The following is a 288,358-nucleotide window of genomic DNA, read 5'->3' on the forward strand; positions in this document are numbered from 1 at the left end:
GCAATCACTGGCTCTAGAACTGTGGGATTCTGGAGAAAGGAGTGGGAATGACTGGCTACGGTGGATACTGTCTTAATAGGAATATTCCAGGATGGACCCACTCATGCCTAAAACCATTTCTTGTATTTGTCTAAGGCAAAGAAATCCTTATCACAAATGTTGGTCCTTAAGACATTCGCTGCTCATTCTCTGCTTCCTCAGCCAAAAGGAACCACAGGACATCACAGCCTGTCCCTCCGCCTAGATCTTAACTTCAGATTAAACATGAATAGTTGGAAAAATGTTTCAAAACCAACCTGCTGTCAGCAACTACAAATGTAGAATAGCCTTGAATTGGAGCAGTAGAACTCAGAAAACTATTTTATAAACTATACACTGTATCACAGTAAAGGAAGGGGACCTACAATTGTTTTATCTACAAGGACAATGCTGGGGAAATGGAGCTTCTACTAGAATTAGCCTGCCAGGTTCAAAGCCAAATATTTGTGTGTGTGTGTGTTGATTAGATTTTTTCTTTTTCTTTTTTTAAAATTGAAGTATAATTGATTTACAATGTGTTAGTTTCTGGTGTACAGCAAAGTGATTCAGTTTTATTTATGTATATATATATACACACATATATATTCTTTTCATATTCTTTTGCATTATAGTTTATTACAACATATGGAATATAGTTCCCTGTGTTATACAGTAAGTCTTTGCTGCTTACCTATATTATATATAGTAGTGTGTATCTGCCAATCCCAAATTCCTAATTTATCCCTCCCTGCCCTTCCCCTTTGTTAACCATAAGTTTGTTTTCTATGTCTGTGGATCTATTTCTGTTTTGTAAATAAGTTCATTTGTACTATTTTTTTAAGATTCCACATATAAGTGATATCATATTATATCTGTCTTTCTCTTTCTGACTTACTTCACTTAGTGTGATAATCTCTAGGTCCATCCATGTTGCTGCAGATGGCATTATTTCCTTCTTTTCTATGGCTGAGTAATATTCCATTGTGTATATGTACCACATATTCTTTATACCTTCATCTGTCAATTGGACATTTAGGTTGTTTCCATGTCTTGGCTATTGTAAAGTGCTGCTGTGAACACTGGGGTGCATGTATCTTTTCGAATTAGAGTTTTCATCTTTTCCAGATATATGCCCAGGAGTGCGATCACTGGATCATACAGCAACTCTATTTTTAGTTTTTAAGGAACATCCATACTGTTCTCCATAGTGGCTGCACCAATTTACATTCCTACCAACAATGCAGGAGGGTTCCCTTTCTCCACACCCTCTCCAGCATTTATGATTTGTGGATTTTTTGATGATGGCCATTCTGACGGGTGTGAGTTGATACCTCATTGTAGTTTTCATTTGCATTTCTCTAGTAATTAGCAATGTTGAGCATCTTTTCATGTGCCTATTGGCCATCTATATATCTTCTTTGGACAAATGTCTATTTAGGTCTTCTGCCCATTTTTTTTTGGCGGTACGCGGGCCTCTCACTGCCGCGGCCTCTCCCTCTGCGGAGCACAGGCTCCGGACGCGCAGGCCCAGCGCCCACGGCCCACGGGCCCAGCCACTCCACGGCACGTGGAATACTCCCGGACTGGGCCAGGAACCTGTGTCCCCTGCATCGGCAGGCGGACTCTCAACCACTGCACCACCAGGGAAGCCCTCTGCCCATTTTTTGATTGGGTTGGTGGTTTGTTTGTTGTGGAGCTGTATGAATTGTCTGTCTAATTTGGAAATTAAGCCCTTGTCAGTTGCATCATTTGCAAATATTTTCTCCCAGTCCTTATGTTGTCTTTCCGTTTTGTTTATGGTTTCCTTTGCTGTGCAAAAGCTTGTAAGTTTGATTAGGTCCCATTTGTTTATTTTTGCTTTTATTTCCATTGCCTTGGGAGACTGACCTAAGAAAACATTGGTACAATTTACGTCAGAGAATGTTTTGCCTATGTTCTCTTCTAGGATTTTTATGGTGTCATGTCTTATATTTAAGCCATTTTGAGTTTATTTTTGTGTAGGGTGTGAAGGTGTGTTCTACCTTAATTGATTTACATGCGGCTGTCCAGCGTTCCCAACACCACTTGCTGAAGAGACTGTCTTTTCTCCATTGTATATTCTTGCCTCCTTTGTCGAAGATTAATTGACCATAGGTGTGTGAGTTTATTTCTGGGCCCTCTATTCTGTTCCATTGATCATATGTCTGTTTTTGTGCCAGTAACACACTGTTTTGATTACTGTAGCTTTGTAGTATTGTCTGAAGTCTGGGAGGGTTATGCCTCCAACTTTGTTCTTTTTCTTCAGGATTGCTTTGGCAATTCTAGGTCTTTTGTGATTCCATATAAATTTTAGGATTATTTGTTCTAGTTCTGTGAAAAATGTCATGGGTAATTTGATAGGGATTGCATTAAATCTGTAGATTGCTTTGGGTAGGATGGCCATTTTAACAATTTAATTCTTCCAATCCAGGAGCATGAGATATCTTTCCATTTCTTTAAATCATCTTCAGTTTCCTTTATCAATGTTTTATAGTTCTCAGCGTTTAAGTCTTTCACCTCCTTGCTTGGGTTTATTCCTAAGAATTTTATTTCTTGATGTGATTTTAAAAGGGATTATTTTTTAATGTTCCCTTTCTGATATTTCATTGTTAGTGTAAAGAAATCAAAGCAAAATATTTTTGTTCAAAATATACAGGGGGCTGGAGCAGCAGATCTTTAAGGTACTTCCCAATCTTAAGATTATACATATCCCTAAAGGCTTATTAAAATAGGACTACCCTTACTTGGTTCTTTATTCTTTTCTATATTATCTATGTATTTGAAGATGGACATATATTTAATTTATAATAAGAAATATAAAAAATATTTTTAAATAGACAACAAAATTAGACTCAAGTGATCCTTTTAAAACTTAAGCCAGATCATCTCACTCTGGTCATAGTGCTCCAAACTTCCATGTCAATTAGAATAAAATCCAATGTCCTTACCATGGCTACAAGGTTCTACATCATCTTCTCCCTCCCTACATCTCTAATTTCAACTCTTACAACTCTCCCTCCATTTTGGTCACACCAATCTCCTGGCAGTACCTCCAATATGCCATGTAAGCTGCTATCTCAGCGTCTGTGCATTTGCTGTTCCCAGTGCCAGGATAACCCTCATAAGTTCATCCATACATCTCTCTCTTGCTTATTTCAATTCTCTGCTCAAATGTCACCATGTCAGAGAGAACCTCTTTCACTACCATATCTAAAGTAGCATGCTGTCATTCTCTGAACACTTGCATTGATTACATGCTCATTAAAACTTCCTTTGTAATGTAATAAAATGCCTGACATAATGGTAAGTGGACACAGAGAAAAAAATACTTGCAAAATATGTGACAAAATGTACATTTTCCTAATATACAAAGAGTTCTTACAAGGAAAAAAAAGATGAGCAACTGAATAGGAAAATGGGCAAAGGAAATGTAATTGCCAAAAGAAGAAATACAAACACCTACGTGTTTAAAATACTTAAACTCACACAAAAGCAAAGAAAAGCAAATACTACCAAGAATAAAGCACTATTTTTCCTCTAAACCAATGGTTGACAAACTCCTTCTGTAAAGATCTAGATAGTAGAAGTTTCCATGTTGTGGGCCACATACAGCATACAGTATCTGTCACATAGTCCTCAACGTCTTTTTTGTTTTTGGCCATGCCACGGGGCATGCACGATCTTAGTTCCCAGACCAGGGATCAAACCTGTGCCCCCTGCAGGGGGAGCAAGGAGTCCTAAGCACTGAACCACCAGGGAATTCCCCACATCAGGATTTTAAATGTGCACATCCTTTGCCCCAGGAATTCCCCATCTTTGATTTTATACCAGAAGTTAATGCGCTAAGTGTGCAAATATTTTGGTTGAGAGTGCATTGACACGTCATTCACAGTAGCAGGCAGGAGGAGGAAAAGGAGAAAGCTAAATAGCCATTAAGCAGGCAATGGTAAAATAATCCATGTACATGAAATCAATAAAATAATGTGAAAAGGTCTTCATGGCTTTTTTTGGTTTAAAATATATATATATATATATATATATACATACACACACACATAAAATAGTGTGTATATCATGGTTCAATTTATACAAAATTATACAAACGTGTGTGTGTGTGTTTGCATAGAGAGATAGTCTGAAGAATATGGTTAACAGGAGTGTGGTGGGATATTACATGACATACTATTAGGTATTGCTTAATTTTAACAATGTATCATCATTTTAATCAGAAAAAATAAAACTCTTATTAAATTAGGAAAACATCAGGTCAACCCAAATGGATTTTTGCCTGAAATGAGATAATCTTCTAAAATTATCTTTCCAAAATTATTCTTACAATACAATCATGGTAGATATTTTTCTCCATTTGAACAAAGAGTTTTATGGGTTTTATTGGCTTCTTGGTTTGTTTCTTGTGCTGAAAGTACAAAGTCACTCATTAATTTGTCATCTTATAAAGATTCTTTTAGGATATCTAGGATCATGCATTCAAATTTTTGTCACCTCTTTTTCTCAAACTCACAATGAACATTCACTGGCATTGTAGTATCATCGTATTCTCAAACCAGGCCACAGAGAATGAAACTAGAAGAACAGCACCACACTGCCTGCTGCCGTATGGAAGCTGGGGAAGGGTAGAGAGAAGATGGACGGTGAGAGGCACTCAAAGTGCATCACTCACATCACTCTGTAATTTGCAGGCAAGCTGTCCTCAGTTATTGTATCATGTAAGCTTGCTGTGTTTGAAAATAAACCTGTAAATGAACAGAAATATCACAGCCCTGGTGTTCTGCATAGCACTTCAGTTGCACCATGTTTTGCACAAATGAGCAGCTTTTATGGATCCACATGTGTATTTCAGTATTCAAATAGAAAGGCTTCACTGACAGAGTTAAAATAGGACTTCAGATTAAAGCTCTAACCTCAGAAATAGGACACTTTTATTCTTGGAGAATAACTGTTTGATTTATTTGTTATTTTTTGTGTTTGCTTTTTAAAATTATTATGAGAGTATACATGCTCATTGTGGAAGATTTGCAAACTATGGAAAAGCATAAAAAAAACAGAAAAGCAAAACACAGCCTTAATGACATCATCTGGGGGCCACCATGGTTAATTTTATGACATTCCCCCAGTCATTTTGAGATCATACGGTTTTTAAATTAATTAATTAATTAATTAATTAACATGTTCATTGGAGTATAATTGCTTTACAATCGTGTGTTAGTTTCTGCTCTATAACAAAGTGAATCAGCTATATGTATACATATATCCCCATATCCCCTCCCTCTTGCGTCTCCCTCCCTCCCACCCTCTAGGTGGTCACAAAGCACTGAGCTGATCTCCCCGTGCTATGCGGCTGCTTCCCACTAGCTATCTATTTTACGTCTGGCAGTGTATATATGTCCATGCCACTCTCTCACTTTGTCACAGCTTCCCCTTCCCGTTCCCCGTATCCTCAAGTCCATTCTCTAGTAGGTCTGTGTTTTTATTCTGGTCTTGCCCCTAGGTTCTTTAGGACCATTTTGTTTTTTAGATTCCATATGTATGTGTTAGCACACGGTATTTGTTTTTCGCTCTCTGACTTACTTCACTCTGTATGACAGACTCTAGGTCCATCCACCTCACTACAAAATAACTCAGTTTCATTCCTTTTTATGGCTGAGTAGTATTCCATTGTATATATACGCCACATCTTCTTTATCCATTCATCTGTTGATGGGCACTTAGGTTGCTTCCATGTCCTGACTATTGTAAAGAGAGTTGCAATGAACATTTTGGTACATGACACTTTTTGAACTATGGTTTTCTCAGGGTATATGCCCAGTAGTGGGATTGCTGGGTCATATGGTAGTTCTATTTTTAGTTTTTTAAGGAACCTCCATACTGTTCTCCATAGTGGCTGTATCAATTTACATTCCTACCAACAGTGCAAGAGGGTTCCCTTTTCTCCACACCCTCTCCAGCATTTATTGTTTGTAGATTTTTTAATGATGGCCATTCTGACTGCTGGGAGTTGAAACCTCATTGTAGTTTTGATTTGCATTTCTCTAATGATTAGTGATGTTGAGCGTCCTTTCATGTGTTTGTTGGCAATACGTATGTCTTCTTTGGAGAAATGTCTACTTAGGTCTTCTGCCCATTTTTGGATTGGGTTGTTTGTTTTTTTGATATTGAGCTGCATGAGCTACTTGTAAATTTTGGAGATTAATCCTTTGTCAGTTGCTTCGTTTGCACATATTTTCTCCCATTCTGAGGGCTGTCTTTTTGTCTTGTTTATGGCTTCCTTTACTGTGCAAAAGCTTTTAAGTTTCATTAGGTCCCATTTGTTTATTTTTGTTTTTATTTCCATTTCTCCAGGAGGTGGGTCAAAAAGGATCTTGCTGTGATTTATGTCAAAGAGTGTTCTTCCTGTGTTTTTCTCTAAGAGTTTTATAGTGTCTGGGCTTACATTTAGGTCTTTAATCCATTTTGAGTTTATTTTTGTCTCTGGTGTTAGGAAGTGTTCTAATTTCATTCTTTTACATGTAGCTGTCCAGTTTTCCCAGCACCATTTATTTTTTATTTTTATTTTTATTTTTTATTTTTTTATTAGTTTCTGCTTTATAACAAAGTGAATCAGTCATACATATACATCTGTTCCCACATCCCCTCCCTCATGCATCTCCCTCCCTCCCACCCTCCCCATCCCACCCCTCCAGGCGGTCACAAAGCACCGAGCTGATCTCCCTGTCCAGCACCATTTATTGAAGAGGCAGTCTTTTCTCAAGTCCATTCTCTACGTCCATTCTCTACGTCTGCATCTTTATTCCTGTCCTGCCCCTAGGTTCTTCAGAACCATGATCATACTGTTTATAATTTTGAATATTTTTTTTACTAAGCTTTAAAGCATACTCATTTCCCACTGGCAACAGTTTTTTAAGTGTGAAAAAATATGTCTTGGCTTTCAATATCAAACTAGTCATGAAATAAGGTTAACAAGTTACATTTGCACAACGTGTTCTTTCATACCTCTATCATGAAAAATTCCAAATAGACAAAATTGCATTTTAAATATCACGAGGATAATCAAAGTGAAAAAAAAAACCCACTGAGATCTAAACATTGGATTAGACACTGTTTTCAGTCACATGGTCAGAAGATTTCTTATAATCAAAAGGAGGGTCATTGTTACTCACAGCCCTTGATGACACTTCAGTGATTGACAAAAAAGTTATAATTGCTATTTAAATTTTATATACAGGCCAACTTTAAGGCATGAAAAGAAAACAAGATAAAAATCTGTCATCCCTTTCTGGTTCCAAAATTATTCAATAGAACAGATAATTTAAATGTCAGAAAAAGGCTTTTCAAAGGCTTCCAGAAATATTGACAAATTACATAAAGAATTTTCGCCTAATATTTTTGTCATTTAAGAGGTATTCTTACTTTATTAAAAAACACTTTCTGGGGCTTCCCTGGTGGCACAGTGGTTGAGAATCTGCCTGCCAGTGCAAGGGGCACTGGTTCAAGCCCTGGTCTGGGAAGATCCCACATGCCATGGAGCAACTAGACCCGTGAGCCACAACTACTGAGCATGCACGTCTGGAGTCTGTGCTCCGCAACAAGAGAGGCCGCAACAGTGAGAGGCCCGTGCACCGCGATGAAGAGTGGTCCCTGCTCACCGCAACTAGAGAAAGCCCTCACACAGAAACGAAGACCCAACACAGCCAAAAATAATAAATAAACAAACAAAACAAACAAACAAAAAACACTTTCTGAAGTCTTCACATCAATTTTACCTGTTAAACAATAGTACTATTCAATTAAAATTCAAAGCAAATTTATATTTAGATTTCAATAGTACATGTTCATCCTTAAAGGTTATAATTTGTTTTAAATAGCACAACCATCTGTCCTGTGATGGCTCACATGAGTTTAATTATTGGAGAAGTCTGAGTGGAAGTTCTCCCACGAATACACATCCTGCTGAACTGTACTAAAAACATGAGATCTGACTCTGACATTAAAAAAATATATATTTATTTTACTTATTTTTTATTTTTGGTTGTGTTGGGTCTTCGTTGCTGCACGTGGACATTCTCTAGTTGCGGCGAGCAGGGGCTACTCTTCATTGCGGTGCGCGGGCTTCTCATTGTGGTGCCTTCTCTTGTTGTGGAGCACGGGCTCTAGGCACGTGGGCTTCAGTAGTTGTGGAACGTGGGATCCGTAGTTGTGGCTCGTGGGCTCTAGAGAGCAGGCTCAGTAGTTGTGGCGCACTGGCTTAGTTGCTCCGCGGCATGTGGGATCTTCCAGGACCAGGGCTCGAACCCGTGTCCCCTGAATTGGCAGGCGGATTCTTAACCACTGCGCCACCAGGGAAGCCCTACATGTTATAATTTAAAAAGAAACCAGTGTGGGAAGTTAAGAGGTAGAGAGTAGATGTGGACCTATACACATAGCAAAACTAATAGCTGGCCTTCCCTGGTGGCGCAGTGGTTAAGAGTCTGCCTGCCGATGCAGGGGACACGGGTTCGTGCCCTGGTGAGGGAAGATCCCACATGCCGTGGAGTGGCTGGGCCCGTGAGCCATGGCCGCTGAGCCTGCGTGTCCAGAGCCTGTGCTCTGCAACGGGAGAGGCCACAACAGTGAGAGGCCCGCATACCACAAAAAGAAAACAAAACAAAAGAAACTAATAGCTGATGGTGAGAGCTTCAAGGGAGGTGCCAGGACTACAGAAAGAAATCCGATATCCTCTTAAAGCCATGCAATGCGGAGGCGCACAAACGTGGGAACCACGGCACTTCTTGCCCAGCACTGTGCTGGAACTCCAGAAATGACCCAGTGTCATCAGGAGAAGGTGATATGGTATCCGGTGCCTCTGCATATGGAGGCAGAGAAGAGTGCAGCACATTGTAAAAAGATTTCCACTAAGGAAAAAGTTTTGATGCTTAAATGAGTGACTTGCTGTTATCTGGAAAATCTAATTATGTAGAAACTGACAGTGCAGGATGAAAGAGCTAATGCTTAAAAACAATGTGAAAGGCAGCTGTTAGGGAAATGTAGCAAATGCAGGGGGAGGTGTTGAACAAATACATTTGAAAACTAAATTCAATTTCTAACCCTGTCTAGTCCCCCTCCTGCCAGGATGCCTAAATAAATGAATGAGTGAGCAAATGAATGAATGAATGCAAATTGTCCTTCCATGGGTCCCCCTCCTCAGGGCTGTTCTATGGTTCTTGGAGCTAATGCTGTGTCAAGGTGTTGGAGACGGACAAGGGCACCTTTCTGGTCCTCAGTCATCATCCACACTTATACCCGAGAGGTCCATCATCCCAATCTACATAGTGTCTCCTACAGCCAAAAGCTCTCCTGGCTCTTGCCATGTGGAGGCTTGGAAGTCTCTGCCAAGGCTAGGATCCTGTCTGCCTAGAGGCACCCGGCTGTTGTCCTCTCTGTTCCTGCTGTAGGTGCTGTTCTGCAGAAGAACATAGGTTCTGCCTGCTCTTTGCACTCAAAGGCCCCTTCCTCATTTGTCCTCCCCAAGACACTCCCTGCCCATGACTCCCCTTTGCCCTCTTCTCTGCAAACCTTCTACATTCTTCTTAATGATCTGCCTTTGCAACACAGCCAAAAGCTGTGCAGGCAGTTTTACGTTTTTCTGGTACTATATACTTCTTAAGGTAATGAGCTGGCTATCTGTTTTAATATGGAGAAGTTAAAGGGGAAAATGCAAAGAACACTCCTCCCCCATCTTGTCATCTCGCTCGCTCGCTCTCTCTCTCTCTCTCTCTCTCTCTCTCTCTCTCTCTCTCTCCCTTGGGAGTTCAAGCCAGTTGAGAAATAGGCTCAGGCATCAATCAGACAGATAAAATGCACTTGCTCATTTATGACGTGTTTGTTAAATAGCATCTATGGTTCCAGAATTGCTCTAGGCATTAAGAACACAAAAGTGCCTGAAGCAGACAAAATAGCCATCTATTATTTGCAAAGTTGCATTTTAAAACTTGGCTTAGCTTGCAGCGGAAATGACATCCCTGAATTGAATTTACCCACTGTAGTCAAACACTTCAGTGGCTGAAAAACTGAAACCACCCCTCCACCCTTCCAGTATGGTTCCCTGTCCCCAGTGAGCTCACTGCACAGAAGATCCAGGGATGGAGAAAAGAACACCAGCAGACTCGAGGCTGGCAGCTCTAAAAGAGAAGGGGCAGAGCAGGCTGAAACACACACACGAGTGTGCACGCGCACACATGGAATAAACCCTTCTCCAGGCTCACCCATTAGTACTTCAGTGGGTGGAGAGAGGGGCAGAAACCTCGTTCCACATGCTGCAGGGTGAGAGTTCCTATCTTATGGGTGGAGGCAGGAACATGAAGAGGGAAAATTATTCCCTTTGCAATTAATATTGCAGATTTTATCCAGACCCTTGTGAATTTTAAATTTTGAATATGATGTAGGTGAATTTATCTAGATATGCTTACTCCTTCATTTTGCTCTAGTGTTTAAGCTTGTGCCTATTATTACTAATTGAGAAGACTGTATTATACAAGGGCCTTCTACTTCCATTAAGCTATGCATCCATAAAAGTTATCATGTGTATGCATCACACTAAATATATTACAGAAGTGAGTTCAGATTAGATGCATTGCTCGCATTTCCCAGCTCTGCTCTATTCTGTGATGATGGGGAGTGACTCCCTTCAAGCTGTTTCCCAAGATGGCTGGCTTCCACCTGGGTCCAGCCAGTGACAGGCACTGGCTGGAGGCTTGGGGGCAGGCGGGAGAAGCCAGGGTGTTTGTACCTCAGGTTGCATCTTTAACAGTGGCTGAGTCTGCTGTTGTTCCAGCCGCCACAGGTAGGTCCACCATGATTCCTGTTTCTGCCAAGTGACTAGGCCATAGCATCCAGGATCACCACCTTCTCTTTGTCCCCTCAGCCTGAGTGGTTCTGGCCTCCTACTCTTTCTAATCTCTGGGCTGCTTTACAAAGAGCCCCAGTTGGCTTTGCCCCTCTGCCATCACATGTGTCATCAATTCCGTTTTAAGTTCCCTCCATTTTAAATACACGGAATGGTCTCTGTTGTCTACTTTGGAGTTTGAGGCTTTTGCCTTGAAAACTGTCTTCATTTACATCCTTCTCAGATCATGAAAATGAACTCCATCAACTGAGTGGGGAGGAAAGAGTGTTCCATGGAAAACTGGTGTCCGACGACTTGTTATTAGGTGGTCTATGCAAAAAGGTTTCCTTGGTCCAGTGTTTGGAACATAGTGGGTTAAAAGAAGTCAAATGGGTTTAATATTAGATCTCTCATAGAGTTTAATGTTTGCCTTGTAACTTAGGGCAATCATACACAGGACTTCCCAAAGTTAGTTAACCAGGGAACCCCCTTTTTCAAGGACTTTCTAATAACATTTCCCAGGACTCTTAATGCTTCATACAACCCAGTTTGGGAAATACTAAACGACAATCATCTCAGCCAGACTTTTGCTAGGAGTGGGGTAGAATAATTTGAGATGGAGATTGCCGGCAACATTCCCACATTCCTACTTTAAGCGATGTACATATTTTAGATACCAGGTGGCTAGCCTGATGCCTCATTATTAAATTGAAGGAGCTTATTTGTATTCTCACTCAGATGGGGGGAAGCTGGGTTAGGAGGATAAAACTTGCTTCGGGAACCACCTGAAAAACGTGAGGGAAACCTAGTTCAACATCAAATTAGATGGAAGGGAAAACCTGGGCCTAGGGCATTCTGAGGGCACCCACCTCAACCTTAAAGGCATTGGCATGAGTCTCATTCATGGTTTGATCTGGGGTAGACCGACGCATCCAGATGAACCTATAGGAAAAATGACTGCAGAGATTGTCTTTTAAATGATTGTAGACTCCAGCAGGACATGTTTTAGGAATCCTAGACAAACCGCAGTGCGGTGTAGGGGGGAACACGTGGATCAGACCTAGGTTCAGTCCTGAGGGACCAGGGACAAGATAATTAACTTATCTAAGCCCCAGTTTCTTTTTCTCTTTTTTTGTTCGTTTAGGTTTTTTTTGGCCGCGTGGCATGTGGGATCTTAGTTCTCTGACTAGGGATCGAACCCGTGCCCCCTGCAGTGGAAGCGCAGAGTCTGAACCACTGGACTGCCAGGGAAGTCCTGAGCCCAAGTTTCTTTAAGAATCTGGAATTTAATGATCTCTACATAGAGCTGTTGTGAAGATTAAATGAGGTATGCGAAAGCATTCTGTAAAGTGCTGTGCAGATATTTGTTAATAAATTATATTTTAGTCTTCTATAGTCAGCTCAATTTAATGCCCTCTCCCATTAATATCTGTATGCTTCACTATGTTTTAGCTTTATTTTTCAAATTATAATTTTGAAATAATTTCAGACTTAAGCTGCAAAAATAGTACAAAGAATTCCCACATACTCTCCACTCAGATCCCCCCCAAATATAATCACAGCACAATTTCAAAAATCAGGAAATTAACACTGATATAACCTATATACCACAGTCAAACTTCATCAATTACCCCACTAATGTCCAATTTCTGGTCCAGGATCCAACTGAGGGCCATACGCTGCACTTGTTATGTCATCTTCATTTCCTTGATCTGGGAATTTCTTGGTCTTTGTCTTTAATCATGTTAATAATTTTGAAGATTACAAGCCAGTTAAAGTGTAGAATATCCCTCAGCTTGGATCTGTCTGATGCTGTCTCATAGCTGACATTAACATTTTGCATTAATGTTGTGATTATTTATTCAGGCCATCAAAGGTGATATAATGATGGAAATGCAGTGTCCTGGTTAAGTGCCTGGACCCTAGTCAGAAGAACTGGGTTTAAATTCTGGTTCTACCAGACTGTGTGACCTTGGCTGGTGACTCAGTTTCCTTATCTGTCAGATGGAGAAATGTTAATACCTATTTCATAGGGTTGTCGGGATTATTAAAGGAGTGAATATACGTAAAGTTATTGGAACAGTGCCTGGCACATAGTAAATGCTACCTAAGTGTTAGCTTATATGAGGAGTTGGGATTTTAGTGGCTTTACTGGTAGGAAATATGTCCTAACAAATTGATGAAGAGATCAAAGAAGCAGCAGGCATTTTAGCTATGAACATCCATTGCCCCTCTCCACCCAAAGAGCCAGGGCCAAAGACCTTTGGCTAGCAGGCATTCTGCTCCACCAAGAGGTGCGCTGTTCTTTCAGCCAGAGGCCTGCTCATAGCACTTGCTCCTAAGCCCATGAGATGAGGACTTGCTTGGTCCACAATAGGTCCATGTACTAGGAACTGAGGCCACATTTCCTTACCTGTCAGTTGCTGGGAAATACGTGTCAAATTAATTAAAAAATGTTGTGAAATAATTAAGCCCCCCATTTTCCTGACAACTATTCCCAGAACTCGGGCTTTCAAGCTTCATTAGTATGCATCCAGCACTTCAGCTGCGGACACATTCACTGAATAACCATAGTGATAACCTCAGCCCCTAACCTTTGCATGTGCTTCTTGTTGAAGGGGCCAAACCACTCAGCCCCTCACAATACTTACTTTATTGGCCAATCCTGGGCAGACTCCACAGTGAGGCAGCGTCTTAATAGGCTGGATGGGGGAAGGGAAGGAAACCTGAACAGACTAATTCCAAGAAGGTAGAAAGAATCTAAGACATATCTATGAAAATTTGGTAAATGACAACTATTCATTAAAAATGTCAAAGCAACAACAAAACCCCTTAACAGAAAAATAGCAATGCATTCAGCTGACTAGCAAATGACATTTTACAAAGCAATTATGATCTTTTACCTCATTTGATCATCCTTCACCCCCAAGACACCATTTTATAGGCGAGAAGAAAGAGGACAGAGAGGGAAATGGCTCCAAGTGGCAAAGCTGAAACTTAACTCAGGACTTACCTCCAAATATAGCACATTTCCCACTTTACAAAAAAAAAAGAGGAAATGCTCTAAATGTAGGTCAAAGACTAACAGGATTAAAAGACTACAAAAATATAGAGACTGAAGTGTAAAAACATAATGAAACCAGCTACAGTGGAGACTTTAGTTTCTTAGAAGTCAAGGAGGGCAGGGTTTTTCAAGGAAAAGGTCTTTCACAAGGCCTTAGATGCAGGCTGAGCAACGACACAGGGAAGGAAGGGGGATGGGGAGGGGGGAGAGAGGTGTAGGGGAAGGGGGGCGAGGGACAGAAAGGTGTACACACACACCTTTGGTGTAAACACACACACCTTTGGTGTAAACACACACACCTTTGGTGTAAACACACACTATTGTAAAATTCCTGTATCTTTGGGTACTTAAGAATCAAATGATTTCAATGGGATGCAGACACGGACCATATATCCTACAACCTCCAACGAGTGAGCACTGCCAAGCACACAGCAGACTTTGAATACATATTTGCTGATTTGGCTGGACTTTTACGTATGCAGCAACCAGTTACAGCCTTATTCAAAACTCCCACAAATATCGGAAACTCCCCAAATTAGGTATTGCCCTCAAGTGCTAGTTGAATGTATGCAGAAACGGTCAGTCTTTTGTGAGTTGTACAGGCAAAGAGGAAATTAGAAACTTACTGCCCATCACCAAATTGCTTCCATATTACTTTTACGTCAGACAGACCTTCCCAAAAAAGAGGCTAAAAATATCAATCATATCATACCAAAGTTTATTGATTACATCAAACAAAATTTCTGTAATGAAAAAGGCAAGTTGCATTCATAAAAGATGGCATTGACATTCATTATAGAAAGCAAAAACGATGTAAAAAATTGCTGAAGTGAAAAATGTAATATTGCAGTCCCATTTTGCAAGCTGAAAAATGATTTCGTCAACACTTGCATAAAATCTGCATTTATATACTGCATGTTATTAAAAAATTCCATCACTAAATTATTATGGATTTTGCAAATTTAGGCTTGTATTTTATACTGTTGCTGGTGTAAATGTGGTAGATATGGAATTTATGTTTTCAGTTTCGTAGGTAACATCCTCAAACAGTGGAGAACAGCTGTGAAAACTACTAGGACATTTTGTAGTTCGAAATTATTCAAATGATGGGTATATGATCCTATTATTACATTTTACCCCTTTCTCTGACACAAAATAAGGTGGTTAGATTGTAGTGATAGGAATACTGGATGGCTTACTTCAAGTTATTCCATCTGCTAACCCCACGCTAACCAGTTTTTTTGCTCACTAATAAAATATCTTTCAAAAAATAAAGTCAGGTCCCTCTCAAGGATCTAGGCCATGATATTACACATCATTGCCATCGTGAATTTGAGCTGCAGTGTAATGTGTAGCTTATTAGACACAACTCTAAATCCCCCTCGTCTTTCTTCCAGGATGCAAGGAATTTTACATGTCACCAGTTATATTTCCACTACCCTAGATACTCTGATTATGTCAAATCTCCATGGTCTGCATTAAACAAGCCTCTCTAATTAAGGTCGGCTCTTCGTATTCACAGTCCTTATAATTCTTATGTAAAACAACAATAACAATACAGCAACAACTATAAAAACAAGAACAACAACAAAACATCGAAAACTCTCCTGGGTCTGATTTTTTAGCTCTTTGGAATAGGTAAAGAATATATTGACTTGGTTTTCAGCAGACTGCCACAAATACTAGGCTACTAGAACACAGCACATTTAGGAAGGTGTGATGGCACCTAACAAAATACTCAAAAATAATACTGATAGATGAGAACAAATGAAATAGTGAAAAAGGGTCAGTAATGATGGAATGGTTTCTGACAACTGAAATTATGTCCTTTCTAAAATTTAAGAAAAATTACACCTTAACATTAACACAAAATATAAATGGAAGAATCAAATGTGCCATATGGACTTTATAAATACACTGGTATAGATTGAATCTAATACTTCCTTCTCCAAATCAAGGTACAATATAAACACTAATAATAGTACAGGCATGCCAGGAAGACAACCAAGAATGGAAACTGGTAAGAAAATACCTTTTAAAAGACCATTTCAATTTAGTAGTCACTTATATCCAAAAAAAGCGTGTGTTTAATTTTAACATTTAATAAAGACACACCACATTTATATGTCTTAGGTGAACTCCTTAGGAGGTTAAAACCTCCCTCTAGTCCAGTAAGTCAAGGACTTTACCAAGGTGAATCTCGTGGTTTAGAGTTAGACCATTACTCTAGCCAAGTTTGCTAAGAGAGACAACATTCATGTTCAGAGTCGTGCTATGGACCCTTCCTCCTCCCAAATCGGCAAGTTAAAAAAAAAAAAGTGCTGCATATATGCACAGATGCAACCTCTTTCAAATAAAAACCGTTAACAGTTTGAAATTAAGCTATTCTTCCTTCCTCTCCACAAAAAAATGATAAAAGACTGATGTTCAGAATGGCCTTTATTTTTATGTAACTGTGGTTTTGCCCATCTTGCCTCAGATCCCAGTAAAACTAATATTGGAAAAATCTATTATATCTTAACTATTTTGAGGAGCTACTGATTGGAAATGCTTTCTTTTCAAATGTAGTAGCCTTACACTCATTAAGTGTAATCCAGAAGAACAAAAATAAATAATTTCTTTTGATTTTTGCAAAAATACCCAGGGTTAACATTCTTTCCACCTTTCAAGTTATTTTTTGGCAAGGATATTCTATCAAGACAAAATTAGCATGTGGGTGAACAGAAAGGATTAACTACTATCTGATGGACTGATTTAGTCCTCTTATATTTTCAAGTATTCCTTTCAATATGTTGAAAAAAAATAATTTAACATTATCATTCAGCAGGAACAAGAAATGTGATCCAAATTGCCTATTTCTTCTGCCAGGCAAAAAAAGTAATATTAGCAAAATCTATTCATTCCCATTGCATGACTTCTACTTTATACTATTGTATTTAAATCCATTCAGAGTTCATGGGTTAAAAGAGCACCCATTGGTAGTTATTTTATTCTATCTAAAGCCAGAAATTCTAAATATTCTTGCTTTCAACCTTCATATAATTCATAACTTAGAGCTTTGGCCACAATGGCTACTTACAATAACTGTAAATGCTTAAGAGAGTCATTTGGTATCTTAGTGGACATTTACTCTGAACCTTAGACATAAGATAGTGGTTTAGTTTGTTGCATATCAAGTATCCTGAGATGATAACTTTTTGTAGTTGCTTCTTCATGCTTTCTTTTAGCTGTAACCACTGTCAATATGCTTGTAGGACAATAACATAGGCAGTTCAAGATTCGGATTCTGAAAGATTTAAAATACACAGAGTTAAAAGTTTTATCTTAATAATAATGTAAAACCATCTGTTCAGCATTTTCAAAAATAAATCAAGTAGTAAATTTTGTTATGAGAATAAAACAATTGTTTTAACAAAGCTGCCAAGTTTTATTCACATGCAGGGGAAAAAAAGTGACACAATAACCAATTTTGAATCCTTTATTCATTTGTCAGCTGAATAGATTCAGACTTGTTTTTTGCTTTTGGATTGCTCCAGGGTTCTTTTAAGAACTTTTACCACTAGGACAGCAGAGGTGTAGCTCACTAAGATCCCTTCTAGTCTGTGAGGGACAGAAGGGACATGAAAACAGGGACATTTTATTTAACTTTCTATCTCTAGCACCTAGCCCAGTGTCTGGCACACAGCAGATGCTCAGGACATGTTGAATGAATGCATCAACTGTTTTTTGGTTGTGTTAATTATGACAAAGTCTGAAGACACACTCTTTTGAAAGACTGTTATGAAAGTACTTTTCCTTTACTTAAAGAAACATGTTTCCTCTCTATAATATTGAAGTTAATTTTCTTTTTGGTAGATCATGTATCCATGAGTCAACTGACTCCTGTTTTTCTTATTCATCATCTTTTTAGAAAAGAAACCACAGAAATCTCCCTAAGAAATCTGTAGATTCTTCTTTGTCCTCTAAACACTATCACATGCTATGATCAGGATGGGGCATGATAGGGCAACTGATCAGTGAGTATAAATCAGGTATGTGGAGAAGTGGAAGCCCTGTGTCAAGGGAGTCAACCTAACCCTTGATTCTCCACTCAAAAATCCAACTTTTTAAAACCTGAGTAGTGGAGGGCCTTAAGGGGTGTACTATTTTCTCCCCCTTTAGGTGCACCTTCCTTGTCATACTTGGACTAGAAGTTCTTTAGAATACCTTCCATTCCTTTTGATGTTCCATTTTCTCATATTAGTTCTTCAGGTAGCAGGGTCAGGGTGACCCTAACCAAAATAAGGTTGCCATTCACATCAAGAACTTATAAAAGGAGTCAGGCAGTTCCCTTATCAACCATGGGACAAACTCGGTGGCTAAACTAATTGCCAAATATTTTCCTTGGAGAAGAAATAATGTCACATGAAAATATATTCCTAGAAGAAATAACTACATTAAAAATAAAACAATTGTCTTTTGAAAAAAACTTCCTCAGTTGTGTTAGGCATTGTAGGAGTTAAGGCCCTGGAGAGACCAAAAGCAGTAGCAGTGTCTGCTACCCAGCCTAGTCTCCCAAACCGCAGACCAAGCTAAGGCAAGCAATCCTGGGGGATATAAAATTCACTGGAAACAGTATAGCTAAAATGTATCACACAGCTTAGGACAAGGCTATCTGGAACAAAACAGTCAAAGACTTTGAAGGCCACTGGGAAGCAGATTCATTACTGAGGGACAACAAAAGCAGGTGAGTCACTCCAAATGCGTAAAAGGATGTATGTAGACCGAGACAAAATGAATTGGCTTCCAAAATAACACTGCAGATGCAGACTGTGATGAACAGTAGGAGATAGAAGAACCAATGGATTCAATCCATTAGCTCAATTTTTATTCTTTGCTGGAGGGTAGGGAAGTTGATAGATGATGAAAAAATGGGCCTATGAGGTGGACTCACAATTGTTAGCATCACAGTGAACTGACCTGCAATTGTCATTCATGATGATCATTAATTTTTATGTGGGCATGAAAGACAGCCTTGCCCTAAGCCATATAGAGTTGTTTCCAAGCTGACAAGCTTGTAAACCTCATTCATGAATTATTCTACATTCCCATGGATCGATAAAAGACCTTTAAAGGTCTAGGGTGACAGAGGCCCCTGCAGTGGGAAACAGAGTACATGCAGAGGAGTCATTCTGAGTTCAAGGATTCCTCCCATGGCATATCAATTCCTTCCAAATCTTTTTTTTTGGGGGTAAATGAAACAATGTTATAAAATTAATGTACTCACTTTTGGAAAAATTAATTATGAAGCATTCTATATGATTAGGCTAGCATCCCCCTGAATGGCTAGGAAAGGTTTTACCTCTGAAAGTTGAAACATTTAGCTTGAATAAAACTTGACACTACAAAAAGTGATTAGAGTAGATTGGTTCATTAACATATACTTGGGGATCAGACATTTACAAGGACATTAAATATATACCTGGAAGCACAGACACAGCACATGGAAGTACAAACACATTGAATTATTTTCACATAATTCCCAAAAGAACATGCAGTGCTGAAACTGACTTGATATTATACAGATGCAATTTTGGAATATTTATTTTCAATTTTTCCAAATCATCTTTTAAAATCAAAATTATATTTCCTAATCAGTATTAACAAGCATTTTCACGTGATGCCATGACAACATGCCCCTTATAAATTAAATATACTCTATTGCCCTTCAGTTCTGGAAAATGCCTACATTTTTATTTGGGGGCTTAGCAAATTTAAAATATGTATTCCTCCATATTCCAAGTAATGCATCTTTATATTTTTTCAAAGAATAGTATAAAGTTCACCACACCAACAGCAGAGAAAATTTAGAGAGTGATATTTTCATTTTTTCTTTATAATGCTGTTAATCTGTTTCTTTAAAGCCAGCCTGCTTGTTTAGCACTAGGTACCTGTTACAATATATTAGATTCGTCTGAGAATGTTCGTAAAAGAAGAGGTCTGACTGAAGGTCTGGTGGATAATGAGTCAGATGCCTTTTTACAGCTCAGATTTCTCTGTAATAGTGAGGTAAAGATACTTAAAGCATTTGAAGATTGGTTAACCCACCTGGCGATAAAAATGTAGGAAGAAAAAAATAATTTCCTACAGACTACTCCTCTGGCCAAAAGTACAAATGATTACACTACAGCAAATGCATAACATTTAAATGAATACATTTAAAGACCTAAGTCTCCAACTCGAGTTGAATTGTTTTCATGGTAGAAGAATACAGACATTAGTAGTACGTGGCAAACTTGGGTTTTTGAAATGACACTGGTTAAGTTATGCGGTTGATGAAGGCAATATGGTTCGATTAGTAAACCTTACCATCCTTTTGGTGAACACCTCTGAGAGTTGTGCCGGTACTGTGAGTGTACTGAACAAAGAGAAATTTGTGCAAAACATTCCTGTCTTAGTGAACAGACTAGCTGTAACACACTGTGGCTTCTACTGCGACCAGGAACCAATGGGACTACAGACCTACAGTCCAAGTTTTTGAAAATCACTTTCTCTCCAGTGTGACAATTTGAGGTGAACAAATGATTAAAGGAAAATGACAAAATATTCTTAGGTATCAATAGAAGATGTAAAGATGAGTCATGAGAATTTTTCATAAAGAATCAGAAAATGATGTCAAGCAAATGAGAATGCAAGCAAGTTGGTACATTAAGAAAGGAAATCACCTTATTCACTCCAAGAGAAACTGTGATTGCTGGAAGTTTGAGAAAGCATGAAGATAGTAGATGTTCCTGAGGAAGGGAGGCGTTTCGTTACCTTGTTCACAATTGCACAAAAGGTGGAAAATTGCAGTAGAAAAAAGAGAAATGCAGAAACCAAAAAGAAAAAAAAAGTAAATATTCTCTGAAATGTAAGACATTTAAAAAGAAACGTTGAGAATTCGAAGTTGAAATGACGTTAGTTTTGAAGACGTTACTTTCTGAAGTAAAAGTAGAGTTAGAGTTAGGAATAGTCTATTATATGAGCAAACTACTATTTCTCTGTATAGCAATTAAAATTTTTTTTTCTTAATGGAAAATTGACTATTTTGAATAAAGTAATTTAAAAATATGTTTCTCATTGAAATAAAGCTCATCTCTAATCATTAACTTAGTAGTTTACACTGTTCAAAATCCACTGGTCAGAGAGCTAGGCTGAGGGTCCATCACCAGTCTATACTGAAGTAACTGTCTCCCCTATCCAATTGCATAGATGGAATATGAAGGGACTGACTGCCCTTGGGCAGTTCCAGGTTAAAAACCTAATCAAAACTAACATAATGGAAAAACTGTTGGTGAAACCACACTTCAGTGCCGTTTACCTTTGAACCAATCTTTAACTTCCTTTATTCTAACATAATTTGATCAGTTTCCTCCTTTTCTCCTATAGAGACTCTTTAAAAGCGTTGGCTGAAGAGCTATGAATTTTTCCTTTAAAACACTTAGAAAAAGTAAAAATCGATAACTTACAAGTTTAATCAGAAAACCTAAGAGGTTAGTTTTGTTTTCTCTTATTCTGTGCCTGAAGCTATAGGCTAATTTATAGACTTGGTTTTGGTATTGCTCAAGCAAAACAGAAGATGAGTGGTCAACTATGCGGACGAGCTTAATGATTCTGCTAATCAAGATTACCCATATTATCTCCTTAGCAGTTAATGGAAATACGCTTACAAAAAGAAACCAGCTAAAGTAACACATATATCTAACAGAGTCTAATAAACATTTATACTTCTAAAGGCAAATATTTTTATTTATTCATATATATTTTAACATAACTACATTTTTTCCTGTTCACATTTTACCTTAAATACAGTTGGTGACATGTTGGTAACATGCAAATTACCAATTGATAAAGCTAGAGAAATAAATATTTCGTTTTTGAGAAAAAAATTTTAAATTGCTCGGTCTTCTATTTTGTGGGCAAAAACCTTGCAACAAGATTAACATGATACCAAATCACCCACCCTGTGTTTAAAATACAAGCCCATCTATTTAAGACTGTAACTGAAACACATTTTGGTGTGCTCAAAACCTTGTTCCCAATGGTCAGAGATAAAAGTATTTCTAAGAAGTAGAAATTTTAGGGGTTAATAGGTTACTTTATAAAGGAAAACAAAAGAAATATGAAAGTACAGAAGGCAGCAGAGAGCATGGAAAGAGTAAAGCAATAAAAAAAATGGATACAGCTAGCAATTGGTTGGGGGAGGGTGAGAAGGATGGAAGGTAACTACAACAGTATGAAATTTCCACATTCCTTTGCAGTCATCTAGAGAGCTTTGACTCTGGCTCAATTAGCAGTTTGTCAAAGAGGCCAATGCATAAAGGTCCACCTCAACAGCCACGATGTTAGGATTCAACTTTATATTTGTCTAATTTAGATGACAGGACTGTTACCCTTAGAACTCTTGGTTCTATGTGACACTGTCAGGATTGCAATAGTAATCATCACTGTCACCGTTGTTATTATAAGGATAAATTGTATTCTCCAAAGTGCTTTCTCTGGGAATTTTGCTCAGACACCTGACATTCTTCCTTTTCCTGTTTTCCACTCTGAAAGAGCTCCCTGCATAATGGAATGTTTCCTCTTGTTTGCGCAGACCTCACATGCAAGGTATGGCCATGTTGCTGGGTCCATTCTCATTAGATTATAGTGTTTCCATGTCTACTAGGCAAAGTCAAGCCTCCTTTAGATCATGGTGGTTTACACGGGAAAACTTTACATAAAGATATGTGGAAAATTCCTCCGCTGGAAATGGGAACTGGTATTTACCAGTTGGCCAGAAGGTCCAGGTGTATTTCATTGATTAATAGACAGCCCAAGAAATGTGCTTAAGAGGGGACACAGCTTTTTGAAATACCAAAATCCTACACTTTAAATTTCCTTTAAAGTGTTATCTGCTGTACCACTGTTCAGTGCTCCATGACAGTTTCATCATACGCTTGTCAGCACCATGGCGATGAGGCTTTGTCAGTTTATAAGCTAAAGAAAAGTCCTATGATCCTTAATGATGGGACTTTAGCTCAAGAATTAACTACATTGCTGAAAAAAAGGGTGTGGAAATATTTACCCCTGAGTTAAATGAGTGGGGGAACCTATTTTCAAAGAAAGAATTCTTTCTAATGCTAATATCATGACAGAACTCAGCTGTGGTGGAGGCTTCTGGAGGTAGTGACTTGGACCTTGAAATAGCTCAGCTGTGTTACAAGCCATAGTATTGAATCTACCGTTCTGTTTATACCTGCTTACAGAAGTGTTCCAAATAAGTCCCCTTTATAACTCAACTAGAGTGAGAGATCCTTGTGAGAGGGAGCTACATCTGATTCTTCTCTGAATGATCAACACCTAGCACAGCAGCTAGCTTACAGTGGACACTCGGGCAATGTGTGCTGAATTGAATAGAATTCAACAGAAGGCTGCTTCTATAATTGTTAAATGTAAATGGTTTAGCTTCTTTCTCAAATGCCATAGACATTTTCTCTATCCACTGCTGAGTTCCCTTCTTAAAGCAGCTGCCAAGACTCACAGGAGGATAGCACTGGCAGTCTACTTACCACAGGCATTTCTGGCTCTACATGTAAAGGATCCCTAGCTTACTGGCTGAAGTCAGGGTGATCTTCTACCTCTAGCTCGGGACACACATTTTGTCCCATTAGGGATCCTGTCAGGTATGAGGCTGACCCAGTGTAAAAGAGTCCTTTGCGTTTCTTTACAACGAGGCCAATGTCTTAGCAAGGGATATTGAACAAAGTAGGAAGTCACCCAGGATGCCAGACTGTTGGTCATTAAAATACTCTTTTCTCCTTTATCTTAGAAGAGGCCTCTGCCTCTTTGATGTGGCCAACTACAGCCTTGTGTAAATAGATGTGACTTACCAGAGTAGTCATGGCTGCCATGTTTCAGTTGGCCTTTATGCATTAATATGCACTACTTTGCTCTTGCATTTTCTCACAAGGGGAAAAAAAGAAAAAAGAAAAAAGAAAAAAAAAAGGCAGTGCTGCTGAGTGCCCATAATGTTTTGTCTCATCTGCAAGTCTCACAATCCCATAGAGTCTGAAAAACCATTTAGCCTTTCAGACTCCGGATGTAAAGAGAGATGTTCATCAGTAGGTGGCTCAACACATGTTCACTGGTTCAATGATGATAGGAATAAATGAATGAATGAGTGAACGAATGAAGGTGATTATGGAAATTCTCCTGGTTGTTCTAGCATATCAGCATGCCAAGCTACAGTACAGACACTGGAATTCCTCCTATCATGGACATAATCCATGGTAAAACAAATCTCATGCTGAACCCTGGAAACATTCTACACTGCTAAGTAAAAAGGGCTGCAGTCCCAGAACTCCATGCTTTCGTTCAACAGAAGTTTGGAATCCGTTGTTTGCGTGGAAAGAAAATGTTCTAAGTCTTTTATCTGTGACTACCTTGTAGCATCCCTTCATTTAATGGCCATTTAACTTATATAAAAACATTTAAAATATTTAGTAGCCATTTAATTGATATAAAAGTCACCTCCAGCCAGTGTCTAATTTTTTTTAAAGGGCTTAAGGAAGAGGATAAGATGATATGTTTGAAGGTTTTGATTTCTGAGATTTTTCTCATCTTTACAGCATGAAGCTGGGTGTGAGCCATTATTTAGCATGAGCTCCATTACCCCAAATAAGGAAAACATCGAGGAACTCCTCAAAGTGTACTCCCAAATAAGGAGTCCTAACTAGACAAATCTCTATTACAAGGCACCAAAAGATTTCTTACTGTGACACTTTCTGTTTGGCTTCATGCAAATTGCCACTTGAGCCATTCTGGGAGGAACCTATTTTATCCCTGTTCAACTGGTATTAAAGGTATAATCAGACAAGTAAATGCCACTTTTCCATTCTAAGACTAAACACCAGGCTGGAGGGAGTTAGTGGGGGGTCTACGGGAAGGATTAGAGAGAGATTAAGGTGGTCTTAGGTTAACGTTACTGTGTGCAGTTCCAGCCATAAGGCATGCAGAAGCAGGGAGTTAAGGCCAGTTCTGACCACCTAACTATACAGTGATTGGGCCGTGTATACCAAGAATCAATGTGGCTTATGCCACTGATAATCTACTGCTTTTGAGTGGGGCTGATACTGACTTGTATCATGAAGCTCCTCTCTTATACATCTAATCACTGAAGATTTTCCCACTATAATCATTTTAGTTCCCTATTCTGCATGATGCCAACCACTGGAATCAATCAATAGGAAAAAAAAATCAAGTCAAACCAGTTTTGTGGCTAAAATGGTTGGCAAATTTAATGAAATAGATCAGGTAGATATAGCTTAGTCTACTTCTTGAAAATATTGCCTTGGAGGGGCTACAAGATCTAATTGGTGTCAATATGATCGAAACAGGGTTTTGTTTGGCAAAATGAGCTAGTGTTGGTAGGAATATGACATATTTAATTAACCTGTTGGTCAAAATTTGCCAGAAGATTTATTTTCAAGGCTAATCTATCCCTTTCAGTTTAAAGGCTTTTTCAGAAAGGCTCAAAAGATATCAGACAATGCAGGGCCAAGCGATTAGGCTGACAGAGGGTAATAACTTCTCATTCCGGCAAAAAATTTACCATATAAGCAGCAAAAATAAAAACACACTCATAAAACAATCTTGAATTTTTACAAGTGTGTTCAAGAGGGGAAGGATGTAGAAACCACATCCAGGGAATTCTCTTTTGGTTCAAATATACTGCTGGACAGACAGGGCTAGAAGCAACACAGAGATTAAGCAGCACTATAATTAAAGAAGGGGAAAGGTTTGAAAGAGGCAAATTGGGATTATCAACTGAAAAAAAAAATCTGCAAACAACCCATGGGGAAATTTCTAAGGTTAAAGCTGGAATGTTGGTGTGGAAATTCCCAGTGTGAAAATTCTAGGTTAAATTTAAAAAAATCATTTTTTCTGTTTAAAATTCCATATGGAGCATATGAGATACTCCATATGGATTGCTAAAGGTCACATAGAACACTATTAAGGAATCTACTTACCACCTGCATTGGATAACGAAGTTTTTTACTATACTTTTTATGCAGAAGATGAAATTAAGTGATGAACCTGTAAGGAGGGGTTTAACATGCTGTAACTAATGCAATTCTCTAAATAAAGTTTTTAGTTCACGGCAGATATTGAAGCCCCTTCCAAAAATCAGGTGGTAATATAAACTTAGTTCTTACCCTGGCACTTCTTCTTCTTACATTCTTTAATACTATCAGGAGAATCTCAGGGAAAAGGCTGATAAATATTAGAAGAACTATGGCCAACCATGTGGATACAGAAGACAGCATTTGAGCAAATACAAAATACATTCTCTGTTGTTTGAGAAAAGGCCTAGAGTGGAAAGAAAATACATAATGGAAAAACAAATCAGTTCTTGTTATATGAAACAGTAGTGTAACTGAAACTTTTGTAATAAAAGGAATCTTCATTATGTACATTAATAAAAATAATTTTCTTTAGGACGACCCAGAAGTAGCAAACTGATTTCATTTACTAAATGTTTGGAAAGAAAAGGAATGATAATCAAAGGGGAAAAAAGATGCTAAAATGCATTTGACTTGAAAACAACTAAGCGATCAATTTTAAAGCTGCCAACTGGAGAATACTTATTTGCATTAGAAAATGCTGGAGGGCTTCCCTGGTGGTGCAGTGGTTAAGAATCCGCCTGCCAATGCACGGGACACGGGTTTGAGCCCTGGTCCAGGAAGATCCCACATGCTGCAGAGCAACTAAGCCTGTGCGCCACAACTACTGAGCCTGTGCTATAGAGCCCGTGAGCCACAACTACTGAGCCCGCGCGCCACAACTACTGAAACCCACGCGCCACAACTACTGAAGCCCACGCGCCTAGAGCCCATGCTCCGTAACAAGAGAAGCCACTGCAATGGGAAGTCCGCATGCCGCAACGAAGAGTAGCCCCCACTCGCCACAACTAGAGAAAGCCCGCGCAGCAGCAACAAAGACCCAATGAAACCTAAAATAAATAAAATAAAATAAAATAATTAAAAAAAGAAAATGCTGGAGCTTCAGAGATATTCACGAGAAATGATGATTAATTTTTATGCTAACAAACATTTTACTTCCTTGGCTGTTTTTTTAATATAAGAAAGAATTTCTGGTCTACATTTGGAAATTTAAAAGACATTTTTATTACCACTCCCCACCCCACCCCCCACCCACAAAACCCCTATGTAAACATAACAAGGACTGTAGAGATTTTCTCTCTCAAATGGGAGGAATCTACCATTCTCATCCACAAATATATATTGAGTACGAGTGTGTGCCAAGTAGGTTGACAGAAGAATATTGCTAATCACACATTAAGCCTCGGGGTCCAGAAATCCAGGAGAACGCCTCATTCTGCAGGGTTCAGTCATCCACTGAACTGTTAGGCAACCACTGAGAAATCCAGCCAGTTTCCCTTCCCTGCCGGGGCTGAACCACAGAGAGCCTCACTAGGCTAGGATGAACGTTGTCTGAAGCTGAGGGGGAGGAAGTGCAAAGCAGCTGCTCAAGGTTGGGGTATACATCAGACTGTCCTTGGATGAGGAGCCTTAGGTAGATAAGTGGTTGGTGCCATTTAGTAGATCACAAATAGTGCTCACTGAAGATAAACTGGTTTCTCATTTAAACATTCATGTTTGTGCACTCTCATGTAACATGATAAAATCAAGCTCGTGGCTCTACACAGATGAGGACTAGACTGTGGAATATATGTGGAATAGACTGTGAACACAATAGTGAGGTGGAGAAACTTATGAGGTCCAGGCTGAACAAGTTTTCTAGGGTTCCTACCATAAAGAAAAGATTTCTACAGAGCTCTATTCCCACTCTAATTCAGAAGGGCACCCTGACTAATCTTCTAGGCCGTTAACTGAGGCACAATAAGGGTCCAGCAGACAACTGACAGCTAGTCGTCACAGGGTATTCTTTTGCACAGTACCCTCTCTGTGATTAAAAGCTCCACATTTTTCTTTTTGATTTTGATGGCATCTATGGAGTTTTGCAGAGGAGCAGTAAAAAACAAAAATTATTATTCCTGGATGGGGTTTGGGGATCAGAAATCATCATTCTCACTGCCCATCCCCAAAGAGGGGTGAGTCACAATGCCTCAGGGTTGAGCATGTCTGGAGATGAGCTGCAATCAGCATTCAGCTGAAGTATTACAGTTTCTAGTCACATTTTCTTGGTTGCTTTATAATATAAATTTTATATTCTTGTAGTAGCTCAACTCAGACAGGTCTACTTAAGGATTGCGCTATAGGCAACAAAATAAAACAGATTTATTAACATTTCATTTTTAGTAACCATCTCTAATGAATAGAAACAGGTGTGACAATATCTTAAATCATTTAAAGGATTTATTTTAATCAATAAGGAATAGTCTGGAAAGAATGAGAAATTTTAGTTTCCTAGAAACATTTCATTCTTGTGGAAATTCTGCATAATTAGTTCAGATACTGATTACATAGGTTCCTAGACAGAATTATGACCTTACAATTGTGTATTACATTTGGTTAATCAACTTTGATTCATTTGTATATTATTAAAGAAAACAGACTTCCTTCAGCTTCATTGCTTCAATAATTACTTATATAGGTGCCAAATAAATGCTGTAATTATACTTTCTGGAGCTGCTGCTTCCATAAGTGATTAGGTTGTCCATATTTTTATTTCTTGAGGCTTTTATTTTAAAAAGCTTTCCAAAACAGTAAGAGTTTCTTGTAATTAAGTCTCAAGGGACATAAATATGGTCCCCACATCTCTGTGATAATATGGACTGTTTTGTACGTATGATTTTGCTCAAACCAGTGAAAATATGTATTCCTAGAATCTTACCCTATGGCTAACTCTAGTTCTGGTCTCTGCTGCTGGCATCCTTGTCAGGGGAAGTCACCAATTAATGAAAACCACTGTGATATTAAAAAACAAAATATAGGCCTCTGGGAGTAAGGAAAGGAGATGAAAATCTAACTTATTTTAATTCCTTATAACTCTCCCAATCACAGCTTATGTGCCCCTCACTGGACTCTAGTCTCCTTGAGGCAGGGGTCCAGTCTATTCATTTCTGTATCCCATAGAGTGCCTCACACAAAACGGATTCTGAATAAACATCTACTGAACCAAGATGAACAGAATGAACTTTAAATGCAAGCTGTAAAGTCTACCTTTACCTCCCCCAAAACAATGGGATGGTGATTTCAAATATAACCCTCTGAGTATTAAGTGATATATATTCTATCTCTTGAGCACATCTGTAGTGACAAGAAGGAGAGTAATATCCCATAAAGAGAGAACAGGGTCCAAATGGATAATACTGTATCTACTGGCCACTATATTGTGTAGAAACTTCACAGGATGAGTATTTCTACTGGAAATCACATGGGAGGTCATGCTAGAAATTAGTTTCATTTCACAGAGAGATGTTTACACGCCTTCAGGTCAGAAGGTTTGGACAGGGGCTACTAGAAGGGAGGTCTTTTGAGTAACTCATGCAGTCTATATACTTGCATTTGAAATCTTACCTGAAATAGCAGCATTACTGGCTAGAAGTAACTTCCAGTCCATTAATATTGAAGACTTGCCATCTTATATAATCAAAACTTTAAAAGTATAATTAATGTTTGCATATACAATGTACCTATATATGTATTTTGTTATTTACATATTAAACACGTACAGTAGCTTACCATATAATTCCTCCCCAGAAGAATGAGAAAAATACATAAAATGCTAAAGAACCCCAAATCACAAAATGGTTTATCCATGTCCAGAAACGAGTATCCAAGGCGAGCTGAAAGGATACAACACAAGAGATTTCATGATGAGTACAAACTGTACCAGGCCGTATCTGATGGTATTTGACAACTTATACACAATATGATACCTGTGGGAGGATCTAGCTTGGGCCAGGCAACCAGAAGAGAATGGCACTAGAAGAACAGAACCCAGACTTTTCAAAGAGCTCTGCCCTCAGGCATTTAGACTCTAGGAGAACAGGCATGGAGGTGTGGTCAAGCAAGTACAGCTGCAGATGCCTCACTACTGAAGGAAGGGCAAGGAATGAGGTAATGGTAACATCCCAGAGACTGGAGCCCCATGTCCTTGAGTGGTGGCGGTCAGGGAGCTGATGGCAAAAGGAGAAGGCCTGGCTGGTGAGGCAGGTATACTGAAAAGCAGGAGGTGAGGGAGAGAGTAGCTAGGAAGAGAAGACAAACTACACAAAGGAGTCGTGAGAGCTCAAACACAACAGATGAGGGTTACTAAATGCAAAGGCAACTATCTCTACACATCAGGCATCATGGAGCCATGGATTGTGGGTCTATGTAGTGTGCAATTTTTCAATTGCAAAATCCGTATCTACTCCATTAAATTAATAACATTTTCAGTTGCCTTAGATTTTAATCCTCTCATGTTTCTTCCAGGGCTGCTTGTTTCTTCAGATTGTGGCACCTGGGATTTTCAAATGCAATCTAAAAATAAAAAGTATGGTCCACTCTGCTTGCTTAGAATTTCTGGGCCACATGGCCTAATATCCAGGGCATTTAATTTTTGAAGAGGAGGTGGTGTTTGTTTTGTTACTTGCTGTGACACCCTGCTCCTCAGCAATCTGTTAACATTTGCTCACTTATAAACAAGTTATTGATAACATTGTCTTGAATTCCCATCCTCCGGCTGCTAGAGAACATGCCACAGTAATACCCATGCAAAGAAGAGGGAGTGGATGGATTTTTTTTTATTGGAGTATAATTGTTTCACAATGGTGTGTTAGTTTCTGCTTTATAACAAAGTGAATCAGTTATACATATACATATGTTCCCATATCTCTTCCCTCTTGCATCTCCCTCCCTCACATCCTCCCTAGCCCACCCCTCTAGATGGTCACAGAGCACCAAGCTGATCTCCCTGTGCTATGCGGCTGCTTCCCACTAGCTATCTACCTTACGTTTGGTAGTGTATATATGTCCATGCCTCTCTCTCGCTTTGTCACAGCTTACCCTTCCCCCTCCCCATATCCTCAAGTCCATTCTCAAGTAGGTCTGTGTCTTTATTCCTGTTTTACCCCTAGGTTCTTCATGACATTTTTTTTTTTGAGGGACAGGTGAAAGTTGCTGCAGCAAGGCCAACTTTAGCTATGAAGGGTGCTTGGAAGCCCTGGGGCCATATGCAAGGCCAGGGGTAAAAAAGGGGGGGGAGGATTCCTTTCAAATTATGATCCTATGAGACAAAACAGTAAATAACAACTAGCATCTATTGTACTGAGCACATTCTATGTGCCAGACCCCATTCTAACTGCTTTATATGTATTCACTAATTGACTTCTCACAAAAAAAATCCTAAGGGATGTGAGTGGTACTTTTATCTCAATTTTATAGAAGAGGAAATGTAAGTACTGAGAAACGAGGTCACTTGCCCAAGGACATCCAGACAGTAAGTGGCTAAACTGAGATGAATTGTAACATTTTCTTTTGCAGTCCTAAAATATTACTGAAATAGCAGATGAATAATGCAAACATGTTAGTTGTATTCGGTACAAGAAATGAAGCAGGTATAAAAATTCAGAGGGGGGCTTCCCTGGTGGCGCAGTGGTTGAGAGTCCACCTGCCGATGCAGGGGACGCAGGTTCGTGCTCCGGTCCGGGAAGATCCCACATGCCGTGGAGCGGCTAGGCCTGTGAGCCATGGCTGCTGAGCCTGCGCATCCGGAGCCTGTGCTCCGCAACGGGAGAGGCCACAACAGTGAGAGGCCCCAGTACCGCAAAAAAAAAAAAAAAAATTCAGAGGGGAAATGATTAGAGGTCCTTTGTCAATTATACTTCTGAATTCTAATTCTGGCTACTGGGCATACTGGAATTCATTTAAAGGTACTCATTCTTTTTTTTTTAAAGGTACTCATTCTTGAACCCCATGTGAGGTGTTTATTACTGGAATGATCAAAATAATTTTGATTATACCTTCAACTATAATGGAGTCCCAACTCATGAACATCAAGGGTAGTATTCAGCACACAGCATTATTACATGGCTGCACGTTAATGCCAATGATTTTGCCAAAACTGCCTTTGTTGTATGTTACCTGCTGTATATTCTTATGCATTTCATCACAAATATGAGTAAATTTCAATGATGAATACATTATAAAAAACGTCATCACTACCAAGCTCTTTCGCACACATATCTTGCTCATGGACACCTATATTCAACTGTCTTAAGTACCCAAATTCCTTTAAGGACTGGCATTCTTAAACAGATATATAGCTTTAAAAAATATTCAAGTACTTAACATGGAAACACACACACACACACAGCCCATTTATATACCACTTAACATCTCAAAAATAGCAGGAAAGAAGGAACAGATTTCCACTATAAGTATGGTGTATTAAAAAAAAGAGGATAGGCAATATACTGGAAAAAATGGATCACAAATAGTATATAAATGTCCAAATCTCTAATATCACACATAACTTTAGTAAGCATTCAGACTTGAATAACAACTCACAGTAAAAATAAAGATTAGAAGACAAAAAAGATATAAGACCAGAAAGTCTTACAAAAATGGTGTTAAATATATTTGAATAAATAAAAATCTAACCTTCAGAGTTACGGTGAATACTAAGACTGTAAAAACAATGGTTCCAAAAGTCCAGTTTCCATATACCTGAAAAACATTCAACAATTACATGTACCATGAATACACAATTGCTTAAAATAATAAACAGCCAAGTTTAATCTTGAGTATAAATGCCAAAGATTTTTGTATAAATTGTTTAGGGAATTATCTGCTCAAAAGATCAGGCCAAAATGCTGGCTTTTACTGTGAGCCTAAATTTTCTTGGAGAGGTACACCACATGCGTGGTTGGTAGCGTTTATTTCGTGATTCCATGAAGCATAAAACAGGGAACACACTGGTGTGATACAGGCAGGAAAAACCCTATTCCACTAACAGTAACGTTCATAAAAACAACTCATTTGGATGGCTCCTATATCTAAAGAGTTTGATTTGGGCTTTTCCTATAATATAGATCTAAAGATCTCTATGTATAAATAAAGACTAATTTGCAGACAAATGAACTCACATTTTAAAAATAGAGTATATGATGACAGAGGGTAACTAGACTTACTGTGGTGACCATTCAGTACATAGAAATATCGAATCCTTATGTTATATACCTGAAACTAATATAATGCTATATGTCAATTATATCTCAATAAAAAAACAAATAAAATAGAGTCTAATTTTGTGGCTGTAAATATTAGAGCTGTCGGGCCTCCCTGGTGGCGCAGTGGTTGAGAGTCCGCCTGCCGATGCAGGGGATACGGGTTCGTGCCCCGGTCTGGGAGGATCCCATATGCCGCGGAGCGGCTGGGCCCGTGAGCCATGGCTGCTGAGCCTGCGCGTCCGGAGCCTGTGCTCCGCAACGGGAGAGGCCACAGCAGTGAGAGGCCCGCGTACCACAAAAAAAAAAAAAAAAAAAAAAATATTAGAGCTGTCAGCATGTGCACATCAAAGAAAAGCAGATACCATGTATATAAACCCAAATGATGGCAATGAATGGCACATATGCTTACCAAATGCTGTCAAGATCTGAATGCATAACATTAAAACAGAAAATGAAATGTAAAAGGTTTTAAAAAAATAAAAACAAAAATTAAGGTTAATAGCAAAAAAAGGATTTGATCAAATCGTACATGGTGTTATATTTAATTGCTGATCGTAGTCCATATACTTATTGTAATTTTAGCAAACAATATACAATAAAATCTAATTCATTTGGACTCCATGAACTCAAAATGAGTGATGACTTGGATACAGGGTGGGTTGAGGCTCCCCATGTACCACCAGTAGACTTTGCTGAGCAAATGAACCATGTCAATAGAGTTGCAGGAGGGTACAGTCAGTTCTATATAATTTATGTGGCAAATAAATACAAAATAAAAAATTGGAGTTACAGAATCAGTCATAAAGCTGAAGGGACCTGAGAAATCATAAAATCGAATTTCTTCTTCTTACTGTTGGGCAAAGGTGACTTGGAAAACTGAAGGGACTGGCCCGAGGATGCACCGAGAGATTTAGTAGGGCCGTCTCCCTGGCAAATGCTACATGTGCCTACTCTGAAGTACTAGGTCTGTATTTCCTCAACAGTTACTCAGTGATTAATAATTTTAATGGATTCACACTAAACTGATTTCTGTTAGTCCAAATTAGAGAGGTTCTAACTGTAGTACCTAATTTCAAAGTATCATTCAAATTCACTGAGCCTATCACTTCTGTAACAGATGTTGACTGTCTCAGTTCTAGACATAGTCAGTGTACTCAGTAAAGTCTTTTTGAACCTTTGCTTTGCTTCATATGATTATAACCAATGAATGACCATAAAAGAGGAAGCCCAGAAATAGCAAAGAACATAGTGAACGCAGCATGCAAGGTGGTGGGTTTGATTTTCCACTGTGTGGCTGCCAGAAGACCTCACCCCATTGGCAATTCTCTCCTAGAGCACAGCCAGGGCAAAATCACCCCAATGCAGGTGCTGACCTATGTAGTCGCTGGCTGGGAAGACACTGGCAGGATCTGTGTAGCCTTTCTGGAAAACACTATGCTCCCATGTGAAAAGGAAGGAGGAAGAGAAGGGAATTCCCTAATTATTGGGCAAATACTGCAAACATACGGCAGCTACCCCCTTCCACTCTAAGCACGGAAGGCCACTATGAGTAAGAACTGAGTAGGGACAGACATTGCTTTTAAAACAGGAAAAGACTTGCTCACGTCAAAGTGTACAGGTCCAAAGTCTGAAATCCCAAGAACTCTGTTCATCTAGTAAAATTACAGCCAAGTTAAGCTTCCAGAGGTTTGCACATAAGCTGTCTAGTTAGCCGTGCATGCAGGAAGTGATTTCTCACTTCAACACTTCTATTGTTCTAAGGACATTGTGAGAACTAAATACCCATACCTTTAGAAAAATAATTTGCAAAATGATTACAGCTAGAGTATGTGTATGATGGATCCAGTGCCGATGGAAAAAAACTTAAGCCATGCTTGTAATACCGAAAGATGTAATGATGGTTTTTTTTTACCTTTGCATTTTCTTCTAAGGATGAAGTCTGAAAAAGAAAATAAGTCCCAAAGAAGAACACTGTTCCTTCAAATGCAGCCAGAAATGTCCAATATAAGAAGGGGCCCAACTGCAGCATGGCATTTCCAGAAATTTTCCTATTGAGAAATAGGAAAATACACAAGTTAATGAATCTCTGTAGGCTGTTTATTTAAAGATACAGTGAAACGCCAAAGGTGCGCATGGGGTTTGACCCTGTTAGAATGAAGGGAGCTGTCCCTGAGGGGACTGGTAAGCTTTTGATAAAAGCCCAGACCGAGCTGCAGGTTTGTCTTTGTGCAATCACCTCCTGTCTGAGGTGTTGCAGTAAACTGTCAAAGTGCTTCTAAGTTAAAATTCTGGCCGCTGACAATAATAATATCATCAATAATAATTAGCTCTCATTTACTGAGTACTTATTATATGCTTATAAAAGTGGGTTAAGAGTTTTACATTGTCCATTTTTGTATACACAAAACCCACATGAAATAGATATTCTTATCACTACCATTTACAAATAATGAGCCTCACAAAGGTGTATCATAATGGTTTCCAAACTTTGATGCACACTAGAATCACCAGGGGATCTTTAAAAACATTGATGCCTGGCTCCCACCCTCATTCTGATTTAACTGGCATGAGGTGTAACCTGGGCAACCAGGATAATTTAAAAACTCCCCAGGTAATTCTAATGTGCAGTAAAGTTTGGGAACCACTAGTACAGCAGTATGCCAGAGTTCACTCAGTTAGTAAGGGACAGAGCTAGTATACAATCCTAGACTGATTTGACTTTAAATCACATGCTCTCAACCAAGCTACCATGGCTTTGCAACTATGTTAAAATATTTAGTTTAATCAAGATTTCTGCCTGGGAATTTAACCTTTCTTAGGTCTTGGGGTATCCTTTATATTTTTAAAATTGAGTCAAATAACATGTTCGAAGCTGTACAGTCATGCTTTGATAAATGGCAGGTGGCCAGATCAAAAGTTTAACATCTGTCAAAAATAGCACAGTCTTCTGGGTACAAGTCAGAATGTTGAAGAAGGCTAACAACTCTAATGGGGCAAAAGGAAGATGGGTCTGTGCATGGAATTCTTTTAGCTTCTATTTCAAATTCCTCTTAACATTTATCAAAAGGTATGTAATCACTCAAATAGCACACCTGTTGCCAATACTACCAAGAATGTCACTGGGCTGTAATGAATAAGAAAGACCTTTGTGATGTAAATACAACTGATCCTTGTTCAGTTGGTATGGAGTGCTGTAGGGTTTCCTGAAAAAATAGCAATTATGCAACTTTTACCTACTAGGATTTCCAGGTGCACACAGAAATCAGCAATGTAGGGGGATGCATAAAGCAATACGCTGCTGTATGCCTTGGATAAATTGCAGGGGGAAAGAGGTAGCTGCTTCCCAGAAACAAGCTCTCCCCACAGCCAGTAAGTCATGTTCCCAAGGCAACTGGGAGCCACAGGGAAGGCACCTCCCTTAAAGATCCTTGCAAGGAGGGCCCAGCAACTGCCAGCCAATGAGGCTTTTGAGAGTCACTGACTTGGGCTGAGGCAGGAAGTGGTTCCTGTCTTTCAAGCCAGTCACTGGATTTACATTACATGTCATGGGAAGAAAGGAAGGGGAGTCATGGTGTGTTGGGTTATAGTTGAGGTTTTCTAGCTGCGCTCAGGTGAATGATGAACCTGTTGTTAACTCAGGATATGACAGCCAACGTGAGGGGCAACACGAGGGAGTGAAGATTGTGGGGGGAGCAGTTGACCAGCAGCACAGGCCTGAGCACCTCCATACAATGGGAGGCAGTAGATGTACCAGGACCTTTCTTTTGCCTTTTAAAGTTGTAGAAGAAACAGACTATGCCTCTACCCTCTAGAAAAGAACTACAGTTTACTTTTCAAATTTCTCTCAAAAAATATGAAAAGATCCAATTATGTCACATTTCACCTCAAAACTTTTGGTAAACGCCTGTGTCACTAAGTCCCCGAAGGTGATATCTATAATATGCTACACAAGGCCACAAGTAACATTAAGTGGTACAAATGCAGAGAGAGACACATATGAAGGCTAGAGCTTCACGTTTACAAAGGAATGCTCAGAGTAACAGAGCAATCTCCAATACAGTGACAGGCTGAGAGCACAGTCTCATCAGAGTGGGCAGGCAGGCAGCTGCATTGTGGGCTGGGTGATAGGTATGCCATGGCTTTCATTTCTCCATCGTATGTGGCAAGTATGCCCTCTATGCAAAATTGCTTAAAAATTCATGACCTACACCTGCATGCGGTAACTAAAACTTCATGGAAACCCTTAAGAATTTGTACTCAACAGCTTGCTTCAAGTTTTCAACATTCTTAATGTATGAAAGTGCTCAGCATAGCCCTGAAGTTATGTGGAGAAGAGTGTTAGAATAATAAGATTAATAGCTACCATCTATTGAAAACTTACTAGGTGCCAGGCACCACTGTAAGTTTTTACATGTAGTCACTCATTTAATCTTCCCCCAAAACATTGTGATTGGATCTATTGTTACTGAAGAGGAAACTGAGGCCCATCTCAGTCAAGTAACCTGAGCAAGGCTACAGAGTCAGTGGCAGAGCTGGGATCAGAGTGCAGGCGATTAGCTAGAGCTCTCGGTGGGACTGAATGGGAGGCATTCTGCTCACTGCCACCCAAACCCCCCTTCAACCAGAGTAACTGCACTACTGGTCTTCACTTTAGTTGTTGTCTGAAAACAGAATACTGCTACTCAATCTTTGAAAACCACCAGCCTGTGGAAAAGAGCACAGGGCCGGTCATCAGGAGGATAGAAATCTGATCTTGCTCTGGCCTCTTGTTACACACTGTGTCCTTAGGCAAGTCATTTCCGGGCCCTGGGTCCTCATTTTTTTTAAAAAAAGAAGGTGTGAGAGCTGATGCTCTGGAAGATTTCTACCAAGATTTCTATGATTCCCCTTTAGATCTAACAATACCCTTTGCAAGAAATACAGGGAAAAGCAGAGTATGTTACTGCCATGATGAGGCAATCAGCAAACTCTAGATTGGGGGAAATGCTACAAGATAAATTATCTGGTTCATTAACAAATAAATTGCCAATTTAACCTACAGATTAAGAGAGTCTCAAGAAGCATATTAACCAACTGCAGTATATGGCCTTATATACTGTTTCAAACAAGCATGCTATAAAAAGAAATTGAGTCAACTGGAAAAATTTGAGCATTGACTGGATATTTGATGATATCATGGACTTGCTAAATTTTTAGGTATGATAGTGTACTGTTATAACAGTACATGTAAAAGATACATGTTGAAATAACTATTTTATATAGTTTGATATTTGCTTCAAAATAAGTCCTTGATAGAGAAGACAAGGTTATTAATGAAGCAGGATTGGCCCTGAATTGATAATCGTTGAAGTTGAGTGGTAAGGACAGGGAAGTTTACTATATAAATAGTATTTTTGCTACACTCTTTGCATGTTTCAAATTTTTTATAATAAATACCTTTAAAATGACAACTAATTTTATAAACCTGGTTAAGTCTAACAATTCCTAGATGTGAGTTTCATGAGTCATACTGGTTAAAGACATCCCTTAAATTTGTGCACCTTCACTTCACACCAATGAATCACACCCAAGTCTCTCTATTGCACTTGCTACCCACTATTTAGCAACGCTTACAACCTGCTGTAAATTAATATCTTTATCTTTAGCTGTAAACTTCACTTATAAAAATCCAATTTAATCAAAGGTTAAGAAACTGGGGCTACTGCCAAGTCCCCCACCCATAGAGAAAAGCATGTATTTCCAACTAACACAAAATGAATATAATGGCTTGATGACTTAATTGTTTTCTTCAACAACGCCATTTTAGAATGCGGCTAACAAAGCACTCGGGAGGCTATATTTCAGGGGCAGTTTACATGAGAAAGCCTAACATAACATCATCAGTTCAACCCATTACAGGGAGGGATCAATATTCTAAAGCACGAGAGATCCTTGTGTGGCCCTTCTTGGGAGAGGTGGGGGGCGGCGGGTAGTTAAACTATTGTGTCTCCATCTAAGACTAGAACTCTATGACAATGTAGGCAAAGTTTTAGGAATTACTGATTTTGAACTAAATAATTCATACCCATTCAACTACAGGACATATATCAATACCTAGGAAATACATCATTTTCCAGCTGGATGGTTTGGTTTAAGTAGCTAAAAATTCAGAACAGAACCATGTAATCAAACCAGGAGGGCAGTTCTGTGTCCTTCCTACCTGTAGATAAAATGAAATCCACAATTTTGAAAGTCTCGGGCGGGGGGTTAACTTACATATGTTCAACTTACATATATAATCGGGGATCTGAGGTCAGAGTGTCAATGTTGATGTGCTGTTCCAGTAGACTGTAGGCCAGGATGGGCAAGGATGTGAAGCAGATATTGTACATTGTAAGGTAAGCGGCATCATACAGTGGCTGTAATGACAAACCACAGAAGAGAAAGGCAATGTAACAATCATCTGCAAGAGGATATTTAAGTGTTTAGAAAAAAATCACAAGCTAAAACAAGACAGTTTCCTTTCACACCTTTTGTGGCAGCAAAGGAGGTTTTGTAAATAAGGTCACTCTAACTGACCACTATAGAAAAGAAACTAACATACTGTAAGGCATATTAAAATACCCTCCCTTTTAAAATATGATCTTATTCAGAATGTTTACAAGCTATAAGCTCTATTTCTCTTTTTTTAATATATATGCTTTTCTTTTTATTAATTAGTACAAGTAAATTTATATATAAGTATGTGTAAAGGAGAAACTCTTTTTTTAACATCTTTATTGGAGTATAATTGCTTTACAATGGTGTGTTAGTTGCTGCTGTATAACAAAGTGAATCAGCTATACGTATACATATATCCCCATATCTCCTCCCTCTTCCGTCTCCCTCCCACCCTCCCTATCCCACCCCTGTAGGTGGTCGCAAAGCACCGAGCTGATCTCCCTGTGCTATGTGGCTGATAAGCTCTATTTCTAATGGATATTAACTAAGAACTTTTGAAAAGATTTTCAGCGAATGAAGACCAATTAAGTATAAGACAGAAACCCCTTAGGGAAACTAAATATAAGCAGTGGCCAGCCTGTGTCAGTTTTTTGGGTTAATATTTTACATGGTTTTAAATATCACTATCACCTTCTCCAGAGTATATTTATGATATTGAATGTGGCCATTTACTAAGGATTAAATAAATATTCACAAAAATAAAAGCTAAATATATTCACATGGTCATGACTCTTTCTGGTCCTGAATTCCCTAGGCTCCAGACCAAAATTTCCAACTTCCTGCTGGTTGTCCCACAGGACAACCTGCAATTCAAAACGTCTAAAACCAAACTCATTAACTTTCCCTTTAAATCTACTTCCTCCCATGTCCCCTACCTCAGTGAGTGGCCCCACAATGTTTTCAACCCCAGTATCTACCCTGGTGCCTGGTACCCCTTAGGTGCTCAAGAAATCTTTTGAAATGAGTGATTCTCTTCCTACCTCACTAGCCCTTCCTTCTCAGGCGCCTCTTCTCCCTGAGCCCTCCGTGTTGGAGTGTTCCAGCACTCGGTGTTTGGAACTTTATTTATGCTCGCTCTCTAGGTGATCTCATTTAGTCCTGTGGTTTTAATATAACCCATTCACTGAAAATTCCCATATCTAGCCTAAACCTGTCCCATATATCCAACTGCCCACTTGATATCTCCTCTTGGGTGTCTAGCATATTTCAAACTTACGTCCAAGACTGAATTCCTGACCTGCCCTCACCTCAAACCTGCTCCTCCTGAAGTCTTCCGCATCTCAGGAAAGGGCAACAAAATCTTTTTGATCAACCAGAACCGAAATCTTGGATTCATCCTTGACTCTTCTCTTTTTCACAAGCCACATCCAATCTATTAAGCACCGTTTACTAGCTCCACTTTCAAATACATTCAGAACCACATCACTTCTTAGCCCCTCCACTGTGACCACTCTGCAAGCCTTTAATTGGTCTCCCGGCTTCTCCCCTTGACCTGCAGTCTATTCTCAACACAATGGCCCAAGTAGCTCTACTGGAAAATAAGTCAAATCAAATCATTGTTTTGTTCAAACTCTCCAGTGGATTCCTTTCTCTCTGAAAGTAAAGAAGCTCCTACAATGGTGGGGATATAAAGTCCTACTCCTCGATCCAGCTTCTTACCTGTCTGTTACCTTCTTAGTGAGACCAACCTTGATTTACCTTGCCACTTCCTCTCTCTTGAACACATTCCCCCCAATCCTGTGCCCCCCCATAGTACTAATCACCTTTTAACTTACATGATAAATTTATTATGTTTACTGTCTCTCTCTTCACACTAGAATTTAAGCTCTATTTATTTATTGATAGCTGTAGCTTGAGAAAAAGCAAAGCAGCCCCTGACATTCAAGAGCTGGCCCGGCACTCACAGCTAGGCACTGGCGCTCTGTGGAACATGAACAATTTCGCAGAACAGCAACATCAAACAAGGCCACTGTGTGACCTCGATGTATCGAGACAAAAACACTCTGTAATCACGTTTGAACACAGACAGAATATAAATATTGTCCAAATCACAACAATGACCAACATCTACATTCTGGCTGATTTGGGTGACTATTGCCTCTTGACCAATGACATGTTGGCTTCCTGGATAAGATTTACTAACATGCTTAGTCATAAAATTACCCCCATCTGCTAACAGCACCCAGCAAGGCCCTACTCCTTAAACCCTTCCACAAATCACCTAACTCAAGCCCAAATCTTACAAGACTTTTCTAACACTCGCTTCCTAAGAGGCCCTACTGTTCCTCATGGTGTACACTCTTGTTGCATTGAGTAATGAACCTAATGTGATCAACTACAAGTGTTTTACTGGCTTTGACAATCTGGAACTCCTAGAACAGAGCTTGGCATGCAGAAAGCATTCAGTAAATATTGGATGAATGAATGACTAGAGACTGGAAGCTAAAACATATTTGTAAAGGACTGATCTGATATTGTAAATATTCCTTTATTGAAAAAAATATTAAGGTTTTTATAATGAACCTTGTTTTGAAGCTAATACTTATTGAGTTCAGTATTTTCTACACAGTGCTAGATGTTGTCATGCAACCACCATCTGTGACCTGAATAAATAATATTGCATAGTCACATGTATTTTTCACATATATAAAGTGTTTTTTGATTAATAAAATGCATTTAAATGTGACACAAATTGGACTTCCCTGGTGGCTCAGTGGTTAAGAATCCGTCTGCCAATGCAGGGGACACGGGTTCGAGCCCTGGTCTGGGAAGATCCCACGTGCTACGGAACAACTAAGCCCGTGCACCACAACTACTGAGCCTGCACCCTAGAGCCCATGTGCCACAACTACTGAGCCTGCAAGCCACAACTACTGAAGCCCGCACACCTAGAGCCTGTGCTCCACAACAAGAGAAGCCACTGCAATGAGAAGCCCGCGCACCACAATAAAGAGTAGCCCCCGCTTGTGGCAACTAGAGAAAGCCCGCACACAGCAATGAAGACCCAATGCAGCCAAAAATAAAATAAATAAAATAAACTTATAAAAACAAAACAAAACAGGTTTAGTTGATAATACTGTTTCTTGTTATACCTGTTATAAAGGGTATCTTTTCATGCAGAAGAAAGTCCAGTACTAACCTAGGCTTTGCTAAACAAAGAGTTGATTTTGCTTAAATAATCTGCATCCTGGTCCCATTTCTACATTCTCCATAGCTCACTCTCCAAGTACCAGGGTTGCAGAGAACACCTGAAGTAGACCTGAAGTGAAAAAGGCTGACTATCTATATGTATTCCACAAATATTTGCAATAAAGTTCTCTACATTCAGCACAAGGCCAAAGTGAAAACTAAAGATATGTATAATACATCACTACCTCAGAGAGACCTTCCTTTTACGTGGTATACTTTTTCTAAGATGTCTGCCTAGCTCCTTCCCTCACCTCCTCTAAATCTCTGCCCAAATGTCACCTCATCAGAGAGAACTTTCCAGGTCAGTTTGTCTAAAACAGCAGCTCTCTTCCCCAGTCACATTCTATCCATTTATTATGCTTTTTGTTCTCCTTCAGAGCATATATCAGTACCCAACATAATATGTTTGTCTGTCTGATTGCTGTCTGTCTCTCCCCCTATCACTCACCGTACCCACAAGCTCCATGCGGTAAAGAGTTTTGATCACTGTTATATCCCCGGCACTTAGCCTGGCACACAGTAGGCACTCAAGACGTATTTGTTAAATGAATGAATGTACCAGTTGAGCAACTGAAGAAGGCAAACATCAAGTCCTATGGGAACCTAAGCAGACCCCCAGACCCCCAACAGCCCAGGGTTTTATAGGGAATAAGTCCTTTCTTTCCTCATACAACTTGTGCTTGGTAAACATGGTTTAAAAAGCTAACTTCCCTTTATCACTTTGCTACAAAATTTGAAAATGTCCCTTTAAACTTGCATTCATCATCCAAGGAAGTGAGGAATTACAAACATTTTGATCAATAGTAATCTGAATGTTCAAGAAAAGTAGATTCATCAGAGTTTATAAAACTCTCTGTTACCAATACTGTTAGCTTTGAATACAAGAAGGCTGATAGTACTTTCTACAGCCGGTAGATGATTAATTCATAAAGGGATCGGCTTAACTGGCATCATGGGGCTGATGACATGGCACTGATGTAAGAGACAGCATACCAAATGGCAAAGAGGCAAGTTCAAGAGAAAGAAAGCAGGGACTTCCCTGGTGGTCCAGTGGCTAAGACTCCACGCTCCCAATACAGGGGGCCTGGGTTTGATCCCTGGTCAGGGAACTAGATTCCACATGCCGCAACTAAGAGTTCAGATGCTGCAACTAAAGATCCTGCATGCCACAACTAAGACCCGGTGCAGCCAAACAAACAAACAAATAAATAGAGTCACTTCCTATTGAGAAGACTACATTATCTTAAAAATACTGCCAAGAGGGCTTTCCTGGTGGCGCAGTGGTTGAGAGTCCGCCTGCCGATGCAGGGGACACGGGTTCGTGCCCCGAACCGGGAAGATCCCACATGTCGTGGAGCGGCTAGGCCCGTGAGCCATGGCTGCTGAGCCTGCGCATCCAGAGCCTGTGCTCCGCAAGGGGAGAGGCCAGAACAGTGAGAGGCCCGCCTACGGCAAAAAAAAAAAAAAAAAATACTGCCAAGAAATTAGGAAAAAATCACTTCCTATCATGAGGAATGGAACATGCCTTGAAATAGAGAAAATATTAGTCTCTAATAGCTGTGATGATGTTACCAGCAGCTCATTTGGTAAAAATCACTGAATTGCTCATAGATTAAGTACAAAATTTCTGAGTCATTGAGCATTATAGCTCCTTTACGTAGCTATACTTCAACTAGAAGCAATGCAAAATACAGTTCAGCTGTTAAAACAAACCTACAGGGCCTCCCTGGTGGCGCAGTGGTTGAGAGTCCGCCTGCTGATGCAGGGGATACGGGTTCGTGCCCCGGTCTGGGAGGATCCCATATGCCGCGGAGCGGCTGGGCCCGTGAGCCATGGCCGCTGAGCCTGTGCGTCCGGAGCCTGTGCTCCGCAACAGGAGAGGCCACAACAGTGAGAGGCCCGTGTACCGCAAAAAAAAACAAAAAAAACCCCCAAAAAAACCAAACCTACAAACATGCCTGCCCATCCCCCCTTATGTATCAAGTTAACATATAGCATATTCTATATGTGAAAAATGTTCAGAAAACTACAGAGGGCTAAAAGTGTAGAATTGCTTAACTAATCCAAGGCTTTATCCAGGAATCACAGCTTCTTTGCTAGCTTAAACATCAATGTTTTTCTAGAGAATCAACCTGAGAAAATGCAAAGGTATGAGATTTTATTTGATGAAATAATAAACTATAACATTTTTGGATTATTGGAAGACATTGTGTACACTAACAAAAACAAAAAAATACTTTTTAAAGGATCTCAATTCCAACAGGACATACCAAATAACTTTCAAAAATAAAATAACAATAAGACCATTACTAAAGCACAGATATAAAATTTTGCTATTGTCAAAAACCAGGCCAAGAAGATCAACTGTTGAACTAAGAAAAAAAAAACCTTTTACGTTGGGCATACCTCTCTAATCTCTACAATCCAATACATAAAAGGTAATTAATAGCAAATATAAACTACATTACAGAGATTGGTTCAAGATGGTGAACTGGAAGGACGTGCTTTCACTCCCTCTTGCAAGAGCACCGGAATCACAACTAACTGCTGAACAATCATCAACAGGAAGACACTGGAACTCACCAAAAAACGATACCCCACATACAAAGACAAAGGAGAAGCCGCAATGAGACGGCAGGAGGGGGTGCAATCACAATAAAATCAAATCCCATAACCGCTTGGTGGGTGACACAAACTGGAGAACAATTATACCAAAGAAGTCCACCCACTGGAGTGAAGGTTCTGAGCCCCACGTCAGGCTTCCCAACCTGGGGGTCCGGTAATGGGAGGAGGAATTCCTAGAGAATCAGACTTTGAAGGCTAGCAGGATTTGATTGCAGGACTTTGACAGGACTGGGGGAAACAGAGACTCCACTCTTGGCGGGTACACACAAAGTAGTGTGCACATCAGGACCCAGGGGAAGGAGCAGTGACCCCTAGGAGACTGAACTAGACCTAACTGCTAGTGTTGGAGGGTTTCCTGCAGAGGTGGGGGGTGGCTGTGTTTCACCGTGAGGACAAGGACACTGGCAGCAGAAGTTCTGGGAAGTACTCCTTGGCATGAGCCCTCCCAGAGGCCACCATTAGCCCCACCAAAGAGCAAAGAGCCTGGTAGGCTCCAGTGCTGGGTCGCCCCAGGCTAAACAACCAAACAGGGAGGGAACCCAGCCCCACCCATCAGCAGACAAGCAGATTAAAGTTTTACTGAGCTCTGCCCACCAGAGCAACACCCAGCTCTACCCACCACCAGTCCCTCCCATCAGGAAGCTTGCACAAGCCTCTTAGATAACCTCATCCACCAGAGGGCAGACAGCAGAAGCAAGAACTACAATCCTGCAGCCTGTGGAACAAAAACCACATTCACAGAAAGAGAGACAAGATGAAAAGGCAGAGGGCTATGTACCAGATGAAGGACCAAGATAAAACCCCAGAAAAACAACTAAATGAAGTGGAGATAGGCAACCTTCCAGAAAAAGAATTCAGAATAATTATAGTGAAGATGATCCAGGGCCTCAGAAAAAGAATGCAGGCAAAGATCGGGAAGATGCAAGAAATGTTTAACAAAGACATAGAAGAATTAAAGAACAAACAAACAGAGATGAACAATACAATAACTGAAATGAAAACTCACTAGAAGGAATCAATAGCAGAATAACTGAGGCAGAAGAACGGATAAGTGACCTGGAAGACAGAATGGTGGAATTCACTGCTGTGGAACAGAATAAAGAAAAAAGAATGAAAATAAACGAAGACAGCCTAAGAGACCTCTGGGACAACATTAAACGCAACAACATTTGCATTATAGGGGTCCCAGAAGGAGAAGAGAGAGAGAAAGGACCCAAGAAAATATTTGAAGAGATTATAGCCAAAAACTTCCCTAATATGGGAAAGAAAATAGCCACCCAAGTCCAAGAAGTGCAGAGACTCCAATATAGAATAAACCCAAGGAGAAACATGCCAAAACAGAGAGTAATCAAATTGGCAAACATTAAAGAGAAAGAAAAATTATTCAAAGCAGCAAGGGAAAAATGACAAATAACATACAAGGGAACTCCCATGAGGTGAACAGCTGATTTCTCAGCAGAAATTCTACAAGCCAGAAGGGAGTGGCATGATATACTTAAAGCGATGAAAGGGAAGAACCTACAACCAAGATTACTCTACCCTGCAAGGATCTCATTCAGATTCTATGGAGAAATCAAAAGCTTTACAGACAAGCAAAAGCTGAGAGAATTCAGCACCACCAAACCAGCTCTACAAAAAATGGTAAAGGAACTTCTCTAAGTGGGAAACAGAAGAGAAGAAAAGGACCTACAAAAACAAACCCAAAACAATTAAGAAAATGGTCATAGGAACATACAAATTGATAATTACCTTAAACGTGAATGGATTAAATGCTCCAACCAAAAGACACAGGCTTGCTGAATGGATACAAAAACAAGACTCATATATATGCTGTCTACAAGAGACCCACTTCAGACCTAGGGACACATACAGACTGAAAGTGAGGGGATGGAAAAAGATATGCCATGCAAATGGAAATCAAAAGAAATCTGTAGTAGCAATACTCATATCAGATAAAATAGACTTTAAAATAAAGAATGTTACAAGAGACAAGGAAGGACACTATGTAATGATCAAGGGATCAATCCAAGAAAAAGATATAACAATTATAAATATATATGCACCCAACATAGGAGCACCTCAGTACATAAGGCAACTGCTAACAGCTATAAAAGAGGAAATCGACAGTAACACAATAATAGTGGGGGACTTTAACACCTCACTTACACCAATGGACAGATCATCCAAACAGAAAATTAATAAGGAAACACAAGCTTTAAATGACACAATAGACCAGATAGGTTTAATTGATATTTATAGGACATTCCATCCAAAAACAGCAGATTACACTTTCTTCTCAAGTGCACATGGAACATTCTCCAGGATAGATCACATCTTGGGTCAAAAATCAAGCCTCAGTAAATTTAAGAAAATTGAAATCATATCAAGCATCTTTTCTGACCACAACGCTATGAGATTAGAAATGAATTACAGGGAAAAAAACGTAAAAAACACAAACACATGGAGGCTAAACAATACGTTACTAAATAACCAAGAGATCACTGAAGAAATCAAAGAGGAAATTAAAAACTACCTAGAGACAAATGACAATGAAAACACGACAATCCAAAGCCTATGGGATGCAGCAAAAGCAGTTCTAAGAGGGAATTTTATAGCTATACAAGCCTACCTCAAGAAACAAGAAAAACCTCAAGTAAACAATCTAACCTTACACCTAAAGGAACTAGAGAAAGAAGAACAAACAAAACCCAAAGTTAGCAGAAGGAAAGAAATCATAAAGATCAGAGCAGAAATACATGAAATAGAAACAAAGGAAACAATAGCAAAGAGCAATAAAACCGAAGGTGGGTTCTTTGAGAAGATAAACAAAATTGATAAACCTTTAGCTAGACTCATCAAGAAAAAGAGGGAGAGGACTCAAATCAATAAAATTAGAAATGAAAAAGGAGAAAAAAAAAGGAGAAGTTACAACAGACACCGCAGAAATACAAAGCATCCTAAGAGACTACTACAGGCAACTCTATGCCAATAAAATGGACAATCTGGAAGAAATGGACAAATTCTTAGAAAGGTATAACCTTCCAAGGCTGAACCAGGAAGAAATAGAAAATATGAACAGACCAATCACAAGTAATGAAACTCTGATTAAAAATCTTCCAACAAACAAAAGCCCAGGACCAGATGGCTTCACAGGCGAATTCTATCAAATATTTAGAGAAGAGCTAACACCCATCCTTCTCACACTCTTCCAAAAAATTGAAGAGGAGGGAACACTCCCAAACTCATTCTATGAGGCCACCATCACCCTGATACCAAAACTAGACAAAGATACTACAAAACAAGAAAATTACAGACCAATATCACTGATGAATATAGATGCAGAAATCCTCAACAAAATACTAGCAAACAGAATCCAACAACACATTAAAAGGATCATATACCATGATCAAGTGGGATTTATCCCAGGGTTGCAAGGATTCTTCAGTACATGCAAATCAATCAATGTGATACACCATATTAACAAACTGAAGAATAAAAACCATATGATCATCTCAACAGATGCAGAAAAAGCTTTTGACAAAATTCAACACCCATTTATGATAAAAACTCTCCAAAAAGTGGGCACAGAGGGAACCTACCTCAACATAATAAAGGCCATATACAACAAACACACAGGAAACCTCATTCTCAATGGTGAAAAGCCAAATGCATTTCCTCTAACATCAGGAACAAGACAAGGATGTCCACTCTTGCCACTATTATTCAACACAGTTTTGGAAGTCCTAGCCACGGCAATCAGAGAAGAAAAAGAAATAAAAGGAATACAAATTGGAAAAGAAGTAAAACTGTCACTGCTTGCAGGTGACATGATACTATACATAGAGAATCCTAATGATGCTACCAGAAAACTACTAGAGCTAATCAATGAATTTCATAAAGTTGCAGGATACAAAATTGATGCACAGAAGTCTCTTGCATTCCTATACACTAACAATGAAAGATCACAAAGAGAAATTAAGGAAACAATCACATTCACCATTGCAACAAAAAGAATAAAATACTGAGGAGGAAACCTACCTAAGGAGGTAAAAGACCTGTACTCAGAAGACTATAAGACACTCATGAAAGAAATCAAAGATGACACAAACAGATGGAGAGACATATCATGTTCTTGGATTGGAAGGATCAACATTGTGAAAATGACTATACTACTCAAAGCAATCTACAGATCCAATGCAATACCTATCAAATTACCAGTGGCATTTTCTACAGAACTGGAAGAAAAAAATCTTAAAATTTGTATGGAGACAAAAAAGACCCTGAACAGCCAAAGCAGTCTTGACGGAAAAAAACAGAGCTGGAGGAATCAGACTCCCTGACTTCAGACTATACTACAAAGCTACAGTAATCAGGGCCTTCCCTGGTGGTGCAGTGGTTACGAATCTGCCTGTCAATGCAGGGGACACGGGTTTGAGCCCTGGTCCGGGAAGATCCCACATGCCGCGGAGCAACTAAGCCCATCCACCACAACTACTAAGCCTGCGCTCTAGAGCCCGCGAGCCACAACTATTGAAGCCTGTGCACCTAGAGCCCATGCTCCACAATAAGAGAAGCCACCACAGTGAGAAGCCTGCGCACCTCAATGAAGAGTAGCCCCTGTTCACCACAACTAGAGAAAGCCCGCACGCAGCAACGAAGACCCAACACAGCCAAAAATAAATTAAAAAATAAAATAAAATAAATTAAATTCATTAAAAAAAGCTACAGTAATCAAGACAATATGGCACTAGCACAAAAACAGAAATAGATCAATGGAACAGGATAGAAAGCCCAGAGATAAACCCACGCACCTATGGTCAACTAATCTATGATAAAGGAGGCAAGGATATACAATGGAGAAAAGACAGTGTCTTCAATAAGTGGTGCTGGGAAAACTGGACAGTTACATGTAAAAGAGTGAAACTGGAACACCCCCTAACACCATACACAAAAATAAACTCAAAATGAATTAAAGACCTAAATGTAAGATCGGACATTGTAAAACTCTTAGAGGAAAACACAGGAAGAACACTCTTTGACATAAATCACAGCAAGATCTTTTTTGATCCACCTCCTAGAGTAATGGAAATAATAACAAAAATAAACAAATGGGACCTAATGAAACTTAAAACCTTTTGCACAGCAAAGGAAACTACAAACAAGATGAAAAGAACTCTCAGAATGGGAGAAATTATTTCCAAACAAATCAACTGACAAAGGATTAATCTCCAAAATACATAAACAGCTCATGTAGCTCAATATTAAAAAAACAAACAACCCAACCAAAAAATGGGCAGAAGACCTAAATAGACATTTCTCCAAAGAAGACATACAGATGACCATGAAGCACTTGAAAAGCTGCTCAACATCACTAATTATTAGAGAAATGCAAATCAAAACTATAATCAGGTACCACCTCATACCAGTTAGAATGGGCATCATCAGAAAGCCTACAAACAACAAATGTTAGAGAGGGTGTGGAGAAAAGGGAACCCTCTTGCACTGTTGGTGGGAATGTAAATTGATACAGCCACTATGGAGAACAGTATGGAGGTTCCTTAAAATACTAAAAATAGAATTACCATACAACCCAGCAATCCCAGTACTGGGCATATACCCAGAGAAAACCATAATTCAAAAAAAAAAGGACCCCAATGTTCATTGCAGCACTATTTACAATAACCAGTTCATGGAAGCAACGTAAATGCCCATTGACAGACAAATGGATAAAGAAGATGTGGTACGTATATACAATGGAATATTACTCAGCCATAAAAAGGAACGAAATGAGTCATTTGTAGAGATGTGGATGGAGCTAGAGGCTGTCATACAGAGTGAAGTAAGTCAGAAAGAGAAAAACAAATATCATACATTAATGTATATATGTGGAATCTAGAGAAATGGTATGGATGGACTGGTTTGCAAGGCAGAAATAGAGACATAGATGCAGAGAACTAACGTATGGACACCAAGGGCGGAAAGTCGCGGGGGGGTGGTCGTGGTGGTGGGATGAATTGGGAGAGTGGGATTGACATATATGCACTAATATGTATAAAATAGATAACTAATAAGAACCTGATGTATAAAAAATAAAAAATAATTTTAAAAAACCCTAACATTTCTGTGGAAACTATTATATGTATGTATTGCTGAATCACCTTGCTCTACACCAGAAACTAACACAACCTTGTAAATCAACTATACTTCAATAAAATAAATTTAAACAAAACAACAACAACAAAAAAACAAACAGAAAAACTACATTACAGGAAATACCTAGGGAAACAAACCTGTTGTGAGAATCCACAGAAGAACTGGTACAAAAATTGTGGCAAAATGAAACAAAGGTTCTGGAAAAAAAAATGAAGAAAAGGGTTAATGCTTTTCACTTGATCAACTTTCTAAAGTAAAACAGGAAACTCTACTCCAGATAGTCTACAGGCAGTCCTAAGTCCTTCTAATGTCACAATGCAATAAACTTCTACTCCAGAGTTGTAAGGAAACAATTCAAAACAAACCATTACATTCATATTAATACCAACTTTTGCCCTACCAAGGCAGAAGAGGACCTCACTTACTTTATGAGACCCTCTTGCTATTCTTCTAGGGAAGAAATGAGCTCATATAATATGAACACCTAATGGTACTGCACCTTAAATGCCAAGTGGGTTTGCAAATTCATCACAAAGTAGACTGACATAAAGCCGTAAGTCTATATTTAAAAGTCAATTAATGCCAATAAGTAGTCAGGAAATTATAGTGTACATTGACACGAACAAGTATCAACTAATGCTTTACTGCCTCATCAAACAATTAACTGTTATTATTGATCACCTACTATATGTAAAGATGATGCTGTGGGTGATACAAAAAACAAGACTTCTTACTTCTAAGGGATTTATCATTTAACTGGGAGAACACTAAAAACAAACATATTAAAAAAATACAAGCTGAGAATTCATAAGGCAGTAAAAGCCACTAGGTAAGATGATAAATACTAAAATTAACGTCTTCAGGCAAAACCACCAGAACTAATATTTTCAAATGAGTGCTGTCCTTCAATACAGGCTGTGACTGTATTTCAGCGCTGCTGTCACTTGTTCATGGTGTCTCTGGATTTCTCTTAGGGCAGCACCTTCAATAGCTCTATTTTTTTAAATAAATAAATTTATTTATTTTTGGCTGCGTTGGGTCTTCATTGCTGCGCACGGGCTTTCTCTAGTTATGGCGAGCGGGGGCTACTCTTTGTTGCGGTCCGTGGCCTTCTCATTGCAGCGGCTTCTCTTGTTGTGGAGCACAGGCTCTAGGGCACGCAGGCTTCAGTAGCTGTGGCACGTGGGCTCAGTAGTTGTGGCTTGTGGGCTCTGGAGCACAGGCTCAGTAGTTGTGGCGCATGGGCTTAGCTGTTCCACGACATGTGGGATCTTCCCAGACCAGGGCTTGAACCCATGTCCCCTTCATTGGTAGGCAGATTCTTAACCACTGCACCACCAGGGAAGTCCCCAACAGCCCATTTTTGAGCCATGTCAAAAAACCAGTCTCTTTCCTCCTCTCACACATTCTCACTTAGCTAATTTACAAGGCTGGGAGACTTGAGGCTGTTTTAAAAATCCAATGGATCATTAAAGCATGAACAACTGCAGCAGCTGAGGATATTTAGGTAAATATACACTGCAGGCTCTGGAGGACATTTCTACAGAAAACTGCTACATGTATTTCGAATAAGTCCTACAGCACCAGAGTGTTGGAGCTCCCAAGGTTATCACCTGGAAGGGCAACACTCATTCGTATGTATCAGTTCTGGCAGAATACAAAATACTGTCTGTAGCCTTTCTAGAGTCATACTTTATGTATATAAAAGAAGTGTTCTGAGGTTGGAAGAGGCAGTGCTTGGTGTGGATTATGGGGCTGCTTTGTGGGAAGGGGAGGTCTGACCCTCCCATTAGAATAACAGTTCCATGAAAACAGGGACTTCGCCTGTCTTATTCCATTATGAATTCTCAAGCGCCTGAAACAATGCTTGGCACATGGTAACACATTCAAACATATTTGTTGATTGAATGAATAAAGAAGTTAGACTTTGAACTAGGTGTTACAGATGAATAGGATATGGTGATAGCAGGAACCAAGGTAAGGCCATATGTATTTTAAACATATAAGGTAGGGCACGGTCAGACTGTGGGGTGCCTTAAAAGCCAGACTAACTCTTAAGACAATGGAGAGTGTAGTTTCTGGAGGACAAGTTGAAAAGTGGTATTTTCTAAACATTAACCTGGCTCAATTATGCAAGGAGGAGCGAATGGAGAAATAGAAAGCAGGAAGACCTGTCAGTGCAGTACTCCAGGGGTGGGCAACAACTTGAAGATGCAATGGCAAGATAAGAGTAAGGCAGCCAAAGAGGGTCAAAGGTATTAGAAATCATCTTGGGACAAAAGGCAGCACTAAAACAGGAATATTGCTAAGTCAGTAACTAAGATGATAATGGGCATAGAAATCCTAATGAAGACAGAATCCCCTAAACTGGGAACCAGGATATGTAAATTACTGACCACTGGTAAATATTAGCCATTTTAATGCTTGTTTTGTTTTTCTTAACAGAGCATTCCTTCCATCTGGTGGCAGTTGCTTGAATTGCAGGCCAAAATCTTAAAGAGGGAAACCAAGCTTCTGGAATAGGATCAGATTGCTAGGCAGATCTGTATGGCAAATCTTCACAGGCTCTCCTACTAAGGGGAGGTAAGAGAGAATAACCATCCATCCCCTCATGGGGCTGTTAAGTTACTGAGTCCAAGGCCCCACAAACCTTAACTATATAAATAACATAACCACACTGAAATGGTGGAAAAGGAGAAAAAAAAAAGTAATTTTGGAAACGGTGTTTTGACTACATTCTCTAAGACTAAAGACAAAAACTAAAGACAAAAAGTGCTCACAAATATATTTCTCAAGTTAGATTTGTTTCTCACAGGAGTATGAGTAGCAATTCTGGAACTACTTGAAGAGTACTTGAGGAGTTAGCAAATAAATAAACACAATGAGGATGAGAACCAGGTTTCTCACCACTGAAGAAAGGAGTTACTAAATGGAAAAGGGAAGGGTTACAATGAACCTTGTGCTGCCGGATTTAATCAAAGGTATCTGTATAAACTGAGTTCAAGTATTGAGTTTATACAGATACCTTTAATTTCAGCCCAACAACTTCAGCTCAGTAGTGATGAGCACAACTAGCACCCAGATCTTGATTTCTAAATACCATTTGCGAATAATGCAAAGGAATAAGTGATCCTTGCAGAAAAGTCTGAATCCAGGACTGGGGCAGGAAAAATACAAGAGGAGCCTAGAACATCATGTGGTACCAGAAAATAAACAAGACTTCAAAAAAGGTTAGGGCCAGGGGAGGGGGAAGGGGTGGGGAGGGAGGAACGGGGAGTTGCTACTCAATGGGTATACAGTTTTAGTTATGCAAGACGAGTAAGTACTAGAGATCTGTTGTACTTAACAATACTGTATCATACACTTAATAATCTGTTAAGTGCATAGAGCTCATGTTAAGTGTTATCACAATAAAATAAAAATTTAAAAATGATGGGGACATGGTGAAAGGAAACAGGCGCCAAATCTGTGACAATTTGAGTAACAGAATGAACAATGATAGTAATGAATTTCAACATAGAATAAAATATCTAGTTTAGCAGGAGAATGCTCTTTTCAAATGAAACTACACAGAGCAAAACTGAGGGGTCTTGAGACCCTCAGAACACCATCTGAACCAGCTTATCAAAGTTGACATTATCATGAGACATATTGACAACATGTGCCTCGGGATATGATGCATTCAGCAGGTTGCAATAGTGCTTCTGTGGTAATTGTGCCCAAATGCAAAACCTGAGTCTAATAACAGGCAAACATTAGACAAACCCAAATTGAGGGACATTCTACAAACTAACTGGCCAGCATTCTTCAAACATGTTAAGATCATTAGGACAAAAAAGACAGGAACTATCCTTGGTTAAAGAAGACTAAGGAGATCATGATCCTTAAATGCAACCATGAGCCTGAAATGGACCACAAAAAGAAAACCTGTGGGACCATTAGCAAAATTCCAGTACAGTATATAGACTAGTTAATAATGGGCCAATTAATATCAATTTACTGATCTTGGTAACTATGTTGTGGGTTATCTGAGGTGTTAACAGTTGGCAAAGCTGGGCAAAGAGTATATGAGGTTTCACTAATTTTGAAACTTTTAAAAAGTATGAAATTATCTCAAAACAAAAAGTGAAAAAAACTTTAAAAAACTGTATACAATAAAACATAGGACAGGAGATCAAGTTCTGGTACACGTCTAAAACAGGCAAACCTAATGCGTATGTTGCATAAATTATATCTAAATTTATATGCTATATGCCATATATGTTACTATATATCACAGAGTAATGTAAATCAGATTAGTTGTTTGGTGCAGGGGTGGAGAAGACTGGAAAGGAGCACAAGTAAACTTTCTGGGGTGATAGAAATGGTCTATATCTGGTTCGGGTGGTAGCCACATGGATGCATACATTTGTCAAAATTGAACTATAAACATTTAATGGGTACATTGCACTGTATTTAAACTATACTTTAAGAAAGTTGACTTAAACATTTTCATCTCAAATCTCTTGCATTAAAAGGAATTTCTGGTTTCTGATTCGTTAAATAGACTGCCTCTGTTTTGCTGACCACAAATTTCAGTACTAAGACAGTAAAAGAAACATGAAAAAAGAAGGAAAAAAAACCTACAACCAAGCTGAGCCAATGCTGGGTTAAATAGTCATAAGTTAAATCACAAGTATTTCATCACATACCTTATAGAAGAAATACTGTACAAGGTGTGCTATTCTTACATAATATAGGTGTCCGTGAGCCAACAGCAGTTTCTTTAAATGTTTAAACTTTGGGACAGAATAATCACTATTCCTGGCTGCTTGGCGACCTTCTTTGCCTTTGATACCTAAAAAAAGAAAAATCTCTATAGGGTGAGTATTTTTATAGAATAAGTAACCACCTGACTTGTTACTTTCGTATTTTTTACTTGCTTACATGTATAGTTCAGTTGAATAGTTTAGATTTGTTTTCTTAAGCAAAAAGTGCTTTCAACAGTGACAGTGAGACTTACCAATAAGAAGTAAAATTATGTTTAATTGACAATTACCTATTTATAACAAAACATAAAATAATTAATAGAATCATTATTTTAATCATTATAAGGCAAAAATTATCCTGAGGAAAAAGTTAAATCTGAAAATTATTTTAAAGGTACTTAGTAAGTGATTAATTATGCATGACACCAGACTAGGTGCCATATTAAAGCAACTCAGAGACCTGGGGATTATGGTCTAAAAGCTCAAACCTGAAGAGTTATAATGAGATGGTTAAGTCCTTATACTGAATGATACTGAGTAGTGGTTGGCAAACACTTAGTCCTGTCCAAAATGTTCGTAAGACAGTTGGTTCACACCAAAGATCCTTGAAATTTGGTCCTGTCCAAAATGTCAAGACATTTGGACTATAAGACAGTTGGTCCATGCCAAAAGGTCTTTGAAATCTGGTCCTGTCTGTCCAAAATGTCCACGAGCATATTTGGTCCATGCCAAATGGTTTTGGACAGGACCAAATTTCAAGGGCCTTTTGCATGGACCAAATGTGTTATGGACGTTTTAGACAAGACCAAATGTCCTGCAAGGCTGAGTAGCAGCCCAAGTATTCCATAAGCTCAAGCAGCTTTAGGCCATTTCCACAGTCAATAACCAATGAGTTGAACTCTAGTTCCACACTAAGTAGGGTTACTTGCAAATGGAAAGAATTTGGGAATCCAAACTGTGGTACAATAATCCCCAAGGTACTACTTCCATTATTTCTCACCCACCAAAAAACCACTTGCTGGGGTGTTAGGATTGCCTCCCAGCAGCCTGACAGGGGAGGAAAGGGTGCAGGTTTTAGAGAAGCTGTTGTTGCATGCCGACATGTAAATTCACAACTACAGCCCAAACCGCCATGCAGAGATATTGCCATGTGGAAAATCAGCCAGCCAATTATCGTTTCTTAGTCCCAAACAGTTAAGGATCTCAAAAGATACAGTGCAGCAACATAAGCAGGCGATCTGGCCAGGGGTGAAAAATCAATAAAATTTCATGCATGCTGCCAAAGTGAGAGCTAAATGATCAACTGCATGGCTAGTAGGTTTGGGAAATTCACTTTACTTGGCTAATATAATAATATCCTCCAACTCTGTATTGCTACATTCCCACCATGGGTAGGACTCTGGCATGGACATATTCCATGATCCGATGAGGACCTTCTTTTGATTAACAATGATCATTCCCAAATTCGGATTCAAGATGAGCAACCAAAACAATCTCTAGAATAATAAGACCACTCTACCTAAAAGCAATACTGATACCTTACAGCTGCCATCTCATTAGATGTTTCTTACCTATGCCCACATGGGATTCCAAGATCATACTAACATCATTGGCACCATCACCTATCGACAGTGTTATTGGGCTGCCTTTTAAATTCTTCACCATTCTCACAATCTAAACATTAAATACAAAAGAGGTATAGAAAAGGTCAAAGCAGAATGTGAGATTGTACTACATTGTGGGTATTTGCCTCATTCACACTTGTAAATGGAGGCCTTCAAACAGAAAGGTAGCTTGTGCATATAAGTACAACCAGTCTTGAATTCTCAGGGGCAGAAGAACACAGCTTTTCAAAATGTAATACTGGCGCCTACTTGTTTCTGGTTTTGCGAATGTATGAACTATCAAAAACCATGTCTCATACCTACATTAGAGGTCAGCACCCTTCCCTCTTTTGTCATTGCTTCCTGTGTCCTTTCAGATCACGTACTGAATGAGAGAAAGTGGAGACCAGAGAGCCGATTTGGGGAAACATGCATGGGGCTACCAGGACAAAAGTAGGCAGTGAGAGGACCATGTTTTTGGTTACCGCTCCCTCTCTCCTCCCTGCTGACACTCCCACCTCCCCTTGGTGCATGCCAACCCTTATTTCCATCTAGCTGCCGACTAAACTTTACTAAATCACCCAGTGCCCAATATGATATGATATGATCTCGCATACAGGTAGCTGCATTTCAAAAGGGGGCACCTTAAAGGTGATGAGCTTTGCAGAAAGATGCCTGAGATATGTGTATAAATCCTGTCATTATTCCCTGAGTGTCTCTTAAAGATGTGTCGATGGCACAGTGCAGCTCAATGCTGTGTTCATGGTAAGTATTGAATAAAAGAAATGTTCTCCTGGCAGAGTTACTTGTGGGAAGAGTATTGGGTAAGCAGCTGTCCTCCCACCATATGTTTTAGATAATGACTGCTTTATGTGTCAACCCTCAAAATCCCTTGGAATCTAGCAGCTTTTAAAAAGCTTATGTAACTCAGTAGTTAAATAATGCCTTGCAAAAATCTTGTACCCACAATGGCTTTCACCAGGTAACATAAATAAAATCCATTTTCACATAACTGATTAAAAATAATTTATACGAGGCAAAACCACCCTGCAGTCTTTTCTTTAAACAAAATTCAGTCAGGTTTTAGTTGTATAAAACAACATACCAAAAAAACCCCACGTCTAATCCATTTGACACAAAAATGATGTTACTATGAAATGCCAGCTTTCTCCCAATCCTTCACCTCAACTTGGTTCTTTTTAAAAACTTTATAAGAGTGTCAGAAATAATCTGTGAGTCATCCACAAAAGTAAACTTGTGTTTAATAGGCTACAATACTGGTTAAACTAATTGCACTTGTTATACTGTATGCAGTAATGATTTAAACCACAAGGAAGAAAAATCCAGCCAGGAAAGGTCTAGGGAAGGCAATAAAATTATCAAGGGTGACAGCTTCTGCATGAAAATATAGATTTAAAAGGATGAAAGCTTGTCCTTGTGGAAAGATAAAAGGATATATTGTCATGGACCATAAAACCATGAAAGATCTAGGTAGATAAACATGGGAGTTTTTTTTTTTTTTTACTGAGTCCCAGGTCACCTGGATTAAGAACTTCTCTTCAATCTCTAGATAGCTTCACAAAAAAGAAATCAATTTACCAAAAACTATTTATTGATCAACTATAACTACATGCAATACAATGTTCAAAAGCAAAGTGCAAATATCCAGAAAGGATATACTGCTTGGTCTCACACCTCAAGAAGCATATAATGGGGAATGGATACAATAATATCAGATAATCAGATTAACAATACAAGATAACGATACACAATACCTATGCAAGGGAATATATAACACTGTCATCTAAGTTGTCCACATAAGAAGGCCCGTGATGTCAGAGAAGGGAGAGGACACTACATGCCAGAATGATCAGAAATGATTTTATAGAACAAAGGGTGGTTTGATCTAAACCATAAAAGACTGGTAAGATGTGCATGGATGGGGAAAAGGGGGTTGGAGCAGTATCCCACGGAAAGGGAAGAGCATAGCATGTTCTAAGGCACACAGCCAGTTAAGTACAGTATATGCTTAGAAAACAGATCTGGTTTGACCCGACCAATGAGTTTTTGTACAGGTGACATGGATAGGTATATATGGGGCCACATCAACAGGGAGCGATATTATGAAAGTGGCAACAGGGTTCAGGAGAAATGGGAAGAAAAGGTCAGACTGCAGGCAAAGAGAGAAGTTAGTCCACATGGAGTTCAATGAGCTGTTTAAGTCCTGTACCTGGAAGGTAATGAAAAGAAAGACATGGAAAAGACAGTGTGCTAGAAAATGGACAGAATTTGGTGACTGAGACCACACGGAAGGGTAAAGCATGGGGGACGTCAAGGTTTTGAATCTAAAGACCTAGAAGTGTAGTGAGCTCAGTAATAGATGTAAAGGGACTTACCTGGTGGCACAGTGGTCAAGAATCTGCCTGCCAATGCAGGGTACACGGGTTCGAGCCCTGGTCTGGGAAGACCCCACATGCTGTGGAGCAGCTAAGCCTGTGCTCCACAGCTACTGAGCCTGTGCTCTGGAGCCCGCAAGCCACAACTACTGAGCCCGCAGAACTAGAGCCCGTGCTCCGCAACAAGAGAAGCCACTGCAATGAGAAGCCCATGTGCAGCAATGGAGACCCAACGCAGCCAAAAAAAAAGACAAGGAAAATGACAATTTGGGCTCTAGAGAAGGCTGAATTGAGGTGACAATGACACACCCAAGAACATGTGCTCAGTAAGCAACTGGAGAAGTAAAGTAGAACTCCAAAGATTGGGATTGGAGAACTGACTTGAAAATCACCTATGTGGGGACTGCCCTGGTGGTCCAGTGGTAAAGAATCCGTCTTCCAATGCAGGGGATGCGGGTTCGATCCCTAGTCAGGGAACTAAGATCCTATATGCCGTGGGGCAATTAAGCCCACACGCCACAATTACTGAGCTCGCACACCTCAACGAGAGAGAGAAAACCCACACGCCACAAGGAAAGGTCCTGTATGCCTCAACAAAGATCCCGCGTGCGGCAACTAAGACCCAATGCAGCCCCCCCAAAAATCAATCAATCAATCAATAAATAAAATAAATATAAAAAAAGAAAATCACCTATGTGGCCATGACAGATGAGTAGGTGATATCCTGGAAGAGGTGATGATAGTGAGGGAAATAAAACAGACTAAGGACTGAACCACAGGGGGCTCCATAGTCTGGGTGGGAGAAGCAGCACAGTGTTAGGAGTTCAGATACTGTCCTGGGCAGTGGAGAAGTCAGAAACCCAGGTGAGCAATTTGAGCAGCAGACAATGAATATAGGAGGAAAAGAAAGGGAAAGAGGTATTGCCTTTGACTAAAGGGACAGATTTCTATGGATACTGTTCTGATAGGATCTGCTTCCCCAGCTGGGGCTAACCAAGGCTCTTAAGGTTGAAGAAAAGAAGAGCACCTGATTGTGGTGGAAATTGAAAGTGAGAAGAAGGTAGACAATGCCCTAAATTAGGATGAGCTGTGTGCTCGTGCATGCGTGCATGCATGTGCGAGGTAGGGGGCAGGGTGTGTGAAGGAGAAGGCAAAGACACAGCGCCATCCGCTAGGTCTAGAGCAAGCAGCTGAGGGACGGGAAGAAGCAAGACCAACACATAGAAAAGAATACAGTGTATGCAGAAGTGAAAAGGTGTGTACCTGAGATTCTAAGGTTCCCGAGACTCAGTGAGTACAAGGAAGCAAGGTGAAGGTTGCCCCTGCATTGGGGTTTTTTAGGAGTAAAAGTTTTGTTAGGCCAAGAGGAATTCAGAGGGAATTCCAGATGAGGAAATTATATGAGGGAAGCTTTAGAAGTTGGTGTGAGCATGGCACGTGGAAGGGACACAAAGGGGGAACAACCAACAGGAGTGGATGATTCTCGCTGGACGTGAGAGCGATGGTGGACACAAAATATGTACAGACACATTGAAAGGGTCGACAGGGGTGGCCCTGAGTACCATATTGAGTCATCTGCCCTTCATCCTAAGGGACTAGGAAACTACTGAAAGGTTCTGAGCGAGAATATATGATGGGAGAAATACTGTTTTAACAAGATTAATTTGGGAGTATGGGGAAAGAGATGGAATGGGAAAGGGCGAAAGCAAGGAGACTAATGAGAAGATTAAATCAAATAGTCTGTGTGTAAAGTCCTAAGGGCTTGCTTGCACTAAGATGGAGATAAAAAGTTTAACAAGGTGGCACCACAATGAGAGCTATGACAAAAGGTAGGATCAGTAGGACATGGTGACTATATATGGAGTGAGTGAGAAGAAGAGGATCAAAGGCAGTTTGGAGACTTAGGGAGGCAAAGAAAAATGTCACTGGTAACAGGAATAATAAAGACAAGGGATAAAACAAACTGGCCTGAAGGAGAAAATTATAATATCTGTCTTGGATACTAGAATTTAATGTTACAATGGGGAATCCATATAGAGCCGTCTAGCAGGCAGCTAGAAATATGAGACTTAACAAAGAGGAAAAGTCAGGACGAGATATATCATCAATGGAAGTCATAGAAATGGATGTGCTTATCCAGAGAGATAGGATGTAAGTGAAGAGCAGAGGGAAGACATAGCCCCCCCAAAAAACTGACAGTTAGGGAGAAGACACAGGATGAAACAAAATAAAAAGACACTAGGTTGCCAAGAAGGGAAAAAAAAAGGACCATGGAGCATCACAGAAACCAAGGGAGGAGAGTTTAAAGGAGGACATAATTGGCAGTGTCAACTGCAGCCGAGATATGAGGGAAAAACGAAAGACAACACAACGAGTTCAGCAAGGAGGTCACTGCTCTCCTCCAGGAGATGCAGCAGAGTAAGGTGAGAAGATAGAATGCGTGGGGCTAATGGAATAGTGGAGCCAGGAGCCGGGGGATGAAGGCAGCAGGCACCAAGCACTCATTAGAGAAGTTTGCAAGGTGAGGAATTAGACAGCCATCTTGAGGAGACAAAAAGGTGAAGCACAGGTTTAATTCAAATTGGTGGGAAGACTTCTGAGTGGGACCACATAGAGGAAGAATCCAGGGAAAATATAATAAGGTACTCAGGGCTCTTTGAAGAAAATTAAAAGTGAACATTTGCACATATGTGTACAGAAGTACCCAGAATGGAACATTAACTAACATCCAGTTACCTGGGCTTTCTGTAACGGTGCCATCCGACAGCAGAGCACTGCAGTGCACTTCATACAGATTTGTAGGAAAATGCTTTTGTAATTGTTAGAACCAGAGTCTTGACTAGAATTTAATATGAGAGACAACGTGGAGCCATCAATGATTAATCCATATTCCTGATGTTCTGTCCATGCTCTGAAAAAGAAAAACAATGCTATATTTGAATCTACTATACATTGCTATTTAGGAACTTTAAAAAACCACTCAGAGGAGGGTTATCATCAATCTGGTTCCTGGACGTGTAAATTCTAAAGAAGCAACCGTCTCTATTAATGGCACAACAGACACTTTCTATCACATCTTTGAGACTCAAGCTGCCCATATCAATGGCACTAAGTTGTAAATATAAAAATAATGGACTTCTAGCAGCCAGTCTCCATATAAGAAACTCAAGGTGAATTTTGGAAATTACAGTTCCATCAAACTCTGATATGAAGACAAATCATCAGTCAATCTGAAAACTACTTAACAATGCAGGGAAAAGACAAAATGGCTTTGGGGTATACAAATCACAGAAGATATTCTTAATATCTTTGCCCGAATGACAAACCTATCAATAGACCTGGCTTCTCAAATATGATGGACTACTAAAAAGACATAGTGTTCATTAAAGAATAGCATACAATAATGATATATGTTCCTTAAATAAGAATCATTTTATACTAGACTAGTGGTTTTCAACCATAGCCTTCCCATGAGTCATCTGGGCAGCTTGAAAAAAAGCCCATGTCTTAGGTTTATCCACAGACAAATTAAATCAGGGTATCTTAGGCAGGGCTTGGTTACGTATAGGCATGTTTTAAAAGGCTCCATAGGTAATTCTCATGTATAGCCAGGATGAAGTAGTATTAGTTGCCAGGAAAGACAAATATAACAGGTGCTGGACTTCCCTGGTGGCGCAGTGGTTAGGAATCCGCCTGCCAATGCAGGGGACATGGGTTCAAGCCCTGGTCCGGGAAGATCCCACATGCCGTGGAGCAACTAAGCCCGTGCGCCACAACTACTGAAGCCCACGTGCCTAGAGCCCTGTTCCGCAACAAGAGAAGCCACCGCAATGAGAAGCCTGCACACCACAACCAAGAGTAGCCCCGCTCACCACAACTAGAGAAAACCTGCGTGCAGCAACAAAGACCCAACGTAGTCAAAAATAATATATATATATATATATATATATATATATATATATATATAACAGGTGCCAAGTATTTAAGAAAAACATATGGGGGAAAACTTACAACTGAAAAAATTCTACCAATTAACATTTTAATTTTCTTTTGCAATTAACCAAAAAAACACTGATTAATCAATTTCTGCTCAGGAAATCTTGGGTGCCATTTGAGAACCGCTGCAGTAGACGTATTAAACATAGCAGGATCTCATCGTTATACAATAGATTCATTTGTCTAATTTTATGCTCCTCAAACCTTAATGTTTAAAGGAATCTTGTTAAAATTCCTGGGAATCTTGTTAAAGTACACATTCTGATTCAGTAGTTTTTGGGTGGGACATGAGATTTTGCATTTCTAACAAGCTTCTGGTGATAATGGAGCTGCTGTTCTATGGACTATGTGTAGTGAGAGCCTAATATGCCTCTTCCTTCCTTCCTTTCATATTCTGCTTCATGATAGTATGAGCATGTTTTATTCACTAATTAAAAAGATATCGGGCTTCCCTGGTGGTGCAGTGGTTAAGAATCCGCCTGCCAATGCAGGGGACACAGGTTCGAGCCCTGGTCCGGGAAGATCCCACATGTGGGGGAGCAACTAAGCCCGTGAGCCACAACTACTGAGCCTGCACTCTAGAGCCCACGCACCACATCTACTGAAGCCCGTGTGCTCTAGAGCCTGTGCTCCGCAACGAGAGAAGCCACTGCAATGAGAAGCCCACACTCACTGCAACTAGAGAAAGCCGTGCACAGCAGTGAAGATCCAACACAGCCAAAAATAATAATAAATAAATAAAAATAAATAAATTTTAGAAAAAGTTTATATATGCGAAAAAAAAAAGATATCAATCATGCATTCTCCTTTGCTCCCCTATTCACAGAGCTGACGATCAGCAGAAAACAGTGGCTCAATAATCAATCAAGCAATATTTGGTCTCTAACTAGGCCATGTAGAAGAATGGAAAGAACTATTAACTAATCTTTCTTTGGAGAATAGAAAATCTCCTTGGGGTAACAGAGGCACACATGAGAGAATATACCCAACCAAACATGATATTAAATGGTTAATATCTGAAAAGAATGGATACATGTATATGTATAACTGAATCACTTTGTTGTACACCTGAAACTAACACAACGTTGTTAATCAACTATACTCCAATATAAAGTAAAAAATTTAAAAAAAAGGTTAATATCCAGTGATTGGGACAATAAATACACACCAGGAAAGAACAATGGTTTCTTTGTGAGGTATGATATCTGAAATGGAACTTAAAAGACAGGACAGAAAGAGGTGAAGAAAAGAGGGAATGTACGTGTGGTGCACTAGGAAAATAAGCTGAAAAGGTCACCTGGGGCCTTTGGTACGACCTGATTCTGTGGGTAACAGAGATCCAACTAAAGGTTTCTGAGCAGGGCTGTGACATGGGCAGTACTTTATACCTAAGGACCACTCATCTGGCAGGGGAGCTTACGTGCTTTGAGGCACGAGTTACTAGGAATCTGATGTGGAGCACCAGTGGAGAGAGTGGGGACATGGGTAAGGCTTGGTGGCTGATTTGAAGTGGAAGGGACAAAGGAGCAGAAGCTGGCAAAAGGGATTCTGTGTCTGATGCTTGTGTAACTTGGGGAAAGATGAGTCAGGAAGAGGGAATGTTGAGTCAGGAAGAGGGAATGTTGAGATGGTGAGTTCAGTTTTCCATAAGCCCTGGCTTTTACAAAAGTGCCCAAGGGCTCCTGAATGGTGCTATGGACTGAACTGTGTCCCCCCTGAAGTCCCATGTTGAAGCCCTAACCCTCAATGTGATGATATTTGGAAATGGGGCCTCTGGGAGATAAGTTTAGATGAAGTCATGAGAGTGGGGCCCTTATGATGGGATGATGGGATTAATATCCTTATAAAAAGAGGAAGAGACACCAGAGCTTCCTCTCTCTCTGCCAAGTAAGGACACAGCAAGAGGGCAGCTTTCTGCAAGCCAGGATGGGGGACCTCACCAGAACTCGGCCATGTTGGCACCCTGATCCCAGACTTCTGGTCTCCAGAAATGTGAGAAATAAGTTCCTACTGTTTAAGCCACCTGGTCTCTTGTATTTCGTTATGGTAGCCTGAGCAGACTAAGATAAATGCAAGTAAAACACATGTAATCTGGACTGCCTTTATAAGTACCATTTGGTTAAAGGAAGGAAACATTTATCATAGGCAATTAATAAAAACCTGTTTACTCTCACTGATGTCCAAATAACAGAAGAACAACAGCTGTTTTAAAATTGGCCATAGCCTCATGAATGTGGGCTATTCATTTTTAAAGTCAGTTTAAACACTAGTGATGAGGACACAGATAGAGCATAGTTGTTAAAAGCATGGGCTCTGGAATTGGGTAGACTTGTTCTACACCTTATTAACTGTGTTATCTCGAATAAGTCACTTCATCTCTCTGAGCCTTAGTTTCCCTATTTCTAACATGAAGAAAACGAGACTGTGTTACTGGGTTGCTGTGAAGATTAAATGAGAATAATTTAAAGTGCTTAATGTTGTTCCTGGAACAAAGAGGGCACTTAAGAATTGTGAAATAATATTATCTACGGGTCTTTGGATTTACTGCAGATACATCCTGTGGCATTCCAGAAGAGGAAATTGATTTGCTTACGGCCAAGGTAAATTCCAGTAATTGGTTTAGACAAAGCTAGGCCTTGGTCAATGTCAAGTGTAGGAAAATGTAACTCTGGGTATTGAATTATTGTGGATCAGTGGCTTTCCTTGAGAACCTTAGATTCTACAGGTGCTTCCTAAGCAGCTTGTTGAAAGCAGTCGAGTGGCCATGCTATCAAGTATTTGGTCTCCTTTGGAGCACTGGGGCATGAAAATTCACACAGAAAATGGCTCCAGGACCTCGACCTGCATGGAAACTGTTTTAGAGACTGATTTTATTACATTCAATTTAAGAGACCATGAAAAGGAATATTTTTTCTTAACATGGACCAGGACAGAGTATCAGTGATAAGTACCCAGACCCTAAGTATTTAGAAAATGAACCACTTTTCTAAAGCTTGAGAAGGGCAGGGTTTTCTTTTAAATGAAAGAAGAGGTGGAAAGTGCCAAATAATCTCAAATGGGCTATTAGCCAAGTCCTCAGGAAAGGTTCTAACTTACAAGGATAAAGCACCTGCAAACAAAGACTGATAAATTACAGAAAACGGAGCCTTCTGCATAAGCAGCTGTGATTTACATCTGTACCAATGTCTAAATATAACAAATTGATGTACTTTCTTACTTTTTAAGGCTTCTAGTACTTTTAGGAAATTCATGCAGCAACTTTTTACGATATTCAATCAACAACTCATGTAATCGATCTTCTTTCCGTTCGCTTTCTTGGATGGTTTTGGTGGTCAGTTCCAAGAGCTCGGTGCTGGTTTGGAAAAGGCGGCAAGCATAGCAGGTAGATTTGGCTGTCTCCATCTTGTCCCCAGTAAGCACCCAGACTTTCAGACCTGCTGCGTGCAGGGCTTCAATGGTCTCAGCGGCTTGATCTTGCAGCCTGGAAACACAAAGGAAACCTTTTTATCTTTGAAAATTCCTGACACAGATTCTAAAAGAAGGCTTGTTAAAGAGAATATCCTTGGTAGATAGATAGTGGGAAGCAGCCGCAGAGCACAGGGAGATCAGCTCGGTGCTTTGTGACTGCCTGGAGGGGTGGGATGGGGAGGGTGGGAGGGAGGGAGATGCATGAGGGAAGGGATGTGGGAACAGATGTATATGTATGACTGATTCACTTTGTTATAAAGCAGAAACTAATTAAAAAAAAAGAAAAATAGGGGGAAAATTCAGAAAAGGTGAATTAAATGATAGGGTTTTTTTCCCCTAAAAAAAAAAAAAGAGAATATCCTTATAATTCACAGCAATTCTGGAGTCCTGACATATTTTAACAGTTGTTTTTCTTATATATCCTCTACCATTTCTGAGCATACTCTTTCTGGCATAGTTTTACTTATTAAAGTGCATTTCAAACAATGAGGTTTGGAAAGTTTATGTTTTCTCACTATACAAATACTTAACATGGTTCAAAACAGAAAGGGCCAGACACAGTCTAATGAGATACTGAAGGAAGTTAGCAAATCCCCATCCCTGAGGAGCTGGAAGTTTAGGAAAGCCAACCATTCTGAAGGAGATTTTAAGCATTATTCTGAAAGGCAAGGGTAGAAGAAGAGTGATACTTTGCATTCCTTTTGGTCAGAGAATAACAATGAAATTAGACTAAATGAATTATATTAGAACTTTAATACCTTCCAATGAATATATGTTTATAACTTCATGTTTGGGTTAAGCCTCACAATTTGCATTCATAGCTTCTAGAAAACTCCTAAAATAGAATCTAAAACTTATTTTTTCAAGCAGATCAATTCTGGAGCCCTATAATCATGCCCGGCAGAGCTCAGCCTGTATGGTTAGAGCAAATTATTTTAAAGTATGCAAAAATATGCTCTAGTCTGTTAAACCAGGTTACAATGAGCTCTCATGTTGTTTGCTCAACTTTGAATTTCCTTTCTGCTCATCTGTCTATCAAAATTGTACCCATTCTACCAAGCACCAACTCAAATGGTGTCTCTAGCACAAAGCTTCCTATGCACAGTAAGACTACTTCATAAATACCTGCATAAATGAAGGGATGGCTTAGTAAGTACTCAAAAGACCTTAGAGATGACAGATTCATTCTTCTAAGTCACAAATATTTAACTTAAAAATTATTCCCACAAACAGTTCAAAATCTGATGTACAGACAAAGCTGAATCAAAGATTTCAAAACTTGAGAATGAATTACCAATCTGGACAGATACCACCCTAAATGACTGGTCATTAAAATAACAAGAATATCATTTTCTAGTTACTTGTCTTCCACTGCAGTGGCTCCAATTAAATTCATGTTTGTCTCAATCTCATCAAAAACCTTTTCCATTTTTTCTTCTCTGTCTTGTAAGGCCATTTTTGCCTCTATGAGCTGTCTGTTAATTCTTTCATAATCATCTGGAGCAATTTCTTTGAAGGCTACACAAAGTGTCCGATACCCATCCTAGAAGCAAGGTAGGAGATCTCTAGTTATCCAAATAATGAATAAAAACAAACAAAACACACTTTTTAAATACTCTTGCTTTACCACACAAAAGAGAAATTCTGACTAATTTCCTTTTTAGTTAAAAAAGGGGAAAAAAAGAGAAAGAACAGATTGCATTGGGTTAACATTCAATTAGGTTCGGAATAACAAATTAATAGCTCTTGGGGTTAAAAAAAAACAAACAAAAAACAAAGATTCTTGAAAAGTCTTCAAAGGGTGCAAATTCTGAACAGAAACTCCAGGATTTTTTATATTAAAATAAGGAAAATAATATTACAAAATCCCCAAATATAAAAATAGGCCATAAAAATAAGCTAAAATTCATTTAAACAGTCCTTTAAATAGCAATCCATAGACGTAGTCATCTCTAGCATTTCTCTATCTACTGGGGGGAGGGAGTGTAGGCTCACCATTGCATTACGTTCCACATGGACTTTAGTTAACTCAATTTCATGATTTTGTACCCTGGGGAAAACTGCTGAGTCGGCTCCTTTACAAAAGAGAAGTATGTCTCCTAAAATAAAGAATCAGAGTACTTGACTTACTTAGAATAGGGATTTTAATAATACATAACTATTAAGGTGGCCTCTCCCACCCAGCAGCTGTGTATCCTGAGCCTGCCTTGGAATGTTCATCCAAATGGAAGCAGACATCTTGACCTTTACTCTGTCAGGACAACGTTCACCACCTCTTGGGACCAATATGGACATAGCTAATATCTCAGAGTTTACAACATGCACCTCTGTTAAAAGAAACTTCCATCAAGTGAATCACAGAAGACGGTGCTTGTATCAAGGAGCTGCATCTGAATTCTCTTTGAAGATGTTGTCAACCATGGTCTAAAGTTCACATGTGGCATCTACAGATGTCAAGGATCAAACTCAAGCTCAAACAAGATAAAATCATTTTGAAAGACTATACACATTAGCTTTTAAAAGAGTAGCTTGAAGGTTTTCACCGGAAACTGGAGAGTAGCTCTGTAGAATGCTAGTACAACTACAGCTTTATACCAGTCCATGCACGCAGGAAAGTAGACAGTACTATTAAGAAGGACACTCTGACCTTATAAGGCAAAGTGCTAAGTTCAAAAAGTTAAAAAAGGGTAGCTCTGAGGTCAAGGCCCTTGATAGACCACTTCCTCAGACATCTTACCATCTGCACTAGAACATGGACGTGCATGTGTACAGGTAAGAACAGCAAGTATTCCAAATGTTAGGTGTTTTTAAAAAAAAATTCTCTCACATAGCCATAATGTGTTTAAAAGTCATAAAACGAATTCCACATTCACATATAATGAAATCAGCATCGTGACTTTGCAGTCACACCACAAAGTATGAATAAGGTAGGATATATTCCCTGAAGGGTCCGTCTAAATCTTCCCCTTCTCATATTAAGACATTTTCAACAGATTTAATACTAAAAAGTAAATTACCAGGAAATAAATCAAGGATATTTTGGAAAACCACCTGGAGACAGACAGACAGACAGACAGACAGACAGACAGACACACACACACACACACACACACACAGAGGAATATGAGAGCCCACAAACGAAGCAGGAATGCTACCCATGGGTCTTGCTGAATCTGAGCAGAAGGCATCCCAGTCACCATGGCTCCTCCCAAGAACATGGGGGAACCCTGAAATGATGGTACTGTTTCCCCTGCAAAGGGCAAGCTTCTTTACTGTGTTAAACAAACAGCCCAGGGTGCTAGAGTAAAATCACATGCCCTTTCCCAGCAGTCAGGCCCTTAGTCATCTCTAGCTTACCTGCTTCTAGGAAGTGTAAAGCAGTGGGGAATTAGGAAGGTCAGAGAGGGATAACCAGCAACTCTCTACACTCATAGATTCTACTGCTAGTAATCTCATACCATCCAGTTGTAGTGGGCTGCTGCAGGTAGACATTGGTGGTGATTGGTTAGTACCCTGAACTGTGAAAAAGTCACCCTTTCAGTTCCTCTTTGGACATCCAAGACTGGGGGGTAGAGTTCACTTTCCAAGAAAATGCATATATTGTCATACCGGGGGTTCTGCCACTGACAATTTGACAAACTGAACATGTGCTTATATAAATACATTAAGGCATATACAAAAGCTTTGCACGACTTTCGGTAATCATACACTACTACGTGAAATGCTTTTCTCTCTTGAAGTAGTTGATCAACATACAAATCTACAAATGGAAAAAGAAAAAGTCAAGTTTTAAAAATGCATACCTGATTGAGTCTTCACAACTACACTCATACGACGGCGGACAGAATCGAAGTTTAAGGTGTGAAGAAGTTCATACCTTTAATAGAAAAAAAAAAGAGAAAAGTGAAATATGTAGACCAAGATAAAACACAACAGAAACATCTTAATTTAACAGAGCTCTCCTCTTTGGATAAGGGTTGCTAGTTGTGGGCACAACGGGTGCTTTCCATTGTGTCTTTGGAATTTCTCTGTGCTTAGAACATGCTGTCGGAGGATACCAGTGTTGGTTAAGGGTTATCTATATCTTCTCATTATATAACTTAAAATAGTAAGGAGAGACTGACTGCATAGAAATGAGGAACAAAGAGCTGTCCTGCGAAGCTATATATGGGGAGGGTCTAGAAATAGTCTCACCCTGCCAAGTATTTTAATCATCTATGGAGTGCCTACTATGTGTCAGGCACAGTGAATGATGCTGAAGAAGAGACACACATCTTCCCTTAAGGCGCTTACCAAATGATAAGGGAGACAGAGGGTAATGAGATGACTACCCCCTAGTCTTCCAAATACTGTAACAAAGGAACACACAGGGGAGATGTGGGAGCACAGACAGAAGGCTTCTGAAGGAAGGCTTCCTGGAAGAGGTGGTGCCTGAGCTGTGTTTTGCAGGAGTGACACGATGAAGAAAGGATATCATGGCATCCGAGTATAGAGAAGAGCATGTGCAAAGGCACAGCAACATGAGAGCACGTGGCCCACGGGGGGACTTACAGTAGTTCACTTAAGGCTTGAGATCTAGTTGATAGGGGAGTAGCAAGAGAGGTAGGCAGGGGCTGGGACCTGAGAACATTGTGGGTCATTTCAGAGATTTGGGATTTCATCCTAAGGGCAATAGGAATCCACTGAAGGGTATAAACAGTGGATTGACATGATCAGATTTGTGTGTAAATGGCTAAGCTATTCACCAGATGAAAGGATGAAGAAGAAGAAAGTTTCTAAGACTTATTAGAAAAAAAATGTGAGGAAATAATTTCTTGAAAATAAATAACTTGTATACAAGTATTTACTACAAAGCTTCTCTTTGATGGGAGTGAGTGGGTCATTGGCTTTGGGATGTGTACATATAAGACATCTGCTTGTAGCACAGTATCTCATTTGTTGTTGGCCAGATGGGGGCACTGTTGTGAACTGGCTAGAATCTGGACTTTGACAATGACTTGGGGCTCCTGGCAGTCAGGCCTAAGAGCCTTCTTCTGGTTCCTCTGGCTCTTGAACATTCCTTCCCAAAGGGGCATATTCCCTAAGCACATCTACATATGTTACATGTTTCTGAGATGGGTCTCACGAGATGCTAGGGGTCAGAATGGAAGTCAGACAATTACATTTCAAGTTCACATAAAGAATTCAAATTAATCCCAGGGGCTAATTAAAATCCGTTATTAAGCCAAGGTGGTTTTGTTTGTTGGGGTCTCTGTAGTGAAGAAAAAAAAAAAAAGAAATGTGGAGCTACGGCTGCATGAGTGTACTTGCCCTGAGGCTCACACCCAAGCATCTAAAACAAGAGAAAGCTTCTGACTCCAAAGCTGCCATGTCTGGCAGCGCTTGCAATCCCAGAATGATTGGTTGGGTTCTGGACAGCAGAAGGTTTCATGCCTGTTCACTGATTTTTCTTGGAGCATGTGTTGGAGACCTGAAATGGCATCTAAAATTCAGAAAAGTCCAGGCAGATGCTCATTCAGGCTACTGGACCCATATGTGAACAGAATTGGAATCATTTACACCTCAAATGCTAGTTTCTGCCATTCTATGAAAAATGTCTTCTCCTACTCCAAATACATTTACATAAAGCTCTGAACTGGGAGAGCAGAGTCCTACATTTATAGATGCAATCAGTTCCCTTTGCTGCCCTTCCTAAATCCATCTAAGGTGGACTGTGGGGTTAAGAAGTGACAATCATCAAACATACAGTGCTACTTACTCTTCTATTTCTTTTCTTTGGTTCTCTACTCTCATATGACCATTCCGCATTCCTACAAACGTGAACCCATACCTGCGAAACACAATAAAAAAGACCTTTGTGTATCTTTAAAGAATAATTAATTTCCTCTTGCACTGGCATTATTCATACTTGTTTATTGTTTTCTTCTTTTTCATGAGATCTCAATCTATAACTTTACTTCCTTTTACTCACTGAGATGTTAACACAGAGCAAGTCAATGCCCAGTCACAAATTGTAACCAAGAAAGAGGCAATCTGTAATTCCAGTTCTGTAGCTAACACATGGGGTGACTTTTATCCACTTAATTAGCTTGGGCTTCATGGATAAAACAGGACTTTCAGTTACCAAATGATATCAAAATTGCTGGAAGCACTTCAGCAAGAACATGTGTTGTACAAAAAGTGGCCATTATTATTGGATTTCCAAACTATAATATGAATATTTGGACTTCTGGCTGGAATGCATAAATAGTAATGCAAGTTACATCTATGCGTTGCTATTTTTTTTTTTTTGGTCTTAACTGGTTAGGTTTGGGAATTTTTTTCAAACTTTCAGATAAAGTAGCTTGGCTCCTTATTAAAGAATGAGGATACTTATAAGATAAGGTAATTGAAGCAAATAAGAGAAGGAACAAAATAACTCCTGTCCTCCTGTGATTTCGCTTTCTCAGGAGAAGTACAAGAACTGTTTAATTTTTTTTTTTTTTTTTTTTTTTTTTTTTTGCGGTACGCGGGCCTCTCACTGTTGTGGCCTCTCCCGTTGCGGATCACAGGCTCCGGACGCGCAGGCTCAGCGGCCATGGCGCGCAGGCTCAGCAGCCATTGCTCACAGGCCCAGCCGCTCCGCGGCATGTGGGATCCTCCCGGATTGGGGCACGAACCCATGTCCCCTGCATCGGCAGGCGGACTCTCAACCACTGTGCCACCAGGAGAGCCCTGTTTAATTTTTTTTTACTCTTCAAAAATGTTAATGTATTTTTCTACAACTTATTTCTGGGTTTTAAAACAGCATTACTGAGGTATAACTGATAGAGAACTGCGAATACCTAATGTGTGCACTTTGATGAGTTTGGACACATGAATACATCTGTGATACCATCACCACAATCAAGGTAGAGACATATCCCAACATTTCTCAGGCTCTTTGTGTCCCCTTTGCTTTTTTGTTGTTTGTGGAAAGAACATTTAACATATGAGATCTACTCTCTTAACAACTTTTGAAGTAAAAATACCATATTGTTAACTATAGGCAGAACTGTACCTCTCGAAATTATTCATCTAGCATAACGTACATGCTTACCTTTTAGCTCCTTTGACCAAAGCTATTTCATCTGGTGAAGAGGACATATAGGTTAATTCAGCTGATTCTGTAACTCCATCAACAGCATCGTTTGTTCTAATTTCTACAGTATGACATAAACACAAGGCACGCAGAAAGAGCTCTTCTCGATTCTATTGAACAGTAACAGAAAAATGATTATATTAGTTTCACTGTGAACACTTGGTAACTAGTCAATGAACAGAGAAAACTTATTAATGTGAGAAAATGTTATAACCTCCAGCAAACTGAGTAGCAAAAATTTATAAATTCATAACACTCAAATGAACTACATATTCTCCTGGTCCCTACCAACATGGTTGGTTCTCAGCTAACACACCCTAGGGGCTATGCTAACTCATTCAGGTTACTGTAGTGCCACCTAATACCAAAGCAGTGACATCTCCATGGCCTAAAAGAGTTCATTCAGGGCTTCCCTGGTGGCACAGTGGTTGAGAATCTGCCTGCCAATGCAGGGGACATGGGTTCGAGCCCTGGTCTGGGAAGATCCCACATGCCGCGGAGCAACTAGGCCAGTGTGCCACAACTACTGAGCCTGTGCGTCTGGAGCCTGTGCTCTGCAACAAGAGAGGCCATGACAGTGAGAGGCCTGCGCACCGCGATGAAGAGTAACCCTGCTCACAGCAACTAGAGAAAGCCCACGCACAGAAGCGAAGACCCAACACAGACTAAATAAATAAATAAATAAATTGATTAATTTAAAAAAAAAAGAGTTCATTCAATTCTAATTCACAATCTGGCAATAGCTCAGGTTCAGGGAGACTCTGGTTCATTTCATGCCTAGACACTGCTGGGACTTGAATGATTTCAATAGACATCATCCTTGGAGCAGCTCATATTTTTAAAGATAAAGCACCAAAAATTATGATCACACAGTCAAGTGAAAGTTTTACCCAAATGCCATGTTTCATAATGCTCTCTTATAAATTCTACTTGTTTACAAATTCCGGAGTTGTCCATAAAATAAGAAAGGTGAAGTTGAAAGAACAGATGGTTATTCAAAAGTCTATGTCACGTGCCCAAATCCTTAATTTCTACTATGCTAACACATGCCTATATAAATTGATTTCTCAAGGTAAAATGGTAACGCAGAAAATGCCACCTTATCTGCTTTGTCAAAATATGGTAAGGGTCCATCAGTTTGAGAGAGTCCATCAGCCTCCTGAGTTACACCTTTATACTTATGCCCATCTATGCAGCATTCAATGAATTCCATGCTATTTTCAGTGAGTGTTCCAGTCTTATCAGTAAATACATAATCCACCTAAAAACAAGAACACAAACATATGCATTCTTTCTTCAATGTGATTAATTTTCTATAAGGCATAACTAAAAGGATATTCTCATATCCATAGAAATCACCTTTTCTAAAAACTTGTCAAATGTCAGGTAATTACAGAAGCAATATTATCAAATGAATGATAAATGAGGAAGTATTTTTAAAGATACTGAAATAGTATCACATGTCTAAGGTAGACTTACTTAAATGTAGGAGATTAATAGGCAGGAAAAATGTGGCTATTTTATCAAACTAAGACCCCTTCAATTTAACACCGACCTGTTTTGATATAAAGAAGTTAACATAAGAAAAGTCAATTTTCCAAGTGGGAAACAATTTACTGACCATTATTTCTCTCCCTCTCTCTCTCTGACACACTGACACATGCGTGCGTGCACACGCGCGCGCACGCGCACACACACACACACACACACACACAGAGAAAACATATTGGATAGGAACTTAAACTAACTGGGATGTAACAAAACCTTTCTTTGAAAAGTAAAATTTTCTATAAATATACTGGATTGAAGTAAAATGCATTATGTCATAGAATGTATATAAGAGTTACAGAATATAGACAGATGGGGAAATAATGTTACTTAATTAGACACAGTAAGTCAATGATGATCAAAAATATAAATGAAATTTCTTCCACATACTATGTATATTTTCAGATACTCCTCCAAAATATTTCCAAATTAAAAAAAGGAGCAGAGTTTATAATGACAGGTTAAAGTATAATATAAGCATACTTTCATAAATAATGGAAAAAATAGGCTATGAAATAAATTTCCCATGTAAAATAAGCCATTTTGAGCATTTTCATTTTATCTCAGTTTTTATCTCTTCTATTTATAACATCTGGCTTTTGGAAACCCACAATTTTATCCTCCTTTTTGGCAATTTATACTTAAATAGTTAAAATTATGGGCTGACAGGAACAAACGTAAGTACAAGATTAAGGTTTTTATTATGTAAGGGAGAAAGAGATGAACTGCAGCAGTAGTTGCTTTCTAATTATTTTTCAAAGCATTTCACGGTAGCAGCACTGGCACAAATATAGCATTCCAATCTTCTCTTTATTTTCCTGTTAGCCAGCCAAGTTTGAATTCTCTCTTTAAATTAATCCAAGTGGTATTATTCCTGTATCATTTAGATTTTTCCAGTTAAAATGAAATTCTTTGGGGCTTTTTTTCTGATCAAAATTATTAACCTTCATTCTCCCCCGAAGGTTGTCCTATGTTGTTGCAGCTCCTACACTTGGATGAGCTTTAATCCATTTTGAAATCTTTTATAGATGACAAAGGTAATAGCTTTAAAAAATAAAGTGCAGGGACTTCCCTGGTGGCACAGTGGTTGAGAATCTGCCTGCCAATGCAGGGAATACAGGTTCGATCCCTGGTCCGGGAAGATCCCACATGCCACGGAGCAACTAAGCCCGTGTGTCTCAACTACTGAGCCTGCGCACCTAGAGCCTGAGAGCCACAACTATTGAGCCCACGTGACACAACTACTGAAGCCTGTGCGCCTAGAGCCCATGCTCCGCAACAAGAGAAGCCACCACAATGAGAAGCCCGTGCACCGCAACGAAGAGTAGCCCCTGCTCGCCACAACTAGAGAAAGCCTGCGCGCAGCAATGAATACCCGACGCAGCCATAAATGAATGAATGAATGAATGAATGAATGAATGTGTATTTAAATAAAGTGTTTGCCTATATATAACAGTTTGTGCACTATGGATCTGTGTACAATTAATCTCACAGGTATAGGCCAACAAACTATACCCTGATAGAGTAATTATCAAACTGTAGTTTGCCTCACACTCACTAGGAGGGTGCTTGTTAAAATTCAGATCACTGGGCTTTATCCCCAGAGTTTCTCATTCAGTAGCTCTGGGGTGGGGTTAGATAATGTGCACTTCTAATAAGTTCCCAGGTGATGCTGGTCCTGAGATCATGCTTTGAGAACCACTGATCTAATATATGCCCTATACTCAGAACAAGGGGAGGAGAGGATTGGCTATTATTAAAAAGTATTCTCATATTTAAAGGAGAGTGAGGGCCGATGAGTCAGAGGCTACTGCTTGCCTCTGACTCTCAACAGCCTCTTCCTCTTTAGTGGTAGGTTTGAGCCAGTTGCAGGAAAGGCCCTTCTCTATCAGCAAGCTCAAAGCCATCAATTTATGGATAGATAGCCTAAAGTGAGATAGCTGTTCAGAATAGAAAGAGCCCTAAAATAAAGGTTGATCACATGAAATCACCTAGTTTACAGGTCAAAATTGGTCAAAAAATTTCATATTGTTTAACCTAGTGAAGAACTTGGACTGGAGTTGTGGCTCCACCACCTACTAAATTTGTAACCTTGGAAAAATCTCCTCATCTCTCTGAACATTAAATATTAGCCTTAAATAATCAAACTGCTGCACAAGGCTGTAAAGATTACTAAACATGTTTGTAAGTGTTATACAGATGTAGATTGTCATTGCTGTTGACTTGACCAAAATCACACAGTACTAGACTCTTTCCATCATTCCACATTCCCTGATTTTTCTGATTATTGTCACATTGCTATAGTTAGGGTATGATATGTATGTTTCCCCAACTACATGTTGAACAACTCAAGGGTTTCTTGCTTACTTCATAATAGTAACCCCAATACCAAGAACATATCTTAGATAACACAGAAGTTTAATACATAACCACTGGATTGAATTACTGGAATCACAGTATATACTCTGACACACCACTGGGCATAGCTGCGAGACTGGGAGGGGATATGAAGGAGGAGGCTATCCCCACCATTTTTTCAAAGTTGAAACCATTTGGCTGTCAAAAGGACTGATGTCTGATCATAAAAGACCCCATTCTTTTCCAATTGAACTGAGCAGTCTACTTCTTTTTGTTTCTCAAGTCAAAGACCAACACTGTCCTAAACATATCTTCCTATTCTTTTTTTAATACCAATGTGGGTCACTTTGGAAGAGGTTAAGCAAGTGTTTGCAATGGTATTGATCGAAACTAACTGACACTGCTTTTAAGTAACATAAAAGCCCTATAGATTTTAAACTATGACTCATCAAGGAGGAAACTGGTTACACTTAATTTCGTGTATACTGGTCCATGAATGCTAAATGTCCTAAGAAACCATTTCAAGACTTCTTTGCATTTTCATTTAGGTAGTTTCTACACATGTAAGCTGATCATGATGGCAAATTGTTTTTACACTGTACAAAGTGAAGTGGTGGTCTGGTTATTACCTTATAACTGACTAAATGACAGTCACATCCAGAAAAGCAGGTTTTGGCGGGGGAAAGAAGTGGTGGCTGAAATGAAAACTGTAGTTTCTTTTCACTGATCAAACTGACTACATTATTACCCAAAGCTCTACTTTACGTTCTGCAGTGTAAATAAGTCTAGATGATAGGAAAAAGACTATGTTCCCATAGTTAAGATGGAATCTGCTGAGGTGGAGATCTGGCCTGGATATCCTGCCTGTCTCTGGTGAGAATTAGGTGCCACATGTAGAATGATGGCTGTTCTATTTGCAGTAGCCTGGGACTAGCCATGTTCACCCTTGGGTATCTTAATCCATATAGCCAGGCACTGGATTTAGAATAGGCAGATCTAGTCAACTAAATCAGCTGTCAGGGATAGGTTCACCAGAGGTGGCTTATAACTCATTTTTTTTCCCATGCAAAAAAGCTGCAGATTTGATACCTTTTGTTGGGACTAGAGTAGTTCTACTCAGCTTTCCCTGGATGAAAACTTCTGATTTAAAAAGGCTAAGGTCAGCTGTGGCAGCTGAAGTGACCTACAAAAGAAACTTCTGGGAACAATATCTAAGGGAAAAGCATTCGTTCATTCATTGCTTATTCTATCCTTAGTGACTCAGTATCTCTGTGGAATGCAGATGCCACAGTCTGGGATCCTGGAGTCCTAGAGTCAGGTTTCAACATAATGATATCTGGAGAGTCCTTTCACCCTTGTGACTGTAGTTGTCAAGAGGGTACTCTGGTTTAGTCAAAGGCTGTGTAAAGAACAGAAATACAGAGTGGGGGTGGAGGGGGACTGAATTCAGGAGGAGAGTTTTCAGGGTGAGGCCCTATTCCAGCCATACAGTTCCATTAACTGAATTTGCATCTCCCAGTTACAGAAATGGTATTTCCACAGTCTTCACATTCTAAATATCAAGAGAATTAAATGCAAGCCAAAAAAATCCCCTCAGCTTGTAAAGATCATTACATGACACACAGTAAATTCAGACAAAGGGAAAAACTTTTCTCAATACTGATAAGAAAAGCACCAAAGAAGTCATCACTTGAAGAATTACAGCTAGACTGCACTGCATTTGAAAGCAACCTGGGTTAGCAGCGAGCTCAAAGCCTGGACTACCTTGGTATATGAAGCAAAAAGCATTTAGAGGAGTGCATGCCCTCACATTTCCCCTTCATTTAAATTCTTGCACTGGAATAAACAACTCTGCTTTCTAGGTCTATATTCCATCTGATCAGAAATGTACAAAGAAAATGTCCATAGGACAACTCTGGTCAATTTTGTTTATGGAACAAAATGCATTTATAAAATAGCTTTATTTCCACTGCCCCATAGTCTATCCCTAAATGATTATAGATGGTGATGAAGACTACATGTTTCCTGTTCCAAAGCAATAGCCCATAATCTAGCAACACCACCAGGTGAGTTTTAAAGAGAATTTCCGTAACATTCAAATTTAATACATAAATTGGTGTACTTTCAACACACTGATTTCAAAATGCCAGCAAAATAACTGACGTTATACTTATGAAAACATCGCTTGCCTTCGTTACATGCCTGCATAAAGGAATTTTCGTTGAATCACATTTCCAAATGTGAAATGGTCACATACATTGGTAATCCAGACTATAAGAAATAAGTTACTATGTTAACTTATTTTAAGTAAAAATAAGTTCTAACCTGACCAAGTTCTTCATTAAGGTCTGATGTGTTAACCAGGGCTCCTTCATTGATTTCTTCATCATAAAAGTCCTTATCCCATGAAATGAAGAAGGAGCCCAAGAATTTTTGCATTTCTACTGTGACATACATGGAGACAGGAATGATAAAGTTGAACAGAACCATAAATGACAGGAAGTCGGTAAACATTTTCAAAACCTAAACAAAAGAAATAGTTCATGCTGATTATATGCACAGTTCCATCAAGCAAGTGTAATATAAACTTTCTATCTTTTAATTTCAACGCTGAAAGCACTGCTCTTTCCAACGACACTATATCATTGGTAAACATTTTCACAGTACATGAAAACAACATTTACAACACCCTGAATTTTGTCACTATTCTTCAGTGAATGTACCTTGACTTAACACTTTTCACTTCCTTAAGTTCTCTGCTCCTCTCACCCCCCAGTATGAATGTAGGCACCCATTATGTTCCTATCATGATATATCACAAGCTCATAATATATTAACATGCCAGACCTTCTTGCCCAATTGCTTAAAACTCTTAACCAAAGAGTTAAAAACAAGGATAGATGCCTAGGGTTAAAACAAAAAAATTCTAACATTTCTTAAACAGTTAATGGCTTGGGGCTACCATACAACCAAGAGAAAACCCAAATACCAAAGGTATCATTATCTGAGCAACATTTCAATAAAGGGTGTCTCTGTTACAGTGTGCTAGGGTTAGCATTTTCAGCATAAAACAAATTACCTTCAAAGTCTCCCGCTCTTTCTGGGTCTTTTGGTTATACCAAGGTTCATCGTTATATGGGGTACTTTGCCAAACATACTTTAGAGTAGTGCATACTGCAGCTTTGGTCAGTAAGATAAATAAATACACAATCAGGAAGGCATTAATGGATCTGAAAAATAAGATATTATGGATTTAAAAACCATTTAATTACTTAAGATATCAACCAGGTATAAACTAAACTGTTCAGTTTTCTAAAGCTTCTCCTGTGTATGATGTGTAACCATAGCACAGACCTGTATGGATGAACCTGTTATCACTGCTAACGCATTATTCTTGAGTGGTAAAATGGAAAAGCCATCCCTAGCCCCAACCCAAAGTGCAATGGCTCAACACACCTTTAGTAAGGATCCTATAAAGTGACAGCACACACACACACACACACACACACACACACACACACACACACACACACACACACACACTACCTACTCCATCCTTATAGAAGGAGTAGATTGTTTCCATTTCCCTGAATCCTAAAGGTTTGGAATAGAGGGTAGAGGAGCAAATGTGAAATCTGCAAACTTAGTGTGGATTCTTTTAGTCTGAAAGTAGAGCTATGGAGAGGGTGTCACTGATATACTGAATATCCACGCCAACAGGAGAGTGAGGTCTGTGCCAGCGGCGACTGGCTTGAAGGTGTGTGTCATGTACCACTTAAGTATCTGCCAGGAGACTATGATCTGTGTTGTACAACCTCCTTACATATAGCAACAAGGGGACCCCAAACCATTATCCAGCAGCAAAAGAGAATAAATTTCAACTAAACCCTGCCCTTGAATAGCTAAGTGAGCTTAGGTAAATCACTTATCATCTCTACGACTATTTCTCTATCTATAAAGTGAACAGGCTAACAGGAATTACTCTGAGTTGCTCAGAGGATTAAACCAAATCAGACATACAAATCACTGAGCAGTTTCTGGAACACAAAAAGTACTCAAAATGGTAGCACCATTACAATTTATGTTGTTTTTGTTTATGGTTGTTATTTACAGTTACTGAGAAGTAACAATTTCAGTTCAATAACAACTAAAGAAATTGTGGTGTACACTAACTTTTCAACAGCAGAACGTTTCTGAGATTTCCCTTGGTAGTTCAATGCCATTTTGGTTTCCATTCCAGTGTAAACAGCAACTCCTAAGGAATAAGAATATGATGAAAATTAGGTTTCAAATGAGATTGCCAACCCAACTCCCCACCCAGTTGGATCTACCAATTTTTTCACTCTATAAAAGTAAGAATTCTAAACTCTCTTCTATTCACCAATTGATATATCATTTATAGTATAATTTTAATTCTACATAGTTTGTCATAGCTTTCAAGTTAGTTTACCATCTTATAAATTCCAAACACCTAAAAATAGGCTTAGATTAAATAGAATTAAATGTCATGTTCAATTTTTAACTGCACTCTTTAGGCACAGGCTTTAAAAGACATATTTCTAGTAAGTATATCTTAAAAAACATTCACCATATATCTTCCTGGTATTTTTTAGTGTAGCTCCTTTCAACAAGAGATTTTCAGGTCCCAAAGACCTAAACAAAAAATGAACACAACTTATCCAAACAGCCCAACAAATAGCACCATCAACTTTGGTGACATATTTTGCCCTAACATACATCTATCTCCAAAAGGTTCAGAATGTATCTGTTTACTTATATCATATGCTTACTAACACAGGACCAGCTGAAAGATATTTCCCTCTGAAGTTACTTGAGGGTACAGCACAGATGGAAGCACAAACAGTACAGGAGTAGCCAGCAACACACAGAGGTAAAGAGATGCATAGAGATAAAAGGATTATGAGTCACAGACAGCAAGACAAGAATGGGACAGAACAGCAGACATCAGGAAACAGAAAGGAAAGGTGACAGTAAAAGGCTGGGAAAGCAAATGTCAAGGTGGGAAAGACACACTGCCATATTTATAGAGAGTAAACACGCCTTTTGGGGGATCATTGGGCACCCGGTGTTTCTTTAACTTCCTTTTGAGTACTGGCTATAAAGGCCAAGTGGAAAAGTTGAGATAATTAACTGGATGATAGAAGAGGGAAGAAAACACCCCTTCTTCCATGAACTGTTACATTATAAATGATTAAACCTTTCATTTTACTTAAGTCCAGCTAATTCTCCCGGCATTTTATCTCCTGCCTAGTCCCTAAATTACTGTCCCTTAACACACTGTTCTCCAAATATACTTCCAATATTGTCAGGCACTGCACAGCCAAGGACAATAAATGCAGTGCTTAGAACATATTTGGGATTATTGGTCAAAGTGTCTGGAGCTCTACAATTTTAGAAACCCTCAGCATCACTTCCAACACCACCCCCCTACCAGGACACACACACTCTGAGCTGCTACCAATCACAAGGTCAGCTACTTAAGACCCATTAGTGGCTAGTTACTCCAGGGTTATTCACCTTTACATCCCTTTCTATAGAGGAAAGTATTCAACTATTTTAATGGGCTTAAAAGAGAAACATTGCTCCCCCCAAAAGGACAGATTAAAGGAATTATAAACTAACCTGGCAACAGCTTCAAGATTATTACTATAGATACTGATTCGGCCAACAAACCTGCAAAAAGAACATAATAGCACACGTGTCTTCTATATCTAGATAAAATCTATTTACCCCCAATATGGGAATGAATCAAAATACAAAAAATGCAAGAAGAGATAAGACAATGAACTACGAAAGCCTATGGTCTTTCTTTGTAACATTTTCAACTAATTTTAAAAATACTATGGATAATAAGAATGTAAACAAAGATTCTAAATTGATTTTCAAGATGTACTTGGCACCGTGCATGCACACATTACCCCTCTCATCTATACTCCATATAAATAATTGGTTTCTATTTCACATTCATGTGAAGAAAGGTTTCTGGTGCTAAAACAACTTTTAAAACCATTAGTTCAGTAGTTCTTTCACTTGAGCATGCATCAGAATTACTGGTGGGCTTCTTAAACCACAGATTTCTGGGCCCCATCCCCAAGCTTATGGTTCAGTTAAGAATGTGAATCTGTATTTCCAACAAGTTCCCAGGCGATGCTGATGCTGCTGGCCTGGGATCACCGTTTGGGAACCACCGGCATTAGGGAACACTTGGTCACCATCTTGGAAATTTCCAAACTGTCTTGCAGCTGATCTGAATACTGAGCTTGATCTGACCAAGTGAGCAGATATATGGCTATGCATATGGTAATCTACATTTCTGAAAAATAGGGTAAAAAGCTCTAAATCCTCCTTAACAAGAATGTTATGAGTATTTTATAACTTACATTAGATTTTTTTCAGAAAAATTGATTATTACTAAATACACAAAATATGAAGGTCTGCTCATTTCATTCATCATGTATTAATTGCACCATTACTATGCTTGCTAATAAGCAAGAAAAATGTGTTCCTTGCCCTAAAACAGACAATCAGGCAATTACAATGTGAGTGATGACCACTAGGGTGGTGGAAATACAAGGTATTCTGAAGTCACATACCAAGGGTACTCAATCTAGTCTAAAGAAATTAGGAATAACCTTCCCTCACTAAAAATCTCCTTCATATTTAAGGTAACTGAAATTTAGGAGTTACCCTATAAATATGCAAGGATGTATATTATTGTCTAACTCAGGCAAAATCAGTCACTCCCTTTTCTGTGATTCTATGGGCCTTTTACATCTCACTGTACTGTAAGCCTAGCTTTACTGTTTTATCCCCTTTGCAAACTGTGAGTTCCCTAAAGGCAGGGAACAGCTATTTTGCTTTGTGATTCTAAGTTCCTACTATCAAGGTGGATACAGAAGAAGAAGGGAAAAAAGGAAAGAAGGAATCATGGGAAGGAGGGAGGGTATTATTCATGTAGTAGGATGAATACTTTGTTTTTCCACTACTGGGCACTGTTGTAAGCCACATCCTGCCATTTGGTCCCCTATTATGACCAACAGCATTGATTAACCAGATGGCTGGCATGAGTGATGGATGCCATCTGTAAAGGTGGAATAGAATATAATTAATTGGCCCACTTGGGGATAAAACCTATTATTCTATCCTCATTAACACCATGCTCTAATCAACCAAAGTAACCAGTCTTAAAAATCAAATGCCAAATTTTTTGACAACCCACAATGACTGTGAATGAGTAAATCTACTCCAGAAAGCCTAACTATAGCAAAATAGAGGAAATCACACCATTTCACTGCTCCCTCAACTTAACTGTTTACTTTGGACAAGAAACAGCCTATATACAATACTCAGTTCAACATGATCCTCATAAAAAAGGACAAAGTGCCTACTAATTGCATGGCTCCATATCTCCTTCTCTCTTTAATGTTGGATGACACATAAAGTGGTTTATTTTTGTTTTAATTAACTCTGGCTAATGCATGAGCTGATAGATCAGCCTTACGGGATTACATAATCTTAAAATGTGATGGACGGCCATGTCTACAAATAACAATAATAAAAGAAAAACCACAAGTAAGATGCCTGGGCCCACAATGATTTATCTTAGGCTGGTAGTGAACAAGGCTGATTTGATTCATTTGCCTGCCAGAAGGAAGGAACAGCTCATAAAAACACAAATGCAAGGAGGCTGGTAAATGGTGGGTGTTTCTTTGCAATACTGGTGGCAAAGAGAAGCAAAGCCATCAGACAGCAGTAAAATGAAACCAGGTAATTCTTACTTGTAGAGGTCAGGTTGAGGCTGTTCACATTCAATTGCTGCTCTGAGGGTATCAATGGATTCGGCTGTACACAGTTCAATGGTGTCACGTACCGCATAATGTGTCTAGATGAAAGCAGAAGAAAAAGCAAAAACAGCCCCCCCCAAAAAAAGTGTAATTGTATACCCACCTGATTTCATGAACACTCTATGGTTTTAGTAAGAGGCTTTGGCAGAATGATACAAATATTGATGCACATTTCCAACTAAATAAACTTGATGGTATTACTCTTAAAATATATTACAAATAATTAGAAAGATAACTCTGCTACAAGGGGGATTTCCAAGATAATGAGAAAACTAAAAGCTTTTCTTGATACTGACAGCAGAGAGAATTCCATTTGCAGCATGCATATAATTAACTGAAAACCCCATGAAAAATTTAATGCATTTTTTTTCTCCTATTTATAGAACTGAGACCTATTATTTTGCTCACCACAGTGTATGGTGATGTTAACATACACCTAAGAATTGAACATAACCCTTTTGGTCATAAGAATGCTAACATTTTTGCTAACAGAAAGAAAAAATTCATCAATAGTTTCCATTATACAAACAGCAAAATTAATGATCTTGAAAATGCTTCGAGTGGCTACAATTTATGTAAGGAGCTGGGAGATGATGTGTCTTGCCTTAGTCAGACAGTTAGAATATTCTACTAATGTATATTATGTACTTACTTGATTGACCCAGAACTCAAGGCAGGCTCCAATGAACCCATTTATAAATCATCAAAGAAGGGCTGACGCAGATTCAAAGACTGCACCACTTATGCTGAAGGGAAAGCTGCTGCACAGTCTTCGGAGAATATTATGGATCTGCCTCAGCTACATTTAAAACTATCTCCTGACTTGGAAAACCTATGTACTTTTAGCTGAGTTATCAGATCAACTTAACTGGAAAATGAAACCACTTGAAAGTTTTCTGCCTCTAAACAACTTTTTCCCTATTAGGAAATCTTTAGGTAGATTTCTCGATTTTTTTCTTGACATTCCCTCAAATACAACTTTGTTTTTCAATAGTTTAAATGGGACTAGTTCATCACCATGCCCCTGAAGAAAAAAATTAGTTATCTAACAGGCATTTAAGTTCCTTTCCCACATACTGAGTCCTGGTCCTCAACCCCAGATGGAATAAACAAGCAGAGGAAAGCCCTCAAGGATACACACAGAGGTGAGCACATTAGTATTCTTCCTTAAAGGCAGCATACAGAGGATACACGTTCATGCCCTGTGGAGCTCTGGATGATAGCCAAGAACTGACAGTGCCGGAAAGTACCAGGGACGTAACTTATCCTCCAGTTTGAACAAATTTACTCTAACACATTTATAATTCTTCCTAGTTGAAATAAAGCAAATATTTGCCAAACTACACCCTAAGGTATTTTTTAAAAGTAATCAAACCATTCCAGGTTAGATTTTCTATATGCCAGGAATAATCATTTTTTTCAAGAAGATAGTCATCACTTTAAAAATAAAAACAGATCAAACTGTAAGGTTAGAGTACCTTAGGGTGAAGTTATTTTCATAGTTATATAGTTTCAGCCTAAGACTACTTTCATTTTTAAAAGCCTAAATAAAATATTGAATGGGTTAGTGACAATATGAAATGCAAACAGTGCTATCAAAAATGTTGTGGCTTTTATTTGGGGTGTGGATTTCCTCACCCAACACCACCCTTTCCCTCAAAGTTGAGTATTTGCTTAGAAGTTCAAAGACAGTTATATAAAAGCTGTCTTCAAATACAAAACTTACACAAACAGGAAAAAATAAGATAAAAGATTAGGGGGCAGTGGGATGGAGTATTATATGATTAACTATCCTGAGCTCAAATGTTTAGGCAAGGTTTAATCTCCATTACCTTGCAATTGGATTCCCCGTCAAGACTTGCAGTAGTAACATAACAGGTTCCATCAATTGTGCAGGATGATAGAAGAATAAGATCACAGGGAAAGGTTTCATCTGCCTGTACTTCTACTACATCACCGACCTAGCATAGAGAGAAAAATAAATATAAATATTCTTAATTCCAAACAAAGCGTTCATTATACCTCAAACTAAAGTCAAAACAGTAGCAAAAGACCTCTCCTCCTCTATGGCTTAGACTGCCTCAGCATCCTATACCATGTGAAAGGTGATGAAGGAATATCACTCAACATTCAGAATCCTCTTTAAGGTTACAATGACTTAGGATGCTTTTAGATTACCTTAGTATTGAACTTTAATCTCTAACAAATGATTTCAGCACCCAGGGACCCTTTTGTTCTCTGTTGTTTCTGGCATTGGTGTTTGATAAGAGAATGGCCATTATCATGTCATGAATGAATCAAGAAAATCTACACATCTTAACTCGAGCACTTCATGAACACTGGTCAGCCACACTCCCACTCTGCATCATAGATAACTATTTCAAAATGCTTTGCCTTCCAAGTGATAACAGCTATTATTTTGGGGTCACAGTGCTCAGAAAATCTCGCTTAATTAGAGAGGTGTTTATGTTACCCATAACATTTGGAAAAAACTTTTTTCAAATAGGTCATTTTCCAAGAATTCATCTGCTATGAGCAAGTACCCAAAGCTCAAGTAGAGGAAAAACATGAGAGAAGAAACCACGAACCATGTCTAGCGCATAACTTAATAATGTAGGAAATAAATCATGATGATTAAAACGCAGATCTTCACTACTTGACTTTATGTCCCAGCTCTGCCACTTAACTATATGACCTTAGGTTAAGTGTCTTTGGTGACTGCAACTACCTCATAGGATTGGCTGGAGTATGAAATGAGGATACAGGTAAAGTGTTTCGTAAAGTGCCTAGCATATATTCACCCTCTGGTAGTTGCTAATTATAATTATTACTAATACCCTACAACTGCTTTACTTCCAACTTATGAATAGCCATAAAATTTTTTTAGAAGGAGGTAAGAAATTATCCAGCCCAGTGCATTCCAACGTTTTCCGTGTCGTGGCACACACAGAAAATGATAAGTAACCCTTTTGTACAGCACTTCCAGATAAAGGGAGGAGGCTGCTGGTGACAGAAGACAACCCACTTTAGGAGATAGTCACAATATCTGGCTCACCAACTCTGGCACACTGGTTGTGAAATGCTGAACTAACAAATGACACACCTGCCTTCCAATTGCTACACACAATTTGGCAGATGAAGATGAGGATTTCAAGATCTATTCAGGAACAATTTTATTTTCTTTGCCAGTCTTAATCAGTAGCCAAGAGCAACAGCATAAATAATGGAACTAATTTGTAAATAACATTTTATTTTCTTGGATCTTTCCTTCCTCACATACACAAACACTTCTGCTGCTTATACAAAGCCACAATCTATGCTTAAATACACAGAAGAAAAATAACAAACAAAATCTTAAAGCATCTTAGAAGAAGGAAACACTCATTAAAGAATGGAACATGATTCTCAGGCACTGATAAATAAAAACCACAAACAGAATTTCTTCTACAACATTGATAATGATTCGCTCAGATATGAAAAGATCCCTGCACCTGGAGTGCAAGTTAAGGCTGGTAAGATGGACAGGGGCCAGATCACAAAAGTCTTGACAGATCAGGGTCAGGGGTTTAGGCCTCACCCTGAAGGCAAGGGGAGACTGGGAAAGGACTTTTAAAGAAAGGGAACAACATGGTCCACTTAGACAACCAACTCTAGAGTTGTTTCCACTTAGCATGTACAAAGCCACAAGAGAACATCACTATCCCTTGTCATAAATATTAGAAATAGCCAGATAATCAACAGAATCATATTTTTTGGAGTTCATCAGAGAGCTGAGGTTGCAGGGCAACCAAATGAACTGAATTTCAAGGGTGAAAAGTCCCTCTGAGGAGAGAGAGGAGAAATAAACTGTTTCACAATTGACGAAGCACAGGAGGAAGAGACGACTGCCATAAAAGTGCCTAGGATGAAAATAACTAGATTTTTAACCAACTGTAAAAGGCTTGGTAGGGGCCAACGTGACAGTTTCAAATCTCTGCAAGCCTGAGAGAAAAGAGGAGACCGTAAGCACATATCAGTTCTTCTCTATAGGCATCCACTGAGTGCTCATGAGAAAGCATGAGGACAGGAGGCCTAAAAGAGCCTTCCTCACTGGTACAGGCATACAGGTTGTGAATGACTGCTGTGGAGGAACAGACATAAAATATGCTACAACTGTGGACCCTTCTCTCATATGAGGTAAAAGCCATCTGTGCCTGAGAGAAAGGCAAGAAACCCTCCCGGGCACAGTCTCAGGGTAACGTAACTACTGCTAGTGGGGAGATAGAATCAAAGCCATCTGCTTCTGGGGATGGGACAGGAAACCCCCTCATATTGAGGACCTAGCACTGACAAAAAGGAGAGTACTGAGAAAGTTCCACCCTGAGGCAAGGGTGCCTAAAACCTGCCTAATACTGAGATGGAGTAGGAGAACCAAGAAACCAGTCTGTTCCCACCAGGAACCCCAAGAAAGAGGAATCTACCACTGGGGGAGGAGAAAGGGCGTAGAGAGAGGCATTCACTGTGTCTCAGGAATGCAGGACCTGCTGAAAGCAGAGAATGGAACAGGAACACTGAGAAAACCCCTGTGGCAGCCCAGCACTGCAGGCATTTAAAGTCCAGTGGTGTACTGAAAGCATCAACGGCTACGGCAAAATCCAAAGCCAGCCAACTCCTTACCAGACTGACTCAACCCCCAACACTGATGGGCTGGCTGACAGAATAGGTGTGCCCACTACAGACCACAAATACAGGTTACCTGCCTCGGTCTCCAGCATTCTTTCATATGCACTGCCCAAAACTCAATTAAAAAAAAAAACGAGATGCACAAAACCAAGACAAAAATGAACTATCATCAAAAGATAAAGGTGTCAATAGGACCAGCCTCAGAAATACTCAGATTTTGGGGCTTCCCTGGTGGCGCAGTGGTTAAGAATCCGCCTGCCGATGCAGGGGACATGGGTTCGAGCCCTGGTCTGAGAAGATCCCACATGCCGCGGAGCAACTAAGCCTGTGTGCCACAACTACTGAGCCTGCACTCTAGAGCCCGTGAGCCACAACTATTGAGTCCATGTGCCACAACTACTGAAGCCTGCATGCCTAGAGCCCGTGCTCCACAACAAGAGAAGCCACCGCAATGAGAAGCCCACGCACCGCAACAAAGAGTAGACCCCGCTCGCCGCAACTAGACAAAGCCTGCGTGCAGCAACAAAGACCCAACGCAGCCAAAAATCAATAAATAAAATAAATTAAAAAAAAGAAATACTCAGATTTTGGAATTATGAAACAGGGATAGAAAAATAGCTATGATTAAGATATTAAACTATTTACTGGAAAAGGTAGACAACATACACATGCAGATGAGGAATTTGGGCATAAATACGGAAACTCCCAAAAAAAGGCAATTGGAAAAGTTAGAAATGAAAAACATGATATCAGAGGTAAGAATTTCCTTCAATGGGCTTATAAGCATACTGGACACAAAGGAAATAATCAGTAAACCTGAAGAAACTCTTCCAATATTTCTAATGCCAAAACCCATACTCTTTCCCTTACAAATATCTGTGTTTGTCCATTGTAACTCCTCAAGGCCTGTTTCTCTTCTTTATGTTTTATGTGATTCCATCCAAATTTCTATATCCACCTAAAACATCTCTGAGCTCCAGGCTTGACAATTCCATCGGGCTAATAGGAATCTCAAAATTAACATGGCCTGGGACTTCCCTGGTGGTCCAGTGGTTAAGACTCTGTGCTCGCAATGCAGGGGGGCCAGGATCGATTCCTGGTCAGGGAACTAGATCCCGCATGCCACAACGAAGATCCTGCACGTGGCAATGAAGATCCCGCATGCCGCAATTAAGACCCAGCACAGACAAACCAACAAACAAATAAATATTAAAAAAAAAATTAACATGGCCCAAGCTGAATTCCTGATTTCCCTTCATCCCCACCTTTTCCCCCAAACCTATTCTTCTCCAGCTTATTTAATAGCACCAGCATTTTAAAAAAATTAATTAATTAATTATTTGGGCTGTGTTGGGTCTTCGTTGCTGCACGCGGGCTTTCTTTAGTTGTGTCGAGTGCGGGCTGCTTTTTCTTGTGGTGCACAGGCTTCTCATTGCGGTGGCTTCTCTTGTTGCGGAGCACGGGCTCTAGGAGCACAGGCTTCAGTAGTTGTGGCATGCGGGCTCTATAGCTCAGGCTCAGTAGTTGTGGCACACGAGCTTAGTAGCTCTGCGGCATGTGGGATCTTCCCGGACCAGGGCTCGAACCCATGTCCCCTGCATTGGCAGGCGGATTCTTAACCACCGCACCACCAGGGAAGCCCCTAGCACCAGCATTTTGTTTAATAGCACTATTTAATGCACCTAGTTGCTCAGCCCAAAATCAAGGAGGCTATCTTTATTCTATTTTGCTCTTTTTCTCCCTCCTTACATGGAATACATCAGTAAATCCACACTTTACCTCTGAAAAACATCCTGAATACATACATTTATTTTGATCACAAGACAGGAGGGACAAAGTTGTGCTTACGAGCATGGATGCCATACCCAGACTTGCTTCAATTCAAATCCCAGCTTTCCCACTTACTAGTTGTGGACAAGTTTCTTAACCACCTTATGCCTCAGTTTCATCATTTGTAAAGAGGGGATAACAAAAGTACCTATTTCATAGGACTGCTGTAAAGTAAGGATTAAATGAGTTAATAGAATGTAAAACGGAGTGCCTGGCATATTTATGTAACATATAAATGTTAACAACTATTTTTACTGTTATTATCTCTTCTACTATCATTCTAATATAAGCTCTTATCATCATTTGCTTATACTACGGCAGTAGCCACCTAACAGGTTTCCCTCATTCTACTTTTGCTCATGCCTCTACTGTGCTCACTCTCCAGAGTTGTCTTTTCTTAAAACGTAAGATCAGGGCTTCCCTGGTGGCGCAGTGGTTGAGAGTCCGCCTGCCAATGCAGGGGACACGGGTTCGTGCCCCGGTCCGGGAAGATCCCACATGCCGCGGAGCGGCTGGGCCCGTGAGCCATGGCCGCTGAGCCTGTGCGTCCAGAGCCTGTGCTCCACAACAGGAGAGGCCACAACAGTGAGAGGCCCGCGTACCGCAAAAAAAAAAAAAAAAAAAAAAAAAGTAAGATCAAGTCACCCCCTAGCTTTGAAAAACCCTTAAAAAAATTCCCAATGCACTGAGGATACAGAATAAGTCACTCTCCTGCTTAACAAGAGTCCCCACACTCCCCAGCCAAGCAATCAAACACTTGGACACTTTTAGTTTATAGGCATCTCTTTCCACACACAAATACTCCAGAAAGGGCTCAATCAAACAGCATTTCACACAACAGCACCAACTGATGTAATTCAGATTATACCTGGTTGAGGTCAGCCTCAAGGAAAAGTAGCCTGGTGAGGAAAGGTGGAAGATGGGGGTCCTTCTAAGGCAGTGGGGGTGACAGCAAAAACAGAAAGAGGAAAGGAGAGAAAAGGAGAGTTGTGGGAGACTTTTACTTGCTTTGCAATTTTACTTTGTGCCCTGGGAGCAACAGGTTTAATGCTATGAATCATTTATGCTGCCTTTGGTTCTTATGTGAACAAAAAGCTGAGTTTCTACAACTGGTCTGGAAACTTCAGATCCTAACCACTCTAATTCATCACAAGGTCCTCCCCTCTGGGATGCAGAGAACAGAGAAAAGAAAAAAGAGTGGAAGAAAGACATTTTATGTCAAACTTGGGTAACCCTCCCACTCTGTAGCCTTCCTCCCATCATTCCTATAAGAAGATGCAAGACAATTTACTTATTGCTGGAGATATGGACAACTTATGCCTGGAATTCCGGATATTTAATAAATAATTCAGCAATGATAATACTTGATAAAAGTATAGGGAGGAGAGTATCATTTTGTATGAATTCATACCACAGCCCTGAATCATTCTGGAATGGTATTTTCACCTACCTTCTTCTCTTTCTGTTCCATATATCTTGTTCCCTTGTTCTGGAGGATTTGATTTCCATTAGGTTCTATAATTTAATCCATATTCATATAGAAACATTCTTTTAAAAAATACAAAATTGACAAAATTTTGGAAGACTAACAAATTAGAAGATTAACAAAACTGACAAACCCTTAGCTAGACTAAGAAAAAAAGAGAGACGCAAACAGCTAATGAAAGAGAAGACATCACAACTGATGGCAGAGATATAAAAAGGATTATAAGAGATTACTACAATTATATGCCAACAGATATATACCTAGAAACATACAACCTACTAAAACTGAATCACGAAGAAATAAAAAATCTGAGTAGATCCAAAACTAATGAGAAGATTGAAGCAGGAATCAAAAACAGAAGAAAAGCCCAGGCAAAAACAAAAGAAAAGCCCAGGATCAGATGACTTCACTGGAGAATTCTACCAAGCATTTAAAGAAGAAACAACAATCCTTTCCAATTCTTCTAAAGAATCAAAGAGGGGGGAACAACCCCAAACTTATTCTATGAGGCCAGCATTTCCCTGATACCATCACCAGAAAAAGACACTACAAGAAAACTACAGACCAATTTCCTCAACGAATACTGATACAAAAAATCTTAAAATACTACCAAATCAAAATCAACAGCACATTAAAATGATCATACACCATGACCAAATGGGATTTATCATTGGGATCCAAGGATATATATATGAATATCAATCAATGTAATGCAACATATAAACAGCACGTTGCATGATCCTCTCAGTCAATGCAGAAAAGGCATTTGGCGTAATTCAACACCCTTTCATGGGCTTTCCTGGTGGCACAGTGGTTAAGAATCCGCCTGCCAATGCAGGGGACACGGTTCGAGCCCTGGTCCAGGAAGATCCCACATGCCGTGGAGCAACTAAGCCCGTGCACCACAACTACTGAGCCTGCGCTCTAGAGCCCACGTGCTACAACTACTTAAGCCAGTGAGCCACAACTACTGAAGCCCGTGCGCCTAGAGCCCGTGCTCCACAGCAAGAGAAGCTACCACAATGAGAAGCCCATGCGCAGCAACAAAGACCCAATGCAGCCAAAAATAAATAAATAAGTAAATAAATATTTTTTTAAATGGTTAAGATGGTAAATTTAGTATTATGTGTTTTTTATCCCAATAACACAATAAAATAAAAATAAATAAATAATACCTTAAGACTAGGATAAAATATTTGGAAAAGACCCATCTGATAAAGGACTGTTATCCAAAATATAACAAAAAACCCCCAAAAAACTATTAAAACTCAACAATATGAAAATGAACAATCTGATTAAAAAATGGGCAAAAGACCTAATAGATACCTCATTAAAGAAGATATTCAAATGGCAAGTAAGCATATGAAAATATGTTCAACACCATATGTCATTAGGGAATTGCAAATTAAGACAAAAATGAGATACCACTATACACCCATCAGAATGGCCAAAGTCCAGAACACTGACAACGAATGCTTGCCAGGATATGGAGTAACAGAACTCTCATTCACTGTTTATGGGAATGCAAAATGGGTAGCTATGTTGGAGACAGCCTGGAAGCTTCTTATGAACTAAACATACTCTTACCATATGATCCAGTAATCACACTACTTGGTGTTTACCAAAATGAACTGAAATCTTACGTCCACACAAAAACCTGCATGTGGATGTTTACAGCAGTTTTATTTGTAATTGCCAAAACATGGAAGTACCCAAGATGTCCTTCAGTAAGTGAATGGATAAATAAACTGGTACATCTAGACAATGAAATATTATTTAGTGCAAAAAGAAATGAGCTATCAGCTACTGGGAAGCAGCCGCATAGCACAGGGAGATCAGCTCGGTGCTTTGTGACCACCTAGAGGGGTGGGAGGGAGGGAGACGCAAGAGGGAAGAGATATGGGAACATATGTATATGTATAACTGATTGACTTTGTTATAAAGCAGAAACTAACACACCATTGTAAAGCAATTATACTCCAATAAAGATGTTAAAAAATAAATAAATAAAAATAATAATTTGGACAAAAAAAAAGAAATGAGCTATCAAGCCATGAAAAGATGGAGGAAACTTAAATGCATATTACTAAGTGAAAGAAGCCAATTTGAAAAAGCTACATACTGTATGATTTTCCCTACATGACACTATGAAAAAAGGCAAAACTATGGAGACAGTAGAAAGAAGAGTGGTGACCCGGGTTGGAGGGAGGGATGAATAGGCAGAGCACAAAGGATGGTTAGGGCAGTGAAATGATTCTGTGTGATACTATAGTGTTTAGGTCATTATACATTTGTTCAGACTCACTGAATATGTAACACCAAGAGTGAACCCTAATCTAAACTATGGACTTTGGGTTATAATGATGAGCCACTAGAGATTCATTGATTATAACAAATATGCCACTCTGGTGGGGGATAATGATTATGAGGAAGGTTGCACCTGTGTGGAGAAAGGGGTGTATGTCAACTCCATAATTTCTGTTCAATTTTGCTGTGAACTTAAAACTGCTCTAAAAAGTAAAGCTTACTATTAATTAAAATAAAATCTGTTGGGAACAAAAAATATTATTTGATGTGGGCAAGTCTAAAATTTTATCGACAGGACTCTTATTGGGTAATACAAAACAATGATTAATTTGGATAAAAAATTAAACTGCCTGAGATATTAAAAAATAACAATACCTTAGAACTATCATACGTTGCTGGTGGAATATAAAATGGTATATAGCTGCTGTGGAAAACAGTTTGGTGGTTCATGAAAAGGTTAACCATAGAGTCACCACATGACCTAGCAATTCTACTCCTATGTATATACCCAAAAGTATGGAAAACAGGTGTTCAAACAAAAACCTGTACATGAATATTCATACTACCAATATTTCTAATAGCCAAAAGGTAGAAAAAACCTAAAATGTCCATCAACTGATGAATGGATAAACAAAATATGGTATAGCTATATGATGGAGTATTATTCAATCATCAAAAGGAATGAAATACGGCTACATGCCACAACATGAATGAACCTCAAGAACATAACAATAAGTGACAGAAGCCAGACATAAAGGCCACATAGTGTATGATTCCATTTATATGAAATATCTAGAATAGGTAAACCCACAGAGACAGAAAGGAGATTAGTGGTTGCCAGGGCCTGGGTGAGGGAGGAATGCAGCATGACTACTTAATGGCTATGGGGGTTTCCCTTTCCAGGTGGTGAAAATGTTCTGGAACTAGACAGTATTGATGGTTGCACAGCACTGTGAATGTACGAAATGCCACTGAATTATACATTTTAAAATGATGTGTTCTTACTGTAATTTTAAAAAAGAATGAACTACAAAACTTAATACCTTGATTTTTTCACTCTCTTTTCTCACTCGCTTTGCATTTTCAATAATGTAAACAGTGCTCTTGTTGACTTCATTGTCAGCTCTGTGCCTCAGCCAATCCTCATATCCCTAGAAGGATAAAAATAAGGACATAGTCAAGCTCACATAATGAAGTAAAATTGTTAATAAATTTCTATAACCCCCTCTATGAGTCACCAGCAGGTATTTATACTTACAGTATTAATTTCAACTCAGAATGCTAAAGAGACAACACTGTAAATTTTTGCAGCGAAAACTAAGATATGCTTTCAAAATACCCCCTATAGCTTTATTGCTTTAAAAGTTTCCTGCACTCTATAGATAAGTATTAAAAAAAACACAGGCATTCTTCAATTGTGAAGGACTATGATTTATTTTTCTAATTCTGCTCTTATTCAACTTAATGTTCATTTTTTCCACTCTTTAATTTGAAAAAAGTGTTATTTTCTTATAGACCGAGTCACTTAAATATGTTCATGTATAGTAGACCGTTGGAGTGATCATCTCTGAGGAAATATAATTCCTCCCCAGGGACAGAAAATAGAAAAGGCAAGGAGGATTATTTTGGAACAGTATCTATCTAAAACTGTTTTTTTAGAGAACGACGGTTAAACTTCTCCACTGACTTGGTGACAAAAGAAAATACAAATTGTTGTTCATTTTTTAGAGTTAGAAGTAATCAGAGTTCATTTTCCTTTGGGTTTCCTTTGGTCTAGAGTAAATTTAAGCCAAAAGAACTAAGGATGGAGGACGTTCATTTGTTTTAGCATGATCTCCTTTTTTTTTACATCACTTTGCTTTCTTTCTTTATAATAATGAGTTTACCTTTTCAAATCTAACTGTGTGAAAAATCTCTTGATCGCCTTCCCCTTTTTTTCTCAGCTGCTATATATCCATTCCTCTTCTGTCCTTCTTTATGGCAATGCTAGGCTATCACTTCATATGGTACTTTCTGTGATGTCAGTGAGGAAGGAAAGGCCCCAACATGAACTAGTACTGGGAGTAAACTGAATCAGTAAGAGCTTTTGAAAACCATACAGGCTATTCTTGGAACCAGCAATTCTATGATGTTAAAGAAAATAATCCTAACAGCCTAAGGAAATAACATTCCAAAAGTCTTTATTTAGCAACCAAACACTTGATAAAATATTCTTGCAGTTCCTGGTAAGCAAGATAGAAGACCAGATAAACCCAAGAGGAAAGATAACCATGTTCCCAATATTGTTAAGCAAACAGTTTGGAAGTTTTGGGGGAAACTTTTTAAAGTACTTTTGATAAGTACTGTCTAAAAGTATCCTTGTAATCTGTCAGGTCCTATGGACTCTCCGATTACATGATAAACATTGCTAATCCACCCCTTCACCTCCAGTTTCCTGTTTCCATTTTCTATTTCATCTGGAATTTTTCAAAGGCACTATCATAAACTGTGACAGGTATGAACTTTGACAAGAACAAAAGCCTCTTCTACCCACGACCCCCTTCGGCAGCATCAGGAAAGACAACAAATTAAAGTAAGAAACTCAAGTATGCTCTTGAGTTCTTTGCTATAGGCAGCAATTTAAAAAGTCCACAAGAATGGGAATTTTTCAGACAGATATAGCACAATGAAAAATGTAATGCACATTAAAAATTCACCTCACACTTCCCCACTGAGCTGCACCTTCTACTTACTCTCCTTTTAGGGTTATATTCCCGCCCCCCCCAACCACACACAAATAGGAAGAAAGGAGCAAATAAATTAAAGATGCACCTTACAATAATTTTCATGTGTTTTCAATAAGAGCCAAATATAAACTAAATTCATCAAGGATACCCACTCGATATAAATGTGAAAAAGAACCTTTGACAATGAAATTCAAATCAGACAGGACTGAAATGCAAGTATAATTGTAAATTAGAAATTTACCTGTTTGATGGCTGTAACAGTTATAACAAAGAAAAGTGGAAGTCCACTGGTAACTGGGCTAGTTGGTGTGTCTACTGTGACCTAGGTAAAGAAATTAAATTGAAAGTAAAATGAAAATAAGCCATTAACTCATATGCAGCACTTAAATGCTACAAACATTTCAGACAGAAATGCAGACAAAACATATTCCGGTAGCAGGGTGAATGTTAACTTTCATTAAAACAAAAGCAATCCATATAGCTGTAAGTTTAAGAAAATAGTTCCAAATTTAGGCTTAGTTTTCATCCCAGCTTGAACTAACCCCTTGATTGAAATACATCCATTCATTTACCATCTATTTGTTGAGCACCATTCTGTCACCCTCGTGCTATTATCAGCCAGGATCTAGAGATGCTGCTTTATTTTAAACAAGATGGAGAAAAGTCCCTGCCCTCGTAGAGCTGGCAGCTTACAGTGAAAACCAGATATTAAAACAAGTGAGACACTGAGGTTTGAAGAGTAAATAGAAGTTAACTAGATGGAAGGGAGGGCCTTCCAGGTGCAGTGAAGGGTGTATAGAAAGTCTCTATGGTAGGAGGGCATGTGGCACCTGTAAGAAAATAAAGGAAGCCAGTGGCAAAAGAGCATGTGGTATGAGATGCAGACCAGCCTAGACGTTTTACTAGAGTTTTCTAGTAAAAGAGCTATTTTAGAAATATGTAAAATCATATATATCTTAAAATATAATATTAGTATTTTAACAAGTCTTATTATAATAAGCCCTGAAACAACTTTTTAATCACAGGGCATTTTAAGGTTAGAAATGGATTGAAACTTGGTTAAGGAAATTAAGTTTCTAATGGAGCTCTTACCTGTACAAGGAAAATGATGAGAAAATAAAAATTTGCAATTCTTCTAAACTGTTCAAACAGATTCTTTGGGAGGAAATTCCAAAGTGTATACTGTAAGGGGAGAAGAAAAAAAAAGATTATTAGAAAGGAAACTTGAAAAATATTAATAATAATGACTCATGATTCCAAATTATCACAACACTTTGAAAGCATGTTAAAACCCAAACCTCATACATATAAATAAGCGTGTACTTAGAGGTAGAGTATATAAACATTCTTTTCAGGAGTGAAGTTTTCACTTGGAGCATTCCAATTGGGCCATCTAGTCCCACAGCTTTGCTTTCCCCAACCCGATCTAAATTATGTTACCTTTTATCTGCTCTCATATCATCCTATACTTCCCTGATAACACTCGTTTCAGTGAATAATTATATGTGGGCGTAATTTAATTAAAGTTCCTCCCTCAATAGGCAATGAGATCTATAAGGGCAGATCTCATCTGTCTTTTTATTACTTTTTCTCCAACACCTAGCACAATGCCTGACATAAAGTAGACAATAAATTAGTTGGATGAGTGAATGTACTAATTTAATTAATTCCTTTGGCTGAGCTAACCTCTGGAATCTTGATCATCATCACAAGTATAATTCTGTCCCTATCACCGCTTCCCACCTCTGTGACAGCAGAGGTGTACACATAACCTTGGGTCATAGAGGGCTTTCATTTTAATCAACAACACACCAACCTGTGCTTTGGTAACTGGTAATAGGAAAAGGTTTCAATGCTAAATTGTACATGGGCAGGTGGAGAAAACTCTTGGGCCAACTGTCAAATCACAAAGACCTTCTTTCTCACTGATACCTTAAGCTCAAGGACTAGGTAATTTTAAAATCACCAGAAGTTGGATTTTCTAGATGTCTTAATAAAGAAGACCAGAAACCAGAAAGAAAGGTTTCTTAGCCTAGATCTAAATTTATACTTGAATGGTCTCCATATGTGAGAAAATGTCCATTATATTAGGTAGGGTGACTGAAAAAGCCAAAGTTGTAGAGCATGATACGACAGATGGGGATTTACTACTGACCTCTCTTTAAAAGGTGTATGGGCTCAAGGTTCCGCTAACCTAGAAGGTTCTTCCCCCAGGGTTCACAGAAGTACCTCAGGGAAGCCCATTCACAATGAAGTGCATAGGGCTTCCCTGGTGGCGCAGTGGTTGGGAGTCCGCCTGCCGATGCAGGAGACGCGGGTTCGTGCCCCGGTCTGGGAGGATCCCACGTGCCGCAGAGCGGCTGGGCCCGTGAGCCATGGCCGCTGAGTCTGCGCGTCCGGAGCCTGTGCTCTGCGACGGGAGGGGCCGCGACAGTGAGAGGCCCACGTACCGCAAAAAAACAAAACAAAACAAAAAAAACAAAATGAAGTGCATAATTGTGTGTGGATGTGTGTCACTTGGGAGAAGAGAGTCCACAGTTTTCAGGTTCCCAAGGCAGCTTGTGACCAAAAATAAAAGGGATCAAAACCACAGATCCAGTCACTCTGAAGCTGCAGTAGTTCAGATCAGCACTTAACTGTCCCGATAACTGAAGGTCTATTTTCTAAAACAACAAACTAAACTCCAACAGGCTAACAGCTGAGCTTCTAGTTTGTTGACCTTCTGTTCCTTAAGTAAAGGGTTTTTAATTAAACAAACAAACATTAGGGACTGTTAAGAGTCCTCTGTGGGGTGTTAACACATTGAAAGGGAACATTTTTTGTTGCTGTTTCCAGGCCTCCACTGTTTGTTTACCTGTGTTTCACTAAATCAACTGCTTCCTTGAGGAACTCTGGTTATTCTCTTTATAGGAAACTATTGCAACATGCCCTCTTCTTTCCTATATCAGGTCATGAACTGCTAAGAGGTCAGAGAGCATATCATACATATCATAAGATCACTTCCCTTCTGTGCCTACAACAGTGTGCAGCATGTAGAAGGCATACAAGAAATTTTGATTAAAACCTGTGTTTTGGCTATTTCCTCCACTGCTCTAACTAAAAAGCAAATTCAACTTCTCTTTATTATAATACAAATGCAATATAGCATACATTATTTCAATGCAGTTTTCTAGTAAAACTAGAACTAGATTATGCTCACAAGAGTCATCCCACTTGGTGTGCAGTGCATTTCAGTTCAATTCAGCAAGCACCTACTGTGTGCCAGGCAGTGGTCCAGATAACAAAGATTTTAGCAGGTACAATAAAGGTCAAGATATGGCTTTTCTACCCAGAAGGAATTTATGTTATAGCCAAAAAGACAATCATGTATTCACTCAATTTAATGTGGTAAATGTCATAAAACTAGCATGAGCAAAATGCTATGGGGATACAGTAGAAGTTATGATTTTTTTCCTACCCAAGAGAAGCCTGAGAAGGCTTCAAAGAGCAGGTGACTTCTGAACTGAGCCTTGAAAGATTAGAGGGAGTTTACGTGGTAAATAACCCAGTGCAAGAAGGCACAGAGCCATGTAAAAGGAGATTGAATCCATGATCCTTTCTCTGTCCCTCAAATCTAGTTCTCTTTCAGGATGTCCTATTTCAGTGAATGACAAGAACATCTACTCAGCCATGTTATTCAGATACTTGGAAGATACCTTTAACCATCGGTTACAAGAAATTCCTTACCAGTCCTGCCATTTTTGCTTCCTATATATCTCTGGGACATCTTTCCGTATTTGCTACCACCGCTGTCCAAGCCATCATCTCTTACCTGGATTACTGCACTGGCCTCCTAAATGGACTCCTTGCCTCCACTTTTGTTCCCTTCCATTCCATTTTCCACAAAGCAATGAGAATGACCTTTTCAAAATGTGGTTCTGTTCACATGACCTCTCCCTGCCTAAAAGCTTCATTTATTTCCCACTGTTTGTGAGATAAAGAATGAACTTTAGTCTAGATGCAGACTAAGAAAAGAGTTTTCTAATTAGAACTGAAATTGAATTAAAGCCACATTAATACCAAGTTATTCAAATTGCCTTGTTAACCTAAAAAGTGGACTCTCAGACTTAGTTGCTACAAACCAAAAACAATGTTAACTCAGGAATAAGATGTTTACAGTATTTGTTTCATATACAATGATGAAAATGGAGATTTTTTTGGTCATAAGTCAGTTCTTGCTCAGAAGTAAGTGGATTTCTATACTATCTTAATGTGCAACCATAAACTTAAAAAGCAACCGTGACATTTAGAACATGTTTTAAAAGTTTCTACAGAAAAATGCCAGCTTTCCAAGTATATGCAATGCATTTTTCATCTTCTGTATAGTGAATTAAATAATTGGTACACAAATGTGGCCTCTGATGTGACAAAACTGTGGGTCACCCCTCACATATCTATCACCTAATTTAATTTGAAATCAAACCCATATAACTTTGATAAATAACTTTCCTAATTTAAAGGAGGGAGTAGGAAATGAACCTCAGTTTTGAAAGTCTATTAAATTGAAAAATTTAAACAAAAGGAGGCTTTAGAACATTACTTGTTTGTACCCAAAGTCCAAACATTTTCCAATTTAGCCTTAAAAATGCCGATGGGGAAGCTAATGCTCCAAATAACTTGTTCTAATATTTCTGTGTATCACGAGAAAACAGGGGAGCAGCTAAAAAATGAAGTAGTAACTATTGAAAATAACAAAGTTAACAACCAGTTGCGAAGGGGCTAGCAGAAGGAGCACTGACTTTTCTAACTACTGGGATTTGGATGTGATGGAACAAAATCACTAAACTTGAAGATTAGTTGTAAATAAGCAGCCGGTTGTAAATAAGCAGAGCTGTAGCTTGAATAACTGTTCACTTTGCTAAATGACTGCATCCACTTTATTATCAACTCTCCTTGATGTAGGCATTACATCCAATTTTGAGCATCACAGCAGTCTACTTCCATTTTCATTACCAATGTCAAGCAGAACTTTCTCATTTTTAAAGTATCACTCTTTCTACCATAAATTTAGAACAGCAAAAGGAGTTACCAAGAGAGTACTGCATTAGGATTTTAGCTAAAAAGGCACCTTCAATTCCATATATATGTGTCAGCATACAGTATTTGTCTTTCTCTTTCTGACTTACTTCACTCTGTATGACAGACGTCATGAAGAACATAGGGGTAAGACAGGAATAAAGACACAGACCTACTAGAGAATGGACTTGAGGATATGGGGAGGGGGAAGGGTAAGCTGTGACAAAGTGAAAGAGCGGCATGGACATATATACACTACCAAACGTAAGGTAGATAGCTAGTGGGAAGCAGCCGCATAGCACAGGGAGATCAGCTCGGTGCTTTGTGACCACCTGGAGGGGTGGGATAGGGAGGGTGGGAGGGAGACGCAAAAGGGAGGGGATATGGGAACATATGTATATGTATAACTGATTAAATTTGTTATAAAGCAAAAAATAAAATAAAATAAACAAATGGGGGTACTTCCAAAAAAAAAAAAAAGAAAAAAAAAGGCACCTTCAGGGAGTTCGATAAGATGCAAAGACATATCTAATAAATTCTACTGAAGGTTCTGACTTTTAAAATGAGGGAAAATGCTAGTGTAATTTTAGGCTTGAAACTTTAAGACATTCTTTCACATAGGAGTAAGTTTAACCTTGGGCATAGCTTCAAACAGTTGGGTGGAGCTCCCTGATTCTTATCCCACTGAAGGGCGTTCAAGATGAGGCTCAGGATTTTTAAAGGAAAAAAAAATGTAGAACAGAGAAATATGATGGAAGCTAAAGATCTTAAAGATCTAGCTCCTTTTTCTACAGAAGGGGATTTCCAAGTTTTGTACCAGCCATAAAATTCTGATGATTCCCAAAGTCCCTGAAGAGTGTTCTAAAGTAGGAAGGCCAAAGAGAGCAAGTTTTTCTAAAGAAAGTGTTTGTGTTCCCAAAAGAAGAAAAGGACACTCATTTAATAAGTAAATAAAAACAAATTTTTATCAAAGTGTTTATCTTCAGTGTTCCTTGTATTAACAGGACTTATTCCCAATGATATTACATTACTGTTGTCATTTGTAGACAAACAAACAAAAAGCACCCAATTAAGAGAAAGTTATTTTTATTACTGAATGGTATAGAAAGGAAATCAACACTTGCTACATAGTTGGAAGGCAGCTAACATATTCTATAAATTACACATTTCCTCAATTAAAAGATTCTGGTGCAAATACAATCAGCCAAAGGGCAATGTGAGGAAGAGAAAGTCAAATTATGAAACTCTTTTTCTCTCCAGACTGGACCTGAAGGCCTCTTTTCAAGAGACATCACTCCACACATTTGAACACAGGAGACTGAGGAAATCAATAGTACTGCTCAGGACAGCAGTAATAATAATAATAATCACAGAAACATAAATAACAATAGCACCTACCATCTACTGAGTTGTTACTACATGCCAAGCACAGTGCTTAAATGCTTTCTGCAGATTACTTTACTTCAGTCTTATCACAATCCTATGAGCTAAGTAGTTAATACCCCCATTTTCCAGATAAGAAAATTGGGACACAGGAATGTTATATGACTCAGTTTAACTTCAAACCCAGGTCTTCTGTCTGTAAGGGTGAAGCTCTTTACCACTACACTATATGCTGTTTTCTTATAACTATTCATTGTACTAAAATTTCATTCTTTTTGTGAAGTTAGTATACTGTCAATTCCTCTTTTTCTGCTCTAGAGCTGTTATGAAAAATAGATCAGTTAATAAGCAGTTAACTAGACAAACTGTAAATATAAAATATTTACAGAGAAAAAAGAGATGTGTTAGTCGATCAATGTAGAAACGTTCACTTCTTTATTCTGGTTTCTAAAACACATACATATATACTGTATATGCAGATCTCTTTAGAAATAATTTATATTTGCCCATGAATTCCTGACTATTGAAAAAAATATGCTATTGCATTGTTTTGCATATTGGCAAAACTGAAGTTAAATAAAATATGAAAAATATTCTATTCTATTAAATATTCTACTAAACAAAAAGAGTTGAGAATTAACTGAGTCTTCTGTGTTCTTTTAATATGTAAAAATTCATGGTATATTACAACAAATAAATTATCACTAGGTTCAGTGAAAAGTCACTTTACTATCAGTGTGTCACTTTACCATCTTCCCCATAAAACACTATAGGAAACAATAATCCCCTAGAAAGTATTTTATATTTCACTTGATACAAAAGGAGAGAGAAAACTGAGGGAGGAGCTCAAATTGCAAAACGATGTGAAAACAGCTCTTTATTCAGAGCCACTAGACCTTATAAAGCAGTTCTGCCCCTGGCTTTATCACTAACTCTGCTTCGTGACCATGTCACTAACTTAATTTCTGTGGGTTTGCTTTCTCCATCTGTAAAATCAGCGAGTTGAACAAGAGGATCTCTTATGTTGTTTCAGTTCTATAAGTCTATGATTCTGAGCCAAAGGACTACTATTGATTGTTTTCTTGAATACTACAGGGTGAGTCACAATTTTCAGTAAAAGAACTATTCACTATCTTGGGCACAGGTATGGAAACTTCTAGCTGAGGAAAAATTTCTGCCATAAGGTTAAAGATTAACAGGAAACAGACATTTTATCCAAATACACTCAGAGTGTTCTATAGCCCAATAGATCTGCTCATTAGGCAATATAGTTTTCATTCATTCTGTCCGCATTTTACATGTTACTCTCCCAGCTAAGCATAAAGTGTCTGTATTTTTTTAAACATCTTTATTGGAGTATAATTGCTTTACAGTGGTGTGTTCGTTTCTGCTTTATAACAAAGTGAATCAGCTATACATATACATGTATCCCCATATCTCCTCCCTCTTGAGCCTCCCTCCCACCCTCCCTATCCCACCCCTCTAGGTGGTCACAAAGCACCAAGCTGATCTCCCTGTGCTATGCAGATGCTTCCTACTAGCTATCTATTTTACATTTGGTAGTGTATATATGCCCATGCCACTCTCTCACTTCGTCCCAGTTTACCCTTCCCCCTCCCCATGTCTGTATTATATCACTACCCAAAGAGAAATCGCATGTACGTTTGAAAACCAAAATGTTAACTTTGCAAAGGAAGGGCATAATTTTGTGTTTCAGGTCCTCGGTGTTTGCCAACATGCAGTGAACCAACTGTCACCAACATGTGAGATCTAGCTTACCAAGCTGCATTAGGAAGTGAGGAAAATTATCAAGATCTGTGCCATGCTATAAGAGATAGCAGTGGGCCAGCAATCTAGCAACTAGCACCTAACCTAGTCAGTCAAAGGTAAAGATAAGCAAACTAATACTCGTAGAATGATGACTACTGGATACTAGGATCTATAAAGAACACTGTCACATAAGCTCTATTTCACTAATGAGGACATTCAGACTGAGAGATTAATTTGGCCAAAGTCGCACAGCTAGTAAATGATCAGGCCAGGATTTAAACAGGTCTTCAGACTTTCAGGCCACTCCTTTTAGTATTACACAGTGCTAAAGTAAGATGATTATTCAAATGGTAACACAGCTACAGTGACTGAACCCTTAACTGTTTAAGCAGTGTACAGAACAGAATGTACCCGTTGGGACCCAGGAGTGTACTTGAGAAGCTCTGCAATGGAATAGAAAGAGACACAAATGTCATTCTAAGATAACACCCTCCAGAAGAATGTAAGTTATTTACAACCCAGTCCGTCCACTTAAGGGCAATTCAGAAAGCTCTGGGCAAGTAAATAATTCCACTTTTAGCACACTTTAAGACTTAAAGTCATACATATAATCAACAGGCAATGTGAATCATAGTGGAGGGCAAGTAAATGATCTTTCAGCTGTAACAAGACAAAGTGATGCTTTTAAAAAAACTGCCTTTTGGTGGAATAATTACCACAGTTCGTCTGTGATTGGTATAAGTGCACATCTAGGTATGCATATATAAATGTATCAGCTTCCAGCAAATATAAAAATAAGTTTTATCCGGCTCACGATATGAACATCTATTGAGTTAAAAAACAACTTACCTTAGATGAGACTATTCTATTATCACAAAATTTTTGTGCAATGTATGCTTCTGTTTCTGAAACTGGATGATTGCCAACAAATACTGTGCGTGTACCAACTCGTTTCTCTTCTCCAGCACACTGACCAAGAGAAAGAGGAAAAGTCAGTTTTTCATCACATTTCTCCATGCTTCTACCAAGCTCAGAATTCTTGTCTTAACATGTTTGGCTATTGTCTACAGAGAGAGAGTAGTAGGGGGAGAGGAGAAAACTTTGTTAGGAAATTCAAACTCCACTAAGCTCTTAGTTGCTGACTTAGTGAAGATTATTAGTAAAAGTTTTGTTTGAGCCAACTGCTCTGAGGCCAACATTGCAATTCTAAATGTTTAAATTGAAGTAAGTATCCTAGAGAAACAGTATTTTTACTGCCAATCATTTTTCTTTCATCCACAGAGTCTCAACCATCATTATCACAGCAACATACTAACTTAGGAAAGGTCAGATTGGGAATATTTATTTTATTATACAACAACTATTGAGGACAACCTTTGTCAATTTCCTTACTAGACAGCAGAATGCTCTAAACACAAAATAATTGCTTATAAATACACAGGAATATACTGAATAGAATGGCTGCCTCTATTAATGGAATGATCAACTATTTCTACAAAGAAAAGTTGTAATTCTTTGGCTTTACAAGGAAAGACATTCTTCTGTGATCTCTCAGAGCCTACTATCAAAAAGTCCCATTTCACACAATGCAGCTCTAATGCCCCTTTTATATTTTTAAAAAAGAGGTTCACTGAATCTAGAAGTCGCAGGGTTGAGCTCCATTTTTACCTCACCCTTTTATTTCACTGAGGCTTCACTGTTTCCTTATCTTAAATCAGGATAATATACCTTCTTATATAAATCTGGGATAATCTCTTTTGATGGTACTATTTTATCATGTTTGAGACAACCATTTTTTTAAGTAAAAGGAAGTATGATAAAAACCAATATCCACTTACATATTTCCATTATTTTTAAAAAAATAGATAATTATAATTTCCAACCTAAAATGTTTTAAAGTATGTAGCCACAAAGATTTCCCTTCAATGATATATTTAAAGGTCAAAGATATAACTCTCTACTCCCAAAATAATCATTTTAAGCAAGACTACTTAGAGGTTGCAAAGTTCTCCAAATGTCTATGTTTGGATGTATTCCAGTCTGAATTTTTGTACCTCACATAGATATAGGGAAAATAATTTTTCAGATTAAAAGAACAAGAATTACCCTAAAATAAAGATAAGACCTCTTGCCTCACCATTTTCATTTTAAGCTTATTAAATAATTATTTAGTGGGGTATTGCCTCCAAAATCCATAGGGAATCAATGGAAAATTAAATGAGATAAATTGAAGTAGGAGAGATTTAGCCTGTATATAAAGGATAACTTCTGGAAATCCACCCTGGCATGCGCTAAGGGAGCATTCAATCTATGGCAACCTGGAAAAAGTCAGTAAGTTATCAATGCTGGACAACTTAGCTATTTACCTGCCTGCCCCAAGACAGGGCATTAGAACAACCGATTGTACCAGGTCCTTCGCATGCTAAGGGTCAGTGATTAACAGGTAAATTTTCAAACAGTTCCTGGAAACCAGTAAACAATACCTTTACCAGAATGGTAACTGTATACATTTTGATTCAGGGACTGACTTTGCTTGCAATTGTAATATACATGGTCTGACGCAGCTTACTGATAAGAGCACTAAATTTTCCATAACATCCTTTTTGCAAATAGTAAACTGAAAGTGAATACACCTGCTTAAAAGTATACTTTATTCTGCTTCCCCTACCCTAGCTTTCTGTTTCAAGTTACGGTCCCAATGTAGTCTCTACAACAGACCTGAACCTATTATGCACCAATTTGAAGTACAGAAATTGTCAAGTCCATATACACACTTACAATTTAAATCCTTTAATTTAATATTCACATGGTTGTTTAGTTTTCCACACATGCAAGAAGTGGCTATAGAGTAAATAAGGAAGTGCTACCTTTCATGCCAGTTCTCAGATCATTCAACAAATGAAAACAGGGAAGAGGAAAAGAGGTAGAAGATCAGTGAAGCAGGATGTTTCCTGCACTGCCAATATAGATTGTTCTCCTCAGTTAACAGTGGCCACTTAAAACCAAACTGAACTAGCACTTCCCCAATTCTGAATTGTCTTCAACTTTCTTCTGTGGCAGATAACAACATTCCAAAGAACAAAAGGAAGGAACAAGCATAAAGCAACTTTTCAGGCACATGATATTTTTATGAATTCCGTGCATTTGCATAGCATTTACAGTTTTACTAAGACCTTCCCCCATATATTACCTCTGATCTCTTTCAAGTAAGGCTTAAGTGACCTGTATCTCCATTAAATTGGAGAAAATGGACTGAAATTGCTGTGCAGGTTTGGGGAGGGGGGAGAGGGGGATGGGAGATCTCAGCAGTGATCATTGCTGGATGTGGAAATAGGAACCCAAGAGAAGTTGTAAAATGTCCACTCCTGAGGATTTTTCAAAAAAGGGCAAAGTCTCCTCAGCTCAGGTGGGTTTGGGTTTAGAGCTGCCTGAGGACTAGGGGTGGGGTGGGGTGAAATAGATGACTTTTCAATGCCTGTTTTGGCCTAAAAATCTGATGAACTCGCAATTTCTGGTAGAATTTGCTGCAACCGTATAACGTTGTTTGGTTCACATAAAAATGGCAAAGCTGAACACATGTGTAAATTCACTGTAATTTTTCACTTGCTGCCAATGTTGTGTTAAAACAGTGGTTTTAGTTCCTGTGATTTTTGAATAATGTAGGTGGCCTTAGCCAAGGGAGAAGAACTCCAAGTTCAAATTATTAAAAAAAAAATTCCTACTTGGATGGCACACAGTGTAGTCTGGAGTGGGAGTGTATGATTCCTGCCACCTCATAATGAATTTTAATTCATTAGGAGTCCATCCTGTGTTGAAGTGCTTCCCATGCAAATGTTCTTAGGAACAGCATTTATTAAAACTGAAATGTGCTAGCAACAATTCTATTTTAATGATACAGCATACACTACAATTAAAAGGGTGGAAAAATAAAACTGTATTTATAGTATATGAATTAACAGAGAAATCAATTTAATTTTCTTCTTCATGATAAAAATCACCCTTTTGTACTCTTGAATTATACCTCCATACTATAAACTGAATATTGTTTTTTTTTGTTTGTTTGTTTTTTTTTTTTTTTTTTTTTTTGTGGTATGTGGGCCTCTCACCGTCGTGGCCTCTCCCGTTGTGGAGCACAGTCTCCGGACGCGCAGGCTCAGCGGCCATGGCTCACGGACCCAGCCGCTCCGTGACATGTGAGATCCTCCCGGACCGGGGCACGAACCCGTGCCCCCCGCGTCGGCAGGCAGACGCTCAACCACCGCGCCACCAGGGAAGCCCTGAATATTGTTTTTTAAAAAAAGTAATTTATACCAAAACATAGTCTCTCAATAAAAAGGGTAAAATGGTACTGTTATTCAACTAGTACCATCTTTTTTTAAATTTATTTTATTGAAGTATAGTTGATTTACAATGTTGTGTTAATTTCTGCTGTACAGCAAAGTGATTCAGTTATGCCCATATATACATTCTTTTTCATATTCTTTTCCATTATGGCTTATCAGAGGATATTGAATATAGTTCCCTGTACTATACAGTAGGACCTTGTTGTTTATCCATCCTATATATAATAGTTTGCATCTGCTAATCTGAGGCAATATATTTTTCTAAGAACTAGTTTATTTACACAAGATCATAGCATAGATTTTATAACTCATTAAGTTATTTAGGAACCATTTATGGATAGTTTGCTAGGTCCAATGGGAAATAAAATCATCGATAATGTCAGCTAACATTTACTGAGAACTGATTTTGTGTTCTAAGTGGTTAATACGCAGTATCTCAAGACATCCTTAGCTACCCTATGAGGTAGATACTCTTATTATACCCATGCCCCAGATAACAGCAAAGAAAAAAATAAACAGCAGCCAAAGTGGAAGCACAGAGAGTTTTTGCAGCTTGCTCAGCATCACATTTCATAAGTGGTACGATAGTCAGGACAATAAGGATTTTACAGTATTATAAGGAAAATGTATTACACATAAAAACACTTTAATAGAAAGTAAAAGCTTCTATGCATCACAAGAATTAAACAGAATGGTCAACTAGTACCATCTTAAAATCCTGTGCCTTCGCTAGTCATAAACAAAGAAAGCTGCTGGAATTATAATTCGTTTCTTGATTGCCTCTAGACCAGTGACTCAAAAAGAACTGAGGGAAAATTGAGACCTTAATACAAGACTGTCATTATGAAAGCTGGCACAGGTTCTGAAACAGAGCTCACCTCTCCATCCATTCCAGGTGTTGGCAGACTTAAATCTATCACTTAGTCATAGATCAGTGGTTCTTAAGTCTGGTCACACGCTGTCTTTAAACATAATTCCAATGGCTGGGTCTTTTATTTAATATTTAATTTAATTTTTCTCAAAGCTCCCCAGGTGACAATTCTAATTTGTAGCCAGGGCTGAGAACGACTGCTACAGAACCTCTCTCTTTGAATTAATGATTGACCTTAACTAACAAGTTTTTAGTACACCAGCCACAATCCTACACTTTTTAATTAAAATAATTTAAATAACTGGCTTTTCAAAGGATAAAAAAATACAAATAACCATCAAATAGCAACCCCTCTGACCATTTTAAGCTGCTCACAAATGAGATTCTCCTTCAATACTCATTTTGCATGTGGCTAATACCCATCAATTATTCAGATCAATGATAATGAAAATTACAGGCCCTGAAAACACGCAAAGCTACTCGGGTTATCAGCAAATAATCATCGATGTCATCTCCAACGATCACAGCATTAATTTTAATTAATTAACTTATTTATTATTTTTGGCTGTGTTGGGTCTTCGTTTCTGTGCGAGGGCTTTCTCTAGTTGCGGTGAGCGGGGGCCACTCTCCATCGCGGTGCGCGGGCCTCTCACTATCGCAGCCTCTCTTGTTGCGGAGCACAGGCTCCAGGCGCGCAGGCTCAGTAGTTGCGGCTCACGGGCTTAATTGCTCCACGGCATGTGGGATCTTCCCAGACCAGGGCTCGAACCCGTGTCCTCTGCATTGGCAGGCAGATTCTCAACCACTGTGCCACCAGCGAAGCCCACACAGCATTATTTTTATTAATCATCAGACTGCTCTTTGTGAGTTACTAAGGAAGTAAGAGGACAGCTCTCCCTTATCGGTGGAGAGCTCTTCCACATCTGTGGATTCAAGCAACTTCAGCTCGAAAATATTTTGGGGGTGGGGGGAGATCCAGAAATTCCAAAAAGCAAAACTTGAATTTGTCGTGCACCTAAAAACTACTTACATAGCATTTACATTATACTAGGTATTATAAGTAATCTGGAGATGATTTAAAGTATATGGAGGATGTGCATAGGTTATATGCAAATACTATGTCATTTTATAGGACTCAAACATCTGTAGAGGGTCCTGAAATCAATCCCCTGCAGATACTGAGGGACGACTATATTTGCTCAAAAATGAACAAAAAATCCTTATTAATAATCTGAACACTTGGCAATGATTTAAAACTGTCCTCCACATCCCAGCCTGAAAGCTATTTTCTTCTCTGAAGCACTAGTATTTTTGAACATTATAATCAGTCTTTAAAAGGCCAAAAGAACTCAAAATTGAAAGAAACAGCATTTCATCAAAATTTCAGCATTTCTGTACTAGGGTTGGAAGGCGGGGTGCAGAGAGGAGAGCACTACAGTGCCAGGCAACATTTCCGGTGTATTAAGCTTCCTGGTTAAAATTGCCATAATGTATTCAGTGGTCAAATTGCTGAGGTTTCTAAGCCCATCCCATTATAACAAGCCAAGAAGAATAATCTTCATGTGTAATTTACAGCCATAACTCTAAAACGAGCCTTAAAAACTGTACTTTTCTGATTTTGCTTTTCCTGCATCTTCTTTAGTGATTAAGCTGTCTCTCCTTTACTAGAGGTAGTGAAGCAAGACCGAGCCAGGGCATTTCGTCTTCTTGCCTTTAAAGCTTAATTATGGTTATATTAACCGAACTCTCAAACACCTGATCAAAACACAACTGAATATCCAAAGTACATCCCTAGACACGAAGATAGGCTCTAGGCAGGCATTTCCCGATGGCAGCACATTTAATTGATTAGAAACTCCTATAGGAAATGGATATTAAGCACCACAAAAAACACCTAAATCAGCCAGCACAATGCTGAGGAAAAAGCAGTGACCGTGAGGACTTGGATAAGAACAATGCCATGTTTGGAAGCTCAGAGTGAAGCTATCATTACCTAAATGTGATCCACTGAGCAGTTTAATTTCACCAGGAACAACCAATTCTAAGTGTTCCCACTGTGATCCCCCTCCCCACCATGCCATCACCCACAAGGACCTCAGGGCTACAGAAATGTGGCTCTAAGGAAGAAATGCAGCTTTCTCACAGGATGGCTAATAGAGAGTAGACAGATCAAAAATGCTGTAAGCATTTAGTGATTCAAGAGTCTAACAGGAATTATTTTTTTAAATGATTCAGAGATTCTTCCATTTATAGAAAGTAATCTCAGACTCTCAAAATTCAGGCTGGGGCTCAGGAACTCCACTTTACTTGGTAAAAGTATCTCTCCTAAGGCAAGCTTAACTGGAGATGAACTGAACACGTCTACAAGGCCTCAGAAGTTACTTTTCACTTTCACTACCCGTATCTACACACCACCTTGCATTCCCAACACTTACCAGACTTTGAAAATCTAAATAGGGAGATACATAACTTCTAAGGATAGGAGGAAGAGTGAGGCTGACTGACATGCCAGCCACGCATTCACCACAGCCCTCAGGAAATGGATAAAAATACACATGCAAATAGAAAGCAAGTATAAAGAAGGCCCCAGGACCTCAAAGCCCAACCTGGCTGAAAAAAAGAACAGAATAAAATACAGATCACAAACCTCAGAGGCAGGAGGGAAAGATGGGACCCTCTCCATACTGACACATGAAAATTTGCTCACACAATGGCAGCTAAATCACAGAGAGAACGCTTCAGATTCTCACGCTACTTGTACCAACCCCTGTGATTCTTGTAAAGTTTCCCAGAATTTGGGAAGACAGCCAGTTGGGGCTGGCAAGTTTGTGTATGTCCAAGGGAAGTGCTAGAAGACTTGGTCTGCTCTTTTAAGACTTTGAAGCAGCACTCTGGTGGCCTGGCCACTATTATTAAGCAATTTGACATCTTTTTTGTTACTCTTCTCCAAAGGCCTGATTTGCCTCTGTAACTTTTGATTTTGAAGTATCATCATTTTAAAACATTAGTATCTTACACCACACAGCATTTTCTCCTCATCTTGTAAATTCTTTTCTGACCCATGCCTATAATAAATGGACCAATGTAAGACGTGAGGCTAAAAATCAAACTTCTAAGGAAAGTTCAATTGAACTTTCACTTCTAAGCAGGTAAACAGTATAACAGGAAGAGGTATAATCTAGGTGTTCACTGTGATACACTAACCCCCTCTCCCCCGCCCCGTAAGACAGTATCGGTCATAACATACCCTGAAGCTTCAAAAATGTGTACCGAAATATATATAAGACCTAAGCAGATGGTTTTTGTGGCAAAATCCCTTAGGGCTGGAAGATTTTCCTACTTTTTAGAGATCTCATAGGTAAATGAAAATTTTATCTCACCAGCAAACAGTAATACCTAACAATGGCAAGGGAAAGAACCACTGGCTATTAGGGTGAAAAATGTCTTTTTCAATATAAGAGACAAATTCTCAGCCAAAAATCTTTCTAGGTCATCAGAGAATTTTTATTACAGTATAAGAAGAGATAAACTCTGGCTAGAACAAAAAATATATTGTAAAAGAGGTGTCTGATGTCCTGAACAGAGTTTTATCTCCCATTTTAGTGACAGCACCATTATTACAAAAGTGACAGTAAGGGGCTTCTCTGGTGGCGCAGTGGTTGAGAGTCCGCCTGCCGATGCAGGGGACACGGGTTCGTGCCCCGGTCCGGGAAGATCCCACATGCCGCGGAGCAGCTGGGCCCGTGAGCCATGGCCGCTGAGCCTGCGCGTCTGGAGCCTGTGCTCCGCAACGGGAGAGGCCACAACAGTGGGAGGCCCACGTACCGCAAAAAAAAAAAAAGTGACAGTAACTTTCCTAGAAAGGTCTAGCAGTTCAAATATATGCTGGAGCATGTCCACTGAAGCCAATGAATCCATTTTTTTCCCCCTGGAATTGTTAAACATCACACAGAAAGCAAACTAGCTAGAAAAAAAGTCCAAGTTATGATTAGTTTAAGTAGCACATCCAGGCTATGCCTGTTTTTTTTAAAATATCCCCAACAAAAGAGGTAGGTAAAAAACAAGTTTCCATTGGGGAACATGGCTGAGTTGAATAAGCAAAGAAAACAAGGGGGAGGGGCCTCACAAAAGGTAGCCACTTCTTCAGTGAAACATTTCTACCCTTCCATTCAACCACATGATGGCCAACTTCTTGGCTCAAGTTACTATGTCCTAAAGAAAATTCTGTCCTTGAAAAAGGCATCCTCCCTATAGGTGAAGGCTTTAGGGCAAGGTTTGGAGGGAACAGGAGAAGCAATAAAGACAAGACCCTGGGAAATACTACTGATACCTATATTTTCTTCAATGTGAGACCTGGGGAACCTCAATTTCCTTAACAGTAAAAAAAAAAAAAAAAAAAAAAGGTCAAGTAACTTAAAAGACTGCTTATAGTAGGATTAAAAAAAAACCCAGAGATCACTTTAAAGGACTTGAAAGACTATTCATTCAGGTGAAAAAAGGATGGCGCTTGCTGACAGTAACCAACTACGTAAATATTAAAACTCCAGGAATTGGGCTAGCACAGAACCAGGCAATGGCCTCACATAATTCAAGTGTACATATTTTATTTAAAGCAAGAAAGTTTCTGGCTCTACAGAAGAGGCATACCCAATTCTGATGCTACTCTTATCCAAGGGGGCAGGATGAATTATGGTCCGTTGACAGAGAGCACTTGGTGTTGAAATCACTGTTCATGAATAGGACCAGAGTTGGCCAGGAAGGCTGACGGGTGGTGTGTCTGGAAGCAAGTGAGGGCCACTCAGAGTCCCCTGAAGGCTGCTGTCCATAGCATATGCCATTAGTCCTTTGGAACTGATGATCTGACACCATGTGAGTAAAATTAGGAAGTCATTTCTCCCTTTGTGGCAGAGCACATGGTCATTTGGGAACTGTACTGGAATTATTTACATTGTTTCTAAATCACCCTTCGTTCCCCCCAAGGCTTTGGATTCTAAGCTGGTTTACACTATAAACACTGGGTGCTGCTATAAACTTAACAGGTGATCTGATTGTAATTATCCCTAAAACATGCTTAAAAGAAACATTAAAAATTAGCAATATGTTTGAAGTATAATGTATAACCTTCAGAACACTGAGCACAGAAAGAAGAGCACATGAAATAGATATTAAATAATGGCTTGTATGTAAATAAAATTGGTTTGGTTTGCAAAATTTTAATATTTGGCCTTTGAGTACTGCCAACTAGGAATGCCACACAAAGATGGACTAACAAGGACTTCCCTGGTAGTCCAGTGGTTAAGACTCTGCACTTCCACTGCAGGGGCACGGGCTCCATCCCCGGTGGGGGAACTAAGATCCCATGTAAAAAGATGGACTAAAAAGAATATCAGAATACTCCATTCACTGTTTCACACACTGCATTACATGGAACAAGTTAACAATGAGGTTCCTTAGAGAAGTGGGGAAGGCTGTTCCTTACCCCTCCTGCTGGCTGTTCACAACAAATATTCGTATAACAAACGCTCTAAGAAGTCTTGCAGTGGGCTTCCTTGCTGGCGCAGTGTTTGAGAGTCCGCCTGCCGATGCAGGGGACACGGGTTCGTGCCCAGGTCCGGGAAGATCCCACATGTCACGGAGCGGCTGGGCCCATAAGCCATGGCCACTGAGCCTGCGCGTCCGGAGCCTGTGCTCCGCAATGGGAGAGGCCACAACAGTGAGAGAGAAAAAAAGAAGTCTTGTAGTAAAGAAACCTCTTTATCTTTGTGTAAGTCAGCATCTCCCATAGAACTCTTTTTTTCAACCCAAGGAAGATCCAGTGACATCAGATTCTGTAAAACATGGTTGGGCAATGCTACTCTGATATATTTCTTACCTCACCACAATCAGCTATAGTGGCAAAGCATTTAAGGGTATAAGGTGAGATAATTGTTAAATTTGTGACAATTTCTCTCCCTGTACGCCAAAAATAGATAAGGAAAATTAAGTGTTTGGCCATGATCCCAGGTGTGTGCTTTTGCTTCTAAGGCTTAATTATGAGAAGCAAGAAACTAGGAGATCTTGGTTCTAATTGCCTTCTACTACAGATCGGTCGGTGTGTGTATTGGGGGAAGTCCCAGAATTGGTTTCTTCATAGGTAACTTGAGGAGAGCTTGACTAAATTATCTGATCTGAGAGGCTGCAGGGGAATTGGGGGCCAGATCTTCTAGCAATAAAATTTGAAATGTGGTTTTTGTTGCTGTATCAGTTCGCCACCTGTTTCAGCCTGGACCAAAAAACAAAAAACAAACAAAAAAAGAACCCTCGCCCCAAAAAACCCAAACCAAACAAACCAGACCAAGCAAACAACAAAAAAAAAAACCCCAAAAATCAAACAACTGTTCAAGGGTCAGGGAGAGATTACCTGTTTGAGGATAAAGAATAATTTATAAATCAATACACATGAGAAGATAATATATTCAGGATGAAACTTATTTATAGGCTTCAAAGTAGACAAGAAGGGAGAAATAAAAGAAACATTATGAAAAATTACAAAGACCAGGGAAAGGCTTCAGGGTGCTAATTTTGGTACACTAGAAGGTACACTGGCTCTTTGGGGCTTTAAGGATGCCCATTTAAAGCACCACAGTGTCAATTTATTTAATGGTAATGTTTAGATGTGAAAAAATGAATGCCTTCTCAAATGTGCCTGTTATCCAAGGGAAACAGTTTATTCCTCTGATAAAATAGAATGAAATTTATGTCCCGGCACCCAAGGTACAAACAACTTCAAGTTAAAACAGGTTAGGATTAACTGCCACAAGTGTAATTAAAAAAAATAATGAACCACTTAGAATTACAAATTTTAGTTGTACAAAAGGTTTTTGATATAAAATGAAACACACGCAGTGATTTAAAACCACTTGAAAGAATTTTTATTAAAGCAGACACATTCAAAATGTATGACTTCTCAAAAACAAACTCTACTCACACTAAGGTCATACCACTCCCAAACCAAACAATTATTTTTGTTTTGTTTTTTACCAAATAGGACAAACAATAGTTTGAGATTCTATTCAAGTATATGATTGAAAATAGCAATGGGATATTTCCAAAACACACATAGGGGGTATCTAGAACAATTATAAGAATTTACAGCCAACATTAAAATTACCTGGCAAGCTCTGAACAGGAAAAATGCTTTCAGCTAAATCATGAAACAGCATAGCAGTTGTAGCATTAAGCGACTGACTCAGTGGAACACAAGCTGATTAGTCATGACCAGTACTGGATAATTAAATGTTCGCAAAGACTCAATTCTCCTGATTGCAATGCATTTCACTCTACTTCTTGTTATTATTAAAGGCATGTATGTATGCAAATGTGTTAATGTGTTTCTGAGTCCATTCTTACTCTACTTTGTGAACTCAGATATGATATAAAACTTTCTAAATGTTGACAATCAGAAAATAATCACAGCATTAGTTAAGGGTAGAAAAATGGCAGAAACTGAAAGAATGGAGATGGCCCTCAAAGGCTGGAAATTAAAGTGCACTTGCGTTTTTAAGCATTATTATTGAGGGCCAATTATGGTGGACTGATGACTATGGATGGGCGGGAATAATCTGAGTATTCCAAGATATTCTGCTTACACCCCTGTTTGGTTCTGAGCCATTTGCTATAGTCTCTGCCAAGGCCAAAAGCAAGCAGGTACGTCTACTCCCTAGGAGGAGGCGCTAAACTTTAAAGAAAAAAAAAAAGGAAAACGAAAAGGCAAAGGAGAAAAGTACAAATGTGTCAAACTGAAAGAAAATTAGCTGTGATGAGAACATTCTGCAATAAGACTGTATGTGGCTTCCTCATCATTCTCAATACAACTCTCAAAAGACACCTCCAAAGAAGAACTTTTAAGCAACACATATATTCTAGAAGGAAGAAATTTCTTTAAATGTCAGATTAGTCCTTTAGACCTCATCTTCGATCCTAAAGAATGATGGCAAGAGGAAAAGGTGGGATTCTCCTAACAGTTGCAAGCCTTTCTTAGAAGGCAATGTACCAGAATGATGCTGGACACAGATTTTACGGATTTAGAATCCAATTCAGTCCAGTGTGCCTTTGAGCTTCACTACAATTTTTCATAATGTTGAGCATCAATGTGATGAGGTATCAAAGAACGAGATGTTCACTGCAAATAAGGGGTGGTTCATTCATGCATTTTAAAGATGAACTCCTTCTCAGATGGCTAGGCTTTAAAACAGATATGGAAAATAAAAAGTATTGATGAGGATGTAAAGAAAATGAAATCCTCGTACTGGTAGGAATGCAAAATAGCTCAGCCTTGGCAGAAAACATTTTGGTGGTTTACAAGAAAACTAAGCAAATAATTACTATATGAGCCAGCAATTTTATTCCTACTTATACACCCAAAAGAACTGGAAACCAGTGTTGAAACAAAAACTTGTGCATTAATGTTCATAGCAGCATTATTTACATAGCCAAAATGAGGAAACAACCCAAATGTCCAACAACTGATAAATGGGTAAACAAAATGGAATACTGCAGAATATTACTCAGCCATAAAAAGGAATGAAGTACTGATACATGCTACAACATAGGTGAACCTCAAAACATTACGTTAAATGAGAAGCTAGACACAAAAGGTCACATATTGTAGGATTTCATTTATACGAAATATTCAGAATAGGTAAATCTATTAAAATAAAAAGGAGATTGGTGGTTGCCAGGAGCTGGGGAGAGGGTGGAGATGGGGAGTAACTACTTAACAGGTATGGAGCTTCCTTTTGGAGTGATGAAAATGTTATGGACCACGAAAGAGTTTATGGTTTCACACCATGTGAATGCACTGAATGCCACTGAATCATTCACTTTAACATGGTTAATTCTGTTATGCAAACTTCACCTCAAAAATAAAAAAGTTAACACGCTTGCTTTGTAGCAGGTCACAAGGCTTATATGATATTTATTAAGTCCCTACTATGTGCAAGACACTGGAGATAGAGTGATGAATAAATAGAAACAGTCCTTGCCTTCATGGAGCATACAGTGTAGCGAGAGAGACAAGACATTAATCAAGTACTTATACAAATCAGCTAAGTGCCAAGAATGAGGGTTGTGTAGTATTCTGAGAGCTGACCCAGCCATGACGACACAACAACCACATACAGCACAAGCCTGATGATATTGCTCCTCTAGTCCCTGCTTTAATAAGTTTCCCCCTGACATTAAAACTGAAAACTAAAACCCTTCCTCTGACCTGCAAGGTCTTGCACAGTCAGGTCTTTTCCTCCCACTTCTCCAACCTCTCCTGAAGACTCTCCTCCTTGCTTACTCTGTTACAGCCCATTGGTCCTCTTTCCATCCCAGGTGAGCTCCAGGTGCCTTCCTGCCCCTGGGCTTCTAGTCCATTGCTTCCCTCCACTAGAATACTCTTCCCTCTTCTCTTTACCTTCTGGTAACCACCCTTCAGATCTCTCAACTGTCACTTCCTCACTAAAGGCTTCCCGATGGCAACTCAAATCAAGAGAGACCAAAAACCCGTTATCCGAAGTCTGTGTCTGCTACAGGGAACTTACAATGAGCAAAGCAAAGCAAAGCAAGAAATCTCAATTCAACTTTTCGAAAAGCCATTAACTCCAAGTCTCCCGAAAATTCTCCTCAAACATTCCTGTCAACATTTAACCAAAGAAATCCTTTATGAGTTCCCTGACTTTGCATAAAGTGAATTTTTTAACCTTCTGATTAGTTGCAGTAAAAACAAGGCAGTTATTGTGACAATAAGAACCTTGTATAGTCTACTGACACTAACTCATTAAACATAATTTAATGCGACTGGTTATTGTGATGCCTTGTTAATTGATTTATATACACTTCAGACCATTTTATCCTGAGCAGTATTCAGATTAATCATTTCCCGTTGATTAAATAGTTGAGTAAAAATGGTGGTTATGGTCATTTCTATTAAATAAAAAAAAACTCAGGCATCAGTCCAGGAATATAATCCTCAACGTAATATTGTTTCTGTGAAGAAAATCAGGTGAGATTTATATTACTTTGACTTCCATGAATATAACCTGCTATAGCATACAAGGACAAGTTGAAAAGGTTTTCAACTTTTTGGAAGTTGATGGAAGGCCCATCACCCAGCTAGTGTGCACTATGGAAAGAGGCTAGGAACACGGCAAACACAATTCAAATCAACCAGCCACGCGCTGTTCTCTTCTCAAGTCTATCTCATTTAATAATCATAAAGTGGGGCAAGGCATTTTGTACAGCACTGATTTCTCTGCAAGCAGAGCAGAGGAATATCACCGACCTATAGAAAGTTCCACACAAAAAAGACTCTGCTAGGGAATTCCCTGGCTCTCCAGCGGTTAGAACTTAGTGCTGTCACTGCTGTGGGCCCGGGTTCAATCCCTGGTCGGGGAACTAAGATCCCACAAGCCATACAGTGCGGCCAAAAAAAAAAAAGGCTCTGCTAAAGCTGTCAAAGGACATTTAAACAATATAACATTACTCCCGTGCTTTCTGGAAGTGAAAACAAATGGCATTTTAAAAATAACATCTCAATGATTAACAGATACTATTTATTTGTACACACATTTGACATAAGAGTAACGACACTTGCACAAGGTGTTTACTAACAAACGAGTAAAACGATAGCATGTAATCAGCACCACTATTTCTTGGATCATAGCTTCCAGTCTTAAAGAGCACTATGGGGTAATCAACACAAAACTGAGATACCCCACTCCAAGTGGAAAATGAGACTCATTTTTTCTTCCCTGGTAGTTTTCACGCACACCACTAAATGTTTATAAATTCGAAATTCCAGTTCATGACTTAAGTCTAATCCCTACTAAGATCAAGTTGGTCACAGCAAACACCTCCTGCTCCGAGAGACCCTCCCAAAGGGTGGGGTGTGTTAGGGAAGGAGGGCTGTAGGTTGAAATGGCTGCCGGTACAATGGGTTGGGGAAGAAAGTGATTTGTTCAAACGCAACTTCAAATTAGAAGAATTAAACTCAATGTTCAAGAGCAGCACAGCTGTAAGGAAAATCTCTCCTTTCATCAATATTCAAAAAACATGCAAGAGAATTTTCTCCCTTCAGTTTTAGTTATTCCTATGCTGAGACTACAGTAAAGCTTTTGTAGAAAAACAACTCAAATACATAACAAGTGGTATATTTCAATCACAAAAATTGCCGCTTACCAAAATTTTTAGCTTCCCTGATAGTAGGAAAGGCAAAAAAATTTTTAATGAGGTTTAAAAATATTTTATACACAGACCATTTTGCAATGGAGCTGACAAATAATGCAACCTAGTAAGAAGATTTTTTTTATAAGTGCTGATTTCCCTAGGGAACATCCTTTTTTCCTCCTAGTTCCCCTAGCTAACTATGTTCCTGGGACTGGGAAATCTCAGGTTATAACTCAAAGAAGAGGAGCCCATGGCTCACCAGGCCCCCACATATCTCGCCTTGTCCAGGGTGCATGAGCAGGTTTTAAGCTCCATACCCTCTACCTGCCCTCCAAGGTTACCAATCTTGCCCTTGCCACCCTGCCAGCCAACAACTCTCCCCACCTTCTTTCACTCTTTCACCTTTTGCCATTGTGGGAGACCATCAGTTGGCAAGCAGGGGCAGACTGGAGTAAAGCTCAATCACTTAGCTCCTTTTTCCTGTGCTCCACCTCTCATTGACCTCTGAGCTAGGGCTGCACCTCAGTTCCTGAGATACAATCTTATGGATTGACAGAAAGAACAGAGGTAGGACATAAGTGAAGGAAGCACAGAAATACATTTGCAGCACACTGCTAAGTAAACAGAAGGAGGAAGGAAGAATAGCGGTTGCTGAAATGCAGAGGCTGACTAGGGCCAGGTAGAGTTAATTAGTCTAAGAAGAGTTCCAGATTAACACATGTCCAAGCCTTGGGTAATTTTGGCCTCTTCTAATCCAGAATATGATCCAAGTCATTAAAAAACCTACTGTGTATGTCACATGTACCATGCTCCAAAGCTAGAATTTGGAGACAATGACAAAAGAGAATTTTATTTTCAGTTATACACTGTGCTTGGTTTCAGGGCTTCTCTAACACAGCCTGACCTTGTCTACACATTCTAACTGCATTTTCTACTACTAGTCCCCCCCAGCCCCGCAAGAAGGCTCTGCTCTCAGCAAACTGGTATCCCTCCTCATTTTCTCTCTAAGTATCCCAGTTTATCCCCAACAGCTGCTCTCCTGGACTGGAATTATCTGCATCAATCTCCCTGAGAAGTAAACTGAAGGTTCAACTATACCACATTCAGCAGCCTAATCTAAGAGATACTGTAACATATGAAGGGCTGTAGATACATAAAACTGACAAACCTTTACAAATTGACTTTCCCCTCAAGGCGATTAGCCAGTGATTCTTGGAGCTCTGTGTCTCATTCACTTAGTATACATTTGGGACTTGCTTCCTCAATAAAGATAAGCAACACCTCAGTGTATGTTATAAGCAGATGAAGAATTCTATAGCTGGATAGATGGAAGGATGGATGGATGGATGGATGGATGGAGTGACGGAAGGATTACGGACAAACAGCTATGGCACACTCATCTGATTAAACCAGCATGGCTCCAAAATCAGAGTATCATTTACAGCCATTTGAGATTACCAAGGATCACTAAGTGATGACCTGAGATGAGAATAAAGTTTGATCAAGGCTAGTGTCTCAAAGTTTAACTGTATTATAAATATCTTCTAATGGGTATATTTTTGATGCTCAAAAATCAGAGGCACTCTGACATTTGCCATTCTAATGGCCTTCTTTCAGAGACCCTGGCAATTACCAGGTTGTTTCAAAGTGGTCATACAAGAGATGGTGAGGAAGAGGAGCATACTGGCTCAGTGCGTGGGTTCTGGAGCCAGATGTCTGGGTTCAAACCCTGATTCTGCCACTTACTACACCTAAGTGACCTTGGCCAATTTCCTTAACCACATTATGTCTCAGTTTCCCTATCTGTATAAATAAGGATGACGCTGATGATGACTTACAAGGCAGTTGTGAGGCAGTGCCTTCATACAGTAAATACTCAAAAAATGTTAGTTGCTTTCATATAGCACAGTGAAATAGCAAATTCCTTTGCTGCCACTAACTAGTTGCTTCCAACACAGATTTTTTAAAAATCTCTGTAAAAAACTGTAATCCTAATACAAATAATTGAAATACATCTGTAGGGTTATTATACTTGAAACGCTGTGGCACAAATGAAATCAACACATTTTCTTAACTAGAATAAAAACAGAAAGATACAATCTTCGTAAAACTGAAAAAGAGAGAAAGGAGGCACACTTGCAAAATCCAAATGATCATGAGTATTTCCTTAAATGAACCATGCCACATTGACCAGGTACTATTTACTTAGCACATTATGACAGAACAGTTCTTTGTGACTTTACTCAGGACTTCAATATAGTTCATTCGAAATACTTGCAAAAAAGGATCTAAAGCCAACTTCAGATGGCTTCTCAAAGGCTATGGCACACTCATTTGATTAAACTGGACTGACTCAGCTTGAGGGTTGGAATTTGGGGAGTATCAGCAAGTGGAGGGCTCTGGGTTAGGCACTAGGTCGGAGGCAGAAATAACCAGCATGTGAAATTACATGTACAGAACTATGAGAAGGCACAGGCCCAAGCCCTGCAACACCTGCAATGTCGGGGAGGCTGGGCGCCCAGAGGGAGGGGTAAGTGTGCACACAGGCAGGCAGCACCCTGACTAAAGGGGACAAGAAGGTGGTCAGAGCAGCGAGAGGCTCTGGACAAAGAGAGGGTCATAGGTTTAGATCTGCAAACAGCTGGCCTCTACCTTCTACCGTCGTTTCCAAATCAAATAGTATGTGCATTGGGGCTTCGGTATTTGTCAAATCCTCTAACGCAAGGACCATCCCTTCTTTTTATTGAAACAAGTATTTAAAGAGCCTCGAATGAGCCAGGCCCAGTGATAAGCATCATTCCTGTGCTAAACTCAGTGCCTTATTCCCCCAGAAAGCCAACTCTGAGGCTCAGTTCCCCCTCTCCACGTCTCCGTTTTCCCATTCATGAAACGTGGCTCCCAGCTGGTGTCCCAGCAGCAGTGGACCCTTGTTTGATTTTAGTGACCAGGGGGCAATGTGGGACAGAATGCAATTAGGAACCCCTCTAAAGCTTCTGCTTTTAAGAGGTTTAGAAAAATCGCCATAAATGTTTCTGCTTTTTCATGAATGTTTTTCTTAATGTTAAATATTTAAAGTAATTTCTTTGTAATATCAGGACAGGTCAGGGATTTCTGAGAGAAAAGTGTGAGTGTGTGAATGTAGGGGGAGGGGAGCTGTGGAGGGGGTCTGAATATAGTCAGACCCTTGATGGGCCTAAGACTAAGTGCAAACTGTATCAGTTAGAGTTTCTAAACAAGGGAGTGCTCAATCAAGTTGACAGATAAAATACTCTAAAAGATATTTCAATATTGTAGCCACCTTTCAGGAACTACTGCCTCTATCCATAATTCCCTCTATTAAAGGCCCAAGGCAATCTTTTCCAACTAACTGTTCTTAGCAAGAGAACACTGATTAATTCTCCACTTTTCTAAGTTTTCATCATTATTACAACTAAAATCTTTAAAAACCTTTGGAATCACTGTTAAAACATGCTTATGCTTGCCAAATACTGTCCCATTCGTGTGTTTTTTTTTTTTTTTTTTTTTGCGGTACGCGGGCCTCTCACTGTTGTGGCCTCTCCCGTTGCGGAGCACAGGCTCCTGACGCGCAGGCTCAGTGGCCATGGCTCACGGGCCCAGCCGCTCCGCGGCATGTGGGATCTTCCCGGACCGGGGCACGAACCCGTGTCCCCTGCATCAGCAGGGGGACTCTCAACCACTGCGCCACCAGGGAAGCCCCTGTCCCATTCGTTTTTGATATGGTTGAATGGATTTGCTTTGGGAATAATTAAAGCTTAAGAAAGAAACTCCCTCGGCAAAAGGAAAGTTGTAGACCACTCTACAGATTGCTCAGACTGTTGTGTGAGAATCTCCATCATGTACACTTCATTATAAATCTTCTGATTTTAATGTGATCCTCCAAAAGAAAGTTTGATTATACATTTATATTTAATGTTTGCTTATACATTTATATTTACATTTCTTGACCCTAAGAAATAGTGACTCTTGCAAGAACACAGATAACCTCTAGCTGTTAACTGGTATATAACAAACTGGAGTAAGATTTGTTAAGGGTTTCGATTTTACTAATGTCTATTTGTTTCCAACATAGTGAACACTTGATTTACTTCTTAAATAATCCACACACACACCCCAAATTCCAAACAGCTAAATTGTAAGATTTTGTGGTGTCAGTGGCTATAAATCTCAGTAATAATCACCTCTGGACTTGGTTTAGTAGATTGGAGTCTATCTGATAATCAGGATTAAACACCTAATCAAAACTGGCTTTGTAAATGTTTAAGCAAGGTTGGGTTGAGCAACTGTCTGTGGCATAATGCAATCCACCATGTCATTCCTACGGTTTACTTTTGCCATCTTTTTTCTTTTCATTATAAATAAATAAGTAGATATATTTATTTAGATGAATAAACACCCAGCCACCCGGTTACTATAGTGAAAGCAGGATTTGGGCTCTGATGGTGACCCTAAAATATTAGGAAGAAATTCCTTTATTCACTCCTGGGAATAAACATTTAAAAATTTTAAAACAGTAACTATGTGAGGTGATGGATGTGTTAACTAACTTTAATGTGACAATCATTTCTCAATGTATACATATGTCAAATCATTATGTTGTACACCTTAAACTTACACGATGTTGTATGGTAATTATATCTTAATATAGCTGAAAAAAAACACAAAATAGAAAAAATCAAATAAGTATATTATAACTAAGGATTTTGGCTACACTTCTAATACAGCACATTCATTGTTACAGTTTCTATTCTGCAGGAAGTAGACTCACATTAGTTAAAATAAACTTTGGGGTTTGGGGTAAGAAGCACATAACCTAGAACTCTAGTCAGGCTCAGACCCAGATAGCATCTGTAGAGGGAAAGAATTGGTGGGAGCAATTTCCAGTTATACCTGTGACACACTGAACTATTCACATGGCATTTCCGGCAGATTTTTACAAAAAGAAAAGGGGGGGTGGGACCCCAAATCTAATTACTTCAACCCATGACTCTCATCCAACTTCCCACCCTCATCCTTATTCTCATACTGCTCTGTGCTTCTTTCTTCCACCCCATATTCATGATGCCACTGTTCCCATTCCCTCCCTCACTCCTAACTCAGTGATTAAACTGTGCCCTGTACAATCTGCCATCCTTGTTTACCAAACTCCCTACATCCTTAACATCAGAAAGCCTTCCCTACAAACACCTGCCTTCCCTAAGACTTAACTCTCTTCCGAAGACTCTTCCCCAGACAGTTAGGGGTCAGTCTCCTCTTGCCCCCACATTGCTTGTGCACTCCATTAATCCAACTTCACAAAAAGCCCCTCCTCCTTTTAGGCTCATATGATCTGGAGACAGACGCTTTTACCCCTCCTCATCATGGACATCATGTCTCCTGGACATTTCCCCTTATTTATTTGGGTCACTGGAGGCCTTTCCATCTCATCCCCTGCCATCATCCTGTGAAATTTTAATGTCTATGTGGACAACCAACTCCATACTCCGGTTTCATAGTTCTTGGACACTGTTTTCTCAAGTGATGTTTACTAGCCTTCATCATCTCTACCAAACAGCTCTCTGGTCACTTACTGACATCAACAGAAGACTTTGAAGTTCAGCTTTCAGTTCTGTTCCCTATGTTACCTCTTGCCACTGCAATTGGAAATACCATCATCCTCACGGACAACTGATCCAGAAACCTAGACTGTCAAGTCCCAGAACTCTTTTGCTCTAAGGATCTTCACCTTTGCTCTACTTTAGCCAACTACTCTATGGTGACAAACTAGGATTTATCAACTACTGCTTCATCTCTGACAGCTCAAAGAACAAAAGCACTCTGTCTCTTAGTCTTTCAGCTCTTTCACTCCCACTACAATAGCTCTTTAAAACCTCTAGTCTCTTGATCCCACCCTCAGTTTCTCAAATGCCTTACCTTCACTTTTCCTATAAAGTGTTCACTCGTGAAAACTATTCTCTCACCAGCTCTCAGTTTCTTCCCAACCAGGCTTTCTGCCACAATTGACCTACAAAGCCCTAATTCCAGGACCAGTCTCAGAAATCGCTGTCTTCCTTCCTGCTCGAACAAAGCTAAGAACGGTTTTGCTAAAATCACACTAATGTGAAGTTTACGCCATTACAAATTCCTCAGTGCCACTCCACAAACCTCCCACTTGTCCTCGTTTGTTGCACTCTCCACTTACCCTAAGTGCCTATTTCAAAGCCTCATGACTCTCCTCAAGTTCCCTACCACACTCCTTTCTCTATGTGGGGCACCTTGCTCCTACATCCCTTAGAAAATCAGGGTCCTCTGCTGGACCTGTTGTGTGTGAGCATCGGGTCTCGCCCTCCAGTTTCAGAAGAGTGGATTTCTTCTCCTGTTTCAGACTGATAAAGAGCCTCCGCCTATGTTCCTGAGCTCTATCTTCTCATCTTTTTGGACCAATATTTTCCATCTCCCTTGTACTATGAACTGCTTCATCTCCACTCTCTCCACTCTCCATCTCCCCATGGTTTCTTAGCTTTAATCTTTTGTTTAAGTCCTTATTTTCTTAAACACACTTTTCTTGACAATGGATCCTCTTCCAGCCTTACCTCTCTCCTTCCCTAGATAGGCCCTGTATAAAGCAAAGCTCTTTTAGGGCAGGGATTTGGGTGTTTTTTGTTTGGTTGGTTTTGTTCCCTGGTATACCACTAACCTAGAGCAGGGACTGGCACATAGTAAGAGCTCAACAATCAGTGGCTGAAAAATGAGTAGCCTCCTCTCAAAAGAATACACTCACTATGTCTACTTCTTCACCTCCCTCTTTACTCTTCCAGCCCTCTCTGTAAGCTGGTTCCTGCCCTACTCCCACAGCTCTAACCTGCCACATCAAATGGACAGTTTCTTACTTAACCTCTCACTAGTACTAACACTAGTAACCGTCTTCTCCCCCGTGAAGACTGTTTGCTCCTCTGCTTCCATGACATCACACCTCCTCTTACCTCTCTGGATACTCTTTTTGAGTTTCCTTTGCCAAATTTGCTTGTCCTGGCCCCATAGTATATTACTAGATGCTGGTATCTCTCTAGATTCAGCCCTCAGCTCTCTGGCCTTCACCACTCGGCATGCTCTCCCTGGGTAACCTAATCCATACGTATGGCTTTAATTACCATGTATATGACGACTCCAAAAAGGAGTTATCTCCTTTTATCTCTAGCCCCAGACTTTTCTTCTGAGCTCTACACACAATAGGAAAGAAATAACATTGAGGTCTTGTGGTCCAAAGCACAATTTTAAGACCTTTACACGTATTTACTCATTTTGTGCTCACAACCAGCCCATTAGGAAGGTACTATTATTCCCACCATGTATAGATGAGGAAGCCGAGGCACAGAAAGGAGAACAACTTACTCAAGGCCACACAGCCAGCTAGTAAGTGGCAGAGCTTCTTAATAGTGATATGAGTACCTTTCTTTTTTTTAAATAACAGCTTTATTTCTATACAATCCACATACTATAGATTTCACTCATTTAACAATACGATAATTTTTATTATGTTCATGGTGTTGTGCAAACACCACCACAATCTAGTTTTAGAACATTTTCATCACCCCAAAAAGAAATGCGGTACCCACTAGCAGTCATTGATATGAGCACTTTTAAACTTTGATTTTAGGAACTGAAACTTTAAGATAATTACACTTTTAAAAGAAGCAATTATAATATGTAAAGCCTGTTAAGACAAAATGGTTTCTTTTTTTAAGTGTACGTCTATTATTTTTTACAATACCAAAGATTCTTTTTTATGTGTTTAAAAAAGGAGTTTTCTACCAGGATTGGATTTACCCACGTGCTACAAGAAATTCAAACATGAGAGAGCTAAATATTCCTATAACCAGACAAATATTGTAGCCTTACTGTGTTACCAGAAGGAAGACACAGCAAATCCTCACAGGAAGAACAGTAAAAAGAAGAATATCTTTAAGAGACTTAATAAAGAATGACCTCTTTTTACCTACACAACTTTACATATAATACCTATGTGTCTAATAACATGAAAAATGAAACCAATTGTATACAGCCAGAAGAATATATAAACGGCAATTATCAACAGCATATATGGCACAACTGAAAAGAAACTGCTTAACAGAAGAACATGTAAAAGGCTTTTTTAAAACAGAGGAGTTCATTAGACTTTTAATGACTATAATTAGAGAAGGTATTTCCACGCTGCTCCAGGTGGAGTGACGCAGCGAGAGTAAAATTGCACCACTGATGCCAGCTTTCCTTGTCCAATAACTGCAAAGCTCTAATGAGTTATTTCTAATCTAATTTACTATTTGAGGACTTGGGACAGACCAGGAAAGAAAAAGAAATATAATAGATTTATAGGTTTAAAGTGATATGAGAAAAGAACCACCACTGAAGAAAAGCATCAGTATCCAATTTTACAAAACAGAAGTCTTTCAAATGTCTTGTTTCAAGCTCTTCTCTTTCATATATACTGTGCCTAATTTGAGGTTCGAAATGTGTTACTTCAAAATATATCCGATGCAGATCTCACAGCTCCTAATAACCTTGAAACCGTCACTGGTGTGAAAGGACAGCTCTTTATTTCCATCTGGGATAAAGGTATGAAGTGAGTGAACTCATCTCTTGGAGCCACGTAGGCTCTTTGTTCAATTCATACATCATTTATCGAGCACCTGCTATACCCCAGACTCTATTTTGGGTGCTGGCGAGCAGAGAGGAAAAAAGATGTAATCCCTTGCTTCACAGTTAAGTAGTGGGGGAGGCATCATCTAATGAGGCAGAATATGAGACTATGATAAGTAGTACAGCCTGGATCTAACAAGATTGTTCTGTTTTTAGACCAAGTATTTCCAAACTTTTATTCTAGAAAATGTGGTGAGTTCAGCTGCAAAAACCACGTGATTCATGGGAGGGAGAAAGAGAATAGTTCCAAAGGAAGTGGAGAGGGGGGAAAGGGTAGATCTGAGAAGCGTGAAGGTATTCTTTCACTCACTAATTCATTCATTCCACAAATATTTTAAATTTAGTACCTACTATGTCAGGCTCAGAAGATATAAAGAGGAATAAGATTCTGCCCAATCTCCCAAAGAGGTCTCAGTTTAGTGAGCACAGTAAATGAACACTGATACTGCATGCTGACAAACGGAGATGAGAATAATTATAATGGTTAATATCCACTCAAGATTTACCATGTGCCCGGTATCTTTCAAAGCATTTCACATGGATTAACTCATTTACTCCTGATTACAACCCAATGAAGTAAGTAGCTACTAGTTTTCCCATTTTATAGATGAGGAAACTGAACCACAAAGAGATTATATGACTTATTCTAGGTCAGGTGGCTAGAAAGGAACAGAGCCAAGATTTGCATGTTGACAGACTGACTTTCAAGCCTGCATCTTCAACCCCAATACTACACTATCTTAAATAAATGTATAAATCAAGATTATGTAATCCTGGATAATAATCCTCACAGCAAAGCTATGAGGTTAGGTTTTATCATCCCCACTTTAGAGATGAGGAACTTGAAGGACAGAGAGGATAACTAAATCACTCAGTCTTCCAGCTAAGTAGCAGAGCCAGAATACAAATGCACATTGGCCATAAATCTCTTAATATATTAGAAATGTTAGCTCTAACTCCATTGTAAAAGTAAACCACTATGTATATAGTTCTTCCAGAGTAGCAGTATCACACTGAAAAATACTCAAGTTTTTAAAATGCCTTAGGCACATGGTACCCTGGGGACTAACTTCTGTAGCATCTGTGTCTGAATTAAACAGTTACCACAGAAAATAATAATTCTTGAGGACTAGCAATATACACAGCACTCTGATTTGTTTTGATAAGAACAGAAACCCTCCGGAGGAGAAGACAAACAGGACATAGGACTGACATTACAGTGTTGTTGGTAGTAGAGTCGGGTCTGCTGTAATTACACTGTGTGCTGCACAGAGAATTGTTCAGGGAGAAAAATTCTATGTTACTTGTGGACTTTAATTTCAAAATGATTTTATCTATGAAGTCTACCACTTAGGAAAACACATTTGTTAGCATCATTCCTGAGAAGCATATAAAATAGCACTCATCAGGGCCACACAGCAGCCTGAGTCATATGCTTCTGAGTTAGAGGAGAAATTAGAAAACTTTTATTAGTGGAAAATGCAACATTTCCAAAAATTCTGAAGCCTTAAGAAAAAAAAAATTCCCCTAAGTGTTTTCTAAGAAAAAAATATTAGAAAAAAGAATTTTAGAATAACTGAAGTATATGTAATCGTGTTAAGGATTCTTTACATATCTAAAATAATTTTCTAGTTTATATTACATAAAATGAATCACAGTGTATGTGTAAGATAAATATTAAAGTATAGTTTTACAGCTATTAATTTTAATTTGCTCTTTGAATATACTTTCCAGTATACTTTTAGGACTTAACTTCTTACCAATGAAGCTACAAGTTTCTTAACTTTAAGAAATCCAAGGTTGTTTTAACTGTATGCCAACTTTTGAAAAGTAGCCAGAACTTGCCAAAAGAACAAATTATCAACATTTGACATGAACAATAATGGTATGATCTCTTATCCAAGTGTGTGACTGATACAGACAGTGGGCGTCAAGAAGACCTCAGATCAAAACGCTGGCCCTGCCACTTACTAGCAAGGTATGTCATATTTGGCAAATTACTTAACCACTATATGCCTCAGTATCCCTATATGTACATTGGAACCATACTATATTCCTATAAGGATTAAACAAAATAACATATATAGAGTGCCTGACCCATAGTTGGCACTCAGTAAGTGTTAATTTCCATCACCACCACCCACACCTCCATTTTCTGAAAAGAGTAAGGAACAAATATTAAATACTACTTTTGCCAGATGGAGCTTAGTACACATACAGTTTCACTTTCCAAGATACGAAAATGAGTAGTTTTCTGCCTTTCTGCATCAGATTTCGGGAAACTGACTAAGATGCCTACCTACCCTGACTAGGTGTCAGTCTTTACAAGCCTGGACCAATTTCCTTCCTGGCTGCAAAAGATGGAGGGCTCTGAAGCTGATGAAAACGAAGCAAGGAGGTAAAAAGGGTCTCAACTGAGACAGATCTACTAGCCCAAGCCTAGCCTGGAATTCGATAACAGTAACAATATTCCTCAAAAATTGAAGTCTGAATAGGCTTACTGCTCTAATAAAGGTCAAAGTTCAAAAGTTCCCATTTCTGTCTAAAATGTTTACGTTTTTCCTTTAGATATTCACATATCTAATTTAAACGAGCTACTATAATAATTATTTAAAAATCCAAAACACTAATATAAAGACAAAATAATAGTGTTGAAAAATCTGTTTTAATTCCATTCAAACATTTATTTCACAAAGAATGATTTGATACTTTCAAGCAATAACAGACTATGCTCTGGAAATGCAGAAATAAACATGTAGTTATACTAGGTATCTCTAAGGCCAACTTCCCAAGACAGAAATAATAACTAATCCTTACTGAACATCTACTGATTACCAGGCACTCTTGTAATACGTTATACAGACCTACTTTTTTAATCTACATGACAACTCCGTGCAGTAAACGACTTTTAGCCCGATTTTACAGAAAAGGAGACTCAGGCAGAGGGACTTATGTAAGCTGCCCTTGGTCACAAAGATAAAACGTCACGGGTAGGATCCGAAGTCAGGCATTGTGGCTCCAGACAGTACACTCATAACATACTCTCTGAGGCAGCTGACTGAGGCAAACATTCTTTCAATCATTCAACAAACATTCTCTGGGTGCCTACCACGTACCTAGTACTGGTTTAGGAAGTGAGAATACAAGTTAGCCAGCAGACAAAAATTCCTTCCTTCGTGGAGCTTATATTCTAGTGGGAGAAGACAGACAGACAATAAACAAGGTAAGTAAAATATACAATATGATAGATAGTCATAAGTGCTAAGGACAGCAGTATCAAGGGAGGAAGATAAGAAGTGTTTGGGGAGATTGCAATTTTAGATAGAATAGTGAACAAAGGGCTCCCTGAGAAGGAGGCTTCATGACTAAAGGAGGGACTCCCCTCACCCTGCTCACACACAGACATGGAGAAAGTACATAAAGATTTCCCCCATGGCTGTAGTCTCTAAAAATTCACAATCTGGTAGAAAAGACAGGCACTCAAATAGATCATTATAATCCAGTGTGGTGAGTGTAACATCAGAAGAGCTATAGGCAAGAGGGGGCAAGGAGGGTGTCTAACTCAAACCCAGTTAGGGGTTAACCAAGACTTCTTAGATTTAATGCCTGAAGCAAGTCTGACAAAAATGAGGCATTAGACAGACTAAGAAACAAGAGGGAAGATCTAGCAGAGGAGCCAGCAAGTGCAAAGGCAGGAGATGGCAAGGAGTGACTGAGTGATCTCCAAGGAGCTCCCCTGTTGCTGAAGGAAAATGTTTAAGGAGAACGATGGCCAGAAGGAGAGGCAAGGTTGGACAGGCACCAAGCACCCTGGGGTACATGTGACCACATTCACCTAGGCAGAAACTTTTGAGGGCCTGGGCTATAGATAGCTTCTGCCATGAGAATGGAAAAGAGTAGATGGAATTGTTAGAGGAAAAAACTAAAAGGACTGGGAGGTTTATTTCATGGATGACAGTAAGTGGGAACAGCACCCACTCAGACAGGGCACACAGAAGGATCAGATTTGTGACTGGAATGAGCTGTTTGGGACACACTAGTACTTCTGAGGTGTCTGTGGGAAAGGCAAGTGGCCCTCTTCAGTAGGCAGGCCCAAATATAGGTCAGGGGAGAGGACTGGTCTGGACAAGAGATTCGTTCTTCATCTGCCTAAATTCAACATAGAGGGCATGACAATGGATGAGACCACCCCACAAAAAGAGAGTCAAGGACAGACCTTTAAGGAGCAACAATATTTGAAGGGCTCTCTGATTTTATAGTGCTGGACAAGATATATCAATCCACATATTCAAAGTGTACATGTCAATAGTTTATAATATGTTCATGGAGTTGGGCAACTATCGCCATGATTCAGTTTCAGAACATTTTCATCCCCTAAATTGAAACTCTGAAACTGTTAGCAGTCACCCTCCATCTCCCCATTTCCTCTCCTCCCCAGCCCTTGGTAATCACTAACTTACTTTCTGCATATTCTGAGCCTTTTCTAAAAAAATGATACAAATGAACTTATTCACAAAACATAAACCAACTCATAGACAAAGAAAAATTTATGATTACCAAAGGGGAAAGGGTTGGGGGGATAAATTAGGAGCCTGGGATTAACAGATACATACTACTTTATGTAAAATAGATAAACAACAAGGTCTTACTGTATAGCACAGGGAACTATGTTCAATATCTTGTAATAACCTATAATGGAAAAAGAATCTTAAAAAGGAATATATATGTATAATATATATATATATATATATATATATATATATATATATATATATATATATATATGACTGAATCACTTTGCTGTACACCAGAAACTAACACAACATTTTAAATCAACTATACTTCAATTAGGAAAAAAACGATCCTTTGACCATTTTTCAGTGGGGCTATTTGTCTTTTTATTGTTGAGTACACACTGTTTTAGAGTCCCCACTCTGATGCTTACTACCTGTGGGACCCCAGATAAGTCATTTAACTTTTCTCTAATCAGTTACTTCATCTATATATTGGGAACAACAGTATCAAGTACCCCATAGTGCTGTGAGGATTAAATAAGATAGTGTCGTTGATCATTAAATGGTAGCTATTATTGTTCAAAATAATATTTACACACATTAATATTTACACACACTTTTAGATACGTGCGTTCAAATGTGTGATGATGGTTTTCGTTCTTATTGTTTCAAAAGTTTTTTTTACACTGGCTTTATTTTTAAACTATGAACTATCAAAATAGAAAAACTTTCAATAATAATATCATTACTCTGATTTTTATTTTAAAAATAGCTTGTGTGATTCTACAAACAAGAGTAAATAAAACTATAGAAGGATGTTTGTTAACAGCATTGTTTAAAACAGTAAACAAAACAAAACAAAACAGAATAATCCAAATATCCATCAGGAGGGGACTGCTTAAATTAACGGTGAAATATCCAAACAATGGACTATTGTGCAAATGTTAAAATATATGAGTAGCTCAAGATGTACCAATATGAAATTATCTCTAACACACATCAAGTAAAAAAGCAAACTAAAGAATATTATATATTGTATGATTCCAACTGTGTATATAAAAAAGATATATATTCATGAGCATAAATGTATGAGCATGTGTGTATGCACAAGTGTGTATATGATTCAATAGACATAAAAACAATTTGAACACCCAGACAAGAAATTTAACAGTGGTTACCTCTGGGGAATAGGGCTGCAAATGAAGCGGGGATGTAAACTTTTTTATATCTTCTATAGTTTAAAGAAAGTTTTAACCACATATAATACTTTTCAATTAAAAAAAAATCCTGATAACTGTCAATCAAAATTTTCTCAATCTATCCTAGTTACATAAAATGTAAATGAAAGAGAGAACCTGAATTAAAATAAATCACTCCTATTGATTTATTTTAATAAATAAATAAATATGTAGAAACTGATCTGAATCTTAAGTTATTATAAAGTATACTTCAGTCCCTGTTTGGGTGACACAACTTGAGCATTTTAAGACAACTCAAGGAATTAAAATACAGGAGTGCTAGCTTTATACAGCGAAAAAACTTATTTCAACCGTAGTAATGTTCAGAACAACAGCATCTGAAAGAGTCCACATCAACCTTGATCATATGATCAAATATATGATTTGTGTCAATTCTGAAGAAAATGTGACACCCTGAAAAAGCTTTAAAGAATGATTGCACAGATTCATACTTTCAACAAACATTTATTGAGCACCTACTATGCATTAAGCAATCTGTTAGGTACCAGAGCCTATGACAAATACTAATAATGGAAGCATGTATAAAATGCTCTAGGGAATTCCCTGGCGGTCCAGTGGTTAGGACTTCGCACACCCCCCCCACCAACCCCAAGAAAAAAAGCTCTAATGGGCACAGAGCACAGGCATGGGAGAGATTCATTCTGACCCAGGCTGTCAGGGAAGAGAGATCTAGGACAGCTTCAATGAAGGATCCACATTTGAGCAGGGTCTAGGACTTCATCAGAGAATGGGAATGGAGGGAACTCCAGAAAGAGGGAAAAGCAGGAGCAAATGCCTGGAGGTATCTGGCAAACACCTAGAGGCATCTGAGCCTGTGAATAATCCAGTATGGCCAGAAACCAGGGTACTGGGGAGAAGAGAAGTAGTCATAGAAAGGAGGCTATAAAGGTAGGTCTGAGAAAACCTGTGAGGGAATTTAGAGCTAACTGGATATGGCAAGACTGATATTTTTAAAAAGCATCCTCTTGATTAAAAAATGTAAGAAGATAATTACTTTAAAAGTCAGGATAGGGACTTCCCTGGTGGTCCAGTGGTTAAGAATCCGCCTTCCAATGCAGGGGACACAGGTTCGATCCCTGGTCGGGGAACTAAGATCCCACATGCCACAGGGCAACTAAGCATGCACAGCAACTACTGAGCCCATGTGCCACAACTACAGAGCCCACATGTCGCAACTACTGAGCCTGTGTGCTCTGGAGCCCACAAGCCACAACTAGAAGGAAGCCAACGTGCTGCAACTACGACCCAACACAGCCAAATAAATAAATAAACATTTTTTTAAAAAGTAAAAAATGAAACTCAGGATAACAGTTATTTTGGAAGGAGGGAAGGTTTATGATTGGGATAGGGCACCTAGGGGGACTTTCGGCATGGCTGACAATGTTCCATCTCTTGATCTGGATGGAGATTTTAAGTATGTTTGCCTTGTAATACTGTATTAAGCTACTCATTTGATTGCTTGGTGTTTTGAATCCTTGTCTCATTTTACAATACAAAAAGCTAAAAAAGAAAGTACACCCTTTTGTGACACTGTGTAGTTAGACTAGGGAAGAGAGGGAACCAGCAAGATAAGGAAAGAAGTTATGTTGTCTAGATGTAAGATGAAGAGGGTGAGGCCCAGGGCAAGGACAATGGGAGTCAGGAGGAAATAAACCCATTTGAGAAACATCTTGAGAGTTAACTGCCAGAGGCTTAGAGAAGACACAGAGAGTAAGTTCAGATTTGGACATATTGAGTATGAGATACCTTTGGGACTTCAAATACTACTTTTCCTTTTTAAACTTACGGCTTTCCTTTACTTTGGTACACATCCATCAATCATAATATTCTATTCCCTATCAGTCATAATTCAATTCTTGTTTTCGGCTTTCAAATAGGATAAAGAAGTGAGACGGGAGTAATTCTTGATGTAACAGCAGACTTGGAAAAAAGGAGGAATATGGTAAAGAGAGATGTGTATAAACATACATAAAGGAGAAGCTCTTTGGTGAAATCAGTGACTCAGTAGTGAAAGACAGAAATAAATGCATAATATCCCAAGTGAACTATTCCACTAAAATGGAAGAAAGGATCTGTAAAGCAAGGGCTGTTGGGTCAAAGAGTTTCCCAACCTGATCAACAAAAATCAAAGGAGGGGACTGTATCATGCAGCCAGGTTCATTTCTTCCTAGGTTCTTCCATGTAACCTAGGAAGAAATATAATAGAAATGTGAAGGTGAGAGAGATGGGCCAATGAGAAAGAGAAGAAAGCACAGTGGAGGAGTAGGTGATTTTACTTATGTACAAGCCAAAATGAACTGTCCTCACTTGAGAGGAGAATTAGTTATCAGCAACTGTGTGTGTGAGATTAATTACAGAATGGGCCACAGCACCCCATGTGCCTAGAGTCCCATGGTGCTTTATCACAGAACAGGCACTCACCAAAGGCATGAACAACCAACTTTTATAATATGCACCTAGAAATATTAAGATTTTTACCCTCACACCCTTGCTTTTTCTACTTCATATTAATAATAAAACCTAGCTACTATTTATTGAAAAAATACTCTATGCCAGGCACAGTCTAAGCCCTCAGCATGAAGTACTTGGTTGAATCCTCACAGCAAGCCCATGACGTAGGTGCCAATATTCATCCTCCTATTACAAATAAACTTGAGCCCCTTCAAGTGGCACCTCTGGAGAAACAACACATGAGGGAGAATGCATAGGACAGAACTGGGCCTGGGCCTGGGCCTGGCTCATACATAGTCCAACCCAGGTCACCAGGGTAAAACATTACATAGGGATTAGGAGTTAAATCTCCAGTTGCTGATCATGAGTGATTTTGTGGGACCTTATCCTCTCATGTCTATCTCCTCTGACAACATGTGGCAGTGGTAGGCGGTTGGTAGTGATACTGAGATTTGGGATCCTGGCCAGCTCCCTGTTTCTTTCCATCAAAAATATGGCCAACATCTGGCAGCGTCAGCAAATGTCAAGATGAGTCTTCACTAATTCATACGTTACAAACTGGATTGTCAAAACTGGTCAAATTCCATTACAGAATTATAGTTCAGCTGCACTGAACACTAAATACATATGAGCCACTAGGTGGGCCTTTAAATCTCTGCTCTATGGAAATTTCTATTCTGGTAGTAGTTGTAAGAGATTTGATCTTTATCATACTTTTCCTGGCAGCAGTAAAATTCCATTTTCATCAACTCTGTTTCCTCTCAGGAAAGAAGTCTCTCAGGAAATACTCAAAACATTGTTTTTAACAAAGTTCTCAAATATGAATCAATTTCAACTGCCAGGAAAAAACTCCTGCCCCCACTGTTCTGCATCATAATATACCCACTGTTTTGCATCATAATATACTTTCCCTAAAATGACAGTTTTGGGGCAAGACATACTTACTTGACTTTGCTCAAGCAGTTCACTCTGCCTCAACTATCTTCTCCCTTAGATCTGCTTGTCCAAGTCCTACCAACTCATTCATTCATTCAACAGTTATTTCCTGAGCACCCAGTAGTTTTTCAGATGCCAGAGGTTCAATTAAGTGCATTAGAAATTAACTAGGCAGGGCTTCCCTGGTGGCGCAGTGGTTGAGAGTCCGCCTGCTGATGCAGGGGACATGGGTTCGTGCCCCGGTCCGGGAAGATCTCACATGCCGTGGAGTGGCTGGGCCCGTGAGCCACGGCCGCTGAGCCTGTGCGTCCGGAGCCTGTGCTCCACAATGGGAGAGGCTACAACAGTGAAAGGCCTGCGTACCGCAAAAAAAAAAAAAAAAAAAAAAAGAAATTAACTAGGCAGAGATTTAGGGATGATCATTGTAGGCAGTGGGACCATCATCTGACATGCTGAGAATTTCCCTCAAGGAAAAGTTTCCCAGAAGAGGAAACATTTAAAGCTGGCCCTTTAAGTACAAGGAGGAGGAGTTCAATGGAAGAGGAAAGGCATTTACGAAGGCTAAGAGGAAGGCCTCCAACGACAGGGAGCACAATTGAGCTGCTGCCTCAGAAATTCATCCTAATGTTTGTGCTGAAGGCTCGCTTCCAATGGGTTGCACCTGACCAATGACAGTACACAGTACATCAGGGACAGGACTGTACTGCTCACTGACTTTTGGACTCCCCAAAGGCTTTTCCGAAACTTTCTTCAGCTGCATAGCAGTCTAGAGAGCTTCCACCTAAGCTACTCTCTCTCCTCTTCACTAGGGGTCAGGCGTGCATCATGGGCACTCCCACCCTTCCCATCTCCCCCTCCCTCACCCCCCTTGTCTCTCACATAGGTGGTTGGTTATAAAATCCTTGCCATTTAATCCTAAATTTCTCCTTCTCAGAGGACCCAGACTAACACAGCATTCTAGACAGAGGGCCCACCATGAGTTAACACCCAGAGGCATGAAAAATCATGACGTGTTCTGAGCACCTAGGAATATTGATTTTACCCTCACACCCTTGCTTCTTCTACTGCATAATAATAATAAAACCTAGCTACCGTTTATTGAACAAATATTCTATGCCAGGCACAGCCTAAGCCCTTACCATGCGTTACTTGGTTGAATCCTCACAGTAAGCCCATGATGTAGGTGCCGATATTCATCCCCCTATTACACTGTCCTTTTTTTTTTTGGCTGCGGCATGTGGGATCTTAGTTCCCTGACCAGGGATCGAACCTGCGTCCCCTGCATTGGAAGCACAGAGTCTTAACCACTGGACCACCAGGGAAGTCCCATCATCCCCCTATTACAAATGAAGAAACCTGCATCCCTTCAAGTGTCACCTCTGGAGAAACTAGACATGAGAGAGAATGCATAGGACAGAACTGGGTCTGGGCACAAAGGAGCACCTACCTCATACACAGCCCAAACCAGGTCACCAGGGTATTGAGATTTGGGATCCTGGCCAGAGGGGTGGGTACAGAGGGAGAAGCTGGGCAAAATCAGAGAAGGCCTTTTATGTCCTGATAAGAAGCTTGGACCTGGTCCTCTGAGAAACAGGGAACCACCAGAAAGTTTTAAGCAGGGAAAGGGCATGTGTTTTCAAAAGACTGTTCTGTGGGCAGAATGAAGGATGGACTGGAGTAAGCAGAAATGGAAGCATCTCTGTGTATGCTTCCATCTTGTCTGCTGGCTTGTGAGGTCCTAAAGAGTAGAATCATATTTTTTGTTTGTTTTGCTTTAATCTCTATGCCCCTGTAATGATTAGGAAAGTGTTTAACACAAAGTAACTACTCAAGAGGCCACACCAAATTTACCAGGCTAGGCCTCACCTCACTGCCCAACATTTTAATTAAAACCAGCCCAAAAGTTTAATGACCAACTTTTGAACATTCCTGCTTGGACACTGGAAGTCTCCATCTAGGCAATCTAGAAAGGGAAAGTTATACATATGAAGGGTAGAAGTTCCTCTCAAAACTATCTCCCACCAACTACTTGTTTCATGAACTCTCTTTGAAGCTGACATCAATCACATTTGTTGATCCTAACTGTGGGGACAAAGGTGGTCATTAAACATTTGGTTTTTGAAGGTTTACCAGGTCAATGAGCCAGATCAGGCTTAAGACCCAGAGGTCTTATGCAAAGAACACTGGACAAAAACCAAAATTGGGTTCTGGATACTGGCGCAATATCCAAAGGTGATCTTTGGGAAAGCATATCCCACAGGTCTATTTTTTCATCATAAAGTAGAAATAAGACCTACCCTACTTAAGGTGTCAATTATATTAGAAGATGTTATCAAGGTGATTTGAAAACAGTAGTATGTAAAATACTGTATTTGTTCACTTAAAAATTTCTGAAGAGGGTAGATTTCAAGAGTTCTTAACACACACACACACACACACACACACAAATAAACATAAGGGCAGGAGGAGACTTTCTTGGAGGTGATGGATATGTATATTATCCTGATTGTGTTGATGGTTTCAAGGGTGCATGGATATGTTTAAATCCATCAAATTGTTTACATTAAATATGGGCAGTATTCTGTATAACAATCACACCTCAATAAAGTTGTTTAAAAAAAAAGACTAGTGACCACCAATTCTGATTTGCAGCAACACCAAGGGATGGTGTGATATTATCCAAAAATTCTCAAAATACAATTGATTTTCCTTTCCTTTCATCTGTCAAACGGCATTTTTAGTTGGAAGTGTACTGCTAGGAAATCAAATAATAATGAAAATCAATTCCCAAAAGGCTATGCATTGCTTCAGCTGGAGCCAAAAACCCTCCTTAGGTCCTGGACAGTAGAAAGGTCATCTGATGGTGGCCTGATGTCCTTTCTCAGAGTCAGCCTTTTTTCTCATTGCTACCTCCTGACTTGACTGATGAAACACCGAAGTTGTTGGGCCCTACTTGTGATAACCAAAATAACCTTACCAAAAAAAGGAATCATTACCTCCAAACAGCCTGAAGTGGTTTGTGTCAGACAAGAGAGTTTCAGTGACTCAGAAACTATCAGAGCTGCATGAGCAAAGGGACTGAAGCTGGCTATCAATGGTTGGTTGCTCCTGTAAAATGAAAGTGGCATCTCTAGTCCTCTGGGCTGAGACAACCACTTCCAGGTCACACACACAGACACACATGCACACTATCATTTCCAGAGCCCAAAGCATTCAGCAGGAGATTTTAAATCAAATTTCAAACTGATTTAGTAAACTGGTATTGTTTTGACTTAGGAGGCGGGTAAAAAATAGAGGAAACTAAGTCCATTCTTAGAAAAAGGAACTTGCTCTAGGCTATTTTGGCAAAAGAATTAAACAAATTACAGAAATCATTTTCCAAACCCAAATTAATTATTTCCAGTTATACAGTATGTTTAATGGTAGGAAATTAATAATGATGACAGTAATGGACACCATTATATTGAACACATTCTATGCACATGGCACTTTACCTGTATTATCTTTATTCCTCATAACAACCAAAGTTAACAGTCTGTCTACATTTCAAATTAAAAACAAAATAAAAAAATGAGTCTCAGAGAGACAAATGTGCCATAAATCAAGTAAATGGCAGAGATAAGATGAAAACCAAGATATCTAAAAAGCTCAGGTTTTTAGATGGCAATGAAAGGTGGTAGAACGTTTCTCCCTTTCCTAATCTCAGTCAATCTTTCCTCCACCCTCCCTGCAGTACTGCCCCCCGCCCCCCATACCCAACCCGGTTCCCTGCCCCGCCCCTCCCCTGCCACATTCAGACACTCATTTCCAGAGAGGGGCATTAAAATGTAATGGGCTGATCATGGGTTTTTACCAAACAAACCTGCAGTTAAGTTCTGACCGTGCCATTTACTAGCTCCAAAGACTTCAGTGGTACAAATGACTTGTTGGATCTCAATTTTCAATTAAGATTAAATTAAATAAACATACACATTGCCTGGTACATAGACACTCACTATATTTGTTGCCTTTCCCCTCACTCTTTTGATAGCCTAAAGATCAAATAAAGATGAAGAACAGCACCCTACCTGTATTGTATCAAAGGTAAGGATAGCAAGGATGGAAGTGGTTCTAGTGACCTATAAAACACTCATATGGTTAAGGAATTGCCAACAACTTTGCGGCATCTAACCAGGATTTTTATCCAAAAAATATAAGAGAATAATACACAATGGTCATTTGGGATTTAGCCTATGAATGCGAGGTTGGTTCACCATTCTTAATTCAAACAATGCCATTTACAATATCAACAGTCTAAGGAAGAAAATCCATATGATTATTTAAACAGATGCAGAAAAAACTGGTATTCATTCAACAACCATTCACAATTTTAAAAAATACTCAGTTAACTAGAAATAGAAGGGAACTTCCTCATCCTGAAGAAGATCATCTATGAAAAAAACCTACAGATAACTCATACTTAATGGTGAAAGACTGAATGATTTCCCCCTAAGATCAGGGGAACCCACTCTTACCATTTCTATTCAACATCATACTAGATGAAAGTCCTAGCTAATGCAGTTAAGGTACAGAAAATAAAGATACATAAAACTGGAGAGGAGAAATAAAACTGTCTTTATTCACAGAGAACATAATTATCTAAGTAGAAAATTCAAAAGAATCTATAAAAAAATACTAGATCTAGTATGTGACTTTAGCAAGGATGGAAAGTATAAGACCACCTTACAAAAATGAACTGTATTTTTATATACATCAGTGAACAACTGGAGGCTGAAATTTTTATAGGCACCATTTGCAACAGAACCAAGAAATATGCAATACTCAGGAATCAATCTAACAAAGTATTATAAGATTTATATGCTGAAAATTACCAGAAACAAACAAAAAACACCAATGAGAGAAATCAAAGACATAAGTAATTGGAGAGGTATAGTGTTCATGGATCAGAGGACTCAGTATCATCAATATTGCAATTCTCTCCCAAATTAATTTATAGATTCAATTCATCCCCAATTCAGCATTCAAGTCAATGCTCAATAAAATCTAAGCTGGCTTCCTTCTTAGAAATTTACAAGATGATTCTAAAATTTATATGGAAAAACAATCAAGGATAACCAAGACAATTTCAAAAAAGAAAAAGCTGAAGGACTCAAAAAAACCGATCTCGAGGCTTACTATAAAGGTACACTATTCAAGACAGTGTGATACTGGTAAAAAGATAAACACATAGATCAATGGAACAGAATCTGATCCATATATATACAGGCATACCCCAGAGAATATTGTGGGTTTGGTTCCAGACTAGCACAATAAAGTGAATATTGCAATAAAGTGAGTCACACAAATTTCTTGGTTTCCCAGTGCATATATAAAAGTCAAATTTACACTATACTGTAGTCTATTAAGTGTACAATAGCATTATGTCTAAAAAAAACACCAATGTACATACCCTGATTAAAAGCTACTTTATTTTTATTGCGAAAAAACACCAACCATCATCTGAGCCTTCAGCAAGTGGTAATCTTTTTGCTAGTGGAGGGTTTGAAATATTATGAAAATTACCAAAATGTGACACAGAGACATGGAGTGAGCAAATGCTGTTGGAAAAATGGAGCCGATAGACTTACCTGACACAGGGTTGCCACAAAACTTCAATTTGTAAAAATCGCAGTATCTGCAAAGTGCAGTAAAGCAATGTACAAAGAATGAGGTATGCTTGTATATGGTCAACTGATTTTTGATGAAGATGCCAACTTAATTCAACAGACAAAGGATAGTCTTTTTGTCTTTCAACAAATGATGCTGGAACAAAGGGACATATCTATATTTTAAAAAAAGAACCTCAACCCAAACCTCACTGTATACATCTAACTTGAAATGGATCTTAGACTGAAACATAAAACCTAATGCTACAAAACGTCTAGAATAAAACAGAAGTAAATCTTCATGATCTTAAGCCTGGTAATTATTTCTTATATAGGACAGAAGAAGCATGAACCATAAAAGAAAAAGTGATCAATTGAATTTCATCAAAACTTAAAACTTTTGCTCTTTAAAAGACATTAAGAAAATTTAAAAAATAAAAAGACAAGCCACAGACTGGAATTAAAAAAAAAAGTTACAGTCACTTTGAAATACAGTTTGACAATTTCTTATGAAGTTAAACACACATCATAAAATCCAGCCATCCCACTCCTTGGTATTTACTTAAGAGAAATAAAAATATATGTCTACCAAAAACCTGAACTGTAAACGATTACAACTTTATTCATAATCACTGCAAAATTTTAAACTATCCAAATGTCCATCAATTGGTGTGAATGGATAAACAGATTGTTGTACATTCATATAATGTAATTCTACTCAGCAATAGAATGCAGCAAACTATTGATAAATTCAATGACATGGATGACCTCAAAAGCATTACGCTAAGCAAAATAAGCCAGATTTGAAAGGCTACATATTATTTTTTTAGTATTTAATTAATTAATTAATTAATTTGGCTGCACCGGGTCTTAGTTGCGGCATGCGGGATCTAGTTCCCTGACCAGGGATCGAGCCCGGCGTCCCTGCATTTGGAGCGCGGAGTCTTAACCACTGACCACCAGGGCAGTACCAAAGGCTACATATTTTGATTTCACTTATACGAGGTTCTGGAAATGAGAAAACTATAGAGACAGAAATCAGAGCAGTGGTTGCCAGGGGTTGGCAACATAGGGAGGACACTGACTACAAAGGATCATGAGGGAACACTCCGGGTGACAGAAAATTCTATTATCTTGATTTCAGTGGTGGCCACAAGCTATATTAAGTTTGTCAAAATTCATAGACTGGTACATACCTAAAAAGTGTGAATTTTACTTTATGTAAAGTGTATCTCAATAAACCTAAAGAAAAGCATACTATCTCAGAAATGGCCGACTATTTTAGGCAGAAATCTACATCCAATAGAACTAAAACTGCTGAGTTCTGACTGAAATTTCAAGATTCATGATTAAAGAACAGGAAGACAAGGAGGACAAAGTTCATGACAGTGTTGTGTGTCTTTCACTGCTCATTGGTATAACTATGTAAAAAAAAAAGGGCTCTCTCATAAGAAGGGGATAAATTTAGGACCAAAATACCCCATTTGCTATTTATTTGAAACAGATCAACTTAAAATGATAAATGGCCACTAACTGTTCTCACCAATTGCTTGAGTTTGTAGATGACTCATTCAAAGTATTGCTTAATAAGACAAGAACTTGTTCAAGTACTAATTCTCCTCACTTTACAACTGTTCTGATTTACCAGAACAGGAAAGAAGCATTTTCATTCTGTGCAATTTCTTTCTCTTCATTAGAGTTTTGAAGAGACAGGAGAGAAGCTTATCTTGGCAGCAGAGGCTGCCAGGTAGAAGGTGAAGAGTTGTCCAACCTTCCCCCCACCCCCAAAGGGCCTTTCTCCCTGTATGGCAGGCAGGCTGTTCAGTGATAGTTGCAGGCAGGTGTCTAGCCATGGATAAGCCAGTAAGCGTGGTCCTAGGTTAGCAGGGAGCTACAGTCAAAACAATGGTAGGAGTCTTTTCAGTAGCATTCTCAATGCTCCAAGGGAGACCTAAAGTGAAAAATAGACTATAGAAGACTTGTCTTCATTTCTTTACTCATCCATTCATCCAACACATATCTATTGACTGCCCATTCTGGGCCAGTCTCTGTGTTAAGGCTGAAGACACAGAGATAACTGCCTGGTGTAGAGTAGTTTACAATCTTCGGGTGGCAGGCATGGGGGTGTATAAGGGGCAACAGCAGCCAACAAACAGGTCAAAGTACACCTTAATGGAAAAGGAAGGTCAGAGTTGTGATTTATTCCTCCCTGTGTACCATTTTCCATCAGGCATTCACAGTGCCCCGGGAGTTCACCGTGGAGATGAGACCGGCAGTCATTCCAGGTAGCGGGAACAACATATGCAAGAGAAGTGTGAGTAAGCACGATGTAGCCAGGAAACTGCACGAAATTTGGGGGCACTGAGAGCCTGATGAAAGATGGTGTGTATGGGACTGGAGAGGCAAGCATGAACCAGAAGGCTGAGGGCTTCATAAGTTGTGTCAAAGAGCTAGATGTCTGTTTGTGGGGTAGACAATGGGGAGCCTATTAGCAGGGGAGTAACAAACGAAGACTTGCATTTAGAAAGATGATTCCAAGGGCAAGTCAAGGATAGACAGAGGCAGAAAGGAGACTCTCCTCTCTCTTTATTGAGTAGCTGAAAAGCTGGTGGTGGACCAGAAAGTTGGTGTTAATTGAAGCGGCAGAAAGAGCCCCTCCATGAACCAACCTTCAGTCATGCAGAAGAAATGACCCATTCCCCTACCCACTGCATGCCTCTAGCTAGCAATCGTGATTGTTTATTTCTCTATCCCCCCTGGAGTAGCAGCTCTCTAAGGACAGGAATGGTGACAAACACACACACACACACACACACACACAGGAATGCCTGGCTAAAAGTAGACGTTAACTGTTGACTGAATGAATAAGTGAATGAATATGAATGAATTGATAGTTTGGGGCCCAAGAAACCAGTTGAGAGCTGTCGAAAATGTTATTGATGGGTTATTTTGGGAGTTGGTAAGTTACCCATCACATGGAAAGTTGAACTAGATGTCTTTGAAAGTCTCTTCCAATGTGAAGATTTATGATTTGAGGCCACTCCCTGTGAAAGTAACAAGTGGCTGAAAAGGGGATACATGAGATTTGTTCTAAGGAAAGACAAAAAAATGGTCAAATAAAAAACGTCAATGAGTGAGTTTATAATATCAGGGAATAACAAACTAAGGCAACTAAAAGGTGACAGATTTTTATAAAGGGAATGGAAAACAGTGACTGTCACAATTAAGCTTCTGAAGGCAGGCAGTAAGGTAGATCAGGCCCTGTCATCTATACAGACACCTCCATATTGGAGGGAAGGAATTGGAGGGAAGGTGCTTGGAGATGGACTCAGAAGCAAGCTCTAGGAGGAAATCCAGGTAGGCAAGAGAGCATAATTGGCAAAGGAGAGTGGGCAGCAACAGGCAGAGGTCCAGATAGGTGGTCAATGAGCAAACATCAGGATACTCAGCAAGGAGAAAGCAGACAGAATACTATAACAGGTAAATCTGGTAAAAAGCAATTGGTCAGTGAGCATCAACAAAATCAACAATGGGTAGCAGAGTCCCAAACACAGGCATGGGTCCAGGCAGAGTTCAAGTTCCGGAGAGGCCTGGCTAAAAGAAAGCATATTTCTACCCTTGGAGCAACTGCGGCACCAACCACTATACCCAGACAAGGACTTCACAGAGGGGCCTGGGTTCTGGCATGGAAGTACAAGGCCAGTCTTAATTACAAGGAACTAAGCAAGAGCAGCCTTAAAAAATGTAAGTACACAAAGTCAGAATGAGACTAGCAGACATGACGATCTGCTGAGCTGGCAGCCAGAGGTTCCCAAATTCTCTCCAGCTCAGGACAGGCTGGGGCCCAAAGCCTCGTTCAGGGCTGACCTGACCCAACTCTGTCCACTGGAGAGCAGTGAAGACATGGAAGTCAGCAGGCCCTCACAGCCCTCCCAACATCAGACAGCATGAGGCAAGGCCATGATTAGAGAAGATTGGCAATGAAAGAGAAAGAGCGAGCCTGTCACGTGGGAAGGACCAAGGAAGAGGAATATGGAATTCAGTGTATAGAGATCTCTGTTCACCCACCTCCACTTTCTCTACCTACCACCACTTCCCTAATCCAGAATACATATCTTAAAAGCTCTATGCCTCATAGCTATTACCCAGAAATCTTTTCCCTAATGTACTGTATCATATCATACCATGAAATCGGGTGGACAGCCCATATTGCTACTCTTATTTCCCATTCTGAACCACAAACTTACATGGTCTTGAGGGGTATAAGCAATGCTCTGACCTATCCACTCTTACTATATGGATGAAAATCTGAGGACCACCGAGGGAAGTCACATAATAAAACTACCCCCGGGCTTCCCTGGTGGCGCAGTGGTTAAGAATCTGCCTGTCAATGCAAGGGACACGGGTTCGAGCCCTGGCCCGGTTAGATCCCACATGCCGTGGAGCAACTAAGCCCGTGCACCACAACTACTGAGCCTGCACTCAAGAGCCCGTGAACCACAACTACTGAGCCCGTGTGCCACAACTACTGAAGCCTGTGTGCCTAGAGCCCGTGCTCCAAAACAAGAGAAGCCACCACAATGAAAAGCCCCCACACCGCAACGAAGAGTAGCCCACGTTCACCGCAGCTAGAGAAAGCCCGCGTGCAGCAGCGGAGACCCAACGCAGCCAAAAATAAAAACAAACAAATAAATAAATTAATTTATTAAGAAAAAGAAACCTACCCCCAAAACTACACAAGTAGTGGCAGAGCCTATGATAACACCCAGATGTCTCTGCTCCTTTCATGTTTGCAGTGTCATCAAATCTGGTAGAGATGTCTGTTATTAGGAAGAAAAATTGAGTTAAAAGCATTCATTTCTAATTTTTAACCCTTCCCACTGAGCTCACACACAGCCCAACAGAAAACCTCTTTCCACCTGCACAGACGTTCCTTGATACATGACAGAATGAAAATCCACTAGAGGCTACACAATTTAGATTATCCAACTCCAAAGCAAGAGAAAGCCTCAAGCAACACCATCTGATTATGTGACTTTGCTGCTGTGGAGAATTAGTCAAATTCATCCTAGAGGTTCATCTGCTGCATGACACATTCTTTGAGAGCAAAACTCTTCTTTTCCTAGTACTTTCTTTCTTTTTTTAAATTTATTTATTTTAATTTATTTATTTTTGGCTCGCTGGGTCTTTGTTGCTGTGTGTGGGCTTTCTCTAGTTGCAGTGAGCGGGGGCTACTCTTCGCTGTGGTGCGCGGGCTTCTCATTGCAGTGGCTTCTCTTGTTGCAGAGCATGTGCTCTAGGAACGTGGGCTTCAGTAGTTGTGGCACGTGGGCTCAGTAGTAGTGGCTCGCGAGCTCTAGAACGCAGGTTCAGTAGTTGTGGCGCATGGGCTTAGCTGCTCCGTGGCATGTGGGATCTTCCCGGACCAGGGCTCGAACCTGTGTCCCCTGCATTGGCAGGCAGATTCTTAACACTGCTCCACCAGGGAAGCCTTTCCTAGTGCTTTCTGATCTTCATCTATTACTGTGACTAGCATTTGAAAGAATGTAAATAAGCAGGAGATTGCTTGATCCATAATATCTATATAATCCTTTGTACTTATACAAAAGCTGGGAAGATAGAAAGGGTCTCATTTCCAGTATTACTTCTGAATATAAAATGAGTGAAAAGAGAAGGTAAGAAAGTCTAATAACTGGTAAATCATGAATAATTGAGATGCCATAACATTTGAAGAATGTGATTTAAATTATTTAACAATATTCATCAGTGGTCAAACAGAATTTTGTTGAAAAACTCAGTATATTCAGAAAAGCTCAACAAATATACACTGTACACCAACAACTTGACCTTGACCAACTTTTGTTACCTACAAAGTATTGACTATTCCTTAAATATGGTTTATTTCTCCAATTAGTAAGAGTTGGCCTTGGGGGGAATAAAACCCTAAAATTTACCTAAAACCATGTTTTCTTTAACTTAAAGTAACATCTGTTGAATAAATAAATGAAATGGACCATATTCCTCTCCAGAATCATAGAGGTAGAAAAATCAGTAAAAATCTGTTTTAAAAAAGACTAACTTCACAGTGAAGAAAGCTGACAAATGCTACCCCAGCCAAGTGATCAAGTTAACATCACCAGTAGAAAGTCATGTTGATACTATGCATGGTGGATAAGATGTGATGAGGACAGCCCTTCACTTCTCCAGTCTTCCTCCTAAAAAGCCATAATCCACATCTTATCTTGAGAAAAACATCAAACGAATCCTAACTGAGGGATCTGCTACAAAATCCCTAACCGGCACTCCTCAAAACTGTCAACGTCATCAAAACCACGGAAAGTTTGAGAAACTGTCACAGCCAAGAGGAGCCTAAGGAGACAGGATGACTAATTATGGTATGGTATTCTCGATGGGATCCTGGAACAGAAAAAAGGACATTAGGGACAAACTGAAGAAATGTGAATGAAGTATGGACTTCAGTTAGTAATAACATAACAATATTGGTTCATTAATTGTGACAAATGTACCATTACTAATATAAGATGATAATAAGGGAAACTGTGTAGGGCATATGTGAACTCTCTGTACCATCTTTGCAAAGTTCCTATAAATCTGAAATTATCCTAAAATGAAAAGTTTACTAAAAAAGTTTAAGACAAATTCTAAAAATAAGTACTGAATTCTTCCAGGTGCTGAACAGATACAAATATATAAGAGATATTAGATAGTAACATTAACAAATTGAGAGTATAAACCTAAATATTCTTTGACTGTTTTTTGGGGGGGTGCATAGCTCTCAAATTGAGGGAGTCCTCTTAGACCTTATTAGCCACAACTTGGATTAATAAATGTACGCAGCTAAGGGACTTCCCTGGTAGCACAGTGGTTAAGGATCTGCCTGCCAATGCAGGGGACACGGGTCCGAGCCCTAGTCTGGGAAGATCCCACATGCTGTGGAGCAGCTAAGCCCGTGCACCACAACTACTAAGCCTGTGCTCTAGAGCCCGCGAGCCACAACTACTGAGCCCGTGTGCCACAACTACTGAGCCCGTGCGCCTAGAGCCCGTGCTCCACAACAAGAGAAGCCACAGCAATGAGAAGCCCATGCACCTCAACGAAGAGCAGCCCCAGCTCGCTGCAACTAGAGAAAGCCCATGTGCAGCAACAAAGACCCAACATAGCCAAGAATAAATAAATAAACGTGCACAGCTAAAACATCCCCCAATTTTTTCTATTTGCCTTATGATAGATGTATTATCTTAAGTTATTTATATATCTAATTATAATGAGGCATGTTGCTTGCTATTTTCCCTACTGAGGAGTCAACCTAGAATCCAAAACTACTAATAATATACTAAAGGTTAACTTCACCAAAAAGTTTACTGTTTACATTCTGTGTGCCTTTCAATCTTTCTGAGAAGTGCTTTAAGTGTATTTTAGGAGCCAAGAACATGAATTAGGGATGCAGTGAGAAAGAGTAAGTGGGGTTGCTGGAGACAATGTTCCCGTGGAGCTGACCCTGGTCATCAGTCTCTGAGCAAGTACTGTCACTTGTTTTAATTCCTTCTCCCTCATCCTTTGCTCCCTTTAAATCTGGTGATTTCTAGGAATGAACCTTCTTTATGACATATGCTGTATATTATTTGGTTTGAAGAAGCCTTGAGTTTGTGAAGTAAAGCGATGTTCTTTTTCAAAGCTCTCAGTTCTTAAAATATCAGAACTTGCAAAAAGCACATGCAGGGTTGTTATTATCCCTTCAGATCAATAGCTCAGTCACTGCTATGAGATATTAAAAAAGGAGTTAGGAAGACAAGCAAATCTTTTGGGCTGCATCTATTCTGGCAAAAGAAGCACAGTAGAGAGGCACCAACATATTAAAAAAACATTTTAGCAAGTGAGTTCTTGCCAAGCAAAAGAAAATCCTGGGCCACTCTATCTACCCAAATGTTTTCATAGAGGTTTTAGCTAGCAGGCAATTAAATTCTAGGAGCAGCTACAGGCAAACAGAGGCTTGGAGGCTAAGGAATGAGAGTATATGTGGGCAACAGCTAGACACAGGAGCATTTGCAAAACCACGTTAGGTTCCCCTAAATTCCCCAGAACAAATATTCACTTTAATTTCAAATCCATTCATCAGCTGAAATATACTTCACAATTTAAATAAGCATTTGAGGTCGGGGAGGGAGGAAGGCGGCAAGATGGTGTTGGAAAGCACTATGGTTTGCGTGGACAACAGTGAGTATATGCGGAATGGGGACTTCTTACCCACCCGGCTACATGCCCAACAAGACGCCATCAACATAGTCTGTCACTCCGAGACCCTCAGCAACCCTGAGAACAACGTGGGCCTCATCACACTGGCCAATGACTGTGAAGTGCGGACCACACTCACCCCTGACACTGGCCGCATCCTGTCTAAGCTCCACACTGTCCAACCGAAGGGCAAGATCACCTTCTGCACTGGCGTCTGCGTGGCCCATCTGGCTCTGAAGCACCAACAGGGCAAGAATCACAAGATGCGAATCATTGCCTTTCTGGGAAGCCCCGTGGAGGACAATGAGAAGAATCTGGTAAAACTGGCTAAACGCCTCAAGAAGGGGAAAGTAAATGCTGACATTATCAATTTGGGGGAAGAGGGGGTGAACACAGAAAAGCTGACGGCCTTTGTAAACACACTGAATGGTAAAGATGGAACCGGTTCTCATCTGGTGGCAGTGCCTCCTGGGCCCAGCTTGGCTGATGCCCTCATCAGTTCTCCGATTCTGGCTGGGGAAGGCAGTGCCATGCTGGGTCTTGGTGCCAGTGACTTTGAATTTGGAGTGGATCCCAGTGATGATCCTGAGCTGGCCCTGGCCCTCTGTGTTTCTGTGGAAGAGCAGCGGCAGCCGCAGGAGGAGGAGGCGCGGTGGGCAGCTGCTGCCTCTGCCGCTGAGGTGGGAATCGCCACGACTGGGACTGAAGACTCGGACGATGCCCTGCTGAAAATGACCATCAGCCAGCAGGAGTCTGCCTGCACTGGGCTGCCTGACCTAAGCAGTTATGACTGGGGAAGAACAGAATGCTTATGCCATGCAGATGTGCCTCCAGGGCGCAGAATTTGGCCAGGCAGAATCAGCTGACATTGATGCCAGTTCAGCCATGGACACATCTGAGCCCGCCAAGGAGGAGGATAATTATGACGTGATGCAGGACTCCGAGTTCCTTCAGAGTGTCCTGGAGAACCTTCCAGGTGTGGATCCCAACAATGAGTCCATTTGAAATGCCATGGGCTCCCTGGCCTCCCAGGCCACCAAGGATGGCAAGATGGACAAGGAGGAGGAGGACAAGAAGTAAGACTGGAGGGAAAAGGGAGCTGAGTCTGTTCAGGGGGCCAAGTAGGGTGGGGTGGGATATAGGGTTAGATGTGTTGTCTATAACCACTGCAACCTAAATAAGGCTTGGCAACTTTTTTTCTTAAATAAATAAATAAATAAATAAGCATTTGAAACATGTCAACTGCATATGCCTGTCTCCTGATTAAAGTAAAATTTAAAAAAGGAGACACCAAAAAATAATGGAGAAGGCCCCACTCAGCGAGAAAGATGTCATCTGGAATCTCATATTTAAAAAACAAACTCTTGGGACCTCCCTGGCGGTCCAGTGGTTAAGACTCTGCGCTCCCAATGCAGGGGGCATGGGTTCGACCCCTGGTCAGGGAACTAAGATCCCGCATGCCGCATGGTAGCAAAAAAAACAAAAAAACAATAACCCCACAACTCTTGGGCTACACTTAGTAACTTGTTTCCAAAGAGTACAGTATGGAAAAGAGGAAAAACAGCAGCTTTAAAGTGGAGGAATCAGGTAAACACTACTTCAGACAGGTGATCAAGGTCAATGCCAACCATGATAAGTCATGTTAATAATTTGTACTCTTTACACCTGAAACTAACACAACATTGTAAATCGACTATAGTTCAATAAAAAAATTGTTTTTAAATATACTCTTGATATGGTGTAATGAAAATGGCATTTCACCTCACCAGTCTTCCTCTCAAAACTCAATAAGCGCCAGTCTAATCATAAGAAAAATGGACAAATCCCAATTGAGGGACATTCTACAAAATATGCGACTAGTATTCCTCAAAACTGTCAATGTCATCTAAACCAAAGAAAGTCTGAGAAACTGTCACAGCCAAGAGGAATCTAATGAGATATAACTAAATGTGATGTGGTATCCTGGCTAGGATCGTATAACAGGAAAATGACATTAATGGAAAACTGAGGAAATCTGAATAATTAAGTATGGATTTTAGTTAATTATAATGTATCAATATTGGTTCATCAATTGTGACAAATGTACATTACTAGCATAAGATGTTAATAATATAGGAAACTGCAAGTGGGGTGTGAAAACTCTGTACCATGTACGTAACTTTTCTGTAGATCTAAAACTATTCTAAAATTTAAAGTTTTTAAAAACATTGAAAAAAATCTTTTGTTGGTTATCTCCCTTCTCCATTCAAATCCTGTGCTTCTAACCAAATATTACAAAGAGAATCAATGAGCCTTGGGCATCTGTTATATGAGAAAGAAACCTGCAATTAGCTTCCTATGGATCACTTAATAGTCACCAGGTGGGAATGGTTTGTCAACGGTGTCCTTGAGTCAAACATGGAGCAAATTTAAAGTCAATGGCAAAATCGGGGATGAGTGACCTTTAACAATGCAGTCAATCCATCAGCAAAAGTTTGATGACGTAGCACAGCCCTGAAATCTAAACACAGCCAAGAATATGCACATCTAAACCTTGCTAATGCTTCAAAATGCATTAGATATAAATCTAGAAACTGTGACAACCTAAGCTTTAGCAAAAATCATTTTGACCCTGTATAATAAACATTAAAAAATTAATGGGACTTCCCTGGCAGTCCAGTGGTTAAGACTCCTCGCTTCCACTGCAGGGGGCATGGGTTTGATCCCTGGTTGGGGAACTAAGATCCCACATGCCACACAGTGCAGCCAAAAAAAAATTAAAAGCAAAGCACTCCAGCACTAGAATCATGGGCATTATCAGTTTTACAAGCATTTCCTGGAATCGGATGGTACTAGATAAAAGTTCGATTCAGAGGGGTGAAGGCTGAAAAATACCATGGAATTTCTAAAGTCCAGGTTTGGGTTGATTGATCAAGCAGACCTTGTTTACATTTCAGTTGATATCTGAAGACAATTGATAAAATGGGGGGTGGGGGAGGGTGGCAGCTGAAAAGTAGTTTATTACCACCACTGTTGATTAGAAACAATGTACCTAATTGCAAAAGTAGGTTTAAGTTGCACTTCATATTTTACTTAGTCAGAGTCAACCTTCAGTCAGTATTTTTATAGAACCCTGGTTCTCAAACATTATTCTGCATCAGCGTCACCTGGAGGGTGTGTTACACCAGATTGTGAGACCCCACCCGCAGTTTCTGATACAGTAGGTCTGAATCAGAAGCCTGGGCATTGCATTTCTAACAGCTCCCAGGTGATGCTGATACTTGTCTTTCATAAACTTTCCAACAACTTTAAAAAACCTATGATCAAATGTAAGCACCTCAATAAAATATAAAACCAAATTTAAATAATTTGGGAATTTTCTGCCCTTTTTCTTTAGCAACAAATATTTCTTAAGAATTTATTCCAGTACTCAGCACTATACCAGACACTAGCCCTGGGCACAGAGCACTAAGTAAAAGCACACATGCCCTTTTAAATTTTGTTCTAGGGGGAAGGCAGCTAATAACTAGCTCCAAGATTCATTATTAATTACAGTTGCAGAAAGAAGTAAGAGAAGTACAAGGCGCTATGAGACCCCATTGAGATTGGGTGGTCTGACCGCAGCGGAGGTTGGAAGGTTTCCTTAAGGATGCTTGAGCTCAGTACTGAAGGAATAGAAACGGGGCCCTTGGGGGAGGATTCCACACAGTGGGAGCAGTGTGCGGGAGGAGGGCGAGCCCTGAGGGAAGGCCAGTGTGACTGCAGTGTACAAGGCGAGGGGCAAAGGTCAGAGATGTTATTGCACAGGCAGGCAGAGCCTGGTGTGCACAGTAAGGAGTTGAAATCTTACTCTGTGAAGGGAACCACTTGGGGTTCTTAGCATGAAACTGACTTAAACTAATGCGATGTTTTAAAAAAATCAGTCTAGCTGCTTCGCAGAGATGGATTAAGCTTGGCAAGACTGGATCCCAAAAATATTCAGGAGGCATAACCTTTGGAATTTCGTGAGGGACTGCGTAAGCTGGAGGGAAAGGAAAAAAGATTCGAGGGTAACTTCCAAGACTATAAAATGCTATGAAGTGATTAGCAGTGCTTTTCCAGTCTGACTTGAGTTTTTCTCTGTGGTGTAGCATGACAGGCAAAAAACGTATTTTATCTGTGCATAGAAAAGGACTGGACTCACTAAAACACTTAAAATAGTAGGATAACAGATCAAATGCTTCCCTTTTCCAAGAAGAGAAAATTCCTTTTGAGAGCATTATACATTAAGCTCAAAGTTAACCTTACTGTCTCCTTTCATGATTGTGGAAGCAAGGACTGACAGGGTTACTCATTCCGTAGTCTGTGAACTACAAGAGCATTTTATTTTTACCTTTCTCATGGCATTTATCACTTCCTGCCTTGTATTTTCATTATGTATCTGTGTATCTTATCTCCTTTCCTAAACTGTAAGTTCTCTAATGAAAGATAATGATTACTAACATAGAAATAAACCCGAGACAATCTATCTACCCACATCTAGGGGTGTTGTAGGTGGGAAGGGCATCAGAGTAAAAACAGGCAGAAAATGTTTTTCTTTTGTCTCATTAACCAAACGGGTTGTCATTAAAAAAAAAAGTGATGCAGAAGTAGGAAAAGGTGCTTATTATGTATTTTACATTGACATATAACTTAAAGCAGCACTCGAATATAATTAAAGAAAATAATGAAGTGTTGGAAACTACTGCTTTCTCTAACTGCAAGGGCAACTAAGCAAGATTTTGGATGACCAAGCGTGAACATGAAAATACTTCCATTATTTTTATGTCACCACATCCTTAAAACTGCACTGACAATGGCTGACTGAAATTAACCAGAGTTCTACAGCAGACTCAAATCATCAATAATTCCTACACTTAGAAAAAAAATCACCCTACCACCCCCCAAACCCTAGAAAACAAGTATGTGCAACACACTCTGAACTGAGTGTTGCAGAGGGATCTTAGTCCCTCCTTTCTTAGGGAGCTAAGTTTACCGTCTATCTAAGAGCCAAGAAAAAAATCTCTCAGACAGATGCCTCAGTCCAGGTCCTAGCATGGTAATTCACCAATTCATTGTTTAAGGCTTTCTTGTATTGCTTGCTCTAAATGAAACTGTAGTATAGTGGTGCCTTTTCCACTAACCTGAATACTTTCAGATAAGGTCTAAGATTTAGGCATGTAAAAGCCTACCCTGGGTTATGGTAACCTCAGAACAACTCAGAATGGTATTTCTTGCTCACACACTTCATTCAGAGCTTTATTGAAATGGCACCTTGCCAATGAGGCCTTCCTTTGTTGCTCCACTGAAAAACTGCAACCGCTACCACCTGATACTTCCTATCTTTCTTCCCTGCTTTCTTTTCCCTTTACCACTCATCACTAGCATACAAGATATTACAATTATTTATCTTGTTTATTGTCTGTCTCCCTGTCTACTGGTTGTCCCCCCAAATCTGTTCTTCCTTTCTTCCTGAGCACCTGGCTTTCCAGCTAGAAACTGCGTTTTTCTATCTCCCTTATGACTAGGGAGGACCACGTGACTAAGATCTCGCCAAAGGTATATGTGTAATAGTGATGTGTGAAACTTCCTGGTCATTTTCCTAAAGAAGCTTGCCCTGGACCCCTCTTTCCCTCTAGCTGGCTGGAACTTGAAAACCAAATGCTGAGGAAGGCAGAACTGCCCCACTAGCCTGGGACACTAGGTGATCTCATGGAATAGAAGCTGCCTCCTTGCCCTGGGCTATTACAGGCCAGAAAGACAAAGATCTACCTTTTTCTGGCCATTGTATTTTGGAGCTCTCAGCTTATCCTTTACCCTAACAATACCCTCCCCCATTAAAATGTAAGGTCCATGGGGGCAGAGATATTAGTCTGTTTTGCTCACCAGTGCATCCCTAGCAAGTAGAAGTGCCTGACACAGGGTACGGTACCTAATATTTGTGAATTGATGAAATAGACAACTTCATTATTATCACTTCCACATCTTCAAACCACCTTCATGGCTTCAAGAAGTGCAGATTACAAGATCCAAATTGCTCCTAAGACAGCGCCCCAGAAGTTCCTATACTCCATTCGTTGCCATCTTCCCCCTCCTCCACTGAGTGTGCCCTTCAGCCCCACTAGCCTCCTTTTCAGTTTCCCAACGTGCCTGGCTCTTGCCCAACTCAGGGCCTTTGAACAAGCTGATTCCACTATCTACTCCCAAAACCCTCTGCAGAAGCAGCCCCTCCTTCCTTCAGTTATCTGCTTATATGCCATCTCCTCTGACAGAGCTTGCTGGCTACCCTATCAAAAACAGACCTTATTTCTGCTATCTCTGTTTCTAATTCATTTTATTCAAAACTTACGAAAGTGAGTAATTATAATATTTGTTGCCTTATTTTCTTTTTAAATTTTTATTTATTTATTTATTTTTTGGGCTGCTTTGGGTCTTCGTTGCTGTGCGTGGGCTTTCTCTAGTTGCAGGTAGCGGAGGCTTCTCTTGTTGCAGAGCATGGGCTCTAGGCACGTGGGCTTCAGTAGTTGTGGCTCATGGACTCTAGAGCACAGGATCAGTAGTTGTGGCGCATGGGCTTAGTTGCTCCACAGCATGTGGGATCTTCCCAGACCAGGGATCAAACCCATGTCCCCTGCATTGGCAGGTGGATTCTTAACCACTGCGCCACCAGGTAAGTCCCTGTTGCCTTATTTTTAAACTGTAAATTAGATTATAAGTTCCATAAGGACACGAACCACTTCTGTTTTTATTTACTACACTATCCTCTTTGCTTAGCATAGTGCCTGGCCGGTCATAAGAGGTCAAAGGTGCTGAGTGTTTATTTTTAAATATTTTGAAGTAGACATGAGTTAAAGCATACGTAGCTCTCCCATAAATGTAGTCTTCATATGTCCTTGACTACCAGCCTGACAATAATGTAAGCTTCTACTTATGGGGATATAAACCAATGCATATTTCGGCATGCTTTTAATTGTTTTCCTAGAAGGATTACCATTCCTCCTTTCCACTGAGTTTTTAGTTGCTAACGACCTGGTGGAATTTGAATGACTCCTATTGGTATGATGGACCAAGGGCAACTTTTACAAGGATGTCTCAAATGCAGGTTCATATGGGCATATACAATTCAAAATAAATGATGATTATGTTTTGGGGGCATGCCAACTGGCCTCCCAGGACCTCAAACCCAAAGATCAAAGATTCTTTCATCCCTAAGGTCAAGGTTTCAGTTCATCAATTTGCTTCTGGATTATGTAACCTGAGGTGGCCCTCTAGAACTGTGAGGGCACCAGCCAAACTGGGTACTCCAGAACACTCTGGAGGTATTCAGTAATTCAGACTTTTAAAAATGCTGTTTATAAAAAATGCTGTTTCCTTCAGTATTTATCTGTGGTGGTGGATATACAAACATACACATGGGATAAAACTGCATAGAAATAAATACACACACACACACACACACACACAAATGAGTACAAGTATACCTGGAGAAATCTAAATAAGATCAGTGGATGTTATCAATGTCAGTACCCTGGTTGTGACGTTATACTACAGTGTTGCAAGATGTTACCATGAACTGGGTAAAGGGTACACAGGATCTCTATTATTTCTTACAACTGCATTATCTCAATAAATTTCAATTAAAAAGTGCTGCTTCAACACAGAAACTAGGATGTTGCAGGATTCAACTGGTTATTTTCTGAAGAAAACAGGAAGGAAGAGGCTGGGGAAATGAGAGAAAGAGAAGTAAAGTAGGAGAGAATATAAAACCTCACAGTAGGAGAGATTACTAAAAGAACACTGCAATCTCTGAAAATATACGCACATATCCTGTCTTCTTCAGGTCACAGCGTCAAAGAATAAAAGGTTGTTACAGAACACCCAGTTCAACTGCATTTTAAAGTTCTGAAAAATGAGGCTGAAAAAATAATTTGCCAAATTTTAAAACTTTTAGAAAAAATAATAAGGAGACTACTTTTCCAACTTTGGCATAGGGAAGGATTGCTTAATCAAGACACATAAAGCAGTAACCATAAAGAAAGAAACCAAAAACTTTGACTACATTAAAGTTAAGAACTTCTTTATCAAAAGACATATATAAATATATGTGAAGCCACAAATTAAGTTATTTGCAAAAAATATAACCAACAAAGGATTAATCTCCTGAATATGAAAAGGACTCATAATTATAAATCAGTATGAGGAAGATAAAACAACAGAAAACAGTTAAAATACATGAACAAGTATTTCAGAGGGGAAACATAAATGGCCCATAAACGTATGCAAAGATGTTTAACCTCATTAGTAATCAGAGAACCAACAAAATTTAAGAAGTCAATATCAAGGGCAAGTATATGAAGCAACGGGAACTCATACATTGCTAGTGGGAGTGCATATTGGTAAAACCACTTTGGAGAACAATTTAATCTCTTCTTGTAAAGTTGCACATTTCAAGAGTTATTATGTGTATTTGTTTGCCTATACATATGCCTGAGTGTGTGTTTGTATATGTATATGTGTATCCTACACGCACTGGGGGGGAACCCCTTTTATAAATATACACTAAAAGACACGTTTTCTGGTCATACAGAAAAAAAAAAACCCCTGCAAATAACCTATAGGTCCATTGACAGAAGAATGGGTAAATTCTAGGATATTCCCAAAGTAAAATATTATTCAGCAGTGACAATGAATCAACTATAGCTACATAAAACCTTATGAAGAATCATAGCAATTTAATGTTGAGTAAGAAAAAAAACAGTGTACTATTTCTATAAGCTCAAGAAAACTAATATATTATATAAATTTGCATATATATGTGCTAAAACTATTTTTTAAAGCAACAGAATGAGTCACAGAAATAAGGTTAATAGTTACAGGGTTGGGGGGAGGCAGGGGGATGAGATAAGACAGGAGCACACAGGTAGAATTATATTGGTAATGGTCTAATTCTGAAGTTGGGGTGCAGGTACGTGAGTGGTCATTTTATTATTACGCATATATTTAACATGTTCTTCTATATGCACTGAATATTACATTTGTAAAAGACAATGTATTTAAAAGCGAAGTGATTTTCCTAAGGCTACAGTGCTGGTTAGTGGAGGCACCATAACAGAGAAGTTTCCAGTCCCATACCTCAAAAAACTTCCACAATGCTAGGTATATATTAGGAACAAAAGAGACATTTGTTGATGCAACATGAATTTCATGACTATGTAAAATATTAATTCCAAACATGGATTCTATAAATCCATTAGTATGTCTTTTGGTTTGATTTCATTTTGATTAAACTGCCTTCATTAGTATGTTTGATTAGTATGTCTAAATTTGCACAATATTTTAATTACACTGCTTCACATTTCAAAACACGGATATATATTCTACTGACACTTTTCATCAAACTGGTTCTCAAATATGTACATATGAATTGTCTTCTTATTGCCCCTACTGTGGCCTAGCAGCTGTGACTCAGCCAATCCAAGTGCTGCCTCTCTATCTACCATTGTGCAGCTAACGGTGTTCAGGAGTAGAGATGAGTAAGAGTGTCTTTGGGAATTAACGTCAGGTGGCCACTGGCAAAGACAGTGGTGCTGCTCCCCAGGAAGCCTGCCCATCATATTTCAGTACCACCAAAAATGCTCTCCTCCATTAGAGCTGTTAGCTAAGAGGTTAATATAATCAGAGTTAAGTTCATTTCTAGAACATAGTACTAACAAAGGCATGCATCTACATTTGATCCTCCAATCACTCAGGTCAGTGTAAAACGAAAAGTACAACCACTTTTAAAAGCCCATGAAAGTCTGTCGTTATTTCCATCCAAAGTACAGACAATTTAGTTCACACTCATTACTGTTAAAGAAGAAATGAAATTTGGGGCAGAATATAGTCAAATGAGCAACCAAGAGATGGAGACCTCCTTCCCTTCCTCCCTCCTTACAAAAAAAAAAAAAAAAAAAAAAGAGAGAAGAGAGATGAATACCCAACGAGTAACAGAGATAAACAACCCAATAGAAAATAGTCAAATATCAACTATACTCCAATAAAAATTAATTAAAAAAAGAAAATAGTCAAAAAATTCCACTGCTAGACTATGAAGCCTAAACACTTATATGAAACTATAAAGCTGGGAGAGAACTTAAATATTGATGACCCAGGAGCCCTCGCAGTTCAAAGAGGAAACTGAGGACATAACGTTACAGAGCTGAGCCTGGAATTCCTATTTCTGAACTCCCATTCACTGAATAATCTTGGACAAGCCATTTGCCCTCTTTCTGTACATTTCTTCAGCTGTAAAATGAAGAGGCTGGACAACTAAAAGGTCTCTAAGATCTTTTACCAGTTCTAGGACTTCAATGAGCCTTACAGACCATGTAGCAGTCAAAACCCTTCATTTTACAGATGGTAAGGCTAGTAGACTACAGTTATTTATGGTAAAATCTTCCATTCCTGGTCTATACACAGTTTAGACTTGTTCATTCATCTTCACATGATCCTAGGACATAAGTGTGGTGGTTAATTTTATGTGTCATCTTGACTGTGCCACATACTGCCCAGATATTTGGTCAGATATTCTGGGTTTGTCTGTGAGGGTATTCCTGGATGAGATTAACATCTGAATTGGTAAACAGAGTAAAGCAAATTGCCCTCCATAATGTGAGTGGACCTCATTCAACCATTTGAAGGCCTAAATAAAACAAAAAGACCGAGACTTCCCTGGTGGCGAGGTGGTTAAGAATCTGCCTGCCAATGCATGGGACACAGGTTCGATCCCTGCTCTGGGAAGATCCCACATGCCGTGAAGCAACTAAGCCCGTGCGCCACAACTACTGAGCCTATGCTCTAGAGCCCACGTGCCTAGAACCCGTGCTCTGCAACAAGAGAAGCCACTGCAATGAGAAGCCTGTGCACCGCAACAAAGAGTAGCCCCTGCTCAACGCAACTAGAGAAAGCCCGCGCGCAGCAACGAGGACCCAACGCAGCCAAAAAAGAAAGGAAGGAAGAAAGAAAGGCTGACCTTCCTCGGAGTAAGAGGCAACTCCTCATGCTTAATGGCCTTTAAGCTGGGACACTGGTTTAACTGGCCTTGGGACTTGAACTGAAGCACTGGCTCCTCCTGGTATCAAGCCTAATGCTAGCCTTTGGACTGGAACTTACACCATCAGCTCTCCAGGTTCTCTGGCCTTCCCACTCAGACTGGAACTTCACCACTGGTCTCCTGGTCTCCAGCTTGCTGACTCCAGGTCTTGGGACTTCTCAGCCTCCATAATCACGTGAGCCAACTCCCTGTAAACCTTGTAAGCCAATTCCTTGTAAGTTTCTTTATATGTGTATGTATGTGTGTGTGTGTGTGTGTAAATATGTGTATACATACATATATATGAAGAAATTTATTTAAATATTTACATGTAAATAATATTAACCGGGCTTCCCTGGTGGTACAGTGGTTGAGAACACGGGTTTAAGCCCTGGTCTGGGAAGATCCCACATGCCATGGAGCAACTAAGCCCGTGCACCACAACTACTGAGCCTGAGCTCTAGAGCCCGCGAGCCACAACTACTGAGCCCGTGTGCCACCACTACTGAAGCCTGCGTGCCTAGAGCCCTGCTCCGCAACAAGAGAAGCCACCACAACGAGAAGCCTGCGCACCGCTATGAAGAGTAGCCCAAGCTCGCCGCAACTAGAGAAAGCCCTCGTGCAGCAACAAAGACCCAATACAGCCAAAAATAAATAAATTAAATAAATTAAAAAATACATAAATAAAAATAAATAAATAATATTAACCATTAGTAGTTGTGGCGCACGGGCTTAGCTGCTCCCGGCATGTGGGATCTTCCTGGACCAGGGCTCGAACCCGTGTACCCTGCATTGGCAGGCGGATTCTTAACCACTGCACCACCAGGGAAGTCCCTACATATAAATAATATTAAAATAATAAATATATAGGTATTTACACACACACAAAGACCCTGTTGGTTGTTTCTCTGGAGAACCCTGACTAATACAATAAGCAAATGTGTATAATGAATTAATGCTTATAAAGCACTTAAAACAGTGTCAGGAATTTACTACCCTGGTTTTAGCTGTTATTATAATGGTAAGAAGGCAAAGACAATTTACAACTAAAACAATTCCATAAACCTACAGAATATCAATGGAGTCACAGATCAGTAATTCAAGGCACTGAACAGAATAGTTATTTTTGTACACAGCCTAACAGAACACAAATGCTTACACTGAAGGTAAAATGAAAAAAAAGATAAAAAAGAAAACTCATTTTGAATTTTGATCCATATAAAATAAAAAGATTATTTCCATCTTCATGTATTAAGGGCTTAAATGAGACCCTTACCACTATCATTTCTGACTATCTGGTACCCAGCAAAACTGCAGTAAACTCACAAAAAGAGTAACATTAAAAGTACTTACAGGGCCTCCCTGGTGGCGCAGTGGTTGAGAGTCCGCCTGCCGATGCAGGGGATACGGGTTCGTGCCCCGGTCCGGGAGGATCCCATATGCCGCGGAGCGGCTGGGCCCGTGAGCCATGGCCGCTGAGCCTGTGCATCCGGAGCCTGTGCTCCGCAACGGGAGAGGCCACAACAGTGAGAGGCCCGCGTACCGCAAAAAAAAAAAAAAAGTACTTACACCTCTATATAACCATTTTTTAAATTTAAAAAACAAGTATTTGTAAAATAGCTAGACCAAAAAGTTATCAAGACTTACAAAATGAAACACTTTAATCAGTAAATACGTCATTTCTTATTTATAGTGAAGTATTTTTATTGTATTTATTATTATTATTATTATTATTTTGGCCACGGCACAGGGCTTGTGGGATCTTAGTTCCCTGACCAGGGATTGAACCTGGGCCCTGGCAGTGAAAGCGTCGAGTCCTAACCATTGGACCACCAGGGAATTCCCGAAGTGAGTACTTTTAAAGTATAATGGCAAACTTCAAGAAAGTCAATGTTGTAAATGTGTGTACAACAGTGATGCTCATAAATATAAAGTTATTCATTAAGTACATCAGAGACCATTAAATACTTAAAATATAATGAAAAATATATTGTATATATTCAAAACACAGCATGCTAGAGGAAATGACTTCATTTCTAAAATATGAGTAGAGATTTTTTTTTAACTGAACACAACAGTTATGTCTAAAGACTGGACAATTTGATCTCTCAGTCAAGCTCTCAAACTCTATGATTATAAATGGGAAATAACATTAAAAATACAGATAGGAATCAAATTTCATTCATTCAGCAAATATTTATTGAGCATATACTACATGTCAGGCACTGAAGCATTAGTGATAAGCAATAAGCAAAAATGGTTCTTACCTTCATGGAATTTACTATATAGGGGAAAGCTTGATACTATGTAAGTAGCAAAAAAATATAATATGCCAATGTAAAGTCAACTGTGATAAAGAATATAAAAGAAAGGTTCACAGTGCTATGAGAACCTGGGAACCTGCCATTGTCTGAGGGAAGGATACGGGACAGCTTCCTTGGGGAAGTGATAATTAAGCCGAGCCCTGAGAGATGAGTAAGATTTCAGGCAACTGACTAAAACAGAGAAGTTTACCAGACAAGGGAAATAGTATATACAAAGGTCCTTTGGCAGATGTAAGGTAAAAAGTGAGGAAGACTTTTTGCAGTAACAGAAAAATCCATCCTAAAATCCACAAAGAATCTCAAGGGATCCTGGATAGCCAAAACAATCTTGAAAAAGAACAAAGTTGGAGGCCTCATACTTTCTGACTTCAACTTATTACAAAACTATGGTAATCAAAACAGCGCAGTACTGGCATAAATGGCATAAAGACATATAGACTTTTACTGAGTCATAAAAAGGAATGAAGTACTAACACATGCTATGACACGGATAAACCCTGAAAACATGCTAAATGAAAATAAGTCAATCACAAAAAAGCACATATTGCATATAGAGTCGATTTACATGAAAGGCCCAGAATAGGCAAATCCATAGATCTGCAGATTGGTGGTTGCCAGGGGCTGAGGAGAGGGATTGGGACTAACAGCTAATAGGTACAGGGTTTCTTTTTGGGGTGATGCAAATATCCTGGAATTAGACTGAGGTGATGGTTGCACAACATAATGAATATACTAAAAATCACTTACCTGTAAACTTTAAAATGGCAAATTTTTTGTCATGTGAATTATATCTCAATTTTAAAAAGTGAAAGAAAAAAAGTGAGGAAGAGTGCAAGCTGATACTGGTCAGGTCTTTATCCAGAGTGTACTGGAAAGTCACTGAAGGCTTTCAGATATGAATCTGTAAAAGATCCCTCTGATGCTGTGTGGAGGATGGACTGGAGCATGCAGGAGTAGATGAGATCATCTATTGCAATGGTCCGGATAAGTGACAGTGGTAGCTTGGACTTGGATGGTGGTAGGGAAAGCAGAGAAGTGGATGGATTTGAGAGCTCTTTCAGAAACAGAACCTATTGGATTTGCTGAGATTAGATGTAGGAGATAAAGGGAAAGGGGCTATTAAGGATGACTGCTAGGTTTCTAGCTTGAGCTACTGGGTAGAGGACAGTGCCATTTATTCAAAGACGGAAGACTGGAGGAGGAACAAATATGAAAGAGAAGGGGTGCTGATGACTTGCACTAGAGTGGCAGTCATGATGATAAAGCAAAGTGGCATCAACAGCTTGTGGTGATGAATTGGTTATGTGGGAATAAGACACAATTCATGTTCTGGTAAGGCACAATGAAGGTCAAGTCTGAATGTCTATTAAGAGCCATGTTGTTTAGTGACAGTGAAACAGTAGTGTTACTATACAGAATGTGCTCCTGGACAAAGGCCTGATCCCTGGCTTTTTACAATGACCACCAGTATTCAAGATAATAAACTACCGCACTGTCCCCATTTGGTAAAAGTTTCTGAAAGTGTGCACTTATTATGTAAGCAGGACAACTAAATAAACAGTCATATGATATTACATGAAACAGGGTCATGAAATATTACCCCAAATGTTTATTCCATCCCAGTTCCTGTATCAAAATCAGAAGACTGAGGACCACCACCACTGGAATTATGGATTTCAGAAAAGAGTGTAGACTGGGAGATTCCTATAGCTATTACTGTGGAAATGAAAGCCACCTTACGTCTGCTTTCATTGCTCCCTTTCTAAAAGTCTAAATTTCACCACGGCAAACATAAGCCATTGAAGATTAAGGTTTCTGTCTCTCTGCTACATTTAGAGTTGGAACCTAAGTCCTCTAAATTGACGGTTCCCCTGCTCTAAGTGCCATAAGCAATAACTCGGCTGGATTGCTCAGGTAAATGCCTCCTCCTGTAATGAGGTTGCCATCCCTAGAATCCCATGAACTTCAATTCCTTGGGTTCCCTACCACCTCATTCACATGCTACCTCCTCTACAAATCCCTCCTCCTCCACCCACTGCTTCCAGAGATTTGGTGCCCTCGTCTGAATGCCTGCGGCACTTACTGTGTGTGCCTTCAAGAAGATAGCAGTGATGACCTACTGCCTTGTGAGGAGGTTGTTCCTGTGTGTGGTCTTCTGTCTCTAATAGACTGAAAGCTACTGGAGAGCAAGGCTGTGCCTTACATACCTCTATAGCAACCAAGCAGGGCAGGAGTGTTCAAAAGAAGCTTTTGATTCATATGGATGTTTTCAGAAAAGAAGCCAAAGTAAATTGTGCACTATATTATAGATCCCTTAATCCATATTACTGCAAACGACATTAATTGTGAAGCTTAAAGAACATCCCCAACTGCTTACACAACAGGTGTAACTTACATAATCTGCTCTACCCAGCTGTTACTTATTTGTGACAGTTCCCTCCTGGCTTCTGCTCCCGGTTGATCTGCAGGATTACTGCATCTTCCAGTATGATTTCCTGATTTATTCTTTGTCCAAAAACATAAAAGAATTATTAATTTTCCTTTCTGATAAGAGTTTTCAAAAAAAGGCTGAAACTTAAGAATAACCAGAGAGATATCTCTGGGGTTTTCCATGACCATAGAACTCAAAGAACAATCCTGAAGTAAAACAGTATTTATAAATATTTCCATAAAATTCATTCATTAGCCCAAGAACTTTGTTTTCCTTTTGGCAACTTTTCCTATATCATCATCCTTAACTAAATACTCTTCAGTATGCCCGCTCTTTGGAATTATGTTACCCAAAAGGATTTTTAAAATCAGCTGCCTATGAGCTAACAACTAGCCATGTATAGAATGGGATGAATTAATGATGTAAGTGAGTGTTGGGACTATGGGTAACTGGATGGAACAAGGAGGAGTGGGGGCAGTGAAGAAAGCACCAAAGTCAGAAAAAATGAAAATCCACGAACTCTGTGATGCTCCAGAGAGGAAACCAGCAAGTGTTGACGCTAAACTGGCAGAAACATCAATACTTCCTGGCTCCCCCACTGGGTGCATCAATTTACCACCGGCAGGCTGCTCTTCTGCTGCAAGTGACAAATAGTGAATGCATTCAACAATATGAAAAGGAATGACCCATAATCCAGAAGCATGGTATGTGCAGCAATGAAAAAAAGGTGGTGATTGCTGGGAGTCTCAGACTCAGTTCTTCTGCTTGATTAGCTTAATGACCGAGGGCAAGTCACTTCCATTCACTGAAAACTACCAGGATTTCCTAACAGCATGTAGGAAAAAGTTAACAGAGCAGGTCTGAGACTGACTGCTATTCTTTTTTTAAAATAAATAAACAAACAAATAAATTTATTTGTTTATTTATTTATGGCTGTGTTGGGTCTTCGTTGCTGTACACGGGGTTCAGTAGTTGTGGCACACAGGCTCAGTAGCTGTGGCTTGCGGGCTCTAGAGCACAGGCTGAGTAGTTGTGGCACTCGGGCTTAGTAGCTCCGCAGCATGTGGGATCTTCCCAGACCAGGGCTCGAACCCGTGTCTCCCGCACTGGCAGGTGGATTCTTAACCACTGTGCCACCAGGTAAGTCTGTGACTGCTATTCTTAAAAAGGTCGGCTTACAGGGTTGGTACCCTTGACACAGACACAGTTGTTATCTGGGGAATTGGGTTTGTGCTAAAGGCATAATCGTTATCAAGAAAACTGCTCTGGGGGGGACCTTCCTAGTGGTCCAGTGGTAAAGAATCTGCCTTCCAATGCAGGGGACACAGGTTCGATCGCTGGACATCGGGGAACTAAGATCCCACATGCCGAGGGGCAACTAAGCCCGCGAGCCACAACTACTGAGCTTGCACGTCTCAACGAGAGAGTCCTCGTGCCGCAAACTACAGAGCCTATGCCCTCTGGAACCCACGCGCCACAACTAGAGAGAAAAAACCCGCACACCACAACTAGAGAGAAGCCCACGCACCACAAGGAAGAGCCCACGGTGCAACAAAAGATACCGCATGCTGCAACAAAGCTCCCCCGCCCCACCGTGTATTGCAACTAACACCCGATGCAGCCCAAAAACAAACAAACAAACAAAAAACCTGCTGATTTTTTCAATACCGACGTGAAAAAGAGACTAGGAAAATACAGCCACCGTAATGCTTTAAGACAGCATATAATGGAGGAGTCTAAAAAAATACACGGTATCTGCTTGAACAGGGTAGTCTTCACCAATCCTCCCATATTCTATTAAATAAATATGGGGCAAAAAACTGATGACAATCTGTATTTCACAAATACATATTAACCTCCCAAATCTGGATATCCACGGTCCAACATTATCTATAAACCTCAGATAATCAAGAAGTCAGCCGAACCAGCAATCCCTCCATACACCGCAGTGATTGAGGGGTTGTCTGCCAGTGTGCTGGCACAGGGCACCCTGCGCCCATATCTGCAGTGCTGATTACTCATTCATCATTAAACTGCAGTAGTGTTAACATATGCTGCAGTTGTGCTAATGTTTGTTTAACAATCACCACTGATCTACCTTTATCCCAGGCCAGGAAGGTAAGTGTTAAGTGAATGGAAATAAACTTGAAAACAGCACCTACTTCACTTGTGGAAGCCTCGAACCTCACTCCTCCCAACCAGAAAATTCCTCCCAATCTCAAGAATTCCAGATGCAAAAGATTATTCCATATAAAGCACTAAATGTAGAGGAAACCCCACCACCCTGAGGGGGGAAAAATGTGTTTTTATTCTGTGTTCCATGCTTTCACCTCTTTGGGAGAACTGATCAACCAGGTTAGACAAGCAGTCAGCCTTAATGATTTTTTTCCATCACTCAACAAACCAGTATTTGAATTCACTCATGGGCTAGTTCTTTGCACATCTTCCAGACACAGGGATGTTAGTTATGGTTCTCCCAGGGGCCACTGGCCATCCTTTACCTCCCAGAACCCACCGCCCAGCTGCTCATTTGGACAGTTCCATCAATATGAAAATGGCCTGCTTTACCTGCTCAAATCTCACCTCTGCTAAAAGCTCACTAAGAGCACTGGAAACTACCTGATCTGTACACACTCAATATTACCCACTAAAGGTTTGAATTACGAATAATCATGAACAGAAGGAGCAAACGGTAAACCCTTACAGAAGGTATTTAGACGACATTCAGAGTTTTATGTTGCTTAATCAGTAAAAGCCAGATCAGGAAAAAAAAAAAAAGAAAAAAACTTGTGTTCAGGTTATTTAATATTTATTTCAAGTAATAGTGATTCATTTCTAAATAGGTTTCCCACTTTACACAGGATCAGACTAACATCTATTTGCAAAAAAGCAGTTTGCCATGTACAGGTCATATTGAAGGTGTCAAATGCAACAAATTCCTTTTCATCTGAAATCCAAACAACCAGAAAATGTCTGAGATTGTTCACTTTATTTCTGGTAGAAAGGCAAATGACAAGTTAAGTACACAACAGCAACTAATTCACAAAAACTCAAGTTGCGTGGAGCAGTCACCGTGTCCTCTGAGCCGTGTATGTAATGACAATATGTAATGACAATTAATCTCATGAAGACAGGGCGTTTGTCTGGCTCACCAATGTGTCCCAGGGCCCACCACAGTGCCCAGTACATAACAGATGCTCAGTGAATATTTGTTGAATGAAATAATGTTCTCCAAGATCATAAGATGGTGTAATCATCTAAGAGATTATACTATGGTCAGTATAGTTTTGTCGTTAGATAGACTTATTCTAATACTTTAAGAATTGGTAATCAGTATATAGTAGACCCCAATGTTTAGGTTCTGATCACAGTTCCTATGTGGGGGGTGGTCCCTACACCAAAAAGCAATTCTCAGACACCAAGTGGGTGTCCCATAATTCACCTCAATTCTGACACTATCTAGGTTAAGCACTCAATCCTACAAGACTCCCCCCTCAACCATCCCCTCCCCGCCACTTCAGATACCAGTAGCAAGGCCAGGTGATCACTTGTGTTTCTGACCAACTGACTACAAACTGGGGGTTCCAACAACCCCCGCCTGGGGTTTCAGACACCAGCCTCAATCAAGTCCAGGTTGTTACCTGTAATTCTGACCGACTGGCTATAGATCAGGTTCCCAAAACCTCCTCCTTTGGTTTGATTATTTTGCTAGAGAGGCTCACAAAACTCAGAGAGACATTTTACTTACTAGATTAATGGTTTATTATAAAAGGAACTGCCAAGCAGAGAAGATGCACAGGGCAAGGAATGGGAAAAGGGCGCAGTTTCCATGCCCTCTCCAGGCGCGCCACTGTCCCCAAAAATCTCCAAGAGTTCACCAACCTGGAAGCTCTCCAAACCCTGTCTTTTTGGGGTTTTATGGAGGCTTCATTACATAGGCATGATTGACAAACCCATTGGCCACTGATGATTGAACTTAATCGCCAGGCCCTCTCCCTTCCCCAGAAATCAGGGGAGTGGGACTGAAAGTTCCAACCCTCTAATCAAAGGGTTGGTTCCTCTGGCAACCAGCCCCCAACTTGAGGTGCTTTTCCAATTCACCTAATTAACATAATAAAAGACACCTTTATTGCTCTCAGTGTTGGAAATTCAGAGGGTTTTAGGAGCTCTGGGCCAGAAACAAAGACCACATACACGTATATTTGTTATTATAAATCACAATATCACACCCAATTAACTAGAACTCCTCATTCTTTTTTTTTTTTTTTTTTTTGCGGTACGCGGGCCTCTCACTGTTGTGGCCTCTCCCATTGTGGAGCACAGGCTCCGGACGCACAGGCTCAGCGGCCATGGCTCACGGGCCCAGCCGCTCCACGGCAGGCATGTGGGATCTTCCCGGACCAGGGCATGAACCCGTGTCCCCTGCATCGGCAGGCGGACCCTCAACCACTGCGCCACCAGGGAAGCCCCAAAATCCTCATTCTTTAATCGTTCTTCATAAGGAAGAATTTACTATAAATATCACTGTCTATAACTAGAAGCTATTATTTTGGTGAAACATATAAAAATTGTTCATTCAAATATTTATCAAACACCTACTATGCACCAGGCACTGTGCCAACTGTCCTTGCCTCCAGCAGCTTTCACAGTCTAGGGCAGTCTTTCTCAACTGTAATTCCTCATCTCAAGATGCACGCAGAGGAGATGAGTATTACAAACAATGGATTCCCTAGGGCATTAGGGGTTGATTCTCTCCCAGTGGAGAAAGACTAATGTAAGGTACCACATAAGTTAAAAGGAAATTACAATATAATATGATAATAAAAGGTTGCTTTTAGTAGGGACAAATTCACCTGTTAAACCCAGCCATGTATGAACTACCTGGTAGGAGCCAAGATGCACACAGGCCATTTGTAATGCTTGTGTAAATGCAAAAATATCGCAATACATACATTTAGATAAATTTCTAAACACAATAAAATAAACTCATCAATATTTTCCATGCTCAGCAATGTCAGGCCAAGGATTTCAGTAAGGTGAAACAGAGAAAAATAGTCTAATTACCCTGATAATGATAATTCAAGGAGAAAACAAAAAACCGTGCTCCTAAAAAAAAAAAGTTACCTGAATTTTATTAATTGCCTTCATATATTGCTTCACTAGACTGGCCTTGCCTTGGACTTGAGGCAAGAGATAGATGGGCCCCAGGCTGAGCAGCTGGAGTCTGTCCCCTGTGGACAGATACTCCCAAAGAAAATAGCGGGAACAGAGAGGGGCTGAGCCCTGCCCAGAGAAAAGATAAAGAGACCACATATTCCTCATTCTCGGGGTTAAGAAGACCTTCCTGACTACACAGAAAGGCTCTTCGGTGGTCAAAAGGGAGGGGGCGCCACCCCACACTAGGTGATGTCAACCTATCCATAGGCCTCTGTGCTGGGATCCATCTTGGCTAAGAGATGCACGCACACATGGGCGGACCCTGAGATAAACCAAATACAGACTCAGAACCAGGCAAAGTCATGGGACTTCCCTGGCGGTCAAGTGGTTTAGACTCCCGCTTCCACTGCAGGGGGCACAGGTTTGATCCCTGGTTGGGGAACTAAGATCCCACATGCCGTGCAGTGTGGCTAAATAAATAAATAAATAAAATTCATTAAAAAAAAAAAAGAATCAGGCAAAGCAAGATGATTGGCCAAAAGAAACCTGGAAGAAATTTCGCCCCATATAAAGTGATTCAAACTACCACGAGGGTACGACTCTCTCTGAGCCCTTTTTCCTCTTAATAAACACTTGTTTCACTACCTTCCGTCTCTTTTTGGGAATTCATTTCTACAAAGCCAACAGGCCAGGTCCTTGTCACTGGCCACTGGCCCTGGTGGTCTAGTGGCTAGGATTCAGCGCTCTCACTGCCGTGACCTGACTTCAATCTCTGGCAGGGGAACCGAAATCCTGCTTCAAGCCGCTGTAGGCCGAGGCCACCCGAGATCAGACTCAAAGTAATAAATTGGCTACCTATTTTGAATATTTTTGGTCTTATATTGAATTTTCATTACACCTTATGCAGTCTAATTTCTTTCCAGTCCTGGGCCTCTTTGACAGATATAAAATTTTCTATGTGATATCATTACTATATGCTTCATGATTTATGGAACCAAAGCAGTTTAAGAGCTTCTAGAATCTGAGATAATAATTTTTTCCCAGTATTTCAACTCAAAACTTAAGCTTTTGTATGTCAATGATCTAGAAATTCATACCTGTTTAATATCACTCTCTGACAAGCTAATTAGACCGCATACACTTGGCCAAGCCACCTGATCTACTTTATCAAGGAATGTCTTATTTTGAATCATTAGCATGAAATAATTTACTAAGTCAAATGGGGGGAATTCTCATTGTTTAGACTCTCATTAAACCTTTAAACCCATGTGAAAATGCTATTGTAATCACTAGGAATGTTATGAAGGGTAAAAGACAAAATAACATAAAAGTCCCTGACCCTTAAGTCTCAACTAGCCCAGACTTCCAATTAAACATGCTTTTAGGGACTTCCCTGGTGGCACAGTGGTCAAGAATCCGCCTGCCAATGCAGGGGACACGGGTTTGAGCCCTGGTCCGGGAAGATCCCACATGCCACGGAGCAACTAAGCCCAGCCCCTTCGCCACAACTACTGATTCTGCGCTCTAGAGCCCGCAAGCCACAACTACTGAAGCCGGTGCGCCTAGAGCCCGTGCTCCGCAACAAGAGAAGCCACCGCAATGAGAAGCCCGCACATCGCAACAAAGACTAGCCCCTGCTCGCCGCAACTAGAGAAAGCCCACGCGCAGCAATGAAAACCCAACGTAGCCAAAAAAAAAAACCTTCTAAAAAATGCTTTTAAAGGAAATAAATTGTATAGACAAAACAACTATTATTTATTTATTGTATTTATGGAGAATGGAGATGTTGACTGGGAACAGGCGGTGCTTTTATTGTACTTGTAGACATCCAACTCTTAAATCTTTTAAGACACCCCCTACATACCTAAATCCGAAAATCCTACACCAAATCCACCAATTTCTTTCTACCTCAAAACTGTCAAAAGGAAAGTCCTAATTCATCAGAAAGGAAAGAAGACAATTTTTAATGGCAAAGACGTCAAGGCCATGTCTTTAAAAAATACAATGAATCACTACTTCGTTTAGCTTGAAACTGGAGAACCTGGGGAAATAAATGGCATTTTTTAAACAATTCAGCAAATACTACTGAGCCATAGAAGTTGATACTACTTCGCCATAGAAGTTGATACTACTTCCTATGTCAGGCTTAAAATGTAAAGCCCTGTCCTAACACTTAGTATCTAGTTTTCAGTGACCAAGAACTATAAGCAACACCACTGTAATTTACGTCACATTCAAAGTCAATTTCACATACATACAGGTACACACACACACAAACACACAATTCTGAAAGGAATTCACAGCCCCATCTCTGAAATATAAAAGCACACAACTTAGACTACATGTACATTGCTGTGCAAGGCCAAGTCCAACCTAAATCTTTAACTGTATCCTTCTAGTGATGTAAATGGGAATGCCCCTCAATCTCTACCAGGCTAAAGACGAGGACAGTGTTTGGCTCACTGATTAGAGGAGCTACAATTGGCCGCCCCCCACCACAAATTGTTTTTGAAGTCATTCTTTAGCAATGAGTATATGATAGCATGTTTCACATTCAGTCCAAGGGTTTGCAGATTAATTCCTTGCCCTAGGGCCTAGGGCTCAGATACAACTCCTGAGAAGCTTTCAATTTACTGCACTGGTACAAATGCTGGAGACTTAACCATAGTCCCGGCTGCGCAGGAAAATGTGAGCAGCTGGGCATTCCAGCCGAAACAATGAGGTCAAAGCTCTTCAGTGTGAGCGTAAGTGATTCTCTGCAGATATCTTGGACGGGGATGCAAAGTACTAGCCTCAAACCTGCAGGCTGGCACCTCAACAACTGCTGCAAATTCTGCTGCATGCCCTAGCTTCCTGGGCCAGCACTGCTTCATTACTAGACTCATACAACGCAGATCACGCTAAGCAAAAGAAAAGCAAAGGGGGCTTTTAGACGGCTACTTGGGTTGTTTGGTTTCAAATGATCTCAATTTTGAGCTAATGAATTTATTACGAACCAGAGGGCAGTTGTTTTCCAGTATAAGAGAGCCACTGAAAAGATTACCCTTTTCCCAAATATTACAATTAGTCCTCTTTGTCACCTTTCCCTTTTTGTCACCCCCAAACAACACTCCAGGATCACAAGAATCTATGTGAAATAGAACTATGAAGTACAATGCTCTTTTACCTTCTCAGGCTAAATGTGAGAAACCAATTTTAGTCACTTGCTTTAGCAAAGCATCCAGTACAATCCAATTCCTAAGGATTTCAAAATCCTGATATGCACAACCTCTACTGCTCTGTGCCACAGGTAAACCTGCTCCAATTTCATAAGATACGGCTTCTGGGTGAGGTAAACATTTAGAAAAACATTAACATAGCACTATTGTGATAATAACATTCTAAAATGGGATGTACAATTATTTCATTTAGCCAGGGTACATTTGGGAAAGTTTCAAGCGCAGAAAAACATGAGAGTAAATTCATCCGACGCTTGAAAAATGCTAGCAACGCTTCGATTAGGAATAATCGCAGGAAAAGAGCCAAACCGACAAGTTCTCAAACAGACATTGGAAGGGGGGTGGTGGGCGCTCACAGCGCTCAACCATTTTTCCTAAGGACAGAAAAATGAAAATTTACAGACGAACCCTGTCTTTCACATCATTGGCAGAAATAAAATCCTATTCCCGCCACCTCATCTTGCAATTAAGGAAGTTGCTACAAATAGCAGCATAGAAGTAAATGGTCCCGGTTTTACTCCATTCTTAAGGTACCCTCCAGGAGTAAACAGATTACTCAAAAAAGTCAGTAGCCAGAAATCGCTTGTCCCGGTGCCAAACTCCCTCGACAATGAAATTCCCTTTTCTGGGGATGTGGGAGGGGGTCAACGTGGACGGAGGAGTCCAGCCGCAGCTCCCTTCTCCCCTGGGTCAATGTCTGGGGTGTTCGGGGCTCGGCGAGGCTTCCGACCCGGCGCTCGGCAGCGGTGGCGCAGCCTCCTCGCGTCTCCACCTCCACCCAGCCCACCCTGACGATCACCCTCGCTTTCATTATACCCTCAAGGTGAGAGGCTTAGGCTGGGTCTCCAAAGTTTGCCCGGCCTCGGGTCAGCAGCCGGCCGAGCCCCGGGCAAGGCTGAGGCCGGCCCCAGCCTCCCACCCTTCAGCCCCCAGGTCTTTTTTGGGCCACGGTGACAGGTCTAGGTTTACCTCCATGTGCTCGTGGCAGAGGAAACAAAAGAAAGCAACCTCCCTGATAATAAAACGCCATCTTCGACTAATTGGCAAACCGAGGGGCCCCTGGGTCGGTCCCTCCACGGGTCCCTCCCCATCCAGCCCGAGGGTGGCCCCCCGTTCGAGGTAGGGTCTGTAACAGCCCCGGGAAGCTCCGGATAAATTGTCCGGGGTCGGGGGCGGGGTGGGGGGCTGCTCCGAGAGTCCTACCTGCCTTCCCACCCTGGCCGCCTGGGCAGCGTGTTTCAGTTAAAATGTAAAAACGGGTGGTTTCAGTTAAAATGTAAAAACGGGTGGTGGTGGTGTCTCCCAGAGATGGAGTCATCCCCTCAGAAAATTGTTCTGAGGGACCGGGCGAAGGGGCCGGCGAGCAAGCAAACCGGCACGCGTGGAGCCGCAGGGAGTGTACTTACAAAACGGTTAAAGCTCTGGCGGAACATCGCGTCGAAGGCTGCCGGGCGCCGAGCTGGGCTCTACTGGGCTGTCTGAGAAGGTGCCGTCCACAACACACACTGCGGCGTGGGCCGGCGGCGCGAAACGGACGGCGAGGCTGGCTGCCCCGCCAACCGCCCGCCCTCCGCGGCTCTCCGCACTCCCCCCGCCCCCCGGCGCCCTCGCACCCGCCGCCCCCGCCCGCCTCACTCACCGCCCGCCCCCGCCCCGCCCGTCCCGGGGACGGCGGCCCCGCCGTTCCCCAGCTCCGCCGCCCCGCCGCTCCCGCAGCAGCCCGCGGAGAAAGCGAGCCGAACGCGCAGGGGAGGGATGGCGGAGGAGCGCTAGGCTCCTCCTGCAGGGAGGGGGGGCGCCCCGATCTCTCCACCAGCGCCAGGTTCGGCACCCCGCCGTCTGCACTCTTCCCCGGCGCGGAGCCACAGCCCGCCCTCCCTGCGGCCAGCCCGCGTGCTTCCGCCCCGCTCGCGGCCACCGGGGACCCTCCCGAGGCGCCCCGCGCCTCACCTCGCCTCAGCCCGAAACTACTCCCCTGGCTCGGGCGGGAGCGACAGCCTGCCCTGCCCCGGCCCTAATCGTCCGCCGCGCGGCTTCGCTCACAGCCCCTCCTCAGTCCGCGGCAGCCGCGTCGCCCGCCCGGCGCTTTCGTCTCGCACCCGGGCTGGGGAGCCACGGTGCAGCCTGCTGGCCCGCCCCGAACCCGCCAGACAGCCGGGCTCCCCGCTTCCCGGCGGGGCGGAGCCGGGGTCTGCGCGAGGAGCCGGGACCAGCAGGGCGCTGTAGAGACCCCAGCGCGGGCGGGGCGGAGCGGGGCGGGGCGGGGCGCGGGCGGGGGGATTAGTTATGAAAGCCGCCCCCTCCTCATCTGGAAAGGCGCGGGTCTCCCCACTACCCTCGCTTCGCTCCGCTCCCACCTACGCGGCTTTCCCTCCTTTGGTTCTTTCTCTCGTCCTGTCTCCCCACCTAAACCGTCTCACTTCCACCTTCTCTATTAGGTTGTAAAGTCAGGCTTTGTGTCGTTGCTGCTGTGCAGCGGGGCGGGATTTCCCTGACAACCCCCCTTCCCCAAACCCCTCCCTCTCGCCCCTCCCCCTCGCTTCTCCCAGAGCAGCCTGGGAGTTGTAGTCCCGCCGCGCCCGTATTCCGCCTAGTACTGCGGGCTGGGAGCTCCCCCACACGCCCGCACGGGATTTGCCCAGAGGGTTGAAGGAGGAAGCGGCTGAGACCGCTGGGCCGAACCGTGGTTCTCAGCTCGGGCTGGAAGTGGAGGCCAGGAGCGCTCGGTAGATTCCCCGCGGTGGGAAATGTGAAAAGGATACGTGAGGCAAAGCCCCGAATGCCCGGAGCCTTCCCTAGGACGCGAAAAATTGTGCACCGGGAAACGCTCTACACCCTCGGCTCCTAGTTTAGAACTGGAATTTGCGAAACTTTAAACATTACATATGAAAGCCGAGGCTAGAATTGCCACGAGACTGGCCGTCCCAACCCCACGTCGTCCGGTTTGCACCGCCCTTTACGGCGTGCCCCGAGGCTGTTGGAGCAGAACGTTCAGGTTCCTCTGAAAAAGTAAAGAAGAAATAAGTAAAGGAAGTTCAGGGGCATCTCCACGAGCCTCTACCGTGCCACCTTCTCCTGCCAGTGTGCCGCTGGGGACAGGGGCCAGCTACACCGCGGGCCTACCCTTGGGTCGTGAAGGGCCTTTACTGCTGGGCGCAAGCGCTTCTCCTTTTCCCCTCTGGGGTTTAGATTCATTTCAACAGACCTTTCCTGGGCATTTTCTTTGCACCAGGCTGTGTTAAGGGCTGGACACGGCGACTTCTTAAAAGGCCTCCCCAGAGTGGGGGGAGGTGTCGCGCTGTGGTCAGGCTACCCACGTGCCAAAACAACAGGTTAGAAAGTAATGGCTGCTAGACTAGAGGTGCCAAGTGCTGAGAGCGCAAGTAAATCTGAAAAGGGGGTCTGGGAAGCTTTCTTGAAAGCGCTGGAGGTTAAACTGGACCCCACAATATGAGAAGGCTTTAGAAGGAGCGCAGTGGGCAAAATCCAGGGTGGAGGAAGAGGTCGGTGAGGAAGTGCCGGACAATCTAAGAAAAAGAACACACCGTCTTGGCAGACGCCCAGCATGTGTGGGCGGCACGGCCTGGAGGAACTCTAAAACCCAAAAGGATCTTCAGAAACACCCTAGAAGTTTGCACTTCATAGTGTGAGCCACGAGTACCCATCCTCATTGAAGTGCAAACGCAGGAGACTTAAGGTATGTTCCCAAACTGTCCTGATTGCCAAGAAGTAAAACCGTGCGTTTCCAGTTCTTTCCCTATGATGGTTCCTTGTGTTTACTCACACTTAAGGCTGTATCTAGTGATTTTTAAGATTTATGTTAGATGTCTGTTAGTCAGATATTAGGATATTTTATTTTATTGGCAAAAAGGATCTAAGGTTTTGCTCTCTACTCTTTCAAAGATTTATTTTCAAATAGAAAAAGTGTATTTTCTGGCTTTACTTTTATCGAGCAGAACAACTAACGTAATTTAATTCACTAATTGTTGAACACCTACTATGTGGCAGACACTATTCTAGACACTGACTGGAATTTGGGGGTGGAAGAGTGTATTGCCATTTGTTCTAGGCATAAGTCTAGAATCCTTATCAATAAAATACATCCTTATCAATAAAATTGGTAATAGAAAATGAATTTAGACATTTGGGGATGCAAGTGCTTACTAATAAATAATAAGTAATATCTTTCCATATTCAATTTTGTTAAATAAATGGAAAAAATGTACTTAGCTTATAGATTCAAAGAGATCAACTTAAAAAAATTTAGAGAACTGGAAACTGGTTCTCAGTATTCTCTCACACACCACTGTGTATTTTCTCACATGCCATTGCCATGTTGCCCAGCTTAAAAGCAAGGCTTTTAGGATCTCCCAAGATATAGCAGTATTGTTGATCATATTTTCATTTGTTATTGTAATTTCACCATCTCTTTGTCCTCCTAATTTATTTCATCACAACACCTATACTCTTGGGTCCAGATTAATTTGCTTGACTATAAAAATGCAATTCCACATAAATATGCTCAGCAAAACATGAAATTTGTGCAAGGTAATTTCTTTCCATATCCAAATTCAACCTGAATTAGAGTTACTCTCACACACCCATCCTTTAGAATTTCTTTCCTTTGTGAGGTGTTTTTTTTTAGACAAGAAGAAATTATTTTTGTTCTTTTCAGTGCCTCTTCACAGCTTCCAAAGGAAACCCAGGTGTTGTAGAAAGCTGTTGTCAATGGCTATGAAAAGTGGACCATCACCCAGCATTTTCATTTGGCCAGTTCCATAAACAGAACTGCAAAACCTAACTTCCTCCTGTCTAAACTGTCAGACCTCTTGGTATATAACACCAGCTCTTGTGGTGCATCAGCTGACTGCAGTAGAAGCCCCAGGCTCCTGCAGGCAGGAGTTCAGAGGAAGCAGTCTTCTGTCCTTATTACCATCTTGACTAGATACAATTTGTACTGTCTCAGAAAGGGAAGGGAAAGTGTTCCTTGACCATTTCAGTCCTGCTGCCCTATTTCTGTGCAAGCCCCTCAGAAGCCCTTCTTCTCTATCACCCCCCTTGCTCTTTCCCACCTTCTACCTCAGCCCCTCAGAAATCTCACCATGGGAAATGGGCAGAACACCCACTAGGGCACTGGATTCATCAGTCCATGCTTGGGAAAGAGAGGAGCAAATTGCTTCTGGGATCAATGGGTTGATCAGCAATTCAGGGATCTAGCAGGAGGGGAATGATGAGAAGGAAGAGTCACTTCCTCCATCTAATACTAAGAAAAGAAAGAAAGAAAAAAATTTGAAGCTGTATACCAGCATCTCTATCACGGCCATCAGCAAGTTGAAGAAATTCAAAGGTCTCCGCTGAGCTTTCAAAATACCTCATAAGGGATATGGGGAGGGGGAAGGGTAAGCTGTGACAAAGTGAGAGAGTGGCATGGACATACATACACTACCAAACGTAAGGTACATAGCTAGTGGGAAGCAGCCATATAGCACAGGGAGATCAGGCCGGTGCTTTGTGACCACCTAGAGGGGTGGGATAGGGAGGGTGGGAGGGAGACATAAGAGGGAGGAGATATGGGAACATATGTATATGTATAACTGATTCACTTTGTTCTAAAGCAGAAACTAACACCCCGTTGTAGAGCAATTATACTCCAATAAAGATGTTTAAAAAAAGTAAATAAATTACAAGGAAAACTAAAACTTGGGCAAGGAAAAAAAACAAAAAACAAAACAAAACTCATAGGAACTTCCCTGGTGGCACAGTGGTTAAGAATCCTCCTGCCAATACAGGGGACACGGGTTCAAGCCCTGGTCCGGGACGATCCCACATGCCACGGAGCAACTAAGCCCATATGCCACAACTACTGAGCCTGTGCTCTAGAATCCGTGAGCCACAACTACTGAGCCCACGTGCCACAACTACTGAAGCCCATGCCTAGAGTCTGCGCTCTGCAACAAGAGAAGCCACCACACTGAGAAGCCTGCGCACCGCAACAAAGAGTAGCCCCTGCTCGCCACAACGGAAGACCCAACGCAGCCATAAATAAATAAATAAATAAACAAACAAACAAACCAAAAAAACCCCAAATACCTCGTAAGACTACCTTTTGCCCATTTGAAATTTCTCCCTTACAAAGCTGGCCTTAACGTTGATGTAAAACCAATTTTACCCATATCTTCCTAACTATTGGCCCTCTCCAATTCATGCCCCACCCTGCAACCACAGAAGTCTTTGGAAGACAAATCAGATCAAATCACTCCCCTGCTTATGACTTTTCAGTAGCTGCTCATTGCTTTTAGGATAAGTCCCAAATCTTGCCTTGACCTCAACTACAAGGTTCTGAATTCTCTGACTGCTGCCTTCCTCTCTAGCCTCCGGTGAGCCTTCTCTCCCCCTTACTCACCAAGCTACACTCCGCTGGCCACCTTTTATCCCTGGAGTTCCCAAAGTTCTTTTTCCCCTGACAGATTTTGCACTGCAGCCATCTCTGCGGGAATGCTTTCACAGCCTTTGCTATTCAAATTTCAGATCTCAGCTTAAATGTCACTTCCTCAGGTGAGATCAGGGTTCCCTGTTATAGTGCTCCAAATAGCCCATATTAATTACACCGAGGGTACTGTACTGACAAATGAGGTTAGTAATCATGGAGAACAGAAGTCCAAGGGGACTGTGGATGATCTAATATCGTTTTGCTTTTCAAAAAGGGGAAGTAGTTATATTCTAGTAATCATATCAAAGGCATGCACGGTTCCAGAACTGATTGTTCAAAGGATGGGGTATTTTATTTCAGGGGAAGGGAAAAGGCAATCACTACGAACTACAATGAACTCACTGGGATATATTTTGGCCTCAAGATTCAGAGAAGATGATTTCTGATTCAGAATTCTACATCCTGCTAAACTATATCAGGAATATAGAGAACAGGTTGGAGAGGATGTGGCATAAGAAAACTAAACCTTTATCTTCCCAAATAGGAAGTCATTAAGTCAAATATGTCACTGTAGTTATTTTATTTAGAAATAATGTGGTAAATACCAGAAGAAACAGCTAAAGTAATGAATAGTGTTTACCTCTAGGAGTACGAATTGAAAATGGAGAAGAACGGGATAATGGACTTCTATTTTTTCTCTTTACAAGTCTTATAATTAACTTATTTTTTCCTTTTTCATACCAACTGCTTTTTTTTAAACATCTTTATTGGAGTATAATTGCTTTACAATGGTGTGTTAGTTACTGCTGTATAACAAAGTGAATCAGCTGTACATATACATACATCTCCATATCTCCTCCCTCTTGCGTCTCCCTCCCACCCTCTCTATCCCACCCCTCTAGGTGGTCACAAAGCACTGAGCTGATCTCCCTGTGCTATGTGGCTGCTTCCCACTAGCTATCTATTTTACATTTGGTAGTGTATATATGTCCATGCCACTCTCTCACTTTGTCCCAGCTTTCCCTTCCCACTCCCCGTGTCCTCAGGTCCATTCTCTACGTCTTTGTCTTTATTCCTCTCCTGCCCCTAGGTTCCTCAGAACCACTTTTTTTTTTTTAGATTCCATATATATGTGTTAGCATACAGTATTTGTTTTTTTCCTTCTGACTTACTTCACTCTGTATGACAGACTCTAGGTCCATCCACCTCACTACACCACATCTTCCTTATCAATTCATCTGTCAGTGGACACTTAGGTAGCTTCCATGTCCTGGCTATTGTAAATAGAGCTGCAATGAACATTGTGGTACATGACTCTTTTTGAATTATGGTTTTCTCAGGGTATATGCCCAGGAGTGGGATTGTGGTTCATATGGTACTTCTATTTTTGTTTTGTTTTCCTGTATTTTATTTTTTATTTATTTATTTATTTTTTGCGGTACACGGGCTTCTCACTGTTGTGGCCTCTCCCGTTGTGGAGCACAGGCTCCGAACGCACAGGCTCAGCGGCCATGGCTCACGGGCCCAGCTGCTTTGCGGCACGTGGGATCTTCCCGGACCGGGGCACAAACCCGTGTCCCCTGCATTGGCAGGTGGACTCTCAACCACTGCGCCACCAGGGAAACCCTATTTTTGGTTTCTTAAGGAACCTCCATACTGTTCTCCATAGTAGCTGTATCAATTTACATTCCCACCAACAGTGCAAGAGGGTTCCCTTTTCTCCACACCCTCTCCAGCATTTATTTTTTGTAGATTTTTTGATGATGGCCATTCTGACTGATGTGAGGTGATACCTCATTGTAGTTTTGATTTGCATTTCTCTAACCATTAGTGATGTTGAGCATTCTTTAATGTGTTTGTTGGCAATCTGTATGTCTTCTTTGGAGAAATGTCTATTTAGGTCTTCTGCCCATTTTTGGATTGGGTTGTTTGTTTTTTTGATATTGAGATGCATGAGCTGCTTGTAAATTTTGGAAATTAATCCTTTGTCAGTTGCTTCATTTGCAAATATTTTCTCCCTTTTTTTTTTTCATCTTGTCTTTTCGTCTTGTTTATGGTTTCCTTTGCTGTGCAAAAGCTTTGAAGTTTCATTAGGTCCCATTTGTTTATTTTTGTTTTTATTTCCATTTCTCTAGGAGGTGGGTCAAAAAGGATCTTGCTGTGATTTATGTCATAGAGAGTTCTGCCTATGTTTTCCTCTGAGAGTTTTAGAGTGTCTGGCCTTAGGTCTTTAATCCATTTTGAGTTTATTTTTGTGTATGGTGTTAGGGAGTGTTCTAATTTCATTCTTTTACATGTAGCTGTCCAGTTTTCCCAGCACCACTTATTGAAGAGGCTGTCTTTTCTCCACTGTATATTCTTGCCTCCTTTATCAAAAATAAGGTGACCATATGTGCATGGGTATATCTATGGACTTTCTATCCTGTTCCATGGATCTATATTTCTGTTTTTGTGCCAGTACCATACTGTCTTGATTACTGTAGCTTTGTAGTACAGTCTGAAGTCAGGGAGCCTGATTCCTCCAGCTCCGTTTTTGTTTCTCAAGATTGCTTTGGCTATTCGGGGTCTTTTGTGTTTCCATACAAATTGTGAAATTTTTTGTTCTAGTTCTGTGAAAAATGCCAGTGGTAGTGTGATAGGGATTGCATTGAATCTGTGGATTGCTTTGGGTAGTATAGTCATTTTCACAATGTTGATTCTTCCAATCCAAGGACATGGTGCATCTCTCTATCTATTTGTATCATCTTTAATTTCTTTCATCAGTGTCTTATAGTTTTCTGCATACATGTCTTTTGTCTCCTTAGGTAGGTTTATTCTTAGGTATTTTATTCTTTTTGTTGCAATGGTAAATGGGAGTGTTTCCTTAATTTATCTTTCCGATTTTTCATCATTAGTGTATAGGAATGTAAGAGATTTCTTTTTTTTTTTTTGCTTTATAACAAATTTAATCAGTTATACATATACATATGTTCCCATATCCCCTCCCTTTTGCGTCTCCCTCCCACCCTCCCTATCCCACCCCTCCAGGCGGTCACAAAGCACCGAGCTGATCTCCCTGTGCTATGCGGCTGCTTCCCACTAGCTATCTACCTTACGTTTGGTAGTGTATATATGTCCATGCCTCTCTTTCGCTTTGTCACAGCTTACCCTTCCCCATCCCCATATCCTCAAGTCCATTCTCTAGTAGGTCTGTGTCTTTATTCCTGTCTTACCCCTATGTTCTTCATGACATTTTTTTTCTTAAATTCCATATATATGTGTCAGCATACAGTATTTGTCTTTCTCTTTCTGACTTACTTCACTCTGTATGACAGATTCTAGGTCCATCCACCTCATTACAAATAGCACAAGTTCGTTTCTTTTTATGGCTGAGTAATATTCCATTGTATATATGTGCCACGTCTTCTTTATCCATTCATCCGATGATGGACACTTAGGTTGTTTCCATCTCCGGGCTATTGTAAATAGGGCTGCTATGAACATTTTGGTACATGACTCTTTTTGAATTATGTTTTTCTCAGGGTATATGCCCAGTAGTGGGATTGCTGGGTCATATGATAGTTCTATTTGTAGTTTTTTAAGGAACCTCCATACCATTCTCCATAGTGGCTGTACCAATTCACATTCCCACCAGCAGTGCAAGAGTGTTCCCCTTTTTCCACACCCTCTCCAGCATTTATTGTTTCTAGATTTTTTGATGATGGCCATTCTGACTGGTGTGAGATGATATCTCATTGTAGTTTTGATTTGCATTTCTCTAAGGAGTAAAGATGTTGAGCATCCTTTCATGTGTTTGTTGGCAGTCTGTATATCTTCTGTGGAGAAATGCCTATTTAGGTCTTCTGCCCATTTTTGGATTGGGTTGTTTGTTTTTTTGTTATTGAGCTGCATGAGCTGCTTATAAACTTCGGAGATTAATCCTTTGTCAGTTGCTTCATTTGCAAATATTTTCTCCCATTCTGAGGGTTGCCTTTTGGTCTTGTTCATGGTTTCCTTTGCTGTGCAAAAGCTTTGAAGTTTCATTAGGTCCCATGTGTTTATTTTTCTCTTTATTTCCATTTCTCTAGGAGGTGGGTCAAAAAGGATCTTGCTATGATTTATGTCATAGAGTGTTCTGCCTATGTTTTCCTCTAAGAGTTTGATAGTGTCTGGCCTTACATTTAGGTCTTTAATCCATTTTGAGCTTATTTTTGTGTATGGTGTTAGGGAGTGATCTAATCTCATACTTTTAAATGTCCCTGTCCAGTTTTCCCAGCACCACTTATTGAAGAGACTGTCCTTTCTCCATTGTACATTCCTGCCTCCTTTATCAAAGATAAGGTGACCATATGTGCGTGGGTTTATCTCTGGGCTTTCTATCCTGTTCCATTGATCTATCTTTCTGTTTTTGTGCCAGTACCATACTGTCTTGATTACTGTAGCTTTGTAGTATAGTCTGAAGTCAGGGAGCCTGATTCCTCCAGCTCCATTTCTCGTTCTCAAGATTGCTTTGGCTATTCGGGGTCTTTTGTGTTTCCATACAACTTGTGAAATTTTTTGTTCTAGTTCTGTGAAAAATGCCAGTGGTAGTTTGATAGGGATTGCATTGAATCTGTGGATTGCTTTGGGTAGTAGAGTCATTTTCACAATGTTGATTCTTCCAATCCAAGAACATGGTACATCTCTCCATCTATTTGTATCATCTTTAATTTCTTTCATCAGTGTCTTATAATTTTCTGCATACAGGTCTTTTGTCTCGTTATGTAGGTTTATTCCTAGATATTTTATTCTTTTTGCTGCAATGGTAAATGGGAGTGTTTCCTTGATTTCACTTTCAGATTTTTCATCATTAGTATATAGGAATGCCAGAGATTTCTGTGCATTAATTTTGTATCCTGCAACTTTACCAAATTCATTGATTAGCTCTAGTAGTTTTTCGGTAGCATCTTTAGGATTCTCTATGTATAGTATCATGTCATCTGCAAACAGTGACAGCTTTACTTCTTCTTTTCCGATTTGGATTCTTTTTATTTCCTTTTCTTCTCTGATTGCTGTGGCTAAAACTTCCAAAACTATGTTGAATAAGAGTGGTGAGAGTGGGCAACCTTGTCTTGTTCCTGATCTTAGTGGAAATGGTTTCAGTTTTTCACCATTGAGGACGATGCTGGCTGTGGGTTTGTCATATATGGCCTTTATTATGTTGAGGAAACTTCCCTCTATGCCTACTTTCTGCAGGGTTTTTATCATAAATGAGTGTTGAATTTTGTCAAAAGCTTTCTCTGCATCTATTGAAATGATCATATGGTTTTTCTCCTTCAATTTGTTAATATGGTATATCACGTTGATTGATTTGCATATATTGAAGAATTCTTGCATTCCTGGAATAAACCCCACTTGATCATGGTGTATGATCCTTTTAATGTGCTGTTGGATTCTGTTTGCTAGTATTTTGTTGAGGATTTTTGCATCTATGTTCATCAGTGATATTGGCCTGTAGTTTTCTTTCTTTGTGACATGTTTGTCTGGTTTTGGTATCAGGGTGATGGTGGCCTCATAGAATGTGTTTGGGAGTGTTCCTCCCTCTGCTATATTTTGGAAGAGTTTGAGAAGGATAGGTGTTAGCTCTTCTCTAAATGTTTGATAGAATTCGCCTGTGAAGCCATCTGGTCCTGGGCTTTTGTTTGTTGGAAGATTTTTAATCACAGTTTCAATTTCAGTGCTTGTGATTGGTCTATTCATATTTTCTATTTCTTCCTGCTTCAGTCTCAGCAGGTTGTGCATTTCTAAGAATTGGTCCAATTCTTCCAGGTTGTCCATTTTATTGGCATAGAGTTGCTTGTAGTAATCTCGCATGATCCTTTGTATTTCTGCAGTGTCAGTTGTTACTTCTCCTTTTTCATTTCTAATTCTGTTTATTTGAGTCTTCTCCCTTTTTTTCTTGATGAGTCTGGCTAATGGTTTGTCAATTTTGTTTATCTTCTCAAAGAACCAGCTTTTAGTTTTATTGATCTTTGCTATCATTTCCTTCATTTCTTTTTCGTTTATTTCTGATCTGATTTTTATGATTTCTTTCCTTCTGCTAACTTTGGGATGTTTTTGTTCTTCTTTCTCTAATTGCTTTAGGTGCAAAGTTAGGTTGTTTATTCGAGATGTTTCCTGTTTCTTAAGGTAGGATTGTATTGCTATAAACTTCCCTCTTAGAACTGCTTTTGCTGCATCCCATAGGTTTTGGGTCATTGTGTCTCCATTGTCATTTGTTTCTAGGTATTTTTTAATTTCCTTTTTGATTTCTTCAGTGATCACTTCGTTATTAAGTAGTGTATTGTGTAGCCTCCATGTGTTTGTATTTTTTACAGCTCTTTTCCTGGAATTGATATCTAGTCTCATAGCATTGTGGCCAGAAAAGATACTTGAATTTTCTTAAATTTACCAAGGCTTGATTTGTGACCCAAGATATGATCTATCCTGGAGAATGTTCTATGAGCACTTGAGAAAAATGTGTGTTCTGTTGTTTTTGGATGGAATGTCCTATAAATATCAATTAAGTCCATCTTGTTTAATGTATCATTTAAAGCTTGTGTTTCCTTATTTATTTTCATTTTGGATGATCTTTCCATAGGTGAAAGTGGGGTGTTAAAGTCCCCTAGTATGATTGTGTTACTGTCGATTTCTCCTTTTATGGCTGTTAGTATTTGCCTTATGTATTTAGGTGCTCCTATGTTGGGTGCATAAATATTTACAATTGTTATATCTTCTTCTTGGATCGATCCCTTGATCATTATGTAGTGTCCTTCTTTGTCTCTTCTAGTAGTCTTTATTTTAAAGTCTATTTTGTCTGATATGAGAATTGCTACTCCAGCTTTCTTTTGGTTTCCATTTGCATGGAATATCTTTTTCCATCCCCTTACTTTCAGTCTGTATGTGTCTCTAGGTCTGAAGTGGGCCTCTTGTAGACAGCATATATATGGGTCTTGTTTTTGTATCCATTCAGCCAATCTGTGTCTTTTGGTGGGAGCATTTAGTCCATTTACATTTAAGGTAATTATCGATATGTATGTTCCTATTCCCATTTTCTTATTTGTTTTGGGTTCGTTATTGTAGGTCTTTTCCTTCTGTTGTGTTTCTTGCCTAGAGAAGTTCCTTTAACATTTGTTGTAAAGCTGGTTTGGTGGTGCTGAACTCTCTCAGCTTTTGCTTGCCTGTAAAGGTTTTAATTTCTCCATCAAATCTGAATGAGATCCTTGCTGGGTAGAGTAATCTTGGTTGCAGGTTTTTCTCCTTCATCAGTTTAATTATGTCCTGCCACTCCCTTCTGGCTTGTAGAGTTTCTGCTGAGAGATCAGCTGTTATCCTGATGGGGATTCCCTTGTGTGTTATTTGTTGTTTTTGCCTTGCTGCTTTTAATATGATTTCTTTGTGTTTAATTTTTGACAGTTTGATTAATATGTGTCTTGGCGTATTTCTCCTTGGATTTATTCTGTATGGGACTCTCTGTGCCTCCTGGACTTGATTAACTATTTCCTTTCCCATATTAGGGAAGTTTTCAGCTATAATCTCTTCCAATATTTTCTCAGTCCCTTTCTTTTTTTCTTCTTCTTCTGGAACCCCTATAATTCGAATATTGGTGCGTTTAATGTTGTCCCAGAGGTCTCTGAGACTGTCCTCTGTTCTTTCCATTCTTTTTTCTTTATTTTGCTCTGCATCAGTTATTTCCACTATTTTATCTTCCACCTCACTTATCCGTTCTTCTGCCTCAGTTATTCTGCTATTGATCCCATCTAGAGTATTTTTCATTTCATTTATTGTGTTTTTAATCAATGCTTGATTCATCTTTAGTTCTTGTAGGTCCTTGTTAACTGTTTCTTGCATTTTGTCTATTCTATTTCCGAGATTTTGGATCTTGGAAATAGAGTCTTGGATCATCTTTACTATCATTATTCTGAATTCTTTTTCAGATAGACTGCCTAGTACCTCTTCATTTGTTAGGTCTGGTGGGTTTTTATCTTGCTCCTTCTCCTGCTGTGTGTTTTTCTGTCTTCTCATTTTGCTTATGTTACTGTGTTTGGGGTCTCCTTTTTGCAGGCTGCAGGTTCGTAGTTCCCGTTGTTTTTGGTGTCTGTCCCCAGTGGCTAAGGTTGGTTTAGTGGGTTGTGTAGGCTTCCTGGTGGAGGGGACTAGTGCCTGTGTTCTGGTGGATGAGGCTGGATCTTGTCTTTCTGATGGGCAGGTCCACGTCTGCTGGTGTGTTTTGGGGTGTCTGTGGACTTTTTATGATTTTAGGCAGCCTCTCTGCTAATGGGTGGCATTGTGTTCCTGTCTTGCTAGTTGTTTGGCATAGGGTGTCCAGCACTGTAGCTTGCTGGTCATTGAGTGAAACTGGGTGCTGGTGTTGAGATGGAGATCTCTGGAAGATTTTCGCAGTTTGATATTATGTGGAGCTGGGAGGTCTCTTGTGGACCAGTGTCCTGAAGTTGGCTCTCCCACCTCAGAGGCACAGCACTGACTCCTGGCTCCTCAATTTGGGATGATTTGTTGTCTATTCATGTATTCCACAGATGCAGGGTACATCTAGTTGATTGTGGAGCTTTAATCCGCTGCTTCTGAGGCTGCTGGGAGAGTTTTCCCTTTCCCTTCTTTGTTCTCACAGCTCCCGGGTGTCAGCTTTGGATTTGGCTCCGCCTCTGCGTGTAGGTCGCCGGAGGGCGTCTGTTCTTCCGCTCAGACAGGACAGGGTTAAAGGAGCCGCTGCTTCGGGGACTCTGGCTCACTCAGGCCGGGGTGGAGGGAGGGGCACAGAGTGCGGGGCGAGCCTGCAGCGGCAGAGGCCGGCGTGACGTTGCACCAGCCCGAGTCGCGCCGTGCGTTCTCCCAGGGAAGCAGTCCCTGGATCCCGGGACCCCGGCAATGACGGGCTGCAAAGGCTCCCGGAAGGGCGGCGTGGACAGTGACCTGCGCTCGCACACAGACCTCTTGGCGCCGGCAGCAGCAGCCCCAGCGTCCCACGCCCGTCTCTGGGCTCCGCGCTTTCAGCCACGCCTCGTGCCCATCTGTGGAGCTCCTTTAAGCAGCGCTCTTAATCCCCTCTCCTCGCGCACCAGGAAACCAAGAGGGAAGAAAAAGTCTCTTGCCTCTTTGGCAGCTCCAGAGTTTTCCCGGACTCCCTCCTGGCTAGCTTTGGCGCAGTAGCCCCCTTCAGGCTGAGTTCTCGCCGCCAGCCCCAGTCCTCTCCCTGCGCTCTGACCGAAGCCCGAGCCTCAGCTTCCAGCGCCGCCTGCCCCGCCGTGCGAGCAGACAAGCCTCTCGGGCTGGTGAGTGCGGGTCGGCACCGATCCTCTGTGCGGGAATCTCTCCGCTTTGCCCTACCCAGGTACGTGGGGGAGTTTCTTGCCTTTTGGGAGTTTTGGGGTCTTCTGCCAGCGTTCAGTAGGTGTTCTGTAGGAGTTGTTCCACGTGTGTGCAAGAGATTTCTGTGCATTAGTTTTGTATCCTGCTACTTTACCAAATTCGTTGATTAGCTCTAGTAGTTTTCTGGTCGCATCTTTAGGATTCTCTGTGTATAGTATCATGTCCCCTCAAACAGTGACAGCTTTGCTTTTTCTTTTCGGATTTGGATTCCTTTTATTTCTTTTTCTTTTCTGATTGCTGTGGTTAAAACTTCCAAAACTATGTTGAATAATAGTGGTGAGAGTGGGCAACCTTGTCTTTTTCCTTATAATTAACTTTTAAGCTATGTACGTGCATTATTTTTGTAAAAATAAGAATCAGTTTGAAAATACAAATAGCATTTGGAGACACAGACTGGAAGTAGCAGAGCATTCTAAGGAGGAGAATGGCAAAGATGTGGATGCAAAAATATTCCAGTAAATGCTAAGTGCACCTGCCTACAGGAGCAATGGGTCCACGTGCAGGAGTAGTAAATGATCTAAAATTTGAACCTCCCTTCTCGGAAGCCACTGGAATATTCATTCCGTCATATGAAAGAGTAAACCAAGAAAGAGGAAGACATCCAGAAACAGAGGATTAACATAAAAGAGGAGTGAAGGGAATTCCCCAGATGATAATGAAAGAAAGTTTGTGGTATATAGCTGTGTGGCATACCTAAAGATCAGCCAGGCCAGAGGAGAGTAGGAAGATGGAGGGATACAGGAGGGATGTATGTAGAGAAAAGAATTTTTTAAAGTAGCTAATAGATTACCTGATGTGTTTGATGATATGAAGAGTGGTATTCAGAAATGTTTTACAGGTATGAGAAAATTAGTGAAGAATTAGTAATCGATACATATAAAACAAAGCAAACAAACTAACAAAAACCAAGGCAGTTTTTAACTCCAGGAAAAAGTGAAAGTTGCTCAAGAAGTAAATGAGTCATGATAAAATACTGTTTGGCTCCAAACTGAAAGACATTTACATAGCCATAATAATGAACACTGCCTTACTATTTTACCAAATTAAAAACTCTTTTGTAGTTTGAAGGGAAAGCAAGTTGGAAAGGATGGTGTTGTAAGAAGTCTAAATCTTTATCTTCCATGATAAGAAGGCAATAATTACTATCTAAAAATGGAAAGATCAAGAACATCAGTATATGGGCTTCCCTGGTGGCGCAGTGGTTGGGAATCTGCCTGCCAATGCAGGGGACACGGGTTCGAGCCCTGGTCTGGGAAGATCCCACATGCCGTGGAGCAATTAAGCCCGTGAGCCACAACTACTGAGCCTGCGTGTCTGGAGCCTGTGCTCCGCAATGGGAGAGGCTGCGACAGTGACAGGCCCGCACACAGCGATAAAGAGTGGCCCCCGCTCGCCGCAACTGAAGAAAGCCCTCGCACAGAAACGAAGACCCAACACAGCCAAAAATAAATAAATAAATAAATTTTAAAAGAACATCAGTATAAGTACATTATTTAGAAATATGGAAGTAAATATTAGAGGAAACAGCTAAGATTATTGAAAGTAGTTGCTTTACTAGTACAGATTAGAAGTTGGGAGAGGTGGAGTAGAGGTCTGCTCTTTTGCTTTAAAAAGTCTTATTAATCTATTTAACGTTTAAACCATGAATATGCATTACTTAAAAAAAACTTAACAAAAAGAGTAAATAGCATTTTGAATGCGCTGAAAGGAAGGCAAGCATTCCAGCCGAGAGAAACAGCAAAGACATGAAGTAGTAAATAGACCTCCCTATGGGAGCCTGAGTTCACACTGGGGAGCAGTGAAAGATAATTTTATAGCTATCATTTATTGAACATTTGCAATGTTCCAGACACTGTGCTAAGCACTTTATACACATTACCTCATTTATTCTCATTAACCGCATAAGATACCATTACTATCCTCATTTTACAGATGAAGAAACTGAGAGGTTAGGGAACTTGCCCAGTGTCACAGCTTGACAATAGCAGAGCAAAGAGTCAAACAGGCCCCCCTGATTCCAAATTCATACCCTTAACCACCACATTTTGAAGTCATAATTGGCAAGATTTCATCACTGATTTAATTTATGGAACAAAGGAGAGAGGTGAATCCAAAATGACTCTAAGGAATTAAGGCTCAGAGCAGGGAAGAAAAGGTTTATTCATTTATTCATTTCAACAAATGTTTATTGAATGCTGATTACATCCAGGCAGTGTGCTGGAGCTATAGTAATGTGCGTGAGAGATGTGATCCCTGCTCTCATAGGGCTCACCATCAGTCGTACATAGGAAAATCATTCAGAGGGAACATGAATGGAGAAAATTGGGAGTTCAGTTTTAACTATGTTGAAGTAACAATAGAATGCTCTAATAAAAAGGTATAGTATGCATGGAAAATGTGGTTTAAGACCTTGATATAAGATGCTCTAAATCTCAAAAGTATACCCCTGGGACTGCCCTGGTGGCGCAGTGGTTAAGAATCCGCCTGCCAATGCAGGGAACACGGGTTCGAGTCTTGGTCCGGGAAGATCCCACATGCTGCGGAGCAACTAGCCTGCGCTCTAGAGCCCATGAACCACAGCTACTGAGCCCACGTGCCACAACTACTGAAGCCCACGCACCACAGCTACTGAAGCTCGCGTGCCTAGAGCCCGTACTCCACAACAAGAGAAGCCACTGCAATGAGAAGCCTGCGCACTGCAAGGAAGAGTATAGCCCCTGCTCAGCACAACTAGAGAAAGCCCGCGCACAGCAACAAAGACCCAATGCAGAAAAAAAAAAAAGTTTACCCTGGTCAAGGGAAATCAGAACTGAGGAGAGCTATTTCATTTAATGCTTCAGAAATCCTGCATGAGCTTTAAGAATGCAGTTTCAATGGTGGTTGGGCTGGAAGCCAGATTGCAGGAGTTTATAGATGTAACCCATTCATTTACAAAGCTTGATGGTGGAAGAAGGAAAAAGGATTGTACAATTGCTAGGAGGGCCGTCAGGATTAAGCGTCTTTTTTTTTCCCCCCAAACTAAAGGAGACCTATACATGTTTAAAAGCAGAGAGGGAAAGAGCCTGTAGAAAGGAAAAGCTGAAGATTTCAGAAAGAAATGATGATTGAGGAAGGTGGGTGTGAAATGAGGTAAGAGGGGATGGACTGGAGAACAGGAGGCTCAGGTCGAGAGGGGAGGAGGGACCCTTCCTCTTCTAAGACAGGGAAGAAGGCTGAGAGGGGAGGGAGTGAGTCAAACAGTCTTAGATAAAGAGGATGCCCAGGAGTGAACCATCTCTATCTTTTTTAGTTTTTGTGAGAAAGGTCAATTGGGAAGGGAATGGAGCTTCCTAAGGAATCAAAGAATAGAATTTGAAGCTCAGATCTGAAAATTAACAAGCCCTTTGGGTACTCAACCACCCTATTTCAATCACTTTCTACTGTTTAAAATAATGGCAGATTGTACCATCCTTCAGTCTTCCTGATCAAGTAATTCAACTTTTATCTCACCCAGGCCAACATTTAGGTACTAAGACTCAGGCAGGATGCCATCAAAATCCATTAAAAATGGCTCTCTTCCCAGCAGTGATAGTGATGCAAACTCCCCTTAACAATCAAATCCAACCTTGAATTAATTAATATCCCTGTTGGTGTCTGTTTTAAGTCATATAGTTCTTATTGGCTCACTTTCTAGCATTTGTAATTCCATTTGGCACTCTTCGGCAAGTATTCAGTCTGCCCTACTTGAAAAAGTATTTGCCATTTTGGTTTCACTTATTTCTTGTCACAGGATATAAGCATAATGCACCAATATGCACAAAACACAGAACAAACACAAGAGCTTCTTGAGGGCAGGGATCATGCCTTACTGATCTTTATGCCTATTTTCCAGGGAAGAGCGTAATGCTTTGTTGAAGCTAAAGGAATGTTGACAAAGGAATGAGTGATTATGGATGTGCTGTTATGGAGAGAGACCTAAACTGAGATCCAGGAGATGTCAATTCTCGCTGTTATTTAGGGACCCCTTTGGACCAATCACATACATTCTCTGGACCTTATTTTCCCCATGGGAAAATGAGGGGATTGGATGGTTTATTAAATTACTTCTTAGTTTTATATGCTATTTTTAAGCAGATAAAATTTCAGGTTTCCAAGTGGCAATATTTAGATTGCTGTTAGGAACTTGTTCTAAGTCCCTGGCCAACCCATTGGTCACTGCCTGTGAGTCAGAGTAGATCCGTACCTCAGGCCATCTCTCCTGGGTACAATAGACAACCAGATGTGTTGCTCAAAGTTCTGTCCACTGAGAAGATTTGCCTTCCCTAGTGTCTCTTCAGGGCACCCCATGGTGGGGTTGTAGTGTTGCAGTCATCCACTTTCAGATGGTGCCAGCTTATCTATGCAGAGTTTTGTGTAAACCCAGCTCATGTATTTCTTTTTGACCTTAAATCATTTGGTCATAGGTAACTTACCATGAGGCCACAGGTATGGATTGAGGAGGGGCGGCAATATGGCGGGAGGAGGTGCCAAGGGAGTCTGGGCCACCTGCTTAGGAAACTAACTTATGCCTTCAGATCCTGCTCAGACTGCATCCCACATAGACACCTTCCACAAGATGATGGAATACTTCTGGGCACCCCAGACTTTATGGCCAGGCAGATGAGATAACACTGTTTGTGATGGGCAGCCTGTGTCTTTATCCTCACTTGGCTAGGCATTCAGTCTCCACCAGAAACCATCAGCAAACCAGGAGACTCTTCTCAAAAGGGAGCTCCCAACAAAACAGGAAATCAATTGAGGTGAGCAAGGCAGATATCCCAACGTTTACTAGGCCTTCTCAAACTCCCCGGCCTCCTTTTGGCACTGCCTTTTCCTAGCCTCTGTGTCAAGAGCCCAGTGCTCTTCTGCAGTTCTCCCTTATGATAGAGGAATGAGATCTGATCAGCCTCTTCAATTTAAGAATTTGAGGACTTTAAAAAAATGTTTAAGTGTTTAAAAAGAACCGCAGGGAATGCGGAACGCTGAGCCCAAGTAATGAGTCTATGGTGGTGGGATTTAAGTGTAAACGATGTGGGTGTGTAGGGAGGGTTCACTCACCTTCTGCCTTTCAAATCACACCTTGCGACTGCCAACTTCTCTGCCTCATACCTTCTGCTTTACAATTGTGGGGAAGGCCAAGTTTCCTTTCTGCTCCAATTGGCCTGCCTTTCAGTATTCAACACCTCCTCCTTACTCCACCCTCCCTACGACATACTACCATACCTGTGCTTTATGAGAATCTTCCTAACCAATCCTGGGTAACAGAGAACACCCAACCGTGACAAAAAGACTAAACCCATCACATAAATTAAGTACTTACGCTACATTTCATTAACACTCAGAGTAAAGCTGCTTCCTTCTCTGTGTGTATCTGTGCATATAGATTGTCCAGAATCACCCAGGCAACCAGGTATAATATGGACTTCAAAGAAACAATGGTCTTGTCATTCTTCACAAGAAGTTAATTAGCTCCTCTCCTGAAGACCAGTACTAAGACTATGACTGGTAATGTCTCAACTCCTGCTCAGCTCTAATAATCAGGCTATTTCTGTGTCATTCCGTGACTGCTGGGCGATCTCCCATCATTAAAGACTGTTTTATGTTACCAAAGGGCAGGCAAGTTTCCAGTGACCCTCAGGCTTCTGCAGGAAGTTTTAGCCAGGTCTAATCACTGTGGGTCTCCAGCAGACCCACTCCCCTCCCCATCCCGACACTGCTGTCCAAATGAAATTAGGTTAAAGGAATAGAAAGGTCACAAAAGGGTAGAGTGGAGTTTATGGACCAATTGTGTACAGTTTGTCAGGGAACAGTTTTTTCAAGTACTTATAAGGTCATTACCTTCCTTATCTCCTTTGGGTTGCCTCCCTCAGTTATTCATCGGTCTACCAGAAATCTGGTGTTCCCTAAAGCACAGGACTCTTGATAGTTGCCCTGATTCACTCCACTTTAGGCTTGGCGCTTCCTGGATGGTGTACATATTTGTAATACGTGCAGAGTTCCTAGGATCGGCTATTTTGTATTTAATAAAGGGATGTGAGACTACTTCACTTTTTGACAGTCTGTAAAGTGCCATATTAATATAAGTTGTTAATATTATTTAGTGGGAAAAGTCAATATCCTCTGTGGTTTAAATCACAGCTGCCTCGGCAATATATGCTAATTTTCCTAATCGGCTTTTGTTCTTGGCCCAGATCATAAACAATATTCATGATCTCAAGTGTACAGAGAATTTATTTATAGCCTTGACATATTTTTCCATGAACTGTTTAAATACCAACATAGTCCAAACGCAGCCTTCCAGGAAAATAGTTGATTCATATTTATTTCTATTGGTGACCTTCCATAGAAAGAAATTAAGGATCACATAAGTATGAAGAAGAGATAGGAAAAGGCAAAAGTTCAGCAAACTGCTGTGATGATAGGTAATGAAATTTTGTATATTTTGTGTACCTCATATTTCCATAATGTAGTTCCACAATGATCTTTGGCATCTTTTAGAAGAAGACCTACACTTATTTCAGTTTCTTCTTCGACTGCTGGGATGGCAAATATATGACATGTCTGTTGCCACTTCCTGCTCCCACTTCACAGCAGACAGTGCTAGTCTATCTTGGCATCTTTGTCAGTGAATTTGGAGTAATCCCATAACCTTTTGCAGTCCAGCCCTGTACACAGCTATGTAAATAGATCAGACTAGTCACCTGAGATGAAAGCCATTTGTCATTCTTGTTCTATCCTTGAGAGGTCATACCGTTCCTTACCCAAGGATCAGTGATGTCAGCGAGTAGAAACTCATTCAAGCTAGCTTAAGAAGGGGAAATTTATTATAAGAGTATGACAGACAGTATTATAGGTATCTGGTCTATGAAGTACAGCCAGGCCACAGAATGATTGAAACTGGAATTGGCTAGCAGAAACTGAGGTTGCTTGCTCTTTCTCTCACCACGTAGTGTCTCTCTTCTATGCTTCTATCTCCTCTTTCTTTTTTTGTCTGTTTTGTTTGTTTTTGGCATGCGGGATCTTAGTTTCCCAACCAGGGATCAAACCCATGCCCCCTGCAGTGCAAGTGTGGAGTTGTAACCACTGGACCGCCAGGGAGGTCCCCTCTTTCTTTTGACTAGCATCTCTACTTTCTACCTAACTGCCTTCCCAGCCTGACTCTACCTGTTACTTAATTCAAGCATCCACATAGTCCTCTCACCAGAGTCTCTGTGTCTCTTATTGAAAATTCTCAAGAGACCAAATCCGACAGCCAACTAATTTATGTGCTTTTAGGATGTCAGTTGTCTACTTTTGATTCAATCAGGGTTAAGACAGTGGACTCTGATTGTGTGAAGGGCTGTCCCTCCCAGAGCTATGAACATGCCAGATGAAACCTGAAGAAGTTGGGTCTCGGTGGGCAAATTGACTATCTAATCTGTTCACATATATTCCTTTTGTCCTCCCTGAGTGCAGTTGCCAGATAAAATACAGGAGGCCCCATTAAATTTGAATTTCAGATCAACTATGAATATTCTTTGACATATGCATGCCCCCCAAATTATTCATTGTTTATGAGAAATTCAAACGTAAATGGATATCCTGTGTTTTATATGCTAAATCTAGCAACCTGTCCGCAAGTCCTCTCTTACACTCATCCCTTGAGCTGGTACAGTGAAATGTTTTCTAGTAAGTCAGTAGCTGTTACCCTTAGAGGGTGGGTAAAAATCCTAAACTAAAATATCTCTAACTAGCAGAGATTCAGTGTGGCCATAGCAGTAGTCCACGTTTAGAATATTGCATGTTTTACTCTTATTTGCTCTATTTTTGAAGACTTGGTTTTTCCTTCCAGACTGATTTTAGGACAGATTTTTTTGGGGAGTGGGTGGATTTTCTCTTCCACAGAATAGAAGCTGTTTAGGGGCAGAGTCTGACTCATGTTAATTTTATGCACATCACTCAGTAGAGTGTTTGGAGCACCATGAGTGAGTATATGACAAATGCCACAATTTCAAAAAATGACTTTCCTGGAAGAGTCTCTTCAAAAGAAGTTGAATTGGTGTCTCCTCTTTCTTTTGACTGTCATCTCTACTTTCCTGGGTAGAATTTGTTTAGGGCTTTGGGGACCACTCATTCCTCTTCAATAACCAAATCAGAAACAAAGTACTGATTACAAATGACTGATTTATTCATTAATGGCTGGCCAAGACTGAATAACCCAACACAGAGTTCTGTTAAGAAGTAGATTGTGGATGTAGCTTAAACTTGTGACTTAAGAAGGGGGCCCCTGACTTTCCAGTGGAATTGTCATCTTGACACCAACCTGCATATTCGTGTGCAGAGAGAGAAGGAAGAGAGAGAGAGAGAGAGAAGACAGAAGAGAGGGAAAGAGAGAGAGAGAGATGACTAGAGTTTTAAATCAGACTCCAGTCCACTTACCCAACCAGCAAAATGGATGAGAACCCCAGAGCTGCATCACGTATCAAGTCACAGGTTGTACAGAGAGCATAGCAAACATGAATCACCTTTCAAGGTAGTGACCTTACCTACTAGAGATGTGTGACCTAATGCAGTTTAACTCTGTACAATCAGATTAGTCACTCCTTTTCCTGTGGGGAGGAGGCGGTTCAAGGGATGGGGTGTGAAAGGACACTTCCTCCCTAGTACTCCTCTCTTATTTTTCCATTATTTGGTCTAAGCCATTTTTAAGGCAATAGCAAACTTCACCAAGTGTATTAGTTTCCTACGGCTGCCATAACAAAGTACCAAAAACTGGATGGCTGTAACAACAGAGATTTATTATCTCACAGTTCTAGAGGCTAGACATCTGAGATGGAGTTGTCAGTAGGGCCATGCCCTCCTCTGAAGGCACCAGGGAAGGATCTTTTCCATGCTTCTCTCCTCGGTTCTGGTAGTTCCTTGGCTTGTGGCAGCATAACTCTCATCTTCATGTGGCATTCTCTCTGTTTGCTTGTCTGGGTCCAACTTTCCCCTTTATATAACAACACCAGTAATATTGAATGAGGAGCCCACCCTAGTATGATATGTCCTCATCTTTACTAATTACATCTGCAGTGACCCTGTTTCCAAATAGTCACTTTCTGAAGTACTGGGGGTTAGGACTTCAACATAGGAATTTGGGGGAGGGGCACAATTCAACACATAATGCCAAGGTATTCCGTCACTTGTAATAAACCTCATATCCCTTGCAGCATCTCCTGGATTTGTTTCTCCTCTTATCTGAGTACTTCTTACAAAAGTGTTTCAATGTGGATGTTTGTGTGGGAGACCTTCTGAGGCCTTGTATGCCTGAATAAAACTTGATCCATATTACCTGTGGTAGAACAGAAGTGTACCACAGAATGTGAGCTTTAGAGAAAGAAAATAAACCACAAAATCTGGCATATATATATATAGGACCCACGGGATGTTATGGTCACGAAAAAATATTTTTTCCCTCCAGTCCAGCATCCAGTACCTAGTTAATGAATAGGGGAGGTGTTCTTTGGGAGACTGGCTACAACATAGAAGTGGTTTAAAGCTCTAGAGCACCATAAATCTCTATTTTAGACTTACATGGTTTAGTGCATTTAATAGTAATGAACAAAAAGTGGCTTGAATTAGTGTATGGTAGTCCAGACTGGTTTCCTCACAATCCATGAGTCTAGCAATTGGCATACGGATCCTGAAATACCTTACCCTACACTGCTTTAATTTTTTAAGTGACTTTGTAATATGTTCTTATTTTTTCCTGTAAGTAACCTCAAGAGATCAGCATAGAAAACTTTATTTTTGACAATTTCACTTTGCCATCACTGTTCTTTCAGTGAAACTAAGGTTTATAAAAGAGACTTCTTTACACAACAGTGATATATTCCTTTTTTGAACAAATATCGAGTTGACTGCCTTTATTGTTAATAACTTAGAATATCTGCCATTTGTCCTGTAGTACCTTAGAATTTTATTTCATTCTGCTGTGAATACCTTTATATTTATTTATATAAACATGTAGAAATTAAAGGTAGGTAGCTTAGTAATGTTCTATTTTTAAAAAATTGAAGTATAATTGATTTACAATATTGTGTTAGTTTCAGGTGTACAGCAAATTCAGTCGTATATATATTTTTTCAAATTCTTTTCCATTATAGGTTATTACAAGATATTGGGTATAATTCCATGTGCTATACAGTAAATCCTTGTTGCTTATCTATTTTATGTATATGTAGTAGTTTGTATCGGTTAATCACAAATTCCTAATTTATCCCCCCTTTTCCTTTCACATTTGGTAACCATATGTTTGTTAAAATTAAAAAAAAATTTTAAATTGAATTATAGTTGATTTACTATGTTGTGTTGATTACTGCTGTACAGCAAAGTGATTCAGTTATGCATATATATATATGTGTATGTATATATATTCTTTTCCATTATGATTTATCACAGGTACTGAATATAGTTCCCTGTGCTATGCAGTAGGACCTTGTTGTTTATCCATTCTATATATAATAGCTTCCATCTGCTAACCCCAAACTCCCACTCCGTCCCTCACCCACCTCCCTCCCCCTTGGCAACCACAAGTCTGTTCTCTCTGACTGTGAGTTTGTTTCCGTTTTGTAGATAAGTTCATTTATGTCATATTTTAGATTCCACATATAAGTGATATCATATGGTATTTGTCTTTCTCTGTCTGACTTACTTCGCTCAGTATGACAGTCTCTAGGCCCATCCATGTTGCTGCAAATGACATTATTTCATTCTTTTTACAGCTGAGTAATATTCCATTGTATATATGTACCACATCTTCCTTATCCATTCATCTGTCGATGGACATTTAGTTTGTTTCCATGTCTTGGCTATTGTGAATAGTGCTGCTATGAACATAGGGGTGCATGTATCTTTTTGAATTATAGTTTTGTCTGGATATATGCCCAGGAGTGGGATTGCTGGATCATACGGTAATTCTATTTTTAGTTTTCTGAGGACACTCCATACTGTTTTCCACAGTGGCTGCACCAACTTACATTCCCAGCCTTTTGGTAATTTTAATATGACATTAAAAAATAGTCCACTTTGCTAGGAAAATTGGTGACTAAGGGAAGAGTTTGATGAAAGAGGATATATATGAATTTTTTATTATCAGCAAATTTCTACTATTCAGAGAAAAATGACTGTATAGTTCCTATATTTTATTTTTTAAAGTAAAATACTTATATATGACAGATTTACGGCAATTTATTTCTTCATCTCCTTTAGCAGTCTTTTCAATGTGTTATTTGGATTCAGGCACATAAGGGAATAATTCTAAGTAGAATTATTCTCAAGCAGCACTACCTGAAAGTTCTTAGATGTAAGCTATAATTAGCCCTTGCTTATTTCAAAGAGGCCCTTTCTATGCATTATATAAATAATTGCAACACTAATTAATCATGATTAGCCCTTGTTTTCTAAGGTTGCAACAGCAGAGGAATAATTGTGGGTTGTATATAGATTACTGTTAAGGAGATATTTGACTGAAGCTCCCACAAAGCTTTTTTCCTACTTCTAGTTCCCTTCCTTTGCTGCTTCTAATTCTTAGGAATTGCACAGTGGCAGGGTCAGCAGGATTTTGAGAACCGATAAAGCTGAAGACTTTTAGTAAGTCCATGCTTGACACTACCATAAACATCCCACATCGGGTATATCACTTCTCTGTGGCCACTTAAAAATCTGTGATCCCGGCACATGCCTCCTCAACCCTGGTAAAAAATGGTCTTCTTGCTGAATGAGCATTCCTTCAGCTCTTCACAGCTGCCCCTCTCCACAGGAGCTAGAAGAGAGGATCTCTAAGCATCCTTTCAGCTCCATGCTTATATAATTTCTTTTTATACATTTTTTTTCATTTGTAAAATTTTAAAGTTTTATTGAAGTATAGTTGATTTACAATGTTGAGTTAATTTCCATGCTTATATAATTTCATGTAGAAAGTATTATATGTGAGAAATGTTTGAAATCTGACCTTTTAGCACTTTTTTAAACATCTTTATTGGAGTATAATTGCTTTACAATGGTGTGTTAGTTTCTGCTTTACAACAAAGTGAATCAGTTATACATACACATATGTTCCCATATCTCTACCCTCCCGCGTCTCCCTCCCTTCCACCCTCCCCATCCCACCCCTCCAGGCGGTCACAAAGCACCGAGCTGATCTCCCTGTGCTATGCGGCCGCCTCCCACCAGCTATCTACCTTACGTTTGGTAGTGTATATATGTCCATGCCTCTCTCACGCTTTGTCACAGCGTACTCTTCCCCCTCCCCATATCCTCAAGTCCATTCTCTAGTAGGTCTGTGTCTTTATTCCCGTCTTACCCCTAGGTTCTTCATGACCTTTTCTTTTTTTTTTCTTACATTCCATATATATGTGTTAGCATCCGGTATTTGTTTTCGCTTTCTGACTTACTTCACTCTGTGACAGACTGTAGGTCCATCCACCTCACTACAAATAACTCAATTTCGTTTCTTTTTATGGCTGAGTAATATTCCATTGTATATATGTGCCACATCTTCTTTATCCATTCATCTGTTGATGGACACTTAGGTTGCTTCCATGTCCTGGCTATTGTAAATAGAGCTGCAATGAACATATTGGTACATGACTCTTTTTGAATTATGGTTTGCTCAGGGTATATGCGCAGTAGTGGGATTGCTGGGTCGTATGGTAGTTCTATTTGTAGCTTTTTAAGGAACCTCCATACTGTTTGCCATAGTAGCTGTATCAATTTACATTCCCACCAACAGTGCAAGAGGGTTCCCTTTTCTCCACACCCTCTCCAGCATTTATTGTTTCTAGATTTTTTGATGATGGCCATTCTGACTGCTGTGAGGTGATACCTCATTGTAGTTTTGATTTGCATTTCTCTAATGATTAATTATGTTGAGCATTCTTTCATGTGTTTGTTGGCAATCTGTATATCTTCTGTGGAGAAGTGTCTATTTAGGTCTTCTGCCCATTTTTGGATTGGGTTTTTTGTTTTTTGTTATTGAGATGCATGAGCTGCTTGTAAATTTTGGAGATTAATCCTTTGTCAGTTGCTTCATTTGCAAATATTTTCTCCCATTCTGAGGGTTGTCTTTTGGTCTTGTTTATGGTTTCCTGTGCCATTAAAAAGCTTTTAAGTTTCATTAGGTCTCATTTGTTTATTTTTGTTTTTATTTTCATTTCTCCAGGAGGTGGGTCAAAAAGGATCTTGCTGTGATTTATGTCATAGAGTGTTCTGCCTATGTTTTCCTCTAAGAGTTTGATAATGTCTGGCCTTACATTTAGGTCTTTAATCCATTTTGAGTTTATTTTTGTGTATGGTGTCAGGGAGTGTTCTAGTTTCATTATTGTACATGTAGCTGCCCAGTTTTCCCAGCACCACTTATTGAAGAGGGTGTCTTTTCTCCATTGTATATTCTTGCCTCCTTTATCAAAAATAAGGTGACCATATGTGCGTGGGTGTATATCTGGGCTTTCTATCCTGTTCCATTGATCTATCTTTCTGTTTTTGTGCCAGTACCATACTGTCTTGATTACTGTAGCTTTGTAATACAGTCTGAAGTCAGGGAGCCTGATTCCTCCAGCTCCATTTTTCGTTCTCAAGATTGCTTTGGCTATTTGGGGTCTTTTGTGTTTCCATACGAATTGTGAAATTTTTTGTTCTAGTTCTGTGAAAAATGTCAGTGGTAGTTTGATAGGGATTGCATTGAATCTGTAGATTGCTTTGGGTAGTAGAGTCATTTTCACAATGTTTATTCTTCCAATCTAAGAACATGGTATATCTCTCCATCTATTTGTATCATCTTTAATTTCTTTCATCAGTGTCTTATAATTTTCTGCATACAGGTATTTTGTCTCCTTAGGTAGGTTTATTCCTAGATATTTTATTCTTTTTGTTGCAATGGTAAATGAGAGTGTTTTCTTAATTTCACTTTCAGATTTTTCATCATTAGCGTATAGGAATGCCAGAGATTTCTGTGCATTAATTTTGTATCCTGCTACTTTACCAAATTCATCGATTAGCTCTAGTAGTTTTCCGCTAGCATCTTTAGGATTCTCTATGTATAGTATCATGTCATCTGCAAACAGTGACAGCTTTACTTCTTCTTTTCTGATTTGGATTCCTTTTATTTCTTTTTCTTCTCTGGTTGATGTGGCTAAAACTTCCAAAACTATGTTGAATAATAGTGGTGAGAGTGGGCAACCTTGTCTTGTTCCTGATCTTAGTGGAAATGTTTTCAGTTTTTCACCATTGAGGACGATGCTGGCTGTGGGTTTGTCATATATGGCCTTTATTATGTTGAGGAAACTTCCCTCTATGCCTACTTTCTGCAGGGTTTTTATCATAAATGGGTGTTGAATTTTGTCAAAAGCTTTCTCTGCATCTACTGAGATGATCATATGGTTTTTCTCCTTCAATTTGTTAATATGGTGTATCATGTTGATTGATTTGCGTATATTGAAGAATCCTTGCATTACTGGAATAAACCCCACTTGATCATGGTGTATGATCCTTTTAATGTGCTGTTGGATTCTGTTTGCTAGTATTTTGTTGAGGATTTTTGCATCTATGTTCATCAGTGATATTGGCCTGTAGTTTTCTTTCTTTGTGACATGTTTGTCTGGTTTTGGTATCAGGGTGATGGTGGCCTCATAGAATGTGTTTGGGAGTGTTCCTCCCTCTGCTATATTTTGGAAGAGTTTGAGAAGGATAGGTGTTAGCTCTTCTCTAAATGTTTGATAGAATTTGCCTGTGAAGCCATCTGGTCCTGGGCTTTTGTTTGTTGGAAGATTTTTAATCACAGTTTCAATTTCAGTGCTTGTGATTGGTCTGTTCATATTTTCCATTTCTTCCTGCTTCAGTCTCAGCAGGTTGTGCATTTCTAAGAATTGGTCCATTTCTTCCAGGTTGTCCATTTTATTGGCATAGAGTTGCTTGTAGTAATCTCTCATGATCCTTTGTATTTCTGCAGTGTCAGTTGTTACTTCTCCTTTTTCATTTCTAATTCTATTGATTTGAGTCTTCTCCCCTTTTTTCTTGATGAGTCTGGCTAATGGTTTATCAATTTTGTTTATCTTCTCAAAGAACCAGCTTTTAGTTTTATTGATCTTTGCTATTGTTTCCTTCACTTTTTTTTCATTTATTTCTGATCTGATCTTTATGTTTTCTTTCCTTCTGCTAACTTTGGGGGTTTTTTGTTCTTTCTCTGATTAGCACTTATATTTTAAGTGATGGGTTCTTAGAAAGAGCTGTACTGAATAAGGAGCAAAGTATAATTAATTTCAGTTCCATAGCCAGGAAGAAGGAATGAGTTTTGGAGGTGAGTGTCAGGAATGTGGATTGAAGGGAAAGAGAGTGGAGATAGTCTGAGAGGGAAGGGCCACGCTTGAAACTGGCTTCACGGCGCTCCCTGGAGTAGGGAAATGTAAGGAAGCCACGAACTGACTGAGATATGGCCCTGACTCTTGCTGAACTGGGAAGTAAACAGAGAGCAAGACAGAAGGAAGGAGAAAGGTACCATGAGAGATAATACAATGCTGGAAGAAGGCTAGGAAATAGAAATTCGGAACCCTCTTACTTAAATGAGGACATTTCCAAAAAGTGCCAAAGACTATTCTTTGGATTGATAGGACTTAATTATTTTAATTATTAGCCTGCACAAACTTTCACTGGTTAATTTTTTTTTTTTTTTGCTAACATTCTTCTCTGACTCGTGGTACATTTTTTTTGTGTGTGTGTGGTAGGCGGGCCTCTCACTGTTGTGACCTCTCCTGTTGCGTAGCACAGGCTTCAGACGCACAGGCCCAGCGGCCATGGCTCACGAGCCTAGCCTCTCCGTGGCATGTGGGATCCTCCCGGACCGGGGCACGAGCCCGTGTCCCCTGCATTGGCAGGTGGACTCTCAACCACTGCGCCACCAGGGAAGCCCCCATGATACATATTTTTATTATGTATTTTATACAGGTTTTATGTGTGAAAGCCCCACTAATGCACCTAGAATGTTGCACATTGAATGAGCTTCAAATATTCTGTAGACTCCTACTCTATAATTAAGTGTGGTTTAAAAAGGAACATACATACTCATGCTGATAACTTGTTCTTAAGATGTCATTATCATTGGTTGTCACTGGCAGTTAGTCATTTTTATTAGATATTAATATTCACAGCCTTTAAAGTATTATAAGTCTCTAGCTTAAAAATGGGAAAGAGAAGAGAGCTTAGATTATTTGGCTTTGCCTCCCAAGACAGGGGTTGAATGTAAGCTGAAAACCGTACAATTTCAACTTTTGCTATTTTCCAGGCTACTGATAGCTCAGATTAACTCCAAAATCATCTTACAATATGAAGCCAGATTAGCCAATGAAATTGTAATTTTGATTTTAAAATACTTAGATGCTGTCAAACACTGATCAACATCATCTGAACAAAGCAACCATAAAAAAAAATGAGACGAATGGGGAAATTTGAATACTGACTGGATAATTTATATTAAGGAATTATTATTAATTTTTACATGAGATAATAGTATTGTGTTTATGTATTTTTTAAAATTTATTATCTTTTAGAGATATAAATGGGAGGGAAATGGATAGGAGTGAAACAGAATTAGCCATGTAGTGATAACTGTTGAATCTGAGCAATGCTTATATGGGCGTTCATTATACTTCTTGTTCTACTTTTTTGTTTGAACTGTTTTTCATACCAAACTGTAAAAATCTGATCAGAACTTTTGCTTCTATTTGTGAATTTAAAAAGCCCAGCCTAACCCAGAACAATTCCAACTCTTTACAGTTTATCCTTTCAAAAAGGGTAATACCAGTAGGAAATCAAGTCTGTAGCTCTCACAATGCTTTTTAAATGCATATACCATCTCTTAAAACCTTTATACCTAAGCAGCTACTTTGTGCCATCTGTGAATTTTATGATGACCTTATGGGTACAGATCCCACCAGGGGACCACCAATAGAGGCAGAGGCTATGGGGAAGTCAGATCTGAATGAACATAAGACATCTTTATATGCTCCTGGTAGGTTAGGAAAATGGCCCAGATTGATTAAAGGTCAAGTAGGGATTTTGGTCACACCAATGGATTGGGTGATCTGTGAATAAACAGGCACCCTAGAAACTGGTAGTGAGAAGGCAGTACAGCATAATGAAAATGTGAACATAAGCCAATCATAGATTCATATCTTGATTCAACCAATTAATAGATGTGATCTTACTAAACGTTACAGAGTCTCGGTTAACTCATATAATTCCCCATATAATAGGGGGCTGTTGGGGATTAAATAAAACATGTGAAATATGAGGAAAGTGTTAACACAGCAGGTCTGGATGTTTGGTCCTTGTATGTCAAGGGGACCGGGAACCATGATTTGACCATTGGCCAACTCTGTGGGAATGTTCTTATGTTAATGGTTGATGATCATGTTTTGTACACCTGATTGCTTTGCACAAACATCAACATTGACGATGTGCATCTGGTTCCATTGTTGGGATCCTGAGTTTCACTTGCCATGACTGGTCATGTAGCATGATATACCTATGGGACCAGCTCTCAATAAAAGCCTCAGATGCGGAGGCTTCCCTGGGCAGAGACATTTTGCATATGTCCCTCTAGTTTGTTGATAGAGAGATAGCATGCCCTAGGTGGCCCCAGATGGGTTAGTACTCAAAAGCGTGTGTCCAACCTCTCTAGGTTCCTCCTGATAGAGGTCTTTTTCCTGTTGCTCTTGGTCTGTATATTTTTGCTCTAATAAACCTTAGCCATGGGTATAACCTGCTTTTGAGTCTTGTGAGTTCTTTTAGTAAATCAGAAAAATTGAGGGGAGGGTGGCCTTCAGACTCACAAGACATAAAGAGACCAGTACAATGGCTGGCAAATAGTACACATTCAATATATGCTAGCTATGGCATTTAACTTATCCGGCTATATGTTACAGGGAAGTAACCTCACTGTACTAGAATATAGGCTGGGACTCCAGGACTTTGTCTGCTTTTCTCAACCATGCCCTTGGAAGAAGGAAAGGATAACCTCTCATCAGTGGGGAAGTTAGAGAATATAACTCCAAGGTTCTTCCCTGGCCTCCCACCCATGCCGATTCAGAGTGGGAAGGTACCATGTGAAGAAAATGGGTAGATATCAGACCTCCAACTGGGACATTTTGAGAATGCACAATAGGGCAAACTCTTTTTTTTTATCATTTTGAAGGATAACAAAAAGAATGAAAAGCCTTGTTGAGAGATATGAAGACTAGAACACTTAAGGTGTGGGTGCTGGAGGCTGGACCCTTACTTTGGTAGCAGTCACAGGAGGCATGGTATTAGAAATGACCGTCAGGAGTTTTACCAATGCAGCCAGAAGCAAGCACACAGAGCCATTTCCACCAAGCCCTGGGCACTACAGAAAGACAGTCTTAAACTGTGAGACCTGTATGTAAACATGAAAAAAATAAGGTAAGGTTAATTGGGTTGAGACTTCAATTGAGGGCTAATCCAAGGGAAAGAGGAGTCCAGGGTACCCATCTTGCAATTCATTTCTATATTTATGTGTGTGTGTTTATGGTTCCCATCCAAGTGACCAGATCTAAATAAGATACCTCAAAAGAGCTTTATGCCTCTAAAATGCAATAATAATTACAATAAAATCATTTGTTATGTCATGCATTTAACTACTATTTTTCAAGTAAATTGCCTCCAAGATGGATAGGTCTAACCTCAGTAGTGATCCCAAGTGGATTTTCCCTCTATCAGGGTCTTAAAAGATGGTGAGCATAAAACAGTTGGTGTAAGTTTGCTTCTTCATGGGTGGTTTTAATTTTTATTGAGCCCTTAATTATTTCATGGGTGGTTTTATAGATGACTTCCTTGCATTTTATGTTGCAGATAATGGTTATCTCCTTGCCATTGTCACCATCACTGTAGTATGTCATCATATCACTGTCATTCGCATTGCCACAGAGTGCATTGGGTCTGGAATCTATCTTATGAAAGGACTTGGAAAAAAGCTTCAGTTCACGTGGAAAAGGTGGGTTTTGAGTATTCTTCTTCTTTGCCTCTGAAGTATTATTGATGAAAAACTCAGAAGCAGCTCTGCAAACAAGGCATTTTTCCTTGTAGCATAGACAAGACTTGACTGGTTGAGGCCTAAATAATATGTCTGCCCTACCTGCACTAACTGACCTCTTTAGAATACGATGTCTGTGGCGTTTGGTGAGTTTCTGTAAACTGGATGGCTTGGGCAAGCTTTGATTTTGTGGATAGGGTGGACAAGGAGTTTTGGTTGGCCTGACCAGATATTGTAGACTGGCTAGCCAAGGTGTCCCGTTGGCCTTATCAGGATAGGATGAACTGACTTGATTGACTAGCTTATGGGCATGAGCCTGTTTACGTGCCTTTTCTAGACTGCGTTTCTATGTGACTTTTCCTGGTGGGATGATCTGAATACTTTTTTGGGACTTGATGGCTTACATGACTTTTCTTGACTCAAAGGCCTGATTAACTTTTCTGCACTGGATGGTATGGATGCCTTTCCTGGACTTGAGAGCCCAGATAGCTTGTCTATACCCGATAGCATGGATTGTTTTTCTGGACTGCACAGACTAACTGTCTTGGAGTCACTGAATGATATTTTGGATGACCTGGATGACTTGGCCATTACACCTTCTTTCTTGACCCTGAAAATATAGAAAATTTGGAGTATGACAATTTAAACCAAAAGAATACTATTGCTATCACCAGAAAACACAGGCTATTGTGTCATTTTAGACTTCTGGTCTTTTTTTGGCACAGGAAAATTGAACACAGTAAGAATTGGAGTGTGGTGAAAGCCATGACTCAGGTTACAGATATGAACATATGTTGAATGCTTTTCCTTTTTCTTAATTTTACTGTTTCAACCACAGTTCATAACCATATAGTCTACGTATGGAATGACACAAAATTGTTTCAAATCTACTGTTGAGAGGGAGAGAGAGAATTTTATTTATTCCAGAAATTAAACTTTTTATAAAAACTCACAAGTTGATATGCAACTGAGGCACAAATGTCACACTTGTCATGTATAAAAAAAACACTCTTTAGACCAAATTCATTATTTTCCTATCATATTTACACCATCAAATTTTCTCTCCATGCATATTTATATTCACAATCTTCCTCTAAAACCAAAGGAATGGAGCACTGGTATATTTCAGTCATCAGTCCTTGCATTGGGAAATTTTTAGGGAACTAGTATATCAGGGCCAGCCTGATCCTCCTATATGAAAGCCAGGGACTGAGATCACTGAACACAGTTAATAATTTTTCATGTTATTATATCTTTAAATGGTAGACTATCCAAAATGTTTTATTGTCTTTGGAATGCAGAGACCCAGTGCCTTCTCTCTCCCCTTTTTCATTCTGTCTTATTCAGATAGTCATTCCCTCTTTTCCTAGACTCAATTTATAATGAAATTAGCAGCCTGGGGCTCAGCTGAACCCTGAATAAGGGACAGCTTTGGCTAAACTTGATAATGTACTTGAAATAATTTGAGCTGATATCATTTAAGTGAAGGTATCCACCCACAAGATGTTGGTAGCTCTTTTGAAGTCTAAAGTTAACATTAACTAACCATAACAACAACGAAAACTCCTACATGTATACACGCACACACACACACACACACATACCTTGCGTTCTTAATTCAAAGGTGTAAAACTTACATTCCTGCTTTGGGGGCATCATCGCTCATACAGTAATAATGGAGAAAGCAAAAACAGGTATAAACAAAAGCTATGATCATAACACCAATTATGATAATGAGTAGATGTCTCCTAAAATTGTCCATTTTGGTCTCCATTGATTCACGGTGCTTGGCTCCTGTCAAAGAGATTGTATCACCAGAAAATGTGTCAGGTAACCAAGTTTCCTTCCATTTTGATGGTGGTTTGTCACTGTAGGTCAAAGTCAAATCTCTTCATCTATTATTTTTTTAAACATGATAAGTGTCCCACTGTTATTTTCTTCCCTCTATCAGGTCCCCAGCCACAGTCTAGAAGCCAAATCTGGGAGGTATCTCTGGCTAATGAGTATAATTACCTGGGTTACCCCTGCATCATGGCTTGCTCGACCCATTACTTAGGTTTTTGAGTGTGTGTGTATGTCTTGCATGTGTGAATGCACTTGAGTGTTAATGTATATGTGAATGTGTACGGTGGGAAAGGGGATAGGACAATAAAAAGCCCTTCTTGAAACCTACTGTGTCTTAGGTACCATGCCACATTCATTCACATAGCATTTTCTCTTTTGGCTGGTGGGGGGTGTGGTGGGGGGTGGTGGATTGGGTGGGGAAGGGGAGTGAAAGGGGGCAACATGTCTGTACTCTTTATGCTTCTATGTTGCTTGGAATTTTTACACAGAAGTAAAGCTCTTAAGTGTTGTCCTAGAAATTCTTGAAGACCTACTAATAGTAACATCCAAGAAACAGCAGATTTCTTAAACACAGCTAGCTTGCCTAATTAAGTGCTTGAATGCATAATATAATAGATCATAATTTCTAAGTTTTAAGGTTAAGCATATAACCTGTAGTAGACGGTTCATCACTTTGGTTTGTATTTAAACAAGTATTTGTCCGAATGGGTAAAAGTAGGACATAAATAAAAAGATTCATGTCCAAGGCCTTGTTCAAATGTTTCTTTTACCAAGGAAACTACTGGATTTGATATGGTTCGGCTTGTTCTAGGGGTTTATGACATTATCATTCTGTGTCATATTCTGACAGCATAATCTCACCATGGGGAGGCATGAGCTTCTGTTTACAAATATTATCAAATGACTTTTAATCATTTATTTCTCCTTTACATCAAATATTCTATCAAATTTGAATCAAGAAGACTGGGGCATTATTAAGCACAGAGGGAAGTATTTAGAGAAGGTAGAGAAGCTGGGATAGCTCTAGATATTGAAGAACTATTTTTCCTTATTAAATGTTAAGGAGGCACCTTGCAGCCTTTTAGTAGTAATCTTCTGTGTTATAGAGGTTAAATCATCTTGGGGTATAAGTTTTTAGGACTTTTTTCCTAGTAAAATTAAGATTTTGAGTAGTCCCTCAACCTTTTTATTGAGCTGCTATTAACCATCAGGCTGAAGCTCAGTCCAGTCATTCATTTATTCAACAAACATAGAGTATTCCTATATGCCAGACACCACGCTTAATGCTGCAGATCCTAAAATAAGCAAGATAAAAATCCTTGCACTCCTGGAATTTATATTCAAGTAGAGAATTCAAGTAATTACAAGATAGTGTGAAGTGGGCTGTATTAAGACTAAGCACAGTGTTTGGGGAGAGAAAGATCATTTTAACAATGATTGGAGAGAATGGATTAGAGGGGAGCTCCATCTGTTTGTGGGGAGACCACTTACGGAGAAGAGAAAACATGGTTACCGAAATTGAGGTATTGAGCATGAGATAAATGGGTGAATTTTTAGAAATAATAAAGCAGTTGAATAGACATGATTTGGTTCTTGATTGATTGTTAAAGTGAAGGAAAGGGAAGAGTCGAGGACAGATCAGAAGTCTGGCTTGGACAACTGAGTAGCTCTTGGCCTGTTCATTGAGGCAGAGGACACAGGAGAAGCTGCAGCTTTGAGGAGAATGGGAGTAGTAGAAGTTGATGAGTTCAGTCTGGGTCATGTTGAACTTAAGGTTCTCATGAGATATTCAAGTACACATATCCAGAAACCAGTTAGAGTTCAGAAGATGATTTAGGCTGGAAGTCATCAGCATCTAGAACAGGGCTTCTTTATGCTTTTTGTGCCATTGGCAGTCTGGGGAAGCCTGTGGAGCCCATCTCAGAATGATATTTTTAAACGTACAAAATGAAATGTGTAGGGTTACAAAGGAAATGGATTATACTGAAATAGAGTTATCAAATACAAAAATTGTGATGTAGTAATATATGTAATTATTGACTCATTAAATAAAGAGATCTGGCAGTGGATCTAATAACTACTATACACTGAAATGATAAGCATAAACAGTATTTTGCGGTATTTGCAACAGCTGTAATATATGAAAATAGATATGATTTCTAATACTGACAAAGTCACAGGCACAGGTTATATACTACTGTGGTTTGTTGCTTACATTCATAATTGGGAGAAATACTAAATTTTCATTAGAGATTGATGAAAATAAAAATGTTTTTTATCCATTCAAGTTTACAAATTGCCTGAATTCAATTCCTGTATCTAAGTCAGAAACCCTATCTAGAAGCTAACTGAAACCCATAGAAATGGATGTGATCAACCCAAGGAGAGAAGGTAGAGCGGGCAAAGTGCCCAGGACCAAACTCAGAGGAATCCCAACATTTAGAAATTTAGTAAAGGAGCCTGATCTAGCAAAGAAAATCCAGAAGTGCCAGAGAGGTAGGGAGGAAAACCAGGAAATTGTGAGGTCCTAGAAACCATGGTCTGTGCAGCCAGGTTGAGTTTTTCAAGGCACTGGGAGTAGTGACAATGACAAATACTGCTAAATATCTGAGACAGATAAGGACTGAAAAGAAGTTAAAATGGATTTAATAACAGAAAGGTCACTAGTGATTTAGGCAAGAGCACTGTTTCAGTGGAAAGGTAGAAACAGAGACCAGATTTCAATGGGTTGAAGAGTAACTGAAGCTGAGGAAGTGGAGTCAGCTAGTGTAGATAATTCTTTCAAGTATGACTGCAAAGGGGAGAAATAGGGAGCTTTCTAGAGGGGGATGGTGGACCTGGGGAGGACATTTTGTGAGAAGGAAAAGAACTTCTCAATTAAAAGCTGATGGGAAAGAACTAGTATGGGGGAAGATATTGAAGCCACAGAAAAGAGTGAGGATAAATGATAGAGCCAGGCTCTTTGGGAGCAATAAAGAATGTCATAGTTACCCTCCCGTTGGGTACAAGTGCAGATCAAAAAGTCGGAATTGGATACAGAGCCATGCAGGATGGGCATGGGGATGGGAATAAAAGGCTTAGGGGGAGGGATTTGAAGAATTTCTATCTGAATGCTTCTCTTTTCCTAGTGAATGAAGAGGGGAAGTCATCCTTTGTCGAGGGTTAGAGGTTTGAGGACAGTGGGGAAGGTTTTGGAATAGATGCTGTGGAGAATGGAAAGACTGAAGAAACTATCTGATGTGATGTGATTGGTCATTTTGCCCTTTTTCTGGCTTAAGAGAAAAATGTTTCCCTTTAATGATAAAGCTGTTTCTATGGCAGTTGATGTGTTTATTAAGTTAAGAAATTAATCATCATGATGAATACTACTTGGGAAGTAAATGTTAATCAGGGATGCTACATAACAGCATTCAGTTTTTTGAAGAATTTTCCCTAACAGTCATATTAAGTGGCTCTATAATTAATGGACCAGTACATACTGTTCAAGCAGCTGACTCATCTCAGAGCTCTGAAGCCTAGGCCCCTAAAGCAAGGGAATGACGAAACCTTTGCTTAGTAGATGCTCCGGTCTCCCTTTGTTCAGCCTGTCCTCTGCCTGCCCTAGTTTCAGCATCACATATGAACAAGGGCAGCCTATTTGCAGGAAATTTCCCTGGAGAGACCTGCGTGGTTACAGGGTTCTGTGGCCATGGCGAAAACACAGTGCATTTCCCCAAATGGACTGGCTCTTTCAGTTTTGTGTTGCATCACCAGTAAGTCATTCTGAAATATTTATTGAGGGCTTCTTATGTGCCACTGGGGTTTCAGTGGGAGAGACTAATGGGGTGGGGGAAAGACATTAAACGAAAATAAGCAGTGATAGATATTATAAAGGTGCTAGGAGAGCCACAAATAACAGGTTTGATTTCATCAGGAGGGTCAGAGGAAGTTTTCCTGAGGAAGCAATACTGGGGCTGAGTTCTGAAAGATGAATAGCAGTGAATTATGAGAAGAAGAAAGAGAAGAATGTCCTAGGTGGAGGAGACACATGTGCAAACGCCCTGTGGTGAAAGGGAGAGCAGCAAGTTAGAGATAGCAAAAAAGGTAAGATTTGAGACTAAAGAAGTTTGGGCCTTGTAGGTCAAACTAAATGCATAAAGTTGGACTTTATTCTACGAATAATCTGGTACCACTGAAGACTTTCTGGCTAGAGAATAACCCGGTAAGATCTGCATTTTAGAAAAACCACTCTGGCTGTTGTATGGGGAATAGATGGGCGGGGCATGAGTGGAAGAAAGTAGTTAAGACAATTAGAAGGCTGTTACATAGGTCCAGGTGATAGAGGATGGTGGCTTGAAGCAGGGTAGTAGTGATAAAGATGGAGAAAAATCGACGAATTTGAGGAATATTTTGATGGTGGGTAGGACTTGATGAAGGGTAGGCCATGGGGCATGAAGGGGAGAGAGGTAGCAAGGATGATTAATTCCTTCAACGAAAATGTGTTGGTTGTCTGTGTGACTTTCCCTTTCCCCTTTGTGCTTTGTGTTAAGCACGAGCATTCAAATAGACACAGTCCCTGCCTTCAAGGAGTTTGAAGTCTAATGGGAGAGAGAGACACGTAAATAACCAATCACTAAGCTGTGTAATGTCTCGCAGGCTGTGATGTCGCAGGGTACAGTGCCACAAGAGCACACAAAAGGAGTATCTATTCAAAGTGGGGACTCCTGGAGATGACCCTTGAGCTGAGGTGGGGTTTTTAATTCATTTGTTTTTAAATGTGGGTAGGAATTCCTTGAACCCAAATAGGAAGGGAAAGAACATTGCATTGCACGGGCTTCAATATGTGTGAAGCGTGGTTGAGGGAATTTCATTTCCATGTGGCCAAAATGAAGACTCTGGGGAGGGGCTAGCTGGAAACAAAACTGGAGTGGGTAAGCGGGGTAACCCTTATAAAAGGGTTGTGTGCTAAGGGGCTTTCTTTAAGTCTGTTTCCTCATCTTTAAAATGAATAGAAAAAAGGTGAAAGGGTAAGCCTGTAAGGGTAGCAGCCTTCGAAATCATCCTTTTGGTACCATTGGAATAGAACAAAACTAAATATTCTTTGGAAAATAAAATTCACTTTTACCCTGAAACTCTAAATAATCCTGCTCTTCAAATACCTTTTAACTGTATAAGATGAGAAAATGCCATTTTTACACAATGTTATATGTCAATTGTATCTCAATAAAACTAGGGAAAAAAACTAAAAAAGTTACTTTATTGCTTTTTGAATCAAATAATCTTAATTTGGTGCTTATAAAGTAAAAGTATATCAGTCAACCCTTTAAAAAAAACTAATTAATTAATTTTTGGCTATGTTGGGTCTTTGTTGCTGCGCACAGGCTTTCTCTAGTTCCGGCGAGCAGGGGCTGCTCTTCGTTGCAGTGCGAGGGCTTCTCATTGCGGTGGCTTCTCATTGCGGTGGCTTCTCTTGTTGCAGAGCATGTGCTCTAGGCGCGTGGGCTTCAGTAGTTGTGGCACGTGGCCTCAGTAGTTGTAGCTCATGGGCTCTAGAGTGCAGGCTCAGTAGTTGTGGCGCGGGTTTAGTTACTCTGTGGCATGTGGGATCTTCCTGGACCAGGGCTCGAACCCGTGTTTCCTGCACCGGCAGGCAGATTCTTAACCGCTGCACCACCAGGAAAGTCCCCTGTCATCCCTTTTTAAAATCAGTTTTTTCCCTAGTGATGGATAAATGATAAACAATATGTTAGAGCTGATAATTTCAGAAATAGCTTCCAAATTAATTTATCATTAACTTCATATTCACAATGGATACAAAAGCTATACTGTACTTTTTTTTTGCTTTAACATAGATTTATATGATTTTCTTTTATTTGTAAGCTCACATGCCTAGCATGTTAGAAATTAATTTTACTCAAAAATTCTGGGGTACAATTTTGATCAAAATTGTGCATTATTATAGATGTACTTTAAAATCCCATTTGTTGCTTCAGATTTGTTGTTATTGTGTTTCTTTTTGCCAGAACTGTGCTGAGGCTCAGAGAGGCACTTGCCTCTGGCACAAAATTTAAGGGGTGCCCAAACACTCAGTAATCAAGATAAATAATATTTTCATGTAATATTTTAAAAATCAAAATGAATGCACAAAATGTCCATGATGTACAAAAAAGCAAATATAATTTTTAAATTTATTTATTATTTTTGGCTGTGTTGGGTCTTCATTGCTGCGTGCGGGCTTTCTTTAGTTGCGGCAAGCAGGGGCTACTCTTCACTGAGGTGCGCGGGCTTCTCATTGCAGTGGCTTCTCTTGTTGCAGAGCACGGGCTCTAGAGCTCACGGGCTTCAGTAGATGCGGTGTGTGGGCTCAGTAGTTGTGGCTTGTGGGCTCTAGAGCGCAGGCTCAGTAGTTGTGGCACATGGTCTTAGTTGCTCTGCAGCATGTGGGAGCTTCCTGGACCAGGGCTCGAACCCGTGTCCCCTGCATTGGCAGGCGGATTCTTAACCACTGCACCACCAGGGAAGCCCTAAAATAGCAAATATTTTAAATAAAGACAGGATCTGACCCTACACTTGCCTCCCCCTAATCCCAACTCTGAGTCTTCAGCCTGCAGGGCCATCCTTATCCTTGTCTACTTTAAAACTCAGAAGGGCAGGGTCCAAGGACTCAGCCGGTGCTTCTAAACAGGGCTGTGTACCCAAGACTCCTAGAAATGCCTCTGGGTCTTCTGCCCAGGTCTCTGCTCCTGGGCTCCTGTTTGATGATCCTCTGTGAAGAATGCCTCTTCCTGCTTTCTCTCCCTTTACCTCTCTAGAGCTGAACTGTCGCCACTTTTCTGATTTCTCCCCTTTTATCTGATTGTCTTGCTCCAAGAGTCTGGCCAGCACCATTCCCATTGGAATTGGTAGTACCTGAGCTTGTCCTAGCTCCCACTCAGGCAAGTTTGAATTCTTGGCCCTTTTCCAGGTGAAAGGGAGGAACAACTTTTCCAGGGTTTCCACCTCATGGCTTTCTACTGCCCTCCTCTGGGCCTCAATTATCACTGCAGTTCCACCGCAGGCCTTTGATTTGTTTTTCCCATTAGATTTTTTCTAATTAAAAAAATAATATATGTGCCTTATAAAAATTTCAAATCACACAGAGGTATTTCAGCTTTCCTTTATCCCTTCAGTTCTTCTGACCCCTTGGAAATTGCTCTAAATATTCCTTACCTACAGCCTGCCAAGATGCCTTTATCTTTAATTGCGTTTTAAAATTGCATAAGGAATATTTTAATCTATTTTTATTATAAAAAATAAAAAAATATAGAAATATACAGAATAAAAAGTTACAGAGTCTTTTCCTTCACGACCCCATTCTTTTCCCATTCTAAAGGTAATGACACAAACGTTTTATGGACATCTCTCAGACCTTTTTCTACACATTTACATACATACCAAGTGCATGATGCATACACCCACATACTAAATATAAATGGGAATCATTCTGTAAGTATTGATTTTCTGGGTTTTAAAAAATTGCACAACTGCATGTATACTCATGTTCATAGCAGCATTATTGGCAAGAGCTAAAAGGTGGAAACAACCCACATGCCCATCAACAGATGAACAGATAAACAAAATGTAGTATATACATACAATGGAATATTATTCACCCTTAAAAAGGAATTAAATTCTGAGACATGCTACAATATGAATGAACCTTGAAGACAGTTATGCTAAGAAATAAGCCGGTCACAAAAGGCCAAATAATGTATGATTACATTTACATGAGGTACCTAGAATAGTCAAATTCATAGAGATAGAAAGTAGAATGATGGTTACCAGGGCCTGGGCAGAAGGGAGAATGTGAAGTTATTGTTTAATAGGTACTGAGTTTCAGTTTGGGATGATAGAAAAGTTCTGGAGATGGATGGTTCTGTGATAAGTTGTGAGTGTATTTAATGCCAGTGTGAATGTATTTAATGCCACTGACTTATACACTCAAAAAGGGTTAAAATGGTAAATTTTAGGTTATGTATATTTTACCACAATAAAAAAATAGAAAAATAATCACACAACTAATACCTGAATGATTTCCTTGTAAGACAGTCAAATGTAAACATTTACAGGGCAAAGCATGACCAACCCCATTGACCACTTCCCCTCCTCCATCCCATTCTGCTCTCCTCAGGTAATGGCCTGAGTTCTGGTGTGTGTCCTTTGAGTTCCTTTTCTGTGCATTTACATACATTACAGAGCATAGTCTGGAGCCAGACTGGGTTAAAATCCTGGCTCTGCTGTTTACCAACGTGGTGACCCTTGGGCAAATTAATGTTTCTGTGCTTTAGGTTCATCATCTGTAAAAGGAGAATAATAATAGAAGTTTCTGAACTCGGGTTACAGTGAGGATTACATTAGATAATGCACTTAGCACAGTACCTAGCACTTAAGTGATCAAGAAATGTTAGCTATTACTATTCGCTTACCATTACTATTGGATGTAGTATCCATCTTTAGAGAGTGAGCAAAGCAGACCAGCAGATAATACCTGTGACATTAAAAGCAGAAAGCAGGGACTGGAGGAAATTTGAGGATGGGGGCCAGAAAGGGCAGCAGAAGAGCCCAAGAAAGGAAAGTGAATGGCTGCCAATCAAATCTAGCATCTACCTATGGAACAAAAAGTAGAGGAGATACAAGGAAACATAGATAGAGGCATAGTAATAAAGGAGACTTTAATACACTACTCTCAGTACAAGACAAATCAAATGGACACAGAATTATTAAGGAGATAGATGTGAACAAAATAATCAATAGAGTCCATCTTATGGATGTACGTAGAACTTTGCACCCATTCTTTTTTCTCACGAGCATGATGAGTTGTTTTATCTGCTTGGAACGGGAAATCCATTATTTTCGAAAACCACTTCTCCCCACCTCAGCCTGGTCCTGAAAAGGGGTAGCAATCATAGAATCACTCCCCATTGGCCACAAGGGTGGGTATGTGCTCAGGCTAGACCAGTAATCGTTTTCTATCTCTGGCCATAGTGGTTGGTTTATAGTTGGCCATGTGACTCAGGACAGGCGAACCAGAGGTCTTCACCAAGTTTTTTCAAACAATTTGGGCTAAGAAGTTCCTTTACCACCACTGGATATGAATTCAAAGTTGCCTGTACCACGGCCCCTGTTGATAGGACTAAGCTAACTGGAAAGAATAAAACTGACATAAAGAGAAACATAATGACGAAAGATGGAGAGTGTTTTCCAAGGAGGGTCACAATTCCAGTTGTTCCCAGGCCATCTGCATCCCTGCCTTTTTGGGGTTTGATTATATGCATCCATATACACTTGACCCTTGAACAACATAGGCTTGAACTGAGTGGGTCTACTTACGTGTGGATTTTTTTTTTCAATAAATCCCAGGATGTGGAGCTGTGGATATGGAGGGTCAACGGTAAAGTTTTCAACTGCAGGGAGAATCGAGAATCGCTGCCCCTAACCCCACGTTGTTCAAGCATCAACTGTAGTCCCTCTTTTGTTTTGCCGATTGGAATTGGGCTTATGTCGTCATTTGCAACCCCAGGAGTTCTAGCTAACATGAATTGGTGTGGCGTGTGTGTAAACAATAGGATAATACCACAGGGGGTTCCCGAGCCATTAATTAAGATCAGTGGGTCAAAGGCAAGCCCAACATGCTTGGCCTCAGGACAGCAGCCCCTAGCCACACCTCTGTGGCACGGGACGTGCTGCTAAGGTGTGACGAGGCTGAGGTCAGCGTTGACTGGAATTTCAAATTTCCCCCTCCCAGCATTTTTAAAAATATTTATTTATTTATTTAGGCTGTTCCGGGTCTTAGTTGTGGCATGTGGGATCTTCGCTGCTGCATGCGGGCTCTTAGCTGCAGCATGTGGACTGCTAGTTGCGGCATGCATGTGGGATCTAGTTCCCTGACCAGGGGTCAAGCCCGGGCCCCCTGCATTGGGAGCAAGGATTCTTACCCACTGGACCACCAGGGAAGTCCCCTCCTCCCAGCATTTAGCAGCACACCACGTCATTGCAGACCTGAATGTTTCTGGTGAGAAGGCTCTTATCAGCTTTCCCTCTTTATGCCCCTGTGTTTACCCGCAAGACTTCTCCGCCAGTGCGAATGCATTTGTATTCTCACCTGCACACACTCACGACGTGTCCACATGTGTGCCCTCAAAAGCCTTCACAAACACCTACGTAAATATGCAAGAGACCTCAGGTGAGAACTCGGAGGAGGAAGCATCTGTAGGACTAGAAATTATGTCTTGTTGGTTTTGAAATCTCATATGCCTGTTCATGTGCTCTAGTTACTGCTACATAAAGGCAAGAAGCCGTCTTGATCTCAACTGCCTGTCAGGTCTCACTTTATTTGGTGACCGACATTAATGAACTGGTAATTCATTACTTTCTATGTCTTGAGCATCCTCCAAAGGAGATCTTGACAGATCAGTATCCATTTCACTGTTCTTTGCCTGTTCTGCCATCCTGTGGGCAAGGAACACAAATGCTTTGGAGATTAAAGACCCAAGTTTCATTTGAAAAGACCATTAATGATCAGAGATATTTTTCCCTCCAGGGGTCAGGGAGAAGTGGGAAGGACACCTGGAGAAAATATGAGTTCCAAATCAAGGAAGACTGACTCCTTTCACTAAATCTTTACAACCAGTTCAGGCTGGAGGATTTGTTCCTCTGAATGCAGTGTTCCTCAGAGGAGCTGGCACTTATTAGCACTACCAGGTACCAGGCAAGGAATTCCTACAGCGATCCTTCTGGTGGCCAGCTTGGTAGGCGTTATCATTGCATTATCTTCATCTTACAGATGAGCCTGCTGAGGCTCAGAACGGCTAAGTAGCGTGCCCAAGTTCCCAAAGCCAGTTTGTGGGAGAGCCAGGATGTTTTGAAAATAAACTGGGAATATAAACAGGAAATATAAAAAGTTTCATTAGGAAATTACATACAAAGGAATCTAGGTTATATATATACACACACACATATATATATGTATACATATATATATATATAAATCATGAAGTAAAATAATAACATGAATACTCATGAACCCATTAACTTAAGAACACCTTCAGTGCCATTGAGTTTCCCAGTGTGTCCCTATACTCCTGCCTCGCTGCCCTTAGATCCTGACTTTTTTTATTCCTTTGATTTTCATTAGTGTTTTATCCCAGAAGTATGTGTCCTTAGTTTTGCTTAAATTTTTTTAAAATTTATTTGGTTGCACTGGGTCTTAGTTGCGACAGGCGTGCTCCTTAGTTGCAGCACATGTGCTCCTTAGTTGCGGCTGTCAGGCTCCTTAGTTGTGGCATGTGAACTCTTAGTTACGGCATGCATGTGGGATCTAGTTCCCTGACCAGGGATCGAACCTGGGCCCCTGCATTGGGAGCGTGGAGTCTTAACCATTGTGCCACCAGGGAAGTCCAGTTTTGCTTAATTTTTAAGTATATAAAAATGGAAAGATATTTTACATTTTTCTGTGACTTATTCACTCAGAATTGCTTGTGACTTCCATTCATGTTGATGTGCGTACTTACAGTTCTTTTTTTTCCCTGGTGTATAGGACTCTATTATATGAATATACCAGAATGTTGTCATCCCTTCTCCTGTTACTGGACACTTCACTTGTTTTTGGCTTTCCACTATTATATCAAATGCTGCTATAAATGTCCATGTACCTGCCTCTTGGTACATGTGTATAAGAGTTTCTTTAGGGAGTATACCTGGAAGAGAGTGGCTGCATTACAGGGAATGCAAATGTTCAACTTTTACATGATAATCTAGTATTCTTCCCCAAAGTGGTTGTATCAACTTATAGTCCCACCAGAGTGTGTGGGGGCTTCCATTGGTTCAAATTCTTGCTATCATTTGAATTTTACAGAACTTTCAATTTTGGCCAAATTAGTGAGTGCAAAATGGTATGTCACTGTGATCGCTAGGAGTTTGTCAAATTTGTTTTCAAATTCAGTGGCATTAAGCTGAGTCACTGGATGGGGCAAGGGGTTAGCATTCCAGACAAAGGGAATCACTGGGGAAAGTGTCTTTGTCCATTTGGGCTGCTATAACTAAATACCACAGACTGGGTGGCTTATAAAGAAAAAAAATTATTCCTTAAAATTCTGGATGCTGGAAGTCCAAAATTAGAGTGCCAGCATGATTGTGTAAGGGCCCTCTACCAGGTCACAGACTTCTTCTTGTATTCTCACATGATGGAAGGTACTAAAGCTCCCTGGGGTCTCTTCTTATAAGGTCACCAATCCCATTCATGAGGGCTCCACCCTCATGAACTAATTATCTCCCAAAGGTCTCACTTCCAGATACCGTCATGTTGGGCAGTAGGATTTCAACATATGGATTTTGGGGGGACACAAACATTCAGATCATAGCAGAAAGAGTTCTGAGTCAGCTCAGAAGTTAGTACATTTAGAGAACAGAAAAAAAATCACCATAGGTGGAACATAATGAGTTCACCCCTGCCTAGTTAGCTAACCTCTCAGTACCTCACATCTTGCCTGACTTGACCTATGAAATCTGACAAACCCCACCTGCCAGTCCTTATCTCTTCTGACCAGCCCTCAATGATTGCATCATATAATACGGTGAAATTGTGTTTTAATTTTAACCAAGTTGATTCACACTGGGTCTTTTGCTTCTTATATTTTATCAGATAGGTTTAACATTTGGATGAACTTTCAGAAGTTTATTCCAAAATATCTTTTTATCATTCCACCATGGTTCATTGTCAATTCCACTTTGATCATCAAGCAACTTTGTTTTTCTTTTTATAATTTTTATTTTATTTTATTTTTGGCCACGCCACTTGGCTTTGGGATCTTAGTTCCCTGACCAGGGATCGAACCCAGGCCCCCTGCAGTGAAAGCATGGAGTCCCAACCACTGGACTGCCAGGGAATTCCCTCAGACAACTTCAAAATTGATTTTTGAAGCACATGTGGACTCTCACATGGAGTCCTGAAAGATGTGTGAGAATGAATTTTCACGAATTTATTTTAGAACTTTCTTTGGCCTAGAATGGGGATAGAACCTGTTAACTCAGCAGCTGTGAATTATGGTTATATTTATTCTTTGGAAAATTTAGTTGCTGGTTGAGTGAGTGTGATAGTCTAACTCAGGTTTGCCCACTGAATTGCAATATATAGACATAAAAAACAAAACCCAAGATTAGGATTTTAATAATCATGAAGTAGGTGGTGTATTTTTTGGCTCTCTATGGTAGCTCGATTCTGATGGTGGCCCTCAAGGAACCACACTATCTGGTATTTGTGCCCTTGTGCAGTCCCTGCCACATTGGCCTCTGACTGGTGCTAACCAGTAGAATGCTGTGGAAGGGATACTGTGTCAGTTCCAGATCCAGTCTTTTTTTTTTTTTATTCAATATTCAACATTTATTTTTTCCAACTTTATTGGTGTGTAATTGACATATAACATTGTGTAAGTTTAAGGTGTACAACGTGATGATTTAATATATGCATATATTGTGAGATGATTACCACAAAATAAGGTTAGTTAACACAGCCATCATCTCACATAGTTACGTTTTGTGTGTGTGTGGTGAGGACTTTTAAGATTTAATCTCTTAGCAACTTTCAAGTATACAATGCAGTATTGTTAGCTCTAGTCACCATGCTATACATTAGATCCCCAGAAATTATTCATCTTATAACTGGAAGTTTGTACCCTCTGACCACCTTCGCCCATTCTTCCCCCCTGCGCCTCTGGAAACTGTCAATCTACCCTCTTTTTAGATTCCACATATAAGTGAGATCATACAGTATCTGTCTTTCTCTGTCTGACTTACTTCACTTAACGTAACACCCTCAAGGTCCATCATGTTGTCACAAATGGCAGGGTTTCCTTCTTTTTATTGCTGAATAATATTCCACTGTGTGTGTATATGCACACACACACACATATATACACACACTACAGTTTCTTTATCCACTCATCTGTCAATGGACATTTAAGTTGTTTCTATGTGTTAGCTATTGTAAATAATGCTGCAGTGAATACGGGGGTACAGATACCTCTTTGAGATAGTAATTTCATTTCCTTCAGATATATGCCCAGCGTGATTGCTGGATCATATGGTATTTCTAGTTTTAATTTTTTGAGGAACCTCCACACTGTTTTCCAAAGTGGTTGTACTAATTTACATTTCACCAATAGTGTACAAGGGTTCCCTTTTCTCCACATCCTTGCCAGCATTTGTTATGACTTGTCTTTTTTATAGTAGCCATTCTGACAGGTTTGAGGTGATATGTCATTGTGGTTTTGGTTTGCATTTCCCTGATGATTAGTGATATTGAGCACCTTTTCATGTACCTGTTGGCCATTTGTATACCTTCTTTGGAAAAATGTCTATTCAGATTATTTCTCCATTTTTAAATCTGATTATTTGTTTTATTGCTGTTGAGTTTTATGAGTTCCTTATATATTTTTGGATATTAACCCCTTGTCAGGTAGATGGTTTGCAAATATTTTCTCCCATTCTGTAGGTTGCTTTTTCATTTTGTTGATTGTTTCTTTTGCTGGGCAGTGGCTTTTAGTTTGATATAGTCCCACATGGTGAGTTTTGCTTTTGTTGCTTGTGTTTTTGGTGTTATATCAATAAAATAATTACAAAGACCAATGTCAAAAAGCTTTGTCCCTATGTTTTCTTCTGGGGGTTTTATGGTTTCAGGTCTTACATTTAAGTCTTTAACCCATTTCCAGTTAATTTTTGTGAGTGGTGTAAGATAGGGGCCAGATCCAGCCTTTAGGACTTACTGGCAGTTTCTGCTTCCTTTCTCTTACAATGCTCACTTTTGTGACCCCTGAGCCAACATGTACAAAGTCTAGCTACCTTTCTGCAGAGACCATGTGGAGAGGTTGTGTGGAGGGGAGAGGCCCTGAGACCATATGGAAAGACAGAGCAGTCCAGTTATATCAGGGTCCCAGTCAAACCTCCAGATGACTCCAACCCCAGTCATCGTGTGACTGCAACTGCCTGAGAAATTCAGGCCAACAGAACTTCAGCACTGAGCTCAATAAACCCATAGAATTGTGATAGGAAATAGAATGAGGATTATTTAGATCTCCTAAGTTTTAGGGTGGTTTGTTATGTTAATCAAAATAGCAACTGGTATGTAAAGGTCTGGACCCAGTTCATGTGTGTGTGTGTGTGTGTGTGTGTGTGTGTGTGTGTGTGTGTTGGGGGGGGTGAGCAGGGGAGGGTTGCCATGCCACCAGACTGTAGGACACAAGCTGGGTGTCCTACAGTTCAGTTCAATTCTGACACTATCTACTAGGAGATGGTGTCAGATTCCAGAGATTAAAGGTTCAGTCCTACAAGTCTGCCCTCCCTCCTCAGATGCCAGTCCCAAGTCCAGATTGTTACCTGTACTTCTGATCTACTGCCTATATATCATAGGTTCCCATGATCCCCTCCTTGGGTTCTATTAATTTGCTAGAGTGGCTCACAGAACTGACAGAAATATTTTACTTACTAGATCATCTCTTTATTATAAAAGGATATAACTCAGGAACAGCCAGGTGGAAAAGATACATAAGGCAAGGTGTTTGGAAAGGGCACTGAGCTTCCGTGCTTTCTCCAAGCATGCCAGTCTCCCCAAATCTCCATGTGTTCACCAACCTGGAAGGTCTCAGAACCTTGTCCTTTTGGGTTTTTATTATGGAGGCTTCATTGCATAGGCACAGTTGATTAAATCATTGGCTGTTGGTGATCGAACTCAATCTCAAGCCCCCCTTCTCTCCTTAGATCTGGGGGAGGGGTGGAGGTGGGGGGAGTGACTGAAAGTTCTAACCCTCTAATCACATGGTTGGTTCCCCTGACAACCAACCCCCATCCTCAGTTGCTTTCCAAAAGTCACCTCAACAACATAAACCCAGTTGTGGTAGAAAGGGGCTTGTTGTGAATAACAAGACATCCATTTCACCTTCACAGCTCTAAAGCTATTTCAGGAACAGAGGACAAGAGAGCAAATATTATGACAAAAGGTGCTCTTGTCGTGCAGGAAAATTCCAAGGGTTTTGGGACCTGTGAGCCAGGAACCATGGACAGAGACCAAATTTATATGAGATATATTTAGGCCATCTGGATAACCAAATATATATTTCTTATAAATCACAGTATCACAGTATGTGAAAGCAGACTGCTGACATAACGAAAGTCTAAAACATGTGTCAGCATGCACAAGCTGAAATGGCCTAGTAGAAACTGTTAGTGAAGGCTGAAGGAAAGATTCATTTTTGGGATCACTCAGCCACAATGTAAGAAGTCTAACGAGGGAGTGGCCAAAATGGCAGAGTAGGAAGACCCTGAACTCCCATGGGCACACCAAAATTACAACTACTTACAGAGCAGCTATTGATGAGGAAGACCTGCAGACTAGCAGAAAAGATATTGTACAATGAAATATATAAAGAAGGACCCACAATGAGTTGGGTAGGAGGGGAGGAGATCTGGTACAGTTAAGACCAATACCCACTCCCCACCCCCGGCCAAGCGGGCAACCCACAAAGGGGAGAATAATTACAACTGCAGAGTTTCTCCCAAAGGAGCAAGGTGTCCAAGTGCCACATCAGGCTGCCCAGCATGGGGGTGCTGTGCCAGGAAGACAAGCCTCCAGAACATTTGGCTTTGAAGGCCAGGGGGCTTAGTTTCAGGAGGGCCAGAGGGCTGGGGGAAATAGAGGCTCCTCCCTTAAAGGGCACACACAAAATCTCACATGTTCCAGGACCCAGGGCAGAAGCAGTAATTTGGGAGGAGCCTGGGTCAGATCCACTCGCTGATCTTGGAGAGCCTCCCAGAGAGGCAGGAGGCAACTGCAGCTCACCCTGGGGACACAGACACTGGCAGCAGCCATTTTGGGGAGCTCGGTCTACCACAAGGACACTGGTGCTGGCAAACACCATTTTGGAATCCTTCTAGCTTATTAGCACTGAGACCTACCAGCCTGTCAGCACCAGTACTCAGACAACTCAGGACAAGCAGCTGGCCAGGTGGAGACACAGCCTTACCCACGAGCAGGCTGGCTGCCTTAAGACCCCCAAACCTCCAGCCACCCCAGAACCAGGCCCCCTCCACCAGGGCGCCCAGAACCTGGCCCTGCCCACTAATTCCCTGGCACTAGCCCTGAAACCACCCACCCCTGCAGGGCCCTGCAGCCAGCCTTTGATACCCTGCCCTGCCCACCAGCAGGACAGTACCAACTCCTCCAGCCCCATGGCCGTGCAGCTAGAGACCACAGGATACTATACATAGAAGATCCTAAAGACACCACCAAGAAACTACCCAAACTCATCAATAAATCAGGCAAAGTTGCACGATACAAAATTAGTATGCAGAAATCTGTTGTGTTTCTATATACTAACAATGAACTATCATTAAGAAAACAATCCCATTTATAATTTCATCAAAACAAATAAAATACCTAGGAGTAAATCTAACTAAGGAGGTAAAAGACCTATACTTGGAAAACTATAAAACATTGACTGAAGAAGCTGATGACACAAACAGATGGAAAGATGTACTGTGTTCGTGGATTGGAAGAATTAATATCATTAAAATGACCATACTACCCGGGGTAATCTACAGATTCAATGCAATCCCTATCAAAATACCAATGGCATTTTTCATAGAACTAGAACAAATAATTGTTCATCTACCCCTGTAAACAAAATTACCTCATGCTGCCCTATATACATCCAGGACCCACAGCTATAAAGTATCTTTATGTAAAACAAAAAAATAGGGAATTCCCTGGCAGTCCAGTGGTTAAGACTCGGTGCTTTCACTGCTGTGGGCCCGGGTTCGATCCCTGGTCGGGGAACTAAGATCCCACAAGCTGCATGGCATGGTCAAAAATAAATAAAGAAAGAAAATATTTAAAAGAAAACCCAAAATAGATATAAAATTTCTCAAAATAAAAAACAAAAAAATATACAAATAAATTTAAAATTTAAAATATTAAAAAATCAAATTTAAGAAAAGCTTTGGCAGTGGCACAGATGGTCATTACAGTCTTGGCTGTGGAGTCAGATGGCCCTCACATCAAGTTTCTGCTTAATTGTTAACGTGGGTAGGTCACTTCAGCATTTTGTGACTTTAATTTGTTAATCTGTCAAATGGGGTATAAATGACAAAATGATACAATTTAGTAATGAGTGCAAAGTCCTTTATTTGAGGGAAAACAATCCATAGATTGGGAATGTACGGTGCCTCACAAGCAGTGGAGCACTCTTCCTGAGGGGTTTTGGCAAGAGCAAGTTCTACAGAGCATTAGGAGAGGCAATGCTGAAACAGGGCATGATTGACTAGGAGTCAAGGATTTCCTGGTAAGGCTAGCAGTCTGTTTTCTTGGGTAAGATGAGCTAGCTAAACTTGACTTGGGGGACTTCCTGGTGGTACAGTGGTTAAGAATCCGCCTGCCAATGCAGGACACGGGTTCGAGCCCTGGTCCTGGAAAGTCCCACATGCCGCGGAGCAACTAAGCCCATGTGCCACAACTACTGAGCCCACGTGCCACAACTACTGAAGCCCGCGTGCCTAAAGCCATGCTCCGCAACAAGAGAAGCCACCACAATGAGAAGCCCAAGCACCACAAAGAAGAGTAGCCCCCACTCGCCGCAGCTAGAGAAAAGCCCACACGCAGCAATGAAGACCCAACACAGCCATAAGTAAGTAAGTAAGTAAGTAAATAAATAAATTTATTTAAAAAAATGAAGTTGACTTGGAGGATAGTGACTGGTGTATGTTAGGTTTCCTAGACAGTGAGGTGTTTCCTGTAAGTGTGGGGTGGCATAGGTTTAGAGTTGCGTATGGGCCCCTGGGTCTGCCTTCATTTTGTGGGTCCCAATATACAAATTTCCTTTATCAGAAGGAAATGGTACCTATCTCTTCTCAGATTTGTTATGAGGACAAAATAATCATAAACATCCTGATTACTTTAAAGCTATAGGAATAAATGTTTTTAACAAAAAAGCTATAGGAATTTATTTTTATTATATCATCAGCAGTTAGCCAAACTGTGTCTTGAAGGCTGCAAATTAGTCAACCGACCCTCTCTCTGAATCCTGGTTTACATCTGCAAGAATGTTGGCTAACCATTGTCCATCCATGACAATGAGGTTATGGTCTGAGGAGTCATCATTCACTTGCATTAACTGTTATTGACCTATTTTTGTCCATCCACGACAATCAGGTTATGGTCTGAGGAGTCATCATTCACTTGCATTAACTATTATTGACCTATCTCTCTCCCACAGTCTTTGGCCTGTATCCTTGCCAGTGTCTCTCAGACACTGCCTGCCATTTGGGGACCTGCTTCATGTTCAGCTCTAAGCCATTGCCCTCAAGTTTTTTCATACACCTGGTTACTCATCTGTCTGTAGCTGAGACAATATTTTTGGATATCTGTCAATCTTCAAGTAACTCCCCAATTGCACTCTTGTTCTGAGACAAAGCAGGTTCTCCAGCTAGACTCACAAAGCTCCTTCTGGACTTCAGCTTCTGATCAAGATGGAGCAATCTGGGCCAGATTTACACTCCCACATGAAGCAATGAAAAAAAAATTGAAACAGTAGTCTCAAGATGCAAGACATCAGACAACAAAGAACAGTGATTCTGAGAGATGAGAAACAAGGTGAACACTACAGTATCCCAGCTTACTACCTTGAGAAAGTTTCCAGGCCACAGTGCATAAAGGGAACCCAGGTGTAGACAGGCAGAGTTTCTGTGGACTTATAGTATATGTAGAAGTATGATATATGGCAATAATAGCACAAAGGCCAGGAGAGGAAAAATGAAAGTATGCTATTCCGTGATTCTTACAATATATGTGAAGTTGTATAATATCAATTGCAGGTAGACTGTGATAAGTTGAAGATGTATCCAGTAAATCCTAAGACAATCACTAAAACAGTAGAACAAAGAGTTATAGGTAATAAGCTAACAGAGGAGATAAACTATAATCATAAAAATACTCAGTTAATCTAAAATAAGCCAGAAAAGGATGAAAAAGAGAAAAGAATACAAATGGGAAAATAAAGAAATCTAATAAAAGATGATGTAATTAAACTTAACCATATCAGTGGTCACATTAAATGGAAATGATCTAAATGCTTCGATTAAAGAGATTGTCATGTTGGATTAAAAAAAAGCAAGGCCCAGCTACATTCTGCCTACAAGAAACCTACTTTAAATATAAAGACACAAATAGATTAAAACTAAAACAATGGAATAAGATATGCCATGATAACACTTGTCAAATGAAAGCTGGAATGGTTATATTAATATCAAAGTAGATTTCAGAGTAAAGAATATTACCACAGGTAAATGAAGTTGTTTCAGAAAAATAAAAGGGTCAATTCATCAAGAGGAAATAATAATCTAAACATTTATGTGCCAAAAAACAGAGCTCCAAAATGTATGAGGAAAAACCAAAGGAATGGCAAGGAGAAATAAAATTATGGTGGGAAATTTCAATACTTCTCTCTCAATTACTGACAGAGCAATCAGGTAGAAAATCTGGAAGCATGTAGAGGAATTAAACAACGCTGTGAACCAACTTGACCTAATTGGCATTTGTAGAAGACTGTACCCAACAACAGCAGAATATATATTTATTTCAAGTGTCCATGGAACATTTACCTACATAGAACATATACTGTGCCATAAAAGAAGTCCCAATAAATTTAAAAGGATTTAAACCATACTCTTTGACAATCATGGAATTAAAGATCAATAACAAATAAATATCTTGAAAAGCCCTGTGTATTTGGGAAGTAAGTAATGTGTTTCTAAATAATCCATGGGTCAAAAAAAAGATATCAGAAGAAATATTGGAAAGTATTTTGAAATGACTGAAAGTGAAGACACAGCATAACAGAATTTGTAGGATGCTACTAAAGCAGGGCTTGGGGAAATTTATAGCACTAAATGCCTATGTTAGAAAAGAATGGTCTCAAGTCAGTGACCTCTGCTCCCATCTTAAGAAACTAGAAAAAGAACAAATTAAACGCAACATAAGGAGAGGAAACGAAATAATAAAGATTGGAGCAGACATAAATGAAATGTGAAACAACAACAATCACAACCAGAACAATAGAGGAAAAGTCAATGAAACCAAATTCTACTGGTTCTTTAAGATCAATAAAATCGATAAACCTTTAGCCAGACTTATCAGGAAAAAAGGAGATAAGACACAAATGACACGAATGAGAAAAGTTATAACACTACAAGTTCCACAGATACTAAAAGGACAATAAATAAATATTATAAACAAATGGGAATTCCCTGGCTTTCCAGTGGTTAGGACTCAGTGCATTCACTGCCAAGGGCCTTCATTTGATCCCTGTGCTGCACAGCCAAAAAAAAAAACTTATAAACAAATGTATTCCCATGTATTTGACAACTTAGAAAGACAAAAATGACCAAAGCTCCACTGGTTATTAGATTGAAACCTTCAAGAAGTTAACTAAAATGTCTAAATCTCGATCTTGGCTTCTTTGTCTGTAAAATGGTAGAGTTGTTGTGTGGAGTAAATACACGTGAAGTTCTTAGCTGCGATTATTTTTATTTGCACCATCATCATCATCCGGAATTCAGGCTTGCACAGCAAATGAGGATCTGGATGGGACTGGGAAGAAACCACGTGATCCACAATCATCTACTTTGGAGCTCATTGACTTGGTAAGCCACCCTCTTTGAACTCTGATCTTGTTTAATCTTACCTTTTATTTACTTATTTATTTATTGGCTGTGTCACGCAGCTTTCGGATCTTAGTTCCCTGACCAGGGATAGAACCCGTGTCCCCTGCAGTGGAATAGCGGAGTCCTAACCACTAGACTGTCAGGGAATTCCCTTACCTTTTTATTTGAAAAAATTATCCTGCTCACTAGAGAGTACTTACTAGTGCCTTGTGCATTAAAAGTCTGACTAATCACTATCAATACATTGTGCTGATAAAAGGGTTTGTCATTTAAATAACTGGAAATTTCAACAATTAAGAGTACCCAGGGAAAATTTTTTAATGTTTTAAATCTTTTAAAACATTCCATGTACATTCCTGGAACCTCCAGCGGTAATTAAAATTCATTTAAAACATTTTGCTAACCTATGACTCAAAGTGCAATTTAAGAAACTACTAATCAAATGATCAGGTATGTGGGTTTGTTTGCCTTCTGTGTATCCTTTTTCAACTGGGGTTCCTCAGCTGAACCACTGAACACAGAAAATAGTGGAGTGATTATTTTCTCAAATTCTCCCAAGGAGAAGTGACTAGTACCACTCTATATGCATAGGAGAAAGGTTAATTCACTACATAGAGTGGATGTCTTAGGATATCAGGACTTAAGTTCCCTGCAAAACCCCGGTTGAAAAATGCTGATTTACAGAAATGAGACACCATTCACCTACCTCACAGGGACGGTCTGGGCATTACCTAGATAAAGCCTGCTGAACTCCCATGAGAAGCAAACTTAATACTGTATTCTAAAGTAATACTGAGTTTGTGATTCATTATGATTAGGCTGAAACTTTAAAAGATAAAGAATCTCGGACTTCCCTGGTGGTGCAGTGGTTAAGAATCCACCTGCCAACACAGGGGGCACGGGTTTGAGGCCTGGTCCGGGAAGATCCCACATGCTGTGGAGCAACTAAGCCTGTGCGCCACAGCTACTGAGCCTGCGCTCTAGAGACCGTGAGCCACAACTACTGAAGCCGGTATGCCTAGAGCCCATGCTCTGCGACAAGAGAAGCCACCGCAATGAGAAGCCTGCGCACTGCAACGAAGAGTAGCCCCTGCTCGCCGCAACTAGAGAAAGCCCGCGGGCAGCAACAAAAACCCAATGCAGCCAAAAATAAATAAATGAATAAATAAATTTATTAAAAAACTAAAGAATCTATGTTCACTATTTTAAAAATTGGAAACACAAAAAGTATTGCTCAGAAACATACCACCTGACATAGTCAAATTAACATTTAACGTGCATATCCATCCTGGTTTTTAAAGAATCATTTTTATGTATTTTTAATACAAGTGATGTTCTAGAAGTTTGAAAATGAAGAATGGCTTTCCTTTTAATATTACTCAGCACAGAGACTTCTGAAGTTCAAAGGGGTTTGGAAGAGGACACTGAGACCCAGAGACTGGAAATGATTTTTGATTAAGGCAGGGCAGAAGCAGGGCTGACACTGCAGACTTCTGCTGCGTGACCTAGAGAGCTTTGCTTTCCCTCCACTGTGCTGCCCATCATTGAGCTCTGCTAACTTTGGGGTTTAATCGAATATTTTTTTCCTTAAAATACCTTTCCCTTTTCCTGCCAACTATGCGTAAGAGAAATCGGCTAGAAAATAAGGGGAGAGGGAATTTGGTTAACACATTATTTAATTAAGCTCTAATGTTATCCATTCATTCAAAACAGCTTTTGAGAACCTGGTTAGTTAGATTTTTTTCTGGCTCAACTTTTTTTTTTTTTAAATTAGAAAGGTGGATCCACAGGTCAGACGTAGTGCTAGTGAGTGAAATAGGTGTAATTGCTTTATAACATGTTTTTAATTTAATGTTGAACAGAGGCCAGTTACCCGATATGCAAATCAATAAACAAACGACCAAAGCTGATTGTCAGGCAATGAAAAACACTGCAAGTTGATTGCTGCCTGCCTGGTTTCCTAAGCACAGTGTAGTGCAATTTGAGATAACCTTGAAGCTTTACACAAGCCTTATTGAAATAGCTATGTTGAAATAGTTTAGAGTGGCCTGTAAATGATTTCCGGTAGCCTCTAAATCATGTCAAACATCTCAAAGTGCCTTTCCAAATTCTGATGATGTTTAGCAAGAGTTGAAGATCAGGCCAGAAATACATTGATGGATAATAACAAAGAAAGCCGGGAGGACTAGAACAGTGTGGTTTAAGGGCACCCGGAAGGCTTTCTTGTCCAAAAAGCTCTTTCCCATCACATGTCAAGTGCCTGAAATTCTTTCATTATAGACTGGAGCCAAACGACTAAACAACTGTCTTAGAGGGGATTAGTTTTGGGAGCCTAGGTGAGGGGCACCAAAAGGAAAGCAATTGCTATGAAGGGCAGGTGGCTTCACTAGGTGGTCTGTCGAGGTCCTGTCCAGCTCCATGGAGACAAAGGTGTAAAGGCTTTGGGCTAAAGTTTATTTTCCTTCTAAGTGCGGTTCACTTCTAAAACAAGTCACTTTTTTTCCCCAATAGAGGTTCACTTGGTTTACTACATCTCAAGGTGCTTATGTAAAAATGCTATGCTTGACAACTCCAACTGTTCAAATGTACTGCTCCGTGAGTTCAGTGTTTGATTTGAGTCTGCTTTCAAGTGAGAACTATCTTACTATTTTCAAAATGAATGTGTTTTAGTAAAAAAATAATTTCATCCCTATATGAATGACTCATATCTCAAAAGCCTTAAAGTGCCCTCCTGAATCCTTAAAGCATTAGAACAAAATCTATCCTTAGCAATTCTAACAGTGTCCTAACCTTCAGCTACAATAGGGAGAAAGTAGATCAACATCACAGCCTTACAGGGTTAGGATGTGACCTGTGGTCCTTTATAGCAGTGTTTTAATAGTATATGTCCTTATCTGTCTTTACCCAGCTTTGATGCTTTCTTAAGATGTGAAGGCATGGATTTCAAGTGACCCATTAAAAAATATAATGAGTTACAGTCTAGGTATGTTCAAAATGTCTGGCAGTGCAGACTTAAACTAGTAGTGAAGACAGACAGAATGAACCACTTTAGGAAAAGGGGGATATAAGAATAGTGAACGTGTCAGCGAGGGGCTTGCAGTAGTTGAAATTATGCCACTTGTAAACCATTACCAATATGCCGTATTAGGACAGCGGGTATTGTGGTTTATGTTTCCTCTCTGCTTTCCGAGCTTTCTTTTAATGTTCTTATAACATTTTTGTCAGTAGCTATGTTTGTATGTATGTATGTACATCCTACCTTGATTCGTACAGATACGGTGATACTGTTTTTGCAAATTACACTTTTAAAAGTTGTCAGCAGGAAGGCGTTGGGATGGCAGTTGAATGAGGACTAGTTTGAGAAATCTGGGGACCTGGATTTTTAACCTCAGTTCTGCCACCATGGTCAAATGATGGCTCCACTCTGTGCCTTGGCTTTCCCATAGGTAAAATGAAGAGGGTGGACAAGATGGTCTCCAAGGTCCCTTTTTAGCCATCAGTTCTTTGACTTTTTTCTATCAACATGTGTTTAATGATTACTCCATTTAAGCGCGAAGTACTTAAGATTTTAAAAGGTCCCTTTAAGTTTAAAGTTGATATCTACCATAATTTTTGTTCATTTGACTTGGAGCAGAAAAATAAACGCTATGCTTCTTGTGGCCAATGCATCCTCCTAGAGCAGCTCTGACAACAGGCAAAAACCGTAGTGGAAGGAAACAGTTGATAGGGCGTTTTGTTTATTCCACATATCCACTGACAATGGTAACACTGCAGAAACAGGCCAGCAAAGAGGGAAAAGGGAACCAGTGTGTAAACATCAGCAAGAATTTGCTCATAGAAGTAAGAAGAGAAACATGGTTCTGGGCACGTGACTAGATAAAAGCTGCCTTCTTTGTCAATGGTATGAAAGGTGGTGTGGGCTTTCAGTCCCAGTGCTGACATTAAGAAACTGTGTTATCTGGGTTAAACTGCAGGAAGAAGGTAGAAACCTTTTCATTTAAGGATAGTAATATTAACGTTGGTATTCTGTAATCAAATTCTAAAATTCAGGTGGATAAAGTGACAAAATGTGCTTCTATGATGTGAGTATTGTAGTCATGTTTGAACTGTTCTCATCTATGGACAAAGAAAGGGTCCATATTTTACTGACATTTTTTATTGTAAGTTCCTTTAAACACAGAAGTTCAGTTGGGTTATTTTTAAATTTTATTGAAGTATAGTTGATTTACAATGTTGTGTTAATTTTTTCTGTACAGCAAAGTAACTCAGTTACACACACATACATATATTCTTTTCCATTATGGTTTCTCACAGGATACTGAATATAGTTCCCTGTGCTATACAGTAGGACCTTGTTGTTTATCCATTCTATATATAATGGTTTGCCTCTGCTAACCCCAAACTCCCAGTCCTTCCCTCCTCCCCCAACCCCCCGGCAAAACAAGTCTGTTCTCTATGTGTGTGAGTCTGTTTCTGTTTTGTGGATAAGTCCATTTGTGTTGTATTTTAGATTCCACGTGTAAGTGATATCATATGGTATTTGTCTTTCTCTTTCTCAGTTACTTAGTATGATTATCTCTAGGTCGATCTATGTTGCTGCAAATGGCATTATTTCATTCTATTTTATGGCTGAGTAATATTGCATTGTATATATGTATGCCACATCTTCTTTATCCATTCATCTGTTGATGGACATTTAGTTTATTTCCATGTCTTGGCTATTGTAAATAGTGCTGCTGTGAACTTAGGGATGCATGTATATTTTCAAATTATAGTTTTGTCTAGGAATATGCCCAGGAGTGGGATTGCTGGATCATGTGGCAACTCTATTTTTAGTTTTTTTGTGTATGAACCTCCATACTGTTCTCCACAGTGGCTGCACCAATTTACATTCCCACTAACAGTGTAAGAGGGTTCCCTTTTCTCCACAAAAAGGTCAGTTGTTTTTAACTTTTTATTTTTATATTATTTTGAACAGGGTTGCAATAATAGTAGGAGAACTCCCTTGTACCTTTCCCCAAGATTAACCAGTTGTCTACATTTTTCTTCTGTGTTAGTCCAGTTCCTCTGAAAAGCAGACGCCAATGAAGGATTAAATGTGCAAGAATTTTATTAGAGGAAATGCCTGTGTCAAAGGAAATGAGGAGGGAGCTGGGAGAGTTTGAGGGTGCTGTCAGACCACAATGCACTTCGGACTCTGGATGAAGGAGACAAGGAGTAAAACTCAGGTGGAAGTATGGTGGATTGCCATCTAGTCTAAAGAGTTCCCTGTCTTCAGGGGGTCTTTTGAACCAAAGTTGGCTGACGAGGGAGTCCTGCATCTTCCGAGGTGTGGCCTTGGTACAAACAATCTCCCATAGATTTCAGAGCCCAGCAGTTGAGGCCCTTGGTCAGTTATGCTCCCTGTAGTAGGAGGTCTGTGAGGTGCATTCTTATGGTTGCCACCATCTACCTCTTGGGCCACGACCTACTTTTCCATGTGCCTCTACACAGAACTGCTTGTCTCTGATCTTCCAGTCCTTATCCTTCCAGACCCCTGACAGATGGCTAGCCGTTGACCACTGCCCAATAATCTACATATTTTCACCTCAGGCCACTTCTCCCTCTACACAAATTGGTTGACGAGATACACTGCTTGGTCAGATATACTCCCTATTGTAGGCAACTGTGAGACACAGTTACTTTATCATTCTGCCTCTTTCCCATGAACCATTTGAAAGTAGCAAAGACATCATGTCCATTCACTCCCAAATACTCCAGGAACAAGGACATTCTGTGCATAAGCACGGTATGATTATCAAAACCAGAAAATGTAACATTGAAATAATACTATTATCTAAACCACAGTTTACATTCAAATTTGAACAAGTGACCCAGTTCTTTAGAGCTTCTTTTTTCTGGATCCTGGATCCAATCTAGGATATGCATTGCATTTAGTTATCATGTTTCATTAATCTCTTTTAATCTAGAACAGTTCTTCAGTTTCTCTTTGTCTTTTTTTGGCCTTAGAATTTTTGAATAACATAGGCCAATCATATTGTACATTGTATCTAAATGCATTTTCTGCTATTTCCAAATGGTTAAATCAACAAGAATAACAAAAGTGTGACTGCATTCTTAGTTTTTCCTATCAGGAGGTACATGATGTCAGTTTGTCTCAATATTGCTGCTGTTAATTTTGATCACTTGGTATAGGTAGTGTTATGGTCTGAATGTTTGTGTTCCCCCCAAATTCATATGTTGAAATTCTAAACACTGAGGTGATGGTATTAGGAGGTGGGGCCTTTAGATAGTGATTAGGTCATGAAGGTAAAGCCCCCATGATGAGATTAGTGCCCTTTAAAAAACTTTTTTTAATTTAATTTAATTTATTTTTTTATATAGCAGGTTCTTATTAGTCATCCATTTTATACATATTAGTATATTATGTCAATCCCAATCTCCCAATTCATCCCACCACCACCCCAACCCCCCCGCCGCTTTCCCCCCTTGGTGTCCATATGTTTGTTCTCTACATCTGTGTCTCTATTTCTGCCCTGCAAACCGGTTCATCTGTACCATTTTTCTCGGTTCCACATATATGCGTTAATATACAATATTTGTTTTTCTCTTTCTGACTTACTTCACTCTGTATGACAGTCTCTAGGTCCATCCACGTCTCTACAAATGACCCAATTTCGTTCCTTCTTATGGCTGAGTAATATTCCATTGTATATATGTACCACATCTTTATCCACTCGTCTGTCGATGGGCATTTAGGTTGCTTCTGTGACCTGGTTATTGTAAATAGTGCTGCAATGAACATTGGGGTGCATGTGTCTTTTTGAATTATGGTTTTCTCTGGGTATATGCCCAGGAGTGGGATTGCTGGATCATATGGTAATTCTATTTTTAGTTCTTTAAGGAACCTCCATACTGTTCTCCATAGTGGCTGTATCAATTTACATTCCCACCAACAGTACAAGAGGGTTCCCTTTTTTCCACACCCTCTCCAGCATTTGTTGTTTGTAGATTTTCTGATGATGCCCATTCTAACTGGTGTGAGGTGATACCTCATTGTAGTTTTGATTTGCATTTCTCTAACAATTAGTGATGTTGAGCAGCTTTCCATGTGCTTCTTGGCCATCTGTATGTCTTCTTTGGAGAAATGTCTATTTAGGTCTTCTGCCCATGTTTTGATTGGGTTGTTTGTTTTTTTTAATATTGAGCTGCATGAGCTGTTTATATATTTTGGAGATTAATCCTTTGTCCACTGATTCATTTGCAAATATTTTCTCCCATTCTGAGGGTTGTCTTTTCGTCTTGTTTGTAGTTTCCTTTGCTGTGCAAAAGGTTTTAAGTTTCATTAGGTCCCATTTGTTTATTTTTGTTTTTATTTCCATTACTCTAGGAGGTGGATCAAAAAAGATCTTGCTGTGACTTATGTCAAAGAGTGTTCTTCCTATGTTTTCCTCTAAGAGTTTTACAATGTCTGGTCTCACATTTAGGTCTTTAATCCATTTTGATTAGGTCATGAAGGTAAAGCCCTCATGATGAGGTTAGTGCCCTTTTAAAAGAGGCTCTAGAGAGCTCCTTCTGCCATGTGAATTTACAGTGAGAAGAAGGCCACCTATGAAGCAGCAGGTCCTCACCAGATACCAAATCTGCTAGAGCCATGATCTTAGACTTCCCAGTCCCCAGAACTATGAGAAACAAATGTTTATTATTTATAAGCTACCCAGTCTATGGTATTTCGTTATAGCAGCCCAAATAGACTAAGACAGGTAGTAACCACCAAGTTCCTCCACTGTAAAATTACTATTTCCCATTTGCAATTAATAAGTCATTGTGGGGCTTCCCTGGTGGCGCAGTGGTTGAAAGTCCGCCTGCCGATGCAGGGGACACGGGTTCGTGCCCCAGTCTGGGAGGATCCCACATGCCGCAGAGCGGCTGGGCCCGTGAGCCATGGCCGCTGAGCCTACGCGTCCGGAGCCTGTGCTCCGCAACGGGAGAGGCCACAACAGTGAGAGGCCCGCGTACAGCAAAAAAAAAAAAAAAAAAAAAAAAGTGGTTTCTAAACTGGAACACGTTATATAAATATTAGACTATTATGATTATTCATAGTAATACTACCATTATTCAGTTAATATACTGACATATATTTTAAAGATTATGCTTAGGGTGTAATATAGGTAGATAGTTCTAATGTTCTTATTGCCAGTTAGGTGTTTCTTCAGTTGCATGTGGATGAAGAAGGGTGATTAACAAAAAATAAAGTGGTCCCAACACCGACAATTCCATCTGATGCTGGAAGTAGCAATGGAGGAAACCTGAAGAAGACCAAACACATACCAATACAGTTTCCCATCCTTAAAGTCTGGCTCAGCGATCTCCTTCTCCGTGAACCTTTCCGTGAAGGCCCCACCTCACTCAGAACCTGCTTTCCTAGTGCTCCCACAGCATTTCATCACATGCAGTGTTCTCATTAGCTTTTTTTGAGTTTGTCTCCCACACTGGACTGTGGGACTGAAAGCAAAGAACATTTCTATTTCACTTCTTGCATCCCATGTTGAGAATATCCTTTCTTACACACACTTTAAGCCTCAGGTCAGGTATCACCTTGTCCAGGAAGCCTTTCCTGACTCACCTAATTTGGGTTAATCCTCCTCTTCTGTGTTTCCATGTTACCCTATGCCAACTTCTGCCACAGTGTGCATCATTCTGTATTATTACCCTGTGTTTATTTTTCTCTCCATAGAGACTCTGAGCTCCTTGAAGTCAGGCTCCATGTCCCCACGTGACCGGCAAAGGGAATAGTCCATAGAAGGATCTCAATAATGGCATATTGAATTGTATTTAGTTAAATCAAGAAAACATACTGATAAGGCAATTAAAAGTCTTAATTTATACATGTGTAGCAGATACCTTGGCTGGATTGGAGTTGAAGTATAGCTCCAGTCATATATAGAGATATATGGTGTGTGGAGTTGAGTTCTGATTGTCATTATTAATCTGTTTCTGAGTATAGAAGCACCATAAAAACACCATAACCTAGCTGAGTGTCTATACAGAAGTGACACTTTTCAAAATTATCATAATTAACAGGGGAGAGTAACAATTTTGTGATGGTCTTTTGTTTATGTTCATTTTTCTCAAGCCATGTCTGATCAACTGTTTAGTGGTAATGTGTAGAATACACTAGCTGGTTAAACTGAATATCTGTTAGCTTTGGAATAATATTAACTAATATTTATTAAACACTCACTGAGTTCAAAGAAAGAAAGATATATAGATATAGATATTCACATTTCATCCTTCCCAAAGTATCTCCCAAGTACTATTATTACTTCATGTTAAAAATGAAGAAACTGAGACTCACAGGGATGAAGTAACCTGCCCAAGGTCAATCAGCACTTAAATCTGGGTAAGCTGATTACAGAATCAGTGTTCTGAAACATCTCTTCTATATTGCATTTTCTTTTTAAGACCTTGTGGTCGACAGACTCTCAGATGGCCTCCAGTGATCCCTGTGTCCAGGTAGTGTGGGCTGGCATAAGTGACTTACTTGTAACTACTAGGATATGACACAGATGATGAGATATCACTTCTGTGATTAGCTTACAAGAGATTGTAACTTGTCTTTCTAGCTGACTGTTCGCTTTGCTGGCTTTGATAAAGCAAGTTGCCATGTTGAGGAGGCCCATGTAGCAAGGAAGTTAGGGTGACCTGTGGCCAATAGCCAGCTAAACTGAGGCCCTCAGTCCCATAGACCACAAGGAAATGAATCTTGCTAACAACCATGTGAGCTTGGGAGCAAATCCTTCTCCAGCCAACCATCAGAAGAGAACCAGGCCCAGCTCAACACCTTCGTTATAGCCTTGGGTGAAACCCTGAAGCAGAGGACCTGGTTAAGCAGTGCCGATATTCCTGACCTATAGAAATGGTGAGATAATAAATGGGTGTTGTTTTAAGCTGTGAAATTGTGGCAATTTGTTATGCAATGGTAGATAATTAATATAGCCATTAAAGATACTGTTAAAACTAACTTACATAATGAATATCACAAACACTTACATGAACTTACTACGTGATGCACGGTTCTAAGTGTTTTACATGTATTAACTCACTTAATCCCCCCAACTACGTTATGAGCTTGGTACTATTGTTACTATGTTCTAGATGAGAAACTAGAAAACAGAGGTACCAAGGTGTTCAGTAATTTGGTCACACATCTAGAAAATGGCAAAACTTAGATATTCATCCAGGCATTCTGGCTCTGAGAATCACACACCTTAACTACTCTGCTATATTGATTCTAATGTCATACTTTCTGGAAAAGGTACATGAGAGAACTTGGCCACTAAACCTTAATTAGAAATTTTATTAGTGAACATTTATTTTGAAAGCATACTGTCTTAAAAGGACCACATCTAAAAGTGAATATCATAAGGAAATCTATTTTTATCCATCACACCACTAGCAAGTAAGGTCTCCCCAAAGACGACCATGGAAGATGAGGGGTTGGGATCTAAATAGATGAATCTTTGAACAAACTCTTGGATATTTTATCTCTCCAAATTCATGTTATTCTGGAGATGAAAACTGAAATAATTTACATATTAGAATCTTGGTGTTTCATATTTAGTGCTGGTGGTTGGGAGAAAAAGAGGGGTTTGTGTTCCAAACAGAACACTGAGATTGAAAACAGGATAAAAGAGAGAAGCATTAGTTTAGACCTGGGAAAATTATGCATGATTTTCCACATCATCCCTAGTATGCTGTCAAGTTTTACATAAATTAAAACATCTTTATACAAAGAAACACTTTCAGTCACCATAAATAACATCTATCTATTATTAGAATTTTGTATGATGGAGAACTTCTGGGTAGCTGACAACAATGGCAGCCACCTAGGTCCCAAACTCCCAACATTTTCTTCTAAAGCAACAGAACAATAAGAAGAGAAAAATGAAACTACACTAACCATGCCCTCACCATAATTTAAAGAGAAAGAATAGCTAAACTTCAAAATAACTAAGTAAAAGAATAAATAACACCAAATTACAGCCTGTTATGTTTCATGTTCCCTCGTCCTTCCACCTGCCCTCCTACAAGGCTTTGTGGTGAGCAAGGCTGACTGAGAAAACCTGAGGGGAAAGCAGAAGAAGTATGAGAGCTAAAAGGCCTAAAGTTATGTAAAAACCACCACCAGAAAGATGAAGTTCACCCTAAATTTTTAATAAAGTGTCTAAGTGGAACAGAGCATAAACTACAGGGAAGAGACTTATGTGTGATTTGAAGGGCCAGTCTTTGGAACACTTAGCTTCTGGGGGGGAAAAAAAGAGTACAAAGCAACATAGAAGAACCCTTTGTCAATTGAGTAGTGAAGGGCAGAAGAATAAAAACAAGATTTAGGGCCAACATGACAAAAGAGAACCACAAAATAAGAAAACACAGGAAAAGCTCCCCGGTCACAAAAACAGAAACACAAACTTATTAAATATCTGGACTTTGCTAAGCTGACAGAAGAGGGCGCCATTAAGGTAGGAATCTCATAAAAAACCACGATACAACAAAATGAACAACAAAAAGATTAACAGATCTATACAGAATTGTTGGTGAGAGAGAAATTTATAGCACTAAATACTTAAAATTGGAAAGAGGAAGGACCTCAAATCAATAATGTAAGTGGCCACACTAAAAAAAACTAGAGAAAGAAGAGTAAGATCACCCAAAGCAAGTAGAAGAAAGAAAATAATAAAGACTAGGAATAAATGAAATTGAAAATAGGATAAAAATAGAGAAAATCAATGAAACAAAAACCCAATTATTTGAATTTATCAATAATTTTTTTTTTTTTTTTGCAGTATGCGGGCCTCTCACTGCTGTGGCCTCTCCCGCTGCGGAGCACAGGCTCTGGACGTGTAGGCTCAGCAGCCATGGCTCATGGGCCCAGCTGCTCCGCAGCATGTGGGATCTTCCCGGACCGGGGCACGAACCCATGTCCCCTGCATCGGCAGGCGGACTCTCAACCACTGCGCCACCAGGGGAGCCTATCAATAAAATTGATAAACCTCTAGAAAGGCTGAAAAAGATAAAAAGAGAGGCGATATAAATTACCAATAGCAGGAATGAAACGGGATATTACTACAGATCCTTCAGCCATTAAAGAATAGTAAGGCAATACTATGAACAACTCTACTGACATAAATTCAAATGCACAGATAAACTGGACCAATTCCTTGAAAAACACAAACTACCAAAACTCATGCAATACAATGTAGATAATATGAATAGTCTCATAACTATTAAAGAAATTCAATCCAGAATTTAAAAGCATTCATAAGGAAATATCCTGACCCCCGTCATTTAACTGGAGAATTCTATCAAACATTTGAGAAAAATTAGCACCAATTCTCTACAATCTTTTCCAGAAAATGGAAGAGGACAGTACACTTGCCAACTCATTATACAAAGTCAATATTACCCTAATAACAAAACCAGACAAAAGAAGTACAAAAAAGGGAAGACCACAGGCCAGTATATCTCATGATCTTAGATGCAAAATTTCTGGACAAAAATCCTTGCAATTCTTGTATAAAAAGGAATTATACATCATGATTAAGTGGGGGTTTATTCCAGGAGTACAAGGCTGAGTCAATATTAGAAAATCAAAGCAAGCACCTCATCAACAGGTTAAAGGAGAAAAATTTCATGATTTTATCAATTGATGCAGAAAATGCTTTTGACAAAATTCAACACCCATTTATGATTTAAAAAAAAAAACTCCAAGGAATTTAGATATAAAGAGGAATTTTCTCAACTTGATAAAGAGCATCTATAAAAATCCTGCAGCTATCATGATACTTAACAGCAAAAAAATTGAGTAATTTCCCCCTAAGATCAGAACAAGGCAAAGATGTCTGCTTATCATACTCTATTCATCACAGTAACGGGAGTCCTAGCCAACTCAATAAGGCAAGAAAAGGAAATAAAAGGCATACATATTGGAAAGGAAGAAATAAATCTGTCTCTATTTTCAGATTACATGATTGTGTAGAAAGGAATCTTAAAAAAGTTCATAGAATTAATAAGTGAGTTCAGCAAGGTCACAGTATACCAATCAACACAAAGTCAATTATATTGCTATATGCTAGCAAAGAACACATGGAAACAAAAATTAAAAATACATATCATTTACAATCACTCCAAAAAATTGAAATACTTAGATATATCTAATAAAACAATTACAGGCTCTATATGCTGTATGCCGAAAATTTCAGAACACAAGTGAAAGAAATCAAAGAGCTAAATAAATGGAGAGACATAATGTGCTCATAGATTGGATGATTCAATATAGTAAAAATATCAATTCTTCTCAAATTGATCCATAGGTATAATGCAGTTCCTACCAAAATCCCAACAATATTTTTATAGATATAATCAAGCTTATTCTAAAAACTGTAAGAAAAGGAGAAGGAATTAGAATGGCTAAAAAAGAGTAAAGTGGGAGGAATCACTATTCCTATTTTTAAGACTTACTATATAGGTACAATACGCAAGACAATGTGGTATTAGTTGACAAATAGACACAAGTCAGTGGAACAGAATACAAAATCCCAGAAATAGTCTAATGTGAATACACCCAGTAGATTTTTTAAGTTTAGTTTTAAAAATTTTAGTGTAAACATCAGTGGTTTTTAGTATATTTGTACAGTTGTGCAACTATCACCATTATCTAATTCTAGACCATTTTCATCACCCTAAAAAGAAACCTTGAACTCATAAGCAGTCATTCTCTATATCTTTATTTCCCCTTCTGCCAGACTCTGGCAATGATTAATCTACATTCTATCTCTATGGATTTGCTTATTCTGGACATTTCATTTAAATGGAATCCTATCATATGTGGTCTTTTGTGTCTAGCTTCTTTCACTTAGCACAATGTTTTCAAGGTTCACCCATGTTGTAGCCTGTATCAGTACTTCATTCCTTTTTATGGCTGAATAATATTGCATAGTATTCCATTTTGTTTATCTCTTTATCAGTTGATGGACATTTGTGTTGTTTCCACTTTTAGCTATTATGAATAATGCTACTAGGAATATTTGTGTACAAGTTTTTGTGTGGATATATGTTTTGAATTCTCTTGGGTATTTATTTAGGAGTGGAATTTCTGGGTCATATGGTAACTCTAACTTTTTGGGGAACTTCCAGTTGTTTTCTGAAGTGGCTGCACCATTTTACCTTCCCACCAGCAATGTATGAGTGTTTCAATTTCTCCACATCCTCACCAACACTTATTATTGTTTATCTTTTTGATTATAAGCATTCTAGTGGATATTAACTGTTATCTCACTGGAGTCTTGACTTCCATTTTCCTAGTAACTAATGATATTGAGCATCTTTTCATATGTTTATTGGCCATTTGTATATCTTCTTTGGAGAAATGTCTGCTCAAATCTTTTGCTCATTTTTCAATCAGGTTGTCTTTTTATTATTGAGTTGTGAGGGTTCTTTATATATTTTGGATATAAGTTCCTCGTCAGATGTATGATTTTCAAATATTTCTTCCATTCCTTTCTTTCCATATCTTTTCTCTCTTTTTTTTTTGGCCACACTGCATGGCTTATGGGATCTTAGTTCTCTGACCAGGGATTGAGCCCAGGCCTTGGCAGTGAAAGCCAGGAATCCTAACCACTAGGCCACCAGGGAACTCCCCAATTTATCTACTTTTCTTTGTTGCTTGCACTTTTGGTGCCATATCAAAGAAATCATTACCTAGTGTAATTGATTTTTGACAAAGGATCTAAAGCAATTCAATGAAGGAAGGATATTCATTTCAACAATTGGTTCTTGAACAATGAGACAACCATAGGGAATTAAAAAAATGAACCTCCACCTAAAGCTCACACCATATAAAAATTAATTCAACATGGATTATAGGTTTAAGTGTAAACATAAAACTAGAAACATTTTTACGGAAAACATAGGAGAGTATCTTTGGAAAATAGGGCTATGTGAAGAGTCTTAGACATAACACCAAAAGAATAATCTATAAAATAAAGCATTAATAATTTGGACTTCATCAAAACTAAAACCTTTTGCACTGCAAAAGACTCTGTTATGAAGAAAAAAGAGAAGTTACGGATTGCAAGAAAATATTTGCGAAGCACATATTAGCAAAGGTCTTACAACTAGAATATGCAGAGGACTTTTAAAACTCAGGAGTAAAAAAAATTCAGTTGTAAGATGAGCAAAAGACATGAACAGATATTTTACTAAAGAAGTGACAGAGATATGTTTCATAAACATATGAAAGGATGTTCATTCAAAGGAGAGTGGTTGGATACACTGTGTTATATCCACACAATGGAATACTATGCTGCTGTAAAAAGCAATGAAGTTCTGTATGCACTGATATGGGTTGATTTTGAAGATGTACTGTTAACCTGGAGTAATGGAAATAAAAACAAAAATAAACAAATAGGACCTAATTAAACTTACAAGCTTTTGCACAGCAAAGGAAACCATAAACAAAACGAAAAGACAACCTACGGAATGGGAGAAAACATTTGCAAATGGTGCAACCGACAAGGGATTAATTTCCAGAATATACAAACAGCTTATACAGCTCAATATCAAAGAAACAAAGAACCCAATCAAAAAATGGGCAGAAGACCTAAAGAGACATTTTTCCAAAGAAGACATACAGATGGCCAACAGGCACATGAAAAGATGCTCAACATTGCTAACTATTAGAGAAATGCAAATCAAACTACAGTGAGGTATCACGTCACACCCATCAGAATGGCTGTCATCAAAAAGTCTAAAAATAATAAATGGAGAGGGTGTGGAGGAAAAGGAACCCTCCTACACTGTTGGTGGGCATATAAATTAGTGCAACCACTATGGAGAACAGTATGCAGGTTCCTTTAAAAACTAAAAATAGAGATACTATATGATACAGCAATTCCACTCCTGGGCATATATCTGGAGAAAACCATAATTCGAAAAGATACATGCACCCCAGTGTTCATAGTGGTACTGTTTACAATAGCTAGGACATGGCTATGTATATATTATAATATTCTATTACATATATGTATATATTATACATATATAATATATAATATAATACACATTAATATATATAATTATATATATTAATATGTATAATATATACATATATATATATAATGGAATATTACTCAGCCATAAAAAGAATGAAATATTGCCATTTGCAGCAACATGGATGGACCTAGAGATGATCATACTAAGTGAAATGTCAGACAAAGACAAATATCACATGATATCACTTATATGTGGAATCTAAAAAAAATGATACGAATGAATTTATTTACAAGACAGAAATAGACTCACAGACATAGAAAACAAACTTATGGTTACCAAAGGGGAAAGAGCGGGGAGGGATAAATTGGGAACTTGGGATTAACAGATACACACTACTATATATACACAGTACTGTATATAAAACAGATAAACAACAAGGACGTACTGTATAGCACAGGGAACTATATTCTAATATAGTAATATCTTGTAATAACCTATAATGGAAAATAATCCGAAAAATAATAGATGTATATATGTATATGTATAACTGAATCACTTTGCTGTACACCTGAAACATTGTAAATCAACTGTCCTTCAGTTAAAAAAAGATGTACTGTTAAATGAAAAGTAAGTTCAAAAGAGTATCTATAATATGCTACCCTTATATAAGAAAGAAGAGGATGTAAGACAATATATGTTTGTGCTCATTTATGAAGAAGAAAAACAGGAAGGATAAACGAGAAACTAAGGAGACTGTTTACCTACTGGGGTGTGTGGGAACAGAGTGGAAGGAATGGAGGGATGGGAATGGGCTAGTAAGGATCGAGGGGAGTGACACAAATCAGAGTGCGTCTTTTTATATAGCTCTGGTTTTTAGAACCATGGTAATATTTCACGTTATTTGCCATGAGTAGAAGTGGAAGTGATGTTTCTAATGTAATTTTTCCTCTATAATTCATCCTTTAAAAAACTTATATTTCAGATCATAAAAGTAATATAGGGTGCACAAATGTTCATAGCAGTGTTATTTATAATAGCCAAAAAGTGGAAACAACCCAATGTCCATCAACTGAAGAATATTAGTCATAAAAGGGAATGATGTGGCTGAACCTTGAAAATATTATGCTAAGTAAAAGAAGCCAGTCATAAGTATCCTATACTTGTGGCATGAGTAGAATACCTTCTCTTAACTCTATGAGCATATCACTCGTAATGGTTTAAAGTTTTCTTCTGCTTCCTGCATTGTCGGTGTCCTCAGAATCCCTTTGATTCTGTTGTTTGTATTCTCTCTTTAGCATTGTGAATTTTCCTCAAATGCCTGATGACTGTGAGCCTATGTAAACGTCAAATGTTAGTATCTCGGGATCTTTTCTCTGGACCCATTCCTTTTTTTCCAGAGAAGACTTCTAATATCTTGCCTAGGAGTAGAAGGTGGGGTGGAAGAAATATCTGGGTGCTGACATTCTGGGAGCAGGAGACTGAAGGTCCGAATTAGTCCACCCACCCTCCTTCCTCCATTGTAAAGCCTGGGACTTATACCAGCCTTCTCTTTGGCTGTTGTTCGAGTTGGTAGCTTTCCTTGTTTGTCACCAGAAAATCAATTTCAGGTCTCTTGGATGTGGAGGTTTGTCAAGGATAGTGGCCAGGCTTTGAAGTTGGGGAAAAGGGCGTGAGGGTCCCACTATTTATATTCTGACATTTAAGTATCTTTTCTTAGTTTGAGCCCCGTGCTTCATCCCTGTTTTCCACTGTATCCTGTGCCTTCATGTTCTGAGCCTCTCAGATCCTAAAGGGTGAGTTTACTTTTTGCTTTGTCCCCCCTCTGCAGACGCTATAGCTGTAGGCCCCTTTACTCTCCCAGATCAAATACCTTTTCTCCAGCTGCAATTTATTCTCACAGTGTTTGTTAAACTTCCTTTTTGGCTGTTCCCTCTTCTGTTTCATTCATCTGTGTGCGAATGTATGTGTATTTTTTGTTACAGAAGCAATGTCTTTTTTTTTTTTTTTTGCGGTACACGGGCCTCTCACCATTGTGGCCTCTCCGGTTGCAGAGCACAGGCTCCGGACGTGCAGGCCCATCAGCCATGGCTCACGGGCCCAGCCACTCCGTGGCATGTGGGATCTTCCTGGACCGGGGCACAAACCTGTGTCCCCTGCATCGGCAGGCGGACTCCCAACCACTGCGCCACCAGGGAAGCCCAGCAATGTCATTTTTAAAAAGATTTTGAATTCAATCCCTTTACATTTGTTCAGTTAGTCTTTCCTCTGCCTTTGGTGATAGCTCAAACTGTCCCAGTGATTTCCGGATCTATCTTTGAGGGGCAGATACCTAATATCTTCTTTATCTTCTCATACCATGTTCATGGGATTTTGGGGAGGGAGAGGATGGGAGAAGTACAGTTGATTCATCACATTTAACCATATGTTCCTATATTATATCATATTACTTTTTTAAAGACAGTTTTAATGAACTATAATTCACATACCATAAAGTTCACCCATTTAAAGTTATACAGTTCAGTGGTTTTTCATATATTCACAGAGTTGTACAACCATCACCACCGTCTAATTCCAGAACATTTTCATCACCCCCAAAAGAAACTCTATACCCATTAGCAGTTACTCCCATTTTCCCCATCCCCCCCTGGAAAATACTCATCTGCTTTCTGTTCTCTCCTGGTTTCCCTGTTCTGAACTTTCCTGTAAATGTCATCATACAATATGTGGCCTTTTTTGTCTGGCTTCTTTCACTCAGCATAATGTTTTGAGGTTAATCCACATTGTAGCATGTATTAGTGCTTCATTCCTTTTTATGGCTGAATAATATCCCATTGTATGGATATGCCTTACTTTATTTATCCTTTCATCAGTTAGTGGACATTTGGGTTGCTCCACTCTTTGGCTATTACGAATAATGCTGTTATGAACATTCATGTACATGTTTTTGTGTTGACATGTGTTTTTAATTCTCTTGGGTATATACCTAGGAGTGGAATTGCTGGGTCACATGATAATTGTATCTTTAACTTATCGAAAAAATGCCAAAATGTTTCCATAGCGGCTGCACCATTTTACTTTCCCATCAGCAGTGTAAGAGAGTTCTAATTTCTTTACATCTTTGCTAACACTTGTTGTTTTTCTTCTTCTTCTTCTTTTTGATTATAACCATCCTAGTGGGTGTGAAGTAGTGTCTTGTGGTTTTGATCTTAATTTCCATGATAATTAATGATGTTGAGCTTCTCTTCACCTGCCTATTGGCCATTTGTATATCTTCTTCAGAGAAATGTCTATTCAAATCATCTACCCATTTTTAAATTGGGTAATTTATCTTCTTATTATTGAATTATAAACATTCTTTATGTATTCCAGATACAAGTCCTGTATGAGGTGTATTTGCAAATAGCTTCCCATTCTGTGGGTTGTCTTTCACTTTCTTGATAGTGTCCTTAAAAGCACAAAAGTTCTTAATTTTGATGAAGTCCCATTTACATATTTGTTCTTTGGTTATGTGGGCAAATGAAACCATTGCCTGATCCAAGGTTGTGAAGATTTATACTTATGTTTTCTTCTAATAGTTTTATAGTTTTATCCCTTACATTTAGGTCTTTGATCCATTTTGAGTTTATGTGTATGGTATGAGTTAAGGGTCCTACTTCATTATTCTGCTTGTGCATATCCAGTCGTCCCAGCACTATTTGTTGAAAAGATGCCTTCCCATTGAAGGGTCTTGGCACCCTTTTTGAAAATCAATTGAACATAAATGTCAAATTTTTTAATGGAAAATGATTTTCATCTTAAAATCATATAGCAGTCCAATCAAGCTCATGTTAAATATTAGAGTATGCAAGGTCTCAAAAAATTCCTCCTAGCAACTCTTTCTCTGGAAGCTCTTGGAAGTTGTACTCTACTAAAATGAGGGAGTAAATCAAGAAAGAGGAATACACAATATAAGATCCAGGAAACAAAGAATCCAACTCCAGGGAACTGTGAGGAGGAGTCCCAGGAGGACAGTCATGTTGCAGGCCATGAGATAACTAGCCTAGTTTGTAGCAGGGGAACAGGGAACTGTGAGAGGGCACCTTCAGGGGGAATAAGGAACCAGCAGATTTTAGACAGGTTGGAGTGTTTGGAATGAGTATTGATAGGTATGTTACAGAAGTGTTAGAACACCTGGATAAAAATAGCATTGGAAATAAAGAAACCTCAGATGAAATACTGAAGCAGTTGTTAACTTGAGAAAAAAATCAGAGGACTAACAATAATGTGCTAAGACTAACTAAACACTAACTAACGATAATATACTACTTTGCTTAGCAGTGAACAAATTATATAGTCATAATCATGTAAACTTGGCTACTGATTTAACTAAGAATTGTGATAGAGGGATTGGGGGACATTAAGGATATGAGGTTGAGTGGGGGGAAGTATAAGAAAGCTAAGTTCTTCACTATTGTAAAAGAAAGTCAATAGATAACGTCTAAAATTGTTAAATAAATAGCTGTTTAGGCATATTATTTAAATTATATAATGGGTAAACCAGAAGAAACAGCTAAAGCCACAGAAAAGTGTTGCCTCTTCTGAGGATGATGGGGAATGATGGACCAGAAAACTGCTGTTGTTTGCTGTTAGCCATGCCTCAGTATTGCTTTATGTTTAACTATGTGTATGTATTACTATGAGAAAAAATTATTATTTTTTAATTCACAAGAGACAGGAACCACAAAGAGATCACCACCTCATAACATGAGCCAACTGCAAACTTACACATCACCTTTGGTTATTTGAGCATGGCCTCTTCGTGGGTGAAGTATGTGGCAGAGAGGATAAGGCCGTGAGCCTTCTAGATGCCAACCTCTGATGATGTGAATTATGCGTGCAGGTGGCTTTCAACTGGCCAGCTAATTTCTGCAATATAGGAAATGACTGTAATTTCTGTTTCTGCATCTGGCCTCAAAAGAGAAAGTGGCCCCAATTGCCTATTGAATTTATGGAGATGAGATCTCAAGTATCTTAGGATAATTGTTGGATGAAGGGACGGGCTTTGCCAGAAAAGCAATTTTAGCACTTCTCCCTCTCATAGGGTACTTCGAAACAATTTTTCTATTTAATTTTTTTAAAGTACCATATCTTAAAAATTTCCTTTCTCGCCTGTGACTGGCTTCTCTTTGTTAATGCATTTTAGGTCTAATTTTAGTTTACAAGTTCACCAAAACAGGGTTCTTCATAGCAATCTTCCTTTCTTATTTACCCTGCTTTATTGTTATATGTTTGTCTTTCTACCTATGTCCCACATATATCTCCTGTTCGTGATCATTATGTTTCTGTGCCTCTTTTTCTGTTCCTCATCTGTCTCTTTCATCACCTCCCTAAATCCTTTTTTCTGTGGTGGTTGTTTTGCCTCACACTCCCACATTTTTCTCTCCATTGTCCATTCATTTAAGAAGTATTCATCGAGCAGCTATTATATGCATTAAAACATGACACTCCCTGAGACACAGGCTCTTAACAGTCTAATTGAGGTGACATACAAATGATGAATAGAAATAGTAATTAACTATAGTTAATGATGTAATGACAAAATTATTTCTATACACGATGAATGCTACAGGATTAAAAAATAAAGGTAATATGTGCTCATTGTAGGAAATTTGCAAAGTATAGAATGTATAAAAAAATGAAAATTGAGTCAGACTGTCTAGGTTGGAATCCTAGCTCTATCCTTATTAGCTCTATAGCCTTGGGCAAGTTGCTTAACCTCTCTGAGCTGCGCTTTCTTCACCCATTAAATGGGGATAATAATATTACTTCCTTACCTCAGAGGGTTAGTAGGATTACCACAGAGCCTAGGACATTTAAGTGGTAATAGTTATAGTTGTTATTACCACCACTGTCAGCTTTTTGGTATATAGCCTTCAATTTTTTTTTGCTGACATATATTTCATGAACCCTTATTGCAGTTTAACATGTTTTTCTCCGTGTTTCCATTTTTTCCTAGATTATGCTTTATTGACTAAACTTATTAATGCTATTTCCTCTTCCTTTAGTCATTTCTCTAATTTCTCCTTTTTCTTTCTACCTATAATTATTCCCCACCCCCATTATTTGGCAAATAGTCAGACAGGCAAGAAATATTTATTGAGCTGCTACAAAGTATAGGTACTTTAGGGACCTCCCTGGCGGTCCAGTGGTTAAGACTCCGTGCTTCCATTGCAGGGGGCACAGGTTCGATCCCTGTTCGGGGAACTAAGATCCCACATGCGGCCCAGTGCAGCCTAAATGAATAAATAAATAAATAATAAGATCAAAATACAGGTACTTTGTTAAGTCTCAGGGAGATCGGAAATAGAAGGTGAAGAAATTATTATTTTTTTTCTGGTAAACCTGTTTACGTAGGGTGCCAGCCCTGACACAGGAAACAGAACTGGGCTCTAGTCCCTAGCTCTGTCACTCTCCAGCTCGTGTGACCCCTAGAGGCCTCACTTTCTCATTTGTACAAATGGGTACAGGAATGCCACCCTACATATGTCATTATGCTGTGGATTGTGGATGTCAATGAGCTTTGTAAACTAGGCACATCAGAAAAATTGCAAGTACTCAGGTTTAGGGGGAAATTGGTTCCTTCCTTTTTTAGCAAGTGGGCAGTGCAGCTCATTTGTCTTTCTTTTTAAAAAAAATTTCAACTCGAAGAGAATAATTTTAATTAGTCTTCTTGCCTTCACTCACTTTGTCAAGAATAGTTGAATCTCTGGTCAGAATTCCCCACAAGCCAAACTGGTTTAATGTACTAAACCAGCTCTACATTTGCTGTTATGAATACTGTTATTATAGAAATGAAAATGCTGCCCTCTGCATAGACTAGCTGGACCCCCCACTTGCTTGTCTTCTGCAGACAACTGGAATTCACTAGCCCTTGGCCTGGACTGCCAAATTAATGTATTATTTAGATTGGAGATTCATTTTCTGGGAGACTTTATTTTTTACTTATTTTAACATCTTTATTGGAGTATAATTGCTTTACAGTGGTGTGTTAGTTTCTGCTTTATAACAAAGTGAATCAGCCATACATATACATATATCCCCATATCCCCTCCCTCTTGCGTCTCCCTCCCACCCTCCCTATCCCACCCCTCTAGGTGGTAACAAAGCACGGAGCTGATCTCCCTGTGCTATGTGCCTGTTTCCCACTAGCTATCTATTTTACATTTGGTAGTGTATATATGTCCATGCCACTCTCTCACTTCGTCCCACCAGCTTGGATTTTGCCAGATTTTAAAATTAACTTTCTCCTCAGGATTTGAGAAAACTAAATAAAATTCCCTCAGTATTTTTGTCATCATAAAAGAACCATATTCATATAATGTCTTAGGTTTTGCTTTAAAATACACAGAAAAATAAGATATGGGGAGGCTATATGAAATAGGCACGTCAGAGATGATAATCATTGAAGCCAGTCATGGAGGTTTATTATACTATTCTGTCTATTTTTGTGTGTGTTTGAAAGTTGACATAATGAAAATTATGAACACAACAAATCGAAACAAAGAGACTACATTCACGGTTTGTTGCAGTTTGTTTTCATAAGCGTTTCCATGGCCTAAGAATTTTGATATTAATTGGGAAATATATAAAATCATGCAGAATTTTGAAATTTTCCAACCATTTCAGATTTGCTTTTATTTTATACAGAAAACCCAGTGAGGGGAATGATTACTTTTTGTTTTTGTTACGCAGACAAGGAAATTTTGTGGTCAAGTGACTTGCCCAAGGTCACATAAACACCTAGCACTAGAAGATGGAGTAGAAAGCCAGGCTCCCTGCCGTGCTGGGGCTCATTTTACGCAAATGTCAAAGGCTCAAAATAGTTCCCAGCTATAACTGCTGGAATATTTTGTTAATGTGATGCCAGCATATTTTTTAATATGGAATTTCAAGTTCATAAAACCTGATGATGGGTGTGAGGATGAGAAGCTGCCATTTATCAAGCCAGGCACTGTTTTAGGTGTTTTATATTCATTTACATTTCCCCAAATCCTTAGGTTTGAGTCCTGCCTCCTCCAATTCACTAGCTGGGGGACTTGGAGCAACTTATATGGCATCTCTAGACCTAAGTTTCTTCATCTGTGAAAAGGGGGTGATGATAACTACCTAACTGGGGTTTGAGGACAGTTAATGAGATAATGTATAAAAAGGGCTTAACTCAGTGCCTAGTATATACCAAAATTATTAAAAAGGTGATATTAGAAAAAGGCAAGGAGGAGGATCCCTGTAAGACTCAGGAAAGAACACAAATCATTTAAAGAACTGTCAAATGTCTGGCATGGCTGTCTCCAAACTCTCCCTTCCTCTGCTCTTTTCTCACTCTCTAGTTTATGATAGTCAACTTGTTTTAATCACACAGATATGATCATGTTAATTATCTACTCAAAACTCTTAAATCAGGGGTCCCGACCCCTGGGCTGTGGGCTGCTACCAGTCCGCGTCCTGTTAGGAACCAGGCCGCACAGCAGGAGGTGAGCAGCGCGTGAGCGAGTGAAGCTTCATCTGCCGCTCCCCATCGCTATCATTACTGCCTGAACCATCTCCCCGCCAATCCGTGGAAAAATTGTCTTCTGCAAAACTGGTCCCTGGTGCTGAAAAGGTTGGGGACCGCTGCCTTCAATGGTTCCCTACAATCTCTCAACATTCCAGAATCTTTTTGTCAGCCAGAAGCAAACCGTTTCAGTTTACTGCCAAATTTGAACCTTTGCAACTCCCTGTAGAGCCTAAGGATAATGCTGTGTGAAACATATGCTGGTGATAATTATTATTTTATTTTACTTATTTGGCTGCATTGGGCCCTTGTTGCTGTGCTCGTACTCCTTGTTGCAGTGTGCGGCCTTCTCTTTGCGGTGGCTTCTCTTGTTGCGGAGTACAGGCTCTAGGGCACGTGGGCTTCAGTAGTTGTGGCACGCGGGCTCAGTAGTTGTGGCTCATGGGCTCTAGAGCACAGGCTCAGTAGTTGTGGTGCACGGGCTTAGCTGCTCCGCTGCATGTGGGACCTTCCCAGACCAGGGCTCGAACCCGTGTCCCCTGCGTTGGCAGGTGGATTCTTAACCACTGCACCACCAGGGAAGTCTGCTGGTGATAATTTAACAATTCAGTAAAGTAGGGAAGAGCAATTCAATAAATGGTGATATTTAAAAATATATCCTCATAGTTCATATTTCACATCAAAATTACTTGCAGGTGAATAAAAAAGGAAACTATAAAAAGTGGATCAAAAATTGAAACCATAAAAATGTGAATATCACACTTCTTTATAGAGAAGGATGTGCTAAGCTTAAAAATAGTTGGAGAAAAATCATAAAAGAAACTCTTAAAATATTTGACAATATAAAATGAAAAGCCATGTCAAGTATAATAAAAGAACATGCTTGGAGAAATATTTGCCATAGATATGAGAGGAAAAAAATAATGTCTTTAATATCTGAAGAGCACATACAAAATAATAAGAAAATACAAAGGCTCTCAATGGGAAAGTGACATTAACGAACAACTCACAAAAGAGAACATGTGAATGGCTAATAAACATATGAATAAATGTTCACCTGCACTAGTAATCAAAAATGCTAATGGTACAACAAGAGACCAATTTTCACCTATTAATTAGCAAAGATGAAAAAAGACAATACTCTGTGTTAGATAGGGTGCCCTAAGAAGGGCATTCATCCGCTGATAATGGGAGGGGAAACTGATGCAGTCTTTTTGGAAAGCAATTTGGCAATATGTTTCAGGAGGTAAAATATAGTCCTACCCTTTGACCCATAGTTCCACTGTTAATAACAATCACTCCCCAGGAAGTAAGCAGAAGTCTGGAGAAAATTTATGCAAGGAGCAGAAGTCTGGACAAAATTTATAATAACCAAATTGTCAATCAACCTAAATGTCCAACAATGGGCATGTGGAGAAATAAATTATTGTATAATCCTAACAGAATATTGTGTAAGCTATTGTAAATATTGTACCCAAATGACATAGGAAACACTTATAATGTTTAGGAATATAAAGATTATATATCACTGTATATATACATTCTCACCTGTGTAAAAAGTGATGCAGATGAATAGAAACAGAAGGAAAAACTGTTAATGTGGTAGGTATCCCAGAGAAGCAAGATTATGCTTATATTATCCATGGTAAATTTTCTGTTTTACAAATTTTTGACAACAGCTGTGTACTTTTTGTTATTTTGAAAAACAGTTGTTTAGAACAGACCGTGACAAGTGCTACATACTATAAATATGCCCTGTTATCAATATTTAACCACTATTATTATTAGTGTGTTAGATGTCCAGCAGATGGAGCTGCATCCCTTAACATTCAGCGCAAACTCGGAATATTAACAACTACGGCCACATTTTCATTTGTTTTGTTTTGTTTGAAGAAAATCCCGTCTAGCCTTCTAAAGGTTTTGTAAAGCATATGTTCTTAAAAAAAGTATTACGTTTAAAATTTGTTTTGAGAATTTTGTGAAACCCCTCTGAGATAATTGGAGACACCCTGGGGTGTCATAAGGAGCAGGACTAGTAATGGGTTTGGGGAACTAGGGAACTTGAGAGATTAGCTGATTGTGTGGGGAGTCGAGGCAGAGCCAGAAAGAACAAGCCAAGGGACCTGTTCACTAGGCTTCATTTGCTGAGTAAAGACAGCCTAGGAAATTGTATTTTGATGTGTAAGTGCATGGGCTTAGCATTTCAGCATAATTTCAGAATTGATGTTTTCATTGGTCCTCACTGCACATTTGGGGCGGTGATTAAAAACACTGGCTTTGGGTCAAAAAGGATCTTGCTATGATTTATGTCATAGAGTGTTCTGCCTGTGTTTTCCTTTAAGAGTTTGATAGTTTCTGGCCTTACATTTAGGTCTTTAATACATTTTGAGCTTATTTTTGTGTATGGTGTTAGGGAGTGATCTAATCTCATACTTTTACATGTCCCTGTCCAGTTTTCCCAGCACCACTTATTGAAGAGGCTGTCCTTTCTCCACTGTACATTCCTGCCTCCTTTATCAAAGATAAGGTGACCATATGTGAGAAGATGTGGCACATATATACAATGGAATATTACTCAGCCATAAAAAGAAACAAAATTGAGCTATTTGTAATGAGGTGGATAGACCTAGAGTCTGTCATACAGAGTGAAGTAAGTCAGAAAGAGAAAGACAAATACCATATGCTAACACATATATATGGAATTTAAGAAAAAAATGTCATGAAGAACCTAGGGGTAAAACAGGAATAAAGACACAGACCTACTTGAGAATGGACTTGAGGATATGGGGAGGGGGAAGGGTAAACTGTGACAAAGCGAGAGAGAGGCATGGACATATGTACACTACAAAACATAAGGTAGATAGCTAGTGGGAAGCAGCCGCATAGCACAGGGAGATCAGCTCGGTGCTTTGTGACCGCCTGGAGGGGTGGGATAGGGAGGGTGGGAGGGAGGGAGACGCAAGAGGGAAGGGATATGGGAACAGATGTATATGTATAGCTGATTCACTTTGTTGTAAAGCAGAAACTAATAAAAAAATAAAATAAAATAAAAACACTGGCTTTGGAGTTAGAAAGACCTAATTTCCAAGCCTCATTCCATCATTTCTTAGCTGTGTGACTTTGGGCCTGTCACTTCACCTCTCTGTGCCTTACTTTCCTCATTTGTAAAACAGAGATAGTAAAATAACCTACTCCTAGGGTTGTTATGAGAGTCAAGTGAGATAATGCATGTAGAAGTGTTTGGCATAGTGCCTGGCACATGGTAAGTGTGAAGTAAATGTTAGTGTGATTATCATTCATTCACTTATTCAACACATACTAACTATGTGCCAGGCAGGGGGCTCTGCACTGGTGAGAGAGAGGAAACTGACAGAGTCCTACCCTGTAGGAGTTTAGGGAAGGGATCCCGTGTGTAAGTAGCAGTGTGAGGGAGCTTGGAACCAGGATTTCTGGGTCTCTATGTGACCCTGATTTATTTTAAACCTCAGATAAATTACTTAATCTCCATCTTCCTCTCGGTAAAACAAGAGGTTGGGGACCATATGATCTCGAAAATATCTTCCAGCTCTGAAACGTTCTATGACTGTACTTCAAAGAATATTACTGAATGAGATCAAATCAAAGTTATTATCTTTCAAATATATTCACATTATGTAGTCTCTTCTCCGGAGGTTCAAAATTCTCATAATTAGGTAAAGGTCCAAGGGCAAGCAGAATGATTACAGCAGAAGCTGGATAAGACACCCATCTGTGAGAGGTTGAAAAGAGAAAAATCAGTCTTCAAAAAATATATGGAAATAGTACCTTGCAAAACATTATATTCATGGTTAGTTTAATTGCCAAAGAATACAAGTGATTAATTTCCATTTTCACAAATTTCATGGGGCATCAAAATGCCTTTGGTATTTTCAAGTTATAAGAAAATGGCATTCCATTATTACTGTGTGTGTGTGTGTATGTGTGTGTGTGTGCAGCATGTGTGCGTAGGTGCATTTGTGCATATAAGCATATCTGTGCTTGGGGATGGGTTTGCTTTTGCTCTCTTTCTCTTCTTTTTTTTTTTTTGGCTGCACCGCCTGGCTTGTGGGATCTTAGTTCCCTGTCCAGGGATCGAACCTGCCACCTCCCCCCCACTCCCACCACAGTGGAAGCCCAGAGTCCCAACTACTGGACCTCTAGGGAAGCCCCTGCTTTTGCTTTCTTGATTGTATTCACTTAAATCAGCGATTGGCAAAGTTTCTGTAAAGGATCAGGTAGCAAATATTTTAGGCGTTGTGGGCCACTTACCACCTCTGTTGCTGCTGCTGCTTCTCCTCCTTCTTCTTCCAAGCATTTAATCACATAAAGACCATTCTTCAATCCCCGGGTGTACAAAAATAGGCCAAGGTTTAGATTTGGGCTGCAGGACATTGTTTACTGACCCTCATCTTAAATCGAATTTTCGGCCTCCTGTCTCTACTGGTTTGGTTTCATAGAATCTCTCCATTCCCACCACATCCCACTTCACTCAGGGCCCAGGTTGTTTCTCACCCTAGTCTCCTCTACTCTCATCTGGTTCTGCACCCTCCCTGCTTCCTATCTAATTTCCTTCCTTCTAATTCCAATCACACCCTGGCTACCAGTGCTTTACAAAACATATGCTTTACAGAACCTCCTAAAGGTTCTGTAAAGCATATGTTCTTTTTTAAAAAAAAGAAGGGATTATGCTTAAAATTTGTTTTGAGAATTTGGTGAAACCTCTCTAATTGGAGACACCCTGGTGATGCTCCAGCAGAAAGCATCACCCCTGAACCAAAATGGTGGTAATCTAGTCCAACAGATTGCTCCATAGACAGGGACTCATCAACACATCCGTCCCATGAAACAACTTGCCAGGTTTCCTGAGCCCAGGTCTCTAATCATGGCATGGACTTAGTTTCCATCTAGAACTGAACTTTTCATTATTCAGCAGATACTTACTGAGCATCAGTTATGTACTTGGCATGGTACTAGAGACTCTGGACACAGCAAAACACAGCATGGCCATGGTTGTGACCTTCACAGACCTTACACAACATAATGGGGGAGGTAGACAGGGAAGCATTTCTATGTAATATTGCAAGAAGTACACGGTGTTTGTGGGAGGATAGAGGAGGGCACCTAACCGAGACATGGAGATCAGGGGAAGTGGCACGCAGAGGAATTGACACCTAACTCTTGTTTCTGGGTATGAAAGATATATGGAGCCCTATATTAGAGCTGACCCCAGCATCGGGGACCCTAATGTCCTTAGCAGGTGCATCTTGAGCTCCGCTTAGACCTTTGCTAACAGTAATCCTGCCCAATCTAGCCTTATCCCTTTGAAATGAGCTCCTGGTTTCAGTACTATTTCCTAGGCTCACTTCCCCAGAAACACTGTCTTAACAGGCCCCTGGCCTCATCCCCACGTCTAGAACACTGACCCTAACCTAATCCTGAAGGTCCGCCTCTTACAGGTGAAGCGTTTTTGCTAAAGTGATGACAATTGAGCAGCCAGTTGGCAAGAATGGTGATGATTAACTTTATCAGCTTTCAATTATTAATACTGATAGCAGCGATTACTCTTTTCAGACATCACACATTTGCCTTTTTCAGCATGATGGGTTGGTTATGAAGGCGGAAAGAATAGAGCATCCAATGTTAAATGGGTATTTTCTACACTCAACATTTTAAGTTTAAATTCTGAGTCCCCAAGAAAATTGGTCAGAAAGGGTCCTCTTACTCTTCATTAACTACAAAATGAATAAAAGGATCTCCTCCTTTTGTGCCCCCCCCTTGTGTAGAGGCTTCTTGGGAGGTATGTTCGCCTATTCATATGTTAATTCTGTAGAGCCCTCAGTCTTTTCACAGAGGCCCTGTACAATGAGAGGGGAGTCTGCATATTTCAAAAGAGCAGCATATGCTCCCAAAGGTGAACGTGCAATACAGCGCTGCAGGGGAAATACGGTGCATTATTCTTTGCCCCTTTGCTGAGAGAGTTTACAAGCAACATTTGGAAATAGATGGCATTTTTCTATATAGAGATTGAATTTCACAATTAACTATGATTTTTTTTTATTGAGAGGTTCAGGTCTTGTAAACTACTTTCCTTTTTTAAAAAAAACAATGTAAATAAGAGAAATGAAAGTTTCAATTCCTAGAAAAGCCCCAGAAGTACCTTCCCCTGAAGCTGTTTAATAGTTCTTTTGAAAAAGAATTTTCCTCAGAAAAAATTCTGAGCTTGCAGGGAAGTGGACAGTGTATATAACTTAATATCTGAAATCTCTCTCTTGTTCTCTTATTTTCATTGTTAAATGTAATGTGTCCTATCACAGGGGTGCTTGATGTTTAGGTGATATTTCAGATATGCAAATGATTCATTAGTCAAGTATTTGATAATCATATTTCAAAAAACTTCTGATAGACATGAATTGCTTCTTCTAGAATTATATTCTAATGCTCAGTAATGACAAACACTGTGTATTAATTTCACATGTATTAGAAATAATGATTAAAGTAAAACCTATTTGATGTAATGGCCATTAGTTCAGAGCTGTTAAACGATGCTTCATGGCTTAAGATGAATAATAATGGCCCATTTTTCATCAGACAGATGTTCCGTCTTACTGTAAAAAGAACTTACGTCATTGAAATAGAAAATGTAAAAGAATTAGAATATACCATATCACTAAGCTTGATTAGCGAAATCGAACAATTAATGTCTGAAAAGCATTAGCATTTGCACTGCACTATGAGCTGTTTTTATCATGTTTTCTATGGGGTCCATTTTTTTTATGGGATCAATTTTTTTAAATTTAACATCTTTATTGGAGTATAGTTGCTTTACAATGTTGTGTTACTTTCTGCTTTATAACAAAGTGAATCAGCTATACATATACATATATCCCCATATCTCCTCCCTCTTGCATCTCCCTCCCACCCTCCCTCCCACCCCTCTAGGTGGTCACAAAGCACCGAGCTCATCTCCCTGTGCTATGTGGCTGCTTCCCACTAGCTATCTATTTTACATTTGGTAGTGTATATATGTCCATGCCACTCTCTCACTTCGTCCCAGCTTACTATGGGATCAATTTTGAAGAATGTTTCACGCAGAAAAATTTAAAAATTAGAGTAGAAATCCATAATAACATGGCTTAGGGTTACATGGGCTATGAAATGATGCAGTGGCAAACCACAGTTTTGTGAAAATAAACAATTTTTTAAATTTGAAAAGCAACTGTTAACATTGGTTCTCTGCTGGGTGGGTTGCTGGGGGATAGGAGTGTGGAGGAGATTATTTATTTTAGACTTACTTTTCACTGTCTCTATGTTTAAAAAATTTTTGCATAAGGTGTACCATATGCATGTGTTACCTATTTGTAAATCATTTCACTATAAATAATGATAACAACAATTCATTACCATATATTAACGTGGAGAGGTAACATTAGAGGCTACATTACAGTCAGACAGACAGACACACACACACACACACACACACACCCTACGCTCTGTACACATAGGGGCTCACTTCCCAATCCTGCCTCTTTCTAGTTAACAAGCCTTGAGCAGGTTGCTTACCTCTTCTGAACTAAGAGAACCTGCCTCATGGGCTTGACAGGAGGATACAAATAGGTCTTAGTACGGCACCTGGCATATGGTAAGTGCTCAATAAATGTTGCCGAGCATTATTAGTTCATATCCTACTAAAACAGTCTTATCTAATACAATTGTCCCCTAACATCTGTTACTCTTCTTTTCACAGTACCAGCATTAGAATCATGGCTTCTTTGCAGTAAAACTTTTAAAACTTAGTATTTATGTGTGATTGCTTTTTTTAGTTATAGCCCACCACATCCTATTGAGAAATAAGTGAAACAGATTCATTCCTCTCTTCCTCCCTCCCTCCCGCTCTTCTTTCCTTCCTACCACAAACTTTTCCTGGCTCTCTACTAAGTGTCAGGCACTGTGCTAAGCGCAGAGTGCAGACAAAACCTTAGAAGTCGTCAATTCTAATTTTCCTACCCATGCAAGAATTTATTTCTGCCACCTACCTCCTAAGTGACTCAGCTACAGCATTAACTCCTCTAGTAACAGGGACCTTGCCGCTTCCTGAATGATTCCTTTCCTTTGTCGAACAATTCTAATTTGTTCGAATGTTCCTTTTTTCACATTGAACTAGAAATCAGTGTCCCTGTAACTTCCATAGTTAGGCAGACCACCGTCATCCTCCTAACTCTTCTCCTCTCGCTTGGAAAACTTTACTTCTAATTAGTTGCAAAGCTAGAATTAGAACCCAGATCCCCTGACTCCTGGTCCAGTGCTCTTTAGAGTTCCTTTTAAATAGAAATCTCTTTCAGCCAAGTTGGATGTCTTAGATCTTGTTGAACACCCTGACCTTGTCAAGAAGACTGACTGCACTGAGGACTTCATTTTGAATACAAAGGAAAGAAATCCTTAGAGCGCTTCCTAGGCAGGACCTAGTGCATCCTAGTCAGTGTTCCTGCAATCCAGTGGTCGTCCTAGCATCGTCTGTTGTACCTAGGACAAGAGACTGAGTGAGAGCAATTCTCCGTGTGTTTTCTAGGTGTGCTGGTCAAAAAGTGCTTTCTACATGGCATCTAAACACAAGACAAATTTCCTTGATATTCTATTCAGTTTTCCAGTGAGTCTCAAGATTAACGACAAAGTAATTTGAATTTTTCAGTGCTTCCAATGTGCGATGGGAACAAAATACTTTACCCAGTCACTTTGTCACCTTAACACTTAATTATCAATTAATGCAGAGAACAGATGATCTTAAAATGGGTTGTAGAAATGTATAACTTCTGAACCAGGTATCAGTGTTAGAGTCTAGGAAATCTTTGACAAGGTCAAATGTAGGATAGTCAGATGAATCATTCTTATTTCTCGACCTGCTGGTTAGTGTGGGTCAGCTGGGCAAGCTGGGACTGGGGCTACAAATAGAGACAAGGTGCCTTTCAGTGCAGCTGCTACTGGGACAGGTCCTATGTTGGGCCAGGAGGGGACAGCAGAGAGTTGGCCTGTCAATGAGCCAGGCGAACCCAGGGTTGGGGCGAGTACAAGGAAGACCTCTGAGCTGAAGGGTGTAGGATTGTCAGCCAGATGGGTAGAAGAGGTGCTAAGAGAGTAAGAGGCCTGTTGATGGGGTTGCCAGGCCAGGGGGAGACAAGACAGAGGAGGAACCTTCCTGAGGGCAAATTCACCAACTCTAGAGTCAGAGAGCACCCAGGATGATGGAATGCCTATGAGCCTGGTTGGAGCCAAACAAACCCTGGCATTGAAATGAGGCTCTGACTTGGGCAGGGTAACATCTCTGAGTCTCAGTTTCCTCATGTGTAAAAGGGGAATAATAATAGTACTCACCTCATAGCATTATAATAAAACAATTCTGGCATATACTGAACAACTAAAATTATATAATAATAACAGTAACTATTTGTTGCTTTTTGAAAGACAACCCTTGATGAAATGAGGCTTTAAGGAGCCACTCGCTAGAACCTTCTGAATAGGAAAGCCAATGGTTTTCTCTGCTCCCCTTTGGAACCTCACATTTGGGCAATAGAATCGTACTACTAAGTTGCCTCTATTCCTGATGTTTTCCAGATCATTTTAAAGTCTGAAGATAAATTTGCCCCATCATCCCCATGAAACATGTAAATGTTCACATAATTCCAAATATCTATGTCCAAACACGGTCTCCCAGATTGCCGTTTATGCCTGGAACTGGCAAAAGAACTCCTTCTTTGAACCTTGGATCAAAATTTGTGGTTTGGAAAATAGGCTCAGCCTTCTGAGGGGGGCGATCGGCTGGGGATGGGCTTTGTGGGGATCTGGGGTGGGAAAATCCTTTGCAGTAACCCCTCAGATCAGATCACAGCAGGGGTGTCCCTGAGTTTTCAGGCACACCACTGGAGATGATTTTCTTCCAGTGTCCTCTACCCCCAGCTCCTTTCAGAGTGCAAACACTCCTGAATTAGATAATGCAATCAAAATAGTACCCACCGGGGTTGAGGCCTTGGACACAGTGGTGAAGGAGAGGGTTATAGAAAGTAGGGAGGAAAAATGAGAGAGGGAAGCTGGGATCACTGAAGCGAACGTGGCTGGACCACTAGCTCTCTTCAGGGCTGGCCCAAATCCAGAACTTTGTATGCATATTCAACAGCTTTCTGTTCAATGTTTCCAAGTTTAAAAAAGTAAGAATGGTAACCCCTGCTTGAGTAAGATATTAAAGGAGAACCTTGATAGAAGAATAAAAATAATGGCCAGTCTAGAATTAGAGTGGCCTTGAGGAAAAGCTCTGAAGAGGACCAACTGGGGATTTTGAATGGGGAAAACTTCCTGAGCACAATCTCTTATGGGTGCCTGGAGCGTGTGATTGAGGAACTATTAGGATTTTTTTTCCCTCCAAGCATGTCAGTACAAAGTTCTGGGTCATTTTAAGGAGTTGGGCATATGCAGAACCAAGATAGGTGTGGACTCCTACTAGAAAGTTCTAGTACTTTCTTTCCAGGAAAATAAACAGTTCCTGGGGATGCAAATTCAATTGCAGTTTATTCTTTGAAGTGTACTAGTTATCAGACTGACAACTAGGGCACTACAATTGCTTCATGACAATAAAGAAACTATTATTTACTTCACCAAAGACTGCGATGGGATAGTCAGAAAAGCTGCTTTTTTAAAAAATTGAAGTATAGTTGATTTACAATGTTGTGTTATTTCTGATGTACAGCAAAGTGATTCAGTTATACATATATATATTCTTTTTCATTATGGTTTATTACAGGATACTGAATATAGTTCCCTGTGCTATACAGTAGGACCTTGTTGTTTATGTATTTTATATATAGAGGTGTGTATCTGCTAATTCCAAACTCCTAATTTATCCCTCCCTGCCTTTTCTCCTTTGGTAATCATAAGTTTGTTTGCTATGTCTGTGAATCTGTTTCTGTTTCGTAAATAAGTTCATTTGTGTCATATTTATATTCCACATATAAGTGATATTATATGGTATTTGTATTTCTCTGCCTGACTTATTTCACTTAACATAATGCCCTCCAAGTCCACCCATGTTGCTGCAAATGACATTATTTCTTTCTTTTCTATGGCTGAGTAGTGTTTCATTGTAAATATATACCTCATCTTCTTTATCTGTTCATCTGTCGATGGACATTTAGGTTGAGAAAAGCTTCTTTTAAATAGTTTAAACTGCCTAGATTTTTTTATCACTAAAATGTACTCTACTAGATAGATATAGACAGACAGACAGACAGACACACACACACACACACAGAGGCTATCGTATTTTAAAGTTTACTATGGGCCAAGAGCTTACAAGACTTTTAATATGTTTTCATATGTCACCTCCTCTGTGAAATTCTGTCCATGCCTCTATCAGAGCACTTATTTCATGGTATTTAAATGATTGTTTACATGCCTGGCTTCTGATCTGCTGAGATCCTTGAGGGCAGAAGCTGGGTTTCTTTCACCTTCTTGTACCTAGGGCCCAGAGATGAGCCTGGCATATAGCAGACACTCAAAAAGTATAAAAGTGAAAGCGTACATGGCGTAAGGACATAAAATGTTTCCAGATCTTTAGGGTAAAAGTAAACTATCCAGGGACATCCCTGGCAGTCCAGTGGTTAAGACTCCACACTTCCACTGGTCGGGGAACTAAGATCCTGCATGCCGCGTAGCACAGTCAAAAAAATAAATATAAACTATCCATCTAATAGCAAAATTGCATATCATGTTTAACTGTAGGCAGGTTATTATATTTTTTTCTGATATTGATCAGATATTACTAAGACTACAAACTTTATACAATACCAAATCAGTTTAATCTCTAGTCTTTTAGATAGCATGCCATCTGATTGTAACCAGAGAGCTTCATCTGTGGCATTGCCTTTTTGTTAAAGGGCAGCCAGGGGCAAAATTGTGAGGGGGATGAAGTCCATCTTCGGCATCACCGATCTCCCCCATGATTAGCCTTCAAACATGTGTTTCCATCAATAAGAATTTGTTGAGCATTTACTATGTACACAGTATTTTGCTAGGCATCACAGCAAAAGATACAGAAGTCAAGGAGATAAGCCTAACCAATCCAAAACATTTAAGGAGAGATACATAACAAGGGACTAACTGCAGATGCTGAATTGTTTGGGAGCAGATTCTAACTGCTGCAGGAGGTCAGAGGGAGGAGAAGATTGATGATGGAGGAGCATTCTGGGAAGTCTTCCTGAAGGAGCTGGAGCTGGAGCTGGACTCTCAAACATGGGCAGAATTTCACAAGGTAAACGGCAAGAGGAGGTTATTCCAAGGAGGGAGATCAATGTGAGCAAAGACCAGGAAGCAAGCATGGCTGGTGTATGCCTTGAGCATAACAAGGTGGCTGCCCCATAACAGAGTACGTCTTTGCTGGTTCAAAGTCAAAGCCTGCTGAGGAGGAAGGCAGGATATGTGAGTGGAAGGCACCCTGGCTGAGTCGTGGTGGGGGTCTGAGCTCTTACTTCTGGTTTCTATTGTAACTTTGCACTGTCTGTATTCAGTTGGTGGAGGAAGATAGCTGTGGTGGTTATGAAGTTCTTGACTACAGTACATTTCCTTCTCAGAACCAGCTGGTTCTCCCAACCAACTGCTACCCCAAGTGCCTTGATAAGCTTGCAGCTTGCTGGACACCGAAGGAGATGGGACTGGCTAGAGCTTGGGTCTGAAGACGTGGCAGGAGCCAGATTATAAAGAATCTGATACCCTATCGATAGAGTTTAGATGACAACAACACATTTTTGTGATGTTTTATGCCTTACCAGAGTGCTCTTTGGCCTCACCTGGCTTGAGTCCCATGATATGATCTTCTTGTGAAAAACTTCAGTCCTCTATCTCATGCCACTTTTCTGCCAACCACATTGCTGGTGCCTCTGCCAGATCTTACCTCATATAATAGCCTTAAGCCAAGGGTCGTAGGCAAACCCCCAGTTTCTGATGAGGTGTTTTCAGATATGAAAGGGGCAGCAGCACTTGCGATCATGCAATAGATCTGGGACCAACATGGCCTTGGACTTAGCAAGCAAGTTCATTCCCACTCCAATGTGTGGCAAGGATTCCTCAGTTACCCCTGGGGGGTAGCTTGCTGCTTCCATGAGCCTCCACCTCTTGGACCAGTTCTGGCAGATTCAGGCCCTTACACAATTAGACCGTAGAGACCCTTCAGTCTCATCCTTAGCAGCAGGTAGTTAAAAGGACACGCTTCAGGGTCTTGGAGTTATCAGCTATAATGACCTTCAGACATCCCAAGCTCCTTCCCGCCCACGGAGCCTTGGCACTTGCTATTCCCTTGATCTGAAAAGCTCTTTCCCTCCATCTTCACGTGGATGGCTCCTTATTGTCATTCAGGTCTCTGCTCACACATGTCATCATCACTGCCTTCTGCACTTACTCAACCTAACTTCTTTTCCTAACACTTATAGCTCCCCAGCCTTATATACTTACTTCTTTTTTGTCCTTTGCTCATGGCCTATCTAATAGAATGTAAGTTCTGTGAGTTCAGGAACTTCATCTGTCATGTTCCTGGCACCTAAAACAGTGCCTGGCAAATAGCAGGCATTCAGTAAGTATTTTCTAAATTTACAATTATTATTACTATCTTTATTGTTATTGTTATCAACTGGGCTGAAAGAAAGGTATGAAGGTAATGGAAGTCACAATCAGTTTCCCCTGTCACCACTGATTGCTATTTTATCCCTGAGGACCATGAGAAAGAAAAAAACAAAAATAAAATTTGAGTCCCATGCAGTAGCTTCAGGATGTCAACGTGCAGGCCAAAATAGAATTCTTAAGAGTTCTGGTTGCCCACCATCCACCATGGGACTTATTGTTACTTACTGTGAGTCACCTACTTCTGCCATGCTTCAATCCACCCCTTCCAGTCCTCTGGAATTCACATTGCCTGTGTAAAAAGTTCACTTCATGACTTAGCCTTAAGTGAGACTTGGTTCTTCAGTGAAGAGACCATAACCCCAGCTGCTTCTTGAGCTGGCTGTAGGGCATGTCCCCACATTTCTTGGTACAGCAAGGCCAGTTTCTTCTTCACTCTCCAAAGCCAGTCTCGACCTACTGCCCCTCCACTCTCTTGTAAACAAAAACAACAAACAAGAAAAACAAATAAACAAAACCCCGAAATCCCTGCTCCTTTTGAGACTTACACCAGTCAGTTAGTTTAACTGTTCTTTAACCTTCCTGTTGCTGCCATCTCTTGGTCTCCTAGATACTCCTCTGTAATCACCAGGGACTTCAGCCATAAGCCCATTCTTCCCCTCTATCCCAGGTCTTAACAGACATTCTGGCTGAAGTCAACAGCCGCATGAGCAGCCTGTTCAACACCTTGATCTTGAAGCTCCTTGACCTCCACCTCAGCCACCCACGTCTCCCGTCTCACATTGGAATGTCTTGGGACCCCAAATTTGCTCTACCTCTAAGACCACAACTTCAGACATTCCTCCCTGGCTACAAATCTGTAGCTTTTCCATTTACTCAGTCAAGTTTTCCCCCATGGCCTCGTCCCTCTACTGTCTCCCATTTTTAGTTTCCTCTCTATCCATCTTAGTGGATATCCATCTTAACATAATATGGTCCATCGCTGTAATTATTGTCTCATCAGTATTCTTCAGGACCCTATTGCCAATATACCAAACTTATTTGCGCAGGGCTGGGCCTACAGTGAGGTGAGTAAGCGCCTGCCTCTTTTTCCCCACCTCATTTTCTCCCAAAATGTAAGGAGACGCTCAGTGTCAGCTGCCAATCCTACACTTGCATGACCCCGGGAATGAGTACCTCCTTAAATTTTGTGCCTGATGAAGAAGGGTGGGGAGAAGCTCACTCCCCTCACCCTACTATCTAGGAAATTTCCAAACCTGGATGGATTCAATTAAATTACCTACTTTTTAAAAATACTTTTCCCGGGTTGGCTGAGCACTACCAGAAAAGATCACACAGCAAGGTAAATTCATTGCACTGTAAATTCATAATTACTCACCTCAAGTGGTCCTTTAAACCTAGCCTAGAAATTCACTCATTGCCCACTCTGAGCAATAACTATTTCAAATGTTTTACACTTTCCTCAAACCTCTGACTGTACTACTCACCTCCATCTCCACTCTCAGACGATGACTCGTATCTCTCTTCTCAGGGAAAATAGAAGCCATCAGACAGAACTCTCTTCAAGTCTCCACCACCACATTTATAATCTTGGCTGCATCCTTCTCCCATGTTAGGATGAATTGTCATCTTCCTGTTATGGTCTATCTTTCTCTCCTGCTTTTTCTGGCATCTTGCCCAACTGCTTGTCCTCTCTTTCTTCTTCTGTCTAAAATCTCTTCCTCTCTATCAGCTTCTTCTGATCAGCATTTAAACATGCACCCATCTTTTAAAAATATCCTTCTTTGGTCACATGTTTCTTTGCCAGGCCACTGCCCCGTCTCTCTTGACCTTTACTGCCAAACTTCTTTTAAAACATTTCCCACACTTTGGGACTTCCCTGGTGGTCCAGTGGGTAAGACTCTGTGCTCCCAATGCAGGGGGCCCAGGTTCTATCCCTCGTGGGGGAACTAAATCCCGCATGCCACAACTAAGGGTCCTCATGCCGCAACTAAGACCTGGCGCAGACAAAATAAATAAATATTTTTTAAAATTGCCCATACTTTGTCATTAACACCTGGTCCTCCATTAACCACAATCTTGTCTCTGCCCACACCACCAACCACCATCAAGAAACCACTCTCACCAGTGATCTCTTTGTTTCTAAAGCTAATGGAAACTTCCAAGCCTTCAATTACCTGTCTTTTCAGTGGCATTCAACATTACTGATCATGTCCTCCTTCTCAAAATTTTCTTCCCTTGTCTTCCACAACAACATACAATCTTGATTTTCTCATATTTCTCTGGATGTTCCTTTGTGGTCTTTGTGTCAATTGTCCATTGACAGATTTTTTCCAGTGTGTGTGTGTGTGTGTGTGTGTGTGTGTTTCAGCCATTAAAAAAGAAGGAAATCCTGCCACTTGTGACAAGTTAGATGTACCTTGAGGACATTATGCTAAGTGAAATAAGCCAGACAGAGAAAGACAAGAAAAACAAAAAGGTAATTCTGTGAGGTGATGGATGTCTTAACTAACCTTATTGTAGTAATCATTTCACAAAATATGCATATACCAAATCATCCCATTGTACACCTTAAACTTATACAATGTTATATGTCAATTATATCTCAATAAAGCTAGAAAAAATATTTTAAAGTTATTTTTATTTACATTAAAATCTTGGAAGTTAGTTGTTCTTAACTTTGCCTGTACACTGGAATACCTGAGGAGCTTTTAAAAATTCCAGTGCCCAGACCAATATAATCTGCATCTCCAGGAGTGGGACCCAGGGCATTCATATTTTTTAAGCTCCTGAGACTGGGATTTAATCATCCATTCTCCCCAGCATCCATCACAAGATTGTTGTTTGGGGATGTTATCATAGTTGTTTTTAGCTCTAAGCAGTGTTGCAAATGTGTATTACTTCACTGAAGTGATCCTGAAAATTTTGGCTCCACAGGGTCAAATAGGGGTGAGAATCCTCACTTACCCTTTCCTCTTAGACACACATTCAATGCTCGTCGATATTGAGCATGCATTGACAACAAGGCGACATTGTCCCCAAAGAAAGGAGAATATTGGCTCTTGGATGATGAAAAAAATTTTCACTTTAATGTATAAGGCACAGATATACATCAGTCCATAAACAGATATGCAGTGTATCTGTAATATTAAAATGTCATGAGGGGGCAATTGGAAAAAAATGTCTGAAAAGACTCCTGGGGGGTGGGAGAGTAATAATGAGAATAAAGGTTGGACACTGACATAGAGGGCTGGAGGAGTTGTGCCCTTCAGAAAGGCTTCAGAAGGACTCAGTTTAATTCAGCACTTTCTGTAATTTAGTTTGCCCCAGCATCCCTTTGAAGCCTAGTTCCTATGATGAAAACAAGTGTGGAAGTGGCACCATGGACTGCCAAAAAGAACTGGATCTAAAGTCCATATTTGCGGGACTTCCCTGGCAGTCCAGTGGTTAAGACTCTGTGCTTCCAGTGCAGGGGGCCCAGGTTCAATCCCTGGTCGGGGAACTAAGATTCCACATGCTGTGCGGTACGGCCAAAAAATAAATAAATAAATTCCATATCTGCTGTTCTGCAGCTACAGGTTCCACATTGGGCAAACCATTTCAGGCCTTGTTAGAAGGCCAGGCTGAATCCCGGCTCTGATATATACCAGGTGGGGTACCCTGGGCTTGGGCAAGACATTGAGCCTTCCTGAGTCTCACTTTGCTTATCTGTCAAATGTAGCTCCTAATAGCACCTACCTCCTAGGGTTTCTGTCAGAATCCAGGGCGTTGATGTCTGTCAAGATGTTGCAGCAGTGTCTGACACTTGGTAAATACCACCCAAGTGAGCAATGCCTGGTGCATAATAACTGCTACCCAAGTGTTTGTTAAATTAAACAAACAGCTCTAGGTAAGCCATTCCCCATTGAGCAAACACTTCATGCCTGCTGTGTTCAAGGCACCATGACATGTGCAAAGGGCATGAAGACATGTCAGAAGTAAACTCTGCCCTCAGGGCTTCTACTGTCTTTCATGTGAGGCAATATGGATATGGAAATAGCTAGAACATAAAGCAGTGTGTGTGTAGGTAGTTTCATGAGTGGTGCCCAGTAATTTCCAAATAGAGGGGGGCAGACCCATATAGCAGGGATAGTGGAGAAACCATCATCTAAACAGGAGAGATTTCACTTGGGTCTTGAGGAGAGCACAGACATTGTGGTAGGTGGGAATTACTAGAAATGGGGTTGCAAATTATCACCACGCTGCATGTAAAAAGGCTGTGAGGAGGGAAAGCCCAATGCGTGTTTACAAAATGGTGATTAATTCAGTTTCACTAAAGCATAAAGTTTGAGTATGGAAGTAGAAGGAAATTCCAGGGGTACAGACTGGAGCTGATAATGATTTCTGTAAGAATTTCTTTAATATTAATTTCTCCCAGATAGAATGCAAACATTAGGACATCAGGGTCTGTGTCTGTCTTGTTCTATGTTTTATCCCCAGGGCCTAGCATGGTACTTAGCAAAAAGTAGGGTCTCAAGAAGAAAATGTTGAATAAATGAATGAATGAAACCAATAGGTTTCAAGAAAAGATTAAAAAATTTTTTTTGGCTGCACTGCACGCCATGTGGGATCTTAGTTCCCTGACCAGAGATTGAACCTGCATCCCCTGCATTGGAAGCTCAGAGTTTTAACCACTGAACCACCAAGGAAATCCCAAGAAAATATTTTAAAAGAAGATTTGGGCCATGGTGTCAGAATAGAGAAGCTTTTGAAGGAGAGAAAGATGGAAGATTAAATGTCATAGAAGTAGACTAGGTCTTTGGAAATATTCAAAGTATATGCATCAAAAACAGAGAAATGTGAAGACCCTTTGCCCAGGAGCCTGACTTTAAAATTAGCTTCTTAACCCACAGATTAGAAGTAAAGGAAAGTGGGAGGAGACACATGTGGGCAGGCAGCTGTCTCTGTGATCAGCTGAGCTGGTGAGGGGCCTTTTTGAGGCACACAGGGGAGGGACTTATTGGGGGGGCACCATAGGTCATAGAGCCATTGGTGAGCCTGGACTCCTCTACCTGCATGGAGGCAGCAGGAATTTGAACCCAGGAATGACAACCTCAATAAAGCTTGGGGCCAGATTAGAGGGCTTCTTAGAGACTGATGTCCCTGGGCTTACCAGTGGCTCCGGAAGTCCACTACCACCAAAACCACCAGACTTATGCTGGCCTGAGGGCATGGGGACACACACTGGGTATTCAGTCATGTTGGGATTGTGATGAAGGACTAGGAGGAAAGCACAGCAAAGACTGGGGGGTTGGGAATGCTTCAGCCTTTGAATCAGTTGTTGTCCTTATTGTTTTTTGACTTGATAACAAGAAAGTTTCTAATTGTACTCTCATGTCTGAAGTCAGATTTATAAACATACTGTAGGGGCTTCCCTGGTGGCGCAGTGGTTGAGAATCCACCTGCCAATGCAGGGGACATGGGTTCGAGCCCTGGTCCGGGAAGATCCCACATGCCGCGGAGCAACTGGGTCCGTGCGCCACAACTACTGAGCCTGCACGTCTGGAGCCTGTGCTCCGCAACAAGAGAGGCCGCAATAGTGAGAGGCCCGTGTACCGCGATGAAGAGTGGCTCCCGCTCGCTGCAACGCCCTCACACAGAAATGAAGACCCAACATAGCCAAAAATAAATAAATTAATTAATTAATTAAAAAAAGAAACATACTGTACACCAGAAGTTGAATTTTATGTAGCCTGCTGGAAACTTGAGATGACCACAAGATCAGGTGCTTCGGAAGCAGAAACAGACCAGAATTTTGTGCCAGCTTTTCCACTTCCTAGCTGTGGGACTTTGGGCAAATCCCCAAGTCTCTCTGTGTCTCAGCTTCCTCATCTGTAAAATGCAGATAGTAGTGGCATCTATCTCATAGGGTGGTTGGAAAGATTAAATGAAGTAATGTTTGGCAAAGGCTTGGTGTGTAATGACTAGGCGCTGACCTCAACCCACAAAACCTCTTAGGTAGCTGTCCTACATACAGGACAGAGGACAGAATCACTTTGCCTTATCTGAAATCCTAGGGCCAAAAGCATCATCCAGAAAAGAAAAAGTCCATAAATGGGACCTCATTAAAATTAGAACGTTTGTTCTGCAAAAGCCCAAACAAAGAGAATGAAAAGACAGCCTACAGTCTGGGAGAAAATATCTTCAAACCATATATCTGACAAAGGACTGGAAACTCACAAAACTCAACCGTAAAAGCAAATAATTCAATCAGAAATTGGACATAAGACATGAATAATCATTTCACCAAGGAGGATATACAGGTGGCAAATAAGCCCATAAAAAGATGTCCAACGTGATTAGGTCAACATCATTATCAGGAAAATGCAAATTAAAACCAAAATGGGATATCACACCTATCAGAATGACTAAAATAAAAAATAGTGAAAACATCAAATTCTGGCAAGGATATGGAGAAACTGGATCACTCATGCATTGCTGGTGGGGATGTGGTGGAAATGTGAAATGGTACAGCCATTCTGGAAAATAGTTTGGTGGATTCTTTAAAAAATAAACATGCAACTACCATATGACCTAGCAATTTCACTCCTGGCCATTGGTTCCAGAAAATGAAGACTTGTGTTCATGTAAAAACTTGTACATGAATGTCCATAGCACCTTTATTTGTAACAGCAAAAAACTTGGAAACAGCTCAGATACCCTTAATGGAATACGACCCAGCAATGAAAATGAATGAACTATTGGTGCATGCAACAACCTGTATGACTTGCCAGGGAACGATGCTGAGTGAAAAGAGCCAATCTCAAAAGGTTACATACTCTATGATTTCATTTAGATAACATTCTTATAATGATAAAATTATAGAAATGGCAAAGAGATTAGTGGTTATCAGGGATTAGGGTCTGGGAAGGGGGTGCATGTGATTATTAAAAGGCTACAGGAGGGATCCTTGTGGTGAAGGAACAGCTCAGTATCTTGACTGTGGTGATAGATACATGAAACTACATATGTGGTAAAATTATATAGAACTAAATACACTCACATTTGTGTGCGTGCATGCACACACACACAACACACACAAATGAGTACAAGTGAAAGGGGGGAAATGTGAATAAGATCAGCAGATCGTGCTAATATCAACCTGTTGGTTGTACTGTAGTTACCAAGATGTTACCCTTGGGGGAGCCTGGGTATCAGGTACATAAGATCTCTCTCAATAATCTCTTACATTTGCATGTAAATCTACAATTTCTCAATAAAAAATTCAATAAAATATATTATAAACAGATGATTAATTGTAAAACCAAATCTGAAAATAAATTTTTGTAAAAAGGAAATGAGAGACAACCTTTAAGTCAGAGAGGCAAGTGGTAGAACTCCCAGGCCACCTCAGGTCTTTTGGCAATTTCTGCCCAGTGTACCATGTAAAGAATCCTTATCTGAAGTCCCGTCTGGGCTGGTGGAACAGTGTGCCTCATCTGTGATGTCTGTCCTGCGTGCAGGACGAGGAGTCCTCAAAAGAAGTGCTACATGTTTGCCACCCATTCTATGATGGTGTGGCATTGTGACACTGGGGGTCAGGGAAGGGATTTTGAGGCAGTGGGGCCTGGTTAGTGCTCTACAAATCCCAAAATCGTAGGCCACTCCTTACAAGTCCAGTCAGAGACCCATTAGTGTGCAGGCTTGTATACTAGCTGGCTCCTTAAGGGATGAGAACCATGGCTCTTCTAACAGTAGCTGATATTTACTGAACATGTCCCAGTGACTAGGCCTTGTGCTAAGTGCTTTACATAAATTAATTTAGTTAATCCTCATGGCAGCCCTGTTAACTTACGTTCAAAAACCAGGCTTTCTGGTGCCCAGGTGCCTCAACCCTGGCCCGTTCGGTGTTCTGCTTGCCCACAAGATCCTTAGCTGATACCTAGTTCTTCCTAGAGCAGATGAGAGGTCCTGGAGATTGGGCTCTGAGCATCCTTTCCCCTCAAGCTTCTCCTACCTGTGCCCCAGGATTGCTGGCCAATTAGAAAGTGGCCAAGTGTGACTCTGCAGGGATCCTGGGCTCCCTCTGCCTATAACATCCTATGGTCACAAGCAGTGCTGCAGGGCGGGAATCTTGGCTAACAATGGCTGATATCTGTGGAGCATTTACTAGGTGCCAGACACTGGGCTCAGCCATGTTAGAGTGCCACTCTCATCCTCACATTTCATCCCCACCAGCATCCCATGAAGTTGGTAGGATTTCCATCCCCCCTTTCCTGATAAAGAGACCAAGGTGAAGTTGCCCAAGTACACAGAGCTGGTCCATGGAGAGCAGATGTTTGAACCCAGGTCTGGCTGATGGAACAGCCCATGATCACTTTCAGGGGTCTTTCCAGAACCTAGATAGGCGCTCAGTAAATATGTGAGGAATGAATGAAAGGTCACTCAATAAAGCCCACCCTTTGGCAGTGCCAATCTGATAAGCAGCCCTCATATTATTTTCGGGTGTACATCTTCTGACCTTGTCTAGTGTGCTCAGTTGAACAGCACAGCTGAGAGTAATTTGAGACAGAAAATTGAATGGGGTTCTCTTCGTTTAGGGTGAACTTCATTAAAGTAAACTCCCGATGCACTTCAGAAGCCTCCAGGGGCATCATCAAAGATACATATGTAAAGCCTTGTGAGGATGAATGTCCCGTCTAATTGGTCCCAAGTGGACACCAGGATTGGAGAGGTCACTATGTGAAGAAGCTTGTTGGACTTCTCTAAGCCTCCAATAACATCTTCCTCCTCCAAGTTGCAATTACATTATTGGGGCTGGATTGTTTAATGTTTTTCCTTTCAATTGAAGTATAGTTGATTTACAATGATCCAGATGTACAGCAAAGTGATTGAGTTATACATACTTATATATATATATATATATATATATTTCAGATTCTTTTCCATTATAGGTTGTTACAAGATATTGAGTATAGTTCCCTGTGCTATACAGTAGGTCCTTATTGTTCACTTTATGTATAGTAGTGTGTATCTGTTAATCCCAGATTCCCAATTTATCCCACCCCCGCTATCCCCTTTGGTAACCATAAGTTCGTTCTCTAACTCTGTGGGTCTGTTTCTGTTTTGTAAATAAATTCATTTATATTATTTTTTCAATTTCACATATAAGTGATATCATATAGTATTTGTCTTTCTCTGTCTGACTTACTTCACTAAATATGATAATATCTAGGTCCGTCCACGTTGCAAATATTGAAGATGGCAATAGTTCATTCTTTTTTATGGCTGAGTAATATTTCATTGAATATATATCTAAATATCTATATCTGTATATCTATATCTATATCTGTGTCTATATACACCACATCTTCTTAAGCCAATCATCTGTTGATGGGCACTTGTATTGCTTCCCTGTCTTGGCTATTGTAAATAGTGCTGCTATGAACATTGGGCTGCATGCATCTTTTCAAATTAGAGTTTTCATCTTTTCCAGGTATATGCCCAGAAGCAGGATTGCTGGATCATATAGTAACTCTATTTTTAGTTTTTTTAAGGAACCTCCATACTGTTCTCCATGGGGGCTGCACCAATTTATATGCCCACCAACAGTGTAGGAGGGTTCCTTTTCCTCCACACCCTCTCCAGCATTTATTATCTGTAGACTATTTGATGATGGCCATTCTGATGATGGGTGTGAGGCGATACCTCACTGTAGTTTTGATTTGCATTTCTCTAATAATTAGCGATGTTGAGCATCTTTTCATGTGCCTGTTGGCCATCTGTATGTCTTCTTTGGAGAAATGTCTATTTAAGTCTTCTGCCCATTTTTAAATTTTTTTTTTTTTTGATATTGAGCTGTATAAGCTGTTTGTATGTTTTGGAAATTAAGCCACTGTCAGTTGTATCATTTGCAAATATTTTCTCCCACTTCGTAGGTTGTCTTTTCATTTTGTTTATGGTTTCCTTTGTTGTGCAAAAGCTTTTAAGTTTAATTAGGTCCCATTTATTTATTTTTGCTTTTGTTTCCGTTACTCTAGGAGACGTATCCAAAAAAATATTGCTGTGATTTATGTCAAAGAGTGTTCTGCCTATGTTTTCCATTAGAGGTTTTATAGTATCCGGTCTTACATTTAGATCTTTAATCCATTTTGAGTTTATTTTTGTATATGGTGTTAGGGAGTGTTCTAATTTCATTCTTTTACATGTAGCTGTCCAATTTTCCCAGCATCACTTATTGAAGAGACTGTCTTTTCTCCATTGTATATTCTTTCCTTCTTTGTCATAGATTAATTGACCATAAGTGTGTGGGTTTATTTATGGGCTCTCTATCCTGTTCCATTGATCTATGTGTCTGTTTTTGTGCCAGTATGACACTGTTTTGATTACTATAGCTTTGTAGTATAGTCTGAAGTCACAGAGCGTGATTCCCCCAGCTCCGTTTTTCTTTCTCTAGATTGCTTTGGCTATCTTTTGCATCTATGTTCATCAGTTATATTGGCCTGTAATTTTCTTTTTGTGTGGTATCTTATTTCTTTCTTTCTTTATTTTTATTTTTGGCTATGTTGGGTCTTTGTTGCAGTGTGCAGGCTTTCTCTAGTTGCGGTGAGCGGGGGCTACTTTTTGTTGTGGTGCATGGGCTTCTCATTGCAGAGGCTTCTCTTGTTGTGGAGAACAGGCTCTAGGCGTGCAGGCTTCAGTAGTTGTGGCTTGCGGGCTCTTGAGCGGAGGCTCAGTAGTTGTGGTGCATAGGCTTAGTTGCTCCACGGCATGTGGGATCTTCCCGGGCCAGAGCTTGCATCTGTGTCCCTTGCATTGGCAGGCAGATTCTTAACCACTGCGCCACCAGGGAAGCCCTGTGTGGTATCTTTGTCTGGCGTTGGTATCAGGGTAATGGTGGCCTCATAGGACTGTTTAATGTTTAAAAGAGGTGGTAGAGAGGAACATTTGAACTGTGATAGGAATAGGAGATGGCAAAGGAATTAAAAAGCATGAGGTTGGGGGGAGATATATAAATGTTATAAATGTAGAGGATCATGCTAACAAGTGAAAATGGGAGCTGTATTCCTGGGTAGAGCCTATAAAGCGTTTGTGACTGAGATGTGGGGAACACAGAGGTGGAAGGAAAAATGGAAAGGGAAATTAGGATTTTAAATATATATAGCTCAGACTCTGATGGGAGGAAGGAAGCCTCAAAAAAGATCTAGAGACTGGAAGTGGCACTGTCTCAGGTGGCTAAGGTTTAGAAGAAAGGAAAGTTCCACATGCCATCCTCTAAGAAGGAAGTAGTCTGCATGGGTTATGGATTCCCAGTACCCCCAAATGTGGTAGCTTTCTGATATGATTGCCCACTTGG

General features: G+C 39.9%; 2 protein-coding genes and 1 pseudogene across 3 annotated transcripts; 1 reads left to right on the forward strand and 2 right to left on the reverse strand.

The window, feature by feature from the left end:
• Positions 1 to 19,912: 19,912 nt before the first annotated feature.
• Positions 19,913 to 181,739, reverse strand: ATP11C (ATPase phospholipid transporting 11C (ATP11C blood group); the record flags this gene model as incomplete). Its single annotated transcript, XM_079727592.1, has 29 exons — positions 19,913 to 20,014; positions 26,195 to 26,348; positions 29,708 to 29,811; positions 32,612 to 32,677; positions 35,093 to 35,228; positions 39,451 to 39,578; positions 51,765 to 51,824; positions 56,319 to 56,464; positions 57,947 to 58,049; positions 63,112 to 63,286; positions 67,589 to 67,852; positions 69,201 to 69,382; positions 69,835 to 69,938; positions 71,643 to 71,716; positions 73,598 to 73,669; positions 74,918 to 75,069; positions 76,059 to 76,220; positions 81,191 to 81,388; positions 81,945 to 82,095; positions 83,039 to 83,120; positions 83,454 to 83,518; positions 84,509 to 84,559; positions 86,665 to 86,768; positions 88,563 to 88,691; positions 98,059 to 98,166; positions 99,983 to 100,063; positions 100,834 to 100,923; positions 108,799 to 108,918; positions 181,713 to 181,739. The coding sequence occupies 29 exons, from the start codon at positions 181,737 to 181,739 to the stop codon at positions 19,913 to 19,915; spliced, it is 3,390 nt and encodes a 1,129-aa protein (XP_079583718.1).
• On the forward strand, positions 156,054 to 157,188 carry LOC307069197 (26S proteasome non-ATPase regulatory subunit 4-like; annotated as a pseudogene). The gene has a single exon. The product of its transcript is annotated as a 26S proteasome non-ATPase regulatory subunit 4-like (transcript).
• A 1,157-nt stretch (positions 181,740 to 182,896) lies between the features above and the next one.
• LOC307069822 (uncharacterized protein CXorf66 homolog) lies at positions 182,897 to 217,785 on the reverse strand (the record flags this gene model as incomplete). Its single annotated transcript, XM_079728132.1, is given in 6 exon segments — positions 182,897 to 183,101; positions 183,190 to 183,307; positions 215,040 to 215,546; positions 215,549 to 215,811; positions 216,839 to 216,995; positions 217,698 to 217,785. Coding segments are annotated over 6 exon segments (1,338 nt in total).
• Positions 217,786 to 288,358: the final 70,573 nt, after the last annotated feature.

The sequence above is a fragment of the Hyperoodon ampullatus genome (genome assembly GCF_949752795.1).
Source record: "Hyperoodon ampullatus genome assembly, chromosome: X".
Taxonomy (NCBI): domain Eukaryota; kingdom Metazoa; phylum Chordata; class Mammalia; order Artiodactyla; family Ziphiidae; genus Hyperoodon; species Hyperoodon ampullatus.